The 288,358-nt window shown below is 45.4% G+C and overlaps 1 non-coding gene across 1 annotated transcript; it reads left to right on the plus strand.

The window, feature by feature from the left end:
• The first annotated feature begins 132,652 nt into the window (after positions 1-132,652).
• TRNAW-CCA (transfer RNA tryptophan (anticodon CCA)) lies at positions 132,653-132,724 on the plus strand. The gene has a single exon. It is a non-coding gene; the product is annotated as a tRNA-Trp (tRNA).
• The last annotated feature ends 155,634 nt before the right edge of the window (positions 132,725-288,358 follow it).

Below are 288,358 nucleotides of genomic sequence, written 5' to 3' on the forward strand. Positions count from 1 at the left end.
TTCCCCAACCCGCAAAGGGACCTCGTAGTAAGGTGGTAAGGGTTTACCGGTACCGGTAAAATACTGGTACCGGTAAACCCTTACCGCCTACCGTGTAATGAGGCCCTAAGTGTGCAATGGAGGTAGTTGGCTAGTGCTGAGTGCCACACACCTAAGCATGGCACACACTTGCTCTGTTACCTAGGCCCCAAGTCTTCCCAGATACTTCCTATCGGTTACAAGTGGCACTTGAGGGGTGGAGATTTGTGTTGGTGCCATGTCAAGGGGAGTGTGCAGGCTGTGAATCAGCAGAGTCACTCAGCGCCTGTCCTGCAGTCCTCACCATGTGATGGTACAGGTAGCACATAGGGCCTCATTATGAGTTTGGAGGCAGCCATGCCGCCATTTTCGGCATGGCTGCCTCCAAACTCCATTCCAAGCTTGGAGGACCCGGTAATTCCTCATTCAATTTACCCATCCCCAATCCCATTTGAGCCCCCCTAGGGCTCAATGGGAATGGGCAGCATCACGGGCCCGTTATTAGCATGCTCGTCCTTTAGCGGCTCTCGCTAAGGGAGCCTGGTAAAACCAGCCGCCCTTAGCAGGACCCGCTAAAGGACCTCGTAATGCGGAGGTCAGGGGTTAACGGCACCGGCACCTTTATCGGCGCCGTTAAACCCTTTCCTCCAACCTCGTAATGAGGCCCTATTTAGTGTTTCCCTGAAGTGCTAAGGACGAGTATGCCCGTTCTTTTTGCATAGACTTGATTAAAGCTCAGCAGTTAAGGGGGAAATGAAGGTCAGCCCCATGCTCTCCTGTGAGCCGGACCCATTCTCCAGTGTTTCAATGTTTCCCACTTTACATTAGTAAGCGACTTTAGGCTTGTTTACACCAAAGTCCCTTATACTTGGAGGATGCTTGTTGCATTTTCTTGACTGCTTATTTGCCAAACATCAAGTCACATGGACCTATGTTTTTGTTGGATCTTCTTCATCTTCTTGTTGGATAGCCTTGTAATGCCTGACCTGTTCATTTCTCAGCTCAGTAGCTTGGGACTAAGTGGTCTTTGGTATCCAGTCATTTTACCGAAAACAAAACAGAGTGGTACATTTCACTGAAGTGCATGATACTGAAAAAAACAGAAAATATTAATTGAATATATATGGGGCAGTGGGGTGAGGAGTTAAAATGAGTCGGGGTGGGGTTGGGGTGGCGTTATAAGGGTAGAGAAACAGGCGGTTTGGGCCCCTCCATTTAAAAAAAATAATAATTCAGAGTTTTTCACTATTATGGTCGTGATGAAACGTACCACTCTGAAATCTGGGTCGGTAAAATCACATATGACCTGGTTTTTGTGTTACAAGGGTATGATGGAATACAAGTTACACAGTGGTGTTCGCACAGATTTTTCTTGTGAGGAACTTCGCTGACTTCATTGAAAAAGTTGCCAAGAGTTATGAATGCCATGGACAACAGCACTGAAGTCAAGATCATCCTCAGCTCTGACTCTCTTTTGCTAGAGCCGGGACCATATCCCTTCCCCAACGCTCTGTCCTGCGGTCTTGAAAAAAACCTGTTTGTTTGGTATTGGTCTTGTTTGTTGCTTATCATCAATACAATTTTACAGGGCATGTGGTAGACTCTTGCCGTTATCACAACTCAGTTGTTCCGCTACTGGGGCTGTTCGGACCAGGCCGCACATGTAAATGCATCACCAATATTTGAATTAATATTTCAACAATGGGATGGTAGGTGTTCATATGACAAGTGCAGGAGGCCACTAGATCTGGCGATGAGAATGAAAGAGGGACGCAATAGATGGGCCATTGGTGACTAGACATGAGCTTTAGCGAGCAGACATGTGCACGGGTAAGCTAAATTATATGCAATATGAAGACAGGACATACAGTAGGCTATCGAGACAGGATTTGCGGGCTGCCACTGCCACACACAAAAGACACCTGACAAGAGATGGCAAGGCATTTGGAGAGCAGTGAAAGGGCGTGGGGAAAGAGGCAACATGAATAGGACATGAGGTCAACATGAAACGGGCAAGTGGACAATTAAAGATGGGAAAGCAGTGGTAGGCGAAGGTTAGGGAAAGGAAGGAGGTGGAAAACGAGCGCCAAGACATGTGCAAATATCGTCAGGAAATTAACACTGGGTGACAGTAGGTGAGCACAGTGTAGCATCAAACTGGCCCTGATGGTAGGCAATGGGTTGGTTTGAGAGAGAGGTGCACAGCACAATGGCTGCAGATGTGCAGGGGTGTCAAAGCTGGGCAGTAAAAGTAAAAAACATGTACAGGGTTGGCAGCAGATGAGCTGGAAGAAGGTTTGACTATGTTTAGGGGGCAGTGGTTTCTCTAGTAGTGCATACTACCCAGCCCCTCTGTGACCTCAGTCCTGTGTCACTGCTGCAGCACTGTGTTCACACTTTCTCATTTTGTTTGCGTGACTTCCCCTTTCTTTGTAGAGAATTTTGACCATTTACTCGCAGTACTAGAGCTGATGGTGGAAATAGGTTTGCAGGGGTGGACATCACATGTCTCACAGACAAAACCCAGGGAGCCCAAGTATATATGGCAACAAGACTATTAACACGTTTAATTTACTCTGCAGAATTTGACATTTTTAAAGAACTTGTCTCTCACTCGTATGAAGCGTGACTAAAAAGGAAACGGGGTAAGTGCTTCTGCTACACCCCCCCCCCCTATCCAGGCCCGCCTCAACTCCAGCAAGTGAGCTGGGGTGACTATGGTTGGTCTGTCCAAAGTCCCCCTTTAGTAACAGGCCTTTCCAGTGTTTTTAGCACCACAGAGATTGTGGGATTTCGCTGAGTTCCAGGCAGCAACTTCAGAGCAATTAGCATTCTGGAGGGCTGCACTACAGGAGGCTCGGCCAGGGTTTGTTTGCTTGCTTTGGACAGTGATGTATGCCCCACTGCCATGAAAGCACAAATGGCCAGAAAGATATAGGGCCATTTACAACTCCAAGCGAGGTAGCACATTTTTGCTCAGGCAGGTTGCAAGATCCTGTGTTGCTATTTTGTATTAACTGCACTGTTCATTTTGCTTACATTTCCAACCTCTGAGTTACAAGGTAAAGCTATTTTGCCAAATCTCAAATCATAAGTTGATTTCTGTAATTGGATGTATGTTTATTTTTGGTGGAATTTAACTGTTGTTCACGTTATGTTCACGTAACAATAAATGACAGCAGATGTTGCTTGCACACAGATTTTGGCAGCAGGTGTATCAGCCAACTGAGGACCCTTAAAAATTGCATTCAAAGTATATAATGTAGAGGAGCAGGTTGACGCATATACCCTAACTCCCGCCCCCTCACCGCCGCCATACTTGAACAGCAGGAGAACAGCTGCATGTGCGACCCCCTTTGTTGTCCCTATACTGCACAGAGTGTATGAGAGATCCTATTCACTCAGATAACCATACCGAATGTACCGTCACGTTGAGAGAGTGGATGGATGTCTGTATGCAGCATTATATATCATGGAGTGCTGAGTGACATCTGACGAGGGCAGAGTGATGTCATGAAGAAGATATACGATGACATGCTGAAACGATATGAAAATACTTAAGAATGACGATGTAATTGAAGCTATAAGAGAAACGTACAAAATGATAAAGTAATCATGTATGCACAAAGAAGATCAACAGGCGTTAATGCGCAGTAACACAAGGTAGATGAGATGTATAGAAGCTTGCAATAGAGGAATATATAATGTGTCTAGGAAGGGCATGATTGGAAAATGGATGCCGGTTCATGCAAAGAGTCATTCTAACTACCTCAGAAACAGATCAGGGCTGAAGAGTCAGGAGATGCTGGAAAACAGCTTTGCGCACAAACAAAGAGGAGTCTATATTGGACTGGGATCAAGGATGCTATTTAAGAAAACTGCAAAGCACAAAGGGAGGCAGACGGATAAAGACATGAGCATAAGACACATTTCTCTTAGATTAACAAAGGTGATAACATGTGAAAGAGACAAGTATTGGGTAATTAACAGTGAATAAGGCTTATACAAGATGAGGTGAGCAATTCTCTAGAGGCCAAATGAGCAATAACACCCAGATAAATTGAATCAAAAAGCAGTAAATAGGTGGTTGAAATGGACACATTTGCAGTCTCCTCTCACGTGATGCAGAAGACGAAAACAAAGGCTATTCATTAAGCTGCAGTTGAAGATAAATGATATGCTCATACTCCCTTGAACAGAGAGCAACAGCAAGGTCAACTACAGACGATATACTCTGGCTTACGATCACACTGATAAGAGATGATGGACTAATTGGGAAAGTGGGGAGTAATCTGGCGTGACTCAAGCATCTGGGTTTCGAATTCCTTACATGCTGCTAGTGAGCCGGGAGTCCGAGGTTGGATGGGATGTCAACCAATTAGTGGGCCTGTGCGGCAACCTGCTATACAATGTTGCATAGACCAATCCACTGGCATTTTGTCCGCTATAATCAGTATTATACGTATTTAGGGGTAGTTTGAGGTGTGTCTTACATTTAAGAGACCGCCAATGAAGAACTAACCCGTATACTTTCCATAAGTAAATATATTCCCCTAACGAATCCTACCCGCAAGTAGGTTTTACAGTTTACCACATAGGATGTCACAAATGATGATTATTGGGGTATAAGACCTCTGTGCAATCAAGTTTGTGTGTGTGTGTGCAAACGTCAGTCCGATGTTTGTCAGTATACCCAGCTTTATTAAATTGAGAATAAAGTAGTACTTTGCCATACTCTTTGATTCTGTCCAGTTGTTTGGTCTGAGATCTTTATTGGTAATTACATCTAGCACAAGAAACACTTCAAGGTGCTAGAGCACAATACTCTAATGCTTTAACTACTTTAATATAAGGGAAATTAAAAGGATGGTATTAAGAAAAATGTAATTCTGTAGTGGTGCGTGTAGTAAAATCAAAAATTGATAGATGCAAGGCTTTGAATTAAACTATACCACTACAATTGCTCTGGGTAACTTTCAATGCCATATATTTAGTATGTCTGTGCCATTAAAGAAGAGGACAAACCATCAGCAAATGAGTCTTTGTTATGCCAGCAAAATGTGCAGCTCAGTCTCATCTGAAAGGATATGTTACCTCTGCACTGGAAATAATTGATTCAGAGTCTTACATCCATCTTTTTTTTTGTAGTGTTGGTTATTAGGTATAAAGCAGAACTCTTGCATGGGCACACAGATGGAGATGGGGTGTGAGGCTGGACACTATTGGCCATATTATTCCTTATGTCATTATCACCAACTGCCTTCCTCTACCCGACAAAAACATATTGGGCCTCATTACGCGGTAGGCGGTAGCCATGGCGCTAGTAGTGCTAGTAACACCATGGCTATCCCCTTACCGCATTCCGCATTCCGGTTCCGGGTTCCCGAAATAGGGACTTTCCGGGTCACTCCAACCTTGGAAGACCCGGTAAATCCCAATTCCGGCTCCATTCCCATTCGAGCCCCCATAGGGCTCAATGGGAATGGGGATGGAGCTAAAAACGGTACAGCAATTTGCGGTACCGTTATTAGCTTTGAAGTCCCTTAAAGGGTCCCTTCTATAACGCCTGGTAAAATCAGGCTTTAAGGAAGGGACCCGCTAAGGACCCGCTAAGGGACCTCGGAATAGGGTGGTAAGGGATTACCGGCACTTGTGCCCTTACCGGTGCCGGTAATCCCTTACTGCCTACCGCGTAATGAGGGCCATTGTCTTGTTAATTCTTTGAGCTAGCTCTATCTAACATACAACATATTATTGTATAGGGCCTGCTAGTGCTTCTTTTGTGTGTTTAATGACACACACAGCGGGGCACATGCTCGATGCAATCTTCGCCAACAAAAACCTTATCATCACTGCACCACTAGCCCAAAAGATTTCCTACGGTCATGAAAAGCAACTGGAAGACCATCAAAGGTAGCAACTTAATAGCACAACTTCAACTCACAAAATCATCAACCACTAACCTAGATTAAGCCAACCTCGATGGAAAAACAAACATACTTCATAAGTGGATCACTGAAACAATCAACAATATTTCCCAGGAGAAACCTTTCATCCCATCACGAAAAAGAGCAATGGCAAAATGATTTACCCCCCTCCTCAGCACCATGAAAAGAAATAACAAGAAGCTGGAACTAGAATGAAGAAAAAAAATCAGACCAGGCAAAAAAATCAAAGTATTAATGAAAATTCTGATCATAAGAAAGGGAAATTCAAAAGGCCAAAAAGAAACACTCTGACAATCTAATCACCAAAGCCAGAAACACCCAAAAATAACTGTTCAACCTCAAACGAAATTAAGAACCCACTTGATTGCAACAACACTCTGGTACCCTCAATGAAACTATGCAAAGACCTTGCAGGCCGCGTAATAAAATAAGCGGCATCTGGCAAAATATACAAAGCAGACCAGCCAACCAAAACACTCAATCAACACCCCAACCGTGGAACTTCAGTAGAAACTCCAAAGCTTCCCTCAAATATCAGTAGAGAAATTCGTCAAGCTGGTATAGTGGATAGTGTGCTCTCCATCCAGCCTTCAGTGCAGAGGCGTGTTGATTGATGCAGGCTCGTTGCTGCCTAGTTACCTCACTGGCAAGAGTTCGACAGGTAAGTATAATAAGTCTTTTGAACAGATCTCTAACTTCATTCCTTTCCTTCCTTAGATGATGGCCGGCGTCCATGGATGGCGGCGTGCTGCTGAGATGAGTAGCGCTGAAGGTGAGTGAGAGCGCGATGCGCGATGCACCCCTTTCGTATTTGCATTGAACTGAGCTCTTTTTCTGTGTCTTTTACGTGCTGCGATGTTTTCAGCGTGGATGCCGGTTATGAAGAACAAATGAGGTGGATAAGCGCGGTATGCGGCACCACTAGATGTTTCCAAGCTAACCTGGAGTGTCTTTTCCATCTTATAGATGGATGAGAATTTCCAGAGACAGAGTTCCCCCCGAGCGGATCGGATTCAGGTAAGCGTTTGAAGCTCGTACAGTTTTTAAAAATAAGCAGAGATTTGCAGAATGCTTACTAATGCCTTTTTTTCTGTTCTTTTCCCTTTTCCTTAGGAAGTTGTGTGCCGGGATGGGAATGACACCGCTGAAGATGCCCGCAGAACAGAAGGAGCGATGACTGATGGGCAGAAGCACCGCAAGGTAAGGCAGTTCCTAACAGTGTTCTTGTTCTTGCAGGAGCTGAGCGCAGAAGAAAGATGCAGGCCTACTGGAGACCGATCCGAAACACGGTCAGTGTCACGCTGCAGGTGCAGAAAAAGCAAAGCATGTTTCTCAGCCTGGGTTTGGCTTAAATAGTCTCTCGGTATCCCAGGTGCCTCTGGGCTGAACCACACCCAAAAGACTAGACTGCACATGCATTTCTGGGAACGGAAATATGTGGGGGCATCCATCTTGTCCCCATCAATGCACTACAAGTCCAATCCCCAATCGTATCCTATGGTAGTGAGTGAGTCTGGTGCCACAAGCGCCAAGTCTGACTCCAAGTGGGTCTTTGGAGGGATGGAGAGGCCCTTGAGGGCCATGTAGGTGATTGTGGCCTGGCTCCAGCCTGACATCTTGGAGGGCTGGGGACATGAGGGGCAGGAATCATGACAGCACTCCCCCCCAAGGCCCCTCTTAAGGTGGCTCTTCTGTCTGGTCCTGGTTTGGTTGGATGGTTTTGATGAAATCGTCCAAGCAAGCAAGGTGCATGGATGTACTCACAAGGCTCCCATGTCCTGTCTTGTGGACCATACCCCTTCCAGTCTACTAAGTAGTATAATTTGGATCTGACGTACTTTAAATCTAGGATGTCCTTGACTTCGAAGTCTGGCTCCCTGGCGACTACTACTGCCTGCGGTGGCGTTGCTACCCGGGTCCCAGGTTGAACAGGTTTAAGGAGAGACATGTGGAACACAGGATGAATTTGCATGTTTGACGGCAAAGCTAGTCTGACCGCCACAGGATTTATCACAGAGTTGACAGTGAATGGACCCAGGTATCTTGGACGGATAGTTCAGGCTCCTTTAATGGACACATGTTTAGACGCCAGCCAGACTTTGTCTCCCACTTGGTAGTTGGGGGCCTTTGCTCGGTGTTGATCAGCAAACTTCTTTTGGCGATTCTTAACTTGAAGTAGGTGTTCAGCTGCCCATTTAAAGGTTTGAGAAATGGTCGTGTGCAAGGTTTTGACTGCTGGCATTTCCAGGGTTGTAGGAACGTCCAACTCAGAAGTACGTGGGTGCCTGCCATACCTGGTATAAAAGGGTGTCTGCCCAGTGCTGGTGTGTAGGGAATTATTATAAGCATATTCAGCTATCCATAATAGGTCGAACCAGCTTCCTTCAGCTTGGTGTAACATGCAACGCAGATATTGCTCGAGCGTCTGATTGGTCCTCTCAGTTTGACCATCCATTTGGGGATGGTGACTGGTGGATAGCCAGATGTCGATCTGGGCCATAGAGCAGCATTTTCTCCAGAAGTTAGATACGAATTGAGTACCTCGGTCTGAGACCAAAACTGAAGGAAAACCCATGGAGCCGTACGATGCCTTCAAGAAATACCTTTGCCAGAGTGGAAGCATTTGGGAGCCCCTTAAGAGGAATGAAATGTGCCATTTTTGAAAATAGGTCCACAACCACAAGAATAGTGTTAAACCCTTGACTGGGTGGTAAGTCAGTAATAAAATCGAGGGACAACGTGTGCCAGGGTGCTGGTGGGATTTCCAATGGTTGTAATAGCCCAGCCGGTTTCTGCTTAGATGGGTTGTTTTGAGCACACACTCCACAAGGTAGGATGAATTGTGTAATGTCTTTATGCCATGTGGGCCACCAATAATTTCGTTTTACCTTGGCTAGGGTTTTAGCAATTCCAGGTGGCCCTCGATCAAGAAATCATGATAAACGGACATGACTTTTTCTCGTAGTTCTTGGTTTGGTAAGAATAAACGTTTCCCGAAGTAGTGCAACTGATCTTTTATCATGTACTCCTCGTGCACTCCACGCTTGTAATTGCTCGGGACTCATCAGATTTTGAATTTCTTCATGTAATTCTTTTTGAGTTATGGTTCCTGTGATTCCTAGGAGCTTGTCACTCGGGATGATTGCTATTGGGTCAGGGGTCTGATACCCTTGCTCTTCCACCCCCATATGGGAAAGGGCATCGGCCTTCCCGTTTTTCACCCCTGGTCGAAATGTAATCACGTAGTCATATTCAGCAAAAGCAAAAAAAAGAGCCCAACGTAGTTGTCGTGAGGATTGGGCCTTTGCCGTTTTTAGGTACTGGTGGTTCCGGTGGTCAGTTATTACGGTGATTGTGTGTCTGGCGTCCAAGAGGTAGTGCCGCTATGCCTTAAAGGCTGACTTAATGACCAGGAGTTCTTTGTCTGTGATAGCGTAATTGAGTTCATGGGCTGTGAATTTATGCGACCAGAAGGCAACAGGGTGTAACTGGCCCGTTTCCGGGTCCTTTTGTGAGAGGACGGCTCCCATAGCCATGCTTGAGGCGTCCGTTTCCACCAGGTATGGGAGATCAGGGTGAGGGTGGTGTAAGATTGGGGCAGATGTGAATCTTGCTTTGAATTCCTGAAAAGCCTCCTAGACTTCTGTTGTCCACTAGAACTTTTTGTTGCTTTTCCTTAGAAATGACGTGATGGGATGAACGATTTGCGAAAATCCTGGGATGAACCGGCAGTAGAAGTTTGCAAAACCCTGCATACTTTGAACCCCCTTGAATGAATTTGGGGATGGCCAGTTCGGGATAGCATCTAACTTGTGTACATCCATTCGGATTCCATTCGGGCTGAGAATAAAGCCCAGGAATTCCATCTCGGAGACGTGGAATGAGCACTTTTTGAGCTTGGTGTAGAGCTGGTGCTGGCAGAGTTTCTCCAATACGGATCAGACGTGTTTAACGTGGTCTTGCTTTGATGCAGAATATACTAGGATATCGTCGATGTACACTAGAGCACAGACATCAATCAATTCCCGTAGGACATCGTTCATGCAGTATTGAAATGCAGCAGGCGCGTTGCAAAGGCCATAGGGCATTACTTGATATTCGTACAAGCCGTATTTGGTGCGAAAAGCGGTTTTCCATTTGTCCCCCTGTTTTACGCGAACAAGGTGATATGCCCCCCTCAGGTCTAGTTTTGTGTAGATTTGGGCATCTTTGACTTGATCAAGCAATTCAGGGCAGGGGGTAGTGATTTTTTACAGTAATCTGATTCAGTGCGCGATAGTCGATGCACATTCTCAAGTCCTCCTCCTTTTTCGGTATGAAGAATAGAGGACTGGCTGCTGGAGACTTTGAGGGACGGAAGAACCCGTTGGCCAGGTATTGGTCAAGATAGGTCTTCAGGTGCTAGTTTTCTGGTTCCGTGAGTCCGTAAATTCACCCACAAGGGAAAGTACTGGTATTCACTTGGTAGGGTGCCGATTGCCACAGTCGCAAGTGTGGAGGTTCTGGTGTCTATTGGTTGTTTCTCTTGGCGATAACATGTGTGGACGCAAGTCTCGGGAAAGGCCAATTCTTTTGCTCGCCAATCGATTCGAGGAATGTGAGCTACCAACCATGGCATTCCCAAAATCAACTGGAACTGTGATACCTTAATGAGGTCGAAAACGATAGATTGTTGGTGTCCATTCTGGCACAGAAGGGTTAAAGCTGCAGTGCATTGGGATACTGGACCAGAAGCTATTTCCGTGCCATCTACTGTGGTAACAGTGTCGGTGGTTGATTTAGGGCATAACGGAAGCCCCATCTTTGCTGCAAGATCCTGGTCGATGTAATTCCCAACGGCTCCACTGTCTATGTACGCTCTTACTGCGTGCCTCCGAGATGGTTGTTGGTGATTGATCAAGACCACAGATAGTGCAAAATGGGAGGTCTGTAGTTCACTTTCTTCGCTCAACAAGTGGACCCCTACACTTGCCGGGCTGGGGGGTTATCCGATTCCTTGATGGTATCGTCCTTGTCCGTGGCCCCTACCGTCCTCCTCAGTGGCTTCACAGGGCACTCTTTAAGGAAATGACCTGACCTTCCACAGGACAGACATAACTGCTGCTGTCTCCTTTTATCCCTTTCTGCTTTAGTCAAGGAGGATCTGACCCCCCCGATTTGCATTGGTTCTCCTGAACCTTCCGTTGTTCGTGCAGTATTGTTCTTTGAACGCACATACATTGGGCGAGAGTCGAACAACAAGGTCAATGAATTCTGAGCAGTCTTTCGGGGGGTTCACTACTTGTGCGAGAACATCCTTGAGCTCCCCCCGCAACCCCTGATGAAATAACATGGTTCTCTTCTCCACTTGCCATTCTGCTTCAACTACGAGTCTATTGAACGTGGTAATGTATGTTAATAGGTCTTGATTCCCTTTGTGTAGGCACAGAAGTTTGATATCTAATGCCTGCCCATGAGTACGACGGGCGAACAGCTTTTCCATCTCCTGCTGAAAGCCCCTGAAGTCATGCAGCAAGGTTTCTCTTGGGCCACAAAGGGTACAGACCAGTCCGCGGTGCTACCACTCAGGTAGGATAGCAGAAAAACGACCCGTGATTGGTCATTCGGAAAGGCCCCAAGACTACAAAGGAAGTGCAGGCGGCACTGGTTCATGAACGTTGCAAACCTCTTGGGATCCCCCGTAAATCGTTCGGGTGAGGCCAAGGGAACTGCCCCAGGAAGGGTTATCGGAATGGGATTGGCTGATGGCGCTGGCATCGAAGGCACGCTTCCCGGCAATGGTGCATGCTCTGTTTGTGACTGGATAAGTTGCTGGCTTAAATCATCAGTGCGTTCTTTGGCTACTATCAGCTCTCTCCTCAGGGTGTTGGTCTCCTGCCAGGCTGCATGTACTTCGGAACGTAGCGAACATAGTCGGTTTCTGACGTTTCCATGACGCCGAGGTGGATTTTGATGTGAGGCTTTGCATTCTGTAACGCTCACCTGGTACCCACGGGGACGTCACTCAGCCTGTTCTGACCTCTTACGAACTCAAACCCTTCCCTGGAGGATATTCGCTGGAGACTGGGCCTGAAACACAGCATTGGTAGAGTTTAACTCCCTATTGTCTCTGTGTGCTTGAACCCCTTCTTCCCCGCGGTCCAACCCTTCCCTTTTATCCACAGCTCACCTTGTTTTCTTGGATAGTGTGCTCTCCATACTGCCTTCAGTGCAGGGGCGCGTTGAATGATGCGGGCTTGTTGCTGCCTAGTTACTTCACTGGCAAGTGTCCGACAGGTAAGTATATGAGTCTTTTGAACAGTTCTCTAACTTTGTTCCTTTCGTTCCTTAGATGATGGCCGGCATCCGGGGATGGCGGCGTGCTGCTGAGATGAGTAGCGCTGAAGGTGAGTAAGAGCGCGATGCGCGATGCGCGATGCACCCCTTTCGTATTTGCATTGAGCTGAGTTCTTTTTCTGTGTCTTTTAGGTGCTGCGACGTTTTCAGCGTGGATGCCGATTATGAAGAACAAATGCGATGGGTAAGCGCGGTATGCGCGCCTCTAGATGTTTCCACGCTAACCTGGAGTGTCTTTTCCCTCTTACAGATGGATGAGAAGTTCCGGAGACAGAGTTCCCCCAGAGCGGCTGGGATTCAGGTAAGCGTTAGAAGCTCGTACAGTATTTAAAAATAAGCGAAGATTTGCAGAATGCTTACTAATGCCTTTTTTCTGTTCTTTTCCCTTTTCCTTACGAAGCTGCGTGCTGGGATGGGAATGACACCGCCGAAGATGCCCGCAGAACAGACGGAGCGATGACTGATGGGCAGAAGCACCGCAAGGTAAGGCTGTTCCTAACAGTGTTCTTGTTCTTGCAGGAGCTGAGCGCAGAAGAAAGATGCAGGGCTACTGGAGACCGATCCGAACACGGTAAGTGTCACGCTGCAGGTGCAGAAAACACAAAACATGTTTCTCAGCCTGGGTGTGGCTTAAATAGTCTCTGGGTATCCCAGGTGCCTCTGGGCTGAACCACACCCAAAAGACTAGACCGCACATGCAGTTCTGGGAACCGAAATATGTGGGGTCATCCATCTTGTCCCCTTCAATGCACTACAAGTCCAATCCCCAATCTTATCCTATGGGAGTGAGTGAGTGTGGTGCCACAAGCGCCAAGTCTGACTCCAAGTGGGTCTTTGGAGGGATGGACAGGCCCTTGAGGGCCATATAGGTGATTGTGGCCTGGCTCCAGCCTGACATCTTGGAGGGCTGGGGACATGAGGGGCAGGAATCATGACAGACAGAGACGGCACGCCTCTCAATCTGGGATGATCTAAAGACAAACGCAGACTCCAACACAAACTAGGCTCTGATACTACTGGACCTCTCTGCAGCATTTGACACAGTCAGCCACGATATCCATATCAAAGGACTAGAAGAAATAGGAATCACAGATTCAGCCCAATTCTGGATTAAATCATTCTTAACCGATAGAACGGATTCAAACTTTTTAATCCAATCCAAGGGATCACAAACTGTGGAGTACCATAAGGATCAACCCTATCCCCACTGCTCTTAAATATCTACCTGACCCCAATAATGAAGGTCATAAAAAGACACAGATTTACGTACTACAACTACACAGATGACACGCAAATCATTTACAAAATCAAAGACGGACTAGAAGAAAACACAACACTGGAAGACTGTCTACAAGAACTATATGAACAGATGAACACAAACAGCCTCAAACCCAACCCAGACAAAACAGAAATAATGAGTATAACCAAAAAACAGGAACACACCCTCTACATCCTATGACCCACAATATTAGGAACAGCACCGGCACCATCATCAAATACCTTGGAGTCCTAATGGACAAAAAACTAACACTAGAACCACAAGTAAACACAAAAATCAAGAAATGCTTCTTCCTCCTGCACATGGTAAAAAGGATCCTACAATTCCTCTCCTTCAGCCATAAAACACTTACCATCATCTCCCTCATCATGTCCAGAATAGACTAGGACAATTGCCTGTACCTCAGAATGTCAGAACGCCTGCTAAAGTAACTTCAACGTATCCAAAATGCAGCTGCCATACTTCTCCTCAGACTTCCAAGAAGGGACCACAACACCCAAGTGCTAAAAATGCTACATTGGCTGCCTATCAAACAACAAATTACATTCAAAACAATGTGCATAATGTACAGAGCAATCTATGCCCAAGGAGCAGAATTCCTACAAAAGAAATTAACAATTTACCTACCAACAAGACCACTCAGATCAAGCAATAACATTCACTTAGAACCAAAACCATAAGAGAGAAAAATACTTGGGGGGTCATCATTCTCCTGCCTGGAAGCTAAAACTTAGACCACCCTCATGAAAGAAATACGTAATACGAAGGATCACCTAAAATCCAGAAAACTACTTAAAACCTGGCTATTTACGTCAGAATTAGACTGAAATGACTAGGAAAGACAAAGGCACCACTGGAAACAGAACACACTTCAGCATGCATACATGGAAAGAAGAAGACAGGGAGGGAGCCAAGAAAAGACCCACTCCAAACAATACCTCCACTTTAGACATCACCCTAAGGACAGGCAATATAGCTACAGATGGGGGAGCATTACCCAATAATTGGCACCTATGGAGGCCTTAGAGCACCTGGTCCCCGGGTGTGTGGAGATCCTGCCCAAGGTGCTCAGGGAGGCAATAGTAGGCACACCCAAAGAGCAGACCCTTTAACAATATCCATCTCCGCTCAGAGTGGTGGGAGGCCTTCACCACCTCATGCCCACAGACCCCTAGACAGTTAGAGAGGAAAGCCACCACCATTCACAGAACCTGGTGAAAAGCACTACTAACCCAACCCTAAAAGCTCAAGTTCCACATACACCTCTTAAACACTAAACAAACACAACCTTGTCTCTGCACTGCAATCCGCACGCACTTCACTACACTGCAACAAAAAAACAAACCACACATAGTCCCACACAACAGCACATGGTAGTCTACCAACCCGTAAATTGCACCCAAGCGAATTGTGCAAACTGAACTGAAGCTGTCGACAGGACATCACAACTGCCGCTCTACCTCCTCCCACTGTGCCCTACTGACTCTTCCCACACTCTTTCCGTTCATATCCGCCAGAGCGCCAGAGGACCACTCTGGTGGGGATAGTGCGTTGTATAAATGATCTTAAACATTAACATTAACATTAACATTAACTTAATTGCAAGTGTAATAAAAATCTGTATAAAATGTTTGTCTTTAGCCAGCAGATTTATAGGCCGTATGCGTGTCCTTGCATCTTTTCCTTGCAATGAAGTTCCTTCTAAAAACAAGCATATGGAACGCCCACAGTTTTAGCTAAAATCTAGGCATTACAAAGACATTTGCCAGGCAATGACATCAAATGCCAGGTACCCGCACCATTTTCTAGCTGTTCCCATTTAATGGCATTGCCAGGCAAATGCCTATCTCATGCCTACTCAAATCTGTTTTATTGATTTTATTTATTTGTACATGTATACACAGCATGCAAAGCTAATGGGCATCTAGGTGCTAGTTACAAAGGGGTGAAAAAATATAAAAGGGAAGAAAAAAGCGAGAAAGACAGGGAGAGGGGCAATGTCAGTTGAAAATTTACTTTTTTAGATGCTTTCTGAAGGCATTGTAGGATGGTTTGTCTTGTAGATTTGGTGGGAGCTCATTCCAGAGTGCGGGTGCCTGGATGGGGGAATCTGGACCCCACCCCAATCTTCATCTCTAAAACTCAGGACATCCTGTCCACTCTCTCATCCTCTTCTCCTCCTCCCTGCACTCTCTTCTCTACCTCCCTGCACTCTCTTCTCTACCTTTGGCTCCCATGTGGCCACCTCCCTTCCCTCGTTCTCTGCCTTTCCTCTGTTCTCCTCTGACAATGTTTCTAGACAAATCTGAACTATGGAAGTCTCACCAAAACAGGTTCTTCCCTGTTCTTCCAAAACAATCAAGGACCACATTGACACCCTCACTCCTGCCCTGGCTGACTTCTGCAACCACTCTTTTGCCACTGGAGCCTTCCCTTCCCCCCTGAAGCACTCTCTTGTGCACCCTCTTCTTAAGAAACCCTCTGCCGACCCCTCCTGCCCGACTAACTATCGCCTGATCTCTATCACTCCTTTCCTGGGCAAATGCCTGGAAAAGCTGGCCATCTCCCGGCTTAATCTCCATAGTGAATCTGTTGGTTGTCTCCATGACCATCAGTCTTGCTTCAGAGCAGCCAGAAGCTAGGAAACTACTCTCCTGAACATCCGCGAAGACCTGCTCTTTAACCTCGATTCTAATCTCCTCTCTGTTCTCATCTCACTCGATCTCTCTTCTGCCTTTCACATGGTCAACCATGCCATCCTGCTCAATCGTCTCCATGATAACCTGGGTATCACCGATCAGGCCCTCGTCTTGCTTATCTCTTTCTACTCCTCTCAACCCTCCCTGGTCCAACTTGTGTCCTTCCTTTCCTCTATCTCACTCTCCACCTGTGGTGTTCACCAGGGGTCTAACCTCCCTCCCTGGCTGTTCAACCAATTCCTGGCACCTCTTGCCCACCGCATTGCCGCTCTCTGCTCCAACTTTCAGTGTTATGGTGATGGCACTCAGCTTGTTTTCAGGCTCCCCTCTGCCACCTATTCTCCTTCTCTCATCTCTGACTGTCTGTCTGATATCTAGGAGTGGTGTGCTGCCAACAATCTATCTCTACCTTAATACCATTAAGACAGAGATTCTCCTCATCGGCACACCTGCACCCTCCTTTCCTGTCACTCTCTAGCCAGCCTCCCTTGGCCCTGTTCCTGCTCCCACCTGTGAGGCTAAGCACCTCGGGGTCATCTTCGAGTCCACTTTCTCCTCACATCTCTGATGTCTCTAATAAGAAACTAGTCAAACTACTAACTGCACCTCCTCAGAGGTGTTCTTCCTTTCCTCTCCTTCTCTCAGAAGCTCATGTCTCCAGAGCTCTGGTTCTCTCTAGGCTGGGCTAATGCAACAGCCTCTTTCTAAATCTGCCTGCTTCTACTCTCCGCCCTCTGCAACTCATCCAGAAGAGGATTGTGAGATTTGTCCTTCACCTCAAGCCCAGGGATCGTATCTCTCCAGCACTGAAATGTCTGCATTGGCTCTGAAAGGCTGTGAGGATTAAGTTCAAGACCCTCTGCATTGTGCATAAGGCCTTCAGTGGCCTGGTGCCTAAACACCTCCAACTCTCTCTTCGTAAATACCTTCCTACTCGAGCTCTTCACTCCTACACCTCCAACTCCCTCAGGGTCAGTCGCTTCTCCAAGCAACGAGTTGGTGGTACATCTCTTTCTTCAGCTGGGGCCTCACTCTGGAACAGCTTCCCTGTCTCTCTGAAACTTGAGCAGAACCACCTCGGTTTTGGAAGCACCTCACAACCTTCGTCTTTGCTTTTGCCTTCTCTCTTCCTCTCCCTTGCTGATTTCCTGTCTGAAACTGCACTGGTCACCTGGCTACCCACTGATCTCAGGCCCAGGCCCTGCCCGCCCAGTTGCACACCTGCACTACCTCCCGGCAACCCTTACACTTGGGTCTGTATCTGTTCCTCTATAGCCCGCCTCCCTGCACTTTGGACTCCTGCTGTCTGCATTTACCCTTGCACCAGCCACCCATTGGCCACACTTCTTGTTATTGTTTGATCCCATGTACAGCACTGCCCCCTCACTTTCCCCTCACACTTTTCCCCTCCACTCTCCCCTGCCCAAGATCAATTTCACTTGGCCTAGCAAGATCGTTGTCTCTGTCCTCCCTCTGCCCCCCACCCTTTCCTCGTCGCGCCTTGACACACTTGTGTATAGGCGCATTATGAATGCCATATCATATCATATCAATGATGGTGTTCGGGAGGGCAGACGTACTGAGGGGTTGGAACTGGAAGGGGGGAGATGTCACTTTGGGCTGTGGGTGAAAGGTCTGGCGTTGAAGCGGATGGTTTGGATCTTTGTTTAGCTTTTATTTTAGCTTTTAGTTGTGTAGTTTTGCTTGTGAAGTTGTCTTGGATTTATTGCACCAGGTGTTGTCTTTTGTGATAGAGGAAGGTGGAGAGATGGGGGTTTCTAGATTACGGAGAATGGAGAAAGGTTCACGAGAGCTAGAGGTCGCTTTGGTGATTCTCTCATTGTAGGTGGCTGCTTTAGAGCTAACAATCAATTGTTGTGGAGAACGATCTTAGCAAGATGGGTTTTGTTGGCCATGGTAGGGGCTTTGTGAAAGGCAGCTTCTGCTGCTCTTTTGGAGGCGCAAGTGGCGTGCAGATCAGGGGTAAACTAGGAGTTGATGTATGTAGAATTGTTGGTTTTCTGGGTTTTGAGGGGGCGAGGATATCTACAGTTTTGCATAGCAGGGCGTTATAGTGTTGAATGAGGGAATTGGTGTCCTGGGCAGAGGGGAGGGACTGGTTGAGAAGATGGATGATTGATTTATTTTGTTGCTGGTGAAGGTGCGTGTGCTGTGGGGGTGGTGGAAGGGCCCATCATTGGCGTGACACATTTAATGGCGATGGGTATGGTGAAGGAAATGGTATGGTGGTCTGACCATGTGAGTGGTTGGTTGAAGAAGATTGAAATAGTTATTTTCTAGTCCACAAGCCAGTCCAGATTGTGGCCATGGTAGTGAGTAGGCTCTGTGACATGTTGGATGCAGCCTAAGGCTGCCAATGAATTGGATGAGGCAGTGGCATCTGTGTCAGAAGGGTCGTTGAACCAAAGATTGAGGTCACCTAAAACTAAGAGTTGCTTAGTGGGTTGGAGGTTAGATGAAATAAGATGAATGAGGTAATCTTCAAAGGTAGAGATGAGGCCAGATGGCTGATGAATGAGGTAGATGCTGAGGGTGGCATTTTGCAAACATTTTAGTTTTGCTGAGAGGGATTTGCAATTGGGGAGGGAGGTGGAGTTGAAGGCATACAGAGCGAGGGAGTCCTTATAGAGAAGGCCACACCGCTGCCTTTTTTGGGTGACCTGTCACTGCAAAGCATGGCATATCCTGTAGGGAAATCAATGGATAGAGCTGGCCCAGCAGTGGGGGTCAGCCATGTTTCTGCCAATGCTAGGATAGCCAAGTTGCCTAGGGTAATATGGTCAATAATTTCATGAGCATGGGTAGTTACAGATATGGTGTTGAAGAGGGCGCACCAGAGAGGTGTTTTTAAGGACAGCATTTTGGCTGTTAGGGCATAAGCATATTGCATAGGGTTGCATGGCATTGCCCCACAGGGGGAGAAGGATCTGATGGTGGTACATGGAAGGGGGAGGTGTGGAGTTGGAGGTGGGGTTGTGAAAATCAGTAAAAATTAGACATGATTAATCAGTCAGCAAAGGTTGGTCTAGTGGGTTGTGAGCCCATGTGGTTAGTACGTTCTCCCGGTGACTGGGGGCGGGTTTAAAGCCAACACTGAATTACTTGTCTGGCATGGGGTGTGGGGCCAAGGTGGCACTGTGAGGTATTATCAACGTAGTGGGCCTGCATAGTCCAGGCTGATGCTCGTATGTCTGGGAGGCAAGTTGTGGAATGCCACAACTGAGTGATGCTAGAAGTGGAGAGCTCCCTGGTCTGGGCATGTTATTTGAGGATAGCAAGGAGTGTACATGTACAGCAGGTGTTTTGGTCCATGCCTTACAGTGAGTCCTGGCAAGGGGAGCGGATAGGTGGGCGGGGGGGGGTTAGGCAGTGTCAAGTGCCCAGAGCATCATGCAGATTTGCCTGGGTCGTAGTGAGTAATGATGGGCATTTGGGTGCAGTGCCCGTGGAATAAGGTTGGTGGGTTTAGAAAACAATAATAGCATTCTCAAAAGAAAGGAGAACAACTCCAGTGTGAAGTATCACACAGTGTTGACCCAGTTATTAGAAGAATTAACCCACATTGTTTGTACTTCTTGTGTTCTGTGAGATATATGTTTCATATGTTTTTATGGAGTTTTATGTAATGTGATCATTTTATGAGTATCAGTATCTATAGGTTTAATAAAAAAAGTGTCAATGTTCATGCGTGCATTTCTGGGTATTAGATATACCCTGTGTCATTTCACACTTTGGGTTTAGACACCTGTTAGTATATCGTCTTTTTGTATAATATATATAAGGTTGGTGGCAACATGCCAGCAGCTGGAGGGGCTGCAGGAGATGTTGGCGCTCTCCGTGTGCAAAGCTCAAGTAGCGACGGGAGAGAGAGAGAGAGTTGCCAGCAGAGAAATGTCATCATTTTTGCAGGCAAGTGGCAGTGCTTGTTTGAAAACAGAGGGTGGCAGCAGGCTGATTTACATGCAGCAAATTGGCCAGCAATGTGGTGGGTTGTGCAGGTGAGGCACACTAGGTTACAGTGGCAATAGGCTCATCCTGGTAGGAGAGCGGAGAGGGAAGGTGTGGGTCGAGGTAGGACGGCTAATGAATCAGAGATACGGATAGTAGCATACAACAGTGTACATGCCTGAGCGCATATCTGGGAGGGTGCAGTAGGCTTACCTGTGAATGTAGCTGGTACAGGGAGGTGGTGTGATGTAAGGAAAAGACTGTGGTGGTCCATAGCATGGTTGCTTTATTGGCAGTGATGGGCAGAGACAGATACCAGAGGCCTTGACTTCATGCCTTCATGAGGGCTGGCTGCAACTCCAGGCTTTGAGGTGAGGCCCCAGATGTAACTGGCCTCCTCCAATCAGCATCTTCGGTCGGCTAGGCCGGCTGGGAGCCTAGTGGGCCTTGAATCGCGGCAGCTGCCATTTACAAGATGCTGTGGCTCCAAATGAATAAATAGGCTGTTGCAATTTTTTGTTTTTCTGCATCCTTCATATGCCGGTCTCTTTTTGGTGAACAGGACCGGCAGAGACAGCTACCATAGGCCTTGACTTCAGGGCTTTACTGAGGGCCGGCTGGGCCTGCCAATGTGTGTTGGTTTCAGTTTGTCTCCCTAAGTGACAGTGTATACGTCCAGATGTGTGTGCCTTGCTGGCAATACCTAGAGAAACACGCTGCATTTCACTGAGTGGGTCCAGCAAGGTCCTACTTGAAAATGTCAAGGCTAGAATGGCAAATAGACGGTATCTTTGTGTGGAAGCTTAGCCTGCTCTACAAGAACTTTCCCTGATTCAAACTGATATGCACTTTCTTGATGACCTCATTCTATGAGTAACTATTAAGAACGTCTATATATAAACAGAATATATCTTTTGTATTGTGCGTCGTTTGGAATCTATGATGAAAAATCCTGGGTGTTTTGGCAGTGCTAGACATTTTAATTATTTACTGTGGGGGTGAAGGGATGGTTCCCACTCCCCCAATACACATCTATCGTACACAATACGTTTATCTATCATAAACACCTTGTAAGTAACCCAAGAGAAAAGCGTTTCCATTAATGTTTTAAACCTAAAACTCTGTATTTAATTATCTGTAGAAGGTTACAATCCTAACGGGCAATTTCACAAGCATCCTGATCAGATGTTGAGTAGTCTTGCAGTGAGGTTTCTCACTCAGGGTCTTAATAACCTTGATTTGAATTCAGGTTTGAGAAACCTGTAACTCATCCAACAGACTAAACCAATTAAATGGTGCAAATGGATTTTTTCTGGATCCGGGAAGACATTTTTTGCTGGATCATGGATCTGGATAAATTATGCCCAGTTCCATTTCTGTATTTGGGCTACTCCTATTCTCACACCCAATGGAAATCCTGCCTCTCCCCCCCAATTGCAAACCTGGCCCAGTCAGATGAAAAATACTGGAGTCAGGCTAGTGCATACCCACATCCTACTTCTGAGCGGAGTTGAAGCAGCGCAGTAAAGCTCCTACAGAAGGTGTATAACTTCACAGAGTCACCATTCGCACTCCAGTCTAAGATGTGCATTTTCTTTAATATTCATCTTAAAAAGCATCGTGAGCCTTCATCTGTTTGAGAAAAGGGATGGCTATTGCTGCCAGTTGGGGCACATTTTATTTTTAAATTAAACATTCAACATAACTATCTGTTTATAGACTTCCGTTGAAGGAGGCATAATAACGTTTTTAACTACAGCAGCAGTTAGAATAATACATCTATGTCTAGTGTTTCTAGTGTTTTGTTTCCTAGCCCATCCTGGACAGACATTTCTCTCAAAGGTGTGTTCCCCCATTCAACCTCGAGCAAACATAGGCGTATCTAGGGAGTGGCCAAGGGTGGTATGTGCTACCCCTGGAATCTGATTGCCCACCCCAGGAGCCACGCCATTATCCTAAATGTATGATCTTTATCTGGAAGGACTTTAATTTGAACTGTATGACCAACCAAAACTTGTGTTTATAGGTGCAATTCAGTCTTAAACCTGAGTGGCAGTAATACACCAGAGTAGTGTCTAGCCTGCCAAAAACCCAGAGAAAGGCTTTGATTTTTAGCGGGCGGTTATTGTTGAGTACCAGCTGCCAATAAATTAACAGCTGAAGAGTGGGTCGGTCAACCACACGTCAAGAAGTCTCTAGTAATTCTGGGCTACATTTTTTACACCCGGTCTTATCTACCTGGTGACTACTTGTTGCTCATGAAAGATGTGAGTACAAATGATGCACATACTGTGGCAAAGGTTACAAAAGTGTCTTTCGTAAGCTAAACATTTTCCTGTGTGTTGTTCTGTTTTCCATGATACTTGCTAGAAAACCTGTCGTCGCTATCTGGTTATTGTCAACAATGCTAACGCTAGCTATGTAATTTGACACAATGAATAACTAGCATGATTGCTTACACACCCACCCAGTCCGAACCACCTATGCATAAAGCGCAATAGTGTATATCAAGCGTTAGTTTTGCATGTCACCTCCATTCGTGCATGCATAATTAAATGTATTTTGCAAGATATAAAGTGAGATGCGTCGTGTGACTATTGCAATTACAGTATGAAACGAAATCAGAATATTCAGGAATTCTTTAAAAGAAAGACATCCAAAACAGCAGAGCAGGACAGAGCAGCCAGCAGTGCTAGCCAGTCAGAGGGTGAGAGGCAGCTTGACACTGGAAGGGAGGAACAGCAGGATCCTCCAGCTTTAGCCATACACAGGGCTATGTGAAATCCTGATAGCTCTAGATTTCTCCTTATGAAGTACTGTATCATTGGTAATATCAGTGACGTTGTGCTTAATTGCCAGACATTGAAACTCAAGTTCAAACAAGTCAATTATATGAGTAAAAGTGCAATACACACTATTTCATTTTAGTGATATGGGTTGGGTAACAAACCACTAAGCCTACTTAGAAATAGGCTGATTTTATTATCATTCTGATGACAACGTATGTGTTTTTGTAGACTCAGACAAGGATAGTGGCGATGAAGGCCCTTCAGCTCCACTTGCAACTCAGGGTATGTATGCATTTACCTTCTTTAAAACTTGATCTGCTCTGACTTGGGAACGGGATGTGTCACTTCTGCTATGCTTATATACATTGGCTTGTACAGTCACTCATGGCAAAGTCCAGTTTTTATCAATACAAGTTTAAATGAGCTAAATATAACTAATTTGACACACAAATACATTGATACAACTTTTAAAACCCCTGTATTGCTTCAGGTGTGTCAAGCCAGCCACTCTCAGAGTCAGAAAATGATACTGACATTGGGAACCACCCAGCAGTACCAGCAGGCCATAAAGTGGCACGTGGGGATAGTGATGTGGCAGCCCTTGTTGCCCAGCATGGACCTCATTGTATGCCTTAATATTTCATTTATCATATACTATATATTCTACTTAATTAATATATTGTACTTCATACCATTCTTTTATCTGTATTCCCAGTAAGTCACATCTGTGACTTGCATGGCATTAATGCAAGATCTGATTCTCATGCTTTTGCCACTTCCAGATATTTCACAGTCAAGAGCAGCAGGTTCCACTCAATCTCGCATAAAGATCTTTCCAAAAACCATCTAAGGTGAGAAGGGAAGGTTGTTCAATCCGTTGTGGTACAACCTGCCTTCATGGCTTGAATGCTCTCAAAGGAAAGATTCAGCCTACTGTTAACTCATGCAGACACTTCACCCTGACTAATGCCTGAAAATCGGTTTTCCCCCCAGAATCAGACTGTTCACATTGTAAAAAAAAGCAATGGTCAAAGACGATGGGCCTCATTATAACCCAGGCGGGACGGGGTTATCAGCGCCGGTAAAGGTGCTGGCGCCGTCAACCCAGCCCGCCTGATTATGAGGTCGCCTCGCGGGACCCGGTCTGCACATCTGGTTTCACCAGACGTGCAGAGCGGGTCCCGCGAGGGGAGGAGGGAGCAAACAGCGGGCCGCTCGTAATCGGCCCGTTGTTTGCTCCCTCGCCCATTCCCATTGAGCCCTATGGGGGCTAAAATGGGAATGGGGAAGTTCCGGGTTCCTAGACAGAGGAATTACTGGGCCCTCCGAACTCGGAATGGCCCGCTAATTCCTCATTCTGGGAACCCAGACCCGGACGCGATTTCGGCGGCAGATTCTTCTATAGTAGACATGATTAACAAGAGTACAGAAAAAAAGTTGAAGGCAATTGCAGTTACATTAAAACAGTTGCAGATGTACTGCTTTTGACAGCACCACGGAATATAGCACAAAGAGGTACCATGAACATGACAAATCTGAAAACAAAGGAATTTCTTAGAAATTACAGAAAGGATTGCTAAACACAATATTATGGCGACCAAAAAATTAAGGCACAAGGCAATGCAAAATGCACAAGCAATACAATACAGAATGCAATTCTGCTGTGCTCAGCAAGTCTAGTGCATGATTCCATTCAGAAAGGATGTAAGGAGAGTGAGATATTCCCTGTCATCGCTGATGAAAGAAAAGATCTGCAAAAGAAGGTGGAGCTGTCATTAGTAGTTAGATATTACCACAGCGGCGCTGCATGAAAGCTTTCTTGATTTCCAACATGCCCAACATCTAGATGTTAAGGGGCTGAGAGAAATGGTCATCAGGTGTTCAGAAAGCTATGACCTTCACTACAAATCAAATCTTCTTAGACAAGGTTATGATGGGGCCGCAGAGATGAGTGGGAAACACTCAGGTGTGGCAGCCAGATTTAAGACAGAGGCTAAGAATGGGCCTCATTCAGAGTCTGCCGGTCCAGAAACAACAGTGGTGGTAAACCGCAGCCACCGTTGTTTTCGGACCGGAAGACTACGAGTTCTGCAGGCGGGTAACATCACCCGCCTGCAGACGGATGCGGAAACACCGGCACCATTACAGCATGGTGCCGGTGTATCCACTTCCCCATTCGCGTGGCGTCCTATGGGACTCCACGGGAATGGGGAATTCTAGAATGCCGGCTGCAGAATTACCGGATCACTGGGGCTGTAATGCCCCAGTAATTCTGGCTAGTCTGGGGCCGGTAATTCATTCCAGGTCCGTCGGCAACCTGCCGGTTTTTCCGGCATGGTTACCGCCGGACTTGCAAAGAGGCCCAATGTGTTTTATGTCCACTGTCTGAACTTGTTCTTAGATGACACTGTGAAGTCAGTTCCAGATGCTCATTGCTTCGTCTCACTGCTTGAGAAGCTTTATGTGCACGAAGATGTATGGTGGCCTGCCAGGGAGTTACAAAAGTGTAGTGACACAAGATGGGCATGTCGAGCGTTGGCTTGCAGGAACTTGGCGGAAAGGTATTCCAGCTCTGCTATGTGTTATTCAAAATATAAGCACAGAAAATCATAGAGACAGATCCATTGATGCTCGGGGTTTGCTTGCACAGATTGACCTCACATTCATAGGCCTCCTTGCAACCATCTGAAAACTGGTAACACAGAGGTGCTTTCTGATCTGCTACAGTCACTTATCCATGACATTAGATATGGTGGAGTCACTTCACGATACATTTCAGGAGTTCAGGACCGAGACATTTAGTGATAAACTCTGGAACGACATTGTACAACCAAACAGTGCAATATAGCTGTTGAGAATATAGCTGTTCAGAATGGTGAGAAGAAGAGATCACAAAATGTTAGCTCCAAACTTGGTGGGTCTTATGTGACATGTACAATAGGCTGACACTAGGGTAATGATGACAAAGATACATTCGTACAGAGATTAATCTACCCTATCCTTGTCTCCATAATTGGAGATTAAAAGAAAGAACGTTCTCAAAACCTATTTAATAAGGAAAGGTATACAGGCCCTAAACCCTAAAAGTGGTACGTTCCTTCAAGACAATCAGATATTTGGCTTGGGTGAACAGTATGGTTGCAGTCAGGAAGATCTTACTCATGAGCTTCACCAGGCTAGGAGGATTTTGAAAAGGAAGGCTGAGAGTGGGGCGGTGCAGTAGACAAGCATTATAGACTTAATAGTGTTTTTAGAACTGTACTAAGAGGAGGGGGCGTGGCTTGGCGCTGTGGAAGATGGCAGCCTAGCTCTCAGGCTCCGTTCCGGTGGGATGTTTATACATTATTAAATACATCAACTTGCCTTGTCTTTAATACTCTTGGATGCCGCTTGCCCTCTGCTTTGGTTCCAGACATCAGAAGAGCTTCGTGGAGTCCTGGCGGCCGTCTCTCTGTCAAGGTCTTCTTCCGGGAGGCTGGGCCTTTCAAGCCACGTCATCCCGTGTGCTGCATGGCTGACTCTTCCTGTCAGCTGTGCGGCAGCGGTGAAAGGCGCCACCCGTTTCTTGCTACAGGAGCCTTCTGCTTGCACAACACTGTAAAGAGAAAGGAAGGGAAGGAGGAAAAAGGTTTTTGTTTTATTTTGCCTTGACAATTTGCCTTAACATTTTAAAATTGGTACTCAACACCTGCTGACCTTTAATTAAATAATTAGAAAAAGGAAAGAAAAATAAAGAAAAGGAGAAAGAGGAGAGCGGGAAGGAGATGAAAAGAGAAAAAGGAATGAAATGAAAGAAAGAGGAGGAGAAAAAGGAGAAAAAAGAGAAAGGAAAGGAGAGAAAGAGAAGAGAAAAGAAAGATAAAAGGGAGGAGAAGAGAAGAAAAAGAAGAGAGGGAAAAGAGAATAATTTAGAAAAGCGAAAAACGACAAGTGAGAAGGTTAAGAAAATAAAACCAGGAAGGAGAAAAAGGAAAGTTGCGTAAAGCGTTAAAAGAAGATGAAGAAAGAAGTGAAAAAGAAAGAAAATAAGAATACTCTATTAATTTTCACTATGGCAACAAAGAAACTGCAACCCAAAGATGGGCCACCTTCATCATCTGCCGTGCAGAAAAGCAAATCTCCTCCACCTATAGAGTACTCAACTGACGAAATGATATTGTTAGAAATCCGAGCTCTTAAACCTTTTATGGAGCACATTAATGCTAAGTTACTGCAACTTGATAGTAAATGGTCTGTCTTTGAGGCCAGGATGAATGAGGTTGAAAGGTGGGTCAGAAATGCAGAGGATATTTCCAACAAAGTCACCTCACTGGAAGCCACAGTTTTAACTCTACAACAACAGACTGAAAATCCTGAAAATCGTAATAGAAGAAATAATCTTTGCGTTATAGGTCTTCCTGAAGGAATTGTAAAAAGACAATCCCACGGCCTTTCTACATATGTTCTTACCTTGAGTTATTACCCTCCCGGCCTCAGTACAACTTAATATCCAAAAAGCACACCGAATTGGCCCTCTCAGACCCTCAAAAAATTCCAACAACCTACCCAGGACCACCATGATACTAGCTCTTCTTAATTTTACGCATTGTCACTCTTATTATGGAAAAAGTCAGGCAATTAAAAAATGTGACTTGGGAAGGAAAACTTTTTTTATAACACAAGATGTAGCCAAAGCAACGACAGCAAGAAGGAAGGAGTGCCTTACCTTTAGGCCAGCGCTTAGGCAACTAAATGCCATATTTGGCATTGTACATCCTGCCACCCTTAAAGTTACTCTAAACGGACAGACCTCAACTTTTCAACATTCAGCCGATCTACGTAGATATATCCAATCTCAGAAAATGAATGACATGGATATGTCACCTTCTATCACCTGAAGATGTTAATACCCATCTTTCTACTTTCTCCACCGGAGCGGTCTCTCGGCGGGCCTAATTCTTTTTTCAGCTCCCCCACCCCATCACATTTTACTTTTACCTTAACATGGACTGGAGTGGCTTTTTTCCTTTAGCCACCTTTTCATCCATAATCCTTAACAATGACTCACGGTTACCTAAGTCCATGTTATACCCTTCTGTTGTGCCCCCTTCCTTATGTTTCTCTCCCTTTATGTTTTCATCTGTTTTGCTGGATGCATCATTATACCCGTACTAAATTGCCATATCATTTCACTATATTGTCACCGAAATGTTTGCAATTTTCTTATCGCTTTTTTCCATTTACATCATATGGTTTATAGATTCACCATCGCATATTCATGCCTCTCAACATAGTCTCTTGGAACATTAAAGGATTACATAATCTAATCAAAAGACCACATGTATTAGCTCATCTAAACAGATTAAAACCTCCAATGGACGGCATTCAAGAATCACATCTTTCCAATGAAGAAGCAGCCAAACGTAAGAAACATTGGGGTGGTCAGGTGTTCTTTAGTGCTGCAAATGGAATAAGAAATTGAGTCATTACTTTAGTTAACAAATCTCTTAAATGCAACATACTCTCTAATGAATCTGATGATATGGGAAGATGGGTTTTGCTCAAACTTTCAATTAATTCTAGAGAATATTCCATACTTAACATTTATGGCCCAACATCCCCTGACCCTAATTTCTGGAGGCAACTCAGAAATCACATGCTCCAAGCAAATCCCCATAATCTGATTTTTTGTGGAGATTGCAATCAAATTATAGACCCTTTTTTAGATAGGAAATCTAGCGTCCACTTCACCAATACTACTTCTCATAAACAATTCACTAATTTTGTATTGGAATTAGGCCTTAGTGATGCATGGCTCTTACTTCATTCTACTGATTCTGACTTTACCTTATATTCTGCACCCCATAAATCTTTTTCAAGACTAGATTACATTTCCATACCCGACTCCATGGCAAAACTTCTCCTAAAAGCCCAAATTGAATCCATTACCATCTCAGATCATGCTCCAGTTCACATCCAACTACACTCTCCCAGTAACTCTAAACCCTCAAATAGATGGCGATTCAACACTAGCTTACTAAACGATATCCTACTCACACCCTTTGTTACCCTACAACACAATAATTGTTTTGCCGTCAAAAAAGATCAAGATACTTCCATTACAAACAACTGGGATTGTTATAAGGCCATTCTTAGAGGCAATATTATCTAATTTGTAGCCAATAAAAAGAAAAAACTAAAGCAAGAGTCAGAATCTATTCTTAGACAGCTGAAACCGTTAGAAATTTAATTTGCTAGTACTAATTCACCTACGGTTCTTAAAGAAGTCTTAAAGTTAAGAATTCAATATAATAACATTATAACTCAATATTCCTGTGCAAATATGCTCAAATACAAAAATCTACCAACTTTCCAAAAGAAAAATCTAGAGTTGTCACCATGCAAGATCACTTGGGAAACAGAAAATGCTCTGCTACAGATATTCTTCAAATTTTCTCAAAATTCTACTCTAAATTGTACTCGTCTGATAATACCTCTATTGATAATTTTTTACTTACTATACCTAGGAACACTTACCCCCAGATAAATCTTAACTCTCTTAATACTCCTATTACCCGTGCTGAAATTCTTCAAGCCATTAAACATCTTAAAAAAGGCAAAGCTCCTGGCCTTGATGGCTTTCCTACTGACTTCTACTCTCAATTTTCTAATGTATTAGTTCCTAAACTTACCAATCTTTACTTTCACTTTATCAACATGTTAAACCCTTTTGGATCTCTGTATGCCAAATGATCAAACTCATTTTTAAAACACAAGACTTCTCTTTCGACTTTCTTATCTTTGGGAGCTCCCTCTTACAAACTGAAGTAGCCAACGAACATACAAACAAACTTTTTGATCTATGTCTCATGGTTGCACTGCAAACATTACTACAAAATGGGAAAGTTTGCAACACATTCATTATAAGTGTTGGTGGAATAATATTTGTAATATCCATAGGTTAGAAAATTGTATAGCTTCCTCTCCTCCTCTACTATGCAAACATAATTTGAAATGGCAACTGTTTCTTGATTTTTTATCTAATTCAGATTACCACTAATACTATCCTTATGTATTTCTTTATTCCCTCCCCTCTTCTCCCTTTGTTTGTGTGCCATCCTGTCTGTCATGTTGGTTATAAATCTAGTCTGTTATTATGTTATTGTTTTCTTACCCCCGTCTTTTATATATAAAAAAAAATGTGGATGTTAACTAAACCCTTCTATTCACACATACCTGATATTGTTTATTAGTCATTTACACTTCTTAAAATAGTGTTGTTGATATCTCCTATTTATTCATTGACACTTGTTTTTGTTTATTATTAATGGTTATTGAATATCTTGTATGTTGATTTCTCATAATAAAAATCTTTTAAACTAAAAAAAAAGAACTATACTAGGAGGGGTTTTATGACCTCTTCAGGCTGTGCAAAAAAGCTGTAGCTCTTCCAGTCAGCAGTGCTGGCTATGAGTAGAGCTTTTCAGCTCTAAAGCCCATTAAAAAGCATTTGCGGACAGGCTAAGCCATTTAGATGTGCTATGCATTGAATCAAGAAGAGCTAAGGCAATGAACATGGATGACTGCATAAAAGTGTTTGCAAGCCAACACAGGAACAAGCAAATTGAACCGTTTTAAATATATCCTGGGTTGTGTTGCAAGAGACAGCTAGTATCTTTTGAGGCAAACAAAGTACATATCAAGATAGAAGTTTAGTAGTGCTGGAAGCCTTGCTTTATGAAAACAGTATGCTTGGATGTCAAACTGCAACAAAGAAATGAGGGTGATTGGCATCCGTGTTGGTGGGTCCACCCATGCCATTTAAATAACGTTTTGCCAAAGTTTGACAAGTGCAAAGACATTTGTTTTTAGCTTAAACCTTTTTTTTTAACATTTTTATTGAGTTTACAGAAGCAGATTATACACTGTAACAAGTGGTCCACTGAGTGGATCAACAGGAACATCACCAGGTATTAGGCAAACAAACTATGCAAGTGCACCTCTGAACCCTTCCCCCTCCCTTATTACTGCCCTCCCCTCCTCCCTGTTTCTCATTTCACCAAAGGCTCAATTGTTTACCACTTAAGCTATTGTCCCCTCAGAGGGACCTTTACACATGGATGATCACCACGCCACAAGCATATAGACCATTGCAAGCAATAAATTACGGCTTAGTAATGACCGGGTTCATTTGACTGGGTCTGCGTACATTGTCTCATTGGTTGTATTTTGCACAGAAATCAGCCCAGTCTAGTTAGACAGACCTCTGGTCTCTGTGGATGGCAACGGCTAGACGGTCCATCCGATACAAGTTCTGGGCTACATTGACCCATTCATTTTTCCTCGGAGGGAGTTCTCTCTTCAAAAACGTTGTGAGACATGCCCTGGCAGCGAGGAGCAGACCATGAATCATCCTTGGTAATTTAGTAAATTCGTCATCCTGCCCTTCCAAGCCAAACAGGGTCAGCATCAGTGCTTTCTCCCTCGTGACCCCGTCTAGATCTTTAATCCAATTTAGGACCTCGTCCCTGTATTATGGACCGCGGTGCAACCCCACCACATATGCCAATAGTCAGCTTTCAACCCACATTCATGCCAACACAGGGGACTTACTCCATGATACACCTTAACAATCCTAACTGGGTCTTACTGCCACCTATAGAGGAGTTTAATGCATTGAAGTTTGTATTGACAAGTGATCGATGTTTGTGAGGTTCTCCTGCATATCTGAAGCCAAAAATTCTGTGACAGCTCTCTCACCAAGTCGACTTCCTATTTCTCCCTTAGCTTGTCGACTTAGTATTTTTTTGTTTGCACCAGGGCCCTGTATAGTGCACCTATCAAACAACTGGTGTTGGTTCCAGTATTGAGGGACTTCTCAAAATGAGTAAGCTCTCCTTGTAATTTGTCTTTCCAGATTTCTCTGACCCACATGACCCTTTTCAAATGTAAGTATAGAAAAACTGAAAGTGGTCCCAGACCCAGTGCTTCCTCGTGTTCCTGTATTGTAACAAAGACTCCCTCTTTTAATAGATGACTAGCCCTCTCAAGTACAGCCTCATACCAAGACTGAAACCTCTCTGGATTTGGGATGCGTCCCGAATTCCTGGGACCCACAGGTGCCCCAGCAGGGACGGCGAAGTTGTGACACCCACCAGCCCCATTCCCTGCTGCCAGATGCTCCACACGGTTCCCGGAATGGGGTGCTCCGAATTCTCTGGAGTAACTTTGGCCTGGTTACCCATAACCATTCACCCACTGTTGCAGGACGTAAGTGGTGGTTATCAAAACCCACCCATTGCAAGTCTTCCCGTTATCTAAGATGCAGGATCAAAATTCTCAGATGTGTGGCTCTATAATATGAACGTATGTCTGGGAGCCCCACCCCTCCACTATCTCTATTGAGATTGAATATCACGTTGGAGATCCTGGGTTTCTTGCCCTGCCATAAGAAGCATGATAAGGAGCCTCCTGTTTTCCCAAAGTAGTCATCAGGCATCTGTATGGGGAGCATCTGGAACAGGTACAGGATCTTGGGGAGTACTACCATTTTGATCACATTGAGTCTTCCCATCCAGGAAATCGTAAGTTGATTCCACCGCTCAATGTCTTTTTCTATGACCGTCATCGGGGGGGGGGGAGAAATTGTCTCATATAGATCTATGAGTTCTCTAGTGACATTAATGCCAAAGTAGCGCAGTGTTACCAGACTCATTTTCATGCCCAGTGGTGTAAATCGCCCCATGTTCTTGTCTCTTGCTTCATCCAATGGGAAAAGGACCAACTTTCCAGTGTTTATCTTGAGCCCTGCCAGCTGACCATACATTTCAATCACCTCAATTGCAGCTGGAATTGATGTTAGCAGGTTCACCACGTGGAGTAGCATGTCATCCGCGTAGAGCCCCATTTTGTATATCTTTTCCCCAACCCTCGATCCCTTCCACTCGCCGATCTTGTCTTGGTCTCTGAGCAAGTGGTACCAATGAAAGTAAAAAAAGTAATGATGAGAGCAGACAGTGCTGCCTGGTCCCTCTCCCGAGAGTGAACCATAGAGAATATCCCCTGTTAACCGCAACGCTGGTCTTTGGGGAGGAGTAAATCGCCATGATACCCTGAAGAAGTCTCGGCCTTAGTCCTAACTCCGACAGGTCTCCATCTAGAAAGTCCCATGTCACCCTATTGAATGCCTTCTCTGCGTCTGTTGAGAGAAGGGTGAGGTATCCCTGCATTCCCGGGGCTTCATTTATCAGGTGGAGTGTTTTCCGCATGGTGTCCGCCCCCTGACGTCCATGACAAAACCCACCTGATCAGAGTGTACTAATTTCGGCTGGTGGCCCTCCAGTCTAGCTGCAATTACTCTGACGTATATTTTTGCATCCATGTTGAGGAGTGATATTGGTTGGTAGGAACCACGACACCAGGTGTCACTACCCTCCTTTGGCATCACAGTGAGCAGGGCCTGGGCAAAGGAGTCAGGCACTATGCCTGTCTCCATAATATCATTGAAGAGTGATATTAGGAAAGAGATCAAAGCCGCTGTGAATTTTTTAAACTAATCCCGGGGTGGAATTGTCCTCACCAGGGGCTTTCCCCAGCTTGAGACGCTGATGGCATTCTGTATTTCCTCTCCTGTGATTGGGGCTTCAAGGACCTCTGCCTCTGCTTCTGATAGAGAAGCAAGGTGAAATTCTACCAGATATTTTTCAATGGCCCCCAAAGGTGCTATCCCTTCTCTGCTGTGCAAGGTTTCGTAGAATGAGGCAAATGCTTCCTGGATTCCATCTGCCGTGCCTGTGCAATTACCATCTGTTACCTCTATTTCAGTGACCCATCTCTCAGTTTGTTGTCTACGTAATCGTGCTTCCAGGAGAGTGTCAGACTTGTCGCCTGTCTCATAAAATGTTTGCTTGAGGAACTGCAGGTTTCAGACTATCTTCCCCTCTTCCAATAATTTCAGTTCCTCTCTTAAGCCTCTAGCCTCTCAAAGGCGGTCCTGCCTATCCATGGGGAGGACTGCGCAAGCCTCTCCATTGCCTCTATTTTGCCTCCTAACCCTTTCTATGAGTGCACATGCTCTTTTCATTCGGGCCCCCTCCCTGATGAGGACACCCCTCCATGTGAATTTAGCCACATCCCATACCATACCATTCTTCACCTCCCCTGTAAAAAAAATGTCTTTCGTTTTCCGTTTCCTCCTTGAAAATAGGGTCTTTCCATAGAGAATCATTGCACCTCCACTTGGAATTTCCGGGGCATAGACCTTCCCAGTTGATGTCAACTGAAACTATATTATGGTCAGACCACGAAATTGGATGAATTACAGAATTCTCTATCACCTCCCAAAGATCCCTTGACCCATGTAAATAGTCGATTCTTGTAAGAGTACCATGTGGAGAAGAGTAAAAAGTGAACCCCTTTTTCCTGAGGGTGTAGGTATCTCCAGATGTCCCTCAAACCAGTTCCATGGCCGTGTTGAGCTCCCTGTCTCCTTGACCTTGAAGTTCATGGTCTCCTTCGCCTCTGCCTTGTCTATATAGGGTTACGTCCATCCATACATTTAAATACTCCCCCGAGTATGGGGTGTCCCTGTGCCTGCCCCATTATTTTCTCTATGGTCCCCCGTAGGAATCTTTTCTGACCCTCGTTGGGAGCATAGATTGTTGCAAAGGAAACCCTTATGTTCTGAATTAGGCCTGATATCAGCAAAACTTTTCCCTCTGTGTCTGTCCACATCTTCGTAACCTCCATTTGTATCCTTTTTCACAACAGGATGCCAACTGTTAAAACGGATTTCTGAACTCTGTCCTGGCGGCGCAGAAGTTCAGAAGGCCAACCTAATTACTTGGAACAGGGTAACCTCTGGACAAGCCAGACCAATCAGGGTAGCGATCGCGGCGGTCAAGACTAGGTCTCAAGAGGGGAGAGGGTGACTGAAAGTCTGCAATGAGCACACAAAGCAAGGACACTTACAAACTACTCCAAACAGGTGTTATATTAAAAATATATACACATTTATTCCAAGGCCTTTAAAACAATGACCGTAGCGAGAAATCACAATACAACTCTAGTAAACCAACACATACCATACCAATACAATATATATACAAATACAAACAAGTCTAAAGCGTTAGATGCACGAAATATGTAGTCCACCTAAAAGGGAAGGAAAACAGGCAGTGCGAAATAATGCTTAGACCCAGTCCGCCTTCAGAGGCACCTAACTAAAAGGAAGTCTGAGCCCTATGAAGAGTGGAGCCTTGTGCTCAAAAGTACCTGCACACGCTGGTGCCAACGGGCAAAAAGGGGAGTCTCTTTGAGGGAATCAGGCAGTTCAGTTTAGTGCACAAATGAAGAAGAACAGAGTTCCGCGACTCAAGCGCAGCCTCCACTGTGGGCAGAAGCAGAGCGCGAGTACGGAAAGGTGTGCTGTTTTGACACAGCGGGGAAAAGCTATGGGCTCCTGCAGGAGGGCGACCAGCTCCTAGCTATGCTACTCACCGGTCCCCGATGCAAGCAGACCCAGGCATCTCCGCATCAGTTTCAGTCGCTGGCAGGTTCAGGCGAGCAGGGGACGTCTCGTCGTCGTGTAGATTCTGCAGCAGCAGAGTTGAGTTAAAGAAGTCCCAAACAAAGTGAACCCGCACAGTTTGTTACCACAGTAGGGCAACTGAGCGGCTGTGTGTATCTCAGCCAAATGTACACTACTCACTTCAGACCTGGGAACGCCAAGTGTACGAATCGTGTGAGAGTGACAAGGACTCGAAATACTACACAACCTGGCGGCGGTTACAGAGCAAGAATCCTGTGTAGGCTGGTCAGTCTGCTGGATGGCCCAGAGACACTTCCGAAGGCTTACGTGCAGGAGATGGTGAAGATGCCGAGAATAGCTGTTCCCGCTATTCCAAGGGTCGAAGTACCAGTACAGGCCTTCTGGTTCGATCGGAGGTAAAAAGGGTTTCACAAGGCGACAGCAGTGCAGAGGAGCAGTCCTTCAGCGGGTCACCAGCGATTCCTCGGTTCAGCCTCGTGGTTGCAGATACTTGGCTTCTGTATTCCTTCGTTCGTGAGAACTCAGGAGATCGACATGGTAGTGACGTTTCCAGTCCCCTCGTATCCACGGTTCCCTTCGCGCCAAAACGGAGGGGACCCAATGGGAGATCCACTCATCAACACTCACACCAAATGTGGACCTATCACGGACCACGGTGGTCCCAGGCATTCACACCACCCTAGACTCTCTGGCACCCAGGATGAGTATTGGGACCAGACATCCCAGCCCACATCCTGGAGGCACACACAAAGCCTGTAGAAGCCCGTGAAAGCATTCGTGTTTCGCGGGAAAGTACATGCCCAAATAAGGAAGGCCCCGGGTCGGCTCGACCTGGGGAAGGTGAAGGGAGCAAGACGGTCAGCGGACAGGACAAAGGAGCCTCGTGGTCTGGCCATTTTGGGAGCCAGGCCACCATTTTGGGCTAAGCGCGAGAAACGCGCTTAGAACGCCAAAAGGAGCTCAAAACACAAGAAACGATCGCTGCCACCATTCCCGTCTGTGATTCACTTGCACCGATCAGCTACAATCCAAAAAGAGTATCTAGGGCCTGTAGAAGGCTAGAGAGCCAAGAGAGCAGTAACTTAGCTTACAGTGCCCTCTTGTGTCATGTTGCACGAAAGCCGCAACATGATAAAAGAAACTACGGAAAACAGCGTTTCCCGGTACTGACTGTCTTAAGGGCATGTCAGTTTCCCCGTAAGAATGGAGCGAAAGCCCAGAGGAGTGCGGCAGAAGGCTGCACTTCTCTGGCAAAGTCTAGATCACGGTGAAAAACAACAGCAAAAAGTTAAGGGGTTGCCACATGGAAGGAAAATTACACGCAATTACGAAATCTTTCCTAACACTCGCCCTTCCCAGACTATGGACAGGGGGAACTAATCCACCCCTGGATGAGTCTCTTGTTCAGGTCGGTTAAACATTCTGGACAACCCATCAGCATTGCTATGTTGGACACCTGGCCTATGCTCAATAGTGAAGTCGAAGCCTTGTAGACCTATGGACCACCTAAGCAACTTTGGATTCTCCCCCTTCATGTTCATTAGCCACTTTAAGGGCTTATGGTCAGTTTGCACAGTGAAGTGGGTCCCATAGAGGTAGGGCCTCAGCTTCCGTAGGGCCCACACAACAGAGAAACATTCTTTCTCTACCGTGGACCATCTGAGCTCTCTGTCCTTAAGCTGGCGACTAATAAAACCAATAGGGTGTTCCTTACCCTTCTCATCTACTTGCGATAGTACAGCTCCTATCCCAGTGTCAGAGGCGTCCGTCTGCACAATAAAAGGTCTTTGATAATCAGGGGCCCTGAGGACAGGGGCCTGGCACAAGGAGTCTTTTAAGCCGTTGAAGGCCTTCTCACACTCGTCGGTCCAAGTTACCTTCTTGGGTTTCTTCGGAGTTGTGAGGGCAGTCAGAGGGGCAGCTATGGTGCCATAGTCTGCCACGAAATTGCGGTAATACCCCGTGAGTCCTAAGAAGGCTCTCACTTGGGTCTGTGTAGTGGGGGTAGGCCAGTCTTGTACTGCTTGTACTTTACTGGGTAGAGGCTGTATCCTCCCTCCACCTACTTCATGTCCAAGGTAAACCACTGAGCCTTGTCCAATCTAGCATTTACTAGCCTTTATGGTCAAGTGTGCTTTCTGAAGAGCATGGAGCACAATCCCGAGGTGTTTCACATGGTCTTTCCAGGTGGCACTGAAAACTGCTATATCGTCCAGATATGCAAGACAGAATTCGTCCAACCCATTCAACACATGATTCACAAGCCTCTGGAAAGTGGCAGGTGCATTTTTCAACCCGAACGGCATTACCCTGAATTGGTAAAGGCCGTCTGGAGAAGAAAACACTGTCTTCTCCTTGGCATGTTCTGCTAAAGCTATTTGCCAATAGCCAGCAGTGAGGTCAAACGTGCTGAGGTACTTGGATGCAACCAAAGTATCCACCAGCTCATCTGTTCGAGGCAAGGGGTGTGCATCTGTCTTGGTGACAGCATTCAGAGCCCTGTAATCCACGCAGAACCTCAATTCAGAAGTGCCTGCCTTTGGAACCAAAACCACAGGGCTGGACCAAGGACTACTAGAGGGTTCAATCACCCCAAGGTCTAACATCTTGTTGACCTCGGTCTTAATATAAGACCGTACTTTGTCTGACATCCTGTATCCCCTACTTTTGGTAGGTACACTGTCTCCTGTGTCTATGTTATGTTTGCACCAAGGTGTCAAACCAGGCGACTGTGAAAACAGGGGGGAAAACTGCCTAAGCAAACTTTTCACCTCAGCCTGCTGATCAGATGTCAGGTGAGGGGCCACTCGGACACCCTCAAAGGAGCTATCTGAAGGACCGCTTTGGAACAGGTCGGGGAGAGGTTCAGACTCCTCTTCCTCAACATCTGAAGCCAGTAGCAGTGCTGCGATTTCGACTCTTGGGACGAACGCCTTCAGCCTATTTACGTGGAACACTTTAGGAGCCTGTCCAGGCCTTCCAAGGTCCACTAAATAGTTAACCTCACCCAGGGGCTCCACCACTGTGTAAGAGCCTGACCACTTGTCCTGTAAAGCTCGAGGCCTTATGGGATTCATGATCAGGACTTGCTGACCAGGTGTAAAGTTGATGAGGGAAGCTTTCTGGTCGTACCAATGTTTCACCAGCGCTTGTCCTGCCTTCAATTTATCACTAGCCAAGCCCATCAGAAGTACCATCCGTTTTCTGAGCCCCAGCACATAATCTACTACATTGGTAGTAACAGGGGGAGTGGGCATCTCCCATCCCTCTTTGACTATGGCTAAGGGTCCCCGTACAGGATGACCGAACAAAAGTTCGAAGGGGCTGAAGCCAACACCCTCCTGTGGTACCTCTCGGTAGGCAAACAGTAAGCATGTTAAAAGGAGATCCCATTTTCTTCTCTGAGGTTCTTCCAGAGCCCCAGTCATGCTCTTTAACGTTCTGTTGAAACTTTCCACCAGACCATTGGTCTGGGGGTGGTATGCAGAAGAGAACTTGTAGGTGACCCCACATTCTTTCCACATAGCCTGCATATACTTCGACATAAAGTTGCTGCCACGATCTGACACAACTTCTTTAGGGAAGCCAACCCTAGTAAATATGCCAAGTAACACTTTTGCAACTGACTTGGCAGTTACAGTTTTCAATGGGATGGCCTCAGGATATCTGGTTGGATGGTCGACCAGCACCAGGATAAACCTATTGCCTGCGGATGTTTGCGGGTCAAGGGGACCAACAATGTTGATCCCTACCCTTTCGAATGGTATTCCCACAACTGGGAGTGGTACCAATGGAGCTTGGATTGTCGAGCCAACCTTACCATATAACTGGCAGGAGGCCCAACTCCTGCAGTGACTTTCTACTTGCATCCCTATCTTGGGCCAGTAGAAGTGCATGGATAACCTTTGCTTGGTCCTCTTAATACCAAGGTGACCAGCAAGGGGCACTTCATACGCCAACTGAAGGAGGAAGGGCCTAACAGCAAGGGGAACCACCAACCTCCTATGGTCTCCTTCTGTAGACTCTGTGGGCTCACTATACAGGAGTCCACCTTCCCAATAAATCCGATGCGTCCCAGGTGGTTCACCCTCAAGCTGGGAGCAGGCCTGTCTCCTTAGGCCTTCCAGAGATGGGCACTCACGTTGGCCTTTACTGAATTCGTCCCTATCAGGACCACCTTCTACTAACAAGTCTTTTAGTTCAGGATGGTCGTTGGGGTCAAATACTTCAGGCATCGCCACCTCCTCGTCAGGCCCAGGCGATTGACCAACTTCCTCCACCGCAGTGGTAGGCGAGCTCGGGGGAATATTCTCTTTCCCTCGACTTGACTTGTTTACTCCTTTCGCCTTGGGTTTCCCCTTCGGCTGGGGCGGCGTATTGGTCTTGGCCAATGCTGCCGTGCTTGAGACTGTGTGTAGGGTCTTTCGGCAGTGTCTCCTACGAGCCCTAAAGCTCTGAGATCATTACCTACCAAGACCTTTCCTGGGACGTTTCTCTGAATGCTCACTGGAATCCTGACTGCTGTACCATTTAAAGTAAGATTTACAGGTATTACTGGGAACATACGGAGTGGGCCGTCAGCCAACTTAGTGGGCATCAGAGTAGCTCTGGCAACTTCCTCTGAGTCTACCAAGGTAGAATCCACTACAGTTCGACTGCACCCACTATCCCTAAGAGCTGGAGTATCTACTCCATTGATCAGCACACTGTCTTTAAAGTAGTGCTTGGATATTATCTGGAATCCTAGCATAAGCCTCTGCGACTTTAGGCTCCCAGGAACCCAGGGAAACTAAAACTACCTCAGCTTCTTTCCCGCTGGGAAATGAGTCTGAGGAGAAGGATGCTCCTGTAATCTCTTCTTCCTCGTAGGAGGAGAAGGCCAGATTAGCGGAGTGGACCCCCAAAGGTTTAACCTTACACTGGGGATCCCCCTTCACGTGGTCAGTTGCTCCAAAAGCAAAACAAGATCCATTGGGTCTGTTTACATAGGGAGGCTTATTGTAACCAGAGTTCTGTTTCGGAGGCTGACCTCCAATACCCTGTGAGTTCTCTTGTGTCTTACCCTTATTTTTCTTTTTGTGGCCCTTTTGAGAAGAAGATTTATCAGATTCTCCACCCTCCTTATCTTTGGACTTTTTCCCTTCCTCCTGCTTAACAGGATGAGTTTTGTCCTTATGGGACACTCAATGTGACACCCATAAGTCTGCTGCAATGGCCAGCTTCTTAGGATCTATCTCCTTTGAATCAGCCAAATGAAGCTTAAGCTCCGGGGAAGAAGATGCAAAAATGTGTTCCAGCATGACAAGATTTATCATGCCTTCAAAGGTAGAAACCTTATAACCTTCGACCCAGCCAGTTAAGTTTTTTAAGGATTCAGTTACATAAGATACCCAAGTACCAGCTTCTTTTTTCTTGTACTCTCGGAATCGTTTTAAATATTGGGCCGGAGTCTTTCCAAACTTTAAAATGAGAGTTTGCTTTAACATTGCGAAATCAGCTCGCTCAGCCTTAGACATTTCCATAATGGCACTACAGCCAGAATGGGGCAGTCTGCTGAGTAACCAGGCAATCTTATCAGCATTGTCAACTTGTTGAACTTCGCATGCATACTCAAACGCATTCAGCCAGTCCATAATGTCATTCCTTTCCTCATACACACTGAGCAGATCTTTCAGAAACCTTGGATGAGAGGAGGCCCCAGACCCATGTCCAGGACCCTTGGACCCATTTGCAAACTGAAGCTTGGCCAGTTCCAACTGGTGATCCCTGTCTTTCTGTTTTTCTGCCTGTTCGATTTTTAGTTTGGCTATGCTGAATTCAAGCTCCTTCTGCCTAAACCGCAGCTCTTGCTTCTTGAATTCAAGCATAGCACTCCCCATCAGCACTGGCAGAGGAAACATTAGACATCTCATCCTCCCTGTCCTCGTGGTCGCGGTGGATCAGTGCAGCGGCAGAACCGTCGGTTCTACCAGTGAGAGCAGCCCCACCTCCTTCTGCACTGTCCTCAGAAGTTATAGCATCAAGCTGCGCTTCTTGCCACGCCACAATTCTTTGGATCATATCCAATTTCGTGCCTTGAGAGGAAACACCTCTCTCCGCACACATCTTTTTCAATGTTTCTGATTTGGAAGCATTTAAAGTTAACAAGGTATTTGTTTCCATACTGTTAGATAGGACTATGGCCTTTTTAAAGTTATACTATAACAATTCACTACGTGTCCTGGTAGGAATAACTCAAAATGCCTTAGTTCGTGCGCAACACTGGATTCCTTCAGTCGTATCCCACCGCTGTACACCAATTTGTTAAGACGGATTTCTGAACTCTGTCCTGGCGGCGCAGAAGTTCAGAAGGCCAACCTAATTACTTGGAACAGGGTAACCTCTGTACAAGCCAGACCAATCAGGGTAGCGATCGCGGCGGTCAAGACTAGGTCTCAAGAGGGGTGAGGGTGACTGAAAGTCCGCAATGAGCACACAAAGCAAGGACACTTACAAACTACTCCAAACAGGTGTTATATTAAAAATATATACACATTTATTCCAAGGCCTTTAAAACAATGACCGTAGCGAGAAATCACAATACAACTCTAGTAAACCAACACATACCATACCAATACAATATATATACAAATACAAACAAGTCTAAAGCATTAGATGCACAAAATATGTAGTCCACCTAAAAGGGAAGGAAAACAGGCAGTGCGAAATAATGCTTAGACCCAGTCCGCCTTCAGAGGCACCCAACTAAAAGGAAGTCCGAGCCCTACGAAGAGTGGAGCCTTGTGCTCAAAAGTACCTGCACACGCTGGTGCCAACGGGCAAAAAGGGGAGTCTCTTCAAGGGAATCAGGCAGTTCAGTTTAGTGCACAAATGAAGAAGAACAGAGTTCCGCGACTCAAGCGCAGCCTCCACTGTGGGCAGAAGCAGAGCGCGAGTACGGAAAGGCGTGCTGTTTTGACAGAGCAGGGAAAAGCTATGGGCTCCTGCAGGAGGGCGACCAGTTCCTAGCTATGCTACTCACCGGTCCCCAATGCAAGCAGACACAGGCTTCTCCGCGTCAGTTTCAGTCACTGGCAGGTAGAGCAGGGGACATCTCGTCGTCGTGTAGATTCTGCAGCAGCAGAGTTGAGTTAAAGATGTCCCAAACGAAGTGAACCCGCACAGTTTGTTACCACAGGAGGGCAACTGAGCGGCTGTGTGTATCTCAGCCAAATGTACACTACTCACTTCAGACCTGGGAACGCCAAGTGTACGAATCGTGTGAGAGTGACAAGGACTCGAAATACTACACAACCTGGTGGCGGTTACAGAGCAAGACTCCTGTGTAGGCTGGTCAGTCTGCTGGATGGCCCAGAGACACTTCCGAAGGCTTACGTGCAGGAGATGGTGAAGATGCCGAGAATAGCTGTTCCCGCTATTCCAAGGGTCGAAGTACCAGTACAGGCCTTCTGGTTCGATCGGAGGTAAAAAGGGTTTCACAAGGCGACAGCAGTGCAGAGGAGCAGTCCTTCAGCGGGTCACCAGCTATTCCTCGGTTCAGCCTCGTGGTTGCAGGATACTTGGCTCCTGTATTCCTTTGTTCGTGAAAACTCAGGAGATCGAGATGGTAGTGGCGTTTCCAGCCCCCTCTTATCCACGGTTCCCTTCACGCCAAAACGGAGGGGACCCAATGGGAGATCCGCTCATCAACACTCACACCATACGTGAACCTATCACGGACCACGGTGGTCCCAGGCATTCACACCACCCTAGACTCTCTGGCACCCAGGATGTGTATTGGGACCAGACATCCCAGCCCACATCCTGGAGGCACACACAAGGCCTGAAGAAGCCCGCGAAAGCATTCGTGTTTTGCGGGAAAGTACATGCCCAAATAAGGAAGGCCCCGGGTCGGCTCGACCTGGGGAAGGTCAGCGGACAGGACAAAGGAGCCTCGTGGTCTGGCCATTTTGGGAGCCAGGCCACCATTTTGGGCTAAGCGCGAGAAACGCACTTAAAACGCCAAAAGGAGCTCAAAACACAAAAAATGATCGCTGCCACCATTCCCGTCCGTGATTCACTTGCACCGATCAGCTACAATCCAAAAAGAGTATCTAGGGCCTGTAGAAGGCTAGAGAGCCAAGAGAGCAGTAACTTAGCTTACAGTGCCCTCTTGTGTCATGTTGCACGAAAGCCGCAACATGATAAAAGAAACTACGAGAACAGCGTTTCCCGGTACTGACTGTCTTAAGGGCATGTCAGTTTCCCCGTAAGAATGGAGCGAAAGCCCAGAGGAGTGCGGCAGAAGGCTGCACTTCTCTGGCAAAGTCTAGATCACGGTGAAAAACAACAGCAAAAAGTTTAGGGGTTGCCACATGGAAGGAAAATTACCCGCAATTACGAAATCTTTCCTAACACCAACCCCCACCTTCTTAAGGATTCCTGAGTCTCAGTATTCACCACCTGTAAGGCCACATGGTATTCTACGCTCATCGCCCTTCCGGTATCTCATCTTCTGCAAAAATAAGACATCAATTCCTGATCTTCTAAACTCTCTGGCTACTAGGGATCTCTTCATGAGAGACTTTATTCCCTTGACGTTCAACGTACATACTCGGAGATTGTCGCCCTTGCGAGTACTCTTAATAGCAGCTATATGTAGAGTTTATGATCACCCCCATGTGCCAAACGAGTCCCTCAAACTCAATGTGCTTAGCTATGTTAGTGGTAATTTCCTGAGCCTTTTCACTTGACCTGTTTTGCCCAGATCCCTCCTCTCTACCCTTCAGCCCACCCTCTGCCCTCCTCCTCATACCCCTCCCTCTCTTCCCTCCCTGCGGGGCACTCAGTCTCTCCCAGTTTTCATCATCAGGCGATTCCAAGCCACCAGTGAGGTCCATAACCCTGATCTCTGCTCTTTGCACAACATGGTCAAACCCTTATGGTTTTGCTGATCTCGTCTTCTGATATAAGCTTGTGTTTCTGCCTGTTTAGTTTGTATTAGATTGAGAAAGGAAATCCCCACCTGTATCACCCTCCCTTTTCATTCAGCAATTTGGTTAGGGGCAAGCACAGTTTTCTCTTTGCGAGGGTGAGGGAGGAGAAGTCCTGGAATATAGAGAAGCGTGGCGTGCCGATCATTACTGATCCTTTCGCTTTGGCCTTTTGCTTCCTGGGCATGTAAAGTCTGCCTGCCTATTTCTGGGCTACATGCACCGGTGCATCTACCAGGGGCCATCGCGCAGCACCTCAGTCTCTAGGTGTCCCTTTCTTCCTTTGCGTATGGGTAGGCGACTCAGGGAGCTACCCGGAAATATTTAGGTGTCACCACCAATGGAGTGTACTTAAGATGGACCGCAAAGTGTGTGTGGTTTCTTAATGCTGACTGGGGTATGCTGGTGGTTGCAGGATTGATCTTTCACTGGGGGGTCACACAGTAGGCACCTCAGAGTTTCTGTGTCTGGTTTAGCACATCTGAGGGGGGCTGGCACTCGCCCCAGACCAGGGGCCACACAGATGTGTCACTCTCCTGATTCGCGTTAGGAGTCGCCCATACACCCTCACTTTATCAAAGGGCTCCCCCAGGGCTCCACTTCTCAGTGTGCCAACGAGTAACACGTCACAGGGGGTTTTCTCTCATGTCTGTGGTTTCTCAGTGTTTTTTTCCTTGGTGCTTATCTTGGTCTTGAACCCCGTGTGGGTTTAGGCTCTCCAGTGTATCATGAGACTAAGAGGCATGCTGCCTATCAGAAGTATGGTCTCTCTCATACCTTGCGCCGCCGCAGCTGGTCCGCCTGACCAACAAGACAGGCACATGCCCCTTAAAAGGGTGCCCACACCTCACAGGTCGCAACCAGATATTTGTGCTCCACGCAGTTGCCCTCCCACGCTCTTGTGTCACCTGGTCTCCCGCGTTCCGGAATAATGCCACAATGATGGGATTTCCGCTTACATGGAGCCCCTGTACCCCACAATTTCCTTTTGGTGGTTAATGACGCTGTTAGTCGGTTTGTCCAGCATGGGGGTAGGTACATGCCTCGGGAAGACAGCCCAGGGGCAACGTCTCGGCAGGATAGCCCAGGGGCAATGTGCTCATCTTGGAATCAAGATGACACAGAGCAACACAGGTTCCATCCCCGGGTCTGCGCTTAGAAACTTTTTGGTATTAAGTGCGTTATAAATAACCAATCATATCATATCCTATATACACATTTATGTGCCACGTGAGGGGCTGTCACACAAGGTGCAGAGTAATAATGAGAACTGCAGAACAACTAACCTGTGGGAGAGGAGTGGCTGCTGCATATCTGCATGTTAGCTCAGCTACGTATAGATGCCTCTTAGCAGGTTGGCTCTCCCTTGTGGGTCTTGCCTTAGTGTACGGATGACACGGTCTTGAAGCTTTAGTTGGACACAGCAGGCCCAGACCCATCTGTGCCCTGAGGAGCAGCCCCAAGACCTAGTGGCAGGCCCTCTGCAGCGCAGGGTGTAGACCCTTTATCTTTCAGGGCACTACATTGATGATCGGTGTACTGGGGGTGCATGTTAAGTTGTGCACAATGGTGATGGGATGTCTTCAAGACATGCGCCCAGGTGAAGGCAGTGTTCGGAGGTCCCTGCCTTGTGGGCGGACCGGGAGCACTGTAGATGCCCATGCTTGTAGCCTGGTATTGCTAGAGGCTTTGGCGTGGATGGGGGAGGCAACACTGCACGGCAAAAGGGTGTTGTGGGATACACATGCGGCTGATGTCCTTAGCTGCTAATCGGTTGGCGGGGCATAAGCCACCTCCCGCTCCCAGGACTCCGATGCATGGGCTCATGCTCCTTCTCACCAGCACAGTCTGCAGGTCCACCCGCACTCACCTTTGCATCTCGGGGTCCGCACTCACCATCTGACAGCACCGTGGTCCTGTGCCAGCTGACCGGGCCATTTCAGCAGAGGCCCGTGAGACGGCGCAAAGTTTTCCGCCACCGCCAGTTCTCGCAGTATGAGGTACAGCGGTTCGAGGCCACTGTGCAGGGTGGGTTGTTTCCGGTGTTTCAGTGCTTCGGGGAGCACACCCTGCTGACTCCCAATGGGAGGAGACTCTGCACGTGCCCGGCCACTTGAGTCCCAAAGTGGCACACTGAGTTTTTCTCCTAACGCACAGCTTTCACTTTTGGCTGCCCGGCCAGCAGAGAGGATGTCGTCCCTTTGGACTTTCCGCAGCGATTTGGTCTGGGTTTTCTGCTCAGCAGGCACTCTCCTGGTTGGCCTTCTCATCCCTTGTCAGGGGGCCATTATGTGGGGGGCAAATGGGGGCACATTCACGGATTTAAGGGGTCAGAAACATAGAGGGGCACTATCTTGTGTCCTCCATCTATGCGACCCCTGGTGGCCACCTGTAGCTCAAACCTTTTGATTATGGTATATTACAAACACATAATGTGACCTACCTAATGATTAGGAATTGTTGTTTGTCCATTAACTGTACACAGTATTGTGTTTAGAAACTGGTGAAATAGTGTTTCCTCATAAATGTAGTTGTTTACATCACTCGCCTCAAACCTTTAAACAACTAAAGTGCCTGTAGCATTATTCTTATTTCTTTGTTTTTATTGTGTTATTAACGTGCTATATAACTCTACAAATAACAGTTTTCAGCACACAATACAATACAAAAAATTAACATAGAACCCCCACATTTCTTAGCAATCCAAACATCTCATTGCGAATGTCTTCCTCCTCCCACCCAGTCATCCCACACACCATTAGATACCCTGTAACCCATCTAAAACCAGCATTAACTTCCTCCACAGAACAGTAAAATCAACAGGCTTCAACATTGGCATTTAAAAACAGCAATGGGCGATTGTCAAGGCCCATTGCATTACAAAGGGGGAAAGAGGCAGGGTTGCCTCCTCACTCCTCTCCTGTTTGTTTTAACAATGGAGGTGTTCACTGAGTACTTGAGGATGGCTCCACTGGTTGATGGCATCAGGGTGGGTGGTAGAGAGTTTAAATTGGGGCTCTATGCGGATGATGTAATGATACACCTGGTAAAACCCAGTGGTTCTGTCCCCGCGGCCTTGGCAATAATCAAGGAGTATGGGAGGTTCTCTGGCTTCAGGGTTAATAGAAGAAAGTCAGTAATATTTCCCTTTGCTGCAGAATGTTCTAGAGATGTGGAGGTGCTTAGGTGCCTCGGGCTGCAAATTCAGCTGGAAGGTGTTAAATATCCAGGTGTCAATATTGTCAAAACAGAGGAGGACTCGGGCCTTGCTAACTATCCCCCCCTCTTTGACAAGCTGTTCTCGGAAATGACTACTTGGGGGAAGGGGCAGCTGTCATGGATGGGGAGGCTCAACGCAATAAAGATGACGCTCCTCCCAAGGGTGCTATATGTGTTTCAAATGTTGCCACTTCATGCTCCGGAAGCAATTCTGAAAGAGGCTAAGTCACACATTTTGAAGTTCGTGTGGCAAATTCAGAAACCCAGGGTGGGATATGGTTACTACTGTCGAAGGATCAGGGAGGCGTGGGTCTCCCAGACTTGATGATGTACTGTAGGGCGGCACAATTTAGGGCATTGGTCCCACACCTGAGGGATTCGGGGAAGCAGTGGGTATATTTGGAAAATCAGCACATGCTCCCGGCAATGGTGGCGGTATGGCTCTGGGTCCCGATGGGTAGACTCTGAAGCGAATTCGAAATCATCCAATTCTCAGAGTTCACTGGGAGGTGTTGAGCATGGAAGGGAATAGGGATGGGATTGCCACTTGGCCCTCCCTGATGAGCCACATTTAGGCCCCACAAGTACAAGATGTTATACCAGAAGTCGAAAGGTACCAGTCATGGTTTGAAGGAGGGCTTGTCAGGGTAGGTCAGCTGTGGAAAGGAGGGGAATTCATAAGTATTCAGGACCTGGAAGAGGCACTGGATGTAGGCAAATTATCAGTGCTATTGTACCTTAGATTTAAAGGAATATTCACAGCAGAAAAATGGAAGGCGCATGTTCAGAGGGACCTCATGTCCATCGAAAACGTTCTTGATGGGCATACAGAAATGAAAGGCCTCATCTCATGTCTTTATGGGGCCCTGCTAGAACCGAAGGGAGGGGCAGAACAAGGGCTTTGTGCCAGGTGGCAAAGGGACCTGGGGATGGAGCTGGGGGAGCACCTTTGGCAGCTGATGTGTAGGAGAGCTAAGACATTCATATAGTTCCAGTACAAATTGCACGCCATGAAGTTATTACATCACTGGCAATACGATCTGACGCGCCTGTCTAAAATGTTCCCCACAGTGAACCACCATTGTTGCCATGGCTGTGGTACTAAGGCAGACTACTGGCACATGTGGTGGGGCTGCCCTAGGGTGCAGATGTATTGGACTGAGGTCTTGGGCTGGATTAAAGATGCGGGAGGGAGGAGTGCAGGCTTGATCCCATGTTGGTATTATTTGGTCTGGAGATGTGGAGGTATCAGTGGCACACCCTCTCAAAACTTGCATTTTCTCCTCCTGGCAGCATGAGCCTGTCATGCTAGATATTGGAAAAGGATGGCCCTTCCTACCTTAAAAGAGTGGTCAAACACAGCAAAAGATACATACTTAATGGAAAAGATCACTGTGGCGATCCATGGAGGGAGTGCATCCTTAGAAAATGACTGGCTACAATTTCGGTTGAGGTGGAAGAGGGCAGATGGTTCACAAAGAGAAAACCGGCTCGGCCAGACATTAGACAGTAGAGGTGCATCACGGAACATGATAGGATGGAATTTGAGCTTTTTGGGACCACTCAAACATTGATTGAACTATATGTGCCCAGTTTAACAATCTAGTTGCTGAAGAAAGGGTTTAACTGAAGGGCAGGTGAGGATGGGGAGACAATGTGGGGGCAGGTTATGACATCAGGATTGCTCGCAGAGGGCCTGTCCCTCATGTTGTTTTGTTTTGTTCAATGCCTGGTTATGTTTAAAACCAATAAACTTCAATTTACAATTTCGAAAAAGAATGTCTTATTCTAAACCCAGACTTGTTTGGATTTAGTATTTTCACAGAAAAAACAATGTTTTTTTGTCCTCAAAGCGGAAAATATCTTGCACCCTTCAAATCTTGTAGAACGGTGTACAATGTTTCATGATGCGTTTTCTCAATGCACTTAGTCCAAATATAAAAACTGTACAAAATGCTGTTCAACTGATTTTGTGAACAATTGTACAATTCTACTCTACATGTTGAGTCTTGCAGACCTTTCCCAACATCTTTCTACCCCTTTTGTGCAGTATACAACAGGAATCTGCTAAGAGCCCCTTTGCATGGTGTGGTAATCTGCACTTTTAAAATATTTAAAATCTCTCAAGTGCAGCATTGGGTAGGGTTTATAGAGACTTCTAAGGTAATTCAAAATGGAAATACACACTCTTACCACTTTGAATAGAGCAGAGTTGTGTTAACATATATTTTGGGCACGATTTATGGAAAAGTGCACAGAGCTCCCGCAAAGCCAGTCTGTCAACAACGACTCTGTGCAAGGCTGCGCGCAGATGTTTTTCTGCATGCTCTGCGTATTTATGGAATAGTTCACGCAAAGTGATTGTATATGCAAGTCATGGCTGGAACACCCCCGACACGCCCACACGCAAAGCAAAAACAGCTTCAACAGCTACCTTTGCGTACTCCCCTGGACGCAAATACATGCACCCTTCAAACAGTGCATGGGGTACTCCGCAAGTAGGCCAGCATCTCGGGGACCCTGCGCGGGGTCCACCATAACTGTTACTGCCACCCCGGCAAAATGCATTTACAATTTATCGTAACTCGGGTAAACCCTGCTACACTGCGTATGTGCACCCCTAAGTCAGATAGGAACCCCAGCTGCATGCACGCAGCTCTAAATCCGACACCCAATCGTACCTCTGCGCGGATAATCCTTTGCACAAGTTTCTCTACTCCTGCCTTCAGGTGGCAGATAGTATGACCGCTTTGCATGGCCATTTTGGCCTGCCTAGAAGTTGCATTCTCGGATCCATGAATACATATTGCTCCACGCAATAGTGGGCATGCGATGGACTGCCATGGGCCGTCCCTCGTAACGCCCACATTTTCCCTTGTTCTTCCTAATTTTCTGCGTTGCGCCCCCTACCCTGCCCTCTGCGCAAGCTATGCCCACGCTTTGCCTGGTGTCTCGAGCAGAGCACTCGGACTCGTCCAGTGACGTGGAAAGCTTATGCAAAGGTTTTTTTCCTCCATCAAATTGGAAAATGACTTGATTTCTTCGAATCTTGGCCAAATCTCTGTAGTGCTAAAACATGTGTTTTTTTAGCTTGATTCAATTCGAAAAGGGAAATGGCACAAATAGATATACACTAATGGTTCTGAACATCTGTAAAATCATCAGCATAAGGTGAAGCAAAGGGAAGCAAGCACTTTCAAATAACTCATGACCTGTTATGTTATGCAGACGTGTTGTGCTTTTAATGACTTTTTCTTGAGTGGGTGACAATTTGTGTTTTGTCTGGGGCGCTGTCTCAGCAAAGGCCATCCCTGAGTGCGTCTCTGATAAATGGTGCACTGTACTATGAAAATTCAGGACTGTTGCTCTCACGGGTTTGATACTTCATCCGCAATCATGTACCCCCTAAAGCACCCCACAGTTATACCCTAATTCCTTCTGACTACAAAGACACGAATATCAATTAACCAGCACCATTACCAATCTTTAACTACCTCCTATCTGCGCAAATTCCCTTTCCTGTCCAGCCAGTGCCCTGAACCGCTTCAAACGTCAACCTCCTGCTCCTTCAAGTTTTGACTCGCTCCACATAGACTGGAGACCAAACTCAGTGACAACTCTTTGACCTCGAATGTTGAAAACAATGTGAACATTTCAAGCACCATGATCTTGGGCCTGGAACCATAAACGTTAAACGTGTATATGCGAGTAAAGTCTGTCACAAAATGCGTTTTCAGGCTTTTAATGTCTCATAATATTAACCGAAGAAGACACCATCACATTTGTAGAAAAACTCTGGCACTTGTAGTAAGCAAAATAATCTAGAAAGAAAGCGATGATGACAATGTCACTTTGCCGATTGCCTTAAAATAGAGAAATCCAATGTATGCAGTGTTGCATGTGGCGAGCTAGAATCTCTACTTCGTCAATCGTTTAAAGACATTGGGCCTCATTAAGACCCTGGCGGAAATCGAAAAACGATGGCGGAAATGCAATACCGCCATCGAATAGCGCTCGGTGCGACTATGACCCGTCACCGCAAAGTACGATGCCATTAGCGATACCGTAGTGAACGCCAACGCTAACTGCACCAAGTACGCGCGCGCCATGCCAAACCGTAAATACCACCATGGCGCAACGGTACGCGAATTCCGACCCTAGCGGACATGTACCTAACGCCATCAAGCACGGCGGAAAGTACCATTCCGCCATGGTGAGAAGTACGGCATCGCGAATCAACCGTAAACGGCCCCACTGAGTGCCTGTACACCGCTCCCTGCCCACAAAGTACAACTCCCCGTAGGTGCAATGAAGTCACAATGCAACCAGTGAAATGTACAAGTCACCCATGCATGCCAACAAACAAAAGAATCACAAGAGGGGCCAATGGGAGCTGCAGGGCACAGATGGCACGAATACAGAAGCCATTCCAATGGACATGACCACAGTCCCCCACCAAGAAACGCACGCAAACACAGGCACCTGTGACCAGCAATATTCTGAAAATCACATCATTCCACCAGTCCACCTGGCTGACCGGCATCTGTTACACAAAACCCAATCCCCCGCCCCTGAGCATGACAACATTCAAACAGTCATATTGGCAGCCCCCATCCCTGACCTCACTGGGCTCCGTAGGCAAACGCGCCCAGCACAGTACCACGCAACTAAACTCCGAAGCTGGAACCCAATGCAGATCTCCTCACAATACATCGCTCCCCAAATAGGAATATGCCACATCACTTGCAAAGAAGAACGCTACACGGCCCATATCAGAATAGAAATTTAATGCACAACAAAATCACCAAGCCCATACAGCCATTAGGCCATGAACTCCAAAACACATTTCACCATTGTGGGCTGCATCCGCAAGAAATGACCAGCTACTTCTTGTGTGACGCCCTGTTCCATCATGGTACACAGAGCCACATTCACGTACGAAAAGGCAACATGGAAGCGCACAGAACCGCAGGGCCGTCCCAATGGGGAGGCACTAGTCCAACTGAAAGGCCGAAATGTTGCTCCGAGCCACTAGTACTGCGTAAGGGCATGTGGCCCATTGGCGATCGTCCCATAAGATCGTAATGCTGCTCCACTGATTAACACGAAGCAGCAGGTGTCGGGAGTAAAAGCCATCTGCAGGAGTGGCATACAGATGGCAGTGGCAAAAGGGGAGGAGATACCTGTCAACCAAAAGAAAAGAAAAAGAACAGAATGGCCATCAGAACTACATTCGAACAACTCACTTCAATGATCACACTAAATCCACAGCCATATGCATGCTAGCCCACTCCAAAGGATCATCACCACCCCAAAACCACTTGCGACTCATAACCATCTATATCGAGGTGTAAACACCATCACAAACGAGTGTACCTGTGCATGCGTCTGTGAAAACAGAATCCATCTGATGGGAATGTTAACGTGCATGGACACAAGTGTCTGAAGGCGCGTCGAGACAGGGAGGGCTCAACAAGGCCAGATAGACGATGGTCCCACTATGGCAGCCCTGCATCACATAGCGCAGGGGAGGCGGACAGATTCCAAGAAGCCCTGTACATGGCAAACTCTGTATCAAATCATCTGCCCATGCATCCATTCATCATTCCCTCATCCCGGTATAAAAACGCCTGAATATTTACTCACATAACATTAGAAATATCCATTGAGTCTGTGCGTTATGCATCCTGCAAAATCCACAGTGCCCCAGCCCGTAATTCCAGTATTGTGAAGTAACATGTATTTGGGAACGTCCGGCCTCATCGCCCACGTCGCTATTGCGCATCCCAAACTATTCATATCAATCATTGCATCCTCGCCATGGCCCCTGTCTCAAGGACATTGAACAATAGAACGTTATATTTGCAGTCAGACCTGTGGGCATCTCCTCGCCGCTAGCTGAAAACCGAAAGCGCCGCCCTTCGAATTCCTCATTTGCAACATCACGTCGAAAAGGCATCTGTGGCCGTTTGAAATCACAAATTAATCCATCTAGTGCGGCTGTGTGTGAAAATGGCAACTGCCTTCACCCACAAATGGGACGCCCCGCCCGTCGGTGCAACTCGGTACAGTGATGCATGAGGGCCCACCGTTACTCGAGTACTACGTTCCACTGACCCTTCACAAGTCTGTTCGCGACTGCAAAGATTGTATGTGAAACAATGGGACCATAGCCGAATGTACATATCAACCAATGTTACACGGCCATCGGGTACAAATACATGATTGCAATAGCAAGATGCCATTACTCGAATTGCAGCGTTGTGTGCGGGACGTGCTCGGCCAAAGGGGAGAGCAGCTTGCACAGGTGGAATGAATCACCACAGGTGGAGGCCATACAGCCTGAAAACACATAAATTGCACACCCAGTCTCCTCCCACAACCACACCCACTCCGAAATGCTACCGGCAGGACTCGCGATGTTGGCCCTGGGGGACCTGATAGCACTGCAAGTACTCCAACTCCAAGAAGAAGACGAACACCAACTACAACCGGCCGCACGGAGGAGACGCAGGAGGAGGAGGAGGCCAAGGCAGGGCCAGCAAGGGCCACCAGCACAGCCACTACCACGACGCAGGCAGCCCGCAATCCCACGCCTCCGAGCACATCCGTTCAACCTCACTGATGAGCAGATCCACACCCTCTACCGTTTGGACCGGGACACCATAGCCGCCATTGTGGACATGACACAGGCTGACCTTGTCAGCATGATAGATAGCCCAACCGCCATCCCACCCCTACTGAAGGTGGTGTCTGTACTCCACTTCCTGGCCACAGGCACCTACCAGCACACAGTCGGACAGTTGCATGGCATTTCTCAGCCACTGTTCTCACGGACACTATTGCAAGTGCTCGATGCCCTCCAACAGCACGCAGACGACTACATCTCTCTACCACGCTCGGAGCAGGAAATTACCAACACAAAAGTGGGATTCCATGCACTTGCCGGCATACCGGGTTGCATTGGTGCCATCGACTGCACCCATGTGGAATTGGTCGTCCCACATGCCATGGAGGCCCAGTACCGCAACCGAAAACAATTTCATTCCCTGAATGTACAAATGGTGTGTGACTCCAACAGGATCATTACACATTGTTGTGCCCGATTCCCTGGATCAACCCATGATTCTATGGTCTTGAGGAACTCTACAATACCACGCTACATGGAGCGACACGCAGGGAACAGATCCTGGCTACTCGGTGAGTCTCATTTCATGCATGATGATGTGGGGTATGTGATTCGGCAATGACCTGGCAGGAAGGGGGGTGGGGGGTGTGCGTACGTAGCAATGGCATTCCACATCATACGTTTATCGTCCACATACAGGTGATGCTGGATATCCACTGAAGAGGTGGCTCCTCACACCAGTCCGGAACCCACGGGACCAGCATGAGGAGGACTACAACCATGCCCACTCACGTACCCGTGTAGTCATTGAACAGGCATTCGGCCTACTGAAGACTCGTTTCCGCTGCCTCAGCAGGTCTGGCGGGGCACTCCTGTACCGCCATGAGAAGGTTGCAAAGATGGTCATGGCATGTGTCATGCTCCACAACATGTGCGTACGTAGAAATGTGCCCATGCCCCCTGACGCAGAACTGCAAGCACCTGAAGATGGTCATGATGAGGGTGGGGATGTGGCAGCACCTCAAGGAGTCTGCGAGGCACCGGAGGGCCGTGACATTCGTCAGCATCTCATTGATGCATGCTTCTAGCACTCACGCCTGGTGGCTGATACATGGACACGGTACTCGTGGCACTGTGTGTGTCTGGTACATGCACAATATGGACTGTACGCCTATGATGGCCTAGTACACAAAGATCATTGTCCACACATCTCATTGGTTGATCGTGCATTGTTTATGGCATATGTGATATCATGTTGAACACCCTATCGACCCGCCACCCAAGTGAGCCCAAAACACCCCCTCCACCCTCCTACCTCCCCCCCGAACACCAGTGTCCAAAGATGCTCATTGTCAGTGGGCAGTCGCTATTGCAAGCCCCCTCTGCGGGTATCAGGGGCACACCTGCCTGTGGAGCGCAGGTTCCTCCCAGATCTACGTTGGGGGCTGCCCTGGACGGAACTTGCAACGGATGATGTCTCTGCCTGCTCACGTCCATGCATGTCCCTAAGGGTTTGTGAGAGCTCAGTGAGCACACGGCGCACTGCGGCAAGTTCGGCACATACGTCTTTGGACGTCGCATGCAGTTCCCCCCTCAGGCTCTCGGTGCTTCTCTCCATTTGGACTCTCAGGCTCTCGGTGCTACTCTCCATTTGTACTCTCAGGCTCTCGGTGCTACTCTCCATTTGTACTCTCAGGCTCTCGGTGCTACTCTCCATTTGTGCCCTTAGTGTCTCTGTACTTCTCTCCATTTCTGCCCTCAGTGTCTCAGTTGATGTTTCTATGTCTGCCTTAGTGCCCCCACATTCATCGGCATGGTCCTTGAGGAGCGTGGCCAGTTGCTGCTGTTGCACGATTAACTGGTCGAGGGACTGTTGCCTCTGCTGGGCCATGGCCATTTGCGGTGGTGTCACAGAGGGGCTGGTGACCTCATGTTGCCTTGCCACAGGGCTTGTGGGGGATGGCCAGTCGTCGTCTTGTGGGTGCCCCTGCGTGGTATCCTCATGTTGTACGGGATGGGACAGACAGGGGGATTGGGACAGGTCATGGATGGATCTGACTTCGACATCCCTGTCTTCTGTGTCGGAGCATGCTGCCATCAATGGGGTGTCACCTATGGTGCTGCTGCCACCAGAGGCAGTGCCTTCTGTGGCATCCATTGGGGGGACCTGTGGTGGTGGTGTTGTGGGCATGCTGGCTGCTGGGGTGCCTGTTGATGTTCCCTCCTCTGTGCTGCCACCTGATTTGTGCTGCTGCCGTGTCTTGATGCGTGCAGCTGAGGTGGAGGGTCTTTGGCCGTTGGTCTTGGCCCTCTTTGCAGGTGTGCTGGTAGGGGTGTCCTGATGCTCGTCGTTTGGATCGGACCCTGTGGTGGAGTAAAGGAGGGCGAGGGTTATTAATGGGTCTGTGGGAATTGGAATGGCATTATATCACATGCATTGGGGTGGTACCTGAGGGTGATTTGGGTCGGGGCCTTGGAGGTGCTTTCATTTGTGTGTGGAGTGAGGGTGCAGTTGTTTGGCAGCCTGCAGTTAGGGTGTGCCTGCTGCACGTGTAGTGGGTGTTTTAGGGGTTTTTAATTATTTATGTATTTATTGTGAGTTTTAAAGTGCGCTATCAGGCCAATGTGTGTGGACGTTCTCCTGGACATGTGTTCCTGTTGCACTATGGGGACACATGGTACTTCACATGATTGGAAATTGTGGATTTAGCATTGTTTTATTTGGGGCACCTACCTGATTCTTCGGATGTCTGCACTCCTTTCTCCATCCCTACGACTCCCTCTATGCTCTCCATTCCAATGGTGGAGGCACAGATTTCTTCCCAGGGGGTCAACTTGATGGGTGATTCAGGACCTCCCCCGGTGGCTGTGGCAATGTTGCGGTTGGCAGAAAGTATGCTACGGACGCGTATCCGCAGGTCGTCCCATCGCTTTCTGCATTGCTGTGGGTTGCGGGGTGCGGTCCCCACCGCACTTACCCGCTGTGCCACCAGAGCCCATATGGCCTTCTTGTTCGCAAGTGCCGTCCTGGTCATTTGCGTGGAGAAGACGACGGCAGCATTCTCCTGGAGGGTCTCTGTTAGCACGGTGAGTTCCTCACGGGAGAAGTGGACCTGCCGCTTGCGGTCGCACGCTTTCTTCGCTACTTTTCCCATTTTTCTTGGTTTCGCTAGGGTGGATGACGGGTTGGGGTGTGTTTCAGGGTAGTGTTTTTAGTGGTTGTGTGGATTTTGTGGTTTTATAGGTGTACGGCGGGATGTTTCCCGTTCCGGGCCCATGTTTTTACTTCCGTTTCCGTATATTTACGGTCACCGTACTTTCCGGTTGGCGCTCACTGCGGTGTCCGCTAAAATGGGTGGCGGTATTGCACCTAGGGCGCCGTACGGCGGCGGTGTGGGCCGTTTTGGGGTCATTTCCGCCATCGCGGACTTTGCACTTCCGCCATGCCGTGGTGCTCGTGCCCGATGGGTCGGAATGGGCCGCACTTTGCTCCATCGTGCAATGGCGGAAACGCTATTTACGCTGTGGCGGTCCGGTCAGTCACTTTCCGCCAGGGTCGTAATGAGGGCCATTGTGTGATGCTGATAAATTGCTTTATTCTCTGTGTTCCAGAGTGAAAATGTGTCATGTAAATATGGAAAAACCACTTAACATGGTACTTGCAGAAATGTGATTGCCTTTCCCAGTTTATGCTGCTTTCTGTAATCACTTGTTTCCGGTGGACCCTCCCACACCATCCCAGGCAGTGTTCCTCATGTTGGAGATGCAAATGCTCCACTACATGTCCTCTTTGAGTGCTCTCGACTGCAGGCCTGCCCTACATCAGACCTCTAAAACAATAAAGGAATGCACCTAATAGTTATTTCAAAAGGATTATGCACATTTTCATTGGGGTAATAGATATATACATTTGAATCTATTATAAGCCACCTCACTGTTTTTGGCCTACATGCAGCATTCACCCATAATCTGTTGCTTCATATGGCACAGAACTCTAGCGTTTTGCCTAATATATATATATATATATAAAAGTGAAAATGTGTGGGTTTGTGGGTTTGTGGTTTCGTGTATGTTCCCTATACAATTACACATTGTTTCACCAATCTGCACCACATTTGCACAGTCACCCGTTAGGACCCCCTGGACATTACTGGCTACATGACATCTGGAAACACCACCCCTTTCCCTGGATTTCAGCAAAAGTGCAAATTTGGGTGTGGGTTTGTGGCTTCACATATGTTCCCTATTCAATACCACACTGTTTCACCAATCTGCACCACATTTTGCACAGTGACCTGTTTGGACCCCCCCAGACATTTCTGGCTACATGACATCTGGACACTGCACCCCTTTCCCCAGATTTCAGCAAAAGTGAAAATGTGGGTGTGGGTTTGTGGCTTCATGTATGTTCCCTATACAATTACACACTGTCTCACCAATCTGCACCACATTTTGTACAGTCACCTGTTAGGAACCCCCAGACATTTCTGGCTACATGACATCTGGCCACCGCACTCCTTTCCCCAGATTTCAGCAAAAGTGAAAATGTGGGTGTGGGTTTGTGGCTTCATGTATGTTCCCTATACAATTACACACTGTTTCACCAATCTGCACCACATTTTGCACAGTCACCTGTTAGGACCCTACGGACATTACTGGCTACATGACATTTGGACATCCCAAACCTCTCCCCCGATTTCAGCAAAAGTCTCTGGGTTGGTGGGTTTATGGATCCACGTATGTTCCCTATACAATTCCAGACCGTTTAACCAATATGCACCAAATTCTGCACAGTCATCTGTTAGGACCCTCTGGACATTACTGGCACCCCACCCCTCATCCCGGATTTCAACAAAAGTGCAAATCTGGGTGTGGGTTTGTGGCTTTGCGTATGCTCCCTATACAATTCCACACTGTTTCACCAATCTGCACCAAATATTGCACAGTCACCTGTTAGGACCCTCCAAACATTACTGGCTACATGACATTTGGACACCCCATCCCTTTCCTTGGATTTCAGCAAAACTGAAAATGTGGGTGTGGGTTTGTGGCTTCGCGAATGTTCCCTGTACAATTCCACACCGTTTCACCAATCTGCATCACATTTTGCACAGTCACCTGTTAGGAGTCTCCAGACATTACTGGCTACATGTCACATGGACACCCCACCCCTTGCCCCGGATTTCAGCAAAAGTCAAACATTTTTGGAGGCTTGTCACTTTATGGCTTGTCACTTTATGGCTGGGCGAAGTGTTGTTCCTTATACAATTCCACACAGTTTCACCAACCTGCACCAAATTATGGACAGTTACCTGTACCTATGAGGGAATGAAAACCCGGGCAACGCCGGTGTATCAGCTAGTATCCTTAGAATGTACAGAGATGCACAGCAGTCTGCATATTTGCAACGAGATGTGATATTGAGGTTATTACTCAGTTCTCAAGCCTTTTGCATCACATAAACCATGGTTAGGCTGTTCCTCTGATGTTGCTGAATATTTCTAAATTCCTCAACCTTTGAAAGACTCCTGATGAATCATGCGCATTTTAATCAGTTGTGCATAATGAGATTTTGTGAAGTTACACTGCATTCTTTGAACATGTTTGCTCATCCGAAACGTTCTCCTTCCGCAGATGTTAGAAACTAGTGGCAATATAGCCCTCAAGTGTTAATTTCTCATTCCACTTGGATGATGCCCATGAATATAACATAATGTATGGGGACAGTTTAACATATAAGGGTACGTCTATTTTAAATTAGCAAGAAAATCACCCTTTGCAACAATGTGCTACTAAATCCCATTAATGCTGTTTTCCCCATTGAATGAGTCCTACATATAGAACATATGCAACAGTAGACAATGCAACATTATATTTATTTCACTGCTTCTTAAAGGGGAAGGGCATGATTCAGATGTGACCATATGCAGCTGATGACGTGAAATACCCCTGTTATCTTGTATCTGTGTGTGTGTAAGTGTGTGTGTGTGCGTGTGTATGTGTAAGTGTGTTTGTGGTGCGAGTAAAGCATTTATGCATGTGTGTCCATATTGTTGTAATGACTACAAGGATCCAGTAGTTAGTTTATTCACCTGCATCAAGTCCACCCTTCCCCTGCTGCATCAACTCTCCAACTACTGAGATGTGAGTGTGACACATTTCATGTTCTATGATACACCGAAATATCACTCAAATCTAGAACACTACACATCTTCCCCTAAAACAATCTCCATGTTTCGGAGAGACTTAATAAACGTAACATTTCATAACTATACATTACTGAATTTCCTAAATTATAACATCTAGCTCTCAACTAGAAAATCTCCTAATTCTCTAATCTTGACATACAGCTAAAACTAGGTAAACATGCAGTATTAAACAATGACATCCTCTCTGTTAACAAGACAAACAAACAGTCTTAACTAACTACATTTTATAATCTCTAGCCCACGTAGGAGTTCTCCGCACTCTGCTGCTGTCTCTTATGTTGTTACTCACCAAAACACCCACTATCTCCTCGCTCTGCATCAAATCTCCAACTAATTGGGATAAAACTGCTCCTAAAGCCTTATTGCTTGCATCCACTGTCAATATTATGTCTCCACTGATCACACATTCTCCTAGATTAAGTTAATTGCATCGCAAAGCCCTGATCGGCAACGTGATATTGCCAAAGTTCTGTACACATTTATTGCAGTACTGCGCTAATCCCAACGATGACCTTACTTCATCCTTATTAGTATGTGCTTCTCCAATTGCACTAATAGCATCTATTTTAGGTTTATACCACTCACTGCATGCCCTAAGTAGTCAACGTATTGAATTCCAAACTTGCATTTACTCTCCCCAATCTTCAGTCCTTTCTCTCGTAACCTATCAAGCACTGCACACACCCTGTGTCCCTGTTTTCTTTTCTCCATCCCATAAATCAGAATATCATCTTGATGCACCAAAGTCCCTTGTAAACCCTTCAAAACATGTCCCACCATTCTCTGAAACACTGCTTCCACTGACGCAAGACCAAACAGCATCCTGCAATGTATATACAATACATAGGGTGTGATGAATGCTGTCAAGTCTCTGCAGTCCTCTCTCACTTTTGAGGGGGTAGCTCACGAAAACGCGTTTGTTTTGGAAGCAAGACAACACAGCGCCACACAAGTCTGAATCCGGGTCCCACGCTTAGAAACCAATTTCTGGTATTAAGTGCATTATAAAAGAACAATCATAATTTTATTTGGTGTTATGCTGCTCAAAGATCAAGGGTTGTGAACATATTTGCCCCTTGCAACACCAAGTAACATTGCTGCAATGACTTGTAAAGGGAACGTGTTTACTTGAATATTCCTGAATATTCTTGTTGAGATCCCTGAAATCTACACAGATCCTAAAATGGCAAATGTTGTTCACATCAACCAATATTGGACTTATCCATTCTGCGGACCCTATCTTTTCAGTTATCCCTCCAGTCTATCTAACTCTTGTTCCACCTTCTCTCGCAAGGTCAATGGGATCGACATTGGCTTGTGGGAAATTGCTTTTGCTTCCAGCTTCACTATAATCTTGTGTACATTCCCCTAAGACATCCTACACTGGGTCACACATTCTCTGGGAACTCATTTAAACTCAAACTCCCTTCCCCCTTCCTTATGGATAGTGCTTATACCCTTAAGCATGGGTCCAATAGTATTTTGAGTGCCACTTGGTCCTCCCATACCAAGACATCTACTTTCTTCCTGGCCACATATATCTTTATAGTTGCTAGCCTTCCCCTAAATTCTTTTACTGCGTGAAACCATCCAATAATCTCAATCCTGGTGCTTTCAAATCCCCAGGGTTCCTTATGTCTGGCTCATGCACCTTCCATGACATTCTGTAATTCTTCCCACATGTTCACTGTAATTATGGTGTATGGGGAACAGATGCCTACCATCGGTTTCACCATTTAGTTATCTAGCAAATTCACGATTTGGACATTTAAGTTCGGAATATGTTCTGCTCTCAGTCACTTGTTTTTTTAATCATCACTCGTTTGTCTTCTGAACTATTTTATTCAAGCACATATGCTACCTTCTTCTTGTTTATGCATGTGACAGCAAAATGACCTCTCATTGTGCATGCTGAACATTGTTGCTTGAGTGCTGGGCACAATTCTGAATTTGCATAATGACCTGTCCTGCCATACCTGTACCACATATCGTCTTTCTCTGATTCCTCCCTTTTCCCGCAACGTCCTGTTCTGCCTATTTATTGATGTTTGTTGCCTTATGCTTCTGCTCCCTTTTTTTCTTCTTCTTTTCCTGCTGCCAATGTACTCTTCTTCCTCACCACATTGATTTTAATGTCATTCTCAGTCATTGCAGTCTAGTCCCCTTTTTATTGTAATACTTCCTTTCTTTAATCTTCTTTGAGCATTTTGGTCTCTTCCATTTTTATTTGCTATGGCCAAACTCTCTGCAAGGGAAGGGTATACACACTTCTATAGTCTTTACTGAATCACTTGGCTGCTTGTGCGTATTTTAATTTGATCTCTAATGAACTCTTCAGTTGTTATTCCTTCCCCAAACCTGCAGGATAGTGCTAGTATATTCAAAGCTGTTACATGCTCTTCTGTCGTTTTTTCAGCTCTTCATGTTCTGGGGTAAACATTAAATCTATTAAACGCTGTATTCATCTCTGAGGCATAGTACATTTCCAATTTCCTGATAGCTCTTTCATGTTCATCCCGGTCCCTTGCACCTGACAGGGATATTTGTGGTAATTCCCTATATTTCCTTTAACTCTCTGGCCCTAAATCTTGTAACAACAGGGTTTTCTGGGTGTTAAAATATCGTGTTCAACTACCTTCACGTAGATGTTCCAGCAACCCTTGCACTCTAACCACGGTATTGTGGGCTCTACTGGAGTAGACTTTTTTCTTCTTCTGACGAGTGCATTGTCATTGATTGCTTTTTGTGCACACCACTAGTAGTCCTCTGTTGTACATGTTGTTATTTTATTCCTTTGTGGTGGTGCTTTATTCTATTACTGTCTCCTCCGTAATTCATACGGCATCATATTGTCATGGGGTCCTTGTTGTTCGTCGTATTGCTAATGTTTCCTGGCGCTCGCCATTAAACGCTGGCAAGACAATGCGTGGTTCTGCGTCGAGTGGCCCCCAATCGACGTGCTCTTCTTGCAAGCACAAACTACTGCACGTCTTTATGCATTGTTACGGCAATGCGTATTCCTTCAGACCCTTCAAAGAGGCATGTCCATGGCATGAGGTGCTTTCCTTTGAGCGATGAGTGGTTGCAACACTCCCGGATCATGACTTTCCATGCTTCCTATGTGCTTCCTATTTCCTCTTCCCCTCTTCCCTCAATGCAGAATGGGTGACCACCACTAACCTGATTCCTTTGAGGCGTTTTGTCCTCGCCATGTTTTTGCCAGCCACCATCCTTATTCACGTGTGCGCTCCCATGTGCGTGTGGGCTGGGGCCGTTTTATCCGCACAACAGTCATGTGCCACAGGTAAGCTCAAAGCCAAATGTTATGATTACGAGGATGTAATATTATGCAAGTTTGTTTATTCTCCTGTAGAAAATCCACCCTCCTCCTGCAGCATCAACTATCCATTTGCCCTGTTTTAGGTGAGGTAATTCCATGTTCCATGGGACATGCAATCATCAACCAAATCTAGAACACTGCAAGTATGACTTTTTTCACACCATGTTCCTCCCACAATTGATTAGGTCTCTTGGATATGGCAGATCGTGGCTGAGGTTAGGTAGCTCAAACATACCCACTAAGCCACCCACATATGGCAATTGAACACACCTCCAAACAGACATCAAATATAAGAACACTCTGGGGCCTGTTACAGGTTTGCCGTTCCGGAGAAATTGGTAGTAAAATTGCCAGTAATTCTGGCACTGGCAATTTGTCCAGTCCCGCGAAACACAAGTTTGCCGGTGGGGGTACTGATTTACCTCCAGCCAAAAGCTGGAGATAAATCAGGCTGCTAATGGCAAACAAATACTGGAATTACTGGCACCGGGAATTCCATCGATCTCCTCTTTGGAGTAGTATGGATCTCCATGGAATGGGGATGTACTGCCCTTTCCGCCACCTGTAATATCCTGTTAATTCCAGAATGTCAGGTGGAGCAAATGGGAGGTACAGTTTGCCGGTATCCCGCTGGAATTACTGGCGGGATTCTGGGGTGCCAAACAACTTTAGAAAAGGTGAGATAACTCGCTTTTTATTATCCCAGAACGTAATTTTACACCTGCAGTTTGGACGGTTTGCCGTTGAGACAACGGAATTCTAGTTTAATGGGCACGCGCATAGTCAAAGCTAACAATGAAGCAGTAACGACTAACAAGAATGCAGGGAAGAATACACTTGGTTTGGCGGAGTAGGAGTTATACTACAATCAACTCGCACACCATAGCCCTGGTCAATGCATCTAAGCACCATGACACACTAGACTCCCCTCTGGATATATATGGCTCTATCCTCTCGAAACAGAACACCTAGACACAGATCTGCACAGAGATCTCAGGGTACTTCTAGTCTGCGGGCATCAATGCAACAGCAATGCTCTCTTGCATTATCCCTCTGTCCCCTTTAACCTATCCCAGCCCTTACTCATTCAAATCCACCAGGGCTCCAAGAGACCATGCAAATGGTAGACGATTCAGGTATAGCACTGAATAGCATAATGAACTACATGCTCGCATCTGACATGAGCCCAGGCTGCACTTTGCAAGTAATGGTTCAGAAGCAGGGCTGCCTCAGCCCTTCATCCTTCCGAGGTAAATAAACTGAGCAATAATAAATTGGGCAATACTTACACAATCATGCACGAAGCACTATAGAAGACTTACATTATTATTACTGACCCTCCCACCCATCATCACCATAATTGAGAGCAGACAAGAGCAATGGCCTTATGGGTGGAACTTAATCAATCATCTCAACCGATGACGGGCAGGAGAACCGGGCACCATCAACAGGGCTCAACACAGAACAAGAGAGCATTTACTGCCCTCTTAAAAGCAAGTAGGGGAGGTTCTGTTTTTGAGGAGTAAGATCCACGACATAGGAGTCATCACCCAAAATGACAATCAGTTGAACCCCCATCTATTGTTAGACTCCGAGAGTATTGTAGGTTGACTGATCTCAGACTTCTTTTATATGAAAGATATTTGGGTGCATTTTTGCATGATAGGTAGTTTGGGGCATTTCCAGGAAAGCAATTATAATGGAGGATTGCGCTATCTTATTGAATTTTTAAACTGCACAAGTCACCTCCATAGTGGTTTTACAGTGACAATACCTTGTGACAGATCTGACGTATTGAACTTGCACCCATGGTGGCTAGACCATAGCCTTTGGGGGAAAAGGGAAAGGGCCAACATAAATGGAGGGAGATGTGGGAATAAGACAGGAACACATAGACTACCACATAGGGAAAATGCGAGGGGGTAATCATTTGATTGAATAAGGAGGGAAATTAGTGAAAGCATGGCTGTTGATTGACTTGAAACATGCACTGACATGCTGTTAAAGTGTAAAAATCAGATTGCTATGAGGCGATATTTACATGCCCCTTGCAAACCTCAGAGACATATTATGGCAAATGCCAGGTCAATTCCCGGAAAGAAGGACACTAAGAGTTGGCTCTATGCAATGGGTGGTGCAGAAGCCAAAGTGCCTGAGAGGGAAAAGGAATGAGTGAGTAGGGGCGGAGAAGGGGATAGAGCAGCGCTTCCAAGATCCACTTCATTGTTCCCAAATGAATCGCGGATTGTTAATATTGCAATCAATTAGCGAGATAATTTAGAGCACTGTGGCGTGATCACACTCATGCACAGTGAAGATTGTCTAATACCTGGTCTTGTAATTCCTACAGATAGGTTCTTAAGCGTTTGCAGCTTTTCTTTTTAGACGTTTTCATAACAGAAATAGAAGCTGAAAACACAATGGATATTATGTTAAATGTTCTTAAATAGTATTATTGCCTTCACTTATACATTTTGCAGGGGAGAAGCAAACTGACAATTTTTATTGTCGCGCAGCATCAGCGTGAGATTTCTTTATTCCAGTTCAGTTTAATAGAATGAGGGACTTGTGTGAGCTCGGGTGAGTTCATGAAGTGTTAAGAATGGATCCTATAACAAACGTGCTGTTGTGATATTGTTGCGTTGCCCACTGCTGTGACTGACACAGTAGATAAGCAGGCCCGACATTGAACACTCTTCATCCTTCAAAGATTGGTATGACTGGGCAGGCGTCCTGCTCAGTTAACTGCTAAGTGCCCTGCTGTTCAGGATATTGGAATGCTTTTGTTATGCATGTGCGCAGTGCAGCAGCCATATTGAAAGTCATTGACCAAGTGCAAAACTTAAAATTGATCTATCTCTGGTTATTAATGTGCCGAGCTCCTGGCAACACTTTTTGTGAGGCCATTGGATGTCATTTAATTTTCGTGCATGAGTAGCAGGTTTATTCGAAATAAATATGCTTTTGGTAATGATTTAGAGTATCATTTAAATACCGTGTTTAAACCATCCTTCACTGAATTGAAAGAAGGGCATTTGAAGTATTCTTTTTTTCGGTTGCACCCTCTCGAACTAGTTGGGGTAAAACCAAACTCTGTTTTCCAAAAGGTGAGCAATAGCGATTTCCTATGATACACAGGACTGTGTTCCCTAATGCCAACACACAGGTTTTGGGCTTTCATGCCCACATATAGAGGGTTCCATGGACATAGTACTTTGGAGGGAATGGTCCCCATAACGAGTTTGGAGGTAATTCCATCACAATTACTGCCAAACCTGTGTACTGTTAACACCACTCGGTCCGACAGATTTACTTCAGTATCATGAATGGTGTACTGGTGGAGTTATTCCTCATTTTTGGTATCCATAGGGATTTTAGCAGATTTAGTATGAGCAGTAATTCAACTTTTCACTTTGCCTGAACACTTAGAATTCAGCAGAACAAGAACACGCTAAGCTTGACTACCCCTATCTCAATCCGCTTTATTTCGGGCAGGCTTTCACAAAAATGTTGGTTGCTCAATTAGTCCCAACACAATTATCATGTCCAAGCATTTAGCATACTTTTATTCACATACAGAAAAAGGTTTGGTTATACCAATAAAAAAATGTTCTTTCCACAAGGCACATATACATAAAACAAATTCAACTGCTTTGTCACTGTAATGTTCTATCTAATTACATATGAATGTGGGGTTAGTACGTGACATACACATATATGTACATAGTTTTTGACAGATTTCATATGTTCACATAATTTGCTATATTTGTCAAATAGACTCTTCTTTTCTAGACATATGATTAATTAGAGAGCAGATTGTTGTCCCCTTTTTTATACTGGGATTTCTAATTTCATTCCTTGGAGGTGTCTACATATGTTTTGGCAAAAAAACAATAAGACACTGGGCCTCATTACGACCCAGGCGGTAAGTTACCGCCTGGGCCGTGACTTTACCACCATGGCGTAAACTACGTTTACGCCATGGTGGTTGGCGGACTTACCGCCCCATTCCGAGGTCGGCGGGGCGGTAAGTCCCCAATCCCCATTTACCCTTCCCCATTCCCATTTTTGCCCCATAGGGCATAATGGGAGTGGGGAAGGCGTTAATTACGCCACCGTAAATTACGGTGGCGTAATTAACTCCATGGTCCCTTAGCGCCATGGATTTTAACACCTGCTAAAAGCAGGTGTTAAAAGCGCCATGGCGCTAAGGGACCTCGTAGTTGGCGGTAAGGGGTCGGCGCAGCTAACGCTGGCGTTAACCCCTTACCGCCAGGGTCGTAATGAGGCCCACTATCCCTAGTGTCATTTTTTTTTTATTCTAGCTGTCTTCAGGACACGTATATTTATTTCAATAGGTGAAATATTTCGAGACCCCATAGATTGTTTAGAAACGAAGTCACTGTAATAAAAACAGACAACAATTTAAAATCCAAATAGTTTGAAAAAGACATGATATAGGATCACTTAGACCCATTATTTTGTAGAGAGCTGACCTGCTTTATACTTTTAGTCGGATTTGGATTTTTCAGCCATTGAGCACAGAAGAGAGTTTCTTTTTTTGTGCAACGGAAGCGTACAGGCTTCAAAATAGATTTTCTTTCATTTTAGAGAAGTCTTCAGATCTATGACAAAGAACACATATATGTCGCTGACCTTAATTCATCTAATTTATTAGATTCATTAGTTAAGTCAATGTTAAGTGTGCTACTGACCTTACATAGATGAGGAATATCATATTGGTTCCTTTTTGATCTTCTAATCTCGTTTGCAGTGGATTGGGGGAGTAGCATTTTATTAAATGTTTATCCCTGTCCATCTTCCATCAGGCGCTATGAACCAGCCTCTTGAAATTTGCAGGTGTGACTTCCAGAAATCAGAGAAATAGCACCCAAATATCAGATTACATAACACATGGTAATACCTTGGGAAAATAATTAAGAGATAGGGGTTACCCTAAAAAGAAAATCCATGTGACATACACAAGAGCTACAAATGCCAACCGCACCATGTGTTTAAATCCACAACAGAAATACAATGTGAAGAAAATAACATGTGTGAGTACATACAGCCCCATAAGCAGCCAGTTACGTAAAAAGTATTCTCAAGAATTGGCATATCATAAACACTGAGGACATTAATCCTGCTCCTCCGCCCTTACAATGCCATAGGCTTCACTGCTGAAGGGAAAGTCCCTTGTTTAAAAGTCCACGAGGAGCGTGGCCAGCATAGCAATGGGTCCTGCAAGGTTCATGCAGCACTGAAGCTCAAATCAGCTGCACAATTACACTGCCGCAGGCTTCACCGCTGCACAAAAAGAAAGCCCTTGGGAGTGTGCTGTGGCCAGAAAAGCAGCATGTCCTGCTGAGTTTCAGGCCTCCCTTGCGGCTCCAAGCAGCCACACCCTAACACTGCCAAGGGCTTCATGCTATGGGAAAGTTCCTTATTTAAAAGCCCTTACACCGCCGCAGGCTTCTGATGTGAAGTACCCACTGCATCAGTGGCTCCCAAGCCCACATATCACTCATGGCTGTTTGGAGCTGCAAGGCTGTTCGGAGTCGGCAGGCAATCAAGCATGGCCTTCCTCAATTCTAAGTGGCTGAGGGAGAAGCAAACTTGATTACGGCCCTACCAAAGGTAATTGCAAGATGTGGAGAACATTGCATGTTCCAAGGAGAATACCTTAGTCTTGTTCTTCGGAACAGGCAGACGCCTGGGAGTGAGGGAAACACAAGGCTAGGGAAACTTATTGAAGACCTCTGAAGAACTTCACATGGCAAGCCCTGTAGTAGCTGTATAGCTCTGTCAAGTATCTGCTCCCCTATGAGGACAGTCTGAGTCCGGCCTCAGTTGTGCATTAAACTCTAGGGCAAGAATAATTGAGCAAGGAATGGCCAGTTGAGCGTCACAGGTCCGAGGAAGAAGGGAGGAGAGGGAATAAGGCAGCCCTCTACACTGTCGGGCATTCCTTGCCCTTACCTTGTGGATAGCACTAAGGCTTTTTCCCAATTCGTTGGCTTTCTTTTTTCTTTTTTTTTATTGGTATAAAGACAGACACTTGATTGTGTGCAATCAAGCTTTTTATTCAATTATTTATTTATTGTCTGTTTTGGTGTCAAACAGTACAATAAAAGACTAAAGCAAATAAACTTTTCACACATTAACACAGATTTAAAAATTAAAAATACACTCTTTGCTAAAATGTACACTCTATACAAAGAAAATAGAAAACCACATAGCAGCAATTTCTATCGACAGCTCAATAGTATTAAAAAAAAGAAAATATACAAAATATACACAACATCCTCTCATAGTCTGAAATAGAGCATACGTGATCTCCACTCATTATAGGTATCTCATTAAAAATCATGTGAAAGTAATTAGCTGTGTTCGCTGCCACGCCTGTGAGGAAATACGCCCTAGTTTGTGTCTGATTGCCACCATTGAAGTCCCCAAAGTAATGCCAAAATCCTTTTCCACACTCTAGACTCAAACCTAGCCCATTGCAGGCCTTCATCCAAAATCGCTGATCTGTGAATTACCCTATTTTCTGAATTTCTATTGTCTGATTGTACAGTTTTACGACCGGCTCAAGGAAAAGTTACTATATTTCCTGTCCATAAGGGACAGCTGGGCTGCAGTGATCACGACGGCTATCTCAAGTGCAATATTGTGATTACATTTTGTTACCTTACCATAAATTGGGACGCCCAAGTATTTAAAACTATTTACGATCTCCAATTTTTGGTTTTCTATGTTCCAATTCAGGGGTTTTATTTTTTCAAATTTCCCTTAGAAGGATTCAGAATAAACATTTTCGATTTTACAATTTTCAAATCCAAATCTAGATTCTGAAAATAATCATTAACCACTGCAAGTAACTGCTGCAGCCCAACTGGTGTGTAATCAAAAAGGGCTGTTTCGTCCACATAGAGCAAGTGATGTATTACCAGGGATCCCAATTTCGGATACTTCCCTCCCACTCCTTTTAGACACTCCTAGGTCAAAATATACACATTAAATAGAAACAGGGCCAAAAAGCTTTTCATGATAACATCCTATTGCACGGATTTAATCAAGATTATATGGATTTTCAGGTTTATAAAGGCAGAATGTGCATAGTGTTAACTTATTTATCAGGTGACCATTAGCACAATTTGCATTAGCACTTTTACATTTTATGCTCTTTATATGACACCACAGTCTCATTTATTCTTGTTGTGTTTTGGCACATGCAGAAAACTTGTTTTCTTATGTAGACCGTTGCGCATTCATCTATACGTTAATCGTATGATTACATTTTTTGCAATAATTTGCTACTGAACACTGTTTAGTGAATGACCAGTAAATGGTTTAATTCGTTTAATTGCAATGCTTATACATCAGTGAAAATTGGTGAAGATTATATTTGAACCTGTTCCAACACAACTCTGCTTGGGGGCACGTGCATGTGTTTCACCCTTTCTTGGGCTTTGGTATAGAGCATTGAGTATAAGTCAAAAGTTACATTCCATTCATTGATTCAGTGTAAATTTGAAATACATTCCATTCATTGTTATAATACAAGAAATACTTTTTTCTCAGTAATCCATTTACAGTTTCTTGATTTATGTTAGATTTAAATTCTTAAATTAACAAGTTTCTGTAGTCCTTACTCCGGTGAGTGTCTTCCACTGTAATGGGGTTCTGTTTCCTTAAGAAGATACTACACTATTGGGCAGTCCATCTTCTGTGGTGTATAACAGTTGGTTAATTTTTCTTGTTTGAGTAATTCTATATCAGTCCCTATTGGAATCTTTCCATTTGGTGGTTTGTGCTGCTGTCCGCTCCTTTTTGCTAATTCTATCTTGGCACAAGCCTATTATCTGCACTTTGTACTTTGCTATTTTACTACACATTGGCTACCTGTAGTGGCAGGTGGTATTTTGTATCTTGATATAGTACAGTTGCTCTCATCACAGTCCCACTCCATTTCGGACTTGCTACGAGGTTGCAAATGTCATCAAACTCTTAAAGGTTCAGCTGCACAATGCATTTTTTTCAGTTTTAGTGTGAGTATATTTTTGTAGTAGGTGGAGGCCCGCCCCATATAAATGTTCTGGTTTCAAATGTTAGCTTTATAGTGACAGGTGTTTACTCAATATAGTTATTGATTTAGAACCATGTCTAAAATGAAGGCAAACTCGAGTCTCGCCCCTAACAAAGCATCCAAAAAATCCTACAAAATATTTGCACCTATAAGAGAGGCAAAAGTGCTGAAGTTTCCCCATTAACAATAGATTTGCGATTTTAGCCAAAATAGAGAAGTTGAGGGTGATAGAGAAGTGCATAACAGCAGCTGCCTAACTGGGGTTGGGGGGTGTGGATACAACAGACACATTTATTGCCTATTCTATTGAACTGCCACAGCATCAAAATGCTATGAATGCTCCAAAAGGTTCAACTTGCCCCAATTGCGTCAATAACCAAGATACCAGTGCCATAATGAATTGGTAGCTTCATTCCTTTTGCTGACAAACCTTGTGGAAAGAATCAATGACACAATGGCCCTCATTACAACAACGGTGCTAAACCATGGCGCTATCAGCACCATGGTTGGTGCCGGTGTTGTATCAGGTCCGCCATGGTTCAATGGGGAATTACCACCCGATTCCAAGGTTGGCGGGGCGGTAATTCCCCATTGAACCATGGCCCTCCCCATTCCCATTTTCGCCCCATTGGGCTCTATGGGAATGGGGAAGGCGCTAAGTACGGTACCGCAAATTGCAGTACCGTACTTAGCACCAAGGTCCCTTTGCGGGACCCAACTTAAGGTCGGGTCCCGCAAAGGGACCTCGTAGTAAGGCGCTAAGTGTTTAACGGCGCCGCAGCGTTTTACGGCGCCGTTAAACACTTAGCGCCAGGGTCGTAATGAGGTCCAATAACATTTAGTACCACCCTTTCTGAAGACACGGAACTTCCGGGAAGTGGGTACCAACCCTTACCAACCCTTACAGAGGGAGGCTAGAGAATGCATTTCTTGGGCAGCTTCACTTGACACGCGGTAGGAGCTTCATTTAGCCTTTCACTTTGCCTTTTTTTCTGTGCTTAATTTGAAATATTGAATTTGTTTCTGTCCTTCAATCCGCCTACTTGCCGACCAAGCCTTGCTTTAGGAATCCTCCTCTGAACACCCTCCCCCCAGCTCCAAGGCCCTGATTGGCCCGAGCAGAGGAGACACGTGACCAGAAGAGGTGCTAATATATTTCAGTAAAAGTAAGGTAGCCACTGCCCAGGCAGCCAGCTAAGGCCCTGTTTGCCAATGTTACCTCAGCGTAGCTAACGGACAACCCAAGGTAAGAATGTGTCCCTTCCCCACCTCTCCCCCTACATCCGCCGATCACACAACCCTCCCTGCCAGCCACACCTGCCCATTCCCCATTCATCCAGCCTGATACCACTCCCCCACATCCAACAGCACCCACAGGCTGACTCTCCTAATAACCGCCGTAAAGCGTTAGTCCCACCGAACACACTACTGGGCAGAATTCAGAATCTGGGCGTTTTCTCTGCTGTGCTGAATCTTGAAGCTAGGCATTTTCACTGCTGTGCTGGATTTCGGAAGTTTGGTGTTTTCACAGCTGTACTGAATTTTTGAAGCTGAGTATTTTGCTGTTGTGCGGAATTTTTGAAGCTTGGTGTTTTCACTGCTGTGCTGAATTTTAAACCTGTGTTTTTTACTACTGAGACGAATTTTGAAACGAATTAATGTTATCTAACCACTTTGCAAAATTTGACTCAGCAAAAACTCAATTGACTAAAACTACACCCTTGCTGCACCATCAACATTCTCCTCTGTAGGCAGCTGCGCTCTCTAGCACCTGAATCCATCTCCACCCAACCAAACCAACTGCACCATCCAGACACCGATCAGCAACCATCTCTGCAAAAACACTCTCTAGTATGGCACACCTACAACCCAGAGCATCACCCCTTCACCAAAATCAACCCTCACAAAAACTGTCCTGCCCAGAGCTGCACAACCCTCCATGTCCTCACACCACACACCTTCCAACTCTCATAACAGGTGAGCTCTTTGACACTCCAAAAGGCACCCCACTCCTGCCCGATATATTCCTCGCACCAACTTTCCTGACAACTCCTACCTCATGTTGCACCCACTCCAACTCCCTTACCAAGGGAATCCACTGCAACCCAAGAGACAACCCTTCATTCCACACCACCCATCGCTTGTCCCAGCCAGCATGACCAGACTAGACATCCCCCTTCCCACTCTCTCATCTCTCCCTCCATTATAAGGATTCCTCCATCTTCAAACCCAATGAAACCCTCACCAGCCCTACCTACGCTTGTCATCAACCCCACCCACAACCACTCATCCCCCTCTGACACCCACAGTCATCCCCCGACTACAGCTTTCCCATCTCTCAGCGTGGCATGTCTTGCCCTCTCCCGTGCTATTGCCTCAACCCCCTTCCCCAGTGAGACTCCCACTTCATCAGACACACCGCTGACACTGAAGCCCACAAAATACAGAGGTAGGCTCCCTTTCTCCATGACCCCTCCATGTGCCTCTCCAACCCTAAACCATGATATCGACTGCACCCTTCCTGCCCCCTCTACCATGCCCCTAATTGACCAACTTTACCCAGAATCCACCTCCACCAATCACAACCATCCCCACCACCACCCTCACCTCCAGGCCACCACCCACCCCGCAACCACATAACGCCCCTCCTCCACTCACCACATCCCCTATCACTTGCCAGCCAATTGCAATCAACCAAACATCACCCTACCTAACCACAACCATCCCCACTCAAAGTCCTGCAACGATCTGCTCCATCTTCCCAAACGCACCACACCACCCTGACTCATCAACCTACCCTCTGACTTCCCCCCAATCACCATCACCCTCTCAGCAGTCAGACCCGCAATCCCCAGCCCACCAGCCTTTAACACCCTGAGAAGCACCAACCCCACACATCCACACCAATCCTAATCAATGCTTGTTCGCTGGCCAGGAACATACATAGCATCTTCTAACTCCTCACCTCGGACAACCCTCATCTCATTTTCATCACTGGATCATGGTTCTCAGATGATTTCAAACCAGTTGCACACAAAGCACCCCCCCCCCCGACTACTCATTCCTCACCCAACACACCGCCAGAAGAGGAGGCGGAATAGGCATTCTAAAGAAATCCCACATAACCATCACGCACTATGAAACACAGCCATGCACGGCTAAATGTGAATCTTTACTAGTAATATCCTTCCTGCCATCACTTTCCCACAGTTTCCTACTCCTTTACAGGCTCCCAGGATACGACAGACGCTTTATCAACTCCCTATGCAACTCGCTAGCAGCCATAACAATCACCCACCCCACACTCACCATACTGGGGGATTTTAACATCTGGTTTGATGTACCTAACAATCCCATGACTCACCCCTTATTGACAGTCTGGAGGCACTCAACATAACACAGCAGATAACGGGACCCACCCACAACACCGGCCAACCCTTGATGCCATGTTTAGCTCAACCAACCTTATTAGCATTTCCACCCTCAGGCCCCTCATTTGGACTGACCACTCAGCTATCCCTTTCTCTCTCCACAAACCCTCACACCTCATAAGACCTCCTCCAATGCTCACTCACTGATCAAGAACTGGAATAAGGTCAAGCTAATCCCAGAAGTGGTAGAAGCCCTGATCACCACCATCCCCACAATTACCTGTCCAGAAAGACCTCCGCCCATAGACCGTTTAGACTCCTGGCTCTCTAACACACTTCTCCCTGTCACCCCCACTAACTCCAGACCAGTCCACCAAGGCACGAACCCCAAGTGGTTGAACCCCACGTCAAGGCTTTCAAAACTCGAAACCACTCCCAATAATGCAAATGGCAAGCCGCCTGAACCCCATAAAACAAATCAGCATATGTCCACCATCACTGTATCTACAACACTGAGATCCACAAGGCCAAAAAATTGACTACAATAACAGATTCTTGAACTGCTGCAACAGCAGTAAAGAACACCCCAAGATCATCGTGTAATTCCTGAATCCAACTCCCCCCAACATCACTTCCCAAACTATCTGCAATTCCCTCTCTGAACACTTCCATAATTCATCCCTAGAAAGAAATTCCACAATAAACACTAAACTAACCAATATGTCACCATAACACCCAATATCCAAGATTCTACCCATGTGCTCACTGAGACCCCTCTTCCTGCTCTTTCACCCCTATCTTGAGTCTTGAGTTTACCAAACTCCCGTCAGACAGTTGACCATCTGTTTCCCCCCTTGGCCCCTGCCCTGTCTCCCTCCTCAAAGACATTTTCACCACAGCATGTGCAGCGGAACTTGCCAGGTCCATCATACATGACTCCCTCCGCTCTGGCATTTTTCCAGAACCTTTTGAAATCTCACATCTTAAACCCCTCCTAAAGAAACCATCCCTTGACCCATTCCAACCCTCTTACTATATCACTTACTCATCTCCAACATTCACTTTTTGGCAAAGCCCATTGACCACACTGCTTACTCCCAACTCAACTCCTTTGCAGAAACCCACCACCTCCTGGACACTGTGCAATCAGGTTTCCGACTGCTTCATGGAACTGAATCCTCATTGGATTCTATTTGGGATGACCTTAAAGTAATTGCTGGTGCTGAGGCTGTATCGCACCCATTCTTCTTGACCTCTCTGCAGCGTTTGACGCTGTCAACCACAACACCCGCCTTAACAGACTACTTTCACTCGGCTTCGGGGACTCACTGGAATGCATCATTCTTTACAAATAGACATCAATTCACTCATCTCCCCCTATCCCCTCTACTGCATGACCCATGATCAATGGGGTCCCTCAAGGTGCTTGCCTATCACTGCTGCGTGTAACCCTCCAGTTGAGTCCTCTGCCTGCATTCATCTGCTCCCACAACCTCACATGCTAGAACTACATTGATAACACTCAAATCATCCTGAACATTCCCAAATAGACCCCTGCCTTTCTCTCTGACCTGGCATCATGCCTGACTGGCAATGACCACAGGATGATAAGCAACCATCTCCTTTTGAACCCGTGGAAAACAGAGATCACAGTCTGTGGAAAAATTGACCTATTCGCACAACCAACTCCCTGGCCTCCCTCCCTTGTCCCCCCACCCCCCACCACTTCCTCAGTGAAAAACCTTGGCTGCACATTGGGCTGTAACCTAACCCTGTCTCATTACATCAACAATGTATACAAATCCTGCCAATTCCACCTCAAACTTCTGAGACACATCTTCCCATATCTCTCCTACCCCCGATAGACTGACAGCAATTATGTCCATCCTCATGTATATTGACTATGTAAACTCCCTATACTTGGGTGTACCTGCCTTACAACTAAACAAACTCCAGAGTCCAGAACTCTTCTGCCAGGCTACTCTTTGCCTCTGGCCATAGGTATCACATCACACCTGCACTCCGCACCATACGCTGGTTTCCAATTGGCCGACAAGCTGCTTTCAAAATCATGTGTATTACTCACCAAGCCATGCACAAAATTTGCCCTAAATTCCTGCAAGAAATTATTACACCCTATCTCCCCACCCACAACCTAAGATCTCGCACTGCCCTCCTCCTAGTTGTCTGACCTCCAAATCAGCCCGAATCGGTGGGTTTGCCTTCTCAACCCTGGTGCCAGCAATCTGGAACTCTCTGCCCCCCTCCATTCGACACACTCAAGAATACAAACACTTTCTTGTGTATAGGCGCTATACAAATAAACAACTACTAGTACAATACTACTACATGGCGTTCCGGAAAGCACTCAAGACCTGGATCTTCCCCTCGAACACCATAAAGGACCTATCCAGCATCCGGAACCAATATGAGTCTACACCTCCACGGCTGACTATCCACAGCTAGGGAAAGTCAAGAACACCAGCAAAAATGCCTGGCCTGTGGAATGCTCGGCCCTTTTATTTTATTAATCAGGTATTGCTATGTACTATCCTTTGAAGTTATTTGGCCATTTATGGCACTGTGAACACCTATGATGTTTGGGCATTTTCTGCCCTAAAAGGGATGGCAGTACACTGCTTTGGCAATTTTGGCTATCCATTGCATGGAACGCACAGCCATTCACAGCGCTTGGAATATTCAGCCATGCACAGTTCTTAAGAGGATGGCCAGGTACTGTGCTCAAACCTATATGTTCATGGAGGACTTGGCCACGTATCGCAGGAAGTACCAACATTTTGTAACAGGCCCAAACGTAGCTGCTAATTTAGAAGCATGTAATCCATGAGGAATTCCAATTACCTAATCGGAGGGAATGTAGACAGATGAATAGTGACGCCTTGGTCCTTTATTGCACTAAAGACTGGCTATCCACTGAATGGAACGCTAAGCCATCCACAGTGCTTGGAATATTCATATATGCACAGCTCTTAAAAGAATTGCCATGTTATGCGCTTGGACCTCTATGTTCGCGGAGGACCAAGGACCAAGCCACCTAGTGCAACAAACTTCAAAACGTTATCATAGACCTGGATGTATCTGCTACTCCAGAAGCATACACTCCACTAGCAAATCCTAGTAGGTAGCCACCGGGAATGTAGACAGATGAACTGTGACACCTCGGTCCTGCACTGCACTAAGGACAATAGCCTTGCACTACCCTTCGCACCCCAGCCAGGCATCGGCCCAAGAATGTTCATCATTTACTCTGCTACTGGAAGCTATTAACTTCATAAAGCACCCAGGAAGTGGACATACACATCACTTGAATTGCTGCACCCTAGGAAGGTCAGGACGTCTACTGCAGATTGAGCTGAGATTGATATTAGACCTAGATGCTCTTGACACACCAGATGCCTATACTCCTTGCAAATAGTTAAAGCGCTAGATGCAGGAATTTAGTCAGGGAAGTGTCTTCAATCGATAGATACCCACACATACCCCCACTACCCTGGCATTCTGGACAGCACCATGTATTCCATTATGCAGCTTTCCTCCACGATAAATTTGGTCTAGCTACCCACATAATCTTATACCACCTTGTACGTTGCAAAAACCATTAGATTGCAGCTATGCCCCATGATAAACATACCACCTGTCTCACATACTGTGCACACCACCTCGAGCACTAGAATGCAGCTATTCCCCATGATAAATTCAGCCTAGCTGCACACATACCACCTGTCTCACATACTGTGCACACCACCTCGAGCACTAGAATGCAGCTATTCCCCATGATAAATTCAGCCTAGCTGCACACATACCACCTGTCTCACATACTGTGCACACCACCTCGAGCACTAGAATGTAGCTATTCCCCATGATAAATTCAGCCTAGCTGCACACATACCACCTGTCTCACATACTGTGCACACCACCTCGAGCACTAGAATGCAGCTATTCCCCATGATAAATTCAGCCTAGCTGCACACATACCACCTGTCTCACATACTGTGCACACCACCTCGAGCACTAGAATGCAGCTATTCCCCATGATAAATTCAGCCTAGCTGCACACATACCACCTGTCTCACATACTGTGCACACCACCCCGAGCACTAGAATGCAGCTATTCCCTATGATAAATTCAGTGCAGCCGCACACATACTATTTCTCTGACCCTTTCCACTTAACGGACTGCGGTTCCCGGGGGGGGGTTCAACCTACAGTGCGTTGAGACCATACCAATGGTGAAAGGTGCTATACAAATATCCATTAACATAATATAACATAACAAAATGACTTTAACTGGGCCATCTTTGGCAGAACCTTCTCGGCATGAATGCAAAATCTAAGGATTTGGTCAAAAATGGTTCAGTCATTTTGTTTAGAACTAAGACGTCTGCATTATGCACAAGAATCTGAACAGGACTTTCTTATTGGTCATGTAAAATGGACTTTGGGTATGAAGAGTACCTCGATTTTGTTTCACCCCCATTTGCTTGCTCTTTGTACATCAAATTCAGAAGGGGCACTCTGAATGATGCAGTGTTCACAAGCACATGGAAACAACCACAGAGCAGAATATGCCCAGTCTGCGGCGAAAGGGAGGCAACAATAAAACACTTTCTACTTCTTTGTCCAATTTACAGAGACCTTAGAGTCCTGTATCTTAAACCAATTTCTAATTCATTGTAAGTTACGCAGCATGCAGGATGCTATGACAATGCGCAAACTGGTGTATGATAACAAGGTGGTACATTTTGTGGCCAACTAAACGTATAGGACCGGATTGAGAAGATATTTATTGGTAAGGAATGTGACATCAAAACCTCCTTATTTGTGCATAGGGAGGAACAAGCCTATTTTTTTTTATACTTCTGCCTTCTTGCCTTTCAAAAATATTCAAACTAAATATGAGATGTGAAAACTCAAGTCTTTCCAATTACCAGCTTTATCATAATTAAGATTTGAAATTTAGGCTTGATCGTGTATTGTTTAATTAATGGATTTAACTTTGGAATTTCATCATGTTCATTATCGATTCTTATGAAAGTATTAATATAGGTTAACGTTTTTTGATTCCCAACATTGCCATCGATCTTCCTGTTTACCTAACAAACTGGAGACACCATCATACCTGTCCTGACAGGTGACTGCAAAACCCAAATCCTTTAGTGTGATTTGGTCTTTACAACAGAAGAACACATTTTCGCCAACTACATCTAAGTCCATCATGAAGGCATGTGTACAATATGTTGAAGCTGAAATTCCACGAACTGGAAAGTGACAGTTTAACACACTTTGGATAATTGTACTGTTATCATAACCAGTTTGATCTCATTTCCATTTCAGGTGTATACCCTGTATTATTACAAAAACAGCTATTACGTTTGTTTCTGATTTCACTGGTTCCATACAATGTAGTTTTAAAATTGAATCTAATCTGTTGAAGTCCTACATTTTATCTTTAGAAAGTGTTTTTAATTCAGTGGAACAAAGGTCAAAAAGCATGTCATTTTAAATTGTATCCAAACAATTATACCAGCACACTGCGCTTGTCCAATTATCAAAGTGTATTGATGTTCACATGTGTGGGCCGCCGAACAAGGTGAGGATGACATTTACAAGGCCTCCTGAACAAGAATTTCTTTGCACGACTAAGTACTGAACAGAAAAAAACAGAGGCAAATCATACATAGAACACGTTTAATTAACTCAAACAGAGACTTGAGCATGGACATACTCACTAGACAAACATGGAGGCCTAGGTTATTGAAAGGAATGGGGTTATACTAATAGTTACCTCGGGTGTGTTAACTCAAGGGAATACATTGTTACCAGATGATACTTGCCACTGGAAAGCCTTGAGAAAGACCAACGTTGGTCGAAACACGTGTCAGCTTGGGCAAGGCGTTGAGATTCTTCATGTGTGAAAATCATTAAACTTTGATACAATATCAATTGGTCGAGCACAGTGCACTGGTGTACTTGTGTGGATACTGTCTATTGTGTTTTAGGTCAGGGCTTTACCTATTCACACCAGTGCCCACAGCTGTCCTTATTAAATAAAAGAGTAGCAATACTTTGAACTAGTTAGTACCCAAACACACTCTCAACCGGAATGGCTCAACCAGTTCTTAAGTCATTTCTAATATTTTTTAATTGCTTTGTAACCATGCATGGTTTTTGTACCAATTTTCAATAACGTTTTTGTCCACCTGATGACTTAACGTGGAATAAAGCTTTGTTGAATTGAATTTTATTGAATTGAGAAGCTGATATGGAATTGTTGTCCATAGCTTCTTTATAGGCTCCAAACTCCAAGAGCTTTTCCAAGGTGCCTGTTCAGAGCAAAAAAATACCATTGATGAGTCACTTCCTGACAGCATCCTTGGAATCTGAGTTTATGCAGGTGTTTGCATAGTAAGATCCACATTCTGGAATACATACGTTGCACACATTAAGGGCAAACATCGCACATGGAAGTCTTTTGTGAGTGATGTATTTGTCAACTTAATGAGGGATGTAGTTGGCAATTGGTCAGGTGGTGCATTGGATTTAAAGGCAGATTCCAGCACTTTTAAAGATGTCTCTTGTGGAATGTTTCGGTAGTGCGCCGCTACATAACATTTCACCAGATAGTGTGTCAGTGGATTACATTCTGAACCTTTTATGATTTATTTTCTATGTATTTTGACCGCGATGAAGCTGCGCGTTTGTTGTATGTTTCAAGATGTCCACACAAATAGGCCGTAGTTCTAGGAGTGAGTTTAGAACTGATACATTGGAGTGCTCAGGTGATTGGCTGTGCCTTTTTGAAGTTTGGGTAGGCAATAGATAGCTGGCATCCTGGGGGATTTGTGTATGACATTGGTTTTCTCAGAGATTAAGTCAGTCTTCAGTTAGAGACTGCTTCACAATTGGTGTGTTCACTGCTCTGATGTTATTGGTGGGTTGCTAGTCAATTCTTAGGTTACGTTCTTTATGAAAGGGTTGCCTAGCAATCTCTGTGTAATGTTGATTTGTATTCCATGTAACTATGCCATCAGCTGGTGTGATACCAAGGTTATCATTTGGATCTCAAATGTGGTGTCACATTAACCATAGCTACGTGATTCCTCTTGTGTTAATGAGCATTGCGAAAAGCACGTTTGCATCTCATTAACCCCTGAGCGACTCTCGATTAACCATGCACATCTTAATCAGCTGTGCGTAATGGGATTTTTAAAGTTACACCACATTCTGTTAAGATTTCTGCTCATCCGAAACCCTCCTTTTCCACAGATGTTACAAATCAGCAACAGGATAGCTGTGAAGTGCTAATTTCTTACTGCTCTGGATGAAACACAGGAATATAAAATAATTTGTAAGGGCAGTTTTCCATATATTTGTGCATGCACACACGAACTTAGTAAAATAAACTACTTTTTTTTATGAGAGTGCTGCAATATATCTCAGAAATGTATAGTCTTACATGTATATGCAGCAGTAGACAATACAATGGGCCTCATTACGACTCAGGCGGTAAGGGTTTTACGACGGCGTAAACAGCGCCGACCCTTACCGCCTGAGTACGAGGTCCCTTAGCGCCATGGTGGATTTAACACCTGCTTTTAGCAGGTGTTAAAATCCATGGCGCTAAGGGACCATGGAGTTAATTACGCCACCGTAATTTACGGTGGCGTAATTAACGCCTTCCCCACTCCCATTATGCCCTATGGGGCAAAAATGGGAATGGGGAAGGGTAAATGGGGATTGGGGACTTACCGCCCCGCCAAGGTCGGAATGGGGCGGTAAGTCCGCCAACCACCATGGCGTAAACGTAGTTTACGCCATGGTGGTAAAGTCACGGCCCAGGCGGTAACTTACCGCCTGGGTCGTAATGAGGCCCAATGTTACATAAATGTCACTGTTCCTTAATGGGGCATGATGCGCAGTTCACATGTGAGCATGTACCATTCATAAATTGAAATATTACTTTTTGCGTCCGCGTGTATGTCTGGTGTGAGTCTAAGTCTGTGATATTGTGTATGTGTGTGTATATGTGTACATGGGTGGGCCTTCTGTGTATGTGCACATGATTTCATGCATTTTCCTGTTTCCATGCAGAAGAGATGAAATCAGGTTAAGTCAATTGATATATGTTTGGAACATAACTAAACCCCACAAACTGAGTCATGTGCAGGTGCAACATATAATGGAAAATGGAGAGCATTTATGAGTAGAGGGACTCAACAGACATGACCGGGTGAGGTATGGAAACAACACTCAATACACAATTAAGTAGAGGTCTTCTTAAAACCAAGTAGGGCTGATTATGATGTTGAGTGCGGTCCAGATCCTCAACCTAGGAGCCCCAGCATAGAAACAGCAATCACTTGACTTGCACATCTAGAGGTAGAAATAGGGAGAATTGGAAGGTTGGATGACCACAAAAGGAGAAAGGTGTTTGGCAGCATTTTTGCAATGTAGGTATCTTGTGGCGGGGATGGCAGCCAATCTATTGAGTGAGGTCGATGATTTTGGAGTTGTCCCTCTCTGGAATGGGGAGCCAATGTGGATATTTTATGAAGGGCGAAATAAATCAGCTCGTTCAACCCAGAAACGAATTTAACAGATGCTGTTTGGGCTGATTACAGATGACTGAGATGAAAATCAGTCACACCTGCATATGGGGCATTAGCATAGTCCAGTTCTGAGCTGCTGGCAGAGTTAACAACAATGTGGTATGGGTGGGCAGAAGTAAACACCATGCTTGAATTGGTGCAGCAGGAAAAGGCTCACTATCATAGAGTGCATGCATGCTATTCTACTAAACAGTGCCAACACTGACCTATTGGAAGTACTGCATATGCGCTCATATGCTCGCATTACAATAAAATAAGTGCTAGTATTAATGACCCAATGTAACTGTAATGGCACATTTGCTGCCATGTTCCAGATTTCAGTGAAACTCAGATCTCAGATCAGACTTGTGAAGTTATTTCCATATCCGATTTATTAGGAACTCATTAGCAGAACACAGAGGATTGTCTGGAATTGCATTACACGTTTACTTTAGGTTGCCTTTTTTTTCAAGAAAGCTGCTAAGCTCAATATTAGTTATACAGAAAAGTACATGTCAACAAAGTTGAGGTTTGTATGGTATCTCATGTCACGTTTTATGTGCGTGCAGGCAATATCATGTGCTTTTAGAGAGAATCTTTGCATCAGCAAAGGTTTGGTGAAAATAGGATTTCTATGTGGTTATTATGGTGACCCTGGACTTAGAGTGTCCCCATTATCATTATACCAACACTGTGCATGCCTCACTGGCTCCAACTCCCCACCAGGATCATATTCAAAACTGCATGTGTCACCTACAATGCAGTCTCATTTGAAACACCAACACATTTGGAGGCTAAAATCCGCACCTCTGGAGGCTGTTGCACCTCACGTAGCAAAACTATCAACACATTGGAGTCAAACCGAGCCCACAAAGAGAAGACTCACAAGCAGTCCTCCTCAGGCCACGGCGACCATCTGGAACTAAATCTTGGTAGAGTCTCAAAATGCCATTTCCCTCCTCCGGTTCTGGAAAACACTAAAAACGTGGTTCTTTCGACAATACCTGTCGGAGGAATAAAAATCCCTCTTTCCCTCCACAACAGTACTGTGTTACTGTATAGAATGCCAAGCCCAATTTTCGCACAATCCTGTTGTAAAGCTCTCCCCTGCTCTTGAGGTACCTTTGTGCTGCAAGAAATCAAATAATGTAAAATAAAATAGTATCAAACGTGATTGGTATGATGAAGTTTCAGTCTGTTTAGCAACTGTTGCGAGCTACCTTGGTTTTCAAAGTTTTGTCTGTATTTCACTTGGCTACTTTGCTGCATGTGGAGCTGAAGACATTGCGATTGGCCAATGTCAGTAATAACATGTAACATACAAACACCTCAAAGACTCCACTATGCGCTCCAAATTGTAAATGGTATTCAAGAAATAAACTTTTCAGAGTTACTCCATTCTTAATTAAATGTATTCAATTTTTGTTTTTTTGATTTCTTTGAATATCACAGGCTCATTTTCATTCACATTTCTTATTTCAATTTGTTTGAAAATTATAAATTCATTTTCATGTTCATTCACATTTTTTGCTGTGATTGCTTTGAACATTTTAACTTCATTTTCATTAACCTTTTCAATTACATTTCTTATATTCAATAAAGAAAAATTGTGAACTTCATTTGCTTGTATTTCTTGAAATGCGTGCACTAGTTCCTTCTAGCACCCTCTAGTACCTTCTGGCACCCTCTACACGTGTTTCCCCATGCTTACATTAGGCATGGTTTTTCAGGAGGGGATTGTGATAAGGCGCTGTCTCTATTGTAAATCGAGCTGTTGGGCTGTGAGAAAAAAGGGGGGGGGCAAGAGAAATTGCCTTTATAATCATAGGACCTTGCATGTCAATTAACAGTTACTAGATTGCATTTTCAATATCACTTACTTGTTTACTATATTCCAATGGGTATTATGTTATTTGTGTTCATTCGGTTAAAGATCGCCTGGTCTGGCTGTTACTTGGTGGTCTGCCATGTGGTCACTGTAAGAGAAGGACCGCTTTTAGTTGTAACAACAATAATTGCTCCCATTTTTGTTTAAATTGAATCTAAAGTGTAATGGCATTCAGGGGCTAACCTGGGGTTCGTGTTGTTTCCAATTCGTTCGATTGCGGCTCTATTTTGCAGAGATGCATCGGATTCGAGTGTCCGATGCATCTCTCAAAATGGCCGCCATAAGTAGTGCGTCCGGAGCGTCGCGACGCAACGTGATGGCGTCACTGCGCTCCCGACGCAAAACGATCGCCATTTTGGATCGGGAGGGGTTTATTTCTGTGTTAGTTCGGGGAATTGTTACTTGCCTATAGATTGTTATAGACTGTGTTTAGAAATGATGAGAGTGGCTTGGATCAGTCCTGATTGTATTGTGATGTAAGTATTGGAGACATTCAGATTATATACAAGATAGTAGGTCATTTGTTAATCTGACGATGAGTGATGCCACTTAATGCTGTTAGTTGCACATAACATGTTGTCACAATGTTAATTTCTTGCCTTTTTGAGCCTCACTAAACAAATACTTGTTATACTTGATAATGAGTAGTTTGCAAAATTCTTGATGAACGGAGGGGCAACACATGTTGCTGTCGGTAATACAGTTCCATAATTCTCACAATACTAGATCATTTCTTTTGTGCATCATTACATTGTTTCATATCGGATTTCGAAAAGTACATGCCAATTATTTGGTTTCTTCTAGTCTACAAGAAGTGGCCTATTTCTGTATCAGTGTTCAGGCCATGATTGCAACAGTCAATGATACATATCCATTTAGCTTCCCGTTGACAAAGTTTTTTCTCCCTATTTCCTCCTCTTTGTCCTGTTTCAAACTGTTCGATTCCAAAAAATCTTATCCCATCAGTGTTCTTTGTGGGGTGTTCAAGTGCAAAATGTTTTACAAGAGGGTATCTTATATCTCTGTTTTTGATGGTTCGCAGATGTTCTGAAATTTGGATTTTCAAAGGCCTCACTGTGCTGCCTATGTAGATCTTGGCACACATGCAAGTAACAACATAGATTACATAGTGTGCATTGCAGTTCATAAAGTCCATAATTGTGTACATTTTGCCGTTGTGCAGGCTTATTTCTTTTTTGCCGTTTTCCGCAAATTTGCAATAATTGCATTGTCCACATTTGAAAAAACCTTTTAGTTTGTCTTGCGACCAGATTTGGCTTTTGACTTTTGATGAAACCTTTTTTGTGGAATGTGATGGCCATAGGATTTGTTTAAAGTTTTTGGCTTTTCGATAAGTGATGAGAGGGTGGTCTACAACAAAGTTCTTGAGATCATTGTCCAATGTTAGTATATTCCAATGTTTTTGTAGAATTTTCCTTAGGATCTTGTTGTTCGCACTGTAGGTAGTCACAAATCTTATTTTGTTTTCTTGTTTGTCTGTTTGATCTTTTGTCTTTTTGTTCTGCAAGAGATCTATGCGGTTGCATTGTTTAGCTTTGGCTTGTGCTTCTTTCCATTGTTTGTTGTCGTATCCTCTTTTAAGAAATTTTGCAGTTGCTGTCTCCATGTGTTTGTTCATTTCTGTATCTTGAGTACAATTGTGTGTTATCCTGATGAATTCCCCATATGGTATATTCTTGATTGTGTGCGGTGTATGATTGCTGCGGGCATGAAGAATACTGTTTCCTGCGGTTGGTTTTGTATAGAGCGTGGTTTGTATTTTATTGTTTTCAATGTAAAGTTGTAGGTCCAGGAAGTGAATCTGATTAGTGTTTCCTCCATTGTAAGTTTTAGGTTGTATTTATTATTGTTGAGATATCTATGATAGTCTTGAAGAGTTGTTTGGTTTCCATTCCATATTACCAGAATATCATCTATGTACGTGCCCCAGAAGATTATGTTGTTATCTTCAGTAAATGCTTTATGCAGCCGGGCATGTTTGAGTTCAAAACTGCCCATGTACAAGTTGGCATATAGGGGCGCAAATATGGCTCCCATGGCGGTACCCTGGCATTGCTTATATGTGGTGTTGTTGAACAAAAATATGTTGTTATGTAGTACGAAGTTCAGCATTTCCAGTATCATGTTGTTTTGTTCCAGATATGAGACAGATCTTGCTTTTAGAAAGTATTCTGTTGTTTCCATGCCTTTCAAATGTAGTATACTGGTGTATAAAGCTGTGACATCAAAGGTGACTAGTCTGTAATTTTCTTCCCAATTGATGTTTTCCAACTGTTGTATGATATGTTTAGTGTCCTATACATATTGTATCAGATTCACTTCCTGGACCTACAACTTTACATTGAAAACAATAAAATACAAACCACGCTCTATACAAAACCAACCGCAGGAAACAACATTCTTCATGCCCACAGCAATCATACACCGCACACAATCAAGAATAAACCACTCCCGATCCAAAATGACGCTCCGGACGCACTACTTATGGCGGCCATTTTGAGAGATGCATCAGACACTCGAATCCGATGCATCTCTGCAAAATAGAGCCGCAATCCATACAAATTGGAAATAACACGAACCGCAGGTAAGCCCCTGAATGCCATTACACTTTAGATTCAATTTAAACAAAAATGGGAGCAATTATTGTTGTTACAACTAAAAGCGGTCCTTCTCTTATAGAGACCGCATGGCAGACCGCCAAGTAACAGCCAGACCAGGCGATCCTTAACCGAATGAACACAAATAACATAATACCCATTGAAATATAGTAAACAAGTAAGTGATATTGAAAGTGCAATCTAGTAACTGTTAATTGACATCCAAGGGCTTACGATTATAAAGGCAATTTCTCTTGCCCCCCCCCCTTTTTTCTCACAGCCCAACAGATCGATTTACAATAGAGACAGCGCCTTATCATAATCCCCTCCTGAAGAACCATGCCTAATGTAAGCTTGGGGAAACACATGTAGAGGGTGCCAGAAGGTACTAGAGGGTGCTAGAAGGAACTAGTGCACACATTTCAAGAAATACAAGCAAATGAAGTTCACAATTTTTCTTTATTGAATATAAGAAATGTAATTGAAAAGGTTAATGAAAATGAAGTTACATTTTTCAAACCAATCACAGCAAAAAATGTGAATGAACATGGAAATGAATTTATAATTTTCAAACAAATCGAAATAAGAAATGTGAATGAAAATGAGCCCGTGATTTTCAAAGAAATCGAAAAAACAAAAATTGAATAAATTTCATTAAGAATGGAGTACTCTGAAAAGTTTATTTCTTGAATACCATCTACAATTTGGAGCGCATAGTGGCGTCTTTGTGGTGTTTGTATTTTACATGCCAAAAGTGATTGGTGTTATAAGATGCATAATGGATAGGTTTGAGCTAGAAATCATAAGCAATATCCAGAGTACAGTTTTGAAGCTAGACATTGTAAAGATCTGCATGTTAGCGTTTTTGTCTTATGAAGAGGCTAGGGTGCGAGTCTGGGCAATATGACTTTTTGAGAGTCTGGACATTATGAAGAGTGCCAAACTAGCGCCTGCTTTATCAAGTGCTCTGAATTTGAATCTGAACATTATTGTGAACACCAAGGGCATAATTCTCGATTTGCACCTTGAAAAGGCACTCTGACCAATCAAAATCTTACTTTCCTGGGTGCTATATTGCCTTCAATGTCCATAGCGGTTTGAAATAAACAAAAAGCACAAAAAAAAATGACTGCTGCAATTCAAATAGAAAACGGACTAGGTCCCTTTTCGGATGACAGCGACAATTTTGGAACAGGTTTTACATGGCGGCTGGGATCCAAAAAAGGAAGTAGTCCCTTTTCTATTTTTATGGTGATGCCCATTTTTTGTCATTTTTTTCGATTCCGACAGGAGATGGGCCTGCGAGGTGTTCATCTCCCGCCGGAATAGGAAAAAGGAAAGCTATTTGCACCCAGTTAAATCCCGGGGTGCAAATGGCTTTCACGCTCCGTGTGGGGGGTGGACACAGGGTTTAGCTGCCCGCATCCCGAACTGAGGACCTCGCTTCGCTAGACCTACAAAGGCCAGACTGGCGGGCCGTTAAACCCTGTGTCCGCCCCCGAGCCAGGGCGTGAAAGCCACAATATTTGCACTGCAGTAAATTAGTGGATGCCTGTAATGCATGTGGTTATTTATTTTAACTGCTACTTTATGCATGATGCTCAAAACCTAAGGCTGGAGTAAACCTATTGGTGCTTGCACCATCTTTGAAATGCTCACGTTCAAATGAATGGCTGATGCAGCATGATGCCGCGTGGCAAAGCTTAAGCATTGCAGAGTAGTTCTTCTCTGTGGTGAAGTCTAAACAATGTAGGCACCTTTGGTGAAGTCACACTACTTGCAGGAGTTTTTTCACTGCGTGGCGAAGTCACAAACATTTCAGAAGCTGTGACAATCCCTTAAAAGTTGCACGAGCTGGTCTATCCTCTAGCAAGGCAGCACGATTGTCGCAGCATTGAAGGGGAAATACTATTTTTTTAAAAAATTAATGCATATTGTACTTTAATGTTTGATCTTCTGCCAATTTGCGTACCAAAACGTCAGCATATTCCTCTTATTCTTACCATTATTTTAAATGTTTTCCTTACTTCAGTTACATGCCATTTTGTGAGTTGCATTCAGTGCCATAAAGAGCAACAGACATCAGATGAGAAGGAAAGCTAGAGTTTGCATATTCCTTATGCATGCAGAGACGCAACGCTATGCTATATTATTTTATATAATCCTATTTGGGTTTTAAACCATTATGCATTTCCATTTGCATGGCGTCTTGGTGCTAAGTGACCTGGTTTGGTTAGTGGGTCTGCGGGAACATGCACGATTTATTTGCTTTGATGCAAGCAGTTTGGAAGTACTCACACGCGATGTATGATATGATATGACATGATAGGTTATTTATAACGTGCTTAAGACCCAGAGGTTTCTAAGCGCGGACCCAGGGATCGAACACGTGTTGCTCTGTGTCGTTTAGCTTCTAATGCGAGCACGTTGCAACTGAGCTATCCTCCCAAGACAACTTTGTTTCTGGGTGATTTCTGTCAAAAGCACTTGAGTTACCTGTATTCAGAGGGGAGCCTCATGTGGTCACATTGCAAGGGTGCATTGGTTACGACCATGTTTTACAAAAGTTGTTCCAACACATATAGAGTCTGCTGTTTTAATGTGCGTGCTGATAGGGTTGTTCAATTGCTGTGTGTGGATGGCAAAATTGATATATCTGTTATGTGGTGAAACATACAATTTCAAAGTGTTATTGTAATAAGCAGTCAGTGGACACCCTGATGGGCATTTGAATAATCGTATCTGGTGTAACTGTGCCAACTTCTTGGTAGTGGGTTGTCGGCTCATGGTTATTAAGAGGATACATCCTGGAGCACCCTAGAGTGAGATGGTATCCCTGGCAGCGAACAGCTTGTAGCATTGTCCTAAATAATAGTGTAGCTCATGGAGAGGACATCCAGGAGGAGGCATCTGGGGCCTGGTGACCATGGTGTAAGATAGTCTCGGGAGGATAGCTCAGGGGCAACGTGGTCACCTTGGAAGCAAGACGACACAGAGCAACACAGGAACACAGGTTTGATCCCCGGGTTCGTGCTTAGAAACCTCTGGGTATCAAACACATTATAAATAACATATCGTATCATAAGATAAATCAGAGAGTAGTATTTAGAAGTAACCGACATTGGGGTACATCACAATGAAGGGAGACAGTTGTAGAACATATTAATTAGTAGGCAGAAGCGGGGACCCCCCATTAAAGCATCCCCTCGGGGCAAAATCACGGTGGGGGATACCAAAGAGCAGGTATCTAGAGAACACGCAGGATTGTAATTACTGTGGGCACATTTGGGGTTTGAAAATCATGGGGCAAAACAACAGTGGGATTCTGAGAGCTAGATCGGGGGCACCTAGGTGGAACCAGTTGTGGAGCACCTAGGGGCAGAGCTACTGTCGGAGTATCTGGTACCCAATGAGGGATATCTTGAGTTAGAATCATTGGATTACCTTGACTGATCTCGCAGAAGGTTTGTGATGGACAGCCCCCTTATAAGTCACCTCATTTCCTAGGTACTATGGCTGGTGTCCCTGGTTGTGCTTTCATAATGTTGGCATCTTAATCCGCAGTCTGGATGGGGAACAGCAGTGCAGCATGTGGCCCAGTGATGGCTCATTGATTTGTCCACTGATGGTTGTTTTATCAGGTTGACTGCTTGGGAGGCTCGAGCTGCTGTCCAGGACAGGAAACATGACATGCGATAAGGGTCCATGGTGGATTCTTTTATGAGCTTGTCATCCTTGGACAATTCTGAGTTGATGCTTGGAGCCATCGTGATGTTTCCTCATTGACAATAGTCGAGTCAGTGTGTCAGAGCACTGCATTCGGTTCAGTGACATGCCTGGAATTGCAACTGGAAAGGCAGCCTTGGATTAGTTATGCTTTGTTGAATAGCCGAGCCTTTAGTGTTTTCTGGAACGTTAGGCAATCCTGGAGTGTTCAAAATCCTCTTAGAAAAGAGATCCAAAGTTGGCAGTGAGGTTGGAAAAGGCTGAGCCATCATGCCTCTTTCTGAGACATGGAAATGGTGTTAGGGGCACATCACTGCTATATGTTAAAGGCCTCCTTTGGTGGTTTGGAATGCGTTTACCTCCAATACATTCAACTCCAAGGCCATGAAGGGTGCGGTGGTTGATGTGGAGCACTTTCAAATTTAGTCTTTGCTTATCTGAAAGCCAGTGGAGCATTCTTAGTGCTGGTCTGATGTGGTCTCATTGGTTACATTTTAGCAGCAATCTTGTGGCTTTGTTCAGGAAATGTTGTAGTTTCTTTACCGGCACCCTAAGCGAGGGAACAGCCGCTCTGGTTGCTCAGAAAATGGGCTGTATTTGCTGGCCAAAGCCTTTGTTGCAAGCTGCTGGGAAGCTGTCCACCTTTGCCTTTTTATGTTTTCCACCCTTGTCCCCTGACTCACTCAGCTGTTTGGCACCGGTGTATACCATATGCAGGTGCTAAGGGCTCTCTTTAAATTAAAAATGATAAAGTAACCTTACCTGAGTTGTGTCTGATCTGGAGACACACAATGCAAGTCCTCTCTCTATGTTGACTATGTCACCATAAACAACACAGAAAATGGACTTAATTATATCCAGTACATGTCAAATATGCCTCAACTAAGTTTTAATTTTCATTTTTTTAATTTAAAGAGATCCCCTCACACTCGCTCCTGGTGTTTGCCGGTGCTAATTTTGCCAACAACGACCATCAACCGTGTTAAAGGATCATTGCTTCCATTCGGCTCTTAAACTCAACAGCTGGCTGTTACTGACATGGTGTGCTCGCCACTACAGGTTATATTGCCTGAGTTAATGATCCAGAATGCCAAGGTATATGCTGTTGACTATTATAATTCTTCATAGAAACAGTGATGTGACCTCAATGGTTCTACTTGAGAAGGTGAGAAATAGCAGTATCTATCAGTTTGAGCTTAGGTGGAAGAAACCCTTACATAACACAATGTTGATTAGTGGTTCCAGGGTTAGTTCACTGTCCAGCAGAACTCCTAAATTCTTGACCACTTGTCTCACAGTGTCTCCATGCAGGTGCCCAGTTCTGAAGGCCATGGGATTTTTATGTGTTGTGTTTTATTAGCAGGAGAAATATGATGTATGTGTCATTTTTAGCTGTGAGTTTGAATTTGATTTGAGTGTTGTCTGTATAGCTGTAGCAAACGAGACAATGGGCCTCATTATAAGAATGGTGGTCCGGGAGCAACATACTGGCATGCTTTCTGAAAAGCCATACTACAACAATGCCAGTAGGGCCCACAATCACATGCCCCTACCAGCATGGTTGTCACAGAAGCACTGGCACAGTTAGCAAAGGAGCCGCTGCTTGTGTGTCCCCATTTCCATGGGGACTTACCGTTGCCGCCACCCTTGTGTTATTCTGGTGGCATCGGGATATTAGGCGGCGTTAAGGGTTGCCAGTAACTCACTCCCTACTGGTGGGTTTTACGGGCAACCCCGTGATGAGCCCCATTTCTCTTGATGAATTCCATTTAAAAGGTTTCTTTCCAAAAATAGTTTCATGCTCACTAATCCTGGGATAGCAGTAAAAATAGGAGTGGTGGCACTCATACTAGCAGCAGCAGCTTTACTAATAGTATTGCAAGTAGTATTATAAGTAATATTTGTAGTACTAGCTTTACTATAAATATCACTACCAACAGTAACGTTAGTAGTGATAGCACTGTTGCTACCAGTAGATGTAGCCATAGCAGTAGAAGGTGTGCTGATAGTGGTTTTACATAAAACATTAGTACTGTGAGTAATATTAGCCAACTTAAAAATACGACAATCATACTATTTCTGCCACCTATAGTAGTAGCAGTGGAAGGAGTACTAATATTACTACTTAGAGCATCACTAGAAGTACTACTACTACCAGTGTTCGGTTGGCACTAATAGGAGTAATATTGCTGCCACTACTATTGGTGGTACTACTAGTGATAGTATTGTTATTATTACTATGGTACTATTGCTACTATTGGCAGTACTATTTCTAGTGGTTCTTGCAGTACTGGCAGTAGTAGTACTACTTCTGCTACTGTTAGTACTGGTAACATTACTGCTAACAGTGTTAGTAGTACTACCAACAGTATTATTTTTAATACTGTCAATATTGTTAATAATGGTAGTATTAGTTAAACTACTATAACTGGTGGCGGTACTGCTACTATTACTGCTGGAAGTAGAGATACTACTATTGCTACTTCTACTACCGCTACTGTAAATAGTGCTACTAATCTATGTGATGGTTCAAGTCATTCTACTACAAATAGTAGTAGTGCAAATATTGCTCAAATATTGCTACTTGTTGTACTGGTAGCACTGTACACTACTCTGTTGGTTCCAAGCTAGGTTCACACTTTATAAATGCCATGCACACATACAGATATACACGCATACACTTATACATACATATAGTAATACCTTTGTTACTAAAAGCACTGATAATAGCAGTAATATACCTGCTACTGGCGCGAATGTTACCACTGCTGGTAGTAGTGATACAACTGTTTCTAGAAGAATTATTACTTCTAGTAATTAAGCAATGAGCACCCTTTTGGGGGCTTCACATGCTGGTAACGGCCCGGGGTCAAAGTTCACACCAGTCCTCAGTGACATTACCAGCCCACCTGAGCATGTGCTCATCGCGATTAGCACACAGCATTTTAAATCTGTATACCTGGGGTGCTAATAGCAATGTATTTTATTTGAATGAACGGAACAGCTCACTGCATCCTGTTCATTCAAGAAGAAAACGTAGCTTAAGATTGCCATGATGGATCTGGAAGGTTGGGCTCCATACAGTGCCCCTCTTCTATTTCCATTGTGGTCAGCAGGAACACAGAGCAGCGGCAGCGGCGGGGGCACCGCCTTAAGAATCAAATAAGTGGGGCTGGGGATTGGGAAGGGACTGGGCACCCGAAGGGAAGGGAAGTTGTATGGGGGGGAACATGGCGGGGCAGGGAATGCAGCCATCTGGCTGCTCGGAACACAGGTTTGGATGGAGGGATTCAGCCAGCTATCCAGGCAACCTGATCGGTTGCTTCTCCTGCCCTGGGTGCTAATAGTAGTACTACTATTTTCTGCTACAAATACTACTAAAAGTGGTGCGGTAGTGCATGCAGTTAAGAAAAAAAACGTGTTGGCACACAGTGAAAGACACATTTTACTTTGATGCTATAATAGATCTGGAGACTGCACTTCCTCTCTTCCCCTGAAGTCACTAACTCTTCAGGGGTAGTGACACCCACAGCAAGAAGAATGCTTACAAAAATATTTAACTAAGATAAATGAATAGGGAAATAATAAAATATTAACAATTGGGATTTAGGAGCAAAATATTTTATTTTTGTAAAAACTGAATCTCCTTTAATAGTTGCAGAAGTGGTGCTGCCTTCTGAAAAGCCTCACACATTGACGGGGGAGTCCTGCACTGATGGCCACGTTGCAAGTGCTTTCTACGCTCCACCGTTCCGGAGAATGCGTGGAGTTCCAGCCAGACTCACGGTGAATGCATATTATAGAGCCAACCCAATGCACACCATCAGCCCTGTGACTTTGATGCTTCATCTTCTCATGCTCCACCGCTGACGGAGTTAATAAGATCGATAGGAACTTGTTTCACTGAAATTAGGGAGAAGATTACAATGAGCAGTTAGGAACACAGGTGCATCTCCTTTAGTAATTGCAGAAGTAGTCCCACGCTCTGGCAAAGTGTCACAAATTGCAGGGGAATTTCTACCCACTTGCAAAGTTGCAAATACGTTCTATAGTGCAATTTCCCAGAGAATGCATGCGGTTCTAGCCATACTCTACTTGAAGGCCTTTTACCCAGCAACCCCAATAAGGAACATTATGGGTGGCATAACTTTGATCTGTAGTATAATTTATTGTGTTTTGGAGTACAGCTCCAATGAATGTGATAACATTATTGACAGCAATAATGTGGCACATATAGCCAGCCCTTTGTTGTTAGCATAACATATGGATATGTAAATGGAGACAGGCTGCAGATTTAAAAGTACACCAGAATATTTTTTTTTCTCTTTTTCTCTTACTTGAAATGCCTCATTCACAGGAGACTACATTAGCTGTCTAATTGACTGACTTAATTAACAAATACTAATACTAATACTAACTCAATAACATTATAATGTAATCTCTATGTGGAAAAGAGGCAGAAAGACATGCTCTGAGATTCATTTTAAACGTGCATTTGGATTGTTTTTTCTCTCTCTGTTCACTGTGTTTGCAGGAAGCAAAATCGGCATGCCAGGAAATGAATTTAGCTACAGTTTCTTACTGTAAAAATGGAGCTATTGTGGAAGGAAGGAGGATACGGTCTTTTGAATTTGATTGGTGCAGAGTGTCTGCAGTGATTCCACTTAAGCATAGGGGGATGAGAACGAGGTTTGCTGGTTAAGTCTGACAGAAAAAAAGCTCAGTTCGTTTTCGCTGAGCTGCTGACATGAACCATCAGAGACTGGGCATTCCTAGTCTCACTTGCACCGGCTTGAGAACTGCAGATGAACTGCATGATCTCGCTGTGCAATTCAAACTTCAAGATTACAAGGACAACCCTTGGCCCATTCCTCTGAGGTGGGGAGCGAAGGGAGGTCATGTGTGGGAGAGCTACAGATAGCTGGTAATTATCCAAGTGAATTGAGGTTGTGTGCTGTACGGATGACCTTCTATAAATATCAGGCAGGGAGAGTAGCAATAGGGAATTCCCTGTGTTTAATTGCCACGCCATAATGTTGCAAAGTGAATACTGTTCTATCGCTGTAATTTTTCCTTCTTAATGTTACAAATAATGTGGAATGAATTTTGTTTTATTGCTGCATTTGTTTTCTCTTCTGTTTGTTAGATAAGGTGGCAGCAAGAAGGGTAAGGTGTTATTTTGAAATTCAACTATTTATAATACAAATATTATGGACACAAACCGTGTAGAGTCTTTGCTTTTGTCTTTTCTTGGTGCATTTAGGATAATATTTCGGGAGAGGGGGAAGATTTTTTTTAAAGTAATACATGTGTCATGTTTCCCATGCAGATGGAATAATAGCACTAGCAATTATAAATAGCTGTGTTTGTGTTTCCACGCAGTGTGTGGTGCCTGAGTGGAATTTAATACAATAGACATTGCTGGGCATACATGAACCAGCAAAGAGGCCTATGGAAACATAGTTCACTAATGTATATAAATTAGTGATAATACCACAGGTTATTGAGAATGCTATATGGGAAGCTGTGGTGTTTCTGAATACGAGTCTGAGGCCTCTATGGATCACAGAACAGTCTAATAAAAAGAAGAGTTTTGTGTATATTGGGGCCACAAATAAAACAGAACAATTATGCTCACCAAAATACCACCAACAATAATGCATACCACTAACTGATCCCATATAATATAATAAGGAATGGTCACTGAAAGGAAATAAGGCCAAACCCAATATAAATGCAAGGAGTAGTCATCGTCAAATTACCATTATTTTTGGCAGTAAGAAAATACCACCAGACCCCATATCTACACAAGATATCCAACAGATCCTTCTTGTCATTTCCCTCTACCACCAGGTATTACAGCTTCCAGTATCAGACAAGTCTACTGCTTCACATTACAACCAATGCACGTGTCCCTATAAAACTACTACTAGACAGGACATAATTTCCTCTAAATCAGTGGCATAACTATACTCTTGTTCTACAAAATGGTCTTTTGAAAGGCTTGTCTTGCATTCTGATGTAATAGACCCAGTTGCACTGAAACCTCTTTTACATCATACACAGGGAACCGTTTGTGCTTTTTAATAGAAGCTGGGCAAGTAATTGTGGCCAGATGAGCTACAACCCCAATTAAAACCATAGGAGATCATCACACCTTCACCTCTGGCATGTGTCATGGTCATATGCATCCAACATGAGCAGTGGGGCGGGCCCACTGGTGTGACTTGTAGACTGTGATGCACTGAGCAAGGCTGAGTGGTCGAAGAGTTTTTCTCAAAATTCTATTTGGCCCATCTCCTGAACCTGAGTCTGTTGCAGATGGGAAGAGGCGAGTTATGTCCGACACTGTTAGCGGTGCCTCAGTGTGTTGCACAGGGGGTATTCTGACATCTCTGACTCGACTCTAGCCAGATTTGTTCATCAATATGCCTCATCAGTGCGTCCTCACTGTTGTAAATTTGCCATCTTGACTTTAAAGTTTGGGTGGAGGAATGACACCAGCAATTACTTGATGTCGCCTTTCTTTGCAATAAGGCACAGATTCACCCCACAATGTAGTCAGCTATTCTCTCGCCAATGTATCTGCTTATGCCATGTTATTTTAGTATGTTGGAGAGACCCAATGCCAACAGTTACATCACAAGCAACACCTGGCTGAGTGATAAGCAGGAAAGCCCCATGGGTGGCCTCCTGTAGGGACAGCAAGTGAAAGAGCAGACTGAACCAGCGTCTTCCACTGAATGGCTGTGCACTATTCCAGGCACCATTTGCAGTACATTGTTCTGCTCTCACATGCATGTCACTATGATAGAGCACTAGGCTCATTCCTTTGGCTTCGGATTCCCTGGGATATCGTGCTCAGTTTGCTTCAAGTACATTTGCTTCCCCCTTGCATTAGGGCAATGGTATTCAAACTGTGGGGCGCGGCCGCGTGGGGGGTCATGGCCGCATCCCCGGAGGGCCGCGAGAGCCCAGCATGAAATGTAAAACATTTTTTTTTTTTGTTTAGATTGGTAGAAATGGGCAGGGGCGGCTCACATGGTCAGGCTGAAGCATGACACTGTCTCAGGCACCAATGAAAAAGTGGCCCACAGTTGTAAATGGATATTCATTAACAGACTGTTTGAATAGTACCCAAGGGGGTGCTTTGTGTTAAAATGTAAGTGCATTGTGATATTTATAGAATATTTATTCAACAACAATGGTCAAAATTACTAACTGCGTGGGGAAGTAACTCATCAAATTGGCCCACATTGGCCAAAAAGGTGGACCATATTTACTGACCGACACTAGCATTTAGTATTTTTGGTACAGGCATTGCCCTATGATATGATATGATATTTTATTTGTATTGCGCTCGTACACAGGTGTTTCAAAGCACGACCAGGCAAAGGGAAGGGGAACAGACCAGTAGTCTAGTCCAAGCCTGGCGGCTCATCCATAATGGCGAAGGGGTGCCCACCCAGTGGCCCCCTCACCCATTATGGAGGAGCTAAGGAGCCAACCCAGTGAAACAATGAGCAATCCCTCAGCTGCTTTTTCCAGCTGAGGGAGTGCTCCTGGGCTGGCTGATCTGACAAAGGGGAAACCCGATTTCCTTTTGACAGTTCAGTTCATTCCACGGCCGCACATGCTCACTGAGCCATGCAATGCTGGGGCGTTTTGCTTCGCCAGCATTGCATAGCTCATTGGAAACGCTGGCTGGTGAACTGCATGTCTGTATGTGCGAGGGGGAGCTCCTGCGCCTCCTCGTACATACGGACAGAACAGCCTGGAACATGGAGTTTCATCACCCACATGCAAGCCAATGCAGAAGGTATGTTTATGTAAATGTATTTTATTGAATCATGGCCTAGTGCGGCCCAGGGGACAGAGATAGTATATTTTTTGCTGGACTGCTGGACATCTATCATAGATGTCCAGTAAAACATGTCATGCCTGCCCCCTGGGCTACCCCCTCCCCACCCAGCAGCAATTGCAAACTGTTTGGATATTTACCCATTTTCTTTTAAAGAATGCTCTACAATGCACCATTTTAACCCATAATTTCATTTACAAAAATTCATGGGGGAAAACCCCCAAACCTCCCTTGATTGGTTCGGACTCCCTCACTGCGCTCGGTCGCTATGGCATTTTTGTGGGAAAATAGTTATACACCTCCACTTAAAAAATTCACCAGCCGCCAATGGCTCTCGGACTGTGTTGGAAACAGGATGGGGGAGCCCAGGGACTGTGGTGGGAGCAGGATGGGCGGGAACCATGGGATAGTGGTGGGAGCAGGGTGGGGAGAGACCAGGTTGTGTGATGGTGTGGGGAGAGCCCAGGGACTGGGTAGGAGCGGGATGAGGGAGCCCAGACACTGTGATGGGAGCAAGTGGGGGAGCCCAGGGACTATACTGGGAGTAGGGTGCAGTGATGGTGCGCTATACATACTGTCCATTTGAAATTTTTATGGGGGCCCGGTGTGCCCAAATATTGCTCAGGGGTGCCCAGGCTAAACATTTTTGAAGACCACTGGCCTAGTGGATTTACAATGTGAGGTAACTTCTTTGATTGGCATGCTCGTCAGAGTCTCATATACAAAACAATTCAGTGTGCTCGTGTATGGCCATCACACATTTTGCAACTATCTCTATAATAAAAAAGAACATCAACACAGAGGGACAGGGCATGGGGGTCCCGAACAAATTATTGTTTGCTCAGGGGGGCCTTGGCAAAAAAAGTTTAAAGACCACTGCATTAGGGTGAATGTAAGGCTGATATATTATTAAGCATCAGCCGTGTGTCACCAAAGGTATGTATAATACTCTAGACACTCGCCTATCAGCATGTTTTTCCTCTGACTCACTTAAGGATTCTGACACGCTTTCACCAGCAAGTATTTCCTCACCCCTCACCTAGGATTCATGCTACCTTTTACGCTCCCCTACCAGCAAGTATCTTCCTCCCCACTACCCAACAGCCAGAGGTCAGTCTCCTCACTCATGATCTTATCTTTCTTTGGGTGTTGAGCCCCTTCCCATTTTTTAACAGAGAGCCTGCAATCGTTTTTAATCAACTCTGGGCATCCAGACATTGAGCCAATCAAGGTCAGCCTCTGTGTCATGGGCTTTAGAAACTCTGAATTTCTCTCTTCCTCTGCATCTGGTATAGGCCAGGGTTTGGGCTATAACCCTCAGGAGGTTTTTTTTTGGCTTTCTCTTCTTCTCTCGGCCGGTTCGTGTCCAGTGTCAGTGATAAAGCTCCTAACTTCCTTCCTTCTTCCTTCTTGAGGTCAAGCTCTGCCAGGGTCTGACACATACTTCTTAGCAGGCTGCGAGGTAGATCAGAAGGAGGAGATGGACAGTATGGTGTCCTGATCAATTAATTTGCTATTAAATAATAAAGAAAACACCTCACTAACCCTAGTCTAGGTGATGCCCTACCAAACAAAACTAAACTATGGTGCCTGTCTTCAGATGCGAAGTCCAAACATAATAGTCCGTCCTCCATCAAAACTAGCCTAAGCTGACCCTACTACTATTAATAAAAAAATGTATTGTTAATTTATGACATGATTAATACCAGCAAGTGGTTTCTAAGCGTGGGATCAGAATTCAAACCTGTATTGCTCTGCGTTGTTTTGCATCCAAGACAAATGCGTAGCCTATGAGTTAACAAAAGACGAGGAGAATGACTCCCTTCTCCTGGGAGATGGTTCTCAGCACAAATCTCTTCTATACGATATCTTCAAATAGTCTCTTGCTATTCCTTTTAATAGCTCTTTCAGTTCTTTCAGTGGGCCTTCCCAGACCCTTATGTATTTGTTTCCCCTGTTTCTCCAGACATTTTTCTTCTTTTCGAGATTTGTACAAAAAGAGCCCCTCGTTACAAGTTGGCCAGTGCGGAATTAACGTGCCAGTATTCCTGTATACCGGCATGTTTCCACACCAGGCCATTACATGTTTGCCAGTGGGGCATCTTAGTTACCTCCAGCTACAGCTGGAGGTAAGTTAGGTGCCTTATCAGCAGAAATCGCTGGTATTATCGACAAATCCCCCCATGGAGTCCATTGGGACTCCATAGAATGGGGATTTACAACCGTTGCTGGCAATCGTAGTCCAGCAGTAATATTGCCGGACGGAGTGGTGATAACAGTATTAGAGTTTGCCAGTATCCTGGTGGATTTACCACTAGAATACTGTCAAACTTATAATTATCCCCTCTGTTTTACTCTTGTTCCTCTCACAGTATTGTCGCTGACAGGATCCCATATCAAATACTCCTAAATATTTCATATACTTTTGGTGAACAATGGGATGGGTAGGTTGGTCCTCTGAAGGATCTTCACTCTTCATATGCTTTGGCCAATCACTGGGATGAAGATACAGACTCTCAGAGTGATATCCACTTTTTGTATGATTTTGCCAATCACTGGGATGAGGATGCTGGTCCCTGAATGATCTCCACTCTTCAAACACTTGTGCCAATCACTGGGTTGCAGGGTCCCAGAGTGATCTTCTCTCTTTACGCCACACTCCCCCAACCCCCACTCTCCCATATCCTGTATTGAAGGGGTTCTGCTTCACTGGGTCGGTGTTCTATTTCTCTCCTCTGTAGTCTGTCAGGATGATTCTCTGGTGTCTCCCTTGTCGCTCTTCCAATACGCTTCACTTTTCTTTGGCGGTTTCAGCAAAGAATGGGGTTTTCCTTCAATTCAGTTCTACAACACTACCTTCTTCCTTTGGTTAGTTAGTCGGGTTCCCCACCCATGAACAGACCTCCTCGAGGAAATGAAGGGCTCGTCACTGGGCACTCTCAAGCATCCCTCCAGGGACTATTATGGATTTCCTCCACTCTGCTGGCATGACAGAGCTCTGCTGTCCAGTTTTTTCTGTAGCTTCTTTTGGACATGCAAAGAAACATCTCCCTTGGGTTCCCAGCCTCCGTGTTCCAGCCGGTTTGAAACTCCCAGGTCTCACTTCCTTGTCCTCTTGACCCCCCTATTATTATGTTGCACTGCTGGGGCATCCACGGAAAGTCCTTCTTTTGTGTTGGGTTCACCTTCCCCATGCCTACTTTTAGTTTCTTCGTGTCAGTACTTGACAGAAAAACACTCTTCATGACTCATGTTCTTATTCTTCACAGTATTCGATTGAGATAGTTCTTCTGGTATTATATTACAATAATACATGTAAGAAGAGTTTAGTTGCCTGTCAGTTAGTGAAATTGTATTGGTTTTTGGGGATAGTAAGAAAGGAGTTCCTTATGGGAAAGGAAGTCCTTATCCCCAAGAAGGGAGTCTATCACTGTGAGGTCCCCCTTACCTCCATGCCTAGGGGGAATGTTGGGTAGTGGGATCACCTCCCTAGCCTCACAGGAAGGGGCTCCCCTCTTGGGGAAAGTGACTGAATCCCTCACTTTGTCAAAGCTGCTAGCCCTTTCTTCTGCACTCCTCATTCCTTGGGTCTTTGCTAACCTCTAGTTCTCCCCTTCCTGGCTTTCCCTCCTCCAGGTTACTGGACCAGTCTGTGGACCTCTCTGGAGGGCCCTGTGCCTTGTATGTACCCTAGCTAATTATTCTCATTGACTAATCCCTGACTACCCAAGTGATTGCTCCCCCTGCTTTATTTAATCTTGTTCTCTGATTTGTCAGATTGCTTAATTATGCATTCCATGGTGGTGAACAAAGTATTTGAAGTATTTGAAGGTTGCACCACAATTGTGAAGTCATCTGCAAGCAGATTTGCCTGCACGCGACTGCGCCGCCATAGCCTGCTATCATGTGCCTTCAGACAAGGTTCATGGTACTGGTCTAATGTAGGTAAAGTACCTCCATGATATTTCACAGTGCTTTGCAAACATAAAAATACATTAGGTGTCAGTGGTGATGATAGATTTCTGGAAGGACCTCTTGCCTGTATTTTACCTTGTGCATATTCCCATAAAGTCTATCACTGGGAATGTGTTGGACAAATGGGGAACATCCCAGTAGGACTGAGGTTACTTGTAAAGGGCACTGGGCCTCATTACGACCCTGGCGGTACGGGTTAAACGGCGCCGTAAAAGGTGCCGGCGCTGTTTACCCCATACCGCCTCATTACGAGGTCCCCTCCAGGCGTGCTTACCGGGTCCTGCGAGGGGAAGAGGGAGCAAACAACGGGCCAACTCGTAATGGCTGTTTGCTCCCTCTCCCATTCCCATTCAGCCCTGTCGGGGCTGAAATGGGAATGGGGAAGGACCGGGTCCGGGTCCTTGGAGGGGGGAATTACCGGGCCTTCCGAACTCGGAATGGCCCAGTAATTCCTCATTCTGAGGACCCGGACACGATTTCGGCGGCAGCCATGCCACCAACAGCGTCATGGCTACCGCCAAGGTCGTAATGAGGTCTCTTAAGATTTCATCGTGATGGACAAAGGGCTGCTGGCACTCCGTGTAAGAAAGAGGTTAGTGAAGAAAGACATGGCGTCTACAATTGTGGGAAATCTGTACTGGGTTTATAGATTTACAGGGTTTTGGCTATCTCAGGTTCAGTCTAACATACAGTGCCTGCAATGCATTAGGCCTCAGCCTTCGGCAATAGGATGGACTATAATTCCAGTTTGGAGGGGGAGTGGGAATCCTCTGTTCACCTCCTCCCGGTTTTGCTTTGCATAGAGTGCCAAGTCTTTACCACTTTTTGCATGGGCACTGTTCCTGGATTAGCCTTTTCTAATGTTGCATAATGTCCTTCATGCTCTTCGTCTTGGTCTTTGACATTGTCCTCAGTATCAGTGGTATCCACGACAAAAATGTGTCCCAGCTTTGCTTTCAGAGTTGGCGCATAGTTTATGTCTTTGACATCATCATGTTGCGTCTCTTTCAGATTGCTCAGCCGGGAATATTCAGTAAAGAGTTTCTATATATTCTGAGGTGTTTCTCTTTGTTCCCCATGACCAGAAGATAGCATTATTTCCTCTTCCCTTCGAGCCCCAGTTGAAGTGAGTTGATGCTGCAAACGAAGTTCCTACTCTGTCACCTGATACAGCTGTGGCAACTCTGCATTTAACATTTTGTACATTGTAAGAGTCACCTGTGGCAGATTGTCATGTGACAAATGCAATTCTGAATCTTGCAGTGAATAGCCAAATGTGGTTGCACAATCTCGTGTCTCCATTGATGACAGCAGTAGCACTTGCAGGTGAAAAATGACTAACATCTGCACCCCTTCCCTGGCCTCTATCCCTGGCTAATGTTCGTGCTCTAGGCATTATTGCCTGTACAATATATCTCATTATTACCCGTTTGAGGGGGGGATGTGGAAGCCTCCAAGCCAAAGAGGATGCTCAAAAGGGGATCCGTACAACGCAGAGAAAGAGCCCACAACAAGGCTCTTCAGAGCAGGAAGCCACCATCTTCCCTCGCTGGGAACAAAAGTAAGTGTCCTTGCGCACCCTGCCCCTCCCTCCTTTCCACATATGCATTCTCCTTTCTACCCAACCCCACTTACCTGTGATTCTCTGTCCCCTGCTGGCACCAGGAACAGTACTGTTCTTGGAGCATCTCTGTAGTGCGATTAGCTGCCATAGAAAGGGACTAGGGACTACAAAATGGCATTTAGTCCCTTCTCCCTCAGCCATGGCGGCCATTTTTTTGCTTTTTTTCTCAAGTTGAGAAACGGTTTACACGCTGTTTCTCAAATCGAGAAAAAATACTTTTTTTATATTTAGTTATTTTTTTATTCAGCTTGGAGCCACAAAAGAACAACATTAGAGAGCTTTGTAATTTCATCAAATAAAAATACATAAAAGTAAAAACAATAGAAGAGATAACATCAAGTGATAGATAAAATGCAGTTAATCAATTTCATCATAATACAAAAGCAGATTAATCGTAGCAAATATTTTGGGATAGAAGATGGAAACAGAATGATTAAATACTCACAGCCCCCAGATTTCAAGAAAAACGAGGCTTCAATTGTCACTTATAACTGAAAACCAATGTGCCCCATACTACACTCTATGACAGGCACAATGGGCCTCATTACGAGTAGGGCGGTAAGGGATACCGGGCAACGGTAATTGAGACCGGTGCCGGTAATCCCTTACCGCCCTACTACGAGTTCCCTTAGCGGGTCCCTCCTTTAACGCCTGGTCTGACCAGGCTTTATGGACGGGACCCGTTAAGGGAAATCACAGCTAATAACGATACCGCAATTTGCGGTACCGTTATTAGCGCCTTCCCCATTGCCATTGAGCACTATGGGGGCTCAAATGGGAATGGAGAATGGTTAACTGAATGGGGATTTACCGGTCCCGCCAAGGTCGGACTGGACCGGTAAATCCCCATATCACCAAACTGGACACGGTACCGTTATTGGTGGTAGTCATGGCCCAAATAGTGCCATGATTGCCACCAACCTCATAATGAGGGCCAATGTTTAGATGTGGCCACTCTCAAGACCCTTTTTGGATCATCAGATTTCTTACACGACTCCAAAGCCTCAATAACTGTACTAACTCCTAGAGATCTTAGAAAGGGTTTAAGATATAAAACTCTCAGTCCTCGGGTTACAGGTCAAAAGAGTAAGAAGTGTATAACAGTCTCTTCACAAATATTACAAAGGGGGAAAATACTTGAGTTTCCTGGCCTCCATAGTGCTGTGAACTTTTCCACCTTTAGTGTGTCCAGTCTTAAATTAACCTACAATGCACGGGGGTGGGTTAATCCAATCCAGATATTTCTCAAACCTAAAGTAAAATGTTGCTGCTACATAATTAGGTGCAAGCTTTAAATTCCCACATCCTGCAAACATACGCCCTCTATAAAATATCACACAATCTAGCCCTTATGCAGTTGCACTTTGTTTTGTTTATCAGTGTAGATTGGAGCAAAGCCAAGCTTGGGTAATGTCCCTCAGGCTACATTAAAGCCCTTGCTTTGCTCGGGCTTGTAACTATCACCCCAGGGGCATCATCAGACCAGTAATGCCCCCCTCCTCGGGTTATATTGCTTCATAAAAACTCATGGGTTAGAGAGTGTGGTTTCTCTTCCACTCAACTCCAAAAATCACAGGCTAATATGTGTGATTTAATGTGTTTCTTTATTTTTCATTTATTAAGCGCACTAAACACAAAGGCATCAAGGCGTTGGATACATGTTACATTGTTAGATATTTGCATAAGTATTTAAGTGTGTATAATGGGATCAAGCTGCCAGTAATAATGGCATTAAGTACATTTTCATGGAGCTAAGGTTTTTCAAAATGCTCCCGTGTGTGGCACGTTTGTGGAGAACATTAGGGTCTTGAGCTGTTTCCTGAACATTCAGTATGATAGTTCAGATATCAGTTGCAAAGGTAAAGTGTTCCAATACTTAGAAGCAATTACCAGGAAGCTGGACACCCCTAATCCTTTTCTCCTGAAACTCGAAATAGACATTTGGTGGGAGTAAGCAAAGCTAATAGGCCTGACAGACGGATCTTTAGAGAATTGATGTGAGCCATACTTAGGCATTGTGTTTGAGAGATATTTGTGCATAATGGCGAGGGATTTAAAGATGATCCGCTCTCAAAAAGACAGTCTGTGTGCACTTCTCCGAGCTGCAGAGATGGGTTTGCGCTTTGGGTTGTTGAGTGCTGCTATGAAGGCGTTATTCTCTATGGTCTGCAATTTGTTGATATTCGCATGGAGGTTTCTACAAATAAGGCATTGCAATAATCGAGCTTTGAGCCTATGAGGGCTCTAGCAACGGTGACACAGCTGTCTGGGGGTAAAGAATGGTCTGCATGCGTTCATTAATTTAGAGGAGAGAGCAGCAGAGAGTGATTGCATTGACTTGCCTTGAGAGTGACAGGTTTGCATCCAAATAGTTTTGCAGAGTTTTGACATTGCTGGTGACCGGTATGGTAATGCCCTCAAGGGTGAAAGATTTATAATCTTGGCTGAGTTTCTTAAGCGAGGATTGCCAGCTAACACAGGAATTTCTGTCTTTTCATCAATGAGGCATAGTTGGTGGGAGGCCATCCAGGCCTGGATGATGTGATAGATAGAGATAATGTTGAGCAAGTCATGTTTGTAGTTTCCCGTAAGGGGGAGCAGGATCGGTGTATTGTCCGCATAGTTTGTGTAGGAGGTTCCTTGATCATCCAGCCAGAGGCATAGACAGGGTAGGGATTGAGCAGGCAAGGCCTACCCAAAATCTGTAAATGCCCACTCAGTAGTGCCATATGAGTATTTACAGGTTTTAATGTCAGTGAGGTGGGCCCAACTACATTAACCGCAGGCCCCACTTGTTAGGCAAACCTGGCTATCTCTCTGCATATAGCAAGTCAAATAGTGGCTTAGCGAATATGTTGTAAAGTGTTGGAGATACGCACAAGCCTTGTGGAATGCTGCAAGTGACTGGAGCTGGGGGGGAAGAGTAATTCAATGAGAAAACTCTCATGCTTCTTTCAGACACAAAGGAGGATATCCAAGTGATGGTGTCTGATGGGAAGTGTGCAGCTGAGGCCAGGTGTTGACACAGGATTTGGTGATCAACCAGGTCAAAGGCTGCCCACAAGTCTAGCAATAGGAGGAGGGAAGTACATCTGCCAGATACCGGCAAACTGTATAACCATTACCGGCAATCGGTCCGGCAGTTTTACCGCCAGATTACGAGTGCAGGCAATGGTTGTAAATCCCCATTCCATGGAGTCCTATTGGACTCCATGGGGGATTTGCTGGTATTACTGGCACAGTAATACCAGTGACAGAAATCCTGGAAATGTTTGCCAGTAAGACGCCTGACTTACCTCCATTTGTAAACTGGAGGTAACTCACGTACTGGACCGGCAAACTTGTAGTTGGCTGGTGCAGAAATGTGCTGGGAAATGTTATCAGCGGCACGTTATTAATGCGCAGGCCAACTTGTAATGAGGCCTATGTCTGTGATATGATTTCTCCTCCTATGGACACAATAGGTTGGGGTGCCAAGTGTTTTATAAAGGTCTGATTCATCCCTTCATACCACAGTGTACTACATGATTTGGGTGACTTAATTACCTCCAAATCATTAGAATTGTCAATATAGGATTTCAGACATACTCTTTGTAGGGAAGAATGTTTAGGGAGGGTAGATGTATGAGGAAAGCTTGAATAATTACAAGAAGATGATTTAGAATAAATGGAGGCAGAAAGGAGTTGGAACCTTTCGGCTATTTTGCCATTTATTTCAATAAGACCTCCACCAATTCTCCTGACTGCAGAAATGTGAACCCTTCTAATGCGGATTGCAGTATTACACATCTACTTGATCACAGAATGGGTTTTTAGAAGGGAGGAATAGCTTTACAATTCAAAATGGTTTATTTTCTATCCATTACAAACTGCTGTTGGAAATTGTATTCATCTGAACCATTAGCTGTGTAGTGAGTGCCTTGAATGATTCCTATTTGTTAAAAGGAAATCCATCAGAAGGTATATCATATATAAATAAAATAATAAGCATCATACTATATTAGTTTGGACATATTCATGATTTCAGACCACTTAAATGTTCATTATTCATCTGTGCAAACAAACATGTTGCTATGCCACTTCAGTCTAGAGTTCTATGAGTACATGGGCTCTCATTAACGAGTTTGGCACTATTGCCATGGCAAATACTACCAAACTCTGGGTACAGTCAACCCCACTCACGATATGGTGAAATCTGCAGACGTAAGACAATTTAGTAAATCAGCTGTCTCGACTTAGTTGCCCAGACTTGGCATAGGGGGAATATTCCACACTCTTTATTTACTTCTTGCGACACAGGAACCTGATTTTGAGAATTTCTGGTATTTCTTGTTTGGGCTTAGCACAGCAATCGACGTTCTCTGATAATCTGATGATAATCTGATAATAAATTCAATGGTTGTTCTACCTTTTCAGGGACTTCCTCAAGTAACCGATGGTGGTAACCAATGATGGCAACCGATAGAAGCATGTCACAAATGGCATCCAGAACATTGTTAACATTGATTTCAGCATGTGAGATGTGCATAGTGAGATTGGCCATGCCACTCTTAGTGGATGCAAGGTCCACTTGAATCATTTTGGTCACTTCTCTAATTCAACAGATCCCCCTCAATAGCAGACCCGTTGGGATAGTGTCTTCAGGTGCCAATTTTATTTAGCAGGCAAGGAGGGTAGCACTTGTTGTTTCTTTTGAGGCCCTTGAGGGTAGTTGCACTCACTGATGGTGACCATGTAATTTATGCACCGCAGACTACTCCCAAATGAAGGGAGTGTGAGATTTACAATGATCGGAACATGGAAAGCATATGTGGAGCCCCATGATGGATTGAATGAAAAGGCTGAGGATTGATCTTGCAACCCCTCTTTACAAGGTGCAAGAGTGGCTATTCACAGTAGGCCTCTTCATGGATAGGGCGATGTGGGCCTTATATTGGGGAGAGAGTTAGGTGGAACTACCAGGCTAATTCAATACTGGTGACTTCTCAATGTAGCCCCTAGCTGAATGGCTGTCCACACTGCAGTTAAGCAAGCACCCCCAATAACAGAGCTTGCTCATTCATTTGTGGTGAAAGGATCGAGGGCTGCAGGTGTACTCTAACCTTTCTCAAATCAAGGTGGCCTTCAAACAGCCTCTGATAAGGGATTTGACGCACTGCTCATGAGAAGTTGCCTCTCAGTAGCACTCACATGTTGGCTTATGTGGCTCCACAACCATTTGGGCTTCTACATGGTGAGTGGGCTGGTACTTGGTTTGTAAGACTGGTCTCCCAAAGGCCCAGGAAGTGTGTGGAGGATCAGCATCATTCACATAACAATCAATTACTGGTCCTTTGAGATCAGTACCATTTTAGGCAATTTTCTAAATTAAAGGGTACTTGAGATACTGTATAGTGCTCCAGGTAGGCTTAGGGAATATGCAAAAAATTGACATTTAGATCGGGAGTGGCAAGAGACTGGTCAGTAAATATTTTCATAAAGAAATGTAAATGTATTCCATGTTCAAAACAATCATTTAGTTGTACTAGACCAACATAGGTTTGCAACAATAATGCATCAATCACATAATAAATTAAAACTCCATTCCATTGCCTCCAATGCACAAACACCCTCATTCATTTATTTTTATTTATTTATTTGCATTTATAAAGCGTGCAGAACTGCCCTGAGGCATCATTGCGCTGTTACAGCAGGCTTAAGCTTAGACATATGTGTAAAGTAACAGTCGGTTGCAATAGTATGTTGATAGGTGGGACGAGACCGAGAGGGTCAGCGAGTTATGCTTTGCAGTGGTTACAATGCAAGCATAGCTGTAGATGTTTCAACATTAGCAGAACAGAAAGGTTTTTAGGTTTTTGCGAAAGGTGGTGTATGATTTTTCATTCCTTAGTGAGGTTGGTAGAGCATTCCAGTTTTTGGGTGCGAGGTGTTGGAAGCTAGATCCTCCAGCTCTGGATCTTCTGAACGTGGGAACATAGATCTGGTTAGCACGGTGGGCTCTTGTGGGTCTGTTAGAAGCATTGAGGGTGATTCTTTCTGCGAGATAGGGTGGGGCATCGAGTGTAAGGCATTTATGTGTGATGGCCATGGCTTTAAAGGGTATGCATTCTTTTACCAGTAGCCAATGGGCATCTTTCCTTGCTTGAGAGATGTGTTCCCTTTTGGGGATGTCAGCGCTGCCCGGAGCACGTTGTTTTGCGTGATTTGGAGTTTTTTTATGTTGTTGACAGAGGTGCCTAGAAATTCCTATTTCTCTACATTGACAATCGGTTTCTTAATATGTATAACCATATACCAAATATTGTTTGAAACATATTTTTACACTCCTTTCTTGTATAGATGTGTCTATCTCTTCAACAACAGATGATACTAGTCAACACGTGTTTCAGTTGGTTTCTCTGGGCTTCAGTATATAGCCCTCTATTATCCCAACCTTCTTCAGGACAGAAGCTGAGTACACATTAGACCTCAGTTCGGGGTACATGGAGTAGGAGACATCTCCAACTTGTATCTTTTAGGTAGTCCAAAACTGTGTGCCGAATCCTAAACGCTCAGGCGATTTGATTAGGTCTAGGCCGAGCTGTTATGCATAGTGTTATCAGTCTTTGTCACTTTATATTCTTATTTGCAGTGCCACGGTTGGAATATCTAAGGGAGCCAGAGCAAAATACCAGGGCAGACCTCTGGTCTATACCACGATCAAGGCACAACAGATTAATAACTTCCTCACATTCTTGGTCCGCTTTGCGTTTCACCACTCTGCATTCAATCTCGTACTGGGCGTCTCATAAATACCATTTTAGGCAAGTCCGTGGTCAGTCATCAGAGGATGAGGAGGGGACAATGGGCTCAGGGAGAACACCATAATTATTTTTTATTATTATTTTTTTTAATTAACATGTTACATAGTTCTACCACATTAACAACTTTTCAACACGCAAAGGAAAAAAAAGAAAAGTCACACAATCCTAAAATAGAAAATCCAATGAATGCTTGCCAACAAAGTCATCCATTCCCCAAATCACACCCTACACATAAAGGTCATTCATAAATGAAATCAACTTCTTCCACATAATTGTGACAAAAATGAATCATGATTAATTATTGCTGTTCAAAAACAGCAGGTATGTCCCCTAATTTACTCCATCATGAATTCCTGCAACCTGGCAGGCAGCAGTCCTTAATGTCACTACTGCTTCACAGTTCATTAAGAGGTGTTTAGCTGTTTCAAGCTGCAGTTCCCCACAGAGCTTACAGTAACAAAGTGCCCGCAGAATTTTATAACAGGCTCCGGTTATTTCAATAGTCTTAACTGCATTAATTTTAATCCTCAAATAATCCCAGGCCACGGTGTTACCCACAAACTGATGTATGTATTCAGGGTATTGTTCCCGTAGGTGGATATAATCATGGAACAAAGCACACTCACTCTTCCCTGGTAGCTTTACAATCTACTGGTCATAATAGCTTTGGAAGATAGTGGATTTCATAATAGATTCATGACTATGGCAGCCGAGGCTCTGGGAACAACCCGATGCCATAGTATGCCATCGATCTGCCGTTGATGTTGACCATATTGTTGTTTGGCATGAAGCTTGCCTTTAACATCCCGCCTCGAAGATATAGTAGTTCAAAGAGCCACGTGGGGCGTTCGCCAGTTTACAATGTGTATTAACACATGCTAACTGAAATCTCGCCTCTCATGGAGCCATGTTAAATTCGAGACAGATAAAATGCACTCGGAGCCGCGCTGAAAGTCAAAACAATTTCTTCAAAGGTTTAGACTCCAGCCTGTTTACGTCCGGTATATTACCAAACGCCCAGTTTTCTGCTCCATACATGATTATCAGAAGGATCTTTGTCATGTATAATTGAACCAGTTTTCCCAAAGAATAACCCTCTCCTCTGTGGGCCAGCTTAGCCAAACCACCCATGATATGGGAGCATTTTCGCTCAAGGAGGTCAATGTGTCGGGTACCCAATAACTTATTGTGAAACAGGGCACCTAGATATTTATATTCATTCACCACCTCCAGTTTATTCCCATCCAGGCACCAATTTAAATATTGAACCTTGCCATGAGGTGGGGTAAAAACCATAACCTTGGATTTATTAATGTTGATAGCCAGGGAACTAATGTCAGAAAACTCCTTAGGTTTATTTAAAGCTGCTGGAAGCCCAGCAGGGGTGAGATATAATAGGACGATGTCATCCGCATACGCCATCCAGTGGAGCGAACAGTTCCCCAGTTTTGCTGGTATGGAGATAGGGTTGCTCTCAGCCATTCCCATGTCTGCCAGGTATAGATTATAAAACAGGGGTGCAAGGCCCTGGTGGGTTGGAATCCAGGGTGACATCCTGCCTAATTTATTGAGCCAGACTTTAATTCTAGTCCTATCGTGTAGAGCAATTATCATAGTGAGAAGCCCAGCAGGGATGTCCCAATTGACTATTTTCTTCCAAAGCCTGGTCCTATTAACCGAGTCAAAGGCTGTACTGTAGTCAATAAATGCTACATACACTGTCCTCTGGCGGATGCTTCAGGCTTGCTGGATAGTCGTTGACAAGGCGAGACAGTTGGTAGTCCTACTCAAGCCATTCCAAAAACCTGTCTGATTAAATGAAATGAGACTAGAACTTTCAGCCCAATTCCACATTTCATCTAACAAAATAGGAGAGAAGATGCTTTTGGAATGTCCAACATCGCTAACAAGCGATATTTGCTAGGATCTCTACGACTGCCCTTTTTCCAAATGGGTAGGATAATACTGTCATGCCACGATGGGGGGGGGAGAATTGGGCTTCTCCAATCCAATGGAAGAGCCAATTAAGGGCACTAGCCCAGTGTGTGGGATCAGATTTAATCAAGGTGCTACAAATACTGTCAGGGCCAGGTGATCTAGATGATTTGCTTCTCCCACTTAAACTTAAGATATCAGCAGGGCCTTTAGAATGCACCCATTTATCCAAAGAGGAATTCACAAGTGGGCCAGCTATATCTACCTTCCCCAAGGATCTGGTGATGTATTCCACCCACACCAGCTCCAGGACGCCAACTATGTCTCAAGTCACTGGGGAGTCACCCTCAATGGTCTTCCAAAACTGGCAAATGACATTTGTTATAGTGTAAACCAGCAAAGATCGCCAGCGTAGGAATTCTAGTTCATGCCTACGATGCCTCAGGCATTTGTGTTGGTATTGTACAAAATGACCTACTCCCAAAAGCTTGACCCCCAAAAGTCTGACCCCCAATTTTCTGCATATATATATGTGGGGGTAAAGTCAATAAAAAATGTGTAGGGGTAAGGTGGGAGGGGTGTGGGGGGTCTCCCCCCAACTATATATTTGCAGAAAATTGAAAAAACAAAAATGGACTTTTGGGATTCGAACTTTTCAGTTCGGTAAAATCACATAGATCCTTTGCGTTAGATACTTTTGTCCTGGATGACCCACATTGCGACTTCAAAAGGATTCAAAGCCATTCATGCAAGATACCAAAGAGTGGAATGCAATTGTTTCCTCTTCTTGACAATGAAATCATCAAACGAATGTTCATGGGGTCTCCCATAGTCACTCGGGCATTAGTATTCCTTTTAACAAAGGTCTTAGAAATAATTGCCTCAATGAAGAGACCAAAATGGCATCAGCCTCGTCGGAACTAGAGATTTCAAGCAACCTTTTCTCGCTACCCACAACGTAGGAAGTCAATGTAAGCTGCATATGGGCCACGACCGCCAACAGCCTTTGGTCGTTCCAAAATACACGATTCAAGGTAGAATTAACCCTCAGCTCCCCATCAAGTTCCAAGGGCGGTGGGGGCATACAACAATTCATGCTAACCAGAAGGGCTACATGATCGCTCTCTATGAATCACACCCATGTCATTTACCAGAGTAACGCAATTAGCCACAAAGGCATAATCCAGAACACTACCGGTTTTCTGTCCGATACAGGTGTTTCCGGGGGGGAGATCCAACGGTGTGGAACCATTAATCATTTTGAATCCAAAGGAGTATAGGATGTTTGCCCATGCCAGGTCCTTCTTACAAAAATGAGAAAGCAAGTCCTTGTCCGGCAAGTCGGACGAAGAACACACATCTGGATCCGAGGGGGCCAATTCCCTTGGTTTCCTAGAATTGAAGCCCCCCCAAATGATAGTTGGGAGACGTCCAAGTTGGTAATGAAGCATTGCCTCCATTTCAGACGTTACCATCTCATGTGGTAACCTATAAGGAGGATCATACATATACACTATAATAAGGTCTTTAAAGCCCCCTCCAACAGAACCAGATGGGAAAGATATATTACCCAATGGTTTACTGGGGGAGTTCAGAGATATTTCCACCATGGATAGGGGGTTCTTAGCAGCTGGCAGCAGTCCTCCCCTAGGGTGGCCACATGGGACCTGAACAGCAGGCTTATGAAGAAACTGCCATCCATCAATGACCAGTTCATGGATAAGACAGGTCTCCTCGAGGCCCACCACAGTATAATCATCGATCTGCTCAATCAGGCTTCCACCCTCAAGTAGATGATGGTGTTTGCAGGTGTTCTAACTAATAAACCGGGCCCCCGGCATGATACTAGGGGCTAAAGGGCCGGTCTCCCATGCTGGGCCACCAGCTCTGCCAGCCAAGCCCAATGGGATTTTTCCCCCTGACTATGATCCCTAGTCCCCACCCCAAAAGGCAAGCTTGGGGCAATGGAACATTTATTGCCACCTGAGTCAGCTCCATTAGGTATTCCATATACATGTGGAGGACAAAATATCTTGCCATACTAAATTTCCACTACAACATGTTCATAAACCATGCAACCAAAAGAACCCACATGTGCCAGTACATAAGACGTGCTGTTTGCAAAGAAAATTACAATTGAGGTGGGATTAGAATAATGCTGTGGAACAAATCTAGTATGTGGTCACGATTCAAGACCAGGCAATCAGTATCACAAAAGAGGCTCTGAATCTGAAGGGCCCTATGGGTTACTCTGTTTTTAGTATCCACCGCCACCCAAGGCGTTCTCTGCACACATGACTGTTGGCCCTGACTGCCAAGTCCCCTCGTAAGTGCCTGGACAGCAGCCTCTTCTGAATTAATAGTAACGGTGAATGGAGGGTCAAACCCCCATTCAGTCTGGCCAAAGGCATCAATTGGATTTGTGACTGGCTCAGGTTGGTGGTCAAAATGTTATTCCAGGTTGGTGTCAAGATCCATTCCCTCCTTATCCTTACAAAGGGCAATCCCAGGTCTGAGTGTTTGTGAAGAAATTATGTTTTTCTAATTATTTAGGATGGGTGATGCCTTAGTAGATTTCTTTAACAAAGTCTTCTTTGGAGTACTAATGTTTGTGCATCCCAAAATGTGGGCGCACTGGGTGGAATAATTCAGGTCACCATCCAAATTCAGCTCCAAAATTCCAGCAGGTTCCCCCTAAGAAAACCACACAGTTAGTAGGTGGTAAGAGCCTCTTTAGTCACTTCTGGATTCGGATCGGAGGTCTGGCTGGTTTGGAACATGGGGTAAAGTTGGGCAGCTGGTTCTCTGACACGGGCTTCACCGGTCACGCCTTTGTACCTCAGTCGTTTCTTTTTGGCTGCCAGGTGTTCATACATCAGAGCATGTCTGGTAGGTTTGCACAATTGGCCTTGCCTGCCTGTCACTAGAAAACAGACTGTAAGGATTTGGACCAGGGACTCCAGGTCATAGGCCCTCATTACAACCCTGGCGCTAAACCATGGCGCTATTAGCACCATGGTTGGTTCCGGTGTTGTAACAAGTCCGCCATGGTGGAATGGGGAAATACCGCCCCATTCCAAGGTTGGCGGGGCGGTTTTTCCCCATTTCACCATGGCCCTTCCCCATTCCCATTTTCGCCCCATAGGGCTCAATGGCACTGGGGAAGGCGCTAAGTACGGTACCGCAAATTGCGGTACCGTAATTAGCACCGAAGTCCCTTTGCGGCACCCTACCAGGCGTGCAGCAAAAGGACAGTCAGCTCGTCGCTTCAGTGTGAGAAAAAGAGGGGGGATGAGCCCCCAGAGTAATGAGGGAAAGAAGCTGCTAGCTGGAAGCAAAATTCACTGGCCATACACAATAGCTGGAAAGTCAGAAGTGCATACAATGAGGTGAAAACATACAATAAAACATGCAAGTCTGGTGGGCTAGATTTCTGCGCAGCGAGAATGGAACAAGTAGGGGAGTTGAGCGAAGCAGCCTGCCGCCCGCATCCCACAGAACTGCAGAACTGCACACTTCCACACACCGTGCATCCACCGCGCCGGGTGGTGGTTTTAACAGGGTCCTCCTCCAAGGTAGTAAAAACAGCAAAAAAGACTCCCAAACAAGACTCCCTGCTCCCTCAGGCTCTCAGAACTGCCCACTTCCGCACATTACGAAATTAGAAGTACATGAGCGGACTGAGCCTTAGATAAATTAAGGTGTGGCATATTTGATGGAATGTGAAAAAATGCCATCTGGTGGATTATTTAGTAAGTTGAAGCCTCAACCTGCAGTGCACTAAGCATGAGCAGCCATCTTGCGTTACCTGCTCGAGTGCCAACCTGTGAATTTTCTAAAATGAATAAATTGTTGGCTCATTTTTAGTATTCTGGCCGATTTGCAGGAAAATACCACCTTTTTATTGATTGTGGTACTTAAACCTTGTGGCAACACATTTGTATTTCAGGGCATACAGTTAGTGAATACAAGACGTTAAACCCCAGTCCAGTGAGTTCAGAAACTTTACTGGGGTAGGGTGGTACACACTGACTGAACTCTCACAACTTCCACTGATATGATGTGGAGGAAAATGGTACAATTGACTCACATTGTTTATTTTTCATAGATTTGCTTTGGATTGTAATCTTGAACTTTGTATACGGTGTTAGCAGATATTATAAATCCACCATTGAACCGTGATTCGTGGTGAATAGGAAGGCTGGTGAAACACTAGGCACTAATACTATGCAACTCTTGTGAACTATATAATCGTACTACTGACTTTTATAAATGAAATTGGCCTTCATTTGATTGTAAATTGTTTATGGAAGTTCTCATCAACAGTAGTATGCAGCAACGTTCTAAAAACAGATAAGGGGCCTCATAATGGCCTTGGCAGAATCCCAGTGGTAATTGTGCCAGGGTACCGCCATGGCAAATAGCTTTACCGCAACTCGGTCCGGCGCTGGATACCGAATACGCGGCAAGGGTATTACTCCCCATTTTTAGTAGAGTCCATAGGACTCTATGGGGCAATAAAGGCGCTATTAGCGCTGCGCTAATAGCGCTGAAAATGGGCAGAAATGGGAGGTTTTTACCACCAGCAAAAAGCTCGAGGTAAACCTCTCACTTTCCGGGACAAACTCAGGATTAGGTGGAGCAGTAATGTGGCGGTAACCGAACCACTGATGAGGCCCATGGTCTGTAATCAGAGTCAGAGCTCATGTGATGTCACTTCCCTGAACGTCATTGATGGTTAAAGGACGGGCTTGTGATGTCATTTCTTGTAGTTCCAAGATTTTGTAAAATTGCACAAGTGAACCAGGAGCTCATTAATGGATGGATACGCGCGTGTGCTTCATTAGGATGACCAATGAAGTAAGCCAGCTAGCCTGCCCCGACCATATCTTTCTGTGTCACCAAAACTGGAAATGTAAGCACCTCTTAGTCTCGTTGCGCTTTCCCCTGGAAGCAAAGACGCGAAGCTTATTACCCCATTACACAGTGTCGTTATTATGAAAAAAATAAGACTGGAACGGGCAGATTCAAAATCCTGATATTTCGCAGGGGTGTTAATTGGCAATTTATTTTGCTTTGAATTACAGCCTTTCTGCGTCTGTCAAGCTCTGTTGTGGGAATGCTGAAAGGCGAGGCAGTTGTTTTTCATTACCAGCGGTGCTTTATTTTGTCTAATTGCCTGTTGTAAATAAAGCAGTGTTAATTAAATATTACGAATTCAAATGTTTAGATGCCGTTTCTGGGACGAGCCAGGGTGCTTTGAACGCAGGGAAATTAGCTTTCTTGTTCAATTTGTTTTTTAATATTTTCTATTCAAACAGTAGCGCTTCCAGAATAAGGTTCCAAATGTACAGCCAAGAGAAAAACAAAGGCAGGTAAACAGCTTAGGCCCAATCAAGCAAACCCTCGTGTAGCTCAATATTCAGGGCAACTAGATCATCGTGAAAAGTAATGGGCAAATCCCAGGAAGAAAACACAAAATCATGACAAACACAGTGACACCACTTAGGCAGGAAGAAAGGGGGTCACTACAGGAAGTACCAAACTGCTATGGATTTAATCATACATAACCCGGAAGGATAGCTCAGCGGCAACGTGCTCGCCTTGGAGACAAGACGGCACGAAGCAACACAGGTTCCATCCCCGGGTCCGTGCTTAGAAACCTTTGGTTATTAATTGTGTTATGAATACGCAACTAAGATATATTCTTTTAACAGCGCCTCGATGCCCCTGGGCTGTATGAGCACTTTAAAAATGCAAACAAATAAATAACAGAACACTGACCACTCCTATAGCACAATATGGGACAGCAATATGAGCCCTGAGTAATGACACAACACACTGTGCCAGTCCAGGAGCAACAACACCTCCCCAGAGTCCATTCCATATGAAATCCTGACAAAACCACCCAGATATGGGTATTGGCTCTGTTTATTTTGCCTAAATATATTTAGGGGTCCCTCCTACCTCAATTGGCATAGATGGGTCAATCTGCAGAATTCAGGGTTCTCACTTCTTGGCCTTGCTTATCTGGCTGACAGCCACCACTGTCCATACACCCTTTCCTTCATCAGACCTTCTTCACAGATGGGTCATCTCCTCCGGCTCTGCAGGGCTTCAGTGTTGACCTCTCCCCATCTGATGGACAACTGTGACCTCTGCTTCTGTTTAGGCCTCGGACCTGATCTGTTCTGAACGGGACATCCCAACCAGAGTCAAACACCAACACCTACACTGTGCACAATCAATAAATACCAGCACACAAGTGGCCCCAACCTCTGCAAAGGTGGTGGCATCCAGCAAGATGGAAGCTGCTAAGGAGGTCAGCGCAAGATGAACTTACCTGAGGTGGGGTGAATCTGATGGTGGAGTATATCCACAGCCACCAGACCCACATTCTCTGAATACCTGGATATTGCACCATGCAGAACCAGTGACACGCATACTGGCTCAGACTCACTGCTTAAGTCAATGCCTTGGGCATCGAGCAACGCACCTGGTGTGGAATAAAAAAGAAGTGGTTGGATGAGAAGCAGAGAGTCAAACTAAAGTACACCCAGGTCAAAGTGGCCCAAGCTTCTGGAGGAGAAGCATCAGGCCCTGGATTGAGACTGACACCAAGGAAGGAGAAGACCCTGAGCCTAATCCAGGAGGAGGTGCGCACTGGTGTACGAGGCACATCAGCAGGCTCTGGATTCCATGGTGAGCACATCACCTTTGCGCACCCACACACTTCTGCGGCTCAGATACCCACACAGCACCTGAACAATCAATCCAAAAGGCTCAAAGGGAAGACAACAAGGATGCACACAGGCCATAACCCACACCCATTGCTAGTACACCACATCAGCCTACTGCACAGAGGACATGCCATAGCACCCACGCCACATACAGACCGAGAATAACATGTCCACAGAACACACATGTCGGAAAACCATACAGTAGCTGACAACACCACAGGCACATGCATCCCAGACTCCACAGAAAACACACACACCTCAGTGACGTGGAAGCCTCACCTACAAAGTGAGCATGCCACCACCCCATATGTGCCACCTGTGCACTGCCAACAAGCAACTTATTTCACGCTGCCCGTACATGAGCATCAACACCCCCAACAACAGTCACACATCAAGCACATGGACACAGGGGACACAACTACCACAAGCAATGCACCTGCACCCGTAGTCATGCAATGATCATGGGGCTGCCACCACACCAACACACACAAACACGTGACATATCATCACCTTTCCCAAACATGCACCACTTATCGCCAATGGCTGCAACAATATATCTATGGGGTTATACATACATGGGTGACAACAGTGGGGTTGACAGTGCAATGGGAAAGATGCATGAGGGCCACATGAATGCCACTGCACAGCAACATGTTGCCACAGTAATGTCACTGATTTGCAAACATCCACACTATGCCATGGGCTGACATGTCTCCTTTTCTTCATACTTCGCAGCCATGGTGACAGAGGAGGGGGCCCCTGGAGAATGCTCCTAAAGGAGTGAGGAGGGAGAACAAGACCTGACTGTCCACAGCATACCCACCTAGAAGGCCCAGGAGAAAGAGGACTGGGGGACCACATCTCTCCCACACAGGAGGACTGCCGTGCAGAATCGCCAGCAGCAGACATACGCGTGGGTCACCGAATCACTCCGCCTGCAGAGTAGGCAACACGATAAGTGCTGGCCGAGGACAAAATGCCCCTTGCACAGGTGGATGTATACAATGAGGACACTAACAGCAGAGACTCCACTCACATCACCTCCCCACCAACACTCCCAACAGGGTGCAGTGCCTGTGCCCAAGCTGCTGCTTCCCTCGGAGCCCACCCTCAGGCTGTACCACCACCATCGCAGCCTGCGGGACATCAGGGGTGGAGCAACCTGAGTGGTTATGGAAGTTCCTGCAGCAGCAGCTCATGTTCAGCACTGTGGCTGAGGTCAGCGCAATATCACAAAGGAGCTTGCAGGCATGTCCAGCCGCATGGATGCCATCCACAAGACAGGCAAAGACATTAACTGGAACATTTTCAGGCAAAGACATTAACCGGAACATTTTCAGGCTGGGTACGTCCTTGAACACTATGACTGAGGCACACCTGGGAGTGTCGGGGGGATTTCGACCACCTGATAACGATGCACAGCGCACCCCTGAGGAGACCCAAGATGGTGAATAGGGCCGTGCAGACCACTGGCACCCTGCCACTTGTACCACAAACTGCACACAAGCCAACCACTTGCCAGCGTGCCACTCAACCTGGAGGCAGCCAAGCCATTGGGGAGGAGGGCATCTTGTCCTACCCGGCGTCCCAGTCTGAGTCACAGGCTAAAAGGCAACATGGGAGGCCCAGAAAGCCGTCCCTGACTCCCACATCAGACTCACCTCATTCCTCCCCTGCCACACACCCTGCCACACTTGTCACCAAATCCTAAGCACCCCCAGCATAGAACCATCACATACACCGCTGCACATGTACTGCACCATACACTTTCACATATTTACATCATGTACTGCACTGAATGCAAACATGTACACCACTAACACTTGCCAATCATAACTTCCAAGATGTAGACACATGGCCTGCCTATGTCTGTATTGAAGTTGTGACTGTATAAGTGGTGGTATGGGGTGAGAAAAATGCAAACACATTGCCACATCCACACACGTATATTGCACACACACAATATTATGACACGCATCACCCTGTTTACATGCAATGAGACATGCACCTCTCAGTTGTTCCAGCAGTTGGCAGGCACCCCCAATTAAACATATCAGCACATCAGTCCAGTGGCATCTAATGGTGAGCAGTATTGCAATACCATCCCCAGGTGTGGCAACATCAGAATAATGATCAGCCGGCATACACGCCCCTGCTTTATGCACATAGGCTTAACAAGCTACATGTCACACCAAACAATGTCCACGTTCACCACAAGCGATGTTTCCACATGCAGGGCAGCACAAGCCACAGTCAACAGTCACATCCCACATGTGCCACACTTACCTGCCACCGCACCATGATATGTGTGCATACTTGGAGATGCTGAGCATGCCATACAAAATAATCACACATAGGACACAGATAGCGGTAAACTCACACAAACATGTGTTATGTACTTGCAGACAGAGCCAAAAGGTGTTCATACTGGACAACAAGACATTCAGCAGTCCAGGCCTTAGCAAATACCTTAACACCTGCTATCACACAATGAAAGCAACATGGGACCAGTGGAGTACCACATTCGTAAGGGAGTCTATGCCTCACCAGCAGCCATGACTGCCCCCACCTAGCAGTTGACACCTACCATCCCGACCCCCACAACCCTGGAGGCCACTTCTCCACCTTCCGAGGATGACTCCTCCTGGGGTGCGAAAACCCATCTTCATCTAAGAGGAGATAGAGGTCCTGGTGGCAGAGGGGCTCGTACAATATGAGCATCTCACTGGTCACATCTCGGGCCAAGTCCTGGAAAGGCGCATCAACTTGCTTGAGGAGTACCAGCACAATGCCAAGGAGGTAAAGAATAGCTGGGATAACCCACGGTGGGTCACTGGCTTCAAGGCACAGAAGTTGCTGGGGGTGGGGCCAGAGGATTCATCCCGATCTGCATCAGCCCCCTGCAACTCCGGGTGGTACGACAGATTAGTCAGAGTAGACCGGTGGACTAACACAAGGACTGGCAGATCGACAGGGACCAGCATATACCCTGTTGGTGTCCCCAACATTATAGTTCACTACGGCCTGCCAATGAATATCGTGATATACCTATTGTTCCCTGGGTATTTGTGCCATAAATATGTCCTCTCAGCATCCAATGCAGGGTAGTCTTGATTTGTGTCTACATGTGCAAATGTGTCTGATGTCTGTTGCCCATGTGGACATATGTGCTGCACGTCCCTTAGTATGTGCATTGTCTCATGCGTCCCTTTCTCCTCTCTTGCAGCCTCTATTGCCAGTAACCCGATGGTCCAGGACCATGGCCGTGTGTCAGAATTGTGACCCAAACAAAGGGAGTAGTTTGACGGAGTGGTCAGACTTGGAGGCCCAGTTGTGGCATGAGGAGGCACACGAGTGGCAGTGACATATAGCCCCTGTGGGAGCACTGTAGCCCTGTCTGCTGGAGCTCATGTGCTTCCTCCGGCTCCACCTGTCCCCCTACCCCATGTATGTGTCCCCCCCAGCCACCTGGCTGAGGCCAGCTCCCCTTCATGGACTATGTCACTCCCTTGTTCCCCATGTCACCTTCCCCCCTCCCAGAGCTTGGACTAGCACAAGTGTGCAGAGAGTGCACTCCTCCTGCCGCCCTGCATGGGGCAAGTCTGTGCCCTGCGACACCAGCAGGAGTGGGGCACACAATGTCCAACATACCACCTGGACCCTCTGTGCTGGCTGCAGCTTGCCCACCTATGGAGACAACTGTGCCCACCCCAGTGACCGCTCCTACTGCACCTACAGGGGACCAGCCTGATGTCATCATGACTCAGGTCACCACACCTGGAGGTGGCAGTGTGGACTCCAATTAACAGTTTCTGGGGGTCCCGGAACGATAGTCGCAGGAACAGAGGGCACTGAGGGAGGAGGTCACAGGACTGAGAGCAGTATTGCGGGCATATAGAGGGGAATCGAGGGTGATTAAGGATGCTGTCTGTGTCATCCAACAACTTCTGTCGCAGACACAGACAGCCTCTTCGCCTCACAGGTCCCCTATGCTCTTGGCCACTTTGACTCCTCCTATACCCAGGGGTGGCGAGCGGGGACACCCAGCCAGCCCCTCCTTCTCTTTTTCCCCCATCCCGCCAACCCAGTGGCCCCTGCTTGGCGAGGTGAAGGAAGAAGAAGTTGAGGTGGTAGTCATGGGGGATGGTGAACATGAGGGGTCGCAGGGAGAACAATGATTGTATGTCATTTTACCCATTGTGTCCATCCCGCTTCATGCTCCCTGCACAGTGTGCATTGCATCTTCTTAATTCATCTTCATGTTTCTGTTGCTACTTGTACCACTGACTCCCCCTCTTGCTTGCACCTCCACTGTGCATGTTGATTTACCTGCTCTCACTTTTTCATTCATATATTCCCAGCCAAGTTCATGTGCACCATTGTTCCTATTGCTTACCACACTGTGTTGTATTTTTCAATATATGTTTTCATGCGCCATCCACGGCTCTTGTCCATTTTGTTATGTCTGTGTAGTGTGTGCTCTGTAGGATGTGGTGGGTGGAATATTGAGCCTTAACCTGCACACGGTCAATGCAGGTGTGTTATTTGGAATGGCAGTGTCTGTGTGATTGCGTCATGATATCCAGATGTATATTAGGTTATTAGTGTGTCCAGTCCATCGATAACGTGCATGCAAGGACATGCAGCTGCTGGGAGCATGATTTGCAGGCATGGAGCTGTCCTGCCCATTACTTGGTATATACATCGGGTCAGCATCATCTTGCGTCACGTCTACGCATGGGCGAGAGTGTAAGTGCTTCAATGGCAGGTTCCCACGTAGATGGATAATGCGCATGGTATTCAAATGGGGTGGGTGGGCAGAATGGTGTTAGGCGCCAAGCATTCCTGTAAGCATCTGCCATGGCCTGCCTACATTCTGGGAGTACACAATGACCTTGGACTTTCCAGCCATGTCGAAAAGGTGGATGGGGCCTTGTTTCCTCACACCTTGTGGGTTGTGGGTTGAAAGGCACTTCTGCAAGAGTGAAAGCCACACTGTTTATTGCAGCCTACCTCAACTGATTAGTGGAGAGGGAGTCATACATTCAATGGCTCGCTCAAATTTGTGTGGCGGTCTTGAGTCCTTTGCCAGACGACTATGAATATGGGTTTACTGTTCTGTCCTACTAGCATTTTGCACAGAAAGGGTCTGGAAAGAGTGTTACTTGGACATCGCCCAGTTTCACTTTGGGACTGAATTGGACAACAGGTCAGTATGTTGTGAGTATGCATGTACCTGTGTGTCCTGAGGTTAATGTATGCCTGTTTGTGTTGCTGGGGCCGCATGGGATGTAAGAACACTTCTTTACTAGCATGGCTCCATGCAAGTGTTTTGCTACAAACTGTGAGAAGGGATGGGGTCTCATGCCCCATTTTGGCATCTGACTGTGCATTCCATCTCCTGGCCCCTAGATAGATTGTTGCAGTCTGTCGCCATTGCAGAATATTTGTCCAAGAAAATGGATTTTTCCGAGAAGTGACAGCCCTTCACTTGCCATTTTGGGGCTCATTCCTGTTAATGCACAGTGACATCTACGGATTGATTTGCCCGCATGCAGTGCTATGCATGGTGATCGACTCACTAGTCCTGCCTCTGTGATGCGATCTGCATGTTTTGCAATAAAGTGTACAGTCACCCATGGTGCCATGAACATGCCTGTGTGTTGTACATGGTGGTTGCTGCTTATGCTGGTGCTCTTGCACAAACGTGCCTACTTGTAGATTCTCTCATAAGCATGCTGACTGGCTATGCAGTGGTGGTGGGTGCAAGCAGCATTGTGGGGAGATGTGCATTCACGCAGGGGTCCTTTTGCAATTTACTGGTTAATGTGTTTTGGTGCTTTATGACAGGTCATCTGGGATGGTGTCCTACATCAGGTAAGCAAGGTGCACTGATGTTCACACTTGTGCTATGTTGGTCATGGGCTTTCATCTTGGGTGGAGGGATGTTGAAAACTCACATATCGGGAGAGGTGTTGTCCGCAGTGGGTGGGTTTGGTGCTGTCAGTACTTATGTGGGTTAAGTGGAGTAGCTGCCACGGCATGGGTGGAACTTTATGGTGTGTCAACGTTGTTCCAAGTAGTGCCACCTACCATTGGTCTCTTATGTCAGGCAGTACATGTATGAAGTGTGCATTAGCATTTGCAGTTTGCCACCTGCCCTCACTAACAGTGTCCACAATGCCAGTGATGTAGTGCCATCATGAGTTGTGTGTTCTCTATGGTTGCATAGGTCAATACTTACTGATGTTCAGCTTGTTGTAGCCTGCAGTTACAGGGCCAATGCAATCAGTGCATCCCCTATCTGTTCCTGGGTAATGGTGCTTTTGGAATCATCCACTGGTTCACCAGGGTCCTCCCATCCCCATTGCTTTGTTGTGTCTGCTGTGCGACTTTGTACTTGTTGGAACCAGTGTATCTCCTTGGGTGCTTTTTGTTACTTCACCAGACAATGGTCCATCATCTGTGCATCCCAAGGTGCAGTCACACAGTGTTCCAGTTGTCCTTTGTGCACTTTTGAGTGGTGGGAAGTTTGCTTTGCTCACTCATTGGATAGTTGTCCATGCGTGCCAGTGATGTCATTGTGCGTGAGGTTCCGGCCATGTCTAATTACACCTCATCCATGCAATATGTTGATGCATTTTTCCTTATATATGCTTTCTGATGTGCCCCTATGTACCTCTACCCCTTTTTGCAAGTGCCTTGTGAGTGAGTGTTGTGTAGTGCTTTCTTGCCATTGCCTGCTTCCAGACGAAGGGTGGGTGGCGGATGTTCTGCCGGGAGGTAGCATATTCTCAACGTTACTCATGGCAGGTCAAGTCAGCCAATGTGTTTATGTTGGTCCTCCAGTGGGACATATTAGTCATGGTTCTGGGGAGTCTTTGGACGCTGTTCAACTGGACTATAGTTGTGTCCTGATATGTCATGAGCTATTGCTCATTGTTGAGGGTACAACATGCAAAAGCTTGGTTATGTGTGACATGTCACGTAGGCCGCAAGTATGGTGGTGTGGGTGTACACGTAGATACTGAAACTGGATCCGGTTGTACTGAGGGGAACATGATGGTTTGAGTGCTGCGGTCTGCAACATAGTTGCTGTTGATACCTGCTTACTCCATGATCATACCTTATTGGTTTTTGGAGATGTGCAGTCCTGGCGTGACAGAATGGTTATATGTATCTGTTCATTTCTTTTTCATGCAGTTCAGGCTGTGGGTGTGGCATGGCCAGGTGTATGATTCCATGGGTGTCTCAAGCAAGTGAGTGTGTGCAGGCCATGCCTAGCACTCGTCATCCTTTCATCATAGACACTGGGGGTGTCTATTAGCGCCATGGCAGCCTCCAAACCCAGATCCGGTCTCACTGAATAGGGACTTACCGGGACATTCCGACCTATGAAGACCCGGTAAGTCCCCATTCAGTAAACCATTCCCCATTCCCATTTGAGCCCCCATAGGGCAAATTGCAGGCCCGTTATTAGCTCCAAGGTCCCTTAACGGGTCCTGCAAAGAACGGCTGGTCAGACCATGGACCTTGGAATAGGGTGGTAAGGGTTTACAGCCACCAGCATCCTTGCCGGTGCCGGTAAACCCTTACCACCCAACTCGTAATGACCCCCATTGTCTTGTGTGAAGTCACTGTTCCTTTCTGGCAGCATGTGTGCTCGTGTGAAGAACATGTTGACCAGCCACTCCCTCACTTGTTCTGCTGTTGCACTGGGCTCTAACCAGGTCAGTGGCCTGGTGCCCGGTTCTGGCCTGAGGTCAGGTATTTGATCTGCATGTACATCTTTGTTCACTGAAATCTTAAGCAGAATGCAACAGGCACGTATGATGTTGCACATGACATGTGGCCTGTACAGGAGGACACCTCGAGTGATCTAGGCATCTGAATCGTGACTTCGGGAGGCTTATGGATCACTCAATCATGCCCCTGGTGGCTTGTGTGCGTATTGTGTCTTTCCTGTTGCGTACTGGCGGGGCATCTGTAGGGTGTCATGAAGTACGGGCACAATGGATAACCTCCATCACCTGCCTAAGAAAGGACATGAATGGTGTCAATGCATATTAGGTGTCCCTTTGTATGTCATGTTGGATGCATGCTAGTTGGCTTTGTGTGGACCCAGTTAGGGCATGCACACATTGCAATGGCCATGTGCCTGTCAGCATGTGTGTGGATGAGTGTGGTGGTACATGGTGAGAGTTTGTGTACTTACCTATATGCCACATGTCCCCATAGTGTCTGGCTTCCAACTGCATACACAAGCTGGAGACCCAGAATATGTGGCTGCCATGGCCGGAGCCGGGGAAATTGGAGTAAACGTCCATGAACAGCCCACCGGCATCAGGGCCATCTTAACAGTTTTGGGGGCCCGGGGCACAGACAGCCTTGGGCCCCCCCCAAAACCCATGTTTCCCCCCGAAAACCCATGTCCTACTCCCACCCCCTCCAAACTCGTGTCTGCCCCTGCGACACGACACCCATGTCGCCTCCATATCTCGAGTCTAATTCAACAGATACTCCTCTAAGCTTTAAATGGATTATCTAGTTGGTAATAAAATATAAACATTATACATCTGTGATCTGTTTCCCCAAGAGGAGGCTATATTAAGGACATTTCACTTTGTTTTTGTTTCAAATAATATATTTTGTAAGAAAATAAAGGAAAAGGATTTTAAGAAAGCATTTAAACATTTTTTCCAAGGCCTCTTTGGCTCCCAGTCCACCCCTGACAGCATCATAAAGCAGCAAACCGTGTTCGGCTTCAAGGTGTCACAAACCCTTCCGCATATCCAAGCAAAGCAGCGAGAGGCCTTCCTCATACACTTCAATTCAGCAGCAAGCAGGCCCCCTCAAACCCCCCGGTGGCACTGACAACATAAGAAGCGCTGGCGAGACCTGGAGAGGAAGATACATTGTCTGTTCACTGATTATTAGAAGGCTTGTCTAACCACAGGAGGTGGCTCTCCACCACGACCACTGGAGCTGTGGCCATGGGAAGGAAACCGATTAATGTCATCGATAAGGCAGGCATTGAGGGACTTGGAGACGTGAAAGCAGGGAGTGAGGGTCAGTGCTTTACAGAACATCTACATCACTGAAAGACATATGGGTGCCTGCCTGCATATTTTGGAAGACATGGTAGAAACCCCACATTGTTTCCGTGGGTTTCCCGTCCACTGTATATTAGCAATTATTTGAATGCCTTAACAATTATCGTGCTGAAACTTACATCTAACCTGTTTGTGCTGTAACTGTTTAGAAAATGTTCTTTTCATGAGAAAATCAAATAGAAAACGTATCGAACAGTCCACAAGTGTGTACACATTTACACGACTAGCACCTACACCTCAGCTGCTCCTACCAGCGGTGGGCATAGTGCTGCGGCATGCATTCCGACTGCACTACAGCATATAGTGGGAGAAAGCTCAGGGGCCACAACAACTTGCCTGTGTGGCTGTGACCCCAGTGAAAGGGTAAATATGCAATGCTGGACCAGCCAGTGGATTGCACCGTGGAGTGGGGCAAGGAGCTGCGGCCAGAATTTGACTCTGATGTTGACGCTTATCTTCGGCACGTGCTTGAATGCCATTTAAACGAAGAAGGAGGACATTTGTGTGCCCACAAAAAAAAGCCAGCCACATGCACTTCAGAATACAGAGGATTGCCTCAAACCTGTGGAGCCAGAAGTGGCAATTGTGCCTCATAAGAAACAGTGTGTCCCTGTTAATGGCCGGGGGTGGTGCACAATGAGTCTGGGATGCTGCAGAACAGGGCCAGCTACAATATTGGTCTCTATCGTGTGAAAGATTTATAATATATCATCAAGGAACAACATGAGCTTAAAGAGCAAAAGACAAAGATATGCGCCATAGCATTCCATCAATTGTATCCCAGCTTCTTCAGCTGGCACTCCCTGTGTTCTTGGCATTGCCACCCCTTACACACTTCGCCATCATCCCAGTGCTGCCTATACTCTTCTTGACACCCACTGGCATGCCTGTTGCTCCTTTCATGTTCCCCTTCATGTCCCCCTCCATGCCACCTATCCCCTTGATTGACAGGTTCACCAGTGGCAGTTCCCATGCACCGTCACAGCCCTGTGTACTGGATATCTACACACCAGTAAACCCCACACCTCTTTTCAACCTCTTGTCCTGGTTAATCTCTGCGGCAGCACAGATGCATTGCACCCACCTCATAGTGCACCAATGCCCATTTGCCAATGTGAGATACTACCCCCAGAGAATGAGCAGTAAATTGTTAGCAGTTTCAAATGTATCACCACGAGTGAGACGATCAGTGATGCGTTCAAGCACCTGTACAGTTTTACATTTGGTATAACATTGATGGGCTGGAAACCAAGACAATATGAGGACCACAATACTCTGCATTGTGCATGTGCGATTTACTGGTGATCACATGCCAAACTCATTCTTGCCGATGCACCACCAAAATGAATGGTAACTTCTGTGGCCCCACTGCCCTGCTTCCTCCCCCACCGCATTTAGTAAAATTAGTATCTCTCACATCCTCATCAAGCCAACACCTAATGACGCTACCCTACTAACCACAAGACTACCCACCTTATTTAGAAATGCCCCGTGATGAATACAGATTAATTTATTCATGCATTCCTTTATATTTCTTTTTTATACTTTTTTAATTATGCTTTCCTGTTGAATTAATATCTGCAAACAAAGATGCCAAAAACAAATTGCTCTTTACAGGGGGGTCAAACCTGCAGAACATAAAATAAAAGTCACATCAATGAACATTGATAATCTTCAGGGAGTGAGTTGCTAGTTTATGCTGACGTAACCATACCAACAGAAATGAGGGCATGGTTTGCATCCGGCGGCACACAACATTTTTCAGAGTTCAGACTACAACTCCCATAATCCTACACATTAACTGTGCTGGGTAGTGATTTGGGAGATTGTGTCTAACCAATTAGAAAACAAACAGCTTTTCTGATTCTTTAGAGACTCCCATGAAAAGACCCCTCGCCCCCCCCTCTGTAACCTATGGCTGTGTCAGGGACAGAATACAGGATTCATTTTAGAAGAATATTGGCTGCTCTGTGTCATTTATCAATTAGAAAGGCGATTGAAAATGTGCACACTATTCGAAATGAACTAAAGAACAAATGCATCTTTTTCAAAGCAACTGAAAGGTGTGAGCCCCTGTCTCCGGGCATGTACACGAGTGTGGGATGGATAAAGACAAATTGTCTATAACATGGGTTATTTTCCCAGATAAGCCGCATGTGAGAAGCCTTCTGTGGAGCAGATGCGTTTGACAACTGCCTGCATTTGCTGCGTCCCCTGATGCTTTACTCTGCCTTTCCCCTGTTCAAAAGGCAGGTTTTGCATGTATGAAATCAGAGGTACGTTTTCAGTGTCGGTGCATGAAGTGGCTTCTGCCTCACTGCCACAGCTGACCACAGATGAGATCCTCAAGAGGTCCCATACAAAGGACCTTGTGGCGCAATGGTAGCGCGTCTGACTCCAGATCAGAAGGTTGTGTGTTCAAATCATGTCAAGGTCAAGTGAGTCTCGATTTTTTGAGCGATTAAAAGTAACATTATTTTAAATCCTGTGGTCATTTTGCCAAATACTGCGCAGAGAAGACACAGAGTTCATCCTTAACTGTTTGATAAACCTACGTGTTCACCCGGAGAAGGACCCCCCCAGTGTCCGGCGGTTGATGCTTTTTGTTGTGCACTTGGGGCAATCCTGCTGCACACAGTGGCGGCGGAAAGGAGGGAGTTCACAGCGCCGCTAACAGCCCGTTACATGTTGAGGGAACTTGCTGTGATGTCAGGACATATTGTGGGCCGCACAGAAAAAAGCCCCACCCCACTCATGCCAACAGGGGAATGTTCACCCGTATACCTTTAGGGCGAGTGCTGGGTGTACAGAAATGCACTGTACAAATAAGACGCTTTTAGCTGTTAAATGTGTTTGAGAAGCAGAGGAACCTGCTGCTATTAATACTGGGGACTGCGCCCGCTGCCTTTGTGGGCCATCTCTGTTCTCGGCATCTGAGGTGGCTGTATAATGGGGTGAAGAGCCAGCATCAAACAAAATGGAAGATGAAAACAAATGCATTCCTGGGTGGGCTTGAACCACCAACATTGCGCCACAGAGACGGCTGTGAGGACATGTCACAGTCTAATGGCAGAGTCCTGGTCAACACTGCACCACTGCCAACCTACCTGAGACAGAGAGAGCTGAGCAGCAGACAATCAGTCTTCTTCTAGTCTCTCACCATCCTTCGTCACCGTCACGAGTCTCCACAGCACGCGTTGCTGCCTGCTGGCTTGGCTTCTCGGAAGATGAGGGAGGCTGGCAAGCTGCGCAGAATTGCACTGAACACTACAGCCCAGCCTGCACTGGCAGTGGCACTTGCCGTTTTCCCTGGGGGTGGGGGAGGAGGGGAACGCACGAGCAAGAGTTGTTGGCAACAACTCTTGCTCGTGGTCCTTCGTCGTCCTCCTCCCCCTCCCCCACTGTTGTTGTACAGTGAATCAATCATGCCATGGGCGGCATGGAGAATCGAAAACACAGCGTCGGCCCATGCCTGCTGCATGCAAACTTCAGACAGAGTCTGAAGTTTGCAAGCATCAGTGCACAGACATGATGGACACAGGACACACAAACTGGGGGGGATAAAGGGCATTGTATCCCCCCACTTGAGATTGTGGGGGGAATTTGTCCCCCATGCCTCCCATGTCCTACGCCCATCGGGGTACCCCTCCAGGGCCACCAGGATGCGGGGCCCGGGGCACGTGCCCCGTTTGCCCCCCCATAGAGACATCCCTGACCGGCATAAAAAACCAGTTGCATGTTAGTGGAGTGCCAGCGGTGCCGGTTATGGGACATGTACGCATTGGCCTGGGCTGGCGAATAGTGCAGCATGGGTGCAGTCAATGGCACTGATGACCCAGGGGAATCGGTGTGTCATGTAGAATCCAGGGGTCACCTGTCTTTGTTTGTTCTGGGTCAAAGGCATGTGGACATGGCATGGGATGGTCAATATGATGCATGCCACGACCTGGGCAGTAGGTGTGATTGCGTGGCCTGGGAGTTGCCTGCTGTGATGCCACTGGTCCTCTGAAATGAGCCAGTGGTGAAGAAAACCAAGGTGGCCAGGAGCTTCACATGTGCCCGATGGCATTTGAATGTGTTGTGGCCGGGTGCAAATCACCATCCCCCTCCGGCAACATGTCCATGATGATGAAGAGAGAAGCTATACCTTTGGTAGACCTCCGTGTCGGCCATGCCGAAGAGTATGACCCTGGTGCAGGAGTCCCGTTCCCTCATCTCCGCCTTGGCTGGTGTGCGGCAGCTGCAGAGGCAAGATTGTGCCATTGTGCAGCATTGTGGCAGTATGTAGAGCACTAATGTTATGTTGCAGGGATACATGTCCTGAGGTGGGATAAGAAAATATATTATACATAAGCATTGTTCTGTTATTCCAGTAATTATACATGCATGCATTTTTGTAGTATTGCAGTGTTATTCCAATCACCTAAATCTAAGTATAGGTGTAGCATTACTACAGTATACATGTGCACAATGTATATGTACATCATTATGCATACTGTCTGTAAGGCACGTATGTTGTTTTGTATTTTGCATGCTTGTCTGTATATTTTTAGATATTTGTATACCATTATTCATACTTTTTTATATTTTTCTCATGCGTGTACTTATTGTGAGGAGTTAGAAATGAGAGTCAGACACGAGGTTATCATGTTTTTGGTTAAAGAATTTTATTAACACAAACAAGATTGGGAAAAGGCCTCCCTTCCATACCTAAAGCAAAAACTAAGAATGTGTCTGTGTCAAGATGTCAAAATCAAAACTGTCCTTGTATCCAAACGTTCTATCCGACCCTCACATTACAAATCAAACTATAAGGTAAAAAAGGGAAATGTCTTTAACCTGGTAATTGAAAAACAAGAGCTCATAAAGAAAAATAAAACAGCTCGAACATAAACGTTCTCCAAGGTGAAAGAGTCTTTGTTCCAGAGGGTGACTCCTCCCTTAAGTTAATTCTCAAAAATGTTTTTCTAATGCCTAAACCTTTGACTCCTGGGGGAAATTCCCATTCCCTGGATTCTTTCTCAATGTCAGTGGTTCTTCAATACAAAGTTCTCTTAAGTACAATAAAAGGTCTTAGTTCTAGGGGATCCCTTCTCCCGGATTTTGTCTCACTGCAATTAATTCCTCAACACCAAAATGCACCAAGAGTAACACGCCTTGTCCCAGAGGTTAATTCCCTTCCCCTGGATTCATCCTTAATGCCAATAATTCTTGGTCTAACAGTTATTTGTGTCTTTCTTGGCCCACAACAATACTGTTAGTGGTAAAGATACTTAGCTTTGTAGTTCCTTTTTTTCAAAAGTTCCTTCTTGGATAGCAAACACAGTTGTATATGCTTTCTTGGGACTTCCTGTAGATTTGCAACTGCCTAGTATTCTCCCCTCTGCCAGGACTTTTTACACATTTATGATTGCCTGGTTTACTCACCTGCCAGGACTTCTTATATTGAAAACTCCTGTCCCCTGCACACTATCTATGGCCAAAAAAGCCAAATAGTACTGAAGAGATTACAACAGTAGTAAAGGTGAGTGTATACATACTGATATTTACTACTATTGTAATGGATAACAATTTATCAATTACTATCGACATTTATATACTCACATTTACTACTATTGTAATCTCTTCAGTACCATTTGGCTTTGTTGGCCATAGATAGTGTGCAGAGGACGGGAGTTCCCAATGCTGGGAACCCTTTTCTTTTTTCATGTTATTAAAGGTTCCATGTGCCAGGACCTTGCTTTCTCCTCTGCACCTTATCTTCAGATACAATGGTCGTTTTATTACCCCACAAGTCTACTTAGAAATATCTCCTAGAGAAAGGGGTGCCTATGGTTTAGACTTGCTATAGGATTTCTTATTTTCACAGATAACAGTTCCTCATGCACTTCCGCAATTGCATATATCTTCTTCGGTATTGTGCATCTGGTTATTCCACATTTTCTCGGGGTTCCCCCAATATATGCATTCCATATGACCATATATAGCTGGGGTCCTTATTTGAAATATACTTCCTTGTTTTGCAATCAGTCTCTTTAATGTTCCTGTTTCTGCAGTTTTAATGTTTACAGTTTGTATTTGGTACAGATGCAGAAATGCCCTTGGGTCCCCACTTTGCTTGGGCTGACTCACCCGCTATGTGTGGAGTCTTCAATCCAGTTCGCGCTTATGGGGAATTACTTTGCTGCCTGCTTTCCACTCTGGACAGCTTTCACGTCATTCCTGTTTCTCTCGCTGCTTTGCTTCAGCACGCCTGTCTTGCTTCAAGTCCCGGTAGGTGAAACGCTGCTTTCGCCGGTTGCCGAGCACCCTGGAATGCTCCTGGCATGTCTGCGGCACATCCTGCTCATGCAGCGAGCCCTTTGGCTCCACCACACTAGTTTGTGCTTCCAAGTCCCACAAGTCTCATGCATAGGTGCTACAACTTCTCCCTAACAGCAGAAGCCACTTGCAGCTTTTTTTAATCTTTAAATGTCCGATGCACAGGCACATTTTGAAAAGAACTAGAAAGCTCATTGAGCTTGTGGCTCATTCTACTCTGCATCGGTCCCTTCCTCCTCCCTGTCCCAGTACTTGGGTAATTGTGGGAGATGTAATCCATTGATATTAACTGATGCAGATTACTTGGAAAATCTGTTTCAATGATTCCTAATGATGAGCAAGCTCTATATGGAAGAAAATGAAAAACTGTAAAAGGTAGTCCTGGAGCTTTTACCATTTTGAACTGGGATGGAAGTTTGGCCTAACAAGTTTTGGGAAAAGGTTTCTTTAGTTTCCCTAAGGTGGGGGTGTGTAGATGCATGGTAATAGGCCATTAGGGTATTGAGTACCAAGGGGCTTTTTTCTTGCGCAAATAGAGCATACCATCTCTCATCCAATGGAGCCATGACATTCCCCGGAGGCTGTCTCCTCCAATGTGAACCTTCCTCATATAGCTGGTCCCAGGGTCAGGATCAGGTAGCGACTGCCATCCCCTGGCCACATGGGAGGAGGTTACTGCAATAGAATCTGAGATGAATCCATTGGATTCATTACAGTATTTAAACTTTTTTTTTAAATGTAGGGAAAGAAATTGTTGATTTTTGGAGACTCCTGTGTCTATTGGCTGGAGCATTATGTATGTCGACTGTAATGCTGGAAATGCTTTGGAGGGACAGAGCCTCCCTGTCCTTGTCCTGTAGTCCTTTTTCATTTGTGTTCTGTATTGTCTTCTGGCCAGGAGTCCATATGGGACACCTGGGAGTGCAGCTCTTCCTGTTTTTGGTTTGGTGTACAGACTCATGGGATACCCTTATGGCACCCATGGGTGGGGGTGAAACCCTGTGCGCCTAGTGTATGTTTTTGGGTACCTGTGTGTGGCCCACAGAGCAGGGTATGGGCTGGTGGCAGCTCCATGCTGACTTTGACAGGTGCTCTGAGTATCCTCCATTTTGGGATATCCAGGCCCTGCCATTGGAATCAGTTGATTCCTGATAGGAAACGAGATGGCCAATGTGGCTTCTTGCTTTCTATTGCCTGTTACCTTGTTTTCCCAAAGTCCTGGGTAGCCCTGACACTGTCCCTTCCCCCTGACTGGCTGTTGGGTTGAAGTTCCATTTATAGTGTTGTTGTGAAGTCCAGGCCAGACTGGCTGGAGCCTTTCCAGTGACTGTATGTTGTGGGTACACCCTGTGGGTGGGACCTGGGTGAATGGAGTGTGTGACCAATATGCACTTCTTGTTGTGGCTGTCTGGTTTCTGGTGCATGACACAATGACTGAAACAGCCCTGTCCGAAACTGGTATGAGTGCAGTGTGTAGTGTTGAATGGCCGGGTACTTGTCCCAATACACATTCCTTGTTTTGAGTGTCTGAGAGGGAGGAGTATGGCCTGAATTCACAGTATGCCTGATTAGCTGACTGACTGCATGAATGCCCTTCTGTATGATTGGCTGTGACCCAGCAGTGTGGATGGGAGGCAGAATAGTATATCTGGGGACCTCTCACCACTGGAAATTGTTCAGAAGCTGAGTTGACACTTGAAGAGTAACTGGAACCTTATCCTTGAAGCCCAGCTGGAAGAAGAAGAACTGCTGCTGCATTTGTTGCGACCCAATCCGAAAGCTGTCGAGTTCATCAAGGACTGATCCGAGAGAGGGCCTGGTTACGCGCCATCTTCCTGTGCTCCGAGGGACCATCGAGCACCGCTAACCTTCATCAAAGCTCCCTAGAAGTCATACCCTCGAAAGGCTGCCGACCGGAGACGGGGACCGCCAAGGAGAACAAAGCAAAGCACCTGGACATCGACGCAGTCAAAGTCCATTGCTATCGACCAGGGTTCGGAGTATCGCCTTAATCGCTGGAGGCCCGTCGAAGCCGGGTTGCCCAGAAGAGGGGACCGCTTGACACTGTGCCGCTGGCGAACTGAGCTGCATGCTCCTTTGCCTAAGACTTTTGATTCACAGATGTGCTCGTCCGCACCACCGCCCACTTTATCCCGCCGGAGAAGGCCAGGCCGTTGACGGGCTGAGGAGCATCCGCCAGTGGGTTTCCCGCCACCCAAAGACCACAAAGACTTTGACGACTCGACGCCCTTGTCGGGCCACAGTTCTTCAGAAACTCTTTGCGGTCCTGAACTATCAAACACTGAGATGGCCCACACATCTCATCCTCGCAGGACGTCGCCCACGAGAACCGCCTGGATCGGCACCGTGGTCTCGGCACCATCGAACTTTTCATCAATGCGTTGATGCAAAGTTCATCTTCTTTGACGCCTCTTGACGATCCGTGGCTCCTGCTTTAAAGGGAGTCACTCAAGAAGGATCCATCAACGCCTCATTGAAGAACTCTTCTCTAACAGGAACATTGGGGGTAGAAACCTTATAGAAGGAAATAAGACTTATAGAACAATATATGGACTGGGCTTGTGATATATCTTTAATTTACAGGTTGCACAGGTGGGGGATCTCCACACAGAATTGTGCCTAGTTGGTAGGGGTCAATATTCTGCCCATTGTTCTAACCAACTGCTTTCCTCCTATATCTATTGTTGGTTACTTTTCTTCCTTGATCTGTGTGACATTTGACCAGAGTATAGTTGATGCACTTTAATGAGATCTGATAATAATTGTGGTACCAATTTAGAACTCTATATATTTGCCATTGTGGATTTTCTGAGCATAAAGTGAGTTATTTTGATAGTGTACATAACCTTGAATATTAATTATATAAAGACGTATTTTAACTAAAACAGTGTGTGGACATTCCTTTGTCGGGGCTTGGGGACTACACTGTACTTAAGAACCAGCCTGCATCACCTCCTGAGAAGCTAGGCCTTGATTGCTCGACCAGCGCTACCCTATAGAGAATCTTGGTTGGGGTACTCTGTGCATCTCCTCTGCCATATAGAGAGCAGGAGTACAAACACCCCCTCCAGTCTTTACACCAACTGCTAAGTGTTTCGCCATTTGGTAAAATAAAGGTGGAATGGTTTACTTATTGAGGTGGCAAATGGCTAAAAATTCTCAAGAAAGTTTTTGTTTATTGTGACACTGTTATCAAAATTCCAGATTATAGTTTAATTCACAATTGTTGGAGCTATCTTGGCTACAAAAGAGGAACATACGTGTTTTAACATTAAAACTGAACGACTACGCAGGATTATGTCCAGAAACAAATGTTTTCATGTTTGACAGCATGTAAAGTGTGGATGGGGAGAAGTGTGAATCATCAAAAAATGAATCGTGCTTGCACTACTGTAAATAGATTTATATATACATTTTCAGATGAACATGACTTCATTTCATTTCTCACCAGAACATTAGGCGTCAAACTGAAAGTATGTTTCAGGTGGAACAAATGAGGGGTCTATGTTATATTTTACAATAATGTGCTGCTTTAGTTTAGTTTTTCCTTTACATATATCGTTTTTGTTAATACATTAATTATTATGTTTTTCCTTGCCTAAATTATGTATTTCCTAGCTTAAGTGCATGTTGTGATGCGTACACAGTGGATGTAAATGTGTATACTGTGTGTGGTTATGGTAATGTTGACTGAATATTGTTCCTGGAATTATGTATTCTCTTGCTTGAGTGAATGTTGGAATGTGAATGCTCTGGGGGGTGACTGTATGTTTGTAATGTGTATGCAATGCGGGATACTGAGCATGGTTATCCTAATGTTGGCTGAAACTTGTTCCTCAAATTCTTTTTGTCGTTGTTGCTTGAGCGTATTTTGTGATGCATAGGCAGTGGTGTGTATGCTGTGTGTGGTTATGGTAATGTTGGCTGAATATTGTTCCTTGAATTATGGCTTTTCTTGATTGAGTGTATTTTGGAATTTTTACGCTCCAGGGATTGAGTGTATGTTTGCAATGTGAGGTGAAGTGTGTATGCTGTGTGTTATGTTAATGTTGGCTGAATATTATTCCTGGAATTATGTCTTTTTTTGCTTGAGTACATGTTTCGATGCATGTACAGTGGGGGTCAATGTGCATGCTGTGTGTGGTTATGGTAATGTTTGCTGAATATTGTTCTTGGAATTATGGATTTTCTTGCTTGTATGTATTTTTGAATGTGTACAGTGTGGTCATTCAGTGTATGTTTCTAATATTTACCAGCGGGGGTTACTATGTGTTTCCTTGCTTCAGTGTATATTGTGATGCATACAGGTGTATATGTTATGGGGTGAGTGTGCCTCATAATAATGGGGTGAGTGTGTATATCTTGGAGGCAGTGTGTCTGTTGTGTGGGTGACTGTGTATGTTGTTTGTGGTTATGAAAATTGGGTGATTGTGTGTGTGGTGTGTGGTGTGGGTTTGTGTTGACGGGGTGAGTTTTATGTTGTGCGTGGTCATAATGTTGGCTGTCTTTTGTTGCTGGAATTATCTATTTTTGTGCTTGAGTGTGTGGTGGAATGTGCACACAGAGGGAGTCAGTGTGTATACTGGGTGTGGTTATTGCTGCTGTGCATATGGTTGGCTTGGTTGCTGAGCATATTGGCTGTATGTTTGTAAATTGTAATGTAGGGCAACCTGCCACAAGGCCTGACAGTCCAAAACTGGTAAGGTCCAAAAGCATAACTCTAGTGTTGGAAATGAAAGCAAAGGAAATGACCTGCAACAAAGATTATGACTAAGAGATAAGGGGACCGCACGTACCTGTTTTACCAGGACTGTCCCTGAATCGGCTGTCTAGCCCCCCTCCCAAGAGTTTTTTTTTTTTTAAAACTTAAAAACCCACCCTGTTTTTGGGAAAGGCAGGGTGACAAGAATTATAAACCAAATAAACATTGTAATACTTTCAGAATGTTGCCTTCTCAGGATCGGCTGAAACGCCAACCTTCCAGCTATCAACCACATGCTTTAACTGATTGCACCACAGAGATCGGCTGAAAAACGAACAAATAGCAAGGCATTAATATTAATCAGAGCAACAGCTCCTTTATTATTAACATGTTTACAGTTGCAGTTAAAACCGCACAATTTATATGCAGATACAGTGGGATGGGAGGCGGGTGGTGTGGGTCTTTTTAAGGAGATGGGGATGATGTAGGGGAATGCAGGGGAGGGGCAAAGGTGGTTGAAGTGGTGTGAGTGGGGTAGTACTTTTAAAAAACATGTTAAGTATATATGGTTTACAATTAAGCAATATGACCAGAGCGGCGGGGGCATTACCGACTCAGTTAATGCCCCGGGGCCCATAGTTATAGGCCCGATCGAAGACATTTTCATGCATCAGGGTGTTGTAATTGTTTACAAACTCCTTGATTTCGGCAATAAGGGGTGTTTCAAACGAATGTGGAAAACAAGGAAAGGTAGTGTTTTATAAAAATGGGGATGCGCATGGGTACAACTTTAAACGGAGAGTGCTACCAACGGGATTCAAACTAAATCTAAAGTAAGTGGATCTAACCCTGCAATCTGACAATAACAATAAGTAGCTTGACAGTTTGTTAATTTGCTTATTTATAAATTTATAATAGTCGTATACCTTACATATTTGTATTGTAGTTACACCAATCCCATAATTTTACTCTCATTTTTACTAAATTATGTTTTTTTTTTTAACAAATCATCACAGGTAGTCCCAATGTTTTCCAAGGCCACTAAACATTTAAGAATGCAGGTTTCCCAACAATGTTGAGGTACCTGCTAAAAAATATTGCCCAGATCCTCAAATAAGGATTTTGGATCCAGCATCATATTGCGCAGCATTCGTTTCTTACAAATGAACATCGAATCCAATGATTGCAAGCGATGCTCAACTCTCACGAGAATCATTGGCAATGATGTGGGTAGTCGAAGACAATGGCCCTCATTACAACACCGGCGCTAACCCATGGCGCTATTAGCACCATGGTTGGTGCCGGTATTGTAACGAGTCCGCCAATGTTCAATGGGGAATTACCACCCCATTCCAAGGTTGGCAGGGCGGTAATTCCCCATTGAACATTGGCCCTTCCTCATTCCCATTTTTGCCCCATAGGGCTCAATGGGACTGGGGAAGGCGGTAAGTACGGTACCGCAAATTGCGGTACCGTACTTACCTCCAGAGTCCTTTTGCGGGTCCCTACTTTAACGGCTGGTCAAAGGGACTTTTACGGCGCCGTTAACCACTTAGCGCCAGGGTCGTAATGAGGCCCAATGCTTCCATATGAAGCCCTCTGTTCTAGAGAATACCTCTATTGATTGTTCAGCACTTCTAGACCGTACGATAACACAGGCATGAGTATGCCTATGTAAAGGCCCTTCTTAAATGTCGTTGACTGTCAGATTTGTTTATCTTGAAACTTTGGTCACTTTGCTAAGAGAGATATAAATATTTCTTTTACTTCCCGGTCCTTTACATTCTCAGCTTTTTTTTTCTTCAGTTGGGAGGGTGAATAGCTGTGCATTACTGTTTTAACAAGTCTTCCATCAGCAACACACCGACATCTTCCTCATGTGCATCCATTCTGCACAGCATTGTCCTTTGCTACTCGTGTTTGTACCCGTTTTTTATTTAATATGTATAATTATTGTAATGCTATACATGCTATGATTGTCTTTACAGCAAGTGGGCAAGTTGGTGTTGGGATGCGCCTAGTTAGTCCTGGAAGACCATGATTGTCAAGCGTTTCATGAATTGGATTAAGCTAGTTTCAGACAGAGAACACCGTAGAGGGTGTGACCGATGATGGCTCCAAGATAAAAACAGCCTTTTCCTCTGTCTGGATTAAAAAATCATAATCATTTTATAATAATATCAAAGGCATAGCCTGGATATTTTGCAAAGGTGGTGTTCATGGTGAATTTAGCATAGAGAATAGGATTCTATGTTTCTTACCTGTAACCTCTGCACATTGCATAGTTGTGGAAACTGTAAAGCCTTCATGCAGGGGAGCATGTTGTGTGTTGTGACTGGAGAGCGTAAGAGTATTGCACATTGTGGCATGGCTGAGGCATGGTAGTACTGTTTCAATTTGAAGCCGTGGCAGAGCTTTTTAAATCCCTGTGGGTGTTTTAGGGAGAGCATGTGAATAACGGCTTACAAGGGATTTTAGCAAACAGCTCATGAGCAACTAAGGCGCAAAGGTCACTTATGAATGGTCCAGGAAGGCTTTGAGATTTGTAGCTTGAGAATTTAGGTGTGTGGCTTGTTAATTGCATTAAAATGTCTTTTGAGAGGATGTGTGTGGCTTGAAGCTGACAAGTCTGTCTGTCAGTGAGGTATAGATCACTTCAAGAACATCCTAAGCCTGGAGGACCCATGGCTACCACCTCCTAAGGTCATTATTAAAGAAGCTTGTTTACTTCACCAGCTCAATTACACAACCTTTATTGCTACTAGCACTGTGCACTAATAGCCATACAGAGCTCAGGAGAGGTCATACTGACCATTTCCCAACTAAAATGACCGCTCTCTCAGTCTATCAAGCTATAGCATTCGTTGAAAGATCAATGTAATGTATAGAAGCAGTTGGACATGTCCTACCTAGCTCCCGCCCCCTCACATCCATCCTATAGGAACAGTATAATCCCAATACTGCATCAAGTGTAGGAGAGACAATATGCACTCAGACAACCGTGTTGAATGTACCCCTGCACTGAAAGGGTGGAAGGATGTCTGCACACATCATCAGATATCGAAGAGCTATAAGTGAAATTGGACAAGGGCATAGTAACGTCATGAAAAAAAAGGCTCAAAGATGCACTGAAACAATATGCAAATACTTAAAGAATGAAGATATAACTGAATTTAGTAAGAAAAACATGTAATCAAAGATTAAGAAATCATATGCACCTAAGAAATAAGTGAGGAGAGATGAAGTGAATGTAAATGCGCAAAAACGCAAGGTAGTTGAGACATATAGATGCTTGCTTCAGAAGAAAACCTTACATGGCCAACGCGTCCATGATGAAAAGATGGATGCCAAACTGTCAAACCTCGCACCCCTGTTGCACCTGTTCCCATGGCTCACCTTCGTGGGACACGTTTCGCTTATAGAACAACTAGACCATTCTATACTAATTGTATTCACTATACATGCCATTAGTGTCGCGTGATCTTCCTTTAATCCTGTGATTCCTTTGCTACGTATTTAGCAGCCTTGGGAACTCTCATTCGCTGCTTCTGATTTATTTTCTATAGTAGTTGTTTCTCTTTGAACCTACGTTCTGTGATTATTCGCATCTCTGTTTTCCTTAAAACAGCGTTCCTGAAATCCATTTGGCTACTTCCCGCTTTTCCTTAAGCGGTTCCTTTTGTTTCTGGTCACTAACTAAGAGTCCTTCCGCTATCTGGCTTCCACAGTGGATCCCCGGCTGTGTAGCACCCACTCGAGGTTCTTCCAGAACAGATTACAACTTTACAATCTTCATCCGGAATTCGAGCTTTCAACAAGATCTTATCTCCCTGATTGCCTTACATGGCAGCTTCCCCGGTCATCTGCATGCTGCCGCGCTGCACGGCTACACGGCAACAGTCCCATACTTAACAAACAGCCGCATTGACACGGCAGCAGCCCAGTATTTCACTAGCAGCCGCGGTTACACAGCAGCAGTTCTAGACACTTCTATAAAGCCGTGTAGACTATTCTGGTTGCTCCGGCTTCCACTGTTCTACTAGCTGGGCGCTGCAAATTTCTCGCTCTCAAATGCCACGAGCCTAACCATCTGTTACACTGCTCCTCTGGATTAGTGCTTACTCTCCATTCCAACTTACCTTTTTTGACCAAAGGGCATGGATTATTAGTCCCGACAAGAACAGTTCTCACCAATTGCTTTCTCCCACTTATCCCAATGATACACGTGCGAAGGACTTCATGGACACTATCCAGTAGTGCACCAACCCAGTATCTAGCGTGACCCTCGTGCCGTTCGGGATTAGTTCCTTTACTAAGCTTCCTTTCTTGTCGTTGCTCCTTACTTAGATTGACTTGGTGTTCCTGTGTCAGACTTATTCCAATCTACTCACGCCAACAGGTTGGTGGTACTCTTTATTCCTTATACAGTGATAGGACTCAATAGTTTTAGTACATACATTTGCTTATTCTTTATTCTGTCACAGGTTGGTGATTATTTTGTATTTTCCATGCCCTTTCCATTGATTCCTCTCTCTGACTGTGTTTTCTACCGTCATAGAGTGTCATCAATTGGAAGGTCTGATTTTGACCTTGTCATTCTACTCAGCCCGTATCTTGACTTCTCAAGACCCGGAGACTGCCCTCGTCATTGATATGTATCCTTTGTGTATGAGTAATTGATACAGTGGTTCATCCAGGACAGAAACTCACTTTGAAATCAATCAATTTACCTCAGAGACAGACCTTCAGGAGACGCTGAAAAAAAATGCTTTGTGTGAGGAATAAAGAGGAGTCTATTGGCCTGGTATCAAGAATGCCACTTCAAGGAATAATTGCAAGGCACAAAGGGAGTCAAAAAGATAGGCCTTGTACGTAAGACATATTTCTCTTAGATTAAGCAAATAAAAAAACATTTGAAAGAGCCAAGTATTGGACAGTCAAAGATGCAAAAATCCTAAGTCTCCTGAGGCCAAGAGGAGTAATGACACCAAGCATTATTAAATCAAATAACAGTAAATAAAAGGTCGAAATTGACAAAATCATGGTCTCCTCACACATGATTCAGAAGTTGAAAACAAGGGCTATTCATTAATCTCCAGATGAAGATAATTGTGTACCTACAGTCCCTTAAAAATCCCAGAACAGGCTGCAAGATCAATTATGATGAAAAAGCCTTAGGTTGGGGCCTGACTGCTGAGAGATGATGGACTAATTGGGCAAGTGGGTAATAGTCTGAGTGCTCTCTGTACCTGAGTTTCACTTTGCTTACATGCTGCTATCGAGCCAAAAGTTCAAGGTTGAGAGGGAAGGCCAACCAATCATAGAGTCCATGTAGTAACATGCTATACAATGTTGCACAGGCCAACCCGTTGCTGTTATTCTGCTATAATCTGTATTATAGATATTTAGAGGTAGTTCAAGGTGCCTATTAGATAAGGGGCATCCAGTAATATTACCAATACTTATACGATATATAGGCACATATGTTCACTTAACCAATCCCTCCCTTCGATAGGTTTTACAGTTTGCCACATAGGATGATGCCATAGATGATGCATATCGAGGTATTAAGCCTTTGTGGAATCAAAAGTGGAGTGTGAGTGTGTGGACTACAGTTTGTTGTTCGCCAGATTGCCCTACTTTATTTTATACTGAGAATAAAGTAGTACTTCACCATATTCTTTGAGTCTGTCCATTTATTTGGGTCTGAGATCATTATTGGTAATTCCATCCAGCACATGAGACGCTTCAAGTTGCTAGAGCACATTTTGGTAGCTGAGGATGCTTCTGGGCCAGTCAACCTGTCCCTTGATCTAGACTCTCGGACTATTGATGACTTCCGCCATTAGCCACAAGACCATGGAACTTCCTGTGGAGATCGGAGCTCAAGACACACATGTGAAAAGAAATGTGTTGGCAGGTACCCCATTGATGAAATTCCTGCCCGGTCCCCACAGGTGCCCCACAGACTGAAGGTGAACGGTCGATTGGGGAAGAGTCGATGCCGAGGGACTCGAGCTGAATCACGGATGTAAGTAGAGCATCGAAAGTGGCAAATGTAGGGGGTATTGACTGTATTGTAAATATATGAATATAAAATAACAGGATTTTTTGGGGTTAGAAAAAGATGAAATAGATACCATGATTCCTGGTTCCAAGAGGGGTAGTAGGGTATGCACTAAAAAACTCCAAGTAGGGGTGTTAAGGATCCCTGAGGCAAGGCCAAAAAAAAGAGTGCACATCAAACTCCAAAATGGGGTAAAAAGTGAGATGAGATGCATTTACTAAAGATAGTAAAGGAAGCTCTATGCAAAAAATGTAAAGTGCACATGTGTATGGGGTTATAAATATGTCAGTGTAAAACGTGTATTGTGTCTAGATTAAGAGATATAAAACAATAGTAAAAAAATTAAGGTGATCAGAAGTTTTGCATTAAGAGGTTGATGTCAATCAGGAAGAATAAAATCAAAGGAGAATAATAAATAAATAAATAAGAGATTCTTAAAGTATCAATAATAAAATAATGAGATAGCAAATTCATACAAAGTATAAATGAAGGACTGAAAAGAACGTCATTGCATAGACTTTTTAAATTGGTTAAACATGTGGTTTTCTGGTAATGGGTTTTGATTGATGGTGCCTGCTCAAATCAATCAGTGTGGTATATTTGATAAAATAAATAAAAGAACAAAAGATCTGGTAAGTACTGGCAGTCGAAATCAACTTTTCACCACGGGACAAATCCGCCTGAGAAGGAGTGGATGCTTAGTCATCATGAAGAGGAGGATGCAATGCCCTCAGCATTTCTTTCTCTTTCTGAAAACAAGAGCATAGACACTGAGAAGCAGGGATTTTATCCTTAAAAAGAATTGAAATCATTGGCTGGGTAATAGTGAGGACAATATAGAAGAGGGCAAAAGCAGAGAATGCAAATATATGTCAACACGCAATGAAAGTAAACAGTGTGATGAGAGAAAGGAAAGACAGGACAGACAGATGGAGATAGAGGGCAAAGCAAATAGACAAAGAGAAGTGAACAATAAGGGTAAGGGAGAAGGAGAGGCCATAGTACAGAATAAATGGATGTGAGGACAGATATTACTCAAACATGATGATAAGGGCATTGATGGTTAGAGAAAGAAAAGAAAGAGAAGAGCAGGAAAAGAGAGAAAGAGAACAAGAGAGAGCATCCAAGGAATAGAAGATAAAAAAGAGAGGAAGCAAAAGGAAGAACGAAGAAAGTACGAGACAAGGAAAGAAAAGGAGATACTAGAAGAGAAGGAACAGCAGGAGATAGAAAGACAGAGATAAAAGTACATAGGTTGCAAAGAAGGCAAGAAGAAGAAGATATTAGACAGATGAGAGAGATGAAAAGGAAAGAAGGAATGAACAGGAGTGGGTGACTAAGGGATGACAAAATAGATCATCTGTTCAATAAAAGCATGGTACATATTGAAACACGAGAATGATCAGAAGAAGAAAGAGGGTCACAACAGCCCACTCGGAGCTGCAAGGGATACCGAGAATTAAAAACATGGGCTGATGAACATGAAGCAGAAAACATAGGGAAAAGAATTGGGGATTTATATAGACAATGGAGGGATAAATATTATTGTAAAACCAAAGAGAATGTTAAAGGGTCTTTATCAAGGGAAACAGGAAGGTCGGATGACGTATTAACAAACACACATAGAATGTGATAAAGTGTCAATGTTCAAAGTGATATATTGACAGCACGATACGTCTGCTTAAAGTCAGAATAGCAGAACATATACACAGAATAAGAAACAAAGACTATAGATACCCATTGGGACAACATTTCCTTGCAGAACATACAGAAGCACATATTGACAAAATTAAGTTCTTTGGATTGGAACACATAGAGACACCTGCCAGAGGAGGAAATAATGAGAAACCTTTGTGACAAAGAGAGGCAAATTGGATATGCAATATGCACTGTTGCAATACGGAATTGAATTCAGACACAGAAATTAGTTATTTCTTATAACCATTAATTTAAATAATGGTTTATAACAAGAAAAATAGCTGAAACAACAACAAGTTTTCACCGAGTACAAGGTTGAACTAGCCAGTAAAAATCAATAGAACAACAGATGAGCAGCTTTACTTTGTTGAAATGATCAGTCAAAATCAATAGATCAACAGATTAACAGCTTCAATCTGACACAAAAGTGGACTTAATTATTCATATTGCTGCAAATGCACTGTTTTATTTAAGTTTTGTATTCATATTACCAATAAGTGAACATGTGTATTTCACTTCGCAGCAAGTAAGTTTCTTTTTTCGTCATTTCACGCAAATAGTTTGATTTCATTAACTTACATTCTAGGAATCAATTTGTAACACTATTCTCGAAGCAAATTAGCAATGCAATTCCAAAAATTCACAAAGTCACGCACAACTATGATAAGTAGAGATATCCCAATTCAAAATGGAGTAACGAGCGCAATGACATCATATACACGATGACCACGTGCGGATGTCACGACGTTCCTTTAAATTCAGCCATATTCAATTTGTCGGTGTTCTCCGCGCCGACGAAAACAAAGCATGTCACCGAAAGGAATTGCTTAAATTGAGCACATTCAATGCAAAGGTGAGAATGGGTTGTATTTTCACATATCAAATTCGATCACATATAAAGGAACATATTATCTAAAGTAGGCTATATAGTGAAACCAATTTTGATTTAGTCACAAATAGGTATTATTTACTGGAATAACATTGTGATAAATTCGAGAATATTTGAGAAAGACAGCACAACTAAGAAAACGCAGCGCTATTGTCAAGGAAGCAAAATTTGACAAGTAAGTCGGCGCCATCAAATCCACTATTAGTTATGATAACTATATCAATCACTTAATTGTCGCAAACGTGTGGATTGCATGATGGGACGATCAAGTAATATTATTCACACATCTTTGGCACTATACTGATGGAAATGTCTCTTGTTTTTGATTTACTAGAAACAAAAATGCTTTAAAACCCTCCTGAGGAACCATGTACAAATAGGGAAACATGTGTTGTGGATTGTATAAGAGAAAGAAAAGCCATTGCTAATAATGAAGATGAATGTTGAAAATTGATGATTAATTGTTGAAAATTGAAGAGCAACAAAATTAAATTAGTAAAATTCAAAAAAATCAATACATTCAAACATTGAATTTGAGCGCATGATCTAAATGACTGGTGTTTAAATTCATTGGGCCTCATTATAACTTGTGCGGAATGGGTTTAACGGCACCGGTAATGGTGCCGGCGCCGTTAAACCCACTCCGCACTATTACGAGGTCCCCTTGCGGGACCCACTCTGGACGTCTGGTTTTTCCAGATGTCTACAGCGGGTCCCGCGAGGCGACCAGGGAGCTGACAATGGGCCCGTTCGTAATGGGCCCGTAGTTACCTCCCTCCTCATTCCCATTGAGCCCTATGAGGGCTCGGATGGGAATGGGGAAGGACCGGGCCCGGGTTCCCTGAAGGAGGAAATACCGGGCCCTCCATACTCAGAATGGCCCGGTATTTCCCCATTCAGGGAACCCAGACCCGGACACGATTTTGGAGGCAGCCATGCCCTTCTTAAGGGCATGGCTGCCTCCAAAGTCATAATGAGGCCCATTATGTTCAAGCATTGGGGAGTCTAAATGCAAAAAGTCATAATCTGTGCAGCTCCAGTCCCATTCACACCAAAACAATGATCAAAATGACTTGCCAACAGTTGTAATAGGCTGCATATAACTTAGTAGACACATAGAATGCTGTATTTAGGTAGACTAGATCTTGGTGATGTGGAAAGGGACTAGAGCCATACAAGCTGGGGTATATCAATGTCAGACGTAGAAAGGGAAGAAAATGAAAAAAGTGAGAAGAGAGGGCGCATGTGGTTTTTTTTAAAAGACTCAAGTGTAGAAAAAGGGATAAAATTGTCAGATTTAGAGGACCGTAATGAAAAAAACACCAGCACCAACACCATATACAGAGTGAACACAAGCACAATTGTGCAGTACAGGGGACTTATCCCCACCTTATGTACGCAGATTAAGGCAACTACAAGGACACAAACAAACCGACGAGACTACACCCACTTGCAAAACAAGAAGTGTATCTAGGTGGGTATGATTATGAATCAGGATTCTCACAATTCCCATTATTAGGGAAAGGGGTAGGACTACCACAATATATACAGTGGCCACAAATGGATAAGGATCATTTGAAATGTAAATTACCTAGTTTAATTTCAGGTGCAGGAAAATGGATTCATGAGGTAGAGAGAATGACATCAGGAATGACCTTAGCAATAGGTGACATAAAAGGCCTGCTAGCAGCCATTCTCGGGGAGAGAGCTGATGACATTTGGAAGCAAACAGGTCATGCGGGTGTGAGTGCACAAAACATGACACATATTGGTGCTCCATTTAAAAATTGTATAGCAGATGTATGTTGGTGCTCAGAGTACAATATCCTGATAGATCAGGCATGGGTGCGATCATGACTTTGAACATGGGGGGAGCATGATGATCCAGTTGCCTTTATTCAAGATATTCAAGAGCAATGGAGTCTCGAGATGAGAGAACGATGGGATAAACTGTGGCATTATTTTACCAAGTTTTATGTCAAGGACTGCCCGAGCCAGTGAAACAGCAGATAAAGAAACAGGTATGAATTGGAAGCAAAGCCATGGCCAGAAAAACAGTTGACTATTGGACATCATGGCTGATTGTTACAGGAGAAGAATAAAAAGAAAGCCAAGAGCAGAAAGCAGGAGGAAGAGAAGTTAGTGCAGACATTTTTTTTCAAAATTAGTGTATGCTGCTATGGATCAGAGTGGGTACAATGTTTGGCCAAGAGGAAGAGGGAATGAACCTAGTGGAGGACAATGTGGATTTCAAAACCCTCAGGGAGGAGGAGGATTTATTGGCGAAAGCCAATAGCAGCCTATGACAATATTCTAGGGAATCATAGATTATTCATCAATACGGCAATTATATTTACATCTATATCTATGCACAGACTCCAGACTGCGGTGAATGCCAAGTGGTTACAACAAACGATCAGTGCAAAAATAAAAGGATTCAATGCAATCAAATAAGAATTGAAGGCCATCTGGCTTATGACCCTCCATAACAGGTAGGTCCTGGACTTAATTACAACAAATGGAAGGAGGTGTGTGCACCAAGATCAGGCCCCCCTGCTGCACTTTCAAACCTGCCCATGATGGAGAAGATTGAACCCTGACAACAATATCTATGCTGACAATCCTGAACACGAAGATGAAAGATGAAGCCGGTGAGCCGAAAGACAATGGGCTTCATTATAACGGTGGCGGCTACAGTATGAACGGTGCCTGTAAGGCACCGTTCATACCGTGCCGCCGAATTACGAGCTCTGTTCGAGTTTGCATGACAGCCCGCCAGGTCTGACCTGGCGGGCTGTGCGGCAGCATGCTCCCCACCCCCATTCTGCCCTATGGAACAGAATGGGGATCGGGAGCCCGGCATAACCGCCACCCGCGAATGGGCAATAACCAGCCCATTCAACTCGTAATGGGCTGGTTATTGCTCAATTGTGGGTGGCGGTGCCGGTAGCGAGTTTGGCGGTAGCCGTGCCTGTAAAACAGGCACGGCTACCGCCAAACTCGTAATGAGGCCCAATGATTGGTTCACGTCTCTGTTTTCATGGATTCCAACTTGGCTGGCGAATGTCTTCAAACTACTTGGAGCAATACTAGTATTGCTATTGCTAGGATTCTGTCTTGTCAGGATCATCATAGGGCAATGCATGGAGACAGCTAAGAAAGCTATTGGGATGAAGATAATGATAGCTATAGATGCTGAAACTGGTGAACACATGTAAAATGAGAACAGCACCCATGAGAACATAAAAATAAGTCTTGTGGCATTGTAGAATGAAGTTCTACTACCCTAAGAATCACAAGAAAAATGTAGAACGTCGGATATTATATCCAACATCTGGGGAATGCTGTTATATGACTTGGAGTGTGGATGAACGTATAAAGAATACATGTCACATGAGGGGGGTAACAAAGATATGGCTCCCCAAGAAGCCACAGAGTGAAGAGAAAATAAAGGAGACTGAAGAGGAGGAGGTGGTCAAGGACTCAACTAGAGGGGGGGAATGTAGAGGAGCAGGTGGACATGTCATCCCTATATCCTGCCCCCTCACCTCTCTCATATTAGAAAAGCAGGAGAAGAGCCCAATGTGGGACACCAGGTATTAGTCCAATACTGCATTGAGTGTATGAGAGCTGTTATGCACTCAGACAACCATATCAAAAGGGCCCCCGCATTGAAAGGGTGGAAGGATGTCTGCACACTCCCTCGGACATCGAAGAGCTATAAGTGAAATTGGACGAGGGCAGAGTGAGATCTTGAATAAAGACACAAAGACACAATGAAACATTCTTGAAATACTAAATAATGTAGATGTAATTGAAGTAATAACAGAAAAAAGTATTAGAAGATAAAAAGTCATATGCACCAAAGAAATAAGTGAGGAGAGATGAAGTGAATGTATATACACAGAAATGCAAGACAGTTGAGACATATAGATGCATGCTGCAGAAGAAAACATTACATGGCCAAGGTAGCCAATATCAAAAAATGGATGCTGGAATCAATCAAGCTACCTCAGAGACAGACCAGGGCTGTGAAGTCAGGAGATGCTGAAAAAACAGCTTTGTGTGAAGAAAAAAGCAGAGTCTATTGGCTTGGGATCAAGGATGTCACTTTAAGGGATACTTGCAAGGCAAAGGAAGTCAAGAGGTTAGGCCATGTACATAAGACATATTTCTCTTGCATTAAGTAAAGAAGAAAACATTTGCAAGAGCAAAGTATTGGACATTCAAAGATGCGAAAGGCCATTGCAGGGTGAGCAAGTCTCCAGAGGCCAAGAGGAGTAATGACACCCAGCTTAATTAAATCAACTAGCAGGAAATAAAAGATCGAAATTGACAAAATCGTGGTCTTGTCACACGTGATTCAGAAGTCGAAAAGAAGGGCTATTCATTATGCTCCAGACGGAGATAATGGTCTACCTACAATTGCTTAAAAATTCCAGAACAAAGAACAAGCTGCAAGGTCAACTATAAAGAAGAAGCCTTGGCTTGGGGCCCGATGAGAGATAATGGAGTAAATGGACAAGTGAGTAGCAATCTGACATTGCTCTCTACACCTGAGTTTCGTTTTGCTTAGGTGTTGCTAACAAGCTGAAAGTCCAAGGTTGGGAAAGAATGCCAACCAATCAGAGGGTCCATGCAGAAACATGCTATACAATGTTGCACAGGCCAACCCGTTGCTGTTATTCTGCTCTAATCTGTATAATACGTATTTAGAGGTGGTTCAAGGCATGCCTATTAAATAAGTGGCATCCAGGATTATTACTAATACGTATATGATATGTAGGCATATCTGTTCCCTTAACCAATCCCTCCATTCAATAGGTTTCACAGTTTGCCACATAGGATGATGCCATAGATGATAAAGCCTTTGTGTAATCAAAAGTGAAGTGTGAGTGTGTGGACTAGAGTTTGTTGTTTGCAGATTGCCCTACTTTATTTTATGCTGAGAATAAAGTGTGCTATGTTGACATATTCTTTGAGTCTGTCCGGTTATTTGGGTCTGGGATCAATAATTATTACTCCATCTAGCACATGAGATGCTTCAAGGTGCTAGAGCACATAACTTTAATGAGATAGAAGGTATGGCTGAATTTGAGAAGATTTGATTAAAGATTTATCCCAGTGCTATGTTACTTGTATGCACAGTATTGCAAACATGCACATTCCTTTCTTAAGGCCCCAAACAGGGATAACACACATCCACCACACTCACAGCAACATTCTTCATCCAATGGGTCTAGTCTGACTGCTTTAGTATCCACGGGGTGAGCTATTCCTGAGAAATTATCCTCAAAATCTGCTCTATCTGGTTTTGCCATGCACAATGCCACGTGTCTGAGTATGGCAGTTAGAAGCAAAGGAATATGTATTTCTTTTTTATTTGCCATCTCCTCTCACCCATATCCCTGCCAGCCCCACATCTCTCAGTCGCCTAGAAAACCATTTGTAAGGCTCAACGTAGCCTGACATGTTACTCTCATTGCAGACTGTTCCAGGTATGAGGTTACACTGAATGCCTCCAGATGTCTGTTTGACAGCTATGTTTATCAACAGAATTGTCATGAATGGCTGGTATGAGCACCATGTTGGGCAGTTCCGATGCCATTGCTGGCCTCCATATACCTGGGCATATTCAGATGTGGGTGGGAAAATGCAGAAGGCCTTTTGCTGCGTTTTTCCCCCTCAACATATACATAGAGGAACCTGTGGCAGTGACATAATGGCATCAGTGAGGGTGGTAACAACCTAATCGTTTGCTTTTCTTTTTTTAAAGATGCAGGTAATTGTGAAGATGAAGGTGATCTGTGCTAATCAGAAACACCCTCATACACTGTCCATGCCAACAAACATAGTGTACCTTTATGACCCTTATGGGGACAGCCTCCTGACAACCCCCAGCAACTGCCTTGTAGAGGCAACAGGTGAGGCCAAAGGTAAAATGTGCATTCCTTGATGCAGTTCAGTTGGAGGTCAAAGTTCTAGCAGGTGCAGGTGGGGAGGGTGGTCCCTTTGTAGTCACATATACCCAGTTCCCAAAGTAATAAAGTGTGTCCTGCAGGCCAGGTGGTGTCAAGATATTTAAAGTTAAATCATGTCTGGTTTGACATGGTGGCTCCTGAGATTACACAGTGAAACAGACACAAGCCTGTGATGCCATTTTATTACAGCCTGGTATACCATGACCCTTAAATACAGGGCTGGGTGTGTAAAAAACTGCCACTAGAAACCAGATGTCTCCGATCTGTCCGATAGGACATAGCACCAGGTAATGATCTTGACTGTCACAAAGTAAGAATACTTTTCTTTTTTTTGTGTATCGTCTTTAGGCCAATATTTACGTAATTCTATGTTCTCAAGTCTTGAAAGTATAGCTGTAAAATCCAGAGTGGATATTTTTAAGCATACATTAAAAACAAGCCTTAGCAAAGACAATAGCAATAGTCCAAGTTAAAATGAGCTTGCACAGTGCCATGAACACAAGTCTTGTTTAATACGTCTTTTACTAAAGCGCTATGTCTTCAAACACTAACTTGCAGACATGGTTGGGCATTTTAAAGTAATTCAGGGGCATGTCGGTCTCACGATAAAACCAATAAAAATGAAATAAATAATTCCAAACCACCAAACTATTACTTTGATAATGCTTTTTTAGCTTGTATGTGCTTGCGCAGAAGGGGACCGACCATATGCATATGACGTTTCATCTCGCACCCAAAGGGAGCAGTCCAATCTGAACTGCTAGACCACGTAACCTCTGCATGGCGAAACAGGTGACCCTCAGACCTGTTTGTGCGATGCAGCTTGCATTTGCAAGCGCAACAAGCTTGGGACCTTCCCACTTCTAAAGATTCACTAAGAAAGCCAAAGGATGATGGATGGAAATATGTCCACGGTTTCTTTGCAACCACGTGAATTTCCATTGCAGTTCTTGCCAGATAAACTCTTGTAAAAAAAAAAGAATTCCTCATAAGCATCCCACACCTGCCTACTACCTCGTTGCATCCTGCAGACCTCTGTTAGGAGTGTCCAAACCTGTAAACGCACCAGATTCAGTTATTGCTGTACATATATACACAAAATAACCCTTTATCTTAAATGAAAACAGGGATATTTCAATGAAATATCCTATTCCAGGAATGGACCACTTTAAACACAGCATCAAATGCTGTCAATCAAATTATTAATCTGCATGTGTTGTAGCATGTTCTAAGAGTACATAATAGCCTCGAGGTTGTGTTTGAGCCATTGAAGCAAACACGTGGGGGCTCTTCCGTGAAAATATGTATTCCCAAACCTGTGGCTACAGGGGACCTGTGTGATATTTTAATGATAATGATTTGTCTCTCATTTCATTATCTCACTGAGCCGTCCATGCAGGGAAGGGGGCACTTACTAACCAAAGTAAATGGCGTCTCCTGCAAAGCTTTCCTTTCTAGAGCTATCTGGTGCCAATTGATAGTAGTAGATTCATAGAAAGGGAGGTTGGCCGACAAGATTACTAGAATAAAACTCTGAATAGCATAGAGGCTCACATGGAGATGTTACTAAAACATACCCTATCTGCATGTTGCAAGAAAAGTGTAAGTTAAGAAGAGATGAAATGAGAAGAATATAGACATTCTTGGAATGCTTTTCTCACGCATCAACCAATTGATTATTGGTCCAGGCGTCGACAACGTGGATTACCTGTGGATTACCCAAATATGTCCTCACATCAGTTGCAGGGGATTTGAATGCACTACATTGTATATAAGATGGCTCCACCCTGGATGTGCACTTAGTTGTTGTGCAGGGACTCAACCAGTTACCGGTCCAGTAATATTTAGTTGCACTCAACCTTTCATCGCTTGCACAAGCACAGTGACCGATGAAAGCAAGGCTTCTTAAGGCTTCTCGGTGACTCTGCTTCAGTTCAGCTGAGTAACCTCAGGCAGTACGTACTGCTGAAAATGAGTTTCCCTAGTTCCGATGCCGCCTCCTTTTTTGTGCCTGGATCCACTCAGGTACATGTTACCGGCCACTCCGGGGTTAATTGGTTAGCCCCCGCCGGCGGAGAGGTGGAGTCACTGACGTGAGAGTTGGGGAACGGGGAGTTCTGCGTAAGGCGCGAGAAGCGCCAGTTAGCAGTTGTAACAGGAAGAATAAAGCCGTGCATATGAATCCCTCCGTGTGCGTGTCCTCCTTTGCCCTACTTACCAGCAACACTGGTGACGGGTATAGTCCCTGCGCACACCGGAGTCCTCCTTTGGCAATCTGCCACACATGCTCGAGTGCCTGACTACCCGCCGAGCCTCCTCCTCCTACTCCTCCTCCTTCACCACGAACAACGGCAATCCGCCGCATACGCTCGGGCAGTGGCCAGCCCGCTGAGCCTCCTCCTCCTTCACTATGCCAAGCCTCCTCCTCCCTCATTACAACATCTCCTCCTACTAACACAGAGGCGTCAGCGCTGGGAAGAGTGCCTGAAGTCCTGGCAGTCTGCCAGGCCTTCTCATGAATAAGCGTGTCGGTGATGCCACCCACGCATCCAGCTGTGCGCGCCTGCACCTCTCCTCCTCCCACGGACAGAGCGCACTGCAAGCGCTACACACGGGCAGGTGAACTTTCACCTCCCCACAGCACCAGCCACCAGAGGACCCTGGGCCTGTTTCAGTCATCACACACTCGAGTGAGTGGACGCATAACCACACATTTGGACAACGTGCCCGATTTTCCAGCCAAGGCATCCAGACACGACTACACCTGCGCATGATTTGCAAAGCAGCGCACCACCTCTCAAGACCAAGCACTCACAGGCCACGTGATTTTGCCACATTACCACATCCACGTGCTGGTAGCACACCTACAGACCCTAAATCACCCAGCAACATGAGCAACCCTGTGTCCAACCCCGGGTCCCCCCAGCCAGCCCGTGCAGCAAAATCAATACAACTCTGTTTGCCTCTGCCATTCACCATGATGCCCCATGCCACCAAGGGGCCCAGATGGACTGACTGGATGGAGGATTTTCAGCACTTTGTGAGTGGGTCAGGGGATGGCGACTCCCCCAACATCAGAGACATTTTCCTTAATTTAGTTGGTGGGGAAATAAAGACAATCGTGAAGACAATACCCTCAGCTGAACAGAACACCTTCACAAACCTGATTGCAGCCCTAGATAAACTTCTCATCATTGAAGTTAACTGTGACTACGAAAGATACCTATTCAACCAATGCATGCAAATGCCACAAGAGACAGTCGACGAATTCATAACCCGCCTAAGGGTGAAGGGAGCACATTGCCAGTTAGATGCATTTTCCCTTGAAGAGGCGATGCGGGTGAGGGTCATAGAGGGTTGTCTCTCCCCGCACTCAAAAAACAACTATTGAAGAAGCCCCTCACCATTCCTGAGGTCAGCGAGGTTGCCCACATACACGAGAGGGTTGATGCCCAAGCCTCATCCATGAGCAACGCAGGCAACCCCAAACAAGACACCAACGAACTCATCACAGCTATACAGCCATCTCGTCAGGGTGACAGAGGATCACACCCATACAGACCACAAGCTCTGCAAGTCCCATGCCAACAGAGACAATGCTATCGCTGTGGTATGTCTTTTCCACATTCGGGGTCATGCCCAGCTCTATCACAACAATGCACAAACTGTGTAAGAGAGGGACATTTCCATTCAGTATGCAGAGAAGGCATACCGTTTCCCCCGATGCGCCCACAAGCTCCCACCAGGATACCGTTCCGTTCGCCGTCCCCACAGTACAGACAACCAAGATACTATCAACAGAGTCAGCGGCGATACGTCAGAGCCATTGATGAATACCAGGAACCAGGATACCTGCCACAACCCGACCAGGTGGACCAGACCAGATACTTCACGGACAAATATGACAACCCGCCGGCAGAATACAGGACGGAGGAATTCTACGAGGATGACCCGGAGACAGCTTACAACGGGCCCTATGATCCATACAACCATGACGAGTTTGTCAACCTCATACTTGACAACAAAGAGGCCAGAGAGGCCCCCAAAATTCCGATCAAGATGGGGAACTGCCAATTCCAGTTCATGGTCGACTCGAGCGCTACTGTAAATATCATGGGTCAGCAGGACTATGCCAGGATACCGAACCCGCCAACGCTCGAACCATCACACTCGAGAATTTTCCATTGGGGAGCTGCCATCCCTCTGCTGACTGTAGGACATTTCGCACAACGTCTCCTCCTGAACGGTCGGCAAGTGGACACAACCGTCCATGTCATTTATTCGCTTGCCAGGAGCCAATGCCTACTCAGCAATTATACGGCATCCCGCCTAGGGCTGATTGAAATCCACGTGAAGACAGGAGACATCATAACCGCAACCTCAAACAAACTGGACTCGAAGGACTCCGGTGGCACAATAGCATATTATCAATCCCAGACCCTCATCACGCAAGGAGATATAACAAAGAAATTCCCAAAGCTATGCAAAGGCCTTGGAAAACTCAAGTCCCTCCCATCAAACTTCACATTGACCCCTTGGTGAGACCGGTGCCACAACACCCTAGAGGAGTTGGTTTCCACCTCCAGGAGGCAGTGTCAGAAGCACTCCAACAACTGCTCTCCGATGGCATTATCGAACCAACGACTGGACCGACACCATGGGTATCTCCTCTCGTGGTTGTGCCCAAAGAAGGAGGCAAGATACAGTTGTGTGTGGACATGAGGGTAGCCAGCACGGCCATTCAACGCGAGAGGCACCCAGGGCCGTGCATCGAGGACATGATTGTGCAGCTAAATAACGCCCAGATGTTCTCCAAACTCGACCTGATTCAAGGTTACCATCAGCTGGAGCTGCATCCGGACTCCAGGGCGATAACAAAGTTTGCAACACACGACGGACTGTTCAGGTACCAGAGACTAAACTTTGGAATCTCGTCCACCGCCGAGATCTTCCAGGAAGCCATTCGCCAAATAAGCAGACCCATACAGGGTGCCCTGAACTACAGCAACGACATACTTCTCTTTGGGTCGTCAAAGGAATCCCACGACAGAGCGTTGCATGCCACCTGTGAAGCGCTGTTTCAGCAAGACGAAACTCAAATTCTTCGGACACATCTTTTCCAGTGAGGGGATGATGCCAGATCCCGACAAAGTCGACACAATCACTAACCTAAGCGAACCTCGGCAGGTTGCAGATGTCCATTCCTTCCTAGGCATGGCGGGATACTGCGCGAGGTACATACCTCACTATGCTTCCCTCACTGAACCGCTTAGAAGACTGCTACAAAAAGAGGCGACATTTGAGTGGACTCCCGCATGTCAATAGGCATTCACTAGCATCAAGCAGGCCCTCACTGAATCTCACCGCCTTGCTTACTTTAACCTCTCGTGGCACACAGAGGTGGTGGTGGACATAAGTCCGGTTGGCCTTGGAGCCATCTTAGCCCAAACTAGCGGCGTGGATGTCAACCTCAGACACGTGGTCGCCTACGCAAGCAGGGTGTTGTCAACCCCGGAACTGGCCTACTCCCAGGCAGAAAAGGAGAGTCTAGCCGCAGTCTGGGCATGTGAACATTTTCACAACTTACTCATTGGAAAAAAATTCACCCTGATTACTGATCACCAGGCACTTCTTTCCCTGTTTGGGAACCCACACACCAAGATGCCCCAGAGGATCGAGCGGTGGGGCATCCGCCTACAGGAATACAACTACAACATCATCCACCATCCTAGCGGCGAACTCAACCCCGCTGATTATTTGTCGCGACACCCAGTCGGGCCCCAATAACTCGAAAAGGGGATGTTGCCTATGTGCAGTACGTTGCATCCCACTCTTTACCACCGGCTTTATCACTTGAGATGGTTGCTGCTGCATCTGCTGCAGATGGCTCTTGCCATCAGCCTCACGATGACCAGCAAATGGAGGGACCACCAGAGGGCAACGCTAGCCCATCCGGGAGTGAGCAGACAGGAAATCGAGAGACTGGCTAGGGTGCACAATGAACTGGCTGTAAAGGACAACAACATTCTACTCCGGGGGTGCAGGATTGTCATCCCTGCCACACTAAGGAGCGAAGTTGTCCGCACAGCCCATGAAGGGCATAGAGGGGCTGAGAACACTAAAAAACAGTTGAGGTGCTTGGTGGGGTTCCCCTTCCTAGATGCATCAGTCGACGAATGGGTGAAGAACTGTCATGACTGCCAGTGCAGGTCACCAGCTGATAATCCACCCCCACTACAGCACACGTAGATACCTGATCGCCCCTTTGAGCGAGTATCCATGGACTTCTATGGGCCCACGGAAGTGGGTGATTATCTCCTGATAGACGAACATTCAAGGTTCCCGATAGTCTAAAAGGTTACCACCACAGCGTTTCCCCAAGTAGCAGCGGTACTGGAGGAAGTACTCAGCAAGTGGGGGATTCCTAAAATAATCAAATCTGACAACGAACCACTGTTCTGTGGACATGAGTTCGGGACACTGGCAAAGCATTTGGGTTTCAGACACATGAAAATAACCCCTCGTCACCTGCAAGCGAATGGGATGGCGGAACGCTTCATGGCGTCGAATAAAAAGACGATACAGAGAGCCAAGGTCGAAGTAGTCAATCTGCATCAAGCATTATGCCGACTCCTGAGAGACTATCGGAACACACCACTCGAAGCCACAAACAAGACACCTGCCGAGCTTATGCTCCGCTACGAGGTGCGAAGCCATATCCCACGTAACCCGTCAAGTGAGGAGCCGCCTGACGTAGACATTCTCCAAAGAGAAGCAAAAGCGAAAGAAAGAGCAAGACGGGACCCTGACGCTCGGCGCCGGGCGGTGACAAGAGATTTCCACATAGGAGATGAAGTCCTCGTCCAACAGCCAACACCCAGGAAGACAGATCCGCGGTTTGCCCCAAGTCCCATGAGGGTCACCGCAGTGAAAGGGATGATGGTGACTGCCGAAGATCAAAATAGAGCCATCACCAGGAACTGTCAGGAATTCAGACATTATGTCAAGAGAGATGGTACTGAGACACCTCAGAGACTGATTACCCCGGAACCGCGGGTCCCGCGAGAAGACTTGTGGACCCCTCCGGCGGGAGACCCTGAATTGACAGACCATGAAATGGAAACTCAGAATATTTTGGGGCCAGTAGCCCAAGATGGGAGACCACGTCGAACCATCAAGAAACCGATGAGACTCGTTGAAGAGTGTTGAGTTGATGTTTTGACATATTGTTCGGGGGTGGTGTTACCGGCCACTACGGGGTTAATTGGTTAGCCCCCGCCGGCAGAGAGGCGGAGTCACTGACGTGAGAGTTGGGGAACGGGGAGTTCTGGGTAAGGCACAAGAAGCGCCAGTTAGCAGTTGTAACAGGAAGAATAAAGATGTGCATATGAATCCCTCCGTGTGCGTCTCCTCCTTTGGCCTAGTTACCGGCAACAGTACAGCAGCAAGGCTCTTGGGAAGCCAAAGTTCTTAGAGCTCCTGACAGGTCTTTCCCTGCTGGGCCAGGTTAAGTGAGAACTGTGCATTGCCTGGTGAAGGTAAAGAAAGTGGATATTCACAAATACTAGCAGGGTGTCACATTCAGAAGATGTCCTCATAGAAAGCGGCCGGGCTAAGCATTGGCACAATTCCTCTCCAGGTGACGTCCTCTTCCCACTGCATGACTCATTCCCCAGACTGACAAAGTATGGAAATTGTCCCTTGAGTTATAAAGCAAACCAGGAGCTGAAGGGAGGTGGTGGTGGGGGTAGGAGGGGTTTACAATGCTCCAAACCGTCCTTTCATTCAGCCATATCTGGTTCTCACAACTGCAGCCCTCACTTTCCAAGGCTTGCAGGGCAAGACAATATTTGGAAACATCTGTTTTTCACTCACTGCAACTGCATGCAATGTTTCACTATTGGATATTGTACCAGAATTACTCAGAGGTACATGGTTGGAACACCCTGATTGTACATCAGGCTGCACCCGACTAGAATCATACACAAAGACCACCACCAACCAGGGGAACCCACATAGCCATCTAGCCCAGGACACTCAAGCAGGAAACCATTTAGTCCTAAGTGTGAGAGCTTGCAGGAGTCTCACTCAGAGATGTGTATCAGGCAGGAAAGTATTTAAAAAATCATTAGAAATGTACGGGTCTCCCATCAGAGATGCAGTTTAGTAATTTTGGTCTCAAATATGCATTTACTATTTTCATATACACTAAAGACGTTCAGTAAGAACAAGACCGGGAACTGCATGGTTTACTGCTCAAGGGCTCACCTCTTGGTCTCTGTCCACGGTGGTTAATATCTAACAATATAATAAAAGGCCAGATGTATGTTTGTCCTGTATGTTTGTCTGATGCAGTCATGCGCAGAAGAGACACATTTGCATAGCTACTCCTATTGTCACCACTAAAGGGAGCTATTGCCTTAGGATATGTAGTGGTCCTACTGTGTCAATGAAAACCTGCACTTTGGCCCATGTACACGGGCTCTTACACTAGTTTGGTATTTAATCATGTACATGGCATGGTATTGTCACTTACCCTATTGAAAGATGGTCACCAACAGCCAGCCCAATGATTTTAATTTTTTAAATGGCAAAGTCATGGTTTCTCAGATTGGAGGAGCCTTGTTTTTAAATTGGGCCCGTGGATTGCGTGGCATCTTACTATCTCTGCACTGGAGAAAAAGCAGGGGGTGCAGTCCCCCTGTACATCCCGCAATTTCTTCCGTTAGATCATCATAATGACATGTGAGAACAAATAACACAGAGAAATAGCAGAACTTGGACACAGATGCAACATGTCAACTGCAAAATTGCTGGGGCAATAAAGTAGAAACTGAAGAGATGTGGCAATGATGGCTTTGTTGCCATTTACTGCTAATACAAGATGCATCCTTATATCAGGGGGCAGATTTCAGAACCTTTGCACCAGTGCAAGTGCAAAGTTGCAGCGTATCAGCACCAGGGACAGAGTTTGTCCTAGTGGAAAAAACATTGGGACCATATTTGAAAACATTTGCACAGTGACAAGTTCCATTTTTCATGGTATAAGCAATATAAGCAGTATAAGCAGTAGGACAAAAATTGCCTTAGTGAAAAAACGTGCCTTTTCAAAGCATTTTTGCAACAGGGCAAAGTTTGCTGTAGTGCTAGTTAGCAATAAGGCAAGGTTTGCTCTATTTAAGCCAAGAAGTAATTTTCTTCAAATCTCTTGTTCACCTCCAGATACGAGCTAAAAGTTAAGAGAGCTAGTTGCAATACGCAGCTGGCAGCAAGCAATAGTCTAAAACGGTAAAGCATATGCCATGCAGATTCTGCAATATACAAAAAGACACATGAACAAATGCTGGACACAGATTCTTAGTTTGGACCTCAGCCAATCGCAAACCCAAGACCACAAAAAAGGTGAATTTATGGCATCCTGAAGAAATACAAATCATACTTACCTCCTCCACGTGCATTTTTAGACCAAGGACTGTGTTTGATATGGACATTTAATCATGCCGATTCCATACAGGGTAGGTGCACCAGTGCCTGGAATACGCTGTTATTCCTATATTCCTATATTGGGACATTATTTGATAATTGAGACAAGATATTCTAGTTACTCACTTGCATAAACCCCTAATCTTGTTTTCACCAAAGAGGACCACACATATTCTCAAATCTTGAAATGGAGTACCTTGTGAAGAGAGTCCAATATATGTATATAGTGATGTACGCATGTGGTCTCCGCCTTTGAGGAGCCTTCCAACACATGGGGAGAGTTAGAGCATTATTTTTCAGCAACACACCCTTATTTTCCAGAGGTCGACTGAGCTGAGGAAAATAGGTCCAAGTCTGACCAAATCTCTAATCAAAAGCAGGAGCAGGCAGGCAGCATCATTGTGCTCAGTCAGCCAAGACTCGGACTCCAGACTAGTTACTGCTCCCACGTGTGTTTTCTTTTGATCCTTGGACATCTACGCTCCCTGCAGATGTGCAAGTGAGTGATGGCTGAACTCTTCCATTGCCGCCTCCACAAATCTTTCTGAACAATTCCCTGTGCATATGTACAGTGCCTTCCTTGTCTTCTCTAACTGCATTTTTGCCTCCTTTTAAAAAAATCAAATTTAGGTCTGTGTACTTTTACATCTGTGCACCTCTTGTCTACTAAAATTCTATTTCCTTTGGGATTGCATGTATGCCTTTGTGACTACTTCAACTAGGCCTCCTGGTGAGTTTAGCTAGAACTGTGCTGTGCAGCCACTCTTCTTTAACTCCTCGACTAAACTCTGACACCCCTATGGCTCTCTCCATCTCACCCATCTTCTCTAACTGCTATACTATCACCTATTCCCCCTCTCTCGTGAAGTCTGGTAAAGACAAGCACAAAAAAGACATCTTGAGTGCAAACCCTGGCCTTCCCATCGCAGATACCTATGTCAGAGCTTCCTCCAGAGAGGTCTTCACTGATATCCTCTTCCCTGTCCCCTCTCCAGCTCTATGGACCCCCATCTCATCTCTACTCTACATCTTCTCCCATTAAAAAGTCGCACCACGTGGGAGGTCCTCTTGGCCCGCTTCTAATCTTCATGTTGCTTCGTTCATTTCTATCACATAGGCACCATCCTGGTTCAGGGTCCTCAACCCAACCTCCTTCTCTTTGACCAGATCTTGCCTTCTCTCATTAACTTCCTTCACTCTCCTGCATCTCCCCCTACTACGCCCCTGTACCTACCCTCAGGAAACTTTCAACGGCAGAGACCTCCTCCACCAGCCGGCTCTTAACGCCCGCTCAGCTAACAAACACTCTTCTGACATCTACCTCTTTCTTGAAGACATTAACCTCGACATTCTCACTCTTACTGAGACATGGTTCAATGCCAGCTCAGTCACTTCTTTTGACTGCCTTAATGTTCCCTGAGTGGGTTCTGCTGCATAAACACAATTTATGAAAAGGAACCGAATCTCCATTTCTTCCGCTATAAGAAACCATGCTTTAGTCCCACAATAAGAGAAAATAAAGGTCAGTGAAAAGTTAGGTAAGGGGTAACAAAAGAACCCCAAACACATGAACTTTACCAAAAGAGTTTTTAATATGGTGATCTCGCAGACCAGCTATTAACACACATTTTGCTTTTTCATTCTTTAGAGTACCTGAAAAATTTTGAAAATATTGGGGTTTTTTGGAACTTTTTGTCAATCTGAAAAGCAATATACCATCCTGAAGAGGACCACAATCAAAACAACAGAACACCAGGGATGGTGTTGATGTAATCTGTGTGCCGAAACATATGTAGACATCCTGTAGACACTGAAATAAATGTGTTCTTTCTGCAGCATTAATACTTTTTTTGATGCTGTGCATTTATGGCTGTTCCCCCAAAATTGTAAAACAATCAACAATTTAAGAATAGCAAGTCTAGGTGATTTGCTATCAATGTCACTCTACTAACTTCAGACACCACTAGTAGAAAATGTGTTTTTGCTGGACTTTTTAGTGTTTGTGTTTTCTAACTAACAATTCTTTTTAAGTGTGTGAGGAGTCTTGCGGAAAGCACCCACCATGTATTTATGTGTTATAAAATGTATTAATTAAAACTGTGTTTTTACTTTGCTTACTCTCTGGTAAAAACGTCTGTTTCATGTGAATCTTAGATAGATGAATTAAATAATCTATCATTATTCCTTTCTGTGTCACTGATCCAGTCTCAAGGCAGACTAAACGAGGGGTAATTGAGCTACTTGTTCTATTGTAATTCCTGGTTCTCTCTAGGCTTTGCAATAGCCTCCTCCTGAATCTACCTTCTTCCAGTCTGCGACCCCTCCAGCTAATCCAGAATAGGGCAGCACAACCTATATATGGCTTAAACCCAGGGACCGCATCTCTCCTGCCCTAAAAAGTCTCCACTTGCTCCTGGTTGATGCACACATTAAATTCAAATCCCTCTGCATCATCCACAAGGCTGGCTGGGCCCAGGAACCTCACTAGCTTCAACTTTAATTTACTAAATACTATTCCTCAAGACCACTATGTTCTTCTGGCAACAACTTCATGTGTGTAAAGTCTTTAGCTAAATAGAGGGTAGCTGGTCGATCGCTTTCCTCAGCTGGCTCCCTCCTGCAGAACAGCTTCCCCCTCCCTCTGCACCTTTAGCATGACTTTCTTAAATTCCGAAAGTTCTTCAAGACTTTTCTCTTTACCTCCTCCTTACCCTCTTCCCTCCTCTGCTGATCGCACCGTTGCTGTGATTGGTGTCCGGGCCCTTATGCATCCTCTGGGCCCCTGCCCTCCCACACCCAATCGCCCCAACTCCTGTCTACCTGCAGCACTTGCCTTGTCACACCCTCCGCCCTGGAGGTTCGCACTTACATCTAACATGGCTCCAGGCCGTTTAGCACTCAACATTCCAAGCACTTCATCTGTGGCTCACCCATGAGCTCAGACTCCCCAGCACTTACCTTCCCTACCCTCGAGTACTCACAAGGCATAGTAGGATAATTTGTTTCCCTCCCCTGCTTTAAATATTGTGTTTGTGATGTGTTTCACTTCCTTGTTCCCTCCTTTCCTTTGAAACTGTATGTCCTTGCTGTATAAGCGCCTAACAAGCAAACAATAAAATAAATACAATAAATTCATACAATGGCTCCACAAACTGCTAGTGGCAGAGTCACCAGTATTGAAACCAAGATGGCGAATGATCCTGAAAAATTCTTGGTCCACTTAGCCGTGCAGAGGAGCATTCTGTAGTTACAAACAGTTATATTAACTTCAAACTCCCCAGTGCACCTATCCCTATACTGTATTAGCGTACACAGCTGCACAAAATTCCACAGAAGATGGACCCTGGGAAGGGGCGTGGGCATGATAAAAGCCACAAGTACCCAGGTTTAAGAGGAGTTTAAAGGATTCAGCTTCCCAAAAGGTGAGGTGTTTGCTGGCAAAGAGAAGCAAAGCAGTAGGGGCAGAAGGAGGAGTTTTTTGGGCAGAGGAAAGGAGGAGGCTGAGGTGGAGGCACGAGGAGTAGGGGACGAGTGATATGGCAGGGTGGGAGGAAATGAGAGAATATGACCAGGTGGTGGTAGAAATTCAGGATAAGAAAAAGGGCAGAGGGAGATGATGCAAGAGTCAGAAGAACGAACATCCAAGGAAAGGAGGGAAAATTAAATCAGAATGCCAGCAGGAGAAGTAACAGGAAGAAGGTTGTGTGGAGAAATGGAAATGATGTGGTTGGAGGAGAGCCTGGAGCAAAAGACGTAGTAGGAAGGAAATAATAATAATAATGCCAAAATTGAGTTTGTAGAGAGAGGACACAGATTGGAAGGAACCATAAAGAGGCAGATGGGGACGACTTGGAGAAATCGAGAAGGTGAGAAGGAGCTGCCATAAGGAGGTTGATTGAGATGTAAGAGGAAGACTGGTGGCGGCTTGTAGGAGACACCAGGATGGAAGGAAGCTGAAAGGAGGCATCAGGAGGTGAGTGGAGGACATATAAGAGAGAGGAAGAAGGTTGGAAAGAGACATCAGATGGAGGGTGAAGGAGGATGTAAGGAGACACCAAGAGAAGTCTGATGGATACACTAGAAACAGGTAGGAAGGTGGACGCAGGTATTAGAAATATTTTAGAGAGCCAATGAAGGACCGTGGTTGGAAGGTCAGCCCTGAAGATGTGGAGCCTACGGAGAGTGGTGGTGGTACAAGCAAGTGGTGGAGTGTTGATGAGATTGATAAGGCGAGATGGTCTGGAGAGCAGAAAATAAGATAAGAAAGTGAGGTTCCCCTAAGAAAGTGGTGAGACATTGAGGACGAATCTGAAGACAGGATGTTGGGGGAAAGTTCCAGGTCCCTAAAATGTGGGATAAGGGATGTGGTGAAACACCTGTAGGCCCACTCACACTACTTGCGTCTTTGTGGAAGCTCTGGGGTTTTGTCCAATAGTGCCTGACCGGATCTTTTGCCAAATGTGTGGGAGTGTGTGTGGCCCAGAGATCTCAGAAGAGGACACTCTCTAGATGAAGGATGGGACTGAGGGAACCAGAAATGGCAAAAGCTAAAAGGCAGGAAGGAAGTGTGAGGGATAATCAAACTGCTGAGGACAGGGAGTGGCTCTGAGGTGATCATCTAAACAGAGAAATGTACAAACTATTCTAAGAATGGAGAGGCCATCCTGCTTTTGTCATCTGGGTTTTATGTTGGATGTTACAACATGTGGTCCAACCTTTTAAATAACCCTAAAAATTCACTGATGGACTATAGTTTCTTGTGTCTGCCTCGTGTTAATCCTACTCAGGGAAACTGCCTGTTTTGCATAGCATTGTCAGGAGTAAAGCAATCATTTATGAAGATCAACTTTGTCAACTTAAATAGATATCCTCATCAACATTGCTTAAGAGAAAACTGTAAGTGCGATACAAGAAGCACCTTTTCTCTTGTGCCTTGACCCTGCACATTTTAGGCCCTGTAAGCAACTGGGCTGCTGCCTGCCTTCTTCCATCAGCCTATCCCTAGTGAGTTGAGCTTGAAAGGTGACTCTGAAGATTCCCCTGCACCTCTTGCTCCCCACATAGCTGGTTTGTGGCATCTGTTCTCGCCGTAGGCTGTTTGAGGAATGTACCACACTCAGTTCGGAGCTGCCCTATCTATTGTGTAAAGCCAATTTTGGGTTTGAGTCCTATCTGTACGTCAGTGGCCCACGATTTGCTCGGTGTTTATATATACAGTTTCGCTTCATCTTAAGGTGGCACCTTTTGTGCAGAACTGGCAAGGGTCAAGGGGTAAAGCATGCCTGGTCTGTGGGACAACAGAAGGATCTATGGTCCATTTTCTGTTCTTTTGCGAAGGCTATAATGGCTATCGTAATAAATATCTGCTACCACTCTGTAGATTAGTTGGTATTCGCCATGTTAAGGTCACCCTAAACTATTGCACGGACACTAGCAACATGACAAAGGTTTATTTTGTATCTAAATATATCCATAGAGCATGGTTAAAGCTAGGTAAAATGGGTGATGTAAAATGGCCCTTCCTTAATGAGTCCTTGACCTGGCATCAGCAGCGAATTCTGAACATATATATATATATATATGTATTGTATGTTTATACCGTGCCAAAAGCCTGCAGGCATCAGGGCGCCAGCATAGAACATACAGGTAACAGTACAGAACACAAACAGTGATATAAACAAAACACAAAACAAAATAATTTAACAATGTATTTCATTATGAAACTATAATACCTAGTCTTTGCAGATTTGCACAATTATTTTAATGTTATCATTGATCTTGTTCCTGCATTTTAACTTTTTTAGTTATGCTATGCAATCCTTTTTAAGAATGCCATTGATTTGTGGCTTACACGGCAATAAAGCTGACTTGACTTCGCAGGTTTGTTTCACTTTCCAAAATGGTGGCTCTAATATGAGATAGGAGCCTGTCCACTTCTCGGAGATATGCTGAGGTCCCTGGGCTGAGTCACTATTCTGCTTTACAGTGATTGGCCAACGGAATCGCTGGGGGAGGTCTGTGCTCATGTAAAAACATTGGCCCACTCCTTCATCAGCCTTTGCAGCTGTGTACTGACTCTGCATACCACGAGACCTGGGAGCACCAAGGATGTTCCCTTTCTTTTCCCACCATTATCTGCCTAAAAGATAAGTTTAGGGGACCTTGAGGGGTACATCTTAAGATCCCTAGCATTCCTGGCTCCATGTGTTCCAGGCTTACCTGGCTTTTCCAAAATGGTGGCTGCAGTATGAGGTAAGAACACTTGATGTTTCTAAATATTTGCTTTGCTGTTTAGCCTGTGTCACTATCCCACCTCTGGCATGGATTGGCTGGCAGAGTAACTTTGGAATGGCCTTATGCTCTTATTGTCATTATAAACGGCGGACTCAGCCGGACAGCTCAGCAACGTGATGATTGGCAAACCATATAGTCTCTAAGTCATGCCCCACTCAACTCTGCTTAGATCCCTTTTCCTCTCTTCACTTGTTGAAGAATCAGACCACACTCGTAGTTCATCACAGCGTGTGAGTACATTCCCTCCTTCTCTCTCTTATTATATATTTGCCTTCTTCCCACATAAGTCTAATAGACTGTTATATAGGTCTCCTCCCCATGGTTAGTTCACCTCTTCTATTCCCTCATGATTTCTCGCTGCGACATTAGGGCTTGCAACTCTGTGGTCATCCTTCTTAGACCGTCTTACCTGCCTTTTCCTGCTCTATCGCCACTGTGTGTTCCTGTTCTATTGTCATTCCTGGTCACGCCCCCACCTAGTCTCCACCCATTTGATCTTTTTTCCACTTTCCCTTGCACACCTTCTTTGGACCCCCCCTTGAAGCTCTGTGTGATCTATTCTGTTGGTCTGGCTGAACTTCCTGACCTTTTTGTTAAAGGTCCATTGCATTACCCTCTACCCGTTCCTCAGTGCTTGTCTGCTCATGTTCCCTTCTGGCCAGGGACGTGTCTGCCTCCCCAGTAGCAATCATGACTTCCCCACTGCTCTCCTCCTTTCCTTCTCATCTTTGCCTCTTGGACTTGTTATCCTCTTCTCTACTGTAGCTCCTCCTACAACTCTGAAACGTATTTAATCTTCTTTAAAATCTTTCCACGGCCCTCATTCATCACAATGCTACTCCGCCACTCCATCCTATACACCTACCCTTTTTATGTTACCATCACCATGTATGTTATCCTTGATAGTATTAGCTGGACATGGATCACCCTGTTCAGAGTAGGCACTCATGGAAGGAGCAAGCAAGAAGCAGCTACAGTAGAGAAGAGGATGAACAGTCCAAGAGGAAAAGATTAACTTACCAATGCCTCTGCACTTACTTCTCTTGTCAAATCCCCCTTCGAGGAGCGGGGTGCATGGGAGAAGGTAGCAGAGTGAGTGTTTAAGGTTTAAGGCAGCAAGAGTGGACGAGTCGTGAGGGAGTATTCATGTCTCTGAGATTCCCTTTGGCCGCAAGAGAGGGGGGCTGTGAGGATCAAAGTAGTCAGTTCCAAGGGAGGTTTTTGCACAGACAGATTGGGCATTCCAGAATTCAAATGTGGGATTATTGGGAGAAGGTGAGACGAAGAAGGGAACACTGGGGGAAGGCAAGAGTGATAGATAGGATTAGAGTAGTTGATACTGAGAGGGTGCTTTTTGTGGGTTGGGAGAGTGGCTGGAAGGAGTGATTGATGCAATGCAGAAAGGAGAAGAAGCGAGTCAGGGAGAGTTTGGTGATGTACAGGGGTTGGTGAACGAGGGGGCATGCTTGTCAGGGCACATAGTGTGGTGGTGGTAGTAGTTAGAACAGGACAATGGTGACATTCAAATGCATGCATGTACACAGACTGTACGTTACCAAGATGTTTGACCATCGCTCAGAGTACCATAGGTGATCCAAATGATACAATACATTTTAAATCACGGCCATAGTCGACCAACACATGCTGGAATACAATTTAAATCAGGGCCATTGGTGAACGACACTAAATGCAATGGAAACTTTAATCAGGCCATAGGTGACCAAAGGAGGGAAGCAGAGTACAGCTCATTCACAGTCTCCATGCGAGTCAAAACAAAGCAGCTAGACTCATTTGTTGCCTAAATCCATATGATCAAATCCTTCCTGAACTGCTTTCACTCTACTGGTTTCAAAATAAGCCACATGTTTGTTTCAAACCCTTCTTCTTCATATACACAGCCTTCTGGAATATTGTTCCGGCCCACCTCAAATGTAAGATTATGAAATAGCTCCCCACAGAGCTGGAGACGTCATTTAGGGGTTGCCAGGGTTCGCATCTGCGTCCCCTGAAGTCTCCCTTGCTACCCCTTGCACCCCTTGCTACCCCATGGTGCTGGCCACAGCCCAGGAGGTTGCATTTATAAAAAAAAACATGTTTATTTTTTAATTTTTTTATAAATGCAACCTCCTGGGCTGTGGCCAGCACCATGGGGTAGCAAGTGGTACAAGGGGTAGCAAGGGAGACTTCAGGGGACGCAGATGCGAACCCTGCCAATCCCTAAATGACGTCTCCAGCTCTGTGGGGAGCTATTTCATAATCTTACATTTGAGGTGGGCCGGAACAATATAACAATTTATTTTTGTTTTTAAGAGGCCTGAACAAAAGTTTTACCTTGCCATTTGCATTATGGGTAAAAGCTACTTGTAGACAGCCTTTCCTGGCGTTTTTTTGTGTGTTTACAACAATGGCGTTGAGAGGATTGTATGGTGACACCTGAACCACGGCAATCGGCGGTTGAGAAAGAACTTTGGGCTTTTGTTGGTCCATTACGGGTAAGTTTACCGTTATGAGGTGTTGTAACTTGTGCTTTGTTTTGGGGATGCATGCAGTAGTTCTTAGGTAATGTGGTTACATGCATGCAGGCTCTTTTTTGAAACTGAGTAGCAACTGGACAGTGGATGCAGCACTGATTTTAAGAATTCTTGCAATGCAGTATGGAGATGAGTCTTTGAGTTAAGCAGTTTTCAGAGGCTCACGAGTGTGGAGCATAACGTGCATGTGTTGTTTTCAAACGGAGTGATATTGCACTTTGGAGGCGGCACAAAGTTTAACAACATTTGACAGGCGGCATGTAAACCCTTTTTTTGGGATAAACACTACACGGAGGCTCAGCAGTGTGTAGCATTTGATTATGCTAGGCTAAATGGAGATGTGTTTTTGTTGGGCTAAATAACATATTGAGCTCGGGCTTAGGATGTGTATATTGAGGCTCACTATTGGCGTATATGCCTTTATTTGGGGACGCACTTTGCAGATCATTTATGTGCCTTTTTTCGTGGCCTTGGAACTGCAGGAAAATTGTTTGTTTAAATAATACCCTAGTGAACACTAGTGAACACAGCGGTTGATTACTTCTTATTGTGTTTAATCTCCACAGATTGTGTTTGAAGAATCAGAACTTGACACAGTAGCTGTTTCACGTTAAAGACTTATCATTCTCCTCAAAGGTTTATTCTCTTTTGGGAACACATTTGGCTACCGCATTTTGCAAGGTATGTGCAAGCATGTTCCTTAGGGGGTGTTTTGACTTTTTATACTCCGGTATGATTATAGTGTGACACAGTGTGTCGTTATGTTTTCTTCTCTAGTGTGTTCTTACTCAAATCTATTGAAAAGGATTAATAATATAAGCGGCTGATATCCGGCTGGATGTGACTGTATTATTGGCAACATTGGATCCTTGGAATACACAGATCCCAAGGTATATATGTTTACAGCAGATTTTTGGTGCTAAGGGTTCCCGAATGGGGACTAGGTATGGGTGGCTTTATTAATTCAGGCTTCCGTGTTTGTGTAATGTTGACATATGACATTAAAAGTAGGTAAATCTTGGGAAATGTTGGTGCACACAATTTTTTAATATGGTTGTATGTTTTTATAGATTGCATTAAGGATCAAGTTCAGATCCATGCCCACCAGGACTGGAGTGGACGATCACTGTAGAAATTTAAGAAGAGCTACCCCTGATGAATGTCAGACATCTAAGAGTCAAGAGACAGAAACATGTTGGGTTATATATAGATTGCAACAAATTAATTTTTCACTGATATTTGTATGGTAAATGTTGTTTTTTTAGTTAATGTGGTATGGTTGTTTTTTTATTTTTACATTGATGTTGTGTATGTAATCGTCCTGTTTTTTGATAACCTGGTTTTAGGGTTGTTCCTTAATCTGTGTATTATTTAACACAGTTTTAATGAGAATTATGTCTTTTTTCTATAATAAAATATTGTTCTTAATGATATAGCTTTTGTGTGTTACACCTTTCCTTCCCATTAAAATGTGAATTTGAACTGTTTTCTTCTATACTATAAAAGGGCCCTAGAAAGGCCCCACAAAATAATACATGTTTAGCCCAGGGTGAAAGTATGGGTGAAGGCAGCAACAGGGGGTGGGGGAAATGAAGCAGGTCATCAGTACCTCACAGGAAACACCACAAGGGAGTGACAAACTGACCTGGGGATATTTTAAGAGAGTCCAATAGATAGAATAGCAACAGGTACAGGGGATAGTACCAGAAGCTGGCCGATTAGTGCAACAAGACACAGTTCTGGATCCGGGCAAGTCCCAACTCAGCTTTTCATCCTTTCGAAGTCAATATATGAGCACCACGCACTGTGTTTAACAATAAGCAGTACACAGGTAGCAGAGGTTTCATAGCGCAAGATAAAATGCAAATTATGATAATGATGTGTTATTTATATAGCGCCTTAATCCAAAGCGCTTTACAGAGCACATATTTACATACAATATCACCCAACCAAAATGAATGCTCATTTATCGACCTTGGAAGGATGAAAGGCTGAGTCGGCCTTGCCGGGATTCGAACCTGCGACCTGCAGATCATGCTCAGATCACAGCAGCGAGTGCTCAACCCGCTGAGCTATCTTACACTCACCCCAGATTACAAAAATATAATATATGTGCACAAACACAGCTGCGTAAATTAGCAATTCAAGGGGAGGCTGTCGCACCACACACAAGCAAGCAAGGGGTGTTGCCAAAACAGGAAACCGACAAGGGTGGTTATGCAGAGGCCCAATACAGATAAAGGTAAGTGGAAGAAAAGGAGCGGAACCAGCAGCACAGCAGGGTGAATAGGCAGCCAATAAACAACGATAGCAGCTCAGAAAGCCAGACACTGGAAAGGGCCCCCAAGAAAAACCTGCCGTGAGGCATTTTTCGCTACAAACAGGGGATTCACATCCCACTAAGCAGCCATATCAAGCAGCGACAGAGATATGCTTAAAAATGATAGACGTTATTAATATTAGCACAGCAAATTGAACTGAAACACAAGGAAACAGAGTTATAGCTAAACATGTTGGGAAAGCTTCAGTGTAGAAATACTGTAAAGAGTATGCCAAGTTTAAAAGGGCTACACAGACAACGATATATTGTGATTGAAAACACAAAAGTAGTTGCAATTACAAGCAACCCTCATCGGGAACATTGCACAAAGGCACACCAGTGAAGTGCACAGTGTTCTTTTCAAGAATGGTGGTCAAGAAAGGTGAGAATACGTATGCCAAGCACCCTCTAAGTTAAAGCGGGTCACAACAGAGGGAGGGGGGGATCCGTCCCACCAATGAGAAGCATAAGCAGGGCACCTAAGATGGCACACAGAAGCGCTTTTAAGGTAGGAAAACACCCCAGAACCAACACACTTTGGGGTGGGGAGGAGAGACAGGCCAGAGGCAACACGTTGTCCATAAATGCTAAACAATGCGACATAATTTAAGTGCGTCTCCCGAGTCTATGCTCAGAAACCCTGCATAGGTATTTAGGGGCATGATAGCAGACCTATAAATATACAAATACGAATTTAGATAACTACCTTGATAACTACCATACAAGGGGGAAAAGAGTAAAGAGACCCCCCCACAGACGATAACAAGTCAGGCACCGGTATCTAGAAGTTTAGTGGAATAGGGTCCAGCAAAAGTCAGCAAGACACTGCCAAATACCGATGGAAGGTTTTAAGTAATAGATATGCTAACAACAGGCCACCGTCGCACGGCCAGGGTCAAAGGCTAGTAGCATGGACCTTGAAAATGGGGTGTATTGTGACGGGGGGCTCACTGAGACGGCATTGGCAAGCACAACCGAGCACAATGTAACAAGTGGCTGAAACGGCACTACTGAAGCTAAAGCTTCATATGATGGGGGCTCACCAAGGAGACAGTGGCAAATAGCACCCATTGCAATACGGCAAGTGGCTGAAAATGGTACTACCAAAATAAGTAGAAGGGACAGGGCTATCACACAAAGAAACAGTAAAAAATCAATCTGGGGCAGACCCAACTCGCAGCGCATGCATAACGAGCACAGGGAAAGGGTAAAGGAAACTCGAAGGGCCTGCTGAAGGACGAGAGGTCCCTGTTTTTTTAGGTGGGTCAGAAGAGGTACTACAAAAATGTTTTACGGGATAAATGTTGCCCAAAACCGATGAATCAGAAAAGGTTAGAGCAACATTTGCCATGGCATTGGGAAGACATGGGTTATTCAATGTTAAACAGGATTTCAATAGAAGATCAGACATCTGAGCAGGTGCAAAAGATAGTGAAGTATATATGGTTGTAAGATTATACAAAGCTATAGACATAGCAAAGAGCAAGATCAAGAAAGGAGTGCAAAATTGCTACACCAAGGGAGGAATTCAATTCCTCACGCACAATACCAGGTAATGACAAAACCCCAGCAAGGGGCATCAACTGGACAAGGTAATGGACGAGTTCGTTCAGAAGTGCCAGACAGTCTGGCCATAGGTATAGGTAGATGAGCAACTTTTGGTGGAACTTGAAAGGCCGGTAACCCATCCAGGTGTGGCGGAACATGCCAGGGGCACAACCATGGACGAAATGCCCAAAAGTGTACATTACGTATGATATGGTTATTATTATTATTACTATTATGTTGTGTAATATTACGTAATGTACAATAAAAAAACACCACATTTTTATTGCCAACACTTACACAATGTTTCAGTTATCATTGGGGGAAGCACGATATAGGTACCAGTCACTAGCATCTTGGCTCCACTGGTTATAGACAGCGCTGCAGAGGGGGCACCCCACAGTTCAAAAGCGCGTACAAGTAACCTGGGGGGCAAGGAGGCCACAGGGGTATGGGCAGAACACATGCTGCAGATGCATGGCCAGCCCCATACCCTTCCCCTCTCACTCAGCTACAAAGAGTCAGGCAGGAAGAGGGACAAAGCAAGGTGCCAAAGCACATTATCATGTGCCCACCCACACAAGAAAACACAGGAAGGCAGGAAGTAATAGTAGGTGACTGACAATGGTCACCATGAGGTGCTAACCGCAGTCGGCGGCAGCCGCCCGGGGGCAGGGAGAGCCGCCCCTACACAAATGCACTGCCTAGGGCTAAACCAACAGGCTATTAGGGGCTGCCTGGGCAGCAAGAAACACAAACCTGGGTGCTCCGCACGGAGCACCACAAGTTATCTGTGTACGTAGATGATTTCTCTTTTCCCAAGAACCCACCCACTGAAAAAAGAAGGACAAAAGGGGAGAAGAAAAGAAATACAGAGCATGAACGGGGCCTGCGTTACAGTGCCACGAATGGGGCCCATATTGTCATGGGAAGAGGAAGGTGCCACAGGCCAGGAGGTACAAACCCTGACCTTGTGCCCAAAAGTGTACATTATGTATGATATGGTTATATTTATGACTATTATGTTGTGTAATATTATGTACTTAATCATAATTTCACCCACAGGGGATCAGGTGCAGTTATTTTATTTATGTATTTATTTGTGTGAGTTTTTACAATGTGCCAACTGCTAGCACATTTGCTCCATAGCACCTCCAAAGAGAAGGGGAGAAGGGAAGCTGATCTTTGCCAGGCTGTAGCCACATTCGGATCGGTTGGATACATTAGAAGAGGCAAAAGGCAAATAATTTTTTAAGAGCTATGTTTTCATGTTGTTCTGAATTTGGAAGTGGATCTCTGTGGATCTAAGGGCATCTGCCTTATAATTTCTTTCACTTTCACTTTCAGGTAGTGCCCACAATGATCTGCTGACTACAAGGCTCTGTGTAGGGACTTCATTTCACGAAAATGCCACGGGTTGCGGAAGGGACATCACATGACCCTTGACCTCTGATGACATCAGAGGACGGGATGTCATTTGACCCCACCCCAACGTGATATCATGGGAAGCGATGGAACACAACCTTCACCCCTTGACAAAACAGGAAGTTGCATCACATAGTATTGTTCCTAAGTACACTACTAACAATATGGTAACAATATCGCTATAATGTGATATACATTTCATCATTTCATACATGAATGGATCACCATATGTATCATTAAGATCAGTTTCTATAGGCCCATATTATCACATTTTTGTGAAGGCAAGCAAACGCCCATGGCCAAATGATAATGATGTGTTATTATATAGCATTTACACGTAAGCGCTTTATATAGAACAAATATACATACAATATCACCCAACCTGTGTTGGTACTCATTTATCGACTTCAGAAGAATGAAAAACTGAGTTCAGGTGTTTAAGAACAGGCTAAATCAGTAACTCATCCCCTGAAGTGTGCTTTAATGTGTTTAGCAATTATTGTATAGAATTCCGGATAGTCAAATTATTTGTTATTCCTATTCTTTCTTATTTAGGGTCACTGCAGAAAGTATTAAACTTGTGGAACCCCTGTTTTTTTTGTTTTTAAGAGGCCTGAACAAAAGCCAGCCACTCAAGAAGCAAAGAGCCACATGGTGCTGGCCACAGCCCAGGAGGTTGCATTTATAAAAAAAATGTATTCCAAGGATCCCATGTTGCCAATAATACAGTCACATCCAGCCGGATATCAGCTGCTTATATTGTTAATCCTTTTCAATAGATTTGAGTAAGAACACACTAGAGAAGAAAACATAACGACACACTGTGTCACACTATAATCATACCGGAGTATAAAAAGTCAAAACACCCCCTAAGGAACATGCTTGCACATACCTTGCAAAATGCGGTAGCCAAATGTGTTCCCAAAAGAGAATAAACCTTTGAGGAGAATTATTTGTCTTTAACGTGAAACAGCTACTGTGTCAAGTTCTGATTCTTCAAACACAATCTGTGGAGATTAAACACAATAAGAAGTAATCAACCGCTGTGTTCACTAGTGTTCACTAGGGTATTATTTAAACAAACACTTTTCCTGCAGTTCCAAGGCCACGAAAAAAGGCACATAAATGATCTACAAAGTGCGTCCCCAAATAAAGGCATATACGCCAATAGTGAGCCTCAATATACACATCCTAAGCCCGAGCTCAATATGTTATTTAGCCCAACAAAAACACATCTCCATTTAGCCTAGCATAATCAAATGCTACACACTGCTGAGCCTCCGTATAGCGTTTATCCCAAAAAAAGGGTTTACATGCCGCCTGTCAAATGTTGTTAAACTTTGTGCTGCCTCCAAAGTGCAATATCACTCTGTTTGAAAACAACACATGCACGTTATGCTCCACACTCGTGAGCCTCTGAAAACTGCTTAACTCAAAGACTCATCTCCATACTGCATTGCAAGAATTCTTAAAATCAGTGCTGCATCCACTGTCCAGTTGCTACTCAGTTTCAAAAAAGAGCCTGCATGCATGTAACCACATTACCTAAGAACTACTGCATGCATCCCCAAAACAAAGCACAAGTTACAACACCTCATAACGGTAAACTTACCCGTAATGGACCAACAAAAGCCCAAAGTTCTTTCTCAACCGCCGATTGCCGTGGTTCAGGTGTCACCATACAATCCTCTCAACGCCATTGTTGTAAACACACAAAAAAATGCCAGGAAAGGCTGTCTACAAGTAGCTTTTACCCATAATGCAAATGGAAAGGTAAAACAACACTAAAAAGGGACTCGTCGCCAGGAAGAGCTGTCTACAAGTAGCTTTTACCCATAATGCAAATGGCAAGGTAAAACAACACTAAAAAGGGACTCATGAAGTAGAAAATGAACTGTGAAAAAGTCCCTTAGCACTTCTACATTTTGAAAATTCATGCCAGCCTACAAACGGACTAAAAAAGAAAATAACTTGGACAAGGAAGAAAACAACCACTAATGGAAAATACTCTGTCAAGGCAATCACCCACAACAAAGGGCATGGAGAAATACCACACTTAGTCTAAAAAAACGGGGGGTGGAGGGGGAGTAATCAAAAACTGTTTTTTTGTCCGAGTAATTCAGAAAGACAACTCCTTGGCCTCTCTACACCAATGAGAACAGTAAGACTAGAGCCCCAAACAGGCATGGAACAGGGAACAACATAATTAATCATCTTAACCCAGGTTAGTATAAGGCAAAGAAATGTATATAAATATGCAGTCATCGACATGAGAAACAACAGTGCATGACAGATGTGTACAATGGATACAGCCAATAATGTCCATTATAACTCGCATGATAAGAAGAGCACGGCAAGCTGCACAGGGAGGACTAGTGCACCCAGAAGCATGGGCCCTCATCATTACATAGCCCTAACATTATGCCACTCGACATCTTCATTTAATCCAACCAAATGGCTGCGGGTTTTAGCAATGGCACCTCTATTGTGCCCTTTGCTGGCCATATGCCCTTTTCCTGCTTATCTTGTGCCTGCAGGAGCAGTGTTTTTAAATATGCTTTAGCACCCTGTTGTGTAGAAAACCTTTTTCTCCTGCCCCCACCTGGACTTGTACACGTAGTTAGTGTGATGTAAAGAAAAACTCAGTGTTTTTTGGTGGGCTAATTTGGAATACTTACCCTCTTGGCCCGCTACCGCCTTACGACTGCCGGATGTTGCACTGTTTTCCATGCTCCCTTCCAGATTGCTGAAGCATTGTTCGGTGCCTCTGCTGTTGTACCTACCGAACTCTGTGCACCTGCCTTCTTTTCCTGCGCTCCTTGCAGAGTGTTGTGCCAACTGGGTCCCCTTTCTATTGGGTTCTCCTTAAATTGAAAACAGACCACACTGTGCAGTGTTCTAAACAACGTTTTCAGGGTTCTTTTTCTTATTGTGCGTATGCAGAGTCATTTTGCTGCATTTCGTTCGGAATGCTGCGTGAACTGGAGGCCCCTCGTTTTGGGTTCTCCCTTTATTTTGCCCTCAATTGTCTGGCTGGCTTTCTTTGTGATTTTTGTTCCCCTATTAGTTCGGGAAACCTTTGACAAGTGTTTGGTCACTTGCTGCGGCTGTAGTAGTTGCCTTCTGCTATGGTTTTTGGTTAAACATTTTGTTCACCATCGCTGCCGCCCAACTTCTTGTACCGCCTTCCACGTGCCGATGTGGGAGTATGCCTGGCTGGTTCGGATTAGCTGTGAGTTCGCCGCTCCTGGTAACCACCAACGTCCTAATAATTTTGCTGCATTCCATTTGAATAGCTGTGTGAAACTGGAGATTCCTTTCTCCGGTTTCTCCCTTTATTTGCCCCCCCCCTTGTCTGGATGACTTTCTCTGTGATTTTTGATCTCTTATTGGTTCGGGAAAAAACACTTCGCCATGTGTTTGAGTTTTTTGTTGCAGATGTTGTAGCTGACTTCTGCTATGGTTGCAGTCCCCTTCTTGCATCGCCCTAAAAGCATGTCATGTGTTATGTTGCCTCTGTCGCTGTTCACCTCGCTATTCTTGCAACTCTTGCCCTGCGTGCACGGTGCTGAGGCTGGAATATCTTCTCCAGTGCTACCGTTTTATATTTCTGATGTTTAGTACCCCAGCGTGCATATGGCATTCTTATAACCCAGCTAACAGACACTCTTAGCTCACTAGCTCTACGCACTTAGTATTTTGTTTTACAACTGTCTAGTGTTATTCATCAACCCCCAACTTTCCATTTTTTCCCTAATAGGGAATATCATTATTTGTCAACATTTCCTAGCTTTGGCTAGGTAACCTTTTTTTCTCGGGTAGTCTTGTGTTGTGTCCTAGTAGCCCTTTCAGCCTTTTTCTGGTTAAATCTGCCCTAGGCTCTTGTAACATTTTTGTTCGGAAGTGTGGCTGACGGCTCTTCATCTTCCCTCAATGTTTAGAGCGAACTCTAAATTCCGCATTGCCCTGGATACCCAGAAAGGAAATACACTCCCTTTGTCAAGCCCTGTTTTTTGCAGGAATGGTGATGCTATGATCAGCTAGTGTAATTGCACCATTTGACTTTACATTTTTATTATACTTGGTTATTTCTAATGTGCTTGGTACTCCGAGATTTCCACGCGTGAACAGCCCAAATGTATTTCCTCCTCATTAGGGACGCAAGCATGCTTCCTGCTGACCCCCAGCCAGTGCATCACTGCACTGTGCTATCCTTCCAGGTGCTACCGTTTTGTCTATCCCTTCCCTTATTGTGTAAATGAGGATAGCACGATGTTGCGACTTCCCTCTGGGTGCACTGCCGGCTGGGAAATGCGCTGTATTTCGTGTGAAAGTAATAAACTAAAACAAACCCGGGGTTCTCCCCCTGCAGGCCGCTTCGGCTCGAGGTGCCTTGTCAGTAATGGGGCGATTGGTTTATTTGCATAATTTTTTTAAACTTTCATTCTAGGTGAGCAATGCCCTGTATGAAAATCAAAGCTTCTTGACAAACTTTCTGTCTCGTCGGCTCCCCCACTTGGGATTCCCCCTGCACCTGGGTGCTGAAGCCTGCGCCTTACCTTTCGGAAAGCGTTATATGCTATTAGGTTGCTGTGGCAACCCCGGCTGGTTCTGTCTTCCTGTGGGCTAGACTCCGCCCACCGTTGCCTGACTTTCGGGTCTTCGGAATCGCTTGCTTTCTGCCGTGCTTTTGTCCACTGTCGCAGCGCTTCTTCTTTCGCTTCCTGCCTTTATATTCTGCTTCCTCTGGATCGCCCGAAACACTCGTTCTCCAGCAGGGGAGTTGCTAGGTCTGAAACAGACCCGGGGCTGCGCTGATGTCGGAACTGTTGGGACTGGGGACTAGCTAGTCTTTTGGCTGTAGCTCCTGAGATTCTATCCGGGGCTACAACCAAAAGATCAGGGGCTATAACCCCCTTACCCCCCCTAGCAACGCCCCTGTTCTCCAGCCACTTTGGTCTCCGCTCCCTCCAACCCCTTTCCAACAATGCTACGATGGAAACTCTGGTAGGTCGAGATGCTCCCGGCTGTTACTGATCTGCTTGCAGCGTTACTTTATGGAGCAGAAGCTCCTGAAAAAGTTCAAATCCTGTTTACGGTGCACAGCAGCACTCCCGCACCTTCAGGAGCGCTGTGTTGACAAAACCAAAGGGTTTTTATAAAGAAAACCCGAGCAAGTTAAAGCTAACGTTCCCTAGAGCAAGGTGTAGGGCGGTGGGTGAAAACAGGTCAGTCTTTCAAAAGAAAAATTCAATTAAAAGGAACACTCTCACACTAGAGCAAGGTAAAATTCGCAGCATGATTTTTCATAGTTTATCGTTTCCCCTAGAAGCAACAAAATCAGCCGGAGCAAGGTGAAGTTCACGGCTCTAAGCAGGTCAATGCTTACAAAAAAAGAGAAATCATCTAAGTACACAGATAACCCGGAGCACCCAGGTTTGTGTTTGTTGCTGCCCAGGTAGCACCTTATATCCTGTTGGATTAGCCCTAGGCACTGCATTTGTGTGGGGGCGGCTTTCCTCGCCCTGGATCGGCTGGCGCCGACTGCAATTAGCACCTCATGGTGACCATTGTCGGTCACCTATTATTACTTCCTGCCTTCCTGTTCTCTCTTGGGTGGGTGGTTTGTGGGAGCAAGGGGCCGGTGGGCCCTCCCGTCCATCTATGCATTCAGTGCAGCTTGGACCATGTGCCTCCAATGGTGGGGAATGCCTCCATTGCCCTTATGTAATACCAGCATCGGCGTAGATGGGGCTGTTGCGCAGGACACATGGCATCCATTTTGTGCACCCTCTACTCCATCTTTTGACTAGGCCTCACTGCAATAATACGAAAAAAAGGCTTCTCTCCTCTGATCAGTGCTGCGCACACCGCGCACACTACGCACATGGCCCCCACCTTTTTTCTCACTGTGTCTGAAAGCTTGACGGCTGCATTCTCACACTAGAGCCAGAGGTTTTTGCAACAAAAACAAATGTAACATCTCACTCTTCCTCTGAGATCACTGTCCCGTGTGAGAACCGGCTTGAGCTAGGCCCTGTAGCTCATCCATCTCCAGAAACCTGCTCATGCCCCCTCACCCTTGCTATTGGAAAATTACTGCCAGTGTAACCCTGTGCCCCTGCAAGGTATTCTCTTGGTGTACCAGATATGTGACCCCGCCATGATGCCCACCCAGCATTCACTCAGCTAACATCAGACCTCTGTCACAGTATATTGTCTCCCACCACTAACAAACGTCAACCTGCCTCAGCCTCTTTTTATGAGTCCAGACCCACGGCGCACTCAATGTTATCATGTTGGTCAAGACCCTTAACCTGATGTATATAAGCCTCAATAAGTGATGATGTAAATACACAAATGAAGTTCATAGGTTTACAATAATTTGCTCAAAGGAGTTGCAATGACTATTGATTAGGGCATGCTTTAGTAGGTTGTGTTATGTTAGCTTAGTTAGTGACCACCCCGCCTCGCAGCGACCTGACCCTCACCCCGCCCGGACACAGGCAGATGGACCTCGTGACGCTCGTCCTCCCGCTAGTTGGACAACCAATCCGGACAGAGCAACGCCCAGAGGACAACATATATCTATACTGTCTATCCAATCGTGCACTGGCCTAGTACCCTATGTTAGTTGCGTCATCTATGACGCTGGTTCACTTCATATTGTCATGTCCATGCAATGTTTGCCAGAGCGCACTCAGGCAGCAGAGTTCTCTGGATGCCAATTCTAGATAAAACATTTAAAACTCTCGCAACCTGTCCTCTTAGGATTATTCCCCGTCTGGGGTGTGTCTCATTTATTTGTATTGCATGTAGTAAGAGGCGGTGGGCTCTTACATTTGGTGACCCCCTGCAACGTGATTTTGGACGGGTGCCCCGAGGACCGTGCCGTGCGGCGAGATCCGGGATGCCCCCCAGCAAAACCATTGCTTCCGCGGCGACCAGCCTGTACGCACAATGAGAAGTGTCCAAGGGTTCCCGGTTACCGAATACCCAACTAAAAATGCTGCTCGCCGAGGCAGGCCACGGCTTGGTTGGGGTGTGGACCAGATTGTGGATAGACTGGGAACGGTGACTCTCGGACCACCAGACTGAACACGTGAGTACCGGTTGCGAAAGTTCCCAAGAGGTAAAGGAGGGGTTAAGGAAAAAGGGAACAGGTAACAGAGTGGGCAAGACAAAAGTTAGGGTCTGTGTGAATGATACTGAGGCTTTTTCTGATCTATCCTTTATATGGCCATTAGATTTTGTGGAGATAAAAAAGAGGTAAAAGGAGAGTAAGGGATCCTAGCCCGAACAGGGTAGAAGGCAGCACTGTGTAGCATTGTCTCGTGCAGTGCATTTAAATAAGTGAAGCTAAAGAGAAAACAGTAGGAGTCTCGTATATGTAGTAGACTCGGAGTAGTAATTTAGAATATTCTTTTTCCGTATGAGCAGAATTCTTGGTGAGGTAGCAAGAGGGGAGTAAGAGGTGGGAAGTGCGTGAGAATGCTAGAGCAGGGGGTAACAAACTAAAGTAATTAAAAGAGGGAGTAAAGCGCGCAGGTAGTATATGTTACATGTTATATGTTTTATGTTTTCACATGCATCAAGGTGTTACATGTTGGTCTGTTAGTATAACTGCTTATGTGTCTGTAAGTCGAAAAACAAACTTGACAATGCAATGTGTGTGCAAATGAAAATGTTTTGCATAATGTAAAATAACGAATATTCATAGTTGAAATAATTTACGGTCCCAGCAAGTGGTGAAAGTGGGAAGGTTGTTGAAAAAGTGTTGGTACCAAAACGTAAAAAGAAGGTTGCGCAAAAACATTAGAACAAGAAGAGTGTTGACTGAGGGTCTGTGCACCTGCACGCAGGAGTGTAAGTGACCACAAACAAGAGCAATAAATATACCACTATAGGAGGAACAACACCACTAGCACATATTTGCCAACACCTCCTTTTGTATAGTGAAAAGTTACAGAAATATCATGATCAATGGGTAACGGAGATAAAGGGAGACAGCATAGCATCCATATGGCCAGAGGGAGGGTCTTTTGATAAGAGGGTACTGGATCTAGTGTCTAAACACCTGCTGGCAAGGTACAAGGGAAACAGTTACAGAACAGAAGGGAAGTGTTAGATCTGTGGCGAATGTTTGAGGAAATAACACCCACAGGCGAGGTAAGTAAGGATATGACAGCCGAGAAAGAGAAGGTGCCGGAAGAGGGAAGGGGTGCTGCGGGGGGAGAATGTACGACAACGAAAAGAGAAAATGACACTACTTAAATATACCCACTGATGACGAGGCCTGTAGTGGGATATAGCGAGCCCCAGTATGTGCCCATGTGCCCCACCCCGACCACTCCGACACCGGCATCAGCCACCGCAGCACTGCTGTATGACAGAGGAGGGCTCTACGGCCCACCTACCACCCCTTGCATGACTAACCAGAGATTTTTACAGGCAACCTGCACATGCACAATTGGAAATAACACGATTAAGAGCGTTATGCGATAGGAGCCAGATGCTTCCAGGGGGAGTGGAGGTGCCCCCATTGGCGGCAGCAGACCTCACGCCTCCGCCAAGCATCGCAGGAGAATCAACGCCAGCACCGCCACAGCTGGCGCCAATACCAAGAGGGCAGGAGTGGCAATCAGGGGAGTTTCAGTTTCATTTAAATGGTAAGCCTGTGAGAATAATACGACCAACAACCCCAGATAGCCAGTGCGGGGAGGGGCAAGAGGAGAGAGAGCAAGAAGAAGAAGTAGAAGAGGTATGCAGCGATTTAGATGAATATGAAGAAGGGGTAGTGGCAGCGGGTCTCCGCTGCCATTCCCATTCGACCAAGAAGATGAAAGGGCTGCACCAAGGTGGCAAGGGAGGTTAAGACAACGAGTAGGAAATATGCTGGTGAGTAAGACAAAGAAGGGAGCGGTAAGTAAGACAGGAAGAAAATACAAACTACAAATGCTGCTAATACATAAAGGGGCAGGGAGGCCGCACTACATTCCGTGGGCCCAAATGGATAAGAACAACTTGTTGAAACTGCTCCCCCCACTTTCGGGTGGGTTGGGGAAATGGATACACACATTTGAAAAGAACCACAGCAGTAGTTCCACTAGCAATAGGGGATGTGAAAAGTTTGTTGGCGTCCGCCATTGGTGATCATGCAGACGCAGTGTGGGTGAAGGCGAGGTTCCCGGGAGTGACAATGAGTTGTGACCGCCATGATGAATCGCCATTCAATAACGTTAGAGCTCAGGTATGGGATGCATTGCGGAGAACGTTTCCAGACATTCCAGACTTACACTTAGTGATGCAGTGCACGATGAGAGAGGATGTGGAGCCTATGCAATTCATCCTCCGGGTGCAAGACCTGTGGAGAAGTGAAACGGGTACGGCGTGGGATCAATCCACCGCCTTGTTCTATTTCATAATTAAAAAAGGGCTCCCGAAGGAAGTACAGAAGGCTTTGGATAAAATAGCTGGGATAGAAACCAAGGGCTGGCCTGAGATCCAAAGCATAATTGTACACCATTGTAGGAGGATCAAAGAAAGAGAAAAGGAGATAGCACAGAAAAGGCTGGCAGATGAAGCAAAGTTAGTGCAGAATAAATTAGTGAAGGTTGCAGCGCTGAATGCAGCAATATTGACTGATAGGAGCAGTGAAGGGGATGACAGAGTAGGAAACGCACCAGCAGAATGGCTGCAACATGGGCTGCAGTAGGACAAGAACAGTGGGACGGAGAAGAACAATACGGAGGGCCCCAATGGCAAGGGAGACCAACAAGAGGACGAGGTGGGTACAGGGGGCAGCGAGGGAGATTCGTAGGAATGGGAAATAGAGGATTTGGTGGGCCTGGAATGAGAGGAGGATCGCAAGGGTCATGTTGGAATTGTGGAAGGTGGGGCACTATTCAAGAGAATGTAGAATGCGACCTATGGGTTACTTCCAAGGACAGCCCCCTGTAGGAAATGAACAACAATTAGGTCATCCAAACCCAGGTAGTCCCTACGGGTTACTCATGGGAGGAGGCGGACAAAATGAGCAGTATTACAATGAACCCCAGGTGCCACAAAGACAGCAACCCCAGCAGCAGCAGCCACAGCAGAGGGGTATACAACAACCTATGGCAAGACAAAATACTGTAGGGAATGCGAACAATAACATTTTTGCGACATCTGCTAATGATGCACCTGCACCTTTTCGCGGTGCAGCGGTGGTAGGAGATAATGGTTTCTCAGTGCCAGGAACTGAGATGCATGCCGATTAGGACAACCCACAGAGAGCGCTTACGTGCCCAGTCCTAGCCACTACCCTACGTGCAGAAGAGGAACCACTATTGGTAGCAGAGATAGGAAACAAGCAGTTTATCTTCATGGTAGACTCAGGAGCGGAGAAATCATGTCCCATGGAAGGGCAGTTTCCGCTCTCGGGAAGAAATTTGGAAATGCAGGGGTTCTCTGGGCTATTTTAAAAGTTCCTTACACAAAAGATCTTGACATAACAGTGGGGGGCAAAATAGTGTGCGCACTTTACTGTCCCACGAAGACGCGCCAATAATTTTGCTAGGAAGGGACCTTCTGAGCAAATTGAACATGACGATCTCATTTGCTGAACGGGGGATAGTGTGCTCAACGCCAGGAGTGTGCCCTGTACGAGCAATGTTGATGATTAGCACCATAACAAACAAAGTTGCAGTAAGAGGGTTGCCCATTGATATGGACATGTTCATTTATGGTATCAGAGTGTTAGCACGAGTAGTGCCGCAGATAACAAGAAGAGAATGGAAGGTACCCTCAGATTTTGTCTTTCGTCCAATTATAAATACAGACATTGTGCCAGGAACCATTTTGTCTATTGATTTAGAAGGGGTTAAGGTCTCAAGCAAACGTATCGCAGTAATAGGACTGGACACGCATGGATGCAAGTGGAGAACAGTACTGTGCATAGACCCAAACACAATGATGCGCGACTTAACTGATGAAGAATTGTTCACTGACAATGAGAGTGATGGGGAGATAATAATGGAAATAAGTATACCATGCAACATCATGATCCAGCAAACAGAAATACACAATCCTCTCATGGCTAGTGTCAACGTGCCGCCCACAATATTTGAGAAAGACATGGAAAGGGTCCTACCAGAGATTTTGACCACAGGTCACCATGATGTAGGGTTATTGCACAAAGTAACACCAATAAAGATAAAATTTAAGCCAGGTGCCATACCCCCAAGAGTTAAGCAGTACCCACTATCAAAGGAAGCAGAAGAAGGGATTACAGAGACAATAAATGCACTACTAAAACAAGGAATAATAGTACCATCCAACTCTCCATGTAACACAGCAATTTTTCCAATCAAAAAGCGAAAGGTGGGGCGTGGAGAATGATGCAAGATTTACGCCCGCTCAATGACATCATCCAGAATTCCCATTAGTGCCTAATCCAGCATCAATATTGTGCAGCATACCCAAAGATGGCACATTCTTTACAATAGTGGATCTGAATAATGCTTTCTTTTCAATCCCACTTGACCCAATCTCTCAGTACCTCACAGCGTTCACGCTAGGGGGGAACGAGATATGAACACTGCAGGCTAACGCAGGGGTATTGTGAAAGCCCCAGCATTTTCAATAGGATTTTACATGAAGATCTTGGAAACATTAATGTAGAGAGCACAATAATACAGTACGTAGATGATTTGCTTGTCGGCAGCAAAAGTGAAGAACAATGTAGAGCAGATTCTGTAACACTGTTGAATTTGTTGGCCAAAAAAGGGTATAAAGTAGATAAAGGAAAACTGTAATACTGTCTAGCAGAAGTACTGTACCTAGGGCAACTAATTTCCAAGGATGGCAAGAGGAAACTGCCTGACAGGGCAGCTGCCATACGCCATATGATAATACCAAAAACAGTAAAGGACATGCAAAACTTTCTCGGTATTTGTAATTACTGACGCACATGGATACTTGATTACGCGGCATACACACGCCCACTGCTGCAAGCACTAAAGGAATCCCAAAAGAATCAAGCCCCAATAAAATGGACAAATGAGATGACTACGCAGTACTTAAAGCTGCAGGATCTGATTGCAAACGCACCAGTTCTCGCAAACCCAGATTATGACAGGGAATTTTATTTATTTTCACACTGCAATGCCACGTTAATGACTGCAGTACTGACACAGAAAACTTCACTTGGCCACAAGCCACTGGCCTATTACAGCGGAACATTGGACTCAGTGATGCAATGGCACTTTGCATGTGAACAAGCTCTTGCTGCAGCGGAATAAACGCCATTTTTTCGCCATTGAAAAAAGCATCACAATCGTGATGGGATGCTCAGTGACACTATATGCAGAGCACTCACTCTTTGCAATTCTAGAAAGATCAAAATCAACATTAACAACACAGAGGGCAACAGCCTACGAAATAATAATCTGCAGCCCAAATGTACAAGTGGTCAGATGTAAAACAGTAAACCCAGCCACATTCATTACTGAACCATGCACTGTAGAAGACATGCAGGAACAGGACTGTGCTAAATACGAGGGAGAGGAAGATGATAGTCCCAAAGCAAGTGAGAACGCATTACAGGAAGGAGAAATATACTTCATAGACGGTTCAGCATCAATAGATACTGAAACAGGGGAAAAACACATGGGGATGGCAGTGGTAAGAATGGAAGAAGAGAATTATGAAATAATTGTCCAAAAACGCCTCCCTTCTCATTACTCCGCACAAACGGCCGAATTGGTGGAATTAATTGAGGCACTGCATACCGCTAAAGGATGCGCAGAAACAATATATTCAGATTCAGCATATGCCACAACGGTACACTCAGGTTTATCACAATGGTGACAAAGAGGGTTCCGAAGGGCAAAATGGTCGCCAGTACAACATGCTACATTGTTAAATCAACTAATAGAAGCATTAGCAGAACCATCAGTAGTGGCAGTGGTGAAATGCCAAGCCCATACTAACAACATGGATGCAATCTCATTGGGAAACACGGCAGCAGATGCAGCAGCGAAAGATGCTGTGTATTTCAATGTGACCCCAACAATTGAATGTATTGTCAAAATGCCCAACACAGAAACATTACAAGAGGGGTACAACAATACACCATTAATGCAAATAATAGAACTGCAAAGATAAGCACAGATAGAAGAGCAAGAGTTGTGGGCCAAACGAGGGTGCAAGCAATTGCCAACAGATCTGATATGGATGCAGGAATTAACTGCAAAAGTCGTAATGCCAGTGGAACTGATAGAAATAGCGTTCCAGCAGTTGCATTTTCTGACACATGTAACAAAGCAACATATTGCAGCAGACATACAAGAGCATTGGTTCGTTCCGAACCTACAGGAACATTTGGCAAAATTCACCATAGAATGTATCACATGTCAAACATACAGTCAGGGATGATACTGAGAACACTGCGAGGAACACTGCCACGCCCAGTAGGTATTCAGAGAACTCCACATTGATTATGCAGACATGGGGAAGGTGTAATGGAGTAAGATACTTGATTGTGGTGGTATGCCCCTTCTTCAGGTGGGTGGAAGCTGGACCATTTCCCCACCCGGACGCAAAGTGCGCCGCAAAATTCCTGGTGCGGGAGGTGTTCTCAAGGTGGGGGATTTGTGACGTGATGAGATCAGAAAATGGTACACATTTTGTGAATGACCTCTTTAAAGAAGTAACATCGGTCCTAGGGGCTAAGCAAAAACAGTGTTCAATTTATCACCCAATGGCTAACGGAATGGTGGAAAAGATCAACGGCCTGCTCAAAAGTAAATTGTCAAAGTTGTGCAACACACTCAAGAAGAATTGGGTGTATTGCCTGCCCCTAGAACTGTTCCAACTCAGAACGAAGCCAAGCAAGGACCATCATTAGAGCCCACACGAAATAGTGAGGGGCAGGAATATTCATATGCCACTCTCCCCAGTAAGAAAAGCATCAGATGCGCACAGGGCTGCCAGAGTGCTGCGGGAAGAATTTAAGGAATACCTTACACAGTTGACGCACGCAGTATGTATCATAACACGACAAATTGCACCACCCTTTACTGAGAACGCTGCGACAGATACTGCAATGCCGGCCCAAGACAGTCCAGAGGGCCCATTAATGCCAGGTGAAAATGTGTATGTGGGAAGTTTTGTTCGGCGGTGGAACTCTCCAAGATTTCATGGCCCCTACGAGGTCATTTATTGCACACCTACAGCTGTGAAAGTAAAGGGACTGAAATATTGGGTACATCTCTCAGACGTGAGAAGAGCTCGCGATAGAGCACTCCCTCATTTTGAGCAAACAAACAATATTGAAATTGGCAGTGGGATGGAGAAGTCATTACAGAAATAGTATAGAATGATATAAGAAGTAATAAAAAAAAGTGTGAATGCACCTACATCTCTTCCTCTATACCCCTCTGTCCCTCTCTCCCTTATTTTCTCTCTATAACTTCTTCCAAGGTCTCCCTTTAAACCTCTCTACCAGCATCGATGAAAAGTAAAAGAAACTATGTGTGTACAGAAATAATGTTAACTACTGAAAGAAAATGATGCTCATTGCAAATATAATATAAGAGACATATGGAAAAATCATATCAACATATGTGCAGCAACAAATAAGAAATCAATAAGAATGATAAAAAGTAATGAACTAATTATTAAATGAATGCTTGTCACTTAAAAATGTTATATCGCCTCTCCACATAACACAATGGCCGAAAGGAGCGCGCTCACAGATAATGGCATAATGTTAGCTAGCGATAGGGTTGTTGATAGAAATAATAAGTACTATAATTTTGAGTGTGGACTGAAGTATTCTTCTATAATATTTTCTATAATTCTATTTTTTATGGCCTGGTACGGCACTGTGTTTTGTATCATATAGGATATGAAAAAGGGGAGGAGTGGGGCACAGCTAATACGAGAAGGATCAGTACTTATATGGACAGGGGTAAAAACAATGTGGAGAGATAATTATCCTGCTCATGATTATGCTGCCAACACAAACCTCACTATGGTGCACATTAATGATACAGCAATGGCCCCCTTCCTTCCACCTGCTGCTATAAGCCCGAATAATGATAATGAAACAAACAAGTATGATGGTGACTACTTTTGGGTAAATGAACCTAACCAGATGAATGTTAACACACAGACAACCAAAGAACCTACCTCACAAGGATCGATAATGCACTTTCATGTTGCTGCTACCCAAGAGTCCCCACATTTACCATCTGGGTACACTGTGAATGAGCTCAATGACAAAACATGGGCAGGGGTGTTTCCTATACACTATCGAAAAGTGAAAGCAATGCGTTACTGGAAAGGAGGGAGGAGGAGACAAAACAGGGGGGTGGGTGGGAAAAGACTTGACATCTACCACGGCCTGGGATTAGATTAAATAGAAGACCCCTGCCACCCTGACCAATCAAATAAATGGTACTCAGACAAAACAAGCCATGAATGAGAGCTGATATGTCTGCTCGCTCATACCGCATGCATCAGGCAAACCCAAGATACTAGTGCCACAAGAAGTACCCTTGTCAGACACCCAGTGTTTAATTCATCTCATATTATTTAGAATTTGGAGCACCTTGCAAGCACACACAGTTACAATAGAGCTGCTGCAAAATGAGAGAACATGCACAAGCAGGCGCCAAGGAGTAATTTTCATTGAAGAACCATTCTTCGTTATAAAAGGAACAAGATTCACGGAAAACAAATGGAATGACGAAACGATCGAGTGCAAAGCTGAGGCAAAGCTGAGGCACTCAGAGGACTCAATGAAGAGAACTTTCAATGGGTCAAAGAAACATGTGCCCTTGTTTTGTCCCAGCACATTGCAAAACTCACTAGAAAAGCCCATGAAGACGCAAAAAGAAATACAACATGAGCTTTGCTTCCATGGAGAAGGAAAGGTGCCTATGGGTGTCAACCAGCAGTGCAACAAACAATTATAATTCCAGACATGAAGAAAGGAACAGCTGCACTCATGGATATGTACTGGGTCTGCGGCAAACAAGCATAACTGCACCTCCCGACATCATGGAGGGGTATTTGCGCCCTAGCCACTCTACATTCAGCTCTGATGGTAATCCCAGAAAGCCATATCCAAGGAGGTGAAGGATCGGCTGGCATATCGGCAGCAGGGAAATCAGCGGGCATATCAGCAGCAGGGAGATCGGCTGACATATCGGCAGCAGGGCACTCAGCTGGCACATCGGCAGCACCCCAAGTAGGAGTAACAGAGCCTCTGTCATACGACTTGTTGTCAGAAAGTGACTTAAAAGACAGACTCTCTCGCAAAAAAGGAGATCATCAAACTATATCTCCTCTGAATCATCTGCTCTTCTCACTGAGATCCCGGCGAAATATAAACTCTTCAATTCCGCAGATACATTCTTTGCTTCCCTCTTAACGCCAGGGCTCCAGACTCGAACTAACGCCAAGTGGTTACAAATAATACGCTGGGAGCTGATCCAAATTGCCAACAACACTGAAGAAGGGTTCAATGTGATCAAAGTGGAACTTCGTGCTTTGCGCCTTATGACAATGCAGAACCGGTACGTCCTAGATATACCTCACAGCAATGGACGGCAATGTTTGATGAAAAATCGGGAGCGCATTCTGTACATTCGCACCCTCTGAAGATGCAGATAATGGGACTCTCTCCTTTAGGACAATGCCCCAAAGGATAAAGTATGGTGTAATAATATACAAAATGCCCTATCGAATAAAATGTCGTCATTACAATGCAAAATTGCTAAAAAAAAGGCCTCATTGCCACTCACTGACCAACAAACTAGTCAACCCCCGGTGAATAGGACAACCACACCCTTTAGATTCAAGACTATCTCCATTACTGAAACAGAAAAAATAATACTCTCCCTCAAACCTCCTAACTGTAAAGGAGACACGTGCCCAGCACAGATAATAAAGGATGCAGCGAGAGACCTCGCCCTGTTCATCTCCAAGTTGATAAATTCCTCATTTAAAACTAATACAGTACCAGCCAACCTTAAAGAATCTTGGGTTCTACCATTACTAAAAAAACAAACTCTGGACCCCTCTATTCCCACCAATTACAGACCCATCACCACTGTGCCATTTCTTCTTAAAATCTTAGATAGAGCTGCTTACAAACAAATTCAGGACTATCTGGAAGCCAACCACTTACTTGGCTCACGACAATCGGGCTTCCGCCCCCTCCATGGCACTGAAACAGCACTGCTAAACCTTAAGACTCAAATTGAAGAATTAAAGGACAATGGAAAAATAGCTTTGCTACTTCTTCTGGACTTGTCAGCAGCGTTTGACTTGGTGGACCATGCAGTGTTATGCAACCACCTCCAATCGGCCTCCAACTTCACCAATGATGCTACAACTTGGGTCCAATCCTTCTTAGCCAACCGGACCATGAGAGTCTTCTCTACTTCAGCCTATGCCGACCCTATCAAAATAACCTGCGGGGTCCCACAAGGTTCCTGCGTATCCCCTACTATGTATAATATCTTCACCAAGCCTTTGTTTGACAAGTTGGATAGACTGGGTATCACCTACACTAATTATGCAGATGACACACAGATCCTCATACCCCTTTCGGGCAACTTCATGGCGGACTCAGCCTTGGTGAACAAAACATACACCCTCATTCAGGCATGGATGGCATCCCATGGCCTCTGCCTGAATGACAAAAAAACAGAGTTACTAATCTTAGGCTCTGAAGTCAATATCCAAAAACTCAGCCCAAACTACACATCTTTCAACATTGATAACAACCCTATCAAGGTGATGTCTGTAGTTAAAACGTTAGGATTCTATTTGGACTCCTCTCTTGCTCTCAAAAAGCAAGTCAATTCCCTTGCCTCATCCACAACGTACACCTGCAAACATATCAGAGCCTCCAGACCTTACCTCTCGAGAGCGAGCTGCACCACACTAGCCAATGTTCTTATTATGTCAAGATTAGATTACTGTAATGCCCTGTACTCAGGAGCCAACAAATATATTACAGAGAAAATTCAAAGACTGCAGAATAACGCCCTGAGGGCAGCCCTGAACATCCCCTACAGAGAGCATATTACCAAATTCAGAAAAGAGGTTAACTGGCTGAAAATAACAGACAGAATTCTCCTCAAAACAGCATCCCTCACCTCCAAATGCTTGAATAACTTAGCACCTCCACACCTAATGGATAAAATGACTAGGAGAACAGCTACCCGCCCTACGAGATCCACCAACTCATTTATGTTGGAGGTTCCTAGGTTCAAACGCTCGACAGCAGGAGGAACCAGCTTCCCTGTTAAAGCTGCACAATGTTGGAACAAACTACCCGTCGACCTCAGACTAGTACAACCCTACCCTAAATTCAGACACAAGATACTTAATTGGCTACACACCAATGACACCTAACTGACGAACCACACTTCCACCTCTCCAGCCCCTACACAATCCTTTGTTTCCACCAGACCACACCGTAGCTTGGTAAACTGTGCACGCAGTGTATATGTAGGTGTGTTTATACTGACACTCCTGATAATGCTTCCTTGACTTACCAAGATTATTGCTTTGTATTTAATGTATCTTTTACCTTGTACCTGGTTCCTATTGCAATCACTGCTCTATGTATTGCTACCTTTGCACTGTAACTAAGTTTTAAGACTTCTTTGGTGTGCATTACCAAACAAATAAACAAACAAACAAACAAACAAACAAACAAACAAACAAACGTGATCTCAGCAGTACACACCCTGGGAGAGAGAATGCCAAAAGAGGGAGGAATAGAACCGAGCAACTGGTTTGACAACATGTTCAGCTGGATACCATCTGGTTCAACACTGTGATGAAAATGTTCGTTCCTGTCATCATCTTCATCATGCTATTTTTCTGTGTGTGCCAACTAGGTATCCGATGTTGTGCAAAATCTATGCCTAACTCAACTATGGTGATGGTAACGATGGGCCGACAGGCAACAATAACAACTATGATAGACGCACAAATGCAAACTGGAGAACCTAACCCACCAAAGTATCACATGACAGCGGTGTACCGCCAAAATGGGGACAGGGTTGACACCCTATATCACACCACCATAAAAGAACCAAGAGAGCTGCAATGGTACAAAGAAGTGTGGGTGGACCTAGACGGAGATGGAGGGATTTACATGACATACACTACTGATGAATACACAAGGAAAGGGAACAGCCTGAAAAGCGTATGTAGGGCATGGATGCCCATAAAAGGTACACCTGCTTGGGATGAAGTGGTAGCCGAAGCTGAGTATTATCGAAGCGAGAACAAAAGAGCTAATAGTTTGTTAGTTTAGATGCAACAAAAGGGGGAGTGTGTGGGAGCGAGGGGCCCGTAGGCCCCTCCATCCCTCCATGCATTCAGTGCAGCTTGGACCATGTTCCTCCAATGGTGGGGAATGCCTCCATTGCCCTTATGTAATACCAGCGTCGGCTGGCATTTGCGTAGATAGGGCTGCAACGCAGGACACGTGGCATCCATTTTGTGCACACTCTACTCCCATCTTTTGACTAGGCCTCACTGCGATAATACGAAAAGGCTTCTCTCCCCTCAACAGCGCTGCGCACGCCACGCACATGGCCCCCACCTTTTTTCTCACTATGTCTGAAAGCTCCATTTCTGCATTCTCACGCTCGAGCAACAAATGTAACATCTCAATCTTTCTCTGAGATCACTGTCCCGTGTGTGAACTGGCTTGAGCCAGGCCCTGTAGCTCATCCATCTCCACAAACCTGCTCATGCCCCCTCACCCTTGCTATTGTAAAATGACTGCCAGTGTAACCCTGTGTCCCTGCAAGGTATTCTCTTGATGTACCAGATATGTGACCCCGCCATGATGCCCACCCAGCATGCACTCAGCTAACATCAGACCTCTGTCACAGTATATTGTCTCCCACCACTAACAAACGTCAACCTGCCTCAGCCTCTTTTTATGAGTCCAGACCCACGGTGCAATCAATGTTATCATGTTGGTCAAGACCCTTAACCTGATGCCCCATGTAAGCCTCAATAAGTGATGATGTAAATACATGAATGAAGTTTATAGGTTTACAATGATTTGCTCAAAGGAGTTGCAATGACTATTGTTTAGTGTATGATTTATTAGGTTGTATTATGTTAGCTTAGTCAGTGACCACCCCCCCTCGCAGCGACCTGACCCTCACCCCGCCCGGACACAGGCAGATGGACCTCGTGACGCTCATCCTCCCACCAGCTGGACAACCAATCCGGATGGAACAACACCCAGAGAACAACATATATCTATACTGTCTATCCAATCCTGTACTGGCCTAGTACCCTATGTTAGTTGCGTCATCTATGACGCTGTTTCACTTTACATTGTCATGTACATGCAATGTTTGCCAGAGCGCTCTCAGGCAGCAGAGTTCTCTGGATGCCAATTCTAGATAAAACATTTGAAACTCTCGCAACCTGTCCTCTTTTACTTATTCCCCGTCTGGGGTGTGTCTCATTTATTTGTATTGCACGTAGTAAAATGGGGAGGGCTCTTACAGTGGGCACATGGTAATGTGCTTTGGCACCCTGCTGTGGCCGTCTTCCTGCCTGACTCGTTGTAGCTGAGTGAGAGGGGAAGGGTATGGGGCTGACCATGCATTTGCAGCATGTGTTCTGCCCATACCTCTGTGGCCTCCTTATCCCCCAGGTTACTGCTCTGCCCTTTTGAGCTGTGGGGTGCCCCCTCCCCAGCGCTGTCTAATCAGTGCAAATGCCAGAGACACTGATGTGCTGGAACAGAGGCAATGTTACAGACTTTGGGGCAGATTCTCAAGCTTTTTTGGCTCGAGTGAGGGGATGTACTCATTTAGATGCACCGATTCACCTCTTTGCACATTTGTGCAAATAAGGTGGCATTTCTGTGCATTTAACTGGGGAGTTCCTGCACATCACGAATGGGATTCACGTTTAAATATGGAAATAAATCAGATTACCCAGCGCTTGTTGGGAACAGGCGCAATGGGGTGCACAAATCATGACAGGGTCGTTGTTGGCTTTGTCCTGCTCTATTAAGCGTGACAGCCGTGGTTTAAACGCTAACGTACGACAAGGGACTGGACTGTGTTTCTTTGTGCAAATATGCAACCCCCCCAAAAATGTGAAGATCACCTTTGAGAATAAGGTGACATGTGCATTTCAACAATTAGCACAAATGGAAAAAAAATACATCCTCTGCACGTTTTCATTTGCACTCATTTTTTAGAAGCTTCTTCTCTGGCTCCATATTGGGAGGATAGCTCAGGGGCAACGCTCGGCTTGGAAGCACAATTATGCAGAATAACACAGGTTCGATCCCCGGGTCCACGCTTAGAAACCTCTGGGTATTGAGCGCCTTATAAACAACCAATTATAATAATTATGTGGCACATATGTATTTTGCTCTGGCACTTTTCCAAACCTTCATATGATTGACAGCTCTTGGGTGAGAATCGGTGAATCATAACAACATCACGAAGGTGGGAAGCTGTGAGAGTGGTTCTCGCCCTCCCTTGCTTCTGCGTGGTTGAGGTGGTGTTTTGGAGCCCTGAGTGGGTGGAATCTGTCGCGTCATCTTCGCTACTGCTCCATTGAGCCATGTGTGTCGGTTGCGCGCTCTGTATGTGTCTGAGTGCACGCTGTACATGTGTGTGCCACTACCCACCTGGTTTACCCTCTGTCTACGTGTGTCAGTCAGTGTTTGCTCGACAATGTCAGCGTTTCTTATCATGGAAGCACCTGGGCGCATATGAGGGTCCCAGGGCATGTCGGTTGTTATAAAACGTATGATGTTTGCACCAGGGCATATCATGGTGTTTCTGGACAAATGATTTTGGAATCTCAACAGATGAGGCAGGGTCTGAGAATACAGGCTCACTCCTTGCTATACCCTGTTTCACCGCCAGCATACGTGGCAGGCACAGGGGCGTTGTTCTTTACTGGCCTAGTAGGGTAGAATGCAAGCATTCCGTCACGTGCATGTGCATGCCAGGCCTTTCATCTTTTAACCTGGGTATACGAGGTAATATGTGGGCATGCCCGTCCTTTTTGCATAGACTTGCACAATAGCTTGGCACTTAAGGGCTTAAGGGACCTACTGATGGCTGATCCTGGGCAAATAAGGCAGTATCGTTCCATGTGGGACAGTAGGCATACTTATTCACAATGATTAATATATGCTTGGGGCAACAATTACTGAAAGTACAATCTGATATTTGGCGGTAAAAGATGCAGGGAGCTATTTTACAGAAACTTTGCACCAGTGCAAGTTCAATTAGAACTAGGAGAAAAACTGCCCCTGTGCCCAAAACATTAATGTATTTGGTGTCCCGGCCACTACAGCTACGACTTGGGCAAACATTATTCCGGCATCAAAATGCACTGAAAGAATATGTTTCTTGCACCTGAGCGAGTTTTGCTCTAGTGCAAATTGCGCATGCGCTGATGCAAAATATTTACATGACCCCTATTGTTCGGAAAACACAAGATGGTATTTAGGGCCCTATTGATGGATTATTTGCCCGGTTCAAAGTGAATTTGAATTGCTGAAAAGTGACTTTGCACTGCCAACACAAACCCTGACTCATGGAACCGTGCAAAGTATATTTTTGCCGGACAAAAAGCCCGGCAAAAATACACTTTCCACAGTTCCATGAATCAGGACTGGTGTTGGCAATGCAATGTCACTTTTCAGCGTGCCAATTCACTTTGAACCAGGCAAAAATTCCATTAATCAGGCCGTTAGAGACCAAATTAGATTATTTTCCAAAAATGGCAAACTGGTTATTGCCAAAAAATAAGTTGACTGTGACACATACAATGAAAAACTGGTCTTTGAGGCTAAAGGGTGTATTTTCGGGAAAATGACAGGTTGATATTTTCATGAGATAAAACAAGTTAAGATACTAAGGGCCCGATTCATGGAATTTTTTGCACGGTTTTTGAGTGACTTTGCACGGCTGACACAAACTCTGAATCATGGAACTGTGCAAAGTCACTACAAAGCATTTCTTCAGTACAAAATAACTGCACTGACATTGCATTGCAAAAATACAATTTGCACAGTTCCATGAATCGTGTTTTTTGTTGGCCGTGCAAATTCCCTTTTCAGCAGTGCAAAGTCACTTTTAACCGTGCAAAAAATTCCATGAATCGGGCAGTAAGATTTCAGGACAGTGTCAGCATTTTGAATATATTGCATTTTAGGCTAAATTGAGACAATTTCCCCAAGTATTCCAAACAGTTCTTTTCAGTGGTTCTTCATCAAGCTGGGGGAGTCTTCAGTTCTGCAGATGTGATGTTTTCACCCAGGCCACTGTGAGAACAAAGATCGGCCGTTCCTGTATATTATTGGTAACCTGTCCGACAGCACAGCTGTCCAGCAGAACTAACTCTTTAGACTTTGCCTGTAAGATGCACCTACCAAAAGTATAGCTCTGCTGTCTGAGCGCCTGTATGAACCTAACATGAGGGATAGCTCTTCTGCCTAGACCTGGAATTGTGGGATCTGTATTATTGTTCATGGTTGTATACTAATTGACCTTTTCACAATTGACCTCGGGAGAATTGACCTTTGGGAGAATTGACCTAATTTAAAAGGTCAATCAGGACATATATTTGGGGGGAACCCCCTGCAACCCCCACCCAATCCAAAAACCCCAGGCAACCCCCCACCCAATCCCCTTATATTATTTATAATCCAAAACCAACCCAATACATATATAAAATAACTAAAATAATATAAAGCTCAATTGTGCAGAAGGTCAATTAGGACCACTATAATTAGGTAAATTAGGTAAATGTCAATTGTAGAAGGTCAATTTGGGTAATACCCTTTTCATTGCCCCATCCTGGTAGATTTGCAGTCCTATTATTTGACCGACCATTTTCTTAGAAAGGGGCAGATGGGAAAATAAAATGAACTGAGTGGCAACAGTTAAGAGAGATACATTTTGAAAAATTGATGGACATGTCAAATTGCACATCCTGCTTAATTAAACCTCCTGTAAGACCTAAATAACAGTCAACCATTTAACTCCCCATTATTTGATGGCACTTCAGTTTATAACAAGCAAATTATTGAGCAATTAATAATGAACAGAGCATGCTAAGTTGATTTTCTTTATTATTTCTCTTGTGTTATCTGTTGCCATATATGTTTTATGTGATTGTTTCATTTGTACTATGTGGTGGGTGCCCTGTTAATGTATCATGAATATGTGATTGAATTGTAAACAACCATGTGTTGATCCATGTGATAATGACATTATGTATGCTACTACTGATTTTTGACATAATGATGGTATCGATTGATTGACTTTTCTGATGGCACATCATAAGGATTATTTGTTACAAGCTAGGACACAAGGTCCTGATGAAGGACCAACGGTCCGAAATGCATAGGCCTAATCCCGCTCTTTGCTACTCATTTTAGAACCATTGTCTGGTTCTTTCTATTGGATTAAACATTAACTATCTAACACAACATTTGTTGACTAAAGATCCTTTTCTACCTCAAGAAATTACATCATTTGAAGCACTACAAATATTTTGGTAATAGAGTAACTCCTCATGGGTATTAGGTTGTGTGGCCCACACCAATGACTAATAAGCCTTGGTCTCTTCCTCCTGCATAAATGTATAGTGTACGACACAGTGGCACTTGATAGTGGGCTGCACCCCACACACAATTAATAAGAAGCATACAATTTCAAGAAGAAGCATTACCATATCTAACCAGAGGTGCCCACTCACCCAAGCAGATAAGCAATCACATTGCTCGCCATGATATAATTTGTCTTCAAGAGACTTAGGCTGAGTCGCCCCCCTCTCTTGACTTGAAGACTTTGTAAGCTTTGCTGTCAATGTTAAAAGACAGGGCAAAAGGCGAAGATGTGGGGGGGGGTTTCTTACATTAATTAGGAAATCCACTAATTGGATCCCAGAAATATTGAATGGCAAATGAGTTTGCCATCGCCATTGCCCTGACGTCCCCCTCAAACACAAAAGGAGTGTTGGTGGTAAATCTGCCACCGAGAAATTGTTCGGCTGGTGATGTCCGCTGGAGGAATCTCTGGGGAGCTGCTGGCCCAGGTGAATTACTAAAAACATCATAATTGTTGGGGATTTCAATGCTAAAATGGGGCCTCCTGTAGGTGAGGAAGATGACACCCATTTGCTAGAAGAGCAGTGCGGAATTCCCACCATGCACCAATTAAACAAATTAAGTGATGGCAGGGGCCGGGAGCTAGTTTAATTTATGAAACAATTCCAATTGGTGGAGCTTAACAGGAAATGTGCTTGGGATTTCCCACCTAGGAAAACCTGCCATCGGGGTAAGAGTACAAGTACATCCATAATTGATTACTGTCTGGTGGACATTTTTTTTTATATCTACAGATACTTAACTTTGAGGTGAAATACCAGTTGGACAGTCGCCATTTCCCTTTAGTTCTAGCATGTGAATATCGCACTCATCACACGGACCAGGAGGAAACAGGCAGTGGGCAGGCCCAGGTGTCTCCCCCAATTTAACGAGGGAGCAATGGGATCTTGTTCTGTCCTTAGCTAGAATTGTGGAACTCCTGATTAACTTAGCTAATGTCCAAGAAGGTGGCCTCGAGGTTATCAGCTGGTATGAAGATTGGCCACTGAAGGTGAAAGTTTCCACCCTGCCCAAAGGCAGCTAATAAGGAGAGGACCCAGGAGTGCGGTATGGTATGATTAGGATCGTAGGGTGTTGAACGGGTAGATTTATCAGACAGTGAGAGGTGTTGGCCTGAAGACGGCACATGTATGGTATGATTAGGTATGGTATGATTAGGATCGTAGGGTGTTGAACGGGTAGATTTATCAGACAGTGAGAGGTGTTGGCCTGAAGACGGCACATGTATGGTATGATTAGGTATGGTATGATTAGGATCGTAGGGTGTTGAACGGGTAGATTTATCAGACAGTGAGAGGTGTTGGCCTGAAGACGGCACATGTATGGTATGATTAGGTATGGTATGATTAGGATCGTAGGGTGTTGAACGGGTAGATTTATCAGACAGTGAGAGGTGTTGGCCTGAAGACGGCACATGTATGGTATGATTAGGTATGGTATGATTAGGATCGTAGGGTGTTGAACGGGTAGATTTATCAGACAGTGAGAGGTGTTGGCCTGAAGACGGCACATGTATGGTATGATTAGGTATGGTATGATTAGGATCGTAGGATGTTGAACGGGTAGATTTATCAGACAGTGAGAGGTGTTGGCCTGAAGACGGCACATGTATATGGCCTCAGGTCCAACTATAAGAAGTTGTTGAATCAGAAAAAGAGGGATCACACACTGAGGCAGTGGGCCCACCTGAAATCAGCTGTTGTATCAAAGGACAGCAAGCTCTTTTGGAGCTTTTTAGCCAGGGGCTTTGAGTCCATGAAGGAAAACAAGCAGGGTTTAATCCCTGATGATAAGTGGATTGCACACTTTCCTAGCATCTTATATGAAAGGAGAGCGATGGAGGTTTCCTCCGGGGTAACGGGAAGGGGTGGCAAAATAATATTCTCCAGAGAGGACATTTTGGCAAGTGTAAAGGCACTGTCGGCAAGGAAGGCAGCTTGTTTGGATGGTTTGTGGTCTAAAGTGGAGCACTTTTTGGTGGGCAAACATGTTAGTACATCTTTTTATGTAATCTCCAGCTCTGGTGTTATCCCACTTACCTGGCACAAGGCCACAATTGTCCCAATTTTTAATAAGGGCTCCACTCTCGATCCCCACTGTAATCGCCCTATAGCCCTGCTGGATATTTCTAGTAAGATGTTTAATGAATGTCTTAAAAATAGAACGAATACATGGGTGACTATTAATAATGCCTTGCCACACACTCAAGTAGGGTTTAGGAGTGGTTTCTCAACTATTGACCATTGCCTATTCCTGAACATACTTGTTGAGAATTATTGCTTGCTGAGGGGAGGCAGGTTGTGTGTGGCCTTCTTGGATCTGGAGAACGCATTTGACTCAGTCAATAGGGAGCTCAGCCCAGTTGTGTTAGTACCAAAGGCAGGATCTAAAGAACTTAGATTCTGTGTGGATTACAGAGCTCTTAATGAAGTCACTAAGAAGCTCCTATGGCAGAAATTACGCAATATGAATGTAGCATCAGATCTTCAGCGTCTGATTCCAACGAACCATTTGAACACTGCTGCAGCAGTTCGGGGTAGTCAGAGGGGGGCGTTTACAAAGGAATTCCCACAAATCGAGGCGTTACCCAGGGCTTCTCTTTGGCACTGCTTTTATCTATTTTATCCCTTGCTGATTGTAATCCTTTATCTTGGGGGTTAAAGGTAAGCTCATCATTTGTGGGTAGGATGCTCTTCATATCACTACTATGCGTGGATGACACTGCCCTTATTGACCAAACACCTGCAGGTTTACAGCACAGCCGTGAGTACACTGCCAATTATTTTAAGCGTAACAACCTAAAACTAAACATGAAAAAAAAAGAATAATGGTTTTTGGAAAAGGCAGGAGAAAGTCAAACTACTCCGGGGTACTAAAGGGTAAAAACATTGAAGCGGTGGATTCATTCTGCTCTCTAGATTTAGTTTAAGGAAAGCAGTGGAAAGTGGGGAAAGCTCATGGAGGTGACTTGTGTGAAAGCAACGACCTGGTTGGGTGGTTTAATATGATTTTATCATAAGTTTGTCGGGCATATGCTCAACAAATGTTTAGAGGTGTGCAAGTGCTACTGTATTGTGGGGGCACTTAAACTGTGACAGACTGGAGGTCATACAAAATAGAATTTTAAAGAGGCTGACTGGCCTCTCGCAGGGTACGCCAAACGGTGCTCTTCGTTTAGAACTGGGGATCTCTGAGCTTGCAACACAGGTTTAAATTAGGTTTGTATCTTTTGTTCTGAAGTTATTTCAGGACGAACCCAAGAACCCTAATATGCATTAAATCTTCGAGGAAGTGGTAAAATCCCCTCCTTGCCCACAGTTTAGATAGTTTTATGAAGGTTTTAAATCGTTGATGAAATGCGGGGTTAGTCCTGTGGGCGTATTGAAATGTGCAGGTCTGTCTGCCTTGAAATCCACCCTTTCCAGAGAACAAACTGGGAGACGACCTGGCAAAGGACCTGGGACGAGTTCACGCTCTGGGTTCCTTGATCTTTTTCTCCTCTCTGAGGAGCAGCACTGTAGGGGTGTGTGGGCGTGAGCTCAAGCCCATCTCCCGACTGCCGGTGCCTGATTTTGATGGTTTGTCTAAATATGCTCCCTTTGAGGGCTTGCACTGATCTGGCAAAGGCTGCCCGGGATATACTTTGCTCCTGTGGACCTGCTGCTAATGAGGGTCTGTGCCACTTCTTGCTGCTCTGTAATTGGTATCTGGATTTGCGCAGGGCTGTTTTGAGGCCCATCTTTTTAGTAAATAATATTCAGAATTGTGTGGGGGCTCTGAGTTTTATACTGAACTGAACGGACTTCAATTTTATTTTTAAATTGTTTAATTATGTGAAGCTGCCTCTGCTCTAGCAGTGGTTCACCTGTATATTTAATCCGGTTAAGCACTGGACAGCTCCCTCTAACTTATGTAGTGTCAGCGAGTGCACCTGACACTTTTATTTAATTTTTTAATGCCCCCTCACAACCCTCAAATAAAATATATGTCCACAGTCCAGTCAGAGGGAGCTGTCCAGTGCTGAATTATATTCAATACAGTTGCAATGTATTCAGCACTGAACAGCGCCCTCTAACTTGTGTGGTGTTTATTTTTTATTGGGGGGTGGGGGTATGCCCAAACCCGCCCAAACCCATGTTTACAAAACTGAACCCTTTCCCCCACCCAAACATCAAGACATCTATTTTTCTAAGATCCATAGACACTATGAAATGCCTTTCCATCGAAAGGTATTTCAATAAATAAATGTCAATGGTAAAAGTGCCTATGAATCTTTTTCGATGGAAAGACTGCATACCATAGGGAAGAGCTCAGGATCTGCTAGGCTGCAGTGTGTTGGACCTGGTTAGCAGTTAGTAGGATAGTGTGATAGGACCAACAAGGAGAGCTAAGTCATGGTTCGATTAGAATTGATGTGTTTTTGGCTAGGCCTGTGTGGCCATCTGTGAAGCTAGAAGAAGTTGAAGGGTGGATTCCTGAAAGTCCCCCACCCTGGCTTAAATAGGGTGTGGCAGCTGTGAGAAGGTGAAGGGTAGCATGCTTGTAGTGCTAGAAGGTTTGGCTGGAGTTAGAGTTTAGATAGTCCAATAACACTGCAATTTAGTCCCTCTGTTCCCTTGCAAGGTAATGAGTTCTGCCTGGGTTCTTGAAAAGCTTTGCCACACTGCTAAACGATGGAACCTGGGGAAAAACAGGGCTGATTTAGTGATTTAGTCATCCAGTTTTAAGGGCTGCCCTTCCAAAGGTTCAGACAAGGATTAGCATATGCGCAAGGCATGAACTGTCCCCACACAGGGTCTCCGGGTGTCAGCAAGGTACTGTTTCACCCATTAACAGCTATTTACACTACAAAAAGACAGGAAAGGAGGAGAGAGAAACTGCCTTTCTGAAGCAACGGGGGAGGGGAGTGTTAACTGATTTTTGCTCTAGCATGTATAACTTACACAAATTGGTAGGATTCTTAAGGATGACCTGCCAGAGAATTGTGTTTGTCTCGTTTTGAACTGGTTCCAAAAGCTACACGATGATGTATGTTATGGTCACGTGGGCTCCCGTTGGATGCCTAGTCATTTTCTACCATTTCGTGACAGGAGACCATTTCAGGGATAGTTCTGCTGTGCAAAGCTTGAGCCTGTAAGGTAGAGTATATGCAACTTGTGGGATAGTTCTCTTGTCTAAAGTCTGACCATGCACGCTGCAGGACATGAGATTTAGAGGGATAGTTCTGCTGTCAAAAGCTTAAGCATGCAAGGTACAGTAATTTAGGTGGATGGTTCTATTGCCCAAAGTCTGCCTATATTTGGTGCAGTATGTAGAATTTAGGTAGATATTTCTGACCATGGACGGTATGATATGTGCAATTTAGAGTGATACTCTGTTGCCTAAATCTTGAGAATGTGTGGTATGGTATGTGCGATTTAAGAGGTTTGATGCTTTGCATATCAGCTTAATTAAATACTAAAAATGTTCAGCTCACAAAAGAACACAATGCAGAATTCTTAGCATGTTGGTGTATGTGTGATCCTGTGCAAATCACTTTACGTCATAGGGCTTAATTTTCCGTAACTCTCAAAGACCTAGCGGTCTTTCCATTCAGTTCTTTCTAGAAAGGAACACACACGCTGTATCATGTATTTAGTCTTAAGAGGACAGTACTTGGGAATGTGTTGCTGCACATGGCATATGATCAGAGCACCTGGGTTTGTGAGGCTGCAGCTTGCATGTGGCGACTCTACACTCCTGGGGTATGGGCAAGTGCACTTGGCATATACCATCAGTGCCTGGCATAATATGAGGCCCTACTGGCAATATTATGAGTCATCCTGATATGGGAGGCTTTAACAGATGTTAGTTGCAGTGTCAAATGTAGGTAGTGCTGTTTGCCTAGGAGGGTTCTGTTGGGTGTGCAAATATCTAGGCACCACCGTATTTCATTTATGGTTGAAAAGTACCCATTGTTATTTTATTAACCATACAAATTGAGTTTTTATTTTTACTTTTGTGACAGTACGTCCTGTGATATCATCAGGGCCAAAGGTCAGTTGATGTCATCAGGGCCAAAGGTCGTGTGATGTCATCAGGTACATGATGTCACTTCCACTACCCCTGGCAGTTTGGCGAATGGGCATTTTTTGAAGGCATGGCAAGTGGAAGTGAAGTACAGGATATAGTGCTGTCCAGGCCAGGTCTGGCCACTCCGCGCATTGAATGCTCTGACTCTTCATGCACTCGCATTCTAGTTCACACGACTCCCATCTCACTGCAGAAGCTATGTATGAGTCATACACATTCACTCATGAGAGTGAAAGCTTTGGATATTAAGCTTAGTGCACGGCATCAGTGCTTCGCTCAGCTATCGCCAGCGTGCAATAGGGTACGCAACATATCCTTCATGCTAGTGCACAAGGCTCATACTTCTAATTTGCTTGACATGAACAATTCGCAAGGTTTGTGTTTTCTTGATTCCTGTTCCTCGAGTATTTTGTTATACTTCTGCGGGCACTATCCTTGCTGTCCTGTAAAACAGAAAATGCGTTCAGCGGTGTACTGTTCTACCTCCAAATACTTGTAGAAATCACGCAATGTATAGCCTGAGACGCGAATATCAAAATGGCTGCTCAGACGGGGGTAACTCAGTAACAAGCATTTTTGCTTATGCTACGGAACTGCAGGCTGGTTGGAAACTGGATCTGAAACGACAAAAGGTCGAAGTGGGCGGAATCTGACTGACATCGTTCCCTTAATTTGCGTCATTATCAGCATCGTTCTTGGACAGGAGGAGAAGAGCACTTTAGTTTTTTGGCTACTACCCTACTAAGGATTAGACCTTAGGCACTGTTGTGAATGTTATAAAGTAGCCTCTTCTCGGAGGCATTGCTAGGGAGGGCCTGAGGGGAATAATGGCCCCGGGTCTTTTGGTAGTAGGCCCGGATAGAAGGTCAGGGGCTACAACTAAAAATGCTAACTAGCCACAAGTCCCGACAGTCCCGAAATTAGCCTTCCCCTGAATCTTTTCCAGACCTATCAACAGCCCTGCCCCTTGCTGAGCTATCCTGCAGACGCTTGTTTGCTTTGTTCATTCCAATAGCCAGCTTGGGACAATGCGCCCTTTGCGTACATCGCAGAGAGCAGGCCTTGTCTTCTGTGTTTAAGCGCGATTACTGTGAGCTTGCTGCAGGCGGGCAGGTGATGGTTGGGGGGGGAAGGGGGCTATAGTCCTGTCTCTTAAGCGGTGTGAGTGGGGGGTGATTAGAAAGGGGAGGGTGTTTAAAGCTGCATGCTGTAGGGGACAGTGAACAAGTAATGGTGGGCTTTAAAGATGGATTTTATTTCAATGTGTTTCTTTCCGGTGATAGTACAAATGTAAAACACTGTGGGCCCGATTCATGGAATTTTTTGCACGGTTCAAAGTGCCTTTGTACTGCTGAAAAGTGAATTTGCTAAACCCTGTTTCATGCAACTGTGCAAAGTGTATTTTTACAGTGCAAAGCCACTCAAAAGTCATTTTTGCAGTATAAATTGGCTTTGCACTGACTCTGCACTGCATAAATACACTTTGCACAGTTCCATGATTCAGAGTTTGTGTTAGCGGTGCCAAGTCACTTTTCAGCAGTGCAAAGGCACATTAAACCGTGCAAAGAATTCCATGAATCGGTCCTGTGTTGGAGGGAGTGCACTTTAACCCCTGGCTATGCCCCTCTTTACTGAGGTAAGTGTGGCTTGCACCAAGTCCTAAGGCAGTGTACCCCAGGAGCTGTAGAAGTAGCAAACTTCTATCCCGCTGAATCCCTAACGTTGAGCGTGTGTTGGAGATCAGCAACCCCTTACATAGGCAGCGCTGCCTCCCCAGGTGGCATTTCATAATGATGCCTCGGGCTTGTAGTGGCCTACATGGTCCTCTGTTTGGACCTTGCAAGATTCTGCGCCTCGCCTGCCCGGTGTTTACCTCATGCCTTTGCTGTCCTGGGGGATATTTTGATCCCCTTCAACATGACTTGATCCGCACACCTGAGCGAGGATCCCCTTGAGACAAACGGGCCAATTCTGAGCTCAGGATAAAAAGAGTGTGGAAATAAGACATTCTCCCCTCCAGTTCCCAGCACCACCATTCTGAAGTGGGTGGGAGTATTGGAAGGGAGATGTCCTACTTTACACCAGCAAAAGCTACTATAATCTCCTGTTGTGGGGGAAACAGGTGCCCCAGTGGCACTGCAAGCATTTCTTTAAAGACTGACACTTTTCTAATTTAAGAAGGTTTTCCCAAACTTTCATTAAACTAGAATAGTGATGCTGCAGTCAAAGAAATGCTATCTTTACAAAGAGGAAAAATCTGCAGTGGAGACAATGGGCCTCATTACACGGTAGGTGGTAAGGTTTTACCGGTACCAGTATTTTACCCGTAAATCCTTACCGCCATACTACGAGGTCCCTTTGCGGGTTGGGGGATTTTAGCGCCTGCTTTTTGCAGGCGTTAAAAATCCAACCCGCAAAGGGACCAGGGTGCTAATTACGGTACCGCAATTTGCGGTACCATAATTAGCGCCTTCCCCATTCCCATTATGCCCTATGGGGCAAAAATGGGAATGGGGAAGGGCAATGGGGGAAGGGGGAATTACCGCCCTGCCAACGTTGGAATAGGGCGGTAATTCCTCTTTCCTCCAAGGCGGTACCGGTAAATTACCGGCATGAACCATGGCGCTAATAGCGCCATGGTTTAGCGCCTACCATGTAATGAGGCCCAATGTACTTTAACTCTGTTTATCGATGTGATAAACCAGTGCTGCCGGGAGGAGAATCCCCTGCATGTGGCTGACCTGCATGCCTCATGGTTGCTAGGGCTGTTGTCAAGCCGTAAATCAGGCTCTGCAAAAAGCGGAAGCTTCCATGTCCCTGCACCACATTCCTTCCCTGTCAGAATATGGTGCAGATAAGAAGTGTGTTGTTCAGTCTTGGAACAACACATTTCTATTTTTACACAGACCTCTGAATCAGGCCTGGTCATCAGCATCTCTATGGTGTCCTCGCTACTCGCATAGTCTATGCTGTGATATCCTGTGGCCACGTAGACTTACATTTGTCTAAAACGACTACTACATTCCATGATTTCAAACAGTGCATGTATTACCAAGAAAGTGAATTCAAGTCTATTCCGGTTTGGAAAAATGCAAACAATATACTACTACAATAGGGCTTAATGTAGAGTACGAAACACGAGTCTTCGTTCGCGCTGTGCCATAGGATTCATGTCACAAACAGTGCCATAGAAGACAGTTTAGCATAACATAACATACCATAAAAGTCTGGTAGTTGCAATTTCTTATGCAAATGGTTAGCACAAGCTCTCTCTCTCAATCGCTCTCTCAGCATAACACAAGTACACTCGAACTTGCGGGCTTCCTCTAGAGTACAGCGTCCTGCCCCAACCTCACTGCACCAGTGATTTTGGAATGATTGAAAACTGTCAATTTGTTTTGATTTTTTTTCATTGAAAAACTCATAAAATCAGGAAAGAGATTGAGGACTCAATGCCCACGAAATATGAGGCACCTCTGGCCTCTTTATTGGCCTCGGGGGCCAGCTCTGATACACTTCCATCTTTCTCCCCCACCCAAATTGACACAATTGAGACGAATGAGCGGGAGGCAATTATGCACTCCCTCCATTTGTCAACTCCTTCCAAGTGACCGATGCCCTGCCTGGAACCTGAAACAATATAAATCTACTTTATTGCCAGCCAGCCTTGTGATAGCCAATGCCTCCCCACCATGCACCCAGCCTCTGCTGCCTCCCGAGCAGCCTGTAAACTCCAGGCCTGCATCCTCTGTCTTAACAATACTACCAGCCCAGTGCATTTACACACCCCTTTACACCACCTGTGAGGTGGGGCTTTGAGATCACTGGGTCAGCCCTCAGGACATTAATCCTTTTATAGCCAAGCGGGTTGGAATGGGCCATCGTGACAATACTGCAAACTGTGTTGAAGACTCCCTGGCACTAGCGTCTCTTTCCTCTGATATCTAAACTGTTAAGAAGGATCAATATTTCCTGCAGAGTTACTTACGCGCTGACACGAAGCAGCAATTGTGAACTTGATGGGAGCTCATAGACACTCCAGGTTATGTCATTCGTCACCAGTTGTCCACTGAAGAAATACTTTAGGTGTCAGGGGACAAATGGGCAAACCAGATGACCCCTTGGCAACACAGACAATCAAGGAACTGGCACCCCCTTCCTTCCTCTCTTTAAGGTATTATTTTCCACTGGCAGCTTCCCAGCGTGCTTATAGGTGGCTAGTGTCAAACCCATCCTGAACAGCCTTTACTACTCCCAAAAAGCCAACCAACTATCCAGCTGTCTCCTGCACCCCTAGCCCCACCACATTTAAGTCCTGGAATGTGTGGTCTTTGACCCCATCGCTACTTTTCTTGAAGCTAATGGACACAGTGGGCCTCATTACGGTTCTGGCGGTAATCGTGTTGGTGCTACCAGCGGGTTTCTGTCGGACCAGTAAATATTTACCGGCGCCTGACATCCTGGTGCCACCGGGAGATTACAACCCTGGCGGCCCAGAAAGTCAGGCGCCAGTAAAATGTAAGTCCCCATTCCCATAGAGTCTGACAGGACTCTATGGGAGTGGGGACACAGAGGCACCGGCACCGTTGCTAACAATGCCGGTGCTTCCATGACCAGTCTTCCTACAGTGGCCGCTGTGCCCAGCAGGGTCAGACCAGACCTGTAATATGCCGGTATAGAAGCAACGGTGCTGTTAAGCTTACCAGCACCCTTGTTTCCGGACCAGCAGGGTCATAATGAGGCCCAGTGACTTTTTCTGAAACAGCTTCTGCAGTAAGCACTGTACAGCAACTGTGCTCAAAGTCATCGTCACATTTCTCATCACAGCTCTCCCCATCACCTCTACCCCATCCTCATTATGAGTGATTCATCTGCCCCTTTGACAGTCTTGAACATCATTCTCTCCTCCAGACTCTCTCCCTGGTTGGCTGTCAGAACAACCTCCAGGCATGGGATGGCTCCTGCCTAGTTCTACCCAGTCAACCACACCTATTCCTGAAACTCTGTCACCTTTTCTGCCACCCTCTGCCCCCGTCCCCTGGTGGGAGTCCGCCCACTTTCCGCTTCACTCTTTGTAACTCTTCCGTTGGAATCAATAGCAACATACCTTTGCCCCTCTCCTATACCCTTTCCACCTGACCTCACCCCAACTCTGATGGATCCAATTCTAAAACCCTTGTTGACAGTGACCATAAACTTAAACTATTCCTCACCTCAACCGCTATGTCTACTATGCTAAATATTATGCACATCTGGAAAATAGGTCCACAGCTTGCACCACTCCAGTAAAATACTTTACACCACTTTTGTCCTCAGCAGTTTGTATTACTGAGGAAGCATCCTTGTGGGACTCCCTTTTTCTTCTTTCCTCCTCTTAACCAAGTACTACTCTTCTGCAACCACCCATGTTCATCACCCCTCTCCGCACACTGACTTCATGATGGCTGTTTAACTATGCTAAATCACTTCCTTTTAAGTCCCTTTCTTGTCAGATACCAGGCTGTACAGATGGGTACTTTCAGGTCTAATCACCACTTGATTACCTTTGGAGTGCCACAGGGTTCAGTCCTCCCCCCAGTAACCTATAATCTATAAACAGAGCCACTGGGATCCCTCCTTGACAACCATAGAGATCTCACCATAGAGATCTCACTACATGAGGATGTGGATAGCACCCAGCTGTATTTGAAAGTAAACTGCTCCCAAGACGTCACTCCCTTGCGAAAGAATGCCTTGCCACCGTTCAAATATGGATGACAAGTGCATATTCCAAACTCAAGCTGACCATAACAGAATGTGTTCTCCTTGGTCACGCCTCCAAACAGGAAACCAAACAAGGATGGCTGAAGAGGATGAACCAGGATGAATTCACCTCCAACTCAAAATCCTTCGTGTTCATCATGGACAGCATTATCTCCTTTCAGAAGCACATCAAAAAGAAAGCCCAGGGGGCTTGACCGAGAGCTGCATGGAGAAGATGTAGCCTCTCGGGTCCCTGCTCTCGCTCACAAACATATCCTGAGAAATCCTGTATCACCCTGCCTAATCTGGACTTGGACCCTGCAGACATTGAGATCTGTGTGATCTGCACACTGTGGGCAGACTGGACCAAGGGGGAAGACTGGAAAGTGACCCCACGGCTGGGCCGTAGACTGTGATTCATGGAGCCTGGAGACGCCATCTTGAATTTGGAGTGAAGACGCCTTTACCCTGAGGACACATACTCTGGTGCTACGGAGGGTGGGAGTGTTGGAGGCAAATGACGGAAGAGCTAGCTCGGGGTGTCTAATGCCCAGTGTTACCAGTGACAACAGTCGACATGGTGGAACCTTCATAATGACGGAGGGTTTCTCTCCAGCTCCCGTTAAGGGAATATGATTGCAGGCTCTGGCACAAGGTGGGTCACAGAGACATCCTTATGGCACCACTGAGAGGGGCACCCACTTGCCCCTCACCAGCTGACATCAAGGGTAGCAAGGTGTGGGGGACACTAGCTTGAGCAGCGAGGCATGGAATAGCCAACAGGCTCTAAGGAGGCAATCCACATTGCTGAACAGATCCCACGACCCATAAAGCCTCCCCCTGAAGACTGTGCCGAGAGCTGGGAGACTTTCAACTTGACAGGCTCTGGGCCTGGGGACTGCAAAAGCAGAGGTTATTGACTGGGCTCCCCTGGCTGTCTGGAGAGGCGATACCGAGCTACATTATCCCTGTGTCCACAAGGAGAGGTGAAACCAGAGGAGAAAGCAGAGATGTGGGGCCGCTACAAGGAGGAGCTACAAATGCTTTGGAAATGCGTGCCGGGAATGCAGAGTGCCGCTCCAGAAGATTTCATATCTGCATTCTAGGGCTTGCAGCAGGCAGAGAGGGCCGCAGCTTGGAACTCTATCTGGAAAGACTCATTGTGGAAACAATCAGTGTCAACAGCCTGTCCAAATGGTTCATGATCGAGAGGGCACATCGAATCCCCGGAAGACCACTGCCGGTAGGGGCTCCTCCCGAGCAGTAATTGCTCCACATTTTAACTTTAGGAAGCAGGATGCGATACTCCAGGATGTTAAGAGAAAAGGGGTGTATGAGGTTGATGGCACCAGACACCGATTTTTCCAGACTTCAACCAAGAGGTACAAAGGCAATGCTATGATGCATTAAAAAGAAAACTGAGAGACATAAACCTCAGTTATATGATGTTCTCCCCAGCCAATTATACCTATTGATGGACAGTATAGTGGTTTGTGTGTACACTGGAACAAATCTGTTTTGTCCCCTTTGAGTGGTGGTGGGCTCATTCGATATTTGGGCATACAAATCTGCTGAACACCTGAGGATTCCCTGGATCATGAGCGGATTCCCTGGATCATGACCTGAATCCCAGAGCAGAACGCCTCATTACCGACACCAATTTTTGGGCAAAACTGCAGATCTCATTGATGGGGAGGGCAGTAAGGTTTAAACTGAGGTCGCTAGCCACATTCCTAAACGTACAAGCTCAAGGTTCTTGTGGACGAAAGACCTTTATTTTTTTAATAACCCTGACGAAGTGTGGGACTGGTTAGACGCTCTTCGTGCCTGTCAAAGAGAGAACAATCGGCAAAAAGAAGGGGAATACTTGCCCAGAATGAATGATGGCTGTGGCTGACCATTGGGGGTTCAGTGAAGGGACAACATCGATACAGTCCTGGTGCAACCAGATGGCACATTGGCAATACAACAAGAGGTGCTGGGTGGTTCAGGGACAGGAGCACCCAGGATACACCTGGCTTGGAGGAACCAATCTGCTCCGGAGTCCAACGAGGGAGCTAGCTTAGTGTCAATGACCTAAACATGCTTTCACAAGCGACACTGCTGGTAACAGGAAGGTTGTTAGTTTTGGGTGCTCTACTGAGGCCTATGGATGCCAGACTGGAAAACTGACGATTGAAAACGGGATTGGGCGATGTGGGGATCGCCGGACCAGGGGAGTTGCTAGGTCTGGAAAAGACCCGGGGCTAAGCTGATGTCGGAACTGTTAGGACTGGGGGCTAGCTAGTCTTTTGGCTGTAGCTCCTGAGATTCTATGCAGGGCTACAACCAAAACATCAGGGGCTATAGCCCCCTTAGCCCCCCCTAGCAACGCCCCTGCGCCGGACACTGGAAGGGGTCGGGATGGGGTGTCCAGAGGTAGGGGAAGGCAAACCCTGTCTCAAGACTACAAAGTAATTGCCTATGGTTGGGCGTCAGATACACCTAGTTCCAGGATTGTATGGAGTGGGGGGAGTTTGAGGGATTGTGGGGAGTTTAATTTTGGTTATCACTGCATGGAAGATATTTTTCCAAGAAAGTGGTTGTCATATGGATGCTTATTGTGGACCGGTACCCATTGGTCGGGAGTGGGGACAACCCATATTTCCATTTTATGGGGTAAGTGACCAGGACCCCTTGTTTTAGGATCAACTGCATGTCATGGAATGTCAATGGTTTGTGCAACAGAGTTAAGCGAGGAATGATATAGCAAGCCTTGAATAGACATAAGCCCACTTTTACTTTGCTCCAGTAGACACATTTGATGGGGAAAGACATTACATTTTTAGCAGGTCGAACTATAGACTTTATATGCACTCAGGGATTTCAAGGGGTTCAAAATGAGTCATGATATTGGTTAGGAAACGCTTGCTATTAGGTATATCTGCTGTGGTATGAGCCAGGGGATGGAGGTATGCACTGGTGGTGGACTCTCTTGGGGGAGTGGTATTGGGTCTGCTCTTTGTGTACTCCCCACCATCCTCACAGATGGGTTTATTGGGTGTACTCCAAGAGATATTTGTTCACCACTAGGTGGTGGGTGGTGATTTTAATAATATTATGGTCTGGGGTCAGGATTGCTTTCCAGTTCCGCAGGGGTGGGGGAGCGGGAAGCGCATGAAGCTTAGCAGATTTGTCAATGCTAAGCGGATGTGTGGCGCATGTGGCATCCACGAGAGGCCGGTTATGCACTTCTTTGTGGAGCACATCCCTCTCTTTCCAGACTAGACTTTTTCTCTGGGACGGGCCCAGACACATATAGGGTCAGTGAAGCGCAATTCCTAACAAAGGGCATATTGGATCACTCTCCACTGATGACTAGTATGGGGGAGGGGCAGAGAACGAGTGAAAGTTCCTGGAGGTTAAACGCGTGTTTCCTTGTCTTTCCAGAAGCAGTTGATCAGTTGCAGGAACGAATGGTGGAATGCTTTGTCACAAACACATTGACAGTGCACAGTGCCACAACTTTGTGGGAATGCTACAAAGCGGTGCTGAGAAGGGAAACACATTTCGACTCTGGTGGTCCAGAAAAAAAAGGGTTATACAAATGGTGAAAACTGAGGCACAATTGCTGAGATTAGAACAACAGTTTATCGCAGATAGTTCTCAGAATATTCATAGGTCCTTGCTCCATATGAGGGACTGGTACCGCACTCTTGCCACTGACACAGCAAAACAAGCCCATGTGGCTTCAAGCGGAAGTATATCCGAAGCTGGGGATACGGTGGGGAAGCTGCTGGCATGACTGGAGAAGCAATACCAATCCTACAGCCATGTATTAAAGATTAAAGATAGCAGGGGGGAAAAGAGGGAGACGGAGGAGATCTCTGAAGGGTTTGCGGACGACTATCAGTGTTTATATCCGGTTCTGACGGGACACCAGGGGGTGGCCTGTGTAAATCTGCTAGAGGAGAGCCCCCTGTCGCAATTGATGGCAGAGCAAAGTGAAACACTGGATGCAACCATCTCCCCGGAAGAGATAATGATGGCAATTTCATTGCTTCAATCTGAGAAGGAAGGATGGCTCAGGAATGTGTTTACCAAGGAAGCAATACAATGCAGTGCAACACAGGTTCGAATTCTGATGCACGCTTAGAAACCCCTCACTGGTATTAAGCGCATTGTAAAAAAACGATTATAATTTATAATTATAAGGCACCTGGGCAGATGGATTCCCAGCCGAAATGCGGAAACGGCTTACCAAAGAAGTAGTACACCCATGTTGGTGATGTTCCAAGAAAGCAGGAAAACCAGGATTCTGCCTTCAGAGCTTTGACAGGCGACTCTGATAGTCATTCCCAGAAGGACAAGCCCCCAGATGACTGTGCCTTGTACCACCCCATCTAATTCCTTAATATGAAGTCAAATATGCTGGCTATGGTACTGGCAGAGAGACTTAATGATCTCCTACCGAACTTGATCCACCCGTACCAGAACAGATTCCTACTGCATAGAGCAACACCTATGAATATTCAGAGGCTCCATGTAGATCTGGACAGGGCAGGTGACATTCTGGATCCTTTCCAGTAGTGACTATCGATTTCAAAAAGGCTTTCGACTCTGTCTACTGGTAATTTGTTTGAGGTAATGGGTAGAATGGGGTTTGGGCCTTATTTTTTGCGATGGGTTAAGTTGCTTTATGTAAACCCAGATGCAAGAGTTCCGGTCAATGGTAGGCTGTCTAAACCCTTTGCACTGACAAGAAGAACCATACAGGGCTGCCCCCTCTCCCCCACACTGTTTATACTAGCCATGGAACCATTAGAGGTATGGCTCTGTGAAGACCCCTTCATGAAGTGCTTTGTGTGGCCATCGGGACATGAGGAACGGCGCCCCTATATGCTGATTACCTGCTGTTGTACATGGGTGATCCCCAGCGGTCAATGACCAGAGTCATGTAGATTATATAGATTTATGGACAGTGTAGTGGTTTGCGGGTTAACTGGAACATCTCTATTTTGTTCCCAGTACATGGAGGTTCTCTGGCAGTTGGAGACAACTGTCCCTTTCGAGTGGCGGTGGGCTCATTTTGGTATTTCGGCATACAAATCTGCCGAACACCTGTGGATTCCTGGATCATGACCTGACTCCCATAATGCAATGTCTCATTACCAACACTAATTCTTGGGCGAAACTGAAGATCACATTAATGGGGAGGGCAGCAATGTTTAAAATGATGTCACTACCCAGATTCCTGTATGTACTTCACAACACACCAGTCAGGGTCCCAGAAAAAGGGGTTTTGGCTGTTTGAAGGTGCACTACGGAAACTACTGTGGGAAGAAGCTCATCCGAGAATTGCTCTGTGATATCTATACGGCTCAGTGTGGGAGGTGGGTATTGGACTCCTGAAACTTCTGAAGTATTATTGAGCATCCCGACTGATAGTGGCAATTGAATGGTTGAAGAGAGACTCAGCTAGTTCACATATTAAGGTGGAAAGAGACGGGCATCGGAGCAGGGACCCATTGCAGGTACTGCTTGGGAAAGCTAAGATTGCAGAGTTGCCCCAAATTTCTCATCGAGTTACAGATATATAGAGTGACCACACATGTGGTAAAATGGAATGGGTGGTGACTAAAATGGCCCCAATATGGCATAATGGAGAATTAACAGAATTGCGGACACTGTCCTTTGGGAGTCGATGCCATGCGGAACACATCAGAATTGTGGGGGATGTATTAGAGGCTGGCCAGGCACGGTCATTTAGGGAGCTGCAACGTAACTTCCATCTGGAAGGATTGGACCGCTATTATTATATAAAATTTAGACCTGCTCTGTGGATGCAATTTCAAGGAAAGTATGACTGCCTAGAGAGGGACCCGGTGGAGGCTAACACACACACAGACCTACTTACTAGAAAGCAATTTCAAAAATATAGCAGATTCTCCACATCCATCAAAAATGGGAATCTGATATGGGTCCTCTCGAGGCAGGAGAATGGCAGGAGGTCCTAATGACCCCGAGGGAAATAGTTATCTCGGCTCATTATCGACTTATACAACTGAAGATCCTATACAGGATATTTTACACTGGAGCTCTACTTTTCAAATGGAGGTGTACATGGTACCACCACTGCCTGTGATGCCATACAGGAGTGGGATCGTTCTACCACATAATCTGGGGGTGTCATAAAATACAATGTTTTTGGGCTGGCATCTTGCAATGGGTGTTCACAATCATCCAGCATCTGTTACAGGCTGACCCGATATTGCTGCTGTTGGGGATCTAGGGAGAGGTAGAGCTCTCTTGCTGTGAAAACTTGTTTGTTGTGAACGCCTTGATTGTGGCAAAACAGAACATAGCCATGCATTGGGGAGTCCTGGGGGTCTTCGAAGGTGTCCCACTGAGTTTTGGACATGGACAATTGTATGGCAATGGAAGAACAGATTTATAGTTCCCAGGAGTGCCCAAGAAAACTTGACAAGATATGGAGTGCATGGGAAAATGCGGTATTGTCTCAGGAGGATAGTTCAGGAGCAAAGCGCTCAACTTGGAAGCAAGACGATGGGGAGCAACAGAAGTTCGATCCCCGGGTCCATGCTTAGAAACCTCTGGGTATTAAGCGCGTTATAAATAACCCATTACAATATAAGTTTAGGAGGTGGAGTAATATTGGTTAACTCACGGTCAGGGTGGAACTATCGGGAGAATAGAAAAGGAAGGTTAAACACTTCTTTGGACTTTGTATGTAACGGGGCAGGCATTGCAGTTGACTGACTTATATGTACCAATAATATATCGGCCTTGTCGTGATTGTTGTTAACCAATTACTTTTTATTGTAAAACAAATAAAAAGAGTTATTAAAAAGAAAAAAAAAAGAAAGATCAGGCGGCATGGAGTCAGATCATGCTACTTCACAAGATTAAAATTCCACCCTCTCCAGGACTTCCCAACCATTGCATAGACCCTCGTGATTGTACGAATTGATGAGGGTAATGCCCTCCTCGCGGTGCTCCCTATGGTACACCGGCTCCCTTCAAAGCAGTTCATCATGTCACAGTGCCCCTAATCACTTATTTTCAAATATTCAACTGCATCAACTGCTTCCTCTGGGACCTTCACTGGCTCCCTTTCACTGACAGAATCCTTTTCAAAATGTCAAGTATTACCAACAAGGCAACCATGGCCCAGATGCCAATCCACCTTGCAGACAAACAAACAAATCGGGTGGTACACGCTATTCTAGAAGCCAGACCATTGCTAGGCAGGAACCCAAACTAGCCCACAGGCAAATTACTAGGAAGTAGCCCGTCTTCTACTGTGCCCGGGCACACTGGAACATCATCTGAGTGGCTATCAGGACTGCTCCAATGCTCCTGCAGTTCAGGAATGAAATGAAAAACGTGTTCTTCAACGAACTCCTCGACGTGACTTAGGCAACTCTGTCCTCCATTCTACCTCCACTACAAACCGATTGTAAACTGACCTCCTGTTCCTTGAAGTCTTGTACAGCACTCTGTTGCCCTCGAGCTAGGTTTGTGCTATAAAACACAAACACATACACAGGTAAAGATGAGTTATAATATGTTATTATTGCGTTATAGAGACAAGATAAATAACTGTACTAACATGTTAATAAATGCTTTTGGTGATTTGTAAAACATTGTAATATGAAAGCTAAAATATTTTTTGAAAAATATATCAATAGGAGGAACATGACTGGCCTAAAGAAAATCCCAAAATGCTGGTGTGTTTTTTCCCGGCTTCTTGGACTGACTGTGTATGTTTTGTATTACAGAGCATGCTGCTGATCGTGTATCTATTCCAGTAACAGAGAACATAATATATGATGTCCCTGGGGATGACGTGGCACTCCCCCATTAGCCAATTTCCAGACCATTATAAGGCATTGCTGCTCGTAAATTTCGTATGGGTTGGAAATTGCCCAATGGGAGGGGGAGCCGTGTGCCACCCCAGTCACCACCTCTCATGAGGGTAGCGCTGCTCGGAGATCCCCGCCCTGACCATTTTGCCTTGCCTGGGCTGCACCTGACAGACATGGACCGGGCACATTGAATACAATGCTGCACACCCGCTCCTCCGTACCTTATTGAGGTGGGGATGGAGGGCTGTGTCCTCTTACTGAATCTTCATCGGGCCACACCTAGCACTTATAGGCCGACCTCTCCACCATGGCTGCCCTTGGCAGCCACTCACTTCCTTGCAGTGACGCAACCGGCAGATGCCGCCCCGCTGGACTCTAAGCCCTGTCCCTCCCTCCTCATCATGCTGCATGTGGTTGCTGGGAATTAGCCAGTTCCCAGAAACCGCTCCAGGCAGATTGCATTTTTTTACACCCCCATTCACACCAAAGATGGGGCCTAATAGCTTTATGATGACGTCCTCTTGCCATACCTGTTATGGGCTTGTAAACCTCATTAAATGCCCTTGCTGCGCTCAGGCCTTTAACTCAGTCTGTAGGACCCATACCTCCCGGTACCGCCCGCGTGCTAGGTATATAAAACTTAAACACTGTGCACTCAGGAAGGGGGACTTATTCATTCACATGGGAGCATTCCTCAGGCACTTGAGGGAATTCCCATCAGCAAGTCTTCATGCCATTACATTAAAGAAGAAAGCATATGAGAAACGAGGACTTTGGGAAATCTAGTGCAAATGGGGTGGGGACCCCAAAAACACATCTAAGAATCCCCCTATGCATGGTGGCTCCTGGCTCCTTCCAGAATAAGGCTGGGTGCATCAGTGCATATATCCTTTCAGCAGCACCCTTAGAAATGTTAACAGGGAACCTTATGTGCGTGCATGAGGGCCTCGAGAGGTTGGGTGAAGCCTGAGCCTCATGCACCCACCACTTTGCACCCACCACTGTGCACCCACCACTGTGCAGACATTCAGGTCCCTTCCAAAGGTCAGGCTGCCTTCATACCCTCGGCCAGTGCATCCACAGCCCCACAGTGGTACCCGGCACCCATCCATGATGGGGCATACTCGCTGCACATCAAGCAATGCAAAATCCTCTTTAATGTGGCTAAACGATGCCACTTTCTGAAATGCATTAAACGTTTGATTAATAATGACGCTGCTACATTTTTTAAACCCTTTAGGAGGAACAATGAGATTCAAAATTACAACGTGACATATTCAGAAATGCCACATAAAGTGAACATCTCTTCGTGTGGTCTCTCAAACTGTGATATCATAGTGCTTCAATGCACATGCCTCACGGTGTACATTAAGAGCACACACTTACAGTGGGGGATAGCAGGTCCAGTGGGTCCAGGCATGAGAAATCCCATTCAGCAGCAGCTGTTATAGAAAGGCCAGAAATTACAACTTTATAAAAGAGAACCTTTTGTTGGTGCCCCAAACCTTTAAAAAAAACACGTGTCCACAAATGTATTGTTTTGAAGAGAGGAGAACATTTTTGTCATATGGGATTGTCGTTTGAAATCAGGTCAGCTGAAGAAAATGCAAACTCTAAATAAGCAATGGCAAAGCCAACAGTTTTTGTGTAGTTATGGGATTGCAATTTCGTAGGCACTGATATAAATTTACTACCTGGCCATAAAATGGCAACAGCTGGAACATTGAGTGATTACCTGGGAATATGATTTCAGTACCTGGCAAATGCCTATCTGATACCTCAAGACAACACAGTTGGTTTTGGCATTGCTTGCTTTTTCAGGACATCAGGGCAAGGGAAAGATATACATTAATAGTTGCTGAAGGAACACTTGGTTAAGACATTTGTATTACACCAGTAGCCACTGCCATCTGCAATTCAGACTTTAACTCTCAGCATACTGCTTAGGAAAACACTGGCAGTCTAAAGCTTGGTTTTACTATTTGATAGAGCGACCACAAAGAGATTCCAGGGGGATGTGTTTTGGGCCAGAAGGGCAAGGAGGGGGTGGGAGTGGCCATAGGGATTAGCATGGCCATGGGCAATCAATGGTTAGGTTAGTAACCAAACAACACCCACAAGCTGTGTGCCCCTACTCACAATTTATTCTCCCACTACTTGTACTCCAATGCAATTGTTTTGCCCCCATAGGGCTCAATGGGAATGGGGAAGGCGCTAATAACGCTACCGCAAATTGCGGTACAGTTATTGGCTCTGATTTCCCTTAAGGGGCCCCGTCCATAATGCCTGATCAGACCAGGCGTTAAAAGAGGGACCCACTAAGGGAACTCATAGTAAGGTGGTAAGGGATTACTGGCACTGGTCTCCTTATCAGTTCCCGGTATCTCTTACCGCCCTGCTCGTAATGAGGCCCATTGTATGTGTATATCCTGATCTCTCAGGCAGCATGTGTGTCCTGCTCTCCCAACTGTCTGCATCCTGAGTCAATTGAAATTGTGTGTCATAAAATTTCATCTTGTCTGTCCCCTTACCTCTCAGACCTTGTGTGCCCTTATCTTTCAGCATGCGTATGTGGGTCCCGATCTCTCGGCCTCTATATTCCAATTGCTAAACTTATATGTGTGTCCTGATCACTCAGATTGTGTGTATCCTATTCTCTTAGCGCCAGTATGTGATTGTTGATTTCTCGACCCTATCGGTGTCTATGTAGCTCCCAGCCCGCATGATTTGTGTCCCAGGGAGTTATCTTCCCAGCCTCGGGTATGTGTCCTGTTCAGCTTACTTGTGTGTGCCCTGATCTCTCAGGACCAGTATGTGAATGGCGGGTGTGTGCGTGGCAACCAGTGAATATTACATTAATGGCCCTCATTATAACTTTGCCAGTCCAGAGAAAATGCCAGAGAAAATGCTGGGAATTCTGGCACTGGCATTTTTTCAGATTGGAAAGTTTGCTGGTGGGGCCACGGATCTCCTGGCAGGCCTGACCTGCTGGAAGATCAGGCCCCTAAGGGCAATGAAATGCTTGATTAACCAGCACCAGTTATACCAGTGCCAGTGATTCAGGAAATCCCATCCCATGGAGTCCTACTGGACTCCATGAAATGGGAATTTACCATCATCTCTGCTGTCCATAATATCACGGTAATACTAGGATATCGGGTGGCGGAGATGGTAATGCAGTTTCATCGGTATCCCGCCGGCAAAACTGTAATGAGGGCCATTGTGTCCTAGGCTCACAGTCCCTGTGAGTGACTCCTGATCCGAGTCCTGATCTTCCAGTCCTGTTCATGTCCTAAGCTCACAGCACTTCTCAGTGTCTGGGGTGCTCTTGCCCCTGGTCTATTTATGAGCCCCCCCCATGTGTGGGTTGAGCTCCAAGCCTGTGTCTTAAACAGACAAAGCTAAATTCACTTTGAGAGAAAAATATCTTGTGTTATTGGGTCCACCTTACCTCATTAGTGGCACTGTTGAGATTCTTTTGTGGAGCCAGTAATGTTTGCCTGAGGAGGGTCGCAACTTTGTAAGCCAAGATACCATATAGAATGTGTGCCTTTAAGGAGAGTTGTTCACTTGGCCAACACGCAGTTCTCTTGGGGTCCTGCTATTTATCTTCTTCAATCAGACAATGAACTTCATGTTTGTGAAGATTTCGCCCTTCACTCCAAAGTGTAGGGTTGATGCTTCGATCAAGGGATGTTGGTGGGACCTGCTGGTATCTTGTGTACCCTTTTCTGCATCTAAAGACCTTTTTGGGGTTTTCTTGATATTGATGCACCCATTCAGGAGCTCTTGGGTGACAGAAACCCTATAATTCATGCTTCGGCTGGTGAGCAACTTCAAGGCTTGGATGATTCTTATTTTGGCAATGCCATCCACAGTGTGGCATCAGCTAGACAAGAGATAGCACCTCTGCCCTTTGATAACATCACGAGCATCTTCAATGGATCCTTTCGATTGGCAGGAGACTGTAAACCACAGGTCTCCACAGAACACAAACCACCCCTGTATTTCCCCAGTCTCAGCTCTGAGCACACTGCAAAAGGCCATCTCCTGTACGCAAAACTCTTTTGGCAAAGAGGAGAACAGGAGTTGGATGCGAGGGGTTATACATGCTCCACTCCCTCCATTGGGTTATGCTGATCCACTATCAGGGAACATCAGCACCAAGATGTGGTTGCATCACGTGTATTCAGCACTGGGATACATGGCCATGTCCTCTCCTCTGGAACAGTCCAGGTATAGGATATGATATGATATTTTATTTATATAAAACCTATACACAATGTGTTTCAAAGCGCTTCAAGGCAAGTGTTGGAAGAAGGGAAAAGAACAATGACATTCTTACAGATCATGAACATTAAGGATGTGAAATTAACTATCGAACCCGGCCTGACGACATTTCAGACAGTGCAAGAGCTGAGACATAGATATGGAAGGGAGGTAAGGAAGGGAGGGGGAGAGTGGGAAGGAAACGGAAACAGACAGACGACTACCATACTAGGCCTGATGACATTTCTGGTAGAGTCAGAGATTAACAAAAGGTGAGGGAGAGGGGTGCACAAAGGGAGGGGAAGAACAAAACAAGCAACTATCATACTAGGCCTGACCACATTTCAGATAGTGCTGGGGGGGCAAGCAAGAGGGGAGGAGACAGACAAGGTTGCTATCATACTAGGTCCAGGGACAATTCTGATAGAGTAAGTGCATAGAAGAAAGTAAGGGGAGGAGGGGAGGAGATAGGAAAAGGGAGAAAGGGAGAGGAGGAGAGAACAGAAAGTAAGCAGTCAAAAAGAGTGGAGCAGCAAGAGGGGAGAGCGAATACAATTGCAGAAGTCAGTAGTAACACATAATGTTGCAATCCAGGATACAAGATGAAGATGAGAACAGCATGATTCAGGGCCACCATGAGTAGAAGCTGCAAAGGAAGTCCAGCATGAGAGTTGAGAAAGGGTGATGCACCGTGAATCAATGAAGTCCATAAAAGTCAAATCCTGCATTGGCCACAAGACGGTTATGTTGAAACCCGAATGTATCAGGACAGACTCCTGCAGAAGTAGGCTGGAGGGGGGAGGTACAGGGTAGAAGAATCAAGAAAAAGAGGCAACACCTGTGTGCGAGAAGGGAGGGGGATACAAGGGAACATCAAGTGGGACCAGAGGGGGCGGGTATGTCCTGTGGTAACAGAGGGAGTAAACACATGTTGGTGCATGCTTACCTGCTGTCTAAGCAGGGGGTCAGGCCCGCGTGCTCCTGATCTGAAAAGGAATTGTCCTTTCCTTTATCTGCCCTTTGCTTCGGACGCCCGGCAAGAGACATCCTTGATCTAAGAGTTAAGAGCAGGAAGGAAGAGGCACGGCTAAGAAAGTTGGTGGTGCTTAGGCCAGGTGACCTAGACCACTTGCACCTGCTCCCCATCTGCAAAGGAAAAGAGGCTGGAGGGCTCCTTAAGTAGGGAAAAAGAGCGGCAACCAGGCAGGCACTAGGTGGGCGGAGCATGCTAAGTGGGGAAAAAAAGAGCAGCTACCTCTGGGGAAAGGAGCAGAAAGATGTTACACTGAGGCCGAGGCTAAGGCCAAGGCGCGAATCAGAACCAGTCTCGTATTACATCCCCTTCCATACTTTTAACATGTAGGGGTAGCAAGCCCTAGCCAGAACAGTCAGTAAAGCCAGAAGTTGATGTAATGCTTTCAGGTTTATCTGAGTACAAGACTAAAGGGGGACGCACTTCCATGAGGTGACTTTGGGCATGGTTCAGATTACAGCTCAGTGACCGGCATTGGGATCTTGTCATAGGTTATTATCCAGTTTCTTGCGCAAGAGCATGCTATACTCGCCGATTGCTGATAGAATGGATTGGTGCAACAGCTGTTCGCACCTCAGAATTCTCTTCACACTTCTGCCTCACTCCCACTCTGCAATACTAGCAGCTCGAGATGCACATTTGTGATCCAAGGATGCCTGGCAAGCCTACTCCTTTCGGCCCGGCCACTGGCAAGCAGTGGGCTGAAACCAAAGAGGGTGGAGATTATTTCAACACAGAAAGCATCATGGCTCTAAATATGTGGGAAACATTACACTGAGCTATAGTGGAGGTGTTAAGGTCTCCCTCAGCAGCAGTTAACACCATGGTCACGAATCAGGGAAACATGCCACAACACTACCTTCAACACCATCACTCCATCGCCTGGGGCATAATGCTAGCTGCTCAAACAAAGTTTGTGGCTGTAGCATTAAAGTACTGTGATGTCGTATAACGTCATATGGGGTCGTTTGTCGGCGCAACACCTTGCACCAGGGGAAGAAGAGGAGAGGACTCGCAGTGGCCCCTAATAATGTAACACTGTATTTTCATTTGCGGGAGGGGCACTCTCTCTACACAGAGATTGCAAGCTGCTGGCTCTGGCTCCAGAGTTATCTTGAGTAAAACCCTGTGTGATGATCTGGCATTCTAGTGCGTGCTCTAGTATGAAGCGTGATAGTGCCAGCACCTGTCTGGTAGGTACCACAGGTGGGCCTCTCCCTCCCTCACTGATTATTTTATTGTATTTGAAATCTTTCTCAGCACTGGCTCTACTCAGACGGTCGATGAGCGCCTAACAAGGTTTAAAGGTTCAAGAGGTGAGGGGTGAAACAGAAGTTACAACGGTTTTCAGGACAGGATAGGAAGGATAGAATAGAAAGCCAATAGCAGAGGGGAGCACGGGGGGGGGGGAGGGAGCGGTGGGGGAGGGGGCGAGAGGGTGAGACTGGATTAGGTGTGGAGAAAGAGGAATTTTTTAGGCTTTTTTTGGAAAGTTCTGGAATTATTTCACAATAATAAACATGGACACCACTACATAATTACCATATTAGATAGTTTTCATTTAGCAGGTGGGTTTTATATTTTCTATTTTGTCTCACATCTCCAACATCGCCCGTACCGCCGCTTTCGTCTCTGCAAAATGGTCCCTTTCTTTCCTACCATACAACAAAGCTTCTTCTTTCTTCTTGTATCTTCTAAAGGCTTGATTACTGTCACTGTCCCATCCTTCTAATAGGCCTCCTTGCTTGCCAACTCTCTCCTCCTCATTCTATTTAGAATTTGACCATTCGGATTCTCTTTCTTCTTCCTCTCTGCACCTCTGTCGCCTCTTCTCCTCTTTCTGTCTCCTGGCTCACTTTCAATTTGTGGATTCTTTTGCACTTCCTGGCCCTCATTCCTGGGACATTGGCCCTGTCCCTTTGCACTCCTAGGAACTCCCAAGTTGAGGTTACATCTGACATATAATCCTACCTCTCAGTGTGTCCTGAGTGGTTCTTTGTGAGCCATAGGACTGGCGTTCGGTTGAAGCTGTGCTCCAACACTCACATGCCTGCATGCACACATGCTGTGATGGCCATCTTGCCACACTGTGCATCGCCACAGCTGTCCCTTGCAGATCAGCAGAGAGATTGGCACAACTTTTTTACTGATCGCAAATGCGATTCTTTATCTGATGCTTCCCGGTGTTTCAAGTGGTTCTCAGAAAGTGGCTTCCCCCAACCAAACAGGAATCCGCAACTCGTGCCCTTGCCAGACAGTTCCCAAGGGTCTGAAACCAGCAAGTGGGTACAAGGTTGGTAAGTGATAAGGATGCCTGAATGCACGTCAATTCACCATGTCTGATGCCACAGCCTATCCATTGGGATATAACACTGTAGTACCCATGAAGTGGTTTCAAGTGACTAGTGTCTCCTTGGCACTCTGCCCCAAAGGGACAATATGGCTGCAGAGATTGGAAATGTGGTTGATGGCCTTAAAGGAGAAGGATCGGGTGGTGAAACCATCAATCTTACTGCATTACTCAGGAGGGACCGTGCCCTGAATTTAAGTTCTTCGTCACAATATCTTCATTATAATCATGGACCTCGGATATTCTGTACACTAGATCCGGGAACACACTTATTTGGAAATATATTAACCTGAACTAGACACTATAAACATTTTGCTAGTCATTAATAGTATCACATCTTTTTTTTTTAAACTTCAAAAAACAAGTGAGTGTCCCTGTTGTTGTGTTTGTTTTGAAATCTGTGAAGTCAAACTAGCAAGCACAAAAACAATCGGTCTGGCTTTGACAATCTAAAAGGTAAGGTTTCTTTTTAAAGATCCCATGGGGGAAAAAAAAACGGCTTCCTATTTACATTTGCAAAGCCAGAGCTATTGACCTGCCATTGCTTGCTATTGTGTATTTGCCAATGATGACCTTGTCTGATGCTTCCACTGGATGGACATTGAACATGATCACCCTAACATTGAAATGTTTCAGAGATAGCTCCATAGATGCACCCATGTATTATGCTTTAAAAAGATTATTCATTGAAATAGATAAGAATTATTCAACAATCGGTCTGGCTTTGACAGTCTAGAAGGTAAGGTTTATTTGTAAAGATCCCATTGGACAAAAGCGGCTTTCTATTTACATTTTCAAAGCCAGAGCTATTGGACTTGCCAATGCTTGTTATTGTGTATTTGCTAATGATGACGTGCTCGGATCATTTCACTACATAATGTAAGCGGTTCAGTTTCTCTGACCAGAAGCTATTGTGCTTGCTTGACAAGTCAGCCAGCTCTCATGTGTTTGCCTGTGAAGCCACGTTGCACGGATTAGCCACTGCTTCCTCCATCCTGTAAGTCACGTTATATTTACACGCAAGATGGATTGCTAAGGGTTGAGTGGATAGACCTGAGTGGATGGAAATTGAAGTAAGAACATATGTGATCACCCTAACTTTGACATATTTCAGAAATAGCTCCATAGATGCACCCATGTATTATGATTTCAACAGATTATTCATTACAATTCATAGGTATTATCACACAAAGCTTTAGCAAACGTGATGCACATAAGCCCCACCCCTCCACACTGTCCCCCCAGCAACTTTATAAAATGTGCTTTTAAGGTGGTATGTCCTCCCTTCTCATTTAGTGAATAAGCATCAGATGGCACTCCTTTCTGCCTTGTTGGTGGTCTTTGAAAAAGAAGGTCCTAAACTGGCTAAGTGCGGCTTATCACACACAACTCAAGATGTCTGTTTGGCATTTAAATGTCTCAACAGTCTCACACCTTCCTACTTATTGGACATGTTTGCCTTTTACATGTATGCTTGCCCACTTAAAAGTTCTGAACAAATAATGCCATGCTCGCTCTTCTATGAGTGTTCATCAAAAGATGGCTGCGGTTTTACTATTCAAGCTTCCATTACTTGGGTTGTCCTGACTTATGAGATCCAAAAAGCAACCACTGTCTCTTCCTTCAGAACTCGGACTTACGCCCGTATTTGTTTCTCTAGGAATTAGGTAAACAGCGACAAAGGACCTTTGGAGTATGTGTACATAATCAACCAATCAATCAATCAACCAACCACTCATTTGTGCCTAGAGCGGTCTGTGTGTCTTATGGTGAACAGTGCTTATAGTTGTGGTTAGTGCACTGTGGGGTCTGTCTTTTATGTATGCAGAGTGTAGAATAGGTGTCAACAGTGGCATGAGTATTGTTTTGTCTTGTGGTACATGTGGTGTGTGTCGCAAGTGTTTTAGAACGAGTATAGAATATATATGTATATATTAATTTATTCCATCTCTTTTCTTCTCACTATCTCCATTCCATACACATTTCCTTTTGTTTCAGTCTGCTCTCTTTTTCTTCCATCACCCCACTGTTGTCTCCCTAACAATTGATGCATGTTGTGTTCCCTTTTCTTTTCATCCCCTCTTAAAATCTCTGCCCTCTTAATATCCCTTCACATTGTTCCAATTCTTTGACCCCCATTTTCTTTCCCTTCCCTCCCTGCCTCCTCTCCACTCTTCTTACGCTCTCTTCCATTCCTTCCGTTTCTCTAGTCCTTCTTGGACCATCTCCTGTTTCTGTGTCCACCTACCCCTCTCTCACATTCTTCCCTCTAACCCTCCATATGAACACTGGCAAAATGTACATGCTAGTGTTCCACTAGTTTGAAAAAGTCAAACCTCGAACCCACACCCTGCCGACGGCCTACGTGTCCATGAGAGAGCTCCTTTCGTAAGGGGAGCCTGTCTGCTCTTTCTTTCTTTTCAAATACCTGTTGACCTACCAGTGACACCTCGGACAGCTTTAATCCCGATAAACAGAAAAGATCCGCTCAATGATCCGACGATATCCCGTCCTCGCTTGACAAGGTACCATTTCAGAAGAAGGCGTAGGGAGGGTGTGAAAAAAGTACAGGGTCTGGACAAAAAGGTCCTTAAAGGTCAGCCTCGGCTGGAGAGAAAGGATCATTACCTCTTCTCAGCAAGCCTTCTGAGCAAGGAAAATGCGGAGCCGGCCTGAGCTCTGGAAGCAGAATTTAGCCTCGGGCTGTAAAATTTAGGTCTTCCCCCTCAGGAGAGATAGGATTAAACTCAACTTCACAAGAAAACGATCAAAGCACGAGTGTACACGGACTAGAGGCTGCGGGCTCTGGAAGCTCTTTATATGTGAGCCAATTGCCTGAAAATGGGGCAGGTAGAGTACATGACACGCAAGACAAAGGGGGCACGAGTCCTCATTTGTGTTTTGTGGGTGCTGGTCTTTATAAGCAGCCACAGGGCCAGTGCATCGAATCAGGCCACACAGCCAAAGGGGCGTTTTTGCAAATCCCTTACAATGTAGTCGGATTGTATGATTTAGTGTCCCATATGGGGGGTCTGGTGCTCCTCTGGTGGTGTCATCCGAAATACCTGCGTAGAATGTCCTCGATGAGTATGGCTCACATTGAAGCCCATTATACACGATGGCAAACACCGATCTCAAGACTGTCTTCCGTGGTGTCACCACAAAAGAATATGAAATGCATATTCCTCTGCAGTGACCTCACACACCAATCTGCTTGCTGCGCCAGTCTGCTCAGCCACCTCACAGAAGAAGCGGTGACCCACTGCACCACTGACACCGCCTCTCTAAACTTTCTACATACATATACACGATGGAAAGCCACAGGGGGCTTTCACTTTGTGAGCGCAGACACGTTCTGTGGCTTTGACCGGCATAGCCTTCTAGGCGGGTCTCCTTCAGGCCTATTAAAATGCGTGTACCCTTCTCCAGAACACATCCTGGCTGCATCAACGCTGCTTCTAGCGTGCCACCTCCTGCCTGCCTGCTTCGAACCTGCTTGCACGCTGCCTTTAACCCTCCACCACACTGCGCTCACCCTGCAGACTGCACACAAGCAGGTCTCTTTATTAATAAAGAGAGATTATACAGATTGTACTGTTATTTATATCTGTATAACGGCTGATAGGATTCAATGGAAGCCATACTCAACATGGCACTGTATATGAATAGATATCAGCAACAGTAGATATATTCCCCCTCACGGTTCAAAGTGTCATCAACCATAGACAACGTGAGATTTGCTCTTGTTGTCTATCTGATGTCACGCGGAACCCCCGTTCATAGCTACTCATCTACAATTCTTTTGTAGCACCAGGCTTGACTTTAGTGAGTGACTGATTCCAAGTCCCATCTGCTCAGCTGCCGCATTTCTTTGATGTCTTCTGTCTCATGTGTCTATGCTGTGAGTGATCAGCCTGCACTGTGTTTCCTTTTTGAAGCCCAGGTGTTCTTGCTCTGGCCCTGAAGTATGGATCCTTGTCTGGCCGGCCAGGGAGGGATCAATCTCTAGAGTCTAGAACCCTGTGCACTCCCCAGAACAGCTGCAAAGGAGTAGCACTAGGCAACCTGCAATGGGAAATGTGTTAAACACTTACAAAGGAGACGGGCTAGCACCAGGGACGACATTTGGGGGCCGCCAGATGTCGCAACTGCGACCCTTGACATCTCTCGTGTTACCCATGTGGTCTCCCTTGCTGCAGTCAGCCTTTTCTAAATACATTAAAAAATACATTGAGTGAGACCTAACACTGGAATACTGCCCTAGATAACAGCTCAGTACCTTCCTTTGAGCAATATCCTTCTATTTGGGGTAACACAGTACTGGTGCAGCTGTAGGCCTTGTTCCACGCTCATGAACTGCCAAAATAACTGCCGAAGCCTAGAATAATGTGCTGCCTTCATGGTGGTGCTCCATTGCCTCGGGGGCGATGCTGTCATCACCACAGTGTGCCCAGATACTCACTTCTCATTGCAGTACCACAATCAATTCCACAGCCTGGAGATGTTTTATATACGTGGCACTCAGTGCCCTGGTGGGGTGCAGTTGTCACAGCCGTGGCCAGCCACGTATGTTTGCTCCCTGTGGGCAGTAAGGGAATAGGGCCTGCCCACTACTCTTGCTCTGCCTGTGTGTCACTGGAGAGCGGGCCAACCCAGTCCTTATCAACGCAGAGGTCTCCTCAGGCACGCTGGGCCCAAGCTCTGGTATTTTCACCCTGGCTGCCTACCGCATGTGGCGGGGACTTTATTTTTCCACTAAAGTTGCCATCCATCTGGATTTCAACTGGACTGACCATATTTTCAGAGCTTTGTCCAGCTGTCTGGTTTGCACACAATAAATCCAAATGTATGTCTCCTGTGAGATGGCAAGTCAGGTTTCAAGGCTCAGAAGCCCGGGACATCGGTCTGTGAGGTTTTAAGGTGTGTCAGCCAGAGCTGAATAGGGTTCCTGCTGTGTTCCTGGTTGCTGTGATTTACAGCTCCGCAGTCTGATATGGGCTGCTCTGTAGACAGAAATTAATGGATGAAGATAGGTTCAAGTTGCGTGCACCATATTTGTGACTGGGGTGCAGCAAAATGGGCATGATGTTGCAATTTCACATGTATCCAGTAAAGTTAAATGTGAATGGGATGTGTTATATTAAGTGTTACTTTGTGTTAAAGATTGATACACAATAGATGTTCACATGCAAAGCAAGATAAATGTCAAAATCGCCAAATGAAATATCAACACGATCCAGATATGGTGTGCTATGAAGTGCATAGAAGTGTGGCATTAAGGAGTTTCATAATGCACATGCAAGGAAGGGGACTGGTCAAAGAGAACCCACTGGGAAGAAAGCATGACAGTAATTAAACATGCATGCACACTGATATACACACACTGAGAATTTATATATCTAAATGTAGTGGGCTTTTTTTTTTATAAATCGATTAATCTCAGCAGTCAGGGTTTCGCAAGGTGAATTTTAAGTGACCTGGAGAAACTGGTTTTGCAGAGTTTCAGAGGACAGAAGAAGTAATTATAACCTTAGCAGATGGTGAACTCAGCTAACACACCAGACAGAGTTTATACGGCTTGGTATTATTGCAAAGGCATATGTAATCTTTTGTAAGTGCATGGAGGCATGCAGATGGATGCAGACATGTTCTTTTGACCAACAATAAACGTAGAGTGAAGGACGCCTGAGGCCAGGGTTGACCGATACTCCATTTTTTTATTGGTTTCAGGATGTGCCATGCGTGCTGAATTGGTAGTCATTAGATTAGAATGGATATCAACAGTTCAAAGGGAACCTGTTTATTCTGCTGTCTCTCATGTCATTTGAAGTATCTGTGCAAACCATGTGCAAATTACATTTAGGATTAAGAGGTCTCAGACCAGCTGCAACATGTAATGAATTAGGTTTGTAAGTGAATGTTTAACTGAATGATGATGTCATGACCTACCAAGGATGCATCCTAAAAAGAGGTGTGTGCAACACATGAGCTGAAGCTGGTAGTTAAGATAACAAGCACCAATGACAATGGGGGAAGTGGAGAGAGATGAGATTTCTTTGTATAGGTTTTAACCAATCATGTGTGAGGGTAGTTTATAATAAAATATATGGAAGTGTTTTAACTGTTGCAAAAATGTTCATAATGTTTCAACTTGTTTGGTTCAGTGAGACTTGGTTTAGTTTGATCCCAGAGGGTCATATAGCCCCTCCCAGCTGCTTGTACAATAAACTTGCTTTATGGACAAAATGTGCACCCACTTCTTAAGAGGTGGGCCTACTCTGGGTTAAGGTAATTGGAGGCCCGCCCCTACAAGTGGACGGGGGAAAGTGTGTGGAAGAAGGTGACTAGTGGTTAGTGTTGACTTATTAACCAATGCCAATCAGCATTTGCTTTTCAGTACACACATTTGGGAAAAGCTGAACTACACGTCCTAGAATGAAAACTGAAGTTGAATGAATAGCCAGGCTGGATGGGAAGTGCCAGACATGTTATGGGACCACTACTCTATTTAATGTTTTTTTTGGAATGGAGCCCCCTCTCATATCTATCTAGCTAACCAATTTCTAGTGAGATAGCACATATCAACCTTAATGTCTGCTAGTTGCAGATCTGCAATTCCACTGGGAAAAATTAAACTACATTATTCCACCAGGATTTTTCAGCATGAAATTGAACATTTTACAATATAAAATAGCAACTTTTTTTAAAAAAAGTTGCATTTATTGCAGCATTTTTGCTTCACAATTTGTATTGCTGGGAGCATGCTAGAGAACTAGATTGCACACGTGGTTGTGTGTGTGAGGATGCAATTGATTGTCATTATTTCCACCTTTTGTAAATAGTTTCTGCTATCAATTTAATGGAGTTCCAGATGTCCCAGACTTGACTGAACAATGTTTGTTCGTCTCTAGTTCCCTGGTTTATTGTATGAGCATATTTTATATTAATGACTTCATTGATCGTTATCATTGGCAATGGTGCAAATATTTCCCTTCCATGTTCTCCAATCCTCCAATCACTTACACGCTTCCCATTCACCAACACCTCTCACACTCACCAATTCTCCTCATACCTTACACATCCAAGCCACTCACTCTGCCAATCATGTTCTCTGTCACACTGCCAAACCACGCATTGCAGTCCATAGTCCCTGCTACACTCTCAATTGTGCTCTCAACTCACACCTGACACACTCCAGTTCCTCCGGCGGTCTACAGTCCTTCATTCTTTCTCACTGCACCATCTCACATTTTTCTCCTACTCTATGATGCTCTTCACCTATCCTTTATCCCAAGCTGCAGCTTGTTTCGTCCTCACAACAAATGCTTTGCTGTGATTGTGTTATTAATTTTGATATTGGTTTTTGGCTAGAAAAAACCATTAGCCTACACCATAAATCCGTCTTGAAGATTTATAAACAGTGCACAACTATATTTAGGAGACTTAAGTGTGGTAGACTCTTGAGTGCCCCAATAAATGTATTATTATTGGTTGGTTAATGTGCCCGCTGCAGTGATTAATTATACACCTGCAGCTAGAGATCTGCATCAGGTTCTTAACCCACTGAGCTTTTCCAAGTATTTACTGACTTTCAAAGGTTAACACATTTCTTATATGAATGTCTTTACAGCTGCTTTAAAAATTAATAGCATTTCACAAATTAAATCATCTGGCAAAATGGTGAAATGGGTTAATGCACATTTTGCTAAAATGTTGACAGCTTGCCAGTCACTGGTCCAATTATGTCAGAACCAGCTTGACGTTTCATCTTTTCAAAGTAAAAAAAAATCTGTGGTATGTAATTTAGTGAAGTGTCATTTCAGGCTTACATAATTATTTATTTTAATAATGCAGATTGCTATTTAAATTAAAACAATAGCATAGGTACACTAAAATATAACTGCATTCCTGTTTTTTTGTCTTCTATTGCTACTGCACTACAGTTTTAAAATATATAAAAGGGGTGTGTCAAAAGGGAGGGGCTTCTACAAAGTAGTTATGGCTTCAAGTCCGGTTTTTGCTTCAAACAAAAGTGGCAACCCTATTTTCCATAATCATCTAGTCTGTCTCCTGGGTGGTTTTATTGCCTACCAGGCCGTTGCTGCCTGGTCCTGGGCCACCGTGTTCCTACTCCCTGAGTCTGGGTGGCTCTCTCCACTTCACCCGGACTGTTGCTCCAATGCTGCCTGGAACTTCGTTCTTCCCAGCCTGCCCGGTCTCGTCCCTTCGAGGGCTGGATAACTCCTCATGCCAACACTGATTTCCCAGGCTGCACTGCTCACCTGGCACGGGAAGGGTCGTTCTTCTGGACCCAACCCCACTAGCCCCCAGGCAGACTGACCTGTTTCACAAGAAATACCTTCACCCAGTCCACCCATCGCATGCAGCACGGGGCTTTCCCATGCTGGACAGCTCCAGGCATACATGACGCACGTTATTTCGAATAGTTTGTGTCTCGTTAGTGCTCTCTCTCATGAGGGGAGTCCACTTCCCCAGGGTTGGGGGTGGCTTGTTCGTTGTTCTTCGGCCCTGAGGACTCTAACTTCCCCCTTTCATGAAGACTGGCATCCCTTCCTGCAAGGTAAGTGTAAACACACACACACATATAGAATCAACAGTTAGAACTACACCTGACGTCTGTATCTTTAATGCACTTCCTATTGAAAAGAACATGTCAAATGCTCATCTCATTCATAGAATATGGGCCCGATTCATGGAATATTTGCCTGGTTCAAAGTGGCTTTGCACCGCTGAAAAGTGGCTTTGCACTGCCGACACAAACCCAGATTCATGGAACCCCGCAAAGTGTATTTTTGCTGTGCAAAGTCATTGTGTACTGCAAAAATGATTATGCGCTGACTTTGCCCGGACTTTGCACAGCAAAAATACACTTTGCACGGTTCCATGAAACAGGGTTTGTGTCGGCAGTGCAAAGTCACTTTTCAGCAGTGCAAATTCACTTTGAACCAGGCAAATATTCCATGAATCGGGCCCATAGAATCAAGAGCGTCTGTATCTTTAAGTCTAGGCTTATCCCTTGGGGGGCATGTAGCCCCACCTGGTCGGGCCAGGGGTTACATATAGATAGATACGTTCTCTCAGAATAGGCATCTTGTCCTTTCCCAATTCACCACATAAAGACCTTACATTTTTATTGCACATTTGGCATTTTTGCAGATTTTAAGTTTTAAACTTCATCTGTGTGAAGCTGTTGTCTTCTTTAATTCAGGTCTGAAATATACTGTTGGGACTTATTGTCATTTTCTGATTAGCTGATGGGATGTGCAGCCTGCAGACTGCTTGCTGTTAATTACGTTTACATGGATGCAAGCATCACCACTGGCCTACTCGAATGCCGCTGTGTGACTTGTAATTGAAGTGTGTTAGGGCTGCAGCCAGTGTAGTGTCCTACTCGCAGCAGACTTCTACCACTTGAGAGCTTAAGATCGTTCTGTGTTCTCTGTGTAGCTCTAGGCTTCTAAGGAGTGTGTCATTTTACTGTATGCAATGTATAGTGAGACATGGGACAGGACTGTCAAGTTTCACCAGACTTTGGGCCTCATTACACGGTAGGCGGTAAGGGTTTACCGGTACCGGTAAACCCTTACCGCCTTACTACGAGGTCCTTTTGCGGGTTGGTGATTTTAACGCCTGCTTTTTGCAGGCGTTAAAAACCAACCCGCAAAGGGACCAGGGAGCTAATTACGGTACCGCAATTTGCGACACCGTAATTGGCGTCTTCCCCATTCCCATAGAGCCCTATGGGGCAAAAATGGGAATGGGGAAGGGCAATGGGGGAAAGGGGAATTACCGCCCTGCCAACCTTGGAATAGGGCGGTAATTCCCCTTTCCACCAAGGCGGTGCCGGTATTTTACTGGCATGGACCAAGGTGCACCTTGGTCAACCGCCATCCGTGTAATGAGGCCCTTAACTTCAAGAACACCAGGAACTGGACAGAGTACCTGCTGGGTGGTACGACAGATAATGCAAGCGCAGGATCAGGGGCCTTAGATGACTTTGGACGGTCAAAATTGTGTTCTCTCTTCATTTCTGATCACAGTAGGGGCTAAAGCATGTCCCCCCCTCGCTAAAGGCCTGTGCTCCAGCACTCTGATCATTGGCGGTCATGCTTAAATAGGACTGGTGGGAGGGCAGGTTGCGGACCTGAGGAAGAATGGCAGACAGCAATATCCTGGCCCATTGGAACAACACTCACACTCCCCAGGCGGGACTTCAAGCTGAAAAATGGACTAAACAGGCTTTTGTGACACGAAAGATGAGGGCAGAAGAACCAAACTATTGAATGAGGGTGATTGTCACACTCACTACATCAACTGTGCATACAGCAGAACATCTGAGGGTGAGCCGGAGATCAGGATGATTAACAATGTAATTGGCTTATTTTGTAGAGAGTCACACCTAAAGCTTTAGCATCTATTGTTCAACAAGCTCAATCCAACTGTTTAACGTAATCCATACAATGTTTCAAGAAAAAAGGACAGAGGTAAGGTGCTACTCAAACTCTGCCTATATTGGAAGCTAGCCTTAATCTGCGCTGGTGAGTCGCCTGTATTTCTGGCGATAGAAAAAGAAGACACAAACAATTAATCAAAGATGATTTCTTTTTTCTTTTTTCTGGATGAGCAATGTGTGAGAAACCTGAGGGCATTCTCACAGGAAGACCTCAAGAATCCCTTATTTAGGGGGCCAGAGACAGGCTGGTGCTTTTAGATCCCATCCCTGCAGGTGGACAAGCGAGGGAGGATCACCTGAATAAGGGAACCCGGGGTTATGCTTGGGGGAATAGCCCAAGTGAGACGCGGAATCATACCAGAGAAGAAGGAGAGGTGGGTGATATCCCTGAGATCAGGGTGAGATACCTGAGAACTTTGGGGCTGTACCACATCTACCACCTTTGACTCATTGAATCTCTTTTACTCAAATCTACCATCCCCTCTGCATTTAACCAATGCCCTACGATCCCACATCCCGTTGCATCTAGAAACCATCTCTTTCAGAATCCCTGCTTCCCGATTACCTATCCGAATACTCCCAAGCATTCTTCTCCATGCCCCTCTGGTCATTCTGTCCCGAACACCCAGTCTACTAGCACTAAACACTACTGTTCCCACAATTCCCCCGGTTCCTTTCACAATAAGAATTCCGGTCATTTCAATCAATATTCCCCTTCTAAGGCCATCAATCCTCACTATACGAAGGTTGCAATTCCCTATAACACCTCTTCCCCATCCTACCCCGTAGGATACTCTGACACTCCAAACCTTGCATTTCCCAACCTATACACTTATTCACACCATAGAAAACACCAGACTAACCCTAAAGCCTTTTACCTGACAAGTCCCGACACAAAGGTCAGGCAAAGTCAGGCAGCTAACCTGAATCACACACACCGGCACTGCATAAGTGCTTACCCGACAAACGCTGGTCAATCCCAAGTTAATGGAAACTACTGATACCAGAAGGCCATAGGTGAGCTGCCAAGACAGGTCAAAGTGATCATGCAGGAAGTCTAGCAAAATCCCTGTAAATTCTAAAGCCCTTGACCTACGAACTGTTGAGAAAGCAAGGGAAGTGAATCCCGCAGACATTGAAGGCAAATGTGAATGTGAAGTTGGCAAGAGTGAACCCGGCAGAGCGATGCTAACAAGAAGGGACAAACTGTAAAAGTCCCATAGTGAACTGTGCGGTAAAAATGTTGGCAAGAGTGAACCCGACAGACTTCCAAGATGGCGGCTGACCTGTGAGGTTGCACAACCCGGAGCTCCAGCACATTTTTCTTTTAAAAGCAGCGATTCTGCTGTAAATGCCCTCCCCACACAACAGCTCACAAGGGGGAAGCTCCGACTAACCCACAAGTGGCGGACGCGGCAGCAATAACCATGAGCGGCTGGCGCGTAATCGCTGCTCCGGACGCCCGCCGGGAAGGCAGGACGGCGACCCCCGGGCTCGTCCATCAGCGAGCGAGGGGGCGGGCGCGGTGCCGGGGGAGGCGCTCCGTATAGAGGAGGAAGAGGTGCCCCAGCCCCCGGGGAGATCCCTGCCAAGCGGATCCACCGCACACACTACCGCTGACATACCCAAGTCGCGGGGCCGGAGTGATGGAGAACGAGCGTCATCTATTTAATGATGGAGGACGCGGTGCAAGTTCCGGGCTGTTGGTCCCGCTGAGGAGAACAAGCTGATCGGGCCCGGAAACACACACGTGCATAGCGGAGCGTTCGGAGCCAGTTGTGCGGTGGGCCCACCACCGAGCGGATTAGTCTTGGAGACTCAGCCAAAATACACATAAGTTGCCGCCAGAGAGAGAGGGTGGACCCCGGGACGGCACCCTTCAGACAAGATGGGCAAGTAAGTGGGGGGGGGCGTCCGGGGAGCAGAGGAGATTGAACTGGAGTCAAGGGAGTTCCCCCCTGCGCGTGCCCCCCCATCGCAGTAGAGTCTCCCTGAACCTTCAGAGCCAGGGGGCATGTTGGTCAGTTTGGGGGTACCCCTTCAGTGGAGAGAAGAGGGGAAGAGACCGGGTTGCCAACCCCCCGCTCCTCCCCCAACTGCTCCGTCGGAAGAGCCTGATCCCATAGATTGGGTCCCCGAAGGGGAAACTTCGCCGGAGGGGCAAGGCGTGACCGATCTTGAAACACCCCCTTGAAGGTGGAGCGGGCCCGGGGGCGAAATTGTTGGCACCCTCCCTTCAGGGGGAGACAGAGGTTCCCGTCCAACGTAAGGTCCCCCATACGCAGGCGAAATGTCGAGAAACAAGTCAAGGACACCCCCGCCTCTTCCAGGATGGCGAAGAAGCACCAGGAAGGACCACTGGCCCAGATATGGGCCAGGAGCCTTGGGGAGCAGGATCCTCAGGAACTTGGAGAGGGCTCCTCCCGGGCCATTGCGGCCACCACGCTTGATCCTCCAGACCTCCCGGTTACTTCCTCCCTGCTCCGGTCCCTTTTGGGGGAAATAGTAGAAAAGATCACAGAAGCGGGTCAAAAACAAATGGAAGCATTAAGAGAAGATTTGGTGGGGGACCTACAAGAAATAAAAAGAGACCTCAATAAAATTGAAGAGAGAGTGGACACGAATGAGAGGACCCTACAAGATTTGGCGGAGGACTCGCGCAAAGCGGACTCCCTCTTGGAGACCCTTGCGGTGGCAACTCACAATCTTGAATTGCGTGCAGAAGACCTGGAGAACAGATCCTGAGGTCTAATATACGTGTTAAATTTCTGCCAGAAGATGTCCTGGACCAAGACCTGGCCGACACTGTGAAATCAATATTTCAACTTGTGATGGATGCAGATCCAAACCAAGATTTAAAGATAGACAGGGTCCACCGGGTGGGCCCAAGGCGCCAAGAGAAAGGGGCGCGCCCAAGATATGTTCTTGTCGCATTTCACAGCTTTACCCAAAAGGAATCTGTCCTTCAGGCGGCCAGAAAAGCGGGTCAGGTAACCCACAACGGAGTGAATATCCAGCTTTATCAGGATCTGTCGCAAGCCACCCAATAGGAGACGGCGCATGGCCCCGGTCGTCTCCCATCTTAGCGAGAAGCAAGTGCGCTACAGGTAGCTCCACCCATTCGCTCTCAGCTTCCTATGGCAGGGGAAGCCACAGAGAATCACGATGTGTGACCAAGAAATGGCTCTATTGGGCCTTGACGACGACCCATCGGAGCCGGGTGCCTCCCCATCGGGGAAGGCGCTCGTGGGAGTGGACAGCTGTGGCCCAAAAGAAAACAAGGAAGGAGCGTAAGCAACACCGCCGTGGCTCTTTGGCTCATCCCCATTCGCCGGATCAAGAAGACCCTGTCGGGGAGACGATTTTACCAGAAAGATAAACTGCACGTTTATGCTTTCTGTTTGACCCTCGGGAAGGCACATAAATCTTACATTGTCAACGTGCGTTTGACACCACAAATGACTTCTGTCTGCACAGATGCAGGATGCAATGGGGGAGTGGGGAGCCTTGGCATCTTGGACCGGGAAGGGGAGTTCCTGCTGAGTTCAAGTGGAAGTCCTAGGTCTGTTATTCAGTCTGGCTCTCGTTATGGGGCTCTGAGGGGGGCTGAGAGCCAGCCGGATTCGCCTAGGGTGGTGGGCGGGTGGAAGATCCATGGTTTTAGCTAAGATGGGTACTGGTGTTTCTGCGCAAACTGCACACTTTGGGGAAGCTTCAGCGAAGGGTTCAGTGGGCATGGTGGGGTCATTCATGCCTCAAGATTTCTTGCCTTATGGTTTACCCTGGTACTCTTAAAGTTCTTTCCTTAAATGTTAACGGCCTTAATTCCCCGGTCAAGAGGAAGAGGGTAGAGAGGTTCCTCAACAGGAACTCCCTCAGGTGGTGGCTATGCAGGAGACGCTTGTGCATACCAGGGATGTTCATAGGATAAGATTCCAGGAGTACTCGCGGGTAGTGCAAGCCACACAGGCCAGCAAGAAAGGGGGAGTCTCATGGCCTTGAGAGATGGGCTTGAAATGACCATCGGGAAGACACAAAAGGATAGCCAAGGCAGATATCTCGCGGCGATACTTCAGGGGAAGGGGGAAGTCCTCACGGTAGCAACTCTATATGCTCCAAATCATGATCAGGATCCCTTTATACAAGACAGAGTGACCCGCTTAGGGAATTTCGCTTAAGCAAATATCCTCCTTTTAGGGGGCTTTAATTTGGCATGGGACCCTGCCAAGGACAGGTCGTCCGCCTTATGGGGCTCACAGAGAGGCCCTTCAGGAGATCTGGTTAAGAAAATGGGGGATCTGGCCTTGGTGGACACTTGGCGAGAGCTGTATGGCGATGCTCAGGGATATACATTTTATTCACACGCCCATAGATCCCACTCGCGAATAGATTACACCTGGATTTCTAAACCGCTCTTGGGGAGGGCCCTTTCTCTGGATGTAGGGGCAATTGCCCTGGGTGACCATGCCCCACTTACTATTTCTATAGCCTGGCCAAGGGGGCCCCCAGGTATTTGGAAGTGGAGATACCCGGTACCACTTTTTAAGGACCCTCTCCTGGTAAAAGAGATAGAGGAGGGTATTGTAGACTTCAGTAACCACAATAACTGGGAAGATACCACCCGCCAAATCTGGTGGGATGCCCTCAAAGCCACGGTGAGGGGACATATCATAGCAACCAAGGCCAGGAGCGAACGTGAGCTTAGATTGGAGGAGCTATCTTTGGAGTCCAGGTTTAAGGAGATCATGTCCCATAAGGGGAGCAGGATGTCAGCGGCCACTAAAAGGGAATATAGAAATGCTAGAGGTCAGTTGAACCTGATACAAACTAGGGTGGCGGAGCGCAACCTTTTAACTATGAGGCAAAGGTTCTACTCGAGAGGCAACAAGGCTGATCGGCTTCTGGCCAGGAAGCTGAGGAAAGAGGCTGGGGATAGGACGATCTTGAAAATAAAGGGTCAGACAGGAGTTTTCCACACCAACACTTCAGACATCGAAGGGGAATTTTGCAAATTTTATGCTGACCTCTACAGATCTGGGAACCCCTCTGCTGCCGACCAGGCCTCTTACCTTTCCCGGGTACGATGCAGTACGATATCACAGGAAGAGAGGGATGAGCTCGACTGAGAGATTACAACGGACGAGGTGAGGAGGGTGATCAACCACCTACCGCTGGTTAAAGCTCCAGGCCCCGACGGGTTCGGTTCTGAATTTGATAAAATCCATAAGGAGGTACTGATTCCCATTCTCACAAAACTCTTTAATTGGGTTGGCTCAATAGGTGTTCTCCCCAATTCAATGAACAAAGCCAAGGTTACTCTAATACATAAGAAGGGTAAGGACCCGATAGACTGCGCGTCATATCGCCCAATAGCATTGATTAACGTCGATGCCAAAATTCATACAAAGGTCTTGGCCAATCGTCTGGAAGCACTCCTCCCCAAGCTTATACATAGAGACCAATCCGGTTTTATCAAAGGGAGGCAAACTTCGGATAATGTCCGAAGACTGGCCCACCTGATCGAAAAAGTTCAGAAAAAGAGGGTCCAGGCCCTACTCTTGGTGGTGGACGCCGAGAAGGCGTTTGACCGTGTGGAGTGGGGATTCCTGTTCACGGCTATGGCCGAGATGGGATTTGGTCCGCACTTCATTGCAAGGGAGAGGACAGGTTACCATAACCCAGTTATGTGGCTAACTATAAATGGTCACATATCAGCCCCAATTAGGGTGGGTAGGGTTACCAGGCAGGGTTGTCCGCTCTCCCCACTCCTATACGTCTTACATTTGGAGCCCTTCCTGCAAACAGTCAGATCAACTGAAGACATAGAGGGGATCCCATTTGGAGGGGAGACTCATAGGATAGCGGCCTTTGCAGACGACATGATCTTTGCCCTGACCAAGCCGATCACCTCCCTATCAGCGGTTGTTAGGGAGCTACACAGGTTCGGGCAAGTGGCAGGCCTAAAGGTTAATGACCACAAGTCTGAGGCGTTACCCCTCACCCTATTAGCGAGCGACGTCCAAGATCTCAGCAAGGCTTACAACTACAGGTGGGTTAACTCTTCGATAAAGTATCTGGGAATTTCCCTTACACAGTCATTGAGTGGCCTCTATGCAGCGAATTTCCCTCCACTCCTACAGAAGGTGAAGTCAAAATTGGTTGACTGGGGGCCCCTGGATATTTCATGGTTGGGGAGAATTAATGCCTTAAAAATGACAATCCTGCCCCTTCTCATCTATCACTTTACGGCACTCCCTGTGCGAATCTCGCCTTCTTTCTTTAAGTCCCTACAGAGGATCACCACTAGATTTGTTTGGAATCGGAAGCACCCGAGACTTGCAGCTGCCCTTATGTTAGCCTCTCCCGCTAGGGGGGGGATGGGCGTGCCGGATTTCAAGGTCTACTATCTTGCGGCTCAAATTAGAGTCATCAGGGATTGGCAGAGAAATGATAGGGGTAAGGTGTGGCGGCAGATGGATGGAGCGGTGGTGGGTAGGGATTTGGAGGGGGTGTTCTGGGTCCCGAGACAGGATAGACCTTTGCAAATGTACTGTAGTGATATAACCTCAACCACAGGGACGGCATGGGATCAAGCCATTACTAGAGCCGGCATTACTACCTTCCCCTCGTCGTTTACGCCCATACAAGGGAACCCACAATTCACCCTGGCGCTTGTTAACCCACCAGAGTTTCTTCCGTGGTTTCGCAGAGGCTGTAGGATGATTCGTGATATGATGGAAGGGGGTGAGATAAAACAATTTGAGCAATGTAAACAGGATTTCGGTCTAGGGGAGAAGCAAAGATATGCATACCTCCAGATCAGGCATTGGGTCTCCCAGAGGGAGATGAAGCAGGCGGGCTCTCCTCCCCTCAATGAATTCGAGAAATACTTAGACACTGCCTCGGGAGATAGGGGGGGTGGTCTCATCGATCTACAGATTGATTAAAGCCCAGGAGCCAGTAAGAGCAGAGAAATATATGCTTCTTTGGGAGCAAGATGTGGGTGGGGCTATTGGAGAGCACGAATGGGTGCGATTTTGGTCGCAAATTCCTAAACTGGCTAGATCGATTCAAATCCGGGAGATATGGCTGAAGCTGATGACGAGGTGGCACTTAACCCCAGCTAGGTTAAACAAAATAAACCCCAAAGTCCCGAAATTGTGCTGGAGGGGATGTGGCGCGGAGGGCTCCTGGGCTCATCTATGGTGGGATTGCCCCAAAATTGACTTGTTCTGGTCACAGATCCATCATGCCATTGCACAGGTGTTGAGAATTCCCCCGATTGGGAACAGGGGCCTGGCCCTACTAGGCCTGAACGGCATCTTAACATCCCCATCCTCGAGAGTGGACTGCAAGCTCTATACAGTAATGGTTATGGTGGCGGCGCTGGTTCTTGCCCGGAGGTAGAAGTCGAAGGAGCCTCCACAGGAACATGAGTGGGTGGCTAGCGTGTGGTCTCTAGTTGCAGTGGAGTGGCTCACATATTCCCTTCAGGGCCAACACATGCGTTTCAAACTCGACTGGGCAAATTTGCTAACTTACCTAAAAGCGGGACCCCGTCGGGCCTGGTGTCCCAAGGCTATGGAATTGTTGGGTATTATTCCACCACAGGACGAATCTGATTTGTGATGAGTTGGAACATTTGCTTACAGAAAGTGTAAGGGGAGGCCCTCGGATGTCCATGTTCTCAAATGGCTTCCGTGCTCCTTTGTGAAAAGACTTTAAAATATATACAACCATGTGTGCAGTTCATATACTCTGAGTTGAACTAGAAGACCTTTTGGATCGGGAGGGACGGGGGGGGGGCGGGGACTTGGAAAAGGGGGGGGGATTTTTTTTGTGTTATCTGTTTTGCATCTACGTTGTTGTTGTTGTTGGAAAGGTCAATAAAAATGTATGTTTAATTTATGTTTAAAAAAAAAAGAGTGAACCCGACACAGGGATGCTAATGAGAAGGGGGCAAAGTCTAACGTCCCAGAAACAGTGTATTGACAAAGGCAAACCTGGCGGAGGGATGTCCACGATGTGAAACTATTTGGAAACAGTAGCAGTCAGAGGTGATGCTTTATCTTTATTTTTCTAACTTGGAGAGGCAGCAGGGAGCCTCTCCCTGTTGCCTCCCCAGCCCCCCCACTTCCCCCTCAAAATCAATCATCACCCGATTCCTCTCCCCACCCTAATTTACCTGTGGGACCAGAGTCTTGCGCTCCGGTCCCCGATCTCCTCCTTTCTGGCCGCCACCATTCAAATAGAAAAGGGACTAGGTCCCTTTTCATATGAGCTAAATAGAAAGGAGGAATACCCTAAATGGGTTAGAGTCTGTTTCAATGTAATGCCTGTGGCCATGCTTGGTGACTTATTTGAAAAGGGCAGGGCTGCACTCCAGATCTATCTGTTGGCCACACTGGGCATTCAGGAAAACTGACCTTGCTTAATGGCCACCTTGTCTGGAGCAGATCTTTTGCCACTGACCTGGGTTCCCTGATTCACCATATGGAGCCTCTGGGCATGGTGTAGACAAGAGCAATATACATTTTGCCCAATCCAGGGTGAAGAACCCTTGCCCTGGACTCCTCAAAGTGACCTGTAGTAGCTACCAGCCGTAGCCTGTGGTGACATCCACCTCCCCATGGCTGGGCCATGGCCTTTGGTAACATCCTGAACCCTTCCAAACCACACAATGTGGCTACTGGCCAAGTCCTTCATGCATGGCTAGTAGCCACTGGCCCCAGGTCATGGCCTTCAGCTATGCCTCAGATGCCACATCCTTCCAAAGTGACAACTGAACTTGACTAGTTGCCGATGAACTCAGGGCATGGCCTTTGACCATTTCAAATGCCCCAACTGGCCCCCCTGAGTAAATGTGGCTGCTGTGTCCCCTAAATGGGCACTGCCCTGTGCTTGTGGAAGCTGTGCCTGCAGCTTGGTCGCTGACACTAGTCTTAGTGCTAAATGTGTCCCAAATGTTAACCCGCAAGTTTACAGGCCTCTAGTTTGGTCCATGGGGTTTGTCCCTGGCTTGAGACCTGAATGTTGTCTATGGACCAACCATGAATCACCACTACTGAACATCCTTCTTAACAATTTTAGGGGGCATATTGAGTCTTTTCAGGGTCCTTCCCTGACCTTATGGTGTGGCAACCACATTAGGCTAAAATATGCCCCTTCCAAATATTGGCCAGATCCTGGAAATGCGTATGAGCCACAGTGATTTCTCCCTGGATAATGTTGCCCCCTGTCTTTCAGAGAGACAGTCTGGTTGCTCATTCCTGATCCACTGCCCTAAGTCTGGAGATTCCCAGAAGAGGGCTCAAGTAGAGAATTAGGTGAACAAAAAGTGGAATGTGAGTCTGCAGGTTGTACCAGGAAACATTTCTAGTTATTCTGCCCCTCATTTAAACACGTTTGAGGCCCACAATGCTTACACTTTTAAGACAAAAGAATGTTAGAGATTGGAAACTTGCAATATGAGTCCTCCACATGCTTCTAGACCTTCCGAATGGTTGGGGAGTTTCCAGAGGCGTTGCTAGGGGGGGCTATGGGGGCTATAGCCCCTGATCTTTTGGTTGTAGCCCCGGATAGAATCTCAGGAGCTACAGCCAAAAGACTAGCTAGCCCCCAGTCCCAACAGTTCCAACATCAGCATAGCCCCGGGTCTTTTCCAGACCTAGCAACTCCCCTGGTAGTTTCTACTTTTATAGTGAAAACAATGAACACGAGTGCAAAGATTGATTCATTTTCTATTTTGCTATTTTGTCTAAGGCCCAGAGTTTCATGGTATCTATTTAGGCACATCCGCTTAGGACTCCAATAGCTCCATGTACATTCAGAGTGATACAAGGCATCTGGACTGTGGGTGAGCTCTGGTTGCAAGCTGATGTCTTTCTGCATGCCAGGCTTCTCTCTGTAACAAACTGCAGAAGACTATGGAATTGGTTCCAGCAAGTGCTTGAGAATCTGCTGGATGGTGTTATTCCATAAAGGCAAGGCTTCAGGGTAACATGATATGATCCACTATAATATGAATATATCGGTTTTCTACCTTGGAGGAGGCATGTGGACACATGATGTCCACGCCAACGTTGGAGAAGGGAGGGGACTTAAATGTTAAGCAAGGGCTGAAGAGGGGGAAGGCCGCTTACATGTACACTGGACGTATTTTGGCTAATCTGACAAGTGTTATACGAGCATTTGTTTAGAGTGCACCTGGCCAAAAAATCAACTAAGGTCTGTTCTTGGGTTTTAACTATGGCTATCAGGTGGGCGTGTGCTAGCTCCAACGCAGCTTTCCTGAAATGTATGGTGAGAAAGTAGGGGCAACAGGGGTTCCATTCCTCATCTGACTGGTGTTTCCCCCTATACAGCAGAACGGTTCTTGCAACAACAAATGACTATTGCTTGGCTGCCTCTTCCTTTACATGACGGAATGCACTCCATAGTGAGGTGACTTCTACCTCAGCCTCGACATCAATGCCCTGTGCTGGTAGCTATCCCTGATTTGGGAGCAATACATCCATAGGATACTTCCCAGGAGTGGAATTTTCAGCCAAGTGGACATAATTATAATTTTGCGGCTAGGAATTACTCAGTCCTTTTTACTATAATATTAATATCCGGCGGCCCCTGACCTGGCTCTCTGCAGAACATTAGTTTGGTTAGAGATTAAGACCAGCTGCAGGGTTAGAGGAGGTAAGCATAGTGCTCACCCTTAGTTGGTCACCATTGATAACACTTCTGGCCCCATAAGTCGCAGTGGAATGATCAACAGACAACTCAGAGTAAAGTTTCTATTTATGTATTGGATACAATGGAAAGCCAGGGATATGAGGTGACTGAACCCATAGGGAGGGCGCAAATGGATCAAATTATGTTTGGAATGTGGAATGTGGTAATTGACCTTTCGCTACCTTCCCTATGTAGATCCACCTTCCTGGCGGCAACACATTTACTCAAAGTCACTGCTGAGGGTTCCAGAGCCCCACACATCTTTCTTGAGACCTTGTAGAATCGTTCCTGTCTTGTGCTGGAATCAGGATATCTCATTGGTCCTCCTAGACATTCTATCTCTCTCTCTGCTGTTCTCCCTCTCTCTCTCTTTCTCCCTCTCACCCTCTTTCTCTCTCTCTCTCTCTCTCTCTCTCTCTCTCTCTCTCTCTCTCTCTCTCTCTTTCCCTTCCTCTCTTTTTCACTCTCTCTTTCACTAGCAGAATCAGTAGTGGACAAAATTGATGAACCATGGACCCATGTGTGTTACTGCCACTATGCTTCTAATCATACTTGAATTACTCCCATTTACTCTGGATTCATTAATTCGTTTTGGGCACAAAAATGACACTGACAGGTAGCACATATGCAGTTTGCTGTGTGCTGTGCTACTGTTATTGTTCAATCACACTTGTATTCACATGTCCACATTCAACAGCAGGGCATCGCAGCCAGTACTAGACTGTATAAGTGATGCTTTCCTCTTAATGGTATCGGGCATCTAGGGTCCACAAGGGGCCTCATTATTATTGACTGAAAAGGGGAAATGGTGAGAAATGAGTGCCCTTGGCCTATTCCTCACTTTTACCACAATTCTCACCTTACTCTGAAGGAATTACCTTTCCGCACCCACAGTTAGACCTTCCTGCTTTTTACCAGCGCTTGCCACTCTTCCTGTGACTGTGGTGACCAAACACTGAAAATTGTATTCAACATAACAGCATCGGTCCCCTTCTTTCTGCCACTATACAAAGCAGATGATAATTTGGGCTTACAGTTAGCAGCACTTCTTTGTTCACCACCTTTGCCGCTATTAATTAATTATTACCATTAGGCAGTAATGGCCCGCCGGCGAGGGGCTTATTGCCCTTAATATTCTGGGGTTTTTAGCCCCAGGATACTAATGGCGTTGTTAATTTTTTTCAATCGGCTTTTGTTCTGCCGGTTAAAAAAAGTGGCACTGCAGTACGCATTCGTTCATGAAAATCTAGAATGTGCATACTGCTTCATTACTACGGATCAACAGGGTGCTATTTTGGGGCCATTTGATCCATAGTAATGAATGGAGCGGTGAGTGAGGAAGCTTCACACGACCCAGCGCGCGATGCATGCAAATGCGTACATGGGATTACACTGTGGTATGACTCGGAATCGGGCAAATCCACATTAAGTGTAATCCGTGACATTGACGCGCCGGTTACTAATGGATAATAATAATTGTTTTTCATAACGCGCTTAATACCGAAGAGGTTTCTAAGCACAGATCTGGGATTTGAATCGGTGGTGCACTGCGTCATCTTGCTTGCACAACGAGCTTGTTGCCACTGTGCTATACTACCCGTACTAATTTAATGATTAACTAGTTGGTGCAGAGAAAAAATTTGATGTTTTGAACCCAGGATGAACCACACTGCTGGTTTTACAGATGGTGGGTAGTTTATTGCTCCAGTTTGCTTCTTTGGAGGCAGTCTGTGGTGTGAGTGATTGATTCATTGGTCTACCTGCATGAGACAACAATATTTAAGCATATATATAACGTGTACAATGCATTCACTTGGCATTTGTAGTGTTCAGGGTTTATTAGGAAAAACGCAGCTTTTAGGAACATGTACTCAAATTAAATGTGTTCATATACGTATTTCATCTGCATGTGATCCTACCTAGCTGCCGGACCTGCCTGGAGGAAAAGCTGGATGAAAGTACTGATTGTGCCAATTTCTTGAAAGTCTGTGCACTAAAGAAGTTGGCAAATAAATAATGCAAAATAATATGGTGACAACACATTATATTAATCAGAAATAAAAATGATCATGATCAATAAAAAAGAGTGGGGAATCATGAGAAGTACCAATGTGAAAAAATAATAATATTCAAAAATAATAATAATCAGAATGTATGAAAAAAAATGCAATACTCCATGAAAAACATATCAACAAAAATACTATATTGAACAGACATACTAATAACCAAATGAATTGAAACATTTAGTAATTCATTAAAAATACCATATGACAAAAATTGATCATAAATATTAATAATAAAGAATAAGTAGCGAACAGTGTAGTAATGCATGAAAAATACCATAGTGAGTAAAAGAAATATTGATCAGAAATAATAATCAAGAATACATTAACTTGAATACAATAATGGTGCTACATCATGACAAATAACGTAGTGACAATTACTGATTTGTCACAAGCATAATCAAGATCAATACACATATTTTAACAGAGTAATACATGAAACACTAAACATTGATAATACAAAAGAAAAGGAACAATGGTCAAAATTAGTGTGCATTATGCATGCATGCTTACTGAGAGTCAAATTACTAAACATCCTTGGAAAGTGTAAAATGTCTGTTGTATTACATATATAGTTCTCATATTTTCAGAAATGTTTATAATTAAAATGAAAAATACATGTTTTTACGTTCTTCTTATACATTGTAAAAACACTGAAAAAATTACCTCGACCCAAGTAATAACTTGGATATAATTTACATGTCTTTACATAAAACCACCTTACTTACATCCATATTCTGTAGTAATGGCATGGGTAACGTATAACTACAAATGCCTCAAATCTGATGACCAGAACAAAGAAGATCGTGAAGCACAATATGCCCAAAAGTAATCACCTTAGGTGTTCTCTAGTCCATGTATAAACTTATGAAAAGCTTCATAATATTTATCTTATAGGACTGGGCACTGAGTAAGCAAGTGTCTCGTCTCTGGCACCTGTAGTGACTGCCATATTCTACAGGTGTGTTTATCCCTCTGTATCTTGTACCGCAGCCCAACTATCATCAAGGAGGGAAGTTGGTTATGTCACAGCTGCATTATGAATCTGCATAGGTTGCTGTGTGGGGTTACACTTCAATAACTTTGAGATATGTGTCATTTATAGCCCTGTGTTGCATATTCAATAAACATCGGTTTTGTCTCCAGGTATTCACTGTTTTTACTCCAGTCCCATCTAAAGGCTTAGGCATTACCACCTCCTTTTACAAGTTCCACCTCTTTCCCTTCTTATCTCATGTGTGATCTCTTCCAATCCAACCGAGTGACATCATTTGGTGGTCACCAGGGGTCGGAATTGCGACCCCTGAGGTCTCCCCTGCTACCCATGTGGTCTCCCTTGCTACCCCTAAAAAAAAAAACTAAACAAAAATAAGTTCCATTAGCATCCATAAGCATCCATTTCGAACTATGTATTTTGCTTTCCGCAAGTTGCAGTTATAGCATGTTTTTCTCTCGGTGTCCTTGGTCACTTGACAAAATTCTTGTGCCTAAAAGCTTGTATACAGTGTAGAAATATTTGGCCATAGCACATCAAGTGGCCATTGACTTTTCTTTGTGCCACAATTAATGCTTTGTTGTAACGTGCCTCTCTTTCCCATCTCCTTGGCATGCTGTTCAGCATGTTTGTTTTCATGCATGAGGTATTGAGGGGGCAGAGTATGGGATGTCGTGTGAGTGCGCTGCTTTTGCTATTTTGCCAACCTCTGAAGCCTGAAAAGTAGATCCACGCAGGCTTGAAATGCGGCCAATTTTGCACCAGACCTGCAGATGAACTGGCCTGCTGCTATCCACTACAGAGTGTAAATTTCTTTCTGACGTTGAGAATATTCAGAAATGTCAATGCTAATTTTATTATACCGTGAAGATAGCTCAGTGGGTTGAGCACTCGCTGCTGCAATGTGTGTGTGATTTGCAGGTTCGAATCTCTGCAATGTCAACTCACTTCTTCATTTTTCTGAGGTCGATAAATGATACCAACACAGGTTGGGTGGTATTGTATGTATATTTGTTCTATATAAATCGCTTCAGCGTAAGTGTGTTGTCACTTCCGCTGCTCCTGACATTTTGGTGAAGTTACGTCCTGGATTCAACCCCCCCTTTGTTTCTGTAGATGCCTCCTTCTACTCTCCTTCTATTCTCACCTGATCTCATCATTTCTCTCGGTCTCTTCAGCCACCACCTTCTCTCCTGCCGTTCACTCACTTTCACCAAGCTCCTGCAAGCCACTCTGCCGTACTGGAACTGGGTGCTTTCATAGCGTGCTCCTTACTCCCTCAGAGTGGTTCTTTTAGGGAAGGCGTGAACCTGTGCTTTGGAACTGGTTGAGGCTTGGGATCAGTTTTGGTTCATAAGTGCAGCTGGGGATGTTTTTGGTTTTGTGGGTATGACCAATTCTACAATGTGCCTGTCTATCATCTGGCAAGCCAGCAATCCATCTTTGTTCTTTTTGCTGCTTGTGCTCAGAGCTTCTTCTTCTCAACAAGTGTGGGAATTCTATACCAGGAACAAACTCGATAAGCATGTACTCTTTAGTTAATAATCACTGAGTTGAAATGCCTTCCCTAATGTTATGGGGGAAATGTTAACAATGTTATCATTAACACTACCAGTGTTCAATTAAAGGAAATGTTTCCTTCATGGGAGAGGCTTAATTTCTACACTGCAGCTTGAAGTTAGTTGGAAGGGAGCTTTAGGCTCTATCAATTGGAGAGGGGTGCGGGGCGTTGTCTCCTCAGCACCCTGCAGGTTATTCCAAGTTTTTTTTATTTTTTATTATGAATGAATTCTTTAGGGCTGCTCTGTTCTGATTGGGTTGTCAAGTGAGGAGGGACTGGGTCCCTTGGAATGATCTTCGATGGAGCAATGTGACTGTCCCCTCCCATCCGTATGTGGATTAGTGGGGACAGCCAGGGGGTTTGCTTCATGCTACCCTTTGTGCCCTGGGGGAACCCACCATCCACTACTGAGGTAAGCCAGGGGATATATAGGTTAGAACAATCTGTTCTTTGGGTACAGCTGTTTGTTGAGGGGACCTGAAGTGCAGCCTTTTAATGGTCCAGGTGGAAACTTTGCAACTTTGTTAAGTAAGAGGTTTGCGATAAACACATGCAACTTCGCACTGCCCTAGACGAAGCCTGCATCTTGAAAATGGTACATATTTCTCCTTTGGTGCTAAAATGTGAACATACTGAGTTGACCCTCGGTCTCATCTATTCTTCTGTAGTGTTCCAAATACCCAAATACGAGTGAAACATGTGTATTTAGGATTGCTCCATTATGCATACATTTATTTTTAAATAACTTCATTTCAAAAAGGTTTTATTAATTGGTGTACAACTAAAAGCATGCAAATGAAAACTTAATTTCTAAAGAGAATGCTACTCTAAATTATAAATGATTTAGCTGAAGGCTGAGCAATCGTTTTTTTAAAATTAAATTTGCAATGCCATAAAACCAAACTTGAACACTTGACATCAACTAGAGGCAAAGTGCATCATTCGCTGCACTCACTTATAATTTTGTTTCTAAAATTGGAAAGATAATTTTCTCTTTTCAAAATGCATGTGGGGATGCTGAAAGTGGTTTGAAAGCAGCAGAAGTCCATTAAGTGATTTTTCTGTAATTGGAAAATGGTTGAGCCTCGCTCTTGAAAATAAGTTCTTCAGTTGAATATATTGAAAATTAAGATTGCCAGCTTTCGTTAGCTCAGGTCGACTATAGAGAGTTTGTAAGGACAGTCATAACATGCTCTCCATGTATCTCCGAAGTTAAGGTTTCCGCCTGCCATTAAAAATTGTGTGCCTCATTGTATGCATTAATAATCTTCCCACTTGTAACAAATGTGCTCTCATTCAAGTCACCTCTTAACCAGAGACCGGTTAAGGCTCTAAGAGGGTTGACTGGTACAATCCTGCTCTATTTATTTCTGGCATTAAAGGATTTGAGCTTTTTTTATAATATAATCCAGAATCACTGCTGATTGCACTTGATGGCTATTGCATAGGAACTCCATGACCATTTTCTTGCTGACCTTTTTTTCCGTTGGTGTCACCAGTTTCAGAGAGCTGAAAGCAACAGTTAGTAAATTCTGCAAAATATCACTGAACTCTTTACAGCTAGTGTACCCAGGAGGGAGAATGATACATTTTAAGAGCTGAGGTTTCACTTCAGAATTTCAAAATGGATCCTTTACGTGTATTATGAGGTGGGTAATCACATCAGAAAACTGGAAACTCATCAACCTTTTAAGCCACACTAAAGCATGTGAAGCCTTTTAGAATTTGTTGTTGAATATACAATTGTAGAGCATTTATGAATCTCTAAATGAGAAGGGTACAAGGGCCTTATTTCGGGTAAACTAAAGATAAAAAATGATACCAATATGTTCCTCTTTGCAGCCACTCTGGACTTCTTTGGAACACTTTTAATTTAACCAATCAAATACAAAATGACAGATTCTTTATATGGACAACTCTATTATGAACATTTTGCGTGCAAGATAGCGTTTTCGATTAGGTTTTTTCACAATGACTAACCAATGGTATGCAGTGGCTTGCAGATCATGTCTTGCCACTCACTGTCTGATATCATAGATGGGTCAGTGATTTTGCGATGTCACTTTTACAATCGGTATTGGTTTTCTGAAAGGATGGCAGTGCAATCATGTCCTCGTTGGTGGTTGGGGAAGTTTGACTGGTATCACCTTCCAGATCTGAAAAAGCAACCTTGATAAAACTCAACACCTTTATCTTTTTATGATAGTTTTTTGTCTAATTTGGGAAAGTGTTGGATTATTCGTAACTGCATAAAACGTCAACTCGAGTTCTACAAACCTAGTCATGTCAGCATCTTTTGTCTACACTGTCACACAATAAAGTGTGTCCATTGGTTCTGGTAGAGGAATACTGGGACAAGAGTGAGCCAAGTAGTTGAGAGACCTCTTCATCATGACTGCCATTGGAATTCCTTGTTCGCCATGGGACACTGGCTTCATTAGCGGGCTTAGTTGGACTCCGCTCAGCATTGGGAGCCTTTATTCCAGGAGGTTCTTATTTGCCAGTCACTTCTCTACTGGGAAGCAGGTTCCATAGGTCATCTGGGGAGGAGTTTCCTGGAAAAGAAACGTTACCTCTTGCAATCGCTTTCTTTGGGACTTTGCATCTTGTCCTAGCCTCTCCAAGATGCCATCTCTCAATGATTTCTCATCTGCATTTAGCAATGTAATTCACTAGTCAGCAAGGGGGCACACAGCGGGGCCAGCTGGTCTTCTTGGCTGCTTCTGCAATTCCCTCAAAATGATGATAGAACACCTCAAGATCATCACTGTTGGATTTCCTTTGGACTGGGGATACACGTGGCATCAAGGTTCGGTTCTGAAACTGCCCTAATAAATCCAACCGGCTAGGCACCAGTTCTTTCAAGATGGATATCAGTGTGTGAATTCCCACATTCATGGGGGTTCCTGCCACACCTGCCACCTCTGCAGATTCATTTTCCATCTATGTCAGGGCTGGTGTGTGAGTGTGGATGATCTAGGTTTGTCCAAAGTGATTTATGTAGATGACTGGTCTTAAGACACCTGCCTCTGCACCCCTGCCCAATCCCTAGCACTTGCTTCCAGGTTCTCTTGCACTGCCACCTGGCCTTCCTTGCACTTCCCAGGCATGTTCACCTTGGAGACCCTGTCTCCCTGCACTCAAGCCATGACACTGTCCAACTGGGTGCACATTTCCCCCTTCTTTTACCCTGCACTTCTTGTCTGGACACTTGCATGATCTAAATGATGCAAGGCCTAGAAGGACGTTTGTCTTGTTCTCTACCCTGTTTTCCCACTCACTACCTGGTTTCCCCTTGAAACACTTGTGTATATGGCAAATCATAAATAACCTATCAATCAACCAAGAACATGCAGGCTTCTCTTTCACCTCCAAGTAAAATGTAAGCATATAGCTACCACTGCTGATCTATGTTCACACCGCTGTGTACTTCACCGCCCTTGAGTCTTTCTTGTTGATTATTTGGTCTTCTGGCACTAGAAGGTAGTCTTGGTCCATTCATGATTTAGGTAACTGTAAGAGTCGCAGTGACAGGGGGACCAGAGTTTTTATTGTCAGTGGTTTTGTTTGAACAGGACTCACACCCCAGATCTGAACCAAGACCCCATATCTTCCTCCATTTGAAGTTATATGGTCAGTACCCTCACTGGCTCAACCTTAGCTCATCAAGGTTGAAAATATTGCTTACACAAAAGCTTTTAAACTTTAAAAGATAACACATAGTAGACACAAAAATAAACAGGCTACTGAATTTAAGGTAAGGGCTAAAGGACTCTTCTTGTGAAATATGACAGCACAATGTTTGGTTTAAGAGGTTCCCTCACACTTCCTGCCTTCTTTCTTCAGGAATTTTTTCTCTTTGATTCAAATGAAACTAAAGGGTTTCCTGCACCCTTATTTTCTTCTATGGGTTGATTCCCAGGTTTCAGGGTTTCCCTCAGACTTTCTTTGTTGGTCTTCTCTGGGCCTCATCTCCATTGCTCTCAGCCCTGTCTTTAAAGGGGTTCTACACTCTTTCTTTGTTGGTCCGCAGCTAGTTTATTGAGGCCACGCGTATGTGCATATTCTTGTTTTCATAGGGATAGTTTTAACAACGTCTCAATCACCTCCCAGTCATAGGGTTATAATGTTTGCCCTCTTGTTCATCTATTTGCTCCTGCACAGGCCATTAGGGCATCTGTCCCCTCCTTGAACTTGAGTCCTGATGCCTGCCCCCTCACTAGTCTTGCTTCTGTCACGCTCCTCCTCCCACTTTCGATTGACCCCTTTGGATCAGTGTTTTGTCCTACCCTATGCCCTAGCCAAGCTGGCCTTCTCAAGCGTTCCTCATATGTGTGAGTAGGCTATTTCTCTCATGGTGCTGTTCTAGCCCCTGCTCAATTTCCACCTCCTGCTGATGTTTGTCTACCAAACTGCATGATGTTTCTTTATCTTCTCCAAATCACTTTTCACTGTCATGTTTTTTGCAACTTCCATCAATTTTCTTTTAACCTTCTGACATACTTCTACCCCCTTCTTTAACTATGTAGTCATTTCCTGGTGTATTTGTACCACCCATCCAAATGTTACATCACCTCCTGATGTATTTTTACCACCTCCTCTAAATCTCATTTCACCTTCTGATGCATTTCTACCACCTCCTCCAAGTCTCTCTCTCCCACCCAATGTTTCATCACCACCTACTTTCTTGTCTCACACTCCCTCTTATACCTCCTCCTCCACACATCTTCCCTCCTTTCTAACCATCTCTTTTCTGCCATCCAACCTCTTCCAAACCTTTCCTTTGCTCACCAACCTCTAAACTCCAGCTTCCAGCTGGTAGACACATACACACAACACTTGACTGGCTCCCTGGGTTTATATAGCCATATTGTCAAGACTTGATAGTCACGTGGATTAGAAAGACCTCCGTCCCCAAGTACCACACAGAGAGATATATGACTACTCCCTGTGCAATCTTTGAGGCCACAGGTTGCAGGTACTGGAACGCCGGAAACCAAAGGCTGCTGAAAGGCAAACAAGCAATTACTTAAAACACCACTGTTAGAAAGTACAAGTCAGCAAAGAATGGGTATGTAACAAGAATGGAATGGCTTACCAAAGCGTAGGGGAAGAAAGTTCTTGATGGGACCAAGGACTCTGCTAAGGTTGATCAGACATGTTGAATTCTACTACCACTCCATTGTCTTCTCTCATTTGGTCTCTACAATGAAAGTGTACTGGAGCTAAGGCACATGGATATGTGAACGGGGAGGTTGCTGAACTGGGTGTTGTTTCTCAATGTGTGCCTCGGGCCCGGCACCTATGAGGAATAAATGCTTGATCTGAGAGGTTCACTGGCTTGCTGTTCACAGACCACAGGAGACTACTGTGAGGGGTCAGAAATGCGAGACGGGCACAAAGATATATCATTTTCTCACAAGTTGTTATTTTATTACTTAAAAAGGGGCGAGACAAACACCTATCTTTCCCTAACCTAGCAAGGATGTCCCTGCTGAACAAACTAAGGCTAAAGAAAAATGACCTAGTGTCCAAAAAGTATCTGACCCTCACACTAATATACACAACCAAATTATACAAGGTTTGTTTGGCTGTCTTAAACTCCACAAAATAACATATCAAGTCCACTATCAAAAGTCATAAACAGTAATCCTTGTGACTAGCGTTGGATTCCCTTCCCCTAGAGAAATTCAGGAATATCTGGAACCAAGTTTAGTTTAAAAAATGTTCTGGGTAATAACAAAGTTACATTCAATTTAGCATACAAAGTCTTTTCCATTCACTATATCCTTTCACTTGGTAAAGTGAATATATTTTTTCCAAAGGCTTCTTTACAAATAAAAAAAAAAACGTCTGGCTTGATGAAACAAATGTTTTCTCTTCCAAACTCATCCTGCTTGGTAAAATAAAAGTCTTTTCCAGCAAACATGAATTCATAAATCAGAATGCAAGTGTTCTTTTCTAAAAAAGGTCAATGCTTGGTTAGCATCCCATACTTCTTCTTAAAAAAAAACACTTTATTCAGGATGATTCAACAATTACATGGGGCCTCATTACACGGTAGGAGGTAACCATGCCACTATTAGCGGCATGGCTACTCCCTTAACACATACCGGGTCCGGGTAGGTGGTATGGGAATTTACCGGGTCATTCCACCCCTGGAGGACCTGGTAAATCCCCATTCCAAATACCATTCCCCATTCCCATTTGAGCCCCCACAGGGTTCAATGGGAATGGGGAAGGAGCTAATAACGGTACCGCAATTTGTGGTACCGTTATTAGCTCTGAAGTCCCTCAGCGGGTCCCGTCCTTAACGCCTGGTCAGACCAGGTGTTAAGGGCGGGACCGGCTGAGGGACCTCGTAGTAGGGCGCTAAGGGATTACCGGCACTGGTGACCTTACCGGTGCTGGTAATCCCTTAGCGCCTACCGTGTAATGAGGCCCATGGTGATGGAATTAACACTTCTTTCCCACCACAACCTTTTACCACAACCACAGTACTTTACATCATCTTCTTCATCCTGTTATACTCGCCTGCCAGGACTAACTACAATTGGTCCCTTTCCTGGTTTACTCCTGGTTTACTCACCTGCCAGGATAAAACTCCTTCTACTACAATTTGTACTCTGTGATAAGGCCTGTTCCAAACCCTCCACACTAGAATCATAAATGAGGAGATTTGAACCATCAACTACTTCTCTTGATAGTGTTTTGACTCCTAACAAAATGTGTTACATCTCTTTCCAAATTGTCCACAGAAGGTTCATTTGGCTTTAGACAAAGCAGGTTATAATTTTCTCCCCCATGATCTCTCATACAATCCTGCAGCCTTTGTTCTATGGTTGTGCACCGTATTGGTTGCTAGCAATGCGGGTTAAAATTATCTCTCAATTGACATCTCTTTCTGGGATAGTTGCTCCCTATTTGTCTGCTTCTCACTCTTCTTTGTGTCACGGAGTTCCCCCCTTCTCACCTGAGACCGATCCTTGCTGGACTCCCCGGGCGGTGTCTTCTTGCAGACAGACCTGGACTTGAATAAGGCTGACCGAGACTCTTCCGACTCCGGCGTGTGTTTAAGATTCCGGGATGCAGCAATCCGGGGATCCGGGAAACGAAGAAGACGTGCTGATGGCACACAAGTCCAGGAAGCAAGAGGAAAAGGGAAAGGGGCAAGGAATGGAAGTAGAAAAGCTAGGAACCAGGAAAGCAATACTGCGAACTACGGAGCACACGTCTGATCGCTACTTGGCAATAGCATTGAGACGCACGGAGCAGCGGGGGTGCGGTCTATTTGTAGAATACTTTACGTCCAATGTATAGACCGCGGAAGGCGTGTCACGCTGGATGGCCATGTTGGGAGTGTCAGGGAATGCAAGGCCCGTTGCGATAAGGACCAGGAAGACCAAGAGGGGCGCGTCCTGTGGGTCATGACAGCATGCCTCCTCCGAAAACCTGTTCCTCCAGGTTTGCCTGGGTGTATGAGGTGGTATCTTCTGAGCAGGGGTATTCAGATTAGAAAGTGGTTCCCAAGTTCTTTCACTGGGGGGATGTCCTTTCCATTCAACCAGATGTTGAAGCTGACCCCGTTTATAGCTGGAGTCACATATCCGGGACACTTCATATTCCAGTTGATTGTCCACCACCACAGGAGTGGGTCTGCAGGATTTCCGGGAGGATTGAATGTAAGGTTTTAATAAGGAGGTGTGAAAAACGGGGTGAATCTTTTTCCAGGATTCTGGTAACTTGAGCCGGTATGAGACTGGGTTTATAATTTCCTTGATGGAAAATGGACCATAATACCGGGGGGCCAATTTGTTTGGTCATAGATGTCGGGGTAGTAATTTCGAGGACAACCAGACTTGATCTCCAACTGAATAAGAAGGCATGGGTCTTCTTTTGGAATCCGCATATCTCTTGGTCTGTGTTCTGGCCTTCTCTGAGTGCTCTTTGGTCTCCTTATGTATGTTGATGAGTGTTTCAATCCAGGAGTCGACAGTAGGTACCGGTGTGGGTTGTGAAAGAACAGAGGGCAGAACTGATGGATGGAATCCTTGGTGGCAATAAAAGGGGATGGTCTTAACTGCTGAATGATCGGAATTGTTATAGGCGAATTCAGCGACAGGTATCAGGAGCGACCAGTCATCCTGAACCTTAGTAGCAAAACATCGAAGATATTGTTCCAGAGTCTGATTAGCACATTCTGTGGCCCCGTTGGTTTGAGGGTGATAACCTGATGAAAGAGTGCGTTGGATTCCTAATATTTGACAGAGGTGTTTCCAGAATTGTGAGACGTATTGAGGTCTTCGATCGGAAATTATCTTGGAAGGAAGTCCATGAAGGCGGAATATGTGCTCCAGGAAGATTCCAGCCAGTTCAGATGAGGATGGTAGCTTATTGAGGGGTGTGAAATGAGCCATATGAGTGAATAAGTCAATGGTGACCATGATGGTGGTATACCCTCTGGAAGACGGTAATTCAACAATGAAGTCTGTAGCGATAAATTCCCATGGCCTTGTTGGCAGTGCGGGTTGTAGCAGAAGACCCGTCGGCCTCTTGTTGTCATGTTTATTCTGACTACAGATTGCACAGGCTCGGACGTATAGTTGTATGTCAGTCTTCATTTTAGGCCACCAAAATTGTCTTTGTGTGAGGTAGAGGGTGTTGGTGATGCCACGATGTCCGGAGTGAAGGGTATCATGACAGAGGTTTATTATTCTTTGTTGTAATTTTTGTGTAGGAATGAGCAGAGCATTGTCCTTGAACAAATATCCTTCCTTGACTCTCAGGTTCCATTGATTCTTTCTTGAAATATTCTTCCAGAGTTCAGAGGATTGGGTTTGTACTCAGATTTCTTCCAGGAGGTTGACTGCTTGGACTACAAAAATCGTGTGAGGGAAACATCTGAGGATAGGCCTTATCTTCGGTAGTTTCATAGTCAGGCTGTCGAGATAAGGCGTCAGCAATCAAGTTTTATGATCCAGGAACATGAGTGATGTGGAACTGGTACTGGGCAAAGAAGAAGGCCCAACAAGCCTGACGACTGTTCCGACACTCTAATGACTGTAGAATTTGAAGATTTCGGTGGTCCGTGCGGACCTGGACTGGATATCTTACTCCCAGGAGTAGATGTTGCCACTCAGTGAAGGCTTGGCGGATGGCTAAAAGTTATTTTTCCAGGACGGAGTAGTGTGTCTCACTGGGAGTCAGGGTTCGTGAAAGGTAAGCAATGGGGTGTTCTAGTTTATCCTCAAATTCTTGGTTCAACACCGCTCCAATGGCGTAGTTAGAGGCATCCGTTTCCACAAGGAATGGTCGATCAATGTTGGGTTGGGCCAGAATGGGAGCTTGAGTAAATCTTGTCTTCAAGAGTTGGAATGCCTTATCTTGCGGAATAGACCAGACAAAGGGGGTGTCTTTCTTCAGGAGAGCAACAATCGGTTGAACAATCTCAGAGAAGGTGGATATAAACTTCCGGTAGAAATTGGCAAGCCCCAAGAAGGATTGAACTTGTTTCACGGACGTGGGAGCAGGCCAGGATAATATAGCCTTTACCTTTGAAGGGTCCAAGCCAATTCCCTCTGGAGTAAGCATAAATCCTAGGTAATGAACAGAAGCAACGTGAAACAGACATTTCTCGGGTTTGGCCAAGAGTTTATGTTCACTGAGTCGTTGTAGTACTGCCTTTACGTGCTCTTCATGCTTTAGGAGGTCCTTGGAGTAAATCAAAATGTCGTCCAGGTAGACGATGACAATGAGGAATAGCATGTCAGAGAACACTCTGTCCATAAAACGTTGAAAGACTGCTGGGGCATTAGCTAATCCAAAGGGCATGACCAGATATTCAAAGTGACCAAAGGGTGTTCTGAATGCTGTTTTCCATTCATCTCCTTCCCGGATACAAATCAAATGATAGGCAGCCCGGAGGTCCAGTTTCGTGAAAATCACAGAGCCTCTGACCGCTTCCAGGATATCCGAGTTTAAGGGTAAAGGGTACCGGTCCTTGAGGGTGCATTGATTTAATCCACGATATTCGAGGCAGGGTCTGAGTTCCTTAGTGTCCTTCTTAGGAACAAAGAACAAAGAAGCTCCGGCTCGAGATTTTGAAGGTTTTATGGTGCCATTCTCAAGGTTGGTATCCAAGTATTCTCGGAGGGCCTTTTTCTCAGGTTCAGAAAGGATGAACATCCTGCCAAAAGGAATCACTACTGAGGGATCTGTGTCTATGGCGCAGTCTTCAGGCCTATGAGGGGGTAAGGCCTGGACTATGGCAGTTGAGAACACATCAACAAATCCCTGATAGGCCTTAGGAACCTGCACGATATTGGAAACCATGGGAGGTGCTTGATGGTCTATTGGTGGTTCTTTGGAGGGGGTCAAGGAGGGATCCAGGATTAGACAGTGAGACATACAAAACTCTGAGCCAAGGAATAGTGATCCTGCTGTCCAATTGATATACGGATTGTGTTTCTGTAACCAGGGCATTCCCAGTACCATGGGGTAATGAGTTGACTTAATAATGTCGAATCGAATCCGCTCTTGGTGGTGGTTAATTGAAAGCTGGATCTCTTTGGTCTGCAGGCTTATGGGCCCCGAAGTGAGGGGTCTTCCATCGATCGCTTCTACCGGCTGCATGATGCTTTGTGTTTCGTATGGGATGTGGTGACAAAAAACCCAATCTTGATCAGTGAATATTCCCATAGCCCCGCAGTCCACCAAGGGCAAAAGAGGATAGGTCTTATTCCCGGAGGTTGATAGGAAGGCCTGTAGTATCACTAGATTGTTTTGTCCAGGAGAGTTCAAGGATGGAATTGATGTGGAGCAAACATCTCTCTCCCGAAGCCCTGCTCCATCTAGGATCGGGAGTTGGCGTTTCCCGAACGCCGAGGAGAGGCCAGAGGGCATTCTATAACCAAGTGTTTGTCTGAGGCACAATACATGCACAACCCCGTATTAATCCTTCTCATCCTTTCTTGCGGGGATATGGGTCCACGGAAGGCTCCTATCTGCATGGGTTCTGGTTCGGTGACTGATCCAGGGTTTGTGTCAGATTTGGAGGTACTCTCAAAGGACACCTTCAGAGGGTTTCCCCTAGATTTTTTCTTCTCTGCCTTCCTTTCCTGCATGCGAAAGTCTATTTGCATGGCAAGGTCCATAAGAGCCTGGAATGAGTTTGGCCGGGCCACTCTGGCTAACTCATCTTTAATCTCCTCATTTAGTCCTCTCCTGAAAAGGGTAAAACTTGCCTCTGGAGACCAATCAGCTTCCTTGACCAATTGCTTGAAGCGGGTTACATACATAAGCACATCCTGGGATCCCTGCTGAAAGTCTAAGAGGCATTCCTGGGCACTAAAGACCTGCTCAGGGCGATCAAACATGGTCTTTAGGGCCTGTATGAAACCATCGTAGTCATCTAGGAGAGCGTCGCCGGAGTTAACTAGGGGTGTAGCCCAGGTTAAGCATTTCCGGAAAGGTGAGAGATTATGAACTCCACCTTAGCCCTGGGAGTGGAAAAGTAATAGGGCTTAAATGTAAAGTGAACCAAACACGAGTCCAGGAATCCACAAAGGGTTTTTGCCGACCCATTGTATTTGTCAACAATGCTGCCCAGTAACACACTTTCTTTTGCGGCTGAATCATGGGATAGAACTAATTGCTTGAAAGCAGTGTTTTCCGCCTTTAAATTCTGCACCTCAGTGGTTAATTCTTGCATACCTTGCAACAGGTCCTGAACGGCCGCTTCCATGTCGACTTTGAGTGCGGTCGGTAGGCGTCTCAAACTGTCACGGAGTTCCCCCTTCTCACCTGAGACCGATCCTTGCTGGACTCCATGGGCGGTGTCTTCTTGCGGACAGACCTGGACTTGAATAAGGCTGAGCGAGTCTCTTCCGACTCGAGCGTGCATTTAAGATTCCGGGATGCAGCAATCCGGGGATCCGGGAAACGAAGAAGACGTGCCGATGACGCACGAGTCCAGGAAACAAGAGGAAAAGGGAAAGGGGCAAGGAATGGAAGTAGAAAAGCTAGGAACCCGGAAAGCAATACTGCGAACTACAGAGCACAAGTCTGATCGCTACTTGGCAATAGCATTGAGACGCGCAGAGCCGCCGGGGTGCGGTCTATTAGTAGAATATGTTACGTCCAAGGTATAGACCGCGGAAGGCGTGATACGCTGGACGGCCATGTTAGGAGTGTCAGGGAATGCAAGGCCCGTTGCGATAAGGACCAGGAAGACCAAAAGGGGCGCGTCCTTTGGGTCATGACACTTTGGCTTTGGTAATGCTGGTTACAATGTCCTCTTATTTGGAATCCCTCAGTAGGCTTGCCAAGTGTGCATCAATTCAATTGTTCAGTATTCAAAATAAGCATTCTCACCTAGCGATCTCCTTCCGAGCACTCCAGGGTCATCTGCTTCAGGCCAACTCACTGATATGACTTCTGACATGCTGGTGTTGCTGTGTATCTGTTCGGGGGTTCTTCTGCTTCTGCTAGTTTTGTTTGGTCTGCCACTGTGTGTGCAGAAATTCAATGTAGCTCTTGCAGCTCCATTCAATCTTTGGTGTAAATTCAATACTAGTGCAGTTCAAGGCATGTTGGGAGCTCCTCTACCACATGGAGTGGCTTGCTTCAGCACTGCTACCCGCTGCCCATTCTCTGTATGGCCATGTCTGCCCACGTTCCTACAAAGCGACCGGTTGCCACCAAAATGACACCCTCAGATTCTGCTTCCTCCTGCTGCTGCTCTCTCATCTGAAAGTCCTTTAAGTTTTTAAAAGTCTTGCTCAGGTGCTTTCTAGTCAAACAACTAGACCGCTCATAATACTTCATTAACTCTCAGTCCCTCTTCCTTGCTTCAGTACTATGGCCAGTATGGGACTTGAAGTCCACAATGTTCTTATTTGTTTTTATGTCAAAATTATCAGTTTCACAATAAGCCATTAAGGCTTAAGGAACTTTAAGGGAATCATGTAAAGAGGTCTCCCATTCCCCTTGACACAAGTCCCATCCTATGTGATCCTCCCGCATAATACCAACCCCAGGGTCAGGATCAGGTAGACACTGCCTTTCCCTGGCCATATGAGAGTAGGCCCATCTCAGGATATTTGGGATGATCTCACTAGATTCATCACACTACCCCTACAGCTTGTTTGGTGGTTCATGTTTTAACAGAATCTCATGAGCTCCCATTTTTAGTTTGGGCAATTAGGTGCCATGGAAAGCGATACCCTAAAAGCTGAAACTATTGGCACTAACATAAGAGCTTCAAATATGGGCTTTGAATGACGGTCTGTAATGCTTTTCCAATGGGGATGATTTTTGAGGAGTGCACAGTTGCAATCCCTCCCATTCCCTGCCCCTAGGCAATGTAATCTCTATGGCTAATCCAACCCATTCTTGCCCATATCAGCACTCTTTGATTTTGAGTGAGCTCTACCATGGAGGCAGCCAACTTGGATGACTGTCTCTAAGGAAGCTCTCTGGAAATAAGCCGGCCATCTTTGAATGGTAAATATACCATGCATCTTCCTATCCAGTGGGACAAAAAGGCCAAAACTGTTGGCTTTGCCAATGCTTGTCTTATTTATAGCAAAACATGCTTATTTAGTTAAATGTTTTATTGAAATTGCTTAGAAAAAACCTTCAGTTGTATTTTGTTTCTTTGGACACTAAATGCTAAACATAAAACAAGGGCAATTTATTCAACTAGACTTAGCTTTCAGAGGATTTCTGATGTTTTTATTTTTAGAACGAGGGAGGGACATACTCGTTATTGCTGACAGCAGGAGAGGGTCCTTCGAAGTGTTCAAGGACCGTGTTTAAAAATAGTGCTGATATTTCATGTTCTCTTGGAAGCATGTTTAAGAGGATGAACAGTCCGGAGAAGAGACAGAAATCCCATCCATATGTGCTGACACGGTATCTGGACAGAGCCTGGGCCCGTGTTAGGATGACAGAGAAGAGAATTTGCATTCGGGAATATTTCTGCCGATTGAATATGGAGTGCCTGGATACCAGGGGAATGCTGAACTAGGCGCAGGTTGCCTTTTGCATACATTTTGCAGTCAGCCTCTAGGATAGTTCAGCGGCTAAATAAAGCCGGCGCCCAGTGGAGTAGCGTCTGGATTACTGGAAGAGCTGTCAGTCTAGGAAAATAGATACCACACGATTAATGGCAATGTATCATATTGGCCGAAGACCAACTGTCTCATGTACTGAATGTCAGAAATACAGACTCATAGGTTTGACCAATGTGCGGCCATTTTTGATGTAACTAGAATCGCCATTTTGTTCTCTAACATTTGCCCATTGCTTTTTGTTAAAAACTGCTTAGCCGAAAGCTTATTCTGCTTACTCTGCTTATTCTGCTTCAATGATTACTGATTACTTTGTTGTTCAAAGCGAAAGAGCAAGGCTGCGAGGCCGGGAGTTATTCGTTGAAACAAAACGTAGGCAGCCACCGAGAGGAATGCCCAATCCCCTCCCGCATATAGCCTTGGAGGAGAGAAACACAGCATTTAATCATTTCACTGATGCCAGCTAGTCTCGTTAATATGGTAGAAATTCTAGAAAGAAACAAAGGCTTGAATTATGCTTTTCTTATGGCCCCCCTTTCCTAAGACCAGCAGAGCATGCTGACTCCCAGGACACGAATATCCAATAGGAGATAGTAAGACCTGGAATGCAACTCTTCCCCCATACGCAGCTTGCCTGCAAGAACAGAAGCACCGTGTTCTGTTCAACAAAGAAATATGTCTCTAGACTCGCAATGTTGCATATTTTTGCTAAAATAGATGTTTGAAGGTGTCATACTCGTCGAAATTGTCAATCATCAAACCCAGTTCAAAGAAACTATACAATGGGCGGTGTTAAACATGTCATGACTGATTGTAAGATGTCCATTTTGTATATATGTAACTGATGTACGTTATTTGCTCTCTTGCGTCCCTCGAGGTCTGGAGACACACATCATGGGGCGTGAGACCGAGTTGGCCAACTGAGACTATTTGCTTTGCAATAAACCCTAGCTTTTGGGAATACAACCTTGTGTCTGGCGTATAAGTTCGTATATGGTCATTTCCCTTGTTTCCACTACGCGAGGGTCCCCTGGGGCCCCTTCAAGATGGCGCCCGAATAGGGACCGTCCCCCACTTGTTCCATCGTGTACGTTGTAAAATAAGAAAGGCGGAGAGAACGGCGATGACGTGACGATCGAGCCAGGATCAAAAGGTGTTCGGGCGCCCTGTATAAGTGATGAGAGACTCCTTTGCAGATATGCACACATCTGATCCCTGATCGACGTGCCTGGCCAGAGAACAAGGAGGTGATGGTCCCAAAACGAGGCAGAGCCAAGATACATAGACATGACGTCATTGGTTGCGTCAGTATACGGACGAATTGTGTCTTGGAAGACACTTTGACTTAATCTGGTGAGTCGTACCCCCAATCGAAATAGCCCTGATATTGGTTGAGAGTTGACTTTCCAAAATCAAACGCCCAGTGTAAGGTTGATTAGCCGAGGGTAAGGTTAAAACATGCCTGGGGTATTTTCCACCCTAGCAGGGTTTTTCCGCTGTGGTAGACAATGTTTGGAAATTGGCCAAGTTGCGCCACCTGGGGGAACGCCGGTGTATGAGATGTATGTGAAGTATGGTGTGGGTGCAATAATGTTCTGTGATACTTGGCATAAGCACAACAGAAATCAAGACGATTTTCAGTGGCCGATCAATGGGAGTTTTGAGATTGAGAGAATAGATAACTTGGAAAAGGTATTGATAAGAAAGAAAGCACGTCCCGCAGCATTTGATATCCTTAGGGACTGGAGAAGGGAAGCTATGCTTCGTTGGAGAAGTAGAGAGAAACATGCGCGCAGGCATAAATCAAAAAACTGCAATAGCAAAAGAAAAGGAGGAGGAGGAGTGGGCTGAGAGTCTGAGAAGGACAGGTAGACGCGAACAGTTGAACATAGAAAGAATATACCCACAACGAGAATTGCATATAGCAGATGATTTAATAGAAAAAATGTTGACCGATACAAAGCGGGGTCCAAGACCAGAAAGTAAAGCAAGCGCATCAGGAACCACTGTCCAGCCCCGTCCTGTTGCTCAAACCCCGCCGCCCCTCCCAATTGTTCAAATCCTAGCACAGCCGCAGACTGCACACTTAGCACCTCCTATTAGCCAGCCAGTAATGCAACAGTCACTTCCCGTTCCTGTTATCCCATCCGCACCTCCCGCCCTAGAAACAGACACAGTCCCGTCCGTCCCACCCGTGATTGAACTCGAAACTACGGAGGCGAGAGATGGGACTGCACAAAGTGGATGCACAAGAGTGACCCGTAGTGCGATCAGCAAGGAGAGAAAGTGGGAGTTGCAAGTAAAAGCAGAGATTTATATAGATGGGAACAATGGGACGGCAGCATTGGACTCGATGTATGATTCCGAAGAAGCAATGAAAGACAGGTAGTGTTGGAATGCATGGGTGAATATTTAGTAGGAAGATGGAAACTGGGAAATTAAAGCCATAACGATTGTTAGATTTAAATGCATTAGCACGTTGTAGAGAAAGAGATGAAGAAATAAGGGAACATGTATATGGACTTTTTGCGCTTAAAAATGAACTTGATAATGAATATGCTGAAATGTTTACCACACCGGGGTATAGAAGCAAGGAGGTTGGGAAAGGAAAGACACAAAAGGCGATTGTTGATGAATTATTATTGTTAAAACAGGTGGGAGAGGATTTCAGAACATGCTTATTGAAGACAAGAGTGCTACTTCAGCAAGTAGCGGGACACAATAGAGGGAGAGGGATCGCACAAGGAAGGAGTAATTCAAATATGCATGGAGGGCCGTTGGGGCAGAATCAGTGTGCATATTGCAAAGAGGAAGGACACTGGAGAGCGCAATGCCCATATTTGCAAAATAGAAATGGGGGTGGTCAGAGAAGACAGCACCGGGGGCACCCAGGAGCAAATGGGCCGAATAGGAATAATATGCAGCAGCACCAAAGTAACCAGGGAGGTCAGAATCAAGCTTACCATCAGAACACTATCAACCAGAATCAGGGCCAGGGTAACCAACAATATGGGAATACCCAGAATGGGGGAGCTAGAGGAAGGGATGGGAACATTTTTGATACACAACAAAATGCATATTACAGTAATAGCAGTGATTACACATCAGACGATGTGTTATTCCCTCAATAAGACAGCCCAAGACAGGGGTCGGAACCAGTGTCTATTCCCGTGAATCAGAAAGGACCCTATGTAGAGATGAGAGTCGGGGATAAAGAGCACCGTTTTCTTGTAGATACAGGAGCGTAAAAGTGTTCAATAGACCATGGGCCTCATTGCAACCCTGGCGGTAAGTATTCTACATACCGGCATGGCGTAATTAACGTTTCCGTGCTGGGTCAAAGCCGTAAAAAGCGGGACATTATGACCCATCGGGCACGAGCATTGCGCCATGCCAGTAACGTAAACTGCGCCATGGCGTTAATGCCCCCAAAACGGCACGTACCGGCATCGTATGCCGCGCAAGGTGCACTACCGCCACCCTGACCACCGATCTTAGCGGTCACCGCAATTAGCGGTCACTGCAATTAGCGGTGACTGTAAATAAGCGGAACCGGAAGTAGCGTCATCGCGGCGGAACGGGAAAGAGCAAGGCGGCCATCTTTAAAAACACAATCCATTGGCATCCTCCGCAACCAGTGGACTTCCGACCCTGAGACCCGGCAAAAACCATTGGCTACCTATTTCCTGCCAGAAAATGCCAAAAGTTGTGACGAAATCCTGTGACCGCCAACGGCAAGACTGTTTCACCAGGGAGGAGCTGAATATGTTGGCTGAGACCCTCCAGGAGAATGCCGCTGTGGTCTTTTCAACACAAATGACCAGACCAGCAATTGTAAAGAAGAAGGCCATATGGTCCCTAGTTGCATAGCGGGTTAGTGCTGTGGGAACCGTACCCCGCAACGCGAGACAGTGCCGTAAGCAGTGGGATGATCTCCGCCTCCGCGTCAGGAGCATCCTATCAGCAAACCGGAACATGGGCATGGCAACCGGGGGAGGATCGAAGTCCCCAATAAAACTCCAGCCCTGGGAGCAAATCTGCGCCTCTACAATCGGCATGGAGAGCATTGAAGGGGTAGGAGGAATGGAGAGAGGAGCACCGACTTCAGGCGATGCCGGTAGGTGCCTCAAATCAAGCCATGCAAAAGTCACAGAAGTCCATTCATGTGAATCACAATGTTGCCCCATAGTGTAAATGCAACACATTAGCAGGAGACTGCCTACAGCCACATCCGACCTCCACCCTGTACACATGCAGGATGCACACCCTAACTGCAGGCACCCACATACCTCCATCCTACTTCCACACAAAAGGGAGACAACCTGTATGCCCCTGCCTCAAATGTGCCGCATCTAGTATCCAAAATGCTGTCAGTCATCACGATGACCGTTCAATGTCCGCAGACCCATCAATAATAGCCGGTCAAGTGGCACAGCGAGTAGAGCGCTCGCTTTGACATCCGTGCAGAGCCTGCGAACGCAGGTTCGAATCCCGGCCGCGCCAAACTCAGCGTTTCATCCTTCCGAGGTCTATAAATGAGCACCACACACCGTGGGTAATAATAAGCAGCGCTCAGATACCTGAGGGTTCGTAGCGCTATATAAATGCCAAATTATTAATAACACTCTCCCTCATTTGCTCCACCACAGGCTCAAATTCCGACCTCGACGACGAAGACACCCCTACCACCACACCTGCAAAGAGGGCCAGCACCACAGTGCCAGTACAAAAACCCACCACCTCTGCTGTAGCGACCAAAACCCCAAGCACACAAAATCTGTTGCAAAAACACAGGACAGGCCACTGACAGGCACCCCAGCAGGCAGCACGGTAGCAGCAGCAGCAGACATCCCCCAAATGGTGCCCACAGAAGGGACAGGTTCTGCAGGAAGCAGCACTATGGGTGAAACTGCTGCCATTGCAGCTTTCTCCGACAGCAATGCAGGGAATGAAGAGGAGATAGATGTGGGACCCCCCACAGCACACCCTCATTCCCACTACCTGTCCCAAAGCAGCCCGCATGAGGATGCCACACAGGGGCTATTAGATGATGAGGATTGGCGATCCCCCCCATCCCCTGTTCAAAATCTGCAGGAGGGGAGCAGCCCCATGGAAACAGCACTGGCAATATCCATGGCTCAGAAGAACCAACAGTCGTTGGAGGAGATAATTACACGCCAGCACCAACTCTCCACACTCCTGACTGACCATGTTGCAGAATGTGGGGGTGCAAGGGCATCAATGGAGCAATGCACTGAGACCCTGAGGGCAGCAATGGAGCAAAGCACAGAGACCCTGAGGGCAGCAATGGAGCAAAGCACCGGGACCCTGAGGGCAGCAATGGAAAGCACCGAGACCCTGAGGGCTGAAATGCAGTCCTACACAAAGGACATCTGTGGCGAACTTGCCGCCGTGCGGCACGTGCTCTCTGAGCTAGCTCACTCTATTCGGGAAATGCGTCCCAATGATCAGCCAGGCACATCCTCCGCTGCCAGTTCGACCCCAAGCAGCCCCGTCCGCCGATCGGGCAGGAACCTGCTTAGTACAGGCAGGGGTGCCCCGGGGGCCGGGAGAGGGGGCTGCCAATAGTGGCTGCCCAGTGTAAAAATACATTAGCCACTTAATCACAGGGTGTGTTGGGGAGTTCTGGGGGGAGGGGGGAGTGGGTGTGTTGGGGAGTTCAGGGTGGAGGAGTGAGGGGGGAGCAGGTGTGTTGGGGAGTTCAGGGTGGAGGGGGGAGGGGGGAGTGGGTGTGTTGGGGAGTTCAGGGGGGAGGGAGGAGGGGGGAGTGGGCGTGTTACACAAATTCACTTTTACAATACACTTTTCACTTTTGCACTAATCAAATGTGTGGACATTGTTCATTGCGTATGTGTGCTTTATTGGTGTACAGTCCACAGTGTGCATGTCACAGACACACACAGTGCCCCAAGTGCCGTCTCCATGTGACACACACCAGCCGTGTGTGCTAGAAGCATTGGTTGATAATATTTTGACGCACTTCACGTCCCTCCTGTGCATCGCCTCCTCCATGAGGTGCGACCCCATCTGCACCCTCCTCATCGTCAGGTGGTTGCAGTTCAGCGTCAGGGGGCAGGGGCACATTTCGTCTGATGCACATATTGTGTAGCATTACACATGCCATGACCATCTTTTCCACCTTTTCATGGCGGGATAGGAGTGACCCACCAGACCTGCTGAGGCAGCGAAACCGTGCCTTCAATAGGCCAAATGTCTGCTCAATCACCACACGGGTTTGTGTATGTGCACGATTAAAGTCCTCCTCGTGCTGGTTCTGTGGGTTCCGGACTGGGGTAAGGAGCCACCTCTTCAAGGGATAGCCCGCATCACCTGTATGTGGGCAACAATGTATGTGCCAGTCATGACATCAGATTCCATTAATGACTTGGCTACATGGCATGCATTCATCTCTCACTGTGTACTACATTTACATGCACTATTGGAGTCACACTATGAGACCAGTATATGTGTATTCCTCTCATGGACAGTTTTGCATGCCGTCAGCCAGTGTATGCAGGGGGGTCCAGTGCCTTGTGTGTGCCCATCCACTCTGTCAGTCCATTGCGTTTCTTTTGGTAGCCTGGCAGGTGTACAGTGATATCAATGCTCACATCATGGCAACATTGCTGTCAGCCTCATGTTGACCTCACTGGGGACTTCAAATGTTGTTATGCTATTTTGATGATCCTCGGTGTCTGTGTAGTGGTGTAATGAGGTTGATGACCGTCATTTGCCTCCTTTGTGCGCAGTTATTGGGGACTGCCCTTTCAGTTGACGGTGTTGGGTGCCGTTTTTTGGCTGGAGTCATTGCATGTAGGTGCATTTCGTTGAGGTGGATGGGGTCCGATTCAATGCAGTGCACTTGCGGATGGATGTGTCATGGTTGGGAGACACCTTCAATCACATGGTAGGGCTGCTTACATGGGGCATTATGTGTTCAGGTGTCTGCTGAAGTTTGGCCTGCTTTGGGGTATGTGCTAGCTCCATTGTCTCTGGTAGTCGCTGCCAGGTGAAGTATGCATCTCTCCCCCCCCACCTTTCAGCCAGGTGAAGTATGCATCTCACCCCCCCTTTCAGCCAGGTAAAGTATGCATGTCACCCCCCCCCCCTTTCAGCCAGGTAAAGTATGCATCTCATCCCCCCCCCCTTTCAGCCAGGTAAAGTATGCATCTCACCCCCCCTTTCAGCCAGGTAAAGTATGCATCTCATCCCCCCCCCTTTCAGCCAGGTAAAGTATGCATCTCCCCCCCCCCCTTTCAGCCAGATAAATTATGCATTGTTACGTCAATCACCTACCCACTTCACATTTCAATGGCCATGACATGAGACTCACTGAGTAGCCAGGATCTTGGCCCTGCATGTCGCTCCATGTAGCGTGGTATTGTGGAGTTACGCAGGACCATTGAATCATGGGTTGATCCGGGGTATCGGGCACAACAATGTGTGATGATCTTGTTTGAGTCACATACCATTTGCACGTTGATTGAGTGGAATAGTTTATGGTTGTGGTACGCTACCTCAATGGCATGTGGGACCACCAATTCCACATGGGTGCAGTCGATGGCACCAATGCACCCAGGCATGCCGGCTAGTGCATGGAAACCCACTTTAGTGTTAGCAATCTCCTGGGCAGACCGTGGTAAGGAAATGTGGTTGTCTGTGTGCTTGAGGAGGGCATAGAGCACTTGGATCAGCGTACGTGAGAATAATGGTTGTGAAATGCCATGCAAGTGCCCCACTGTGTGCTGGTAGGTGCCTGTGGCCAGGAAGTGGAGCACGGACACTACCTTCAGTAGGGGGGGATGGCGGTGGGTGTTTCAATCATCCTGACGATGTCGTCGTATATCATGTCCACAATGGTGGTGATGGTGTCCTGGTCCAAACGGTACAAGGTGTGGATCTGTTCAGCGGTGAGGTTGAATAGACTGGCTCGGATGCGTGGGATTGGGGGCTGCCTGAGTGGTGGCACTAGCTGTGCTGGTGGGGCTTGCTGGCCCTGCCTTGCCATCCTTCTCTTCCTGCGTCTCCTCTGTGCTGCCTGTAGTTGTTGTTGTTGTTGTTGTTGTTGTTGTTGTTGTTGTTGTTGTTGTTGTTGTAGCACTTGCATTGCAATCAGGTCCTCCAGCCCCAACATTGCTAGTCGTATTGGAATCATTGTGGAACGTGCCTGGTTGTGGGAAGGGGTGGGGTGTGCTCTTTTTGTACTTGGCCAGTCTGTATTGCCTCCACCTGTGCTGATTGTGTGCACCTGTGGCAGCTGGGAGCACTGCACATGGCCATTTACGTTTGGTCCGCGATGGCGGTATTAGCACTATGGCGCTAAGGTACTTTACGGCCTTCGCGAGGGCGTTAAGAGCATGTCCGCTTGACTCGTGATATTCCCCACTTTGCGCCGTGCCGGTATTTACGGCATGGGGGGTCGCGTGCCCGCGCACTTGGTGCTGTTAGCGGCACTGTTGATTACGGTGCCGCTAATTGCACTTTCGCGGGTCATGATCTGACCTAGCGGTAAGCGATGCCGGTAATCCTTTACCGGCATCGTTTTTCAATTACCGCCAGGGTTGTAATGAGGCCCCATCACTTGATTCCAGATATACCACTGTCAGGGAAAAAGAATATTTCTGTAGGGTTCGCAGGTACACCGGTAATTAATCCAGTGTCCCAATCAGTTCCAGTAACGATAGGTCCATTCACTGAACATTGTCTGTTTCTCTTAACAGAAAATTGTGGGGAAAACCTCATGGAATTGAATTTATTGAAAAAACTAGGTGCAGTTATTCATTGCACTCCCAATGGTGTGTATTTAACAATTTGACCACAGAATGCACCGGTATCTCAATTCTTGTCTAAACCCTTGCCAGGAGAGTTGAGTAAGGTGCCAACCTGTATATGGGCAATGAATGACAATGATGTGGGATAGAGCCAGTAAAAATAATTTTGAAAGAAAGGGTCACATTGCCACGTATTCCACAGTATAAAATTTCAGCTGACGGAGAGAAAGGATTGAAAAGTATTGTTTCAGATTTGATAAGATTGGTAGTAATTGAGGAAATTACAGGTAGTACATGTAACAGCCCCATTCTTCCGGTATATAATAAAGGAGATAATGAGGTACTCTATCATTTCATAATTGATCTGCACACGTTAAACAAGGTAGTTGACCCTCAATTTCTCTTAGTGCCAGACGTCACTACGATTTTGACAATGATACCTGCATTGGCAGAATACTTGTTCACGTTCACTTTAGGAGGACGGTCATTCACATTCACGCACATTCCACAAAGATACACAGAAAGTCCTAGTATTTACAGTAGGACATTAAAGGAACAACTAGATATGCTAGAGCTACCAACAGGTTGTGTATTGCTACAATATATAGACGATCTGTTGGTCGCTGCAGACACAGAGGAGATTTGTAAAGAAAGTACCATTTTACTATTAACGCACTTAGCAGCGCATGGCCACAAAACCAGCTTGAAAAAATGTCAGTATTGTCGAGAAGAAGTGGCTTATTTGGATTACTTCCTTTCGAAAGAAGGGAGAAGACTAACGCCAGAGCGAGTAGAGAGCATTTCTGGTATGCCTATTCCAAAAACACAGAAAGGAGTCAGAGCCATAATAGGCATGGCTTCTTTTTGCCGGCAGTGGATTGGAAATTTTGCGTTAATTGTGAAGCCAATGGTGGCATTGACGAAAAAGGATGCTGTGATGCATTTGCAGTGGAATGAAGAATGTCAGAGAGCATTTGAGTTGTTGAAAACTGCATTATGTTCTGCTCCAGTTTTGGGCAAACCAAATTATGAGAAGATTTTTAGACTGTTTGTATGCGAAAGTGAAGGATGTGAAGGATGTGCATTGGCTGTTTTGACACAGGAACAACGTGGAAGAAATAGCCCATGCGGCTATTTTTCTTCCGCGCTGGACCCTCTAGCGCGCGCACTGCCACGATGTTTGCGAGCTGTTGCAGCGGCTGCTGCATCAGTGAAACAAACGGAAGGGATGGTACTGGGGCACACTTTATTTTTATGGTGCCACATGCCATAGACGTTCTATTAAATAGAACACAGACGCAACACCTCACCTCTGCTAGACTGACTAGATATGAAATCTTCCTATTTGCGCCCCATATCCAAATTATGAGGTGTAGCGCCTTGAATCTTGCAGAATTACTGCCATTACCCATGAGAGAACTTGGTGACAACGAATCACCACCCCATGATTGTTTAATGGTTACTGAGGAAGAAACAAAGGGGAGAGTTGATTTAAGTGACACCCCACAGAAAGAGCCAGATGGAGAGTTATTTTGTGACGGCTCTTGTTTTAAATTACCTGATGGCACATCAACTGCCACCTACGCTATCACTACTCTAGAGAGCATTGTAGAAAGCAAAAGAGTCCCCTACAACTCGGTACAAGCCACAGAAATGATAGCCTTGACCAGAGCCTGTGAGATTTCTGAGAATTTCAACGACGTGAACATATATACTGATAGCCAGTACGCCGTTGGCGTGGTTCATAACTTTGGCTGACTCTGGGCTGAGAGGGGTTTCTTGACATCACATGGGGCCAGAATTCAACATGGCCCTTTGATTGTACGATTGCTGTCTGCACTCACGTTTCCAAAGCACCTAGCAATAGTGAAATGCGAGGCGCATAAAAAAGTGACATGTAACGTGGGAGAGGGAAACACATTTGCATACAGGATTGCGAAACAAACTGCCACTGATTTAAAGACCAAAATGATGACAGTACAGTCTGCGGAAGTGCCTTGCATGATAGAAGATGTCATTGCCACTGTCAAAGAAATGCAGGCCGAAGCTACTGCTGATGAAATACAAGGGTGGGCTGAGGGCTCTGCTGAATTAGATTTGGAGGGTTGTTGGGTGGACAAGGGAACTAAAAACTGGATGTTGCTAAATTCCTATGTAATTGCAATGGTCACAAAGGCTCACAGCCCTACCCACATTTGTGCCAAAAAATAATCCAGCACCCAGCTACGGTATGGGAGAATGTAAACATAAAAAAGAATGCAGAAAGGTTTGTCCAGAACTGCATCACGTGCTTACAAGACAATGTAGGAAAGGGAACAGTGACTCCAGCTGGAAGTTTTGGCCCTCCCTCTATGCCTTTTGAGGTAATCCATTTTGATTTCATAAAGATGGAGAGATGCCAAAACTTGAAATATGTCCTAGTGGTAATATGTGCATTCAGCAGATGGGTGGACGCATATCCTTTAAAAGACTGCACTGCAATGAGCACGGCAAAGGTAATGTTAAAGGAATACTTTTCTCGTTTTGGCCTGCCCCGTGTCATATGGTCAGATAACTTTGTGGGCGCAGTAATATTACAGATTTGCGCAGGTCTTCAGATCAATAAGCGATTCCATTGTTCCAGACATCCGATGTCGGCCGGTCTTATTGAATGTCACAACGGAATCTTAAAGTCTAAGATCAGTAAGATATGTGCAGGAAGCAAGTTGAGTTGGGTGGAGGCATTACCATTAGCGTTATTGTGCATGCACACATCAGTACAGGCAAGAACTGGGCTCTCCCCGTACGAAATTGCCATGGGGTGGCCGGCAAATGTTTGGTGCGCACCTCAGCCTAAGCGGCTTTGCAAAGTTGAGCATCTTGTGCTTAGTACTTATTGTGGCCTTTTAATACAAAAATTGCATTTGATTCATCAGCAGGTGTAGGAGGCTTTAGCCGTGAGGTATACTGGTCCGGGGCACGCGCTGGAGCCAGGAGACTGGGAGCTACTTAAAAACTTCGAACAAAAATCATCGTTAGCACCCAGATGGCATGGCCCCTATCAAGTGCTGCTCGCAACACAAATGGCGATTCGAGTGGATGGGAGGAAGGTGTGGATCCATGCCACGCACGCCAAAAAGATCCCATCGCTGCTCAAAGACTTGCCTGACCGAGACAACCAGAAAGAAACAGCAGCTCCAGAATCGAAAGAAACTGTTGCCAGTCCATTACTACAGGATCTGCCTAAACCTGAAGTGAAGCTTGAAGCAAAGCCTCGAAGGATTGCTATAAAGGAGAAAGGGCAAAAAGTGCCCCAATGTTGGCCAGCTGAATCTGCATCACCGCGGGCCGACACAAAGCGTGTACCACTTTGGTGCCCACCAGCATCTGCCATTGTGCCACTGCCTGAAATGAAATCTGGATCACCACTGCAGCGCCCACAGCCACTTGTTATTGCACCACAGGACTCAGAGTTTGAGTCTGGGAGTGCACCGGCACTGTTTATTGACCACACTGTACCAGGAGCTAGACGGTACAATCTACGGCTTCGAAAGAAGGAGTGATCAAATCTGTATTCATTGAACTGCTCTGGAGTTCTTTTAAGCAAACATGCAAATGCATAATGATCTTGCCTAATGAGTAAGCAATCCAGGCTTCTAAGAACTGGCAGAATGAACTGTTGACATTTATTGAACTCATTGACATTCGGACGAGTGCCACAAGGAGAGATATTCACGACGATCACTGCGGAAGAAGAAGGACTGCGAGAGAGAGAATGACAGAACCAGCTTAGCCTCCTCCTGCACCGCTGCTAACAAAATAGGTATAAAGACTGAGAAATTAGAGAAAGCACATTGTCGAAAAAACTGTATGCTGATCCTGACGATAATTATCTGTGTCATGAGTATGTTAGCACCAATAATGACGGCATTATTACTATGGTACGTGGAAGTAACGCATCCATTAAATATGCTCTTGCCAGTAATTAATATTTCCACTACTGAAAGCCCGGTTCATGTAATTACTTACACCTTGCCCCCAATGGAAGAGAGGCACAGAGAAGGATAGGGAATAATACATTACTGCTTATAATGAACATGACACATGCAATTTTAAAGAGAAACAATTGGTGGGTATGTTCCCATTTACCACATCATGCTGGAAAGGGAATAGGTTGGTATGTGCAACCATTACCATTAAGTTCTGCATGCAGTGCATCACTAAGTGCACTATTTTATGGGAAATGGAATAAGAGTGATATGAGTCAACTAGATAAAGCAATTGAATTTGAGGACATGATTATGAGACCCGTAGGTTGTTCTATATTCCATAAAGCACAAATGATAATCCAAAACCCTACGCCAAAACCTGCACGACGAGATAGATTGTCTTCACCATCCAAAACATCAGTAATCACGTTCCGTGTAAGAACAGAAGAAATTAAAGATGCAATGCCCCCTTCCTATACAGTGAATTATAGCCCACAAACTGTCCCTTTTAGCCTGAAGAAGAAGGGCTCCTATTCAGTAGGAACGTTCACTAAATGTATGAATACAGCAGTTCTCAAAAGAGAAGTAGAACCAGTGTATGTAGGTGATCCTGTTTATTTCATATGCATAGAAAAAGCGTATCCCTGGTTACCCAGAAACTGGGGAGGCACATGTTATTTGGGTCTACTGTTCCTGGGAGTGTTCCTCTTAGAGACAGCAGATGTAGCCAGGTTATCCAGATCCAGGCCACGAAGATGCACAGAAGGTGCTTTAAGAACAGAAGACTTAGCAAAATCCTTCGTACCATTTTTGGCCCAAGCCATAAATTCCTATAACATAAGGAAACTATCCCGAATGTTAGAGAGTACAATAAACATAACAACTGATATACTATGCAACATGACGCTGGAAGAAAAAGGAATTAGATTAATGACGCTGCAGAATAGAATGGCTCTTGATGTAATCCTGATTGATCGTGGGGGAGTTTGCAAAATCGTGGGATCAGCGTGCTGCGTATTCGTAAATGACTCCTCCCCTACGATTTTTGAAGTGATAAAAAAGTTACACGTCCTAAGCTCCAAACTCCATACCATAAATGGGAATTGGGAGGCAGGGTCCTGGTTTTGGGGGATATTACATGCTTGGAGATGGAAGTTAGTTGCAATACTAGTAATAGTGCTCGGAATGTTTATGACTTGCTGTTGTTGCATACACTGTCTGCCCCTAGTTTGCACTGAGATAAGTGAAGAGTGTATGCATATGGCAACCCAAAAACAAACCTATGGCCAAAATGATAAAGATATGCATGAAATGAAAACGATAAAAGAATTCATGGCCATAAATATTGGTGGGAATGAAGATGCATATAGTAGTATGCAAGATTCAGGTTCAAATTCAAATTCAGATATATCAGACACTTCATCAGAGGAGGGTGCAATGTATGGATGAGGCGTTTGGCAATCGGCCAAAAGGAGGGTTTGTCAGTCTAGGAAAATAGATACCACACGATTAATGGCAATGTATCATATTGGCTGAAGACCAACCGTCTCATGTACTGAATGTCAGAAATACAGACTCATAAGTTTGACCAATGTGCGGCCATTTTTGATGTAACTAGAATCACCATTTTGTTCTCTAACGTTTGCTCATTGCTTTTTGTCAAAACTGCTTAGCCAAAAGCTTATTGTGCTTATTCTGCTTATTCTGCTTATTCTGCTTCACTGATTACTTTGTTGTTCAAAGCGAAAGAGCAAGGCTGCGAGGCCGGGAGTTATTCGTTGAAACATAACGTAGGCAGCCACCAAAAGGAATGTCCAATCCCCTCCCGCATATAGTCTTGGAGGAGAGCAACACGGCATTTAATCATTTCACTGATGCCAGCTAGTCTCGTTAATATGGTAGAAAAGCTAGAAAGAAACAGCTAAAGGCTTGAATTATGCTTTTCTTACGGCCCCCCTTTCCTAAGCCCAGCAGAGCATGCTGACTCCCAGGACACGAATAGCAAATAGGAGATAGCAAGGCCTGGAATGCGACTCTTCCCCCATACGCAGCTTTCCTGCAAGAACAGAAGCACTGTGTTCTGTTCAACAAAGAAATATGTCTCTAGACTCGCAATGTTTCATATTGTTGCTAAAATAGATGTTTGAAGGTGTCATACTCGTCGAAATTGTCAATCATCAAACCCAGTTCAAAGAAACTATACAGTGAGCGGCGTTAAACATGTCATGACTGATTGTAAGATGTCCATTTTGTATATATGTAACTGATGTACGTTATTTGCTCTCTTGCGTCCCTCGAGGTCTGGAGACACACGTCGCGGGGCGTGAGACCGAGTTGGCCAGCTTAGACTATTTGCTTTGCAATAAACCCTAGCTTTTGGGAATACAACCTTGTGTCTGGCGTATCAGTTCGTGTATGGTGATTTGCCTTGTTTTCACTATGTGGGGGACCCTAGGGGCCCCTTCAGAGCGAGGGCGAGGAGGGTGAATCCCTTTGTCTCTCGGCAGGTGATGGGCATCTAAGGCATCACTACTCCCGATCCGTGACAGAAAGGATAACGTATAGTGATGATTATAATTGTGCTTTTATAATTATTCTCGAGGTAGAGATTCTCCTGGGAATTGGAGATGTTTTCCAATTGAGTAGGTGTGGAGTTGTAAGGGCATTTTTTCTTGCAGGAACTACGGACTCAAGATTGACGAAACGGGGGGATGCCGACCGTCTGTGTGCACAGCACAGAAGCATCCCGCCCCAGGGTTTGTGGTCTGAATCGGAGGCAGCAACTTAAATTTGTGGTACATGGTAGGGAAAGCAGCACCAATCACGTTCATTGATGTGCTCTGGCGACTTTACTGCAGATACGGTTTTAAACTGAAACACTGTGTGGGTGTATTATTATATACATAAGTATGGGTAGTAGTCTATTTTTTGGGGTGTTTGCATTTAATGTTCTTATTCTAATCGATTTCCCTTTGCTTTCCTTGCAGAGTTCCATGGTGCGAGTGATTAGGGGTCAGTGAATAGGCACGGGGTCCATATTCAAGGCCCACGTTAAGTACAGGAAAGGCCGAGCCACGCTCAGGTCTGTTGACTTTGCTGATAGGCATTGCCACATCAAAGACATTTTGAAGTTAAGGCCCTCCAGACCAGAGATTTGGAGGTGAGCAGATGGTTCCTTCATGCAGTGGTAATCCAGAACAGAAAATTGCTTAACTAGTCCTATTTGGAGCCAACCTAATCTTTCTCATCCTAGAATTCCCATTAGAACTCAAGGTTGGTGATCTTGGGCAAATGAATAGTGACACAACATTGTAGCAGAGGAGTAATGTTTTGATTCTGCTGAAATGAGCGCTGACAAAAGCTAAGTGGAACCTTAGGTAGAGGAATAAGATTGATAGGTGGCAATAGAAGCGTCTCCATACTATACCACTCTTGACGTTTGAGTTCCAGCGTCTGTCGTGTCATTTGCGCTACAGTTTAGCCCCCTGGAAATGCACAGGTTACCTTTGAGAATAATGGTCACCTATGAGCACAATCCCATGACTAATGTTCAACAGGATCCCCGCGCATTTCACTTTGAAGTGTCCTTAAAGGGCCAGTCATTGTAAAATATGATCCCTCAAAAAAGAATTTTTCAATCCATTTTGAGGACCAGAAATGCAAATAAGACAGAATCTGTTCATATCGCTGCTGTTACACTTAAAAAATAATTGTATGACAGGGTCATGAAAGACCCTGTCATTTAATGTGCACCCCTCTGCGGCTATTCCAAGCAGGCGCATGTGGTTGCCTTAGTTTTCTGCACATTTAAAAGTGCATCCTATTTGTGAATTCGTAATGTGCTATTAAATTCACAGAAATGCCCCCTGATTTGCTTAAAGAGGTAAAAAAGGCCATCTGAAAGTGAACGTATAATATGTGCCCGATGAGATATCCTTTGTGTGTTGGGTTGATCCTTTTTTTGGCACGAGTGATGAGATGTGCTAGTGAATTTCATTACTTGCACCAAAACATGTTTTGAGAACATAGCCCCTTTTGTGGGATGGTGAAATTACAATAAAATGGATGGGCTGATAAGTGGGTTCTTATAGGTGCAATGCTGCCATTATCGGCAAAGCCA

The sequence above is a fragment of the Ambystoma mexicanum genome, chromosome 12, assembly GCF_040938575.1.
Source record: "Ambystoma mexicanum isolate Mex_15411 chromosome 12, UKY_AmexF1_1, whole genome shotgun sequence".
Classification (NCBI taxonomy): Eukaryota; Metazoa; Chordata; class Amphibia; order Caudata; family Ambystomatidae; genus Ambystoma; species Ambystoma mexicanum.